Source organism: Erpetoichthys calabaricus, chromosome 9 (assembly GCF_900747795.2).
Source record: "Erpetoichthys calabaricus chromosome 9, fErpCal1.3, whole genome shotgun sequence".
Classification (NCBI taxonomy): Eukaryota; Metazoa; Chordata; class Cladistia; order Polypteriformes; family Polypteridae; genus Erpetoichthys; species Erpetoichthys calabaricus.
In genome coordinates, this window is record NC_041402.2 from 69473383 (window position 1) to 69761740 (window position 288358).

At 39.9% G+C, this 288358-nt stretch overlaps 2 protein-coding genes across 3 annotated transcripts in view; both read left to right on the top strand.

Moving 5' to 3' along the window:
• Positions 1-89998: 89998 nt before the first annotated feature.
• LOC114657795 (adhesion G-protein coupled receptor G5-like) lies at positions 89999-204379 on the top strand. 2 transcript variants are annotated; one of them, XM_028809697.2, is made up of 15 exons: positions 89999-90159; positions 119107-119232; positions 156521-156614; positions 163622-164056; positions 169971-170037; positions 177112-177253; positions 179375-179500; positions 180287-180406; positions 181802-181844; positions 182374-182474; positions 191275-191390; positions 192868-193127; positions 196378-196468; positions 201394-201653; positions 203850-204379. In XM_028809697.2, the coding sequence occupies exons 3-15, from the start codon at positions 156557-156559 to the stop codon at positions 203954-203956; spliced, it is 1926 nt and encodes a 641-aa protein (XP_028665530.1). In that variant the 5' UTR covers positions 89999-90159; positions 119107-119232; positions 156521-156556; the 3' UTR covers positions 203957-204379. The 2 variants fall into 2 exon arrangements, with proteins under 2 accessions (XP_028665530.1, XP_028665531.1); XM_028809698.2 differs by lacking the exon at positions 89999-90159 and adding an exon at positions 114824-114961.
• A 42863-nt stretch (positions 204380-247242) lies between these two features.
• The window catches only part of si:dkey-181f22.4 (receptor-interacting serine/threonine-protein kinase 2), a 71263-nt gene continuing 30147 nt past the window's right edge, over positions 247243-288358 (top strand). Inside the window, exons 1-4 of the mRNA XM_028809700.2 lie at positions 247243-247692; positions 252736-252907; positions 285516-285669; positions 287196-287351. Of these exons, the coding sequence (XP_028665533.2) occupies positions 252756-252907; positions 285516-285669; positions 287196-287351 (462 nt within the window). The 5' untranslated portion in view covers positions 247243-247692; positions 252736-252755. The remainder of the gene's footprint in view (positions 247693-252735; positions 252908-285515; positions 285670-287195; positions 287352-288358) is intronic.

Below are 288358 nucleotides of genomic sequence, written 5' to 3' on the forward strand. Positions count from 1 at the left end.
TGGATAATGGATGGATGGATGGATGGATGTTTATACAGTAATGAAAAGGCAGACAGTTGTCAATCAGTCCAGCTGTTTTTAAACTAATTTTACAATATACAGCACTTGTATACAGCAAACCTGCTCAGAGCAGCAAGTGCCCGGAGGCAAAGGAATAACAGATGAAACCTAGAGATTCTGAAAGGAGTAGACTACAGCGTGGTCAGAAATAGCAGGTGAGGGGCAGAGAGGTGTTGTGAGGCAAGCAAAAACTGACAGTAAAACCAAATTGCAAAGCAAAATCACAAAGAACAAAGCAAAAGGTTGTAACACTAAAGTCCTATCATTACGCTAAATAAAAATGCAAGAGTAAAGTAAAGGGATCAAAAGTTAGGATACAGAGCCCTGGATGCCTCCAAAAATGTTGTTATACATAATGTAACTACATGACAGATTTATACTTAGCAGTGAGTACAGCAACCAAAAAAAAATCAGCAAAATGAGAATGCAATGATGTTAAACAATAATAAAACATTCAAACCAACTAGTAAATAAAGTAAAGATGAATTCCAGAAACAGCCAAGCTCAAAATCATGACAACACTGATTATGAAAATGACCCAAATCTTCCACTGAGTACACCATGACAAGGCACTTTACAAAGCATTTTAAAACAATAAGATACAATAATAAGGTTATGAGAATCAATGTCTTCTGTGTTTAGAGAATACATAATAGTACGGTAATCTTCAAAGGTAAAAATACATTTCAGCTGTATGGACTCTTTTTAAAAACACTTTATAAAAGTCACATTAATAAAATTGATTATATTTTTGTTATCCCTTAAATATTCACACTGTCATGAAAGTAGTCTCTTTATGATACAGTATAAATATTCTTTTGCCAAGTTTGAACCATTTTCAGATGTATTGAATATCATAGATGAATTTTACGCCTGTTTTTCACAGAATAAAACTAATGTTGCAGGTGTTGATTTTGAGCGATGTCCTAATTTTTTACTTCATTTACCACAATGTCATTTTTAGGTGCCACTGTCACAGTTATTGCTGTATCTGACATCAAGTGTAAAGATGTCAGCATCCCTTAGTGGATTAAAATACCTTTAAAAACTTTTCTTAATGATAGTTAGCTTTTAATTTCAGTAGATCCAGTGGCAGGTTCTTGTGGCTTTGACACTCTGCTTGTCTTTGATATTCCTCTTTACTCCACACCTTGTACTTTACACATCAAATTTCTTTTGGTTTCCTGGATTTAACCCTGGCATGGCTTTGACTATGCTCTCCGTCATCTTCTGGGCTTTTTCCAGCCGCTCACGATAATCCTTGGCTTCCATCTTTGCCCTTAATATACACATTCTCTTTATTTTGTACATAGCAAGTGCCGTTTAATAAAATAGTCGTCATTATCACTCTGGTAATACAAGCATGTCTCTGTATCTAGTGACATTCTCAAATCTGCTAAACTAAGTCCAGGGTCATAGAGGGCTAGAGACTATCTCAGCAGTAAGGGGTGCCAGTCCATCATGGGGCTCACTCATGGAGACCCTCACACTTACACAGGAGCCAAGCAGCTCTTTGGGATGTGGGGGGAAAACAAAAAAATAAAACTCATCACAGACAGAGAAAAAATGTGCACGCTCCACAGAGACAGTGACTTGATGTGGGATGTCAACCCAGGATGCTGCAGCCGTGAAGCACCATGCTTCTCTATGTTATTCAGTCACATTAGGAAAGAAACTTTTTCAGCTTAAAGATTAACACGGGCCTAACAGTATTGACAGTACATGGTCATACACTGCATTAATTTTACCATTAGAAGATGGCAGTATTAAATTAGAATTGCTTTATTAGCGTGAGGTAATGTAATGAATGAAATAGAAGAACTAGAGAGGACACTGAGGAGTACTCTCCTTACTTAAGTCAAGTCTTGTTACACAATGAGCTCCACATTATGCCACTCTGACTCTTTCCATTATAACACACCATTATAATTATTTTCACAACTCTAAACATGCTGCCTTTACCTAACATGTCACAATGCAACATTCCCACCCCATGCACCAAAGCAGTTCTACAAGTCTTGAAGGTGAGCAGTGGTAAGTTTGTTCTTGCCGACTGGGATACCAGGGTTGTAGTGAGAGGCAGGTAGGGTCTGGATTTTGAAACACAGAGAAACATCACATAATGAAAAACAAACAGTTAGACCAGGGGTGCCAAACTCAAGGCCCATGGCCTTTTAACCTTTTTAAAATGGCTTGCATCTTTAGTATACACAACAAGTTACATACATCCTGTAAAGATAATTCCTTTAATCGTGAGGTATCTGTATATAATTTAGCCAGATTTTATTTTCACCTGGCATTAAAACAAATCTTCAATGTCCATTCGTGTTTTATCGGTGCAACACAACACCCTGCATCTATTGACCAATAGTTAAAACTGAAACTGACTGCTCATAATGACCCAAAAAGAAAAAGTGAGAAGAAAGTGACATGTTACACTGCCATAGTGTTCTGGCATGATGCCTAAGATGTGACAGTCTCATGAAAGAGATGATACCTGCACTTCACACATGTGACTAGCACCAGTCTGCTCACTTAGTAAAGCTGCAAAGGTGTCAGGCCTAGCCATCCTTCAGCAGCTTTTAACAGATTGTTACCACCGTCCCACACAATTCTTTGGTCTCTTCTGCTGACTTGACTGTTGTACGTGGATAGAAAACACATTTATATTTTCACACGTGTTAAATGTGATTGCAGTTTGTTTCTGACTAATACTGAATGTGATCTGTTTGTTCCATCATCAACACATTCACACCCAGATTTAAGTTTAAGCTACAAACTCTCAAGTTTTCGGATTGGCGCTCTCACTCAACCTTCTAGGCTGACATCTTTTTTTTTTTCAATGAATGCTGATTTTTGTCCCTGGTAGCTTCCCTGACCTGCTGTAATGTCCAAGAAAAGAAAAGCTTCAAAAGAAAAATAGGGAAGACAGTTTCAAAAGAGATGGAGAGTAGAATATAAGATTGTGATGAACGAAGAGGTACCTGTGTGTCTTGTATGCAAAAAACAAAATGTGAGTAGGTGCTTGTTGATATATTCTGTCTTGCATTGGGTATAGAAAGTGTTATTTTTGGCCCTCAATAAAATTGATTTTGACACTTCTGGTCCGGACTAACATCAGCAGCACTGTGAATGTGGAATATGGGTAGCCTGACTAATCAGGAGCTATTAATGTTGCTGGACCCAGCTGGTCCTTAACTTAACAAAGTGCTGACAACCAGTAGGTGTGGAGCTTCTTGGTGTGATGTGCCACAATTATACTAACCCACTTAATCACACTGGTATGGGGCACGTACAGTATGTCCGCCACCTTCTATTACACCTTTCCTGGGGAGTTGATTTCACTCAGGAGGCAATGATCACACCTTTTATTTCAGTTTCTGTGATGAAAGAGCAGTTTGTCTTTTAAATGAATTGGCCTTCTATTTTTTGTCAGGGGAACAACCAAATTTATGACTGCACCAAAGCATTATGTCATCACCAGCTTAATCTTATGCAGTGATATTTCAACAGTTTCAAAAATGTTCCCATGGTGAAGTACCCATCTTAGTATGATAATATTTTTAAAGGTTTGTTTGCCTGATATTTTAAAAGACGTGGGCTCCTCTGATCCCTATTAGCACAGTAAGCATGTACTTTTGAGATGTAAGTTTCCGACAGGAAAAGGTTTATGAAGTGAGGAAAGAGAAAGATAGAAAAGTACTAGCTATTGTCTTTGACCATGATACTAAATATGAAGCAGAAGAGGGGGGGACAGCACTCTTGCGATGACCTGCCTGAGGTATCCATCTCACACATATACGTCAATAGAAAACAACAACTCAGACCATCAGAATCCACTCTTGAGAAAATAGCCACCTGCTTGTAAAGTTAATAAAGAGGAAAACAAAGTAAGTGTAACACTGTTTTTAAGTTTTAGATTTTTTTCTTATTCTCTAGTACATCAGATTAATTCTGAAATTGTAGTTGGAGTCTTATCTCTACGTCATTACAAGCTGAAATTATCGTTCATTGCCATGCTTCCTTGATCTGCTCGTTGTTGTTGTAGAGCTCTGAATTAACCAATCCATCCATTACTAAATTTGTTTAATCCTGTTCAGGTTCACGGGATCTGAAGCCTATGCCAGCAGCATCAGGTGTCTGGTGGGAACCAGCATTAGACGAAGTGGAAAATATTATTATTAGTTATTGGGCAGACAACTTTATCTAAGAAACATTACAATTACTGTAATGACTTAGCCGCTAAACAACAAATAACCTGTATTGTATATAGTAAACAACACCCCATGGTGCTTCACAAGTACAGAGTGCTAATAGAATTGTTTCAGTAAATTTAAAAGTAGTGCATGCAAACTGGTAGCCAGTTTAAAGTTGAGGTCTTGCTATGTCACACTGGCTAAAAATGTTTGAAAAGTGTGACAGAATGCTAACGGTAGTCAGTTCTGCTCATTATGTATTTTATAAACTGGTTAAGATCTTCTTAGTATGTGAGGAGAAGTTCAGCAATAAAATAAATGTCACGGGAGCATCCTTGCTTGATTTCTAACTTGTGTTAGGAGAATTTAGCATGATGGATAAGTTTAAAAAAAAGATTTGCACCCAGCCTGGAGGAAATGTGATCAGTGCATTTTAGGCTTTAAGAGGCTTTCTCATCTACAAAAGATCTGGCTTGTTTTTTTGCTTCTTCTCTCTCTGTTCATCCCCTGAGGTCAGTCAACTGCAACTGGCGGATCAGAATTAATCAGGGCAAATCTGAGTGGGCTTCCAAGCGCCAGATGGTCTTTCTTCACTTGAAAGTTTCTATATGATCCAATTCAGATAGCATAGCATGTGCTATACAGTAATGACATGCAAAGCAATAAAGAAATAAAAGCTCAATTTAGGCTGAGCCATTTACATCTTCCAAATTACTACAGTCACAATGGGAAATTTTAAAACGGTTAATGAAGAGGAGCCCAAGGCAAACAATGATTTAAGTGCAATCATTACAGTCTTCCTAAAATAAGAATTATCTCATCATGTTAGTTTATTTTTTGCTAATTAAATACCCCACAGCACATTTTCCCTAAGCAAGCCAAAATCGCAATATGAAAATGTAGCATATTTGAGCCCTGGTCTACATGTTAACTTTCTATTGCTTGTGCAGAATTAATCAAAGGAATAAGACTTACTGAGGCTTGGGACTTTCATTCACTGAAGAGCAACTCAACAGTCTTTATCCATGCCAAGGAACTAGTTTTCTAGCCAGTTATGACAAGCAGCCATCTGTCTCTGGCTAAAACAAGAGAATCCTTGTCTTGGGTTATTTGGTAGTGTGCCCTTTAACAAATTGTAGAATCTAAGAGCTGATAGATAGATAGATAGATAGATAGATAGATAGATAGATAGATAGATAGATAGATAGATAGATAGATAGATAGATAGATAGATAGATAGATAGATAGATAGATAGATAGATAGATAGATAGATAGATAGATAGATAGATAGATAGATAGATAGATAGATAGATAGATAGATAAATAGATAGTGAAAACAGATCCATTCAAAGTGGTCTAACTTAATTACAAATATATAATGCAAAATAACTGGTCACATAAGTATCCATCCCCTTTAATATATTACACCGATGTCACCTATGTCATTGCTGGTGCAGCCAACTGGTTTTAGAATTTACATTTAGTTAAGTGGAGATCACTTGTGTATAGTCAGAGGGTTTCTGTTGATAGTATAAATGGTCCTTATCTGGAAAGTCCAACTTATGGTGAGTCAGTATGGTAGTTTAACCTACACAATGAAGCTCATAGGACTCGTAGAAACTCTGTGAAAAGGTTTATTAAAAGCACAAGTAAGAGGATGGAGACAAGAAAATGTTCAAGTCACTGAATATCCCTTGGAGTCCAGAAAAAAGAATTCATTAAAAAATAGAAAGAGTATGGCATAGATGAAAATCTGCCTAGAGCTGGCCATCCACCAACATTGAGTGACCCTGCAAGAAGAAGACTGGTGAGCGAGGCCACCAAGAGACCTATGACTCTGAAGGAGTTACAAACCACAGCCACAACAACTGTTGCCTGGGTGCTTCACCAGATGAAGTGTTATGGGACAGTGGCAAAGAGAAAGCCACTTTTAAAAAATGCACATCTCAGCTAGAGTTTACCAGAAGGCACATGTGGAACTTGTTAGTCACCTGGAAGAAGGTTCTATGATGTGATGGCATCAAAATTGAGCTTTTGAGCACCAGAAAGAAGAAGTGCCATGTTTCAAAAATGGCAGCATCATGCTGTGGGAAGTAGCTGAGTTAAGTATTTGTACCCAGATTTGAAAAAGGCTGTTCACTCACAATCCCCATGCAATCTGACAGAGCTTGAGCAGTTTTACAAAGAAGAACTGGGAGAAATGACAGTGTCCTGAGATGTGTAAAGCTGAGAGGGACCTCTGCTCACAGATTCAAGGCTTGAATTGCTGCCAAAAGTGCATCCATTAAATACTCACTTGAAGCTAATGAATACTTAGGTTATCAGTTATTTTGTGATTTATAGTTGTAATTAGTTGAGACCACTCTGCAGAGATCTGTTTTCACTTTGACATTAAAGAGTCTTTTCTGTTAATCTGTCATCGCAGAACCACATTTAACCAGCAGGTGGCAAAAGATTCCTGTTTTTCCACATGATTGAGTTTAAATTATAGTGGCCTGCAAAAGTCATCAGTCCCTTGACCACATTTCTCATTTTACTGTATATCAAATCCTACACTGAAATTCACTTTTAGGTGACATTTTTATTTCAAAGCACTGAACCTCAAAATTACATTTTTTTTACATTACAGGAGAAATATTTTCAATGAAAAAAGGAACTAGAGAACTTGTCAAGAGTATTTTGCAAGGGACACTATATTCAAGTAAATATACTGTAGGAATCGGTATACATGTAATTGAAAAGAATAAGGCAAAGGCCAAACCTGTGTTCTAATACATTACTGTACTGATCTTCACTCAGATTTATTCAAAATCAGTTCATCGGGACAAGTAGAAAAGAACAAGATGCCTATGATTAAAATAAAGAACAGAAACTTGCAAGCATGTCTGAGCAGGGCACCATGAGGTTTAAGGTGACATTTATCATTAATGTACTATGTGCAGATTATATTAAGAATTACCCCACTCCATTTAACTTTACTCAGTTTTACATTTTTTGCTATGAAGTTTTATTATGAAGTTAAAAAAGCCAAAGGGTGGAAAGAACAAGTGTGCTAAATAACTATTTGTAGCTCCAATTGTATTTTATTCAGTAGCACTTCTCCTTGTTATAATAATGGAAAGCAGACGTCTTGGGTAAAGTTCATTCCATTTGTGGCTCCTACTTCCTTTGTAGGCCAGTCTATGAAACTCTATCAGCAGCCACATTCAATTCACCCTGAACAACTCTTCTTTTGTCACGTGTGTTAGTCTGCTGAGAATACTCTCCGGTTTAATCATTGGTTGTGGTCTGGATTCTAATGTTATCATAGACTGCTTTATCTTCAGTACTCCCATGCACATTTCATCTGGTCACGTTTGTGCTTTTTATGTCCTGACTCATCATACACTGAGCAACCTTGAACTTTACTCTTTCTCTGAATTTTATTCTCATCAGGTTTACAAAGCACCTCGATGGTGTGCTCTGCGTAGGGCGCTGCATAAAATAAATGACTATTTGCTTCATTTTGCTTGTTTCATTGGTCAATGTGACTAATTACTTTCTAATCATCTAATACTACTGTTTATTATTAGATGGCTTAACATAGTAATGAGATGTAAATAAGCTAACTCTAAATTTGCCAGTTATAAATTCTGAATCAACACCATCTCTGTTAATTAAATCACTTTTCTGAAAACTGAAAATCACCTTCTCTTCTTTTCTCTACCAACTCCACTAGGTAGTGAGAATAAGCAATGGGATTGTTATCACCTACAACTGAAAAAATGGATGATATCTCCAAAGCTCAGAATTAGCCAGAACACTTGTAAGTGAGCCATTTGTACTTGGGAGTAAAAGTCTTACAGACTGCTTGTGTCGCATTTTAATATGCAAAGTGCGTGTATAGCATTGGGTTTTATAATGTAGGGAACACGTGTATTGTAAGAAAATGAAAATATCAATTTTGAAGTTATTATTGGCTGTGTGTGAGGAGGAAGAGGTAAATTAAACGTGATGGGACCCCTTGTTCTGGGTTTTGCCGCTTTTCTTTTAGCCTACAGTACATTTAATGATTGAGCTGACTTATTTAGGGACATTTTAATACCAGTTTATGAAGCGATTTTACTCTTAGTGTTTGGCAAGCATTAAGTTTGGAAATGGAAAGCGTATGACTGCAACAGAGGCTATAATTAGGATGGGCTTGTCTAACAAACTTTACAGGAAGGAAAGGTGGGAGAAAGTCATTGGGTTTAATGAAGTATAAATTTAGCATACGCTGTTACGACTGATATAGAAAACAAGAGCTCTTCTCTTTCATATTAGTATATATTTGTATCCATCCTTATCTTCTAAACTGGTGCTTGCCATTACAATGTTGCAGAAATGAATCCTGTCAGAAATGCCTAACAGGCAGGAACACATTCTCTATGAAATGCCAGTCTTTCACAGGGCACACTCATGCACACACCTGCACTGGGCCAACCTAGGTACAACAATGAACTAAACATGCAGATCTTTGGGGTACACAGCAGGACAAAAGCAGAATATTCAAGAAATCCAACACATAGTGACCAAAGTAGAAATGACACCCAGAACCCTGGACTGGCAAGGCAGCAGATTGAATCATACCACCACACTGCTTCTTATATACTAAACAGAAACCAGGCAGCAGAAAAACTTATAATGCATAACACTTGTGGAGTTCTGGTTACAATTTCATATTAGTCACCTTAGGCAGTAGTGCATTTTTAATCAAACAGACTCCCAAAAAGAGCCCTGTGTGAGTTTATTATCAAGGCAGAGAGTATATGTAGAATACTGACGTGACACAAAGCTTTGTTCCTTTTATAACGGGAATATGTATGCCTTATGGGGAAATCAATAATTAATTAACGGTGGCATTGGCTCTGAATTTTAAATGAAAAATCATAAAATCTGCTGCAGATCATGACTGCAGGCATCTAGTCTCTTCTGAAAGGTACAAACTATGGTGTCAGTGCTCTCCATGGCACTTTTTTGTCTCAAAATATTAAACATCTGTCTTATTTAAATTTTATAGAATCCATATTACTAACTGAGAATGCTAAACCGGATGGACGCAGGGACATCCGGCCATGGGCCGTAGCCGCAAAAAGACGTACTGCGCAGGCGCCACAAGAAATGAGGGGCCGCGAGAGGCGGATGAGGGGCTGCGAGAGGCAGACAAGACCACAGAAAAAAGGAGACAAAGAAATGAGGCGCCAAGAGCACAGAAAAAAGGAAAAGGCACAGAAAAAAGTAGTCAAACGCAGGCGCCGCACGAAACCCATTGCACACGAAACTAGCACACAAAAAAAAAGAAGACGCTCGCGCACAACAGCAAGGCACATACAGGCACCGGACGCGACACACACCAAGAAGGGGATTTAACAAGCCCCTGGAACACAAAAAAAAAGAACACAAAACCACCCCACACACCCTACAAGCAACGGACGGGACACACACAAAGAGGGGGATTCAACAAGCCCCTGGAACACAAAAAGAAAGAAGACACTCGCGCAACAACAATCCTCACCCCCCCCCCCCCCCCCCACATCAATAAGAAGTGACACCCAAAGCCACATATCTAAAGGAAACGTCCATATTAAACATACATCATCTCAACACCTTCACACTAGGCAGCATAGGTGTCAGCATGGGTGGATCTCCTTACAATAAAGCACTATTAACCGTTCAACTGCAGAAAAGGCTACATATTAACAGTGAGTGGGATCCTCATTATTACTTATCCATATTTCGCATGCTGAGGAACAAACAAGTCATGAATACACGGTCACGGGTACAAAACGATTCGGATCGGATAACGGGACCAAACACACGAACACGAATGAAACAACAAAATACACGGCGGCGCATACAACGCGCTTCGGAAACTCCGGGAGAAAAAATGTCTCAGATCAAAAAACGCAAAGCTCAAGTAACCCCGTTACAGAGACGTGCCCAAATGGATAGACACAATGAACGTAGACGCATACAGCGCGCGTCTCAAAGTGCTGCATCGAAACAAGCATGATTTCAAACCGAAAGACCTCGCGTCTCAGACATACAAAAAAGGGGGCGATGGGACAGAATAAATGAATGCAGACGTGTACAACGCGGATATGAACTGCCAGAAAACAAGCAAGCAAGACTCCAAAAGCAGAAAGCTCAAGTGACCGACATACAAAAATGGACAAGGCTCGATACAAACAATGCACGACGTAGACTGAAACGGACTTTTCGCAAAGTGGAGGCGAATCAATTAAAACTCAAAAATAGCGCGTCACAAAAAATGGACATGCAACAACGTGGCACTCAAACACCACAAGCAAAACATGCCCGTCGCAGACATCAGTGCCAGACACCTGCTAAACGCTTATGCCAGTTGGCTGACAACGCCTTCAATAATGAGTCCACTATCGAGGAAAATGCATTGGGATTAATGAATGTCATTTGCAATTATTGTCATTCACTTAACTTCCCAGAAGAAACAACTGGCAATACAAATAATGAATTTACACGTTGTTGTCAAAAGGGGCAGATTAGACTGCCTCCTTTACATTCATATCCTGAATATCTACAGAAGCTTCTAACTAACGATGTGCCTGAAAGTAAAAACTTTATGAACTGCATTAGATCCTACAATAGTTCATTTGCTTTTGCATCTACCGGAGTACATATCAGGTCACCAAAAGGCAATGGCCCATACTGCTTTCGCATATGTGGTTAACACAACGTACTATATTATGTCCAAAAAATATTACTGTTAATCACATTAATAACCAGGTCATTTCATTACTTCCTGGAGAGACACGGCTCTTTCTAAGCTCTGACAAAGTTGACTCAGATGACGACAATGAACATCTGCATTTCCCCTTAGAATATTTGAACACTATTAACCCGGACGGATGACCACAACACAACCTTACCCTTAAAAACGGAACAATAATCATGCTATTAAGAAACCTTAACACTAAACAGGGTTTATGCAATGGCACACGGTTAGTCGTCAACACCATGACACACAATGTTATTCAAGCAACAGTTCTTACAGGATCACATGCTAACAATACTGTTCTCATTCCTAGAATTGACCTTACGAGTTCTGACCTAGAATTACCTTTTACATTGAAACGCCGACAGTTCCCCATTAAACCTGCATTTGCCATGACCATCAACAAATCACAAGGACAAGCCATGGACAAGGTTGGCATCTACCTCTCTGAACCCATTTTTGGACATAGACAACTTTATGTTGCCTTCTCACGTGTTCGACGTTCATCTAACGTTAAAGTTAAAGTTATAAATGATCCATGCCAAGGAAGACTCATTCAAGGACAAGACACCATCTTTACTACTAATGTTGTATACAAAGAAATATTCCAATAAAACATTACTCTATGCCAAACACTCTATTTTTTATTTCTATAGGCATCATCCAAACCTGCACACTATTCTATATCTAATTCATACATCTCACTCTTTGTCATGCCCCAACGCCAGGGGTTGGCGAGCGAAGCGAGCAGGGGGCGGAGCCCCCTAGTAAACTACTAATGTCCAATTTATCAGGGAGTGACAATTGATTTGCAAATTCCTGTTGAACTCATTCCTACTTCACAAGCACATTCCTCCTGTCAATTTTCTGTCCGCTCGCATAATTGGTGACATTCAGCATCACACGTCACCTCGGACCACACTCACGACCTTTGCTGTCATTGGCCTTCAGCTTGCTATTGCCTAGCAACAGTATGCACCTAGCAGTCAGTCACCAGGTTATTTTACCACTCTATCTTAGTGGGCTCCTAGCACTTTGTAGATTTTCTCTATCTAAAGGCTGACTTATACTTCTGTGTCGAGCCAATGCCGTAGGTGTGTAGGCTACGCTGTCTAAAGCAGATACTTCTGCGTTACACTCATCCACTGGCACATGCTTGAACGTTAGTTGGTGGTGTTTGTAGTAAGCAAGGAAATTGAATAATCCATTTTTACCCTCCAAGATCGCTGCTCCTCCGTTTTCTTCCATCAGTGCATTTATTTGTCACTCACATTTTTCCACTTTTCATACAAACCTGAAGATGAAAGGAAAAAACATTTTAGGAAATATGTAGTTACCAAACTGGCCAATCAGAGTCGTAGAAATTGGTGTAGGGTTTGTGTCAATACGCCATCTAGTCATATTTTTAAGGAAATGCACATCAGGCTATTCCATAGTTATGCCATAGGTGACACGGACTATGGCAGAGCTGCACTTGAGCCCTCATGCTTTTTCTGTGTTTATTGTATGTTACAACTTCAGTTAGGTTAATTATTGTTGGTCTCCTTACAGTTTTCTTTATCAGGTTTTGTCTTGCCCAGTATTTCACCTCTTGTCTGATTTCCATTGTCCGTTTACTGCACTTCAGCCCATTAGGACTGCTTATTTTATTTTTCCTGGTGTGTTTCTGCATCTTCCAGCAGCGCGTTCCCCATTTTGTTACCTATGTCGTCAGCTGTCTTCCCTCTCCAAGGCTTAACTGAGTCATCTGTGCTCATAGCCATGACCAGCATGCATAGGTCAGGCTAAGCGTTACACTCAGTAACTGTTGGTAGTATTAGAAGAAGGCTGTTTGAAAGTACCAATACAACAAAACTTCACACTGCATGCTGCAAATTTGAAGAACTGTTTACTTCTTCCACAGAATTTTAGAATAAAGAGATAGCAATAATTCACAAAGTTTCCAACCTGAAACTAAATGCATTTAATCCAATTTTAGAGCCAAAGAGGCTCTGGTGCAAGGCAAGGGTCATCCTTGGACAAGGTGTTAGTATGTCACGGGGTCCACTCATATGGACTCCCAGATGTGGTGGTTAAGGCTTTGGACTTCTGACCCTGAGGTTGTGGGTTCAAATTCAGCTACTGACACTTTGTGGCCATGAACAAGTCACTTGACCTGCCTGTGCTCGAATTGGAAAACCAAAAGAAATGTAACCAGTTGTATAATAAGTGCTTTAAGTTGCCTTGGATAAAGGTGTCAGCCAAATAAGTAAACGTAAAATGAAAATTCACACTCTATATGGAGAAAAATCCATACAGATACAGGGAGAACATGCAAGATGTACACAGACAGTGCCCAAGCAGCTTATTCATTTTAGGACTGCTGTGAAGTAGTGGAAGAAAGCAGTACAGTTTAGATGGACGCCTATCCATCACTGCGAACAATCCAACACAGAAGAAAATATAGTTAGGCAACTGCGATTAAGATTTACTAGTTTAATAAACCTGGAAGTGGGTTTTGAAACTCAGGAAAACAAATCAAAAATGCAAGCTGCACACTGGAGGCTCTTCAGGTATTACTGACTACAAGCAAGGAGCCATGCACTGTAAGGCATCAATGCTACAAGCTCTGGCACTTAGTGTTATTTTTTTGGAATTTTATAACATTTTGGCACATGTTTAAACAGTTGAATTCTCCCTTTCATCTTACCATTAGATACTCTCATTTAAATATACTGCAGTCTGTTACTGGCAGGTACAGTGGCTGACTGTCTAAAGAATCATTCTGCCCATCTTTACTAAATTTTATCATCTGGATTCATTTTACCTCCACAGACTAAGAGCATAAGTGGGGGAAAAGGAAATCGGTGGGGAGTCTGTATGAATTTTACAACTTTTGACATTTAACTTACAAAGAACTATTCCACTATAGAAAGACCAATGTAAATGACCTCTGTCTGAGCTTTGTGAACCAGATAGTGTAACAAGATAACTGGCATTTCTAACATCTTGCATCATGCATATATAAATCTCTATGTTTAACATGCAGATATCATAAATTGTGTGTTATATCGCAAACATATTTTTTACTAATGACAGTGTACATTTTATTTATCTGCGTATTAATCTGATATTATAAAAATACAGATAGCAAGTTCTCTGTTAGTAATGACTCACTCATTTGGTTTTGGGGAGTAGTTTCACAACTTCTCCTAGGCCCAATACAAAATCTTCAGCTTGCAGAATGAAAAAAAGAAATGTATGTGAAAATACAGTTACCAAGACCGCTTTTGTGCATTGTCAGTAAACCACTTCATTTAAGCTCACGCTGTCTTCACCAGCTACCTACCACATTCATCTCTAAAACGTACAGACTTAAGTTGTTTAATAACTTGGTTAGTTTACTTTGAGGCTGTTGCTAAAAAGACCTCTAAAAAGCAGATCACACCCATCTATTATTTTCACTGGTGAGAACTCACCCTATTCTATTTCTGTTTCAAAAATATTAAAACTGAGCAATCTTATTAGCAGACTATGTCTTTATTTATTGCAGTGTCTGTTATAAAGCTCTGTATTTTCCCTGGATTTCATTTCATTAGTCTTGCTACAGATCCATACATTGCAGTCTCACTGTACTCGTGTCTTTAAATCTTCTGCATGAAGTTTACATGTTCTGATTGTGGAGTCATCTCCATTTCTCTCCCACACCGCTAAAGATTAAATTCATTTATCTGTACATTCACATTGCAAGTGGCAGTGTGAAAAAAAAACCAGTAAGTATTTCTCAATTGGTAAGTTTCCTTATACTGTATCCTGGATGCATGATGATATGGTGATTAGTGCTGCTACAGTAAATCACAGTTCCAAGAGACTACATTCAAATCCCATCCTAGGGTCCTGGCCTTGTACTCACTCCTGGTGGGACAGGCACCAGCCACCTGTGACCCTAAATTAGATTAAGCAGATTGCAAAATGGAATGAAAATTATAATCATAATCATCACTTTCACTCCATTTATCTTAATGAGGGTCAGTTACAAAATGCTGAGCTGAGATGACTAGATCGCTTTATCCTCAGCAACTTCTGCCAACACCTAAAGAAATCCCAGACACCATATGAAAAATATACTCTCTCCACCATGTCCTGGTTCTAATAGTTAAACCACATACGTGGGACACACTAATAATGAGTGAAACAGGTAAGTTTTAATTTGTACACAGTTTCATAAAAAATTGTTTTGCATGTGATTTAGTAATAAACTGTTGTGGCTTATTATTTTTTTCTTTGATGTGGAAAACAAGACCTATGGCTTCTTAAAGCCTTATTCACTCTTCCACATTTAGCTGTGTTCTTTTCCGCAGCTGCATAATACATGTAATCCATTCACATCACTGCAGAGGTGTGCAGCACGTTTGTTAAAAATGTGACATGCTGCATATTTTCCACATGGAGACATACCAAAATGTGCCATTGTGCACATTACTGTGTTTTCATTGGAAAACTCAATACACGGAAAGTCGCCACTGCCAAAGCCTTCCTCCATATGACTTTTAACCTAGCAAATGAGATGAGATTAGATTTAGATATAATTTATTAAATCCCAAAGAGGGAATTCAAATACATACTTCAGGAAAAATATCAAATACACAGATACTGACACAAAGTATGATATCAGACAATAGAATAAAAACATGTAATTCAGTGTGTACCCCCATCTGAAGTGAAGGGAAAGACGTCAGGAGGAAGCATTAAAGTTCCTGAGGCACTTCTTATTACATTATGAAGGTATGAGCCTGTGCCTAAAAGTGCTCAAAAAAGCACCCCCTGGAGGGGAGAGGCAAAGTTGTTCACGATAGCATCCAATTTTGCCACCATCCCCTTTCCCATAACAGCCCCCTCTGATGGAGCTGTATTTTCTGATGTTTGTTCAGGTGTTTTGCATCACCTGATCTCAAGCTGCTTCCCCAGGGGGTCACAACGTAGAACAATGCATTGGCTACAACACACTGGTAAAACATTTGCACACATCAAAAGACCGGGTCTCCTCAGGAAGGACAATGTACACTGGGCCTTCTTATACAGTGCCAATGAATTGTCAGGCCAGTCCAGTTTGCTGTTCATATGGACCCCTGGGTACTCATAGCTCTGTAGCACCTCCACTTCTTTCCTCTGTAGGTGACTGGTCTCAGGGGCTCCTTAACATGCCGGAAGTCCACCACCACCTCTTTTGTCCCCTTGTTGATGTTGAGCTGCAGTTGTATCTGTTTGCACCACAGGACAAAGCCCTCCAACAGCCTCCTGTATTCATCTCCATTACCAATACAATCTATGATGAAATAACTATCTGAAAACTTCTGTAGACGGCAAGAGCTGGTATTATGCTGAAAGTGTATTGTGTGGAGGAAAAATAGAAAGTGAGACAGGATGGTTCCCTGAGGTGCCCCATTATTACACACCACTATCTCTGACACACAGACCCTGGGCCCCACAATTTGCCATCTGTTGGTTAGGTAGTCTGGTGACTATGGGGACATTAAGATGCATAATCCTTAGCTTTTTTCCTAGTCTGTGAGGCAAGATGATGTTAAAAGTGCAGGAGAAATCAAAGAACATGATTCTGACTATGGTGTGGCTTTGCCCAGGTGGGAGTAAGCTGTGTGGAGCATATAAATCAGAGCATCTTCCACACCTTTATCCTGGATAAGGATTTCAAACCGTATGCAACATTGAGCTCTGATTTTCTTTTCTGTTTACTATACACCTTTAGGATTGTGCTTGCCAAGATTATTAAAATAAATGACAAAGTGACCATCACAGAATGTAACACCAAAACAACCACAACACAAAGTTGACAGCTCAACAGAACAACTTTATGTGACAGGAAATAAATTGGCAATACAGTAATCCCTCCTCCATCGCGGGGGTTGCGTTCCAGAGCCACCCGCGAAATAAGAAAATCCGCGAAGTAGAAACCATATGTTTATATGGTTATTTTTATATTGTCATGCTTGGGTCACAGATTTGCGCAGAAACACAGGAGGTTGTAGAGAGACAGGAACGTTATTCAAACACTGCAAACAAACATTTGTCTCTTTTTCAAAAGTTTAAACTTTGCTCCATGACAAGACAGAGATGACAGTTCCATCTCACAATTAAAAGAATGCAAACATATCTTCCTTTTCAAAGGAGTGCGCGTCAGGAGAGAGAGAACAAAACAAGCAGTCAAAAAAAAATCAATAGGGCTGTTTAGCTTTTAAGTATGCGAAGCACCGCCGGTACAAAGCTGTTGAAGGCGGCAGCTCACACCCCCTCTGTCAGGAGCAGACAAAGAGAGAGAGAGCCAGAGAAAAATAAAGTCAAAAATCAATACGTGCCCTTTGAGCTTTTAAGTATGCGAAGCACCGTGCAGCATGTCCTTCAGGAAGCAGCTGCACACAGAAAGTAGCAACGTCCCTATCGTCTAGGTGTGCGAACAGCCCCCCTAGGTCAGCGCAAGAGAGAGAGAGAGAGAGAAAGTAAGTTGGGTAGCTTCTCAGCCATCTGCCAATAGCGTCCCTTGTATGAAATCAACTGGGCAAACCAACTGAGGAAGCATGTAGCAGAAATTAAAAGACCCATTGTCCGCAGAAACCCGCGAAGCAGCGAAAAATCCGCGATATATATTTAAATATGCTTACATATAAAATCCGCGATGGAGTGAAGCCACGAAAGGCGAAGCGCGATATAGCGAGGGATCACTGTATTTTTTTGACTAGAGATCTTTATTTAAATTCTCAATGACAGGAAGATGCATGGAGAATTAATGTGTGCTTCCAGCCAGGAACTAGCTGACTTTCTTCTTATGAGAATGGCACCAATTTTACTTAGAAGCAAAATGCAATTTATTTTACAAATGTTTTTGTGAAAGGAAACACTGATTTCACTCATCACTAGGAGGCACCAAAGTGCCATTCTACCTACATGCCAAAAACCACCTCAACTGGTCTCCTCTCAATCCAGAGAAGCAGTAGGTTTCCTAATAAGTCCTTTCATGTTACTAAGTGCTTCATCCTATCATGAAGTGTGAGCCCAACAGTCCTTGACTGAGACCCCATTCATCTGCTTGTATTCACAATGTCATTCTTTCAGGTAATACACAGAGTTTGTGACTATAGGTTGTTAGAAACTCGACACAGAATCATGAAAAGGTTTGGGGCAGCCACCCGTATAATTGGTTTCCTGGCTGCAAAGTTGCGTAAATAGATGCAGCACTGCTGTGCACAAAACCGAGTCCAAAACAGAACTGAGGGAATAGGGAAAAGGTGCAGGCTTTTAAAGGGGAAGACAGGAAGTGACATCATAGGGGTCGGGCTCATGAAGGTCTTTAGCCATTGGTTGGAGCCCGGATGTGACATCACAGGGGCCGGAGCCGGCAAGGTCTCCTTCCATAGAGCCAGGTGGAATCTCCCGTGAATGGTCTACAGGAAAGGGAGAAAAAGAGTCAGTGCACTCTGCCACATCCCAGTATGCCTCGGAACTGCCCGTACTCAAGTCCTTTAGCTGCCTCCCATGCACACGTGTGTGACAAGATAAAGATAAGGATGTAGACTTTTCAGAAAACTGAATACTTCATTTGACTACCACAGTCCAATACAATGGCTGCAAAACTGCTGCTGCACTGAGTTCTATGATGAAACTCACAATCACATTTTCCCCCAGTCATAAACAAAACCTGGAATGTTTGAACTCTTCCATATGAGGCAGCTGCTTATGCTGTAAATAAGCCATTCTTTTCTGACAGAGTACTCTGATCTCAGATTTGGTGGAACCAAATCTCATACAAACCATATCACACTTAGCTGCAACCATTCCTGGGTGCACTGGAGATCACAGTGTGAAGACATTATCTGCAAAGAGCAGAGATGCAGTCCTTAGGTCCCCAGATTGGATACTTCAAGCTATCAACTACACCTTGATATTCTGTCCAAAACAAGAGAAGAGACAGCAGGCATCAACAGACTTGACTTAACACAAAATATATAAACACAACTGTTGCACTACATACACGAGGATCGAACCGCACACAGTAAGAGGACCAAGAAACCCATACTCATGAAGCACGTCCCAGAGTACAAGGTCAAACATTTTTTCCAGATCCACAAGATACTTGTAGAGAGAAATGGAAAATTTTGGTGATCCTGGAAATATCTATACAAGGATTAGAATCAACATTATTTTTCCTAGATCTAAGGTTCAGCTATTAGACAGAGTCTCCATTTCAATACCCTGGCATAGGTTTTTCCAAGGGAGACAGAAGGGTGTCAAGCAGATCTTCTTGTTGCCTGTATTAAGAAGGGTGATCACCACTTTAGTCAGCCAGTCAGTCAAGAGACACCGTAAACACACAATTGAAGACAACTGTTAGTCAAAACAGTCCTACAATATAGTGTGCTTTTAGCAGAAATAAAGGGATCCGCTCGCAATACTTCAGAAGTGTGAAACTGTGCTGGAAAGTCGTTATTCCTTCAGGTAATTTGACATCCCTAGTTTTTTCTAAATGTATAAATTGACATATTCTGGCAACGAGATCAACAACTTTAGTTATCAAGCTTGACATACAGTATGTCTGACATGAAGTCCTATAATGTGACATTGGCTTTCCCCGAATGGGACTGCATGCAGCTCTCATCATTCACCTAGAGGGTGTTGAGTCAATGTGTCAGCTTTTTTCAGAGCTCAACTGAGCTATGTGGGTAACCCAGGCTTGCCTGTGAACACAACTCCAGGCCTGACTTCAGGAGTCAGTCCCTGTATTTCTGTTAATCTGTAAATTTTGCCTTGATTTGTTCCAGACTATCATGAGGATCATTAACAGATTTTTTTTTGGCCCCTAACATCAGGCCAATCTACTTTGGAATGCATACTGCCAGACAACATAATTCTAAGGATCTATGAGTCACACATGCCTTCCACCATGCCATGGTCACAGTCCTACAAGCGGATGGATAGTTTTATGCATACAAATTATATATTAAATACAGTGATTATAAACGACCTTATTGAGTATCGATGCAGTACCTGGCGTAACTTCTGTTTAGCAGCAGAGGACACTTTGCCAATTGCAGTCCTTTTAGTAGGCGAGATAGTTTTGATAAGAAAATGAATAATACTGATAAAATTCAAAAAGATATCTGTTTCCCTCAGACAATAATTATAAGTGACAAATCACTTTGTTCAAATACAGAATTGTACCTTTTCCTGGATTTTGAGTCCAAAAATAAATTAAATTAACTACAGGTGTCAAAATCTGAAAAAGGTGCTGCTCCTAAAACTCACTGTAATTAGAAAGGAATAAAAGGTAACCCCAGGGTCAACATTGTGGGTTCACAAGTGACCTGGCAAAGCAAGGTATGTGTGAAGACCTTAACTGAGATTGGACCAAGCGTGTGAAATTGTATAAAGACCAAACACAAACACACATTGAGCTTTGCATATAAAATAACAGAGCTGCATCCTCATTCAAACTGCTGGACTTTACAGGCATTATATAGGACACAACAGCTTTTCCCAGCTCACACTAAATCAAGACAAACGACAACTTGGTTTTTACAGCTTCGTGATCTTATGACCTGACTGACAAACATGTATATTGTTAGATGAAGTTTTAATTGCAATGGTCTTGCAAAGGAAGTACTGCCACCCTTTCAGTATGTATATATCATAGGGTGGGGAGACCACTAGCGGGTTCTAATTTTGTTATACAATTTATTTCTCTTTAACAGATGTTACTTTTTTCTACCCTTTATTGGTTACCAGTATAGCTTCAAAATTTCAAAAAAGTTATAAAAGTATATACATCATATGGCATTCATGGGCAGTTTTCATTCTAACAAGAAAAAAAATATAAATGTTTTTACCTAAAAAGCAATGAAAGATAATTTTAACTAAAAATATCCAAAAAAATATGTGCTATCTCTCATTCTAGCTGGCATGACCCCCTTAATTGTGGTCCATCAAATGTGAAGAGGAATATCAGAAAATAAAAACTGTGAGTGATGAACTGAAGGCTGGCCCTCATAAACCTCTAACAGTGGGCAGATGAATTCATCACCATAGTACAGGTTTGATTCTATTCAGAGTGCCACTGAAGTTCTAGAAGCTTCTATTGTAATCAAGCTTTACCATGGCAACAAGGGTTAGAAAGTGTTTTAAAAAAAACAACAGCAGCAGATCTGCAAAATAATTATGAATCGTGATATACGAGCTTCTCAAAATTGCTAAAATAAGCAGAGCATAAGGTAGGAAGATTTACTGATGCAGCTGACAGCCTAATGTTAGTTTTATTTTTAAGTTAGGATGTAGTTAAAATTTCAGACTTCAGTAGTTAAGCATTTTGACAGAGTTAAGATTTAAAAACAGCACAACAATAAAAAAAAATGGCAGACAGCATAGCAACATAAATAAGGCTCTAGTTAGACTCACTAACAAATTTTCCTTATTATAAATGGTAAAAATAAAACTAAAGCTTGTATTTCTGTCCCTCCTTGCTTGTTAGTGGCCTTTAGGACCATATGCAGCCAAGCATTATAAGCCTATGGATTTTGCACCTTAGTCATCAAATATCACGCCTTGTTTAATTCTGGATCAATATTTTCTCTAAATGTTTGCCACCCCCCACCTTCAATGTGACATCAGCAGTCATTAAAGAACAGCTCCAGCTCATCTGGACAGTGACTCCCCAGAGAAGGTTCAAATGCCATACTATCTCTGTCCAGATTCAGATTCAGGATTATATCAATGTATCATTATATTTAGATATTTATCTTCCATACACTGATGTATTTACTCAACAAAATGCTCAAAGGAATTCTGTCCACATTCATCACTGTTGTGAAAAATTATATATTCAATGTATTCAGTTGTGTCCCTATGGCCACCCTGGGAGGCTTTGGCTGATTAACAGTGACACCAAAATAGCAATTTTTCAGTGCCTGTAAGAATGATTTCCAAATGGATCGCTGCTGCATCTATTCATCTGAATGAGACCTGGGTGCCATTTACATCTGTCATTTGGACCTATGCCCTATGCGAGTGATTAGAGAGCCATTTTGGAGCCAAGCTCATAAAATGGCTGTATTTATTCAACCAATTTTTTTTTTGATGAGGACACAGTACATCCAACTGTGATAATTTTTTTCTCTCCTGTCAGTTAAGCACAATGGAGAAAAATAGTACAGATTACAATGTCTGGCTGGGCAGAACCAGTGATGTTTTTTTTTCATGCAGTCCTTCTGTGCTGTTCTTGCTCTACTCCAAGGCATCTGTTTTATTTTTTGATATGCAGATTTTGCTCCACACCAAAAGGAATTTTCTAAAATGCATATGACACATTCTACAAAACAGCTTCTCTGACATTTAGTTTGTACAGCAGGTAGCTGCCTAATTAATGCAGAAATTGTCTCCTGGTCAGCCTGGGGTTGACAGCGTATTCTCCTTTTTGTCCTCACTTGTAAGTTGTGCAAAACAATCAAAACTCTGTCCAGGATTGAAGAGAATTATTGTTGCAGTCCTTCAGCTCTAAAGGTACAGAATACAGCAATCGGTCACCTCACTGCTGGATTTGGTTTGATGTCGGCATAATTGCGCTCACTTCCCCAATCCGTCAGTCAGTCTCATCATCCCTTTTCCCCTGACTCATGAACAAGACCCTGAGATTTTCCTCCACTTGAGTCAGTAACTCACCCCTCAATCAGAGAAGACAGTCCACCTTTTTCCTACCGAGGACCATGGCCTCACATATGGAGATCCTGATTCTCATCCCTGTCGCTTCACATTCGGTTGCAAACTGTCCCAAAGCGTGTTGGAGTTTGCAGCCTGATGAAGCAAACAGGATTCCCTCCTCTCCCAGGCAGGCCAGGCCTCTTTTGCTTTCCTGGAAAAGGTCTCACCTCAGTTGGCTTAATTCCAACTTCACTGGCCTATCTCAGGCTTTGCAGGCCCAAAAATAAATAACTGGCAAAATAACTATTAAAATTTCAAAACCTTTGGCTTGTATAAATACAAAGAATCTTTAAAAAATAAGATTTAGTAACAAAAGATTTAAAAAAAATACAAAGAAAGGCTAAAAAGAGCAGAAGAGGCACAAAGGAGTTGCCAAAAAGGAATTCATTTAATTATTAATTTAATTTAATTTAATTTAATAATTTAAGTTAAGCAAATAACAACACATTCAATCAAATCAAACTTAACAGAACCAAAATTCAAACCCTACCCAAAAGAAAGAGAGCCAACAAAGCAAATCTTTGAAGCAGCAAAGATAGAAGAGTTTCCTTTTTCCCTTATATAGAAACTTATTCTGAAATGTTATCAATTAGATCCTGCAAATTTAAAAAAAGTTTTGAACAGATTCTCTGACTAAGAATTTGATTTTTTTCTGTTTCATATAGTATAGGACATATGTTATCCACTGGTGGGTTTGGATTCTTCCAATTGAGCAGGATAAGTCTAAGTGCTAATAGTGAAGTTAAGGCAATTGCAGTTTGTTTGTAATTTTCTACTTTATGCCCATCTGGGAGTACACCAAACACAGCTGTTAATGGGTTAGGAGGGATTGTGACACCAACACTGCCTGATAGGCATTTAAACATTTTTGTCCATAATGATGTTAATTTGGTGCACACCCAAAACATGTGGTCTAGTTAGGCTGGTGCTTGATTGCAACATTCACAGGTTGAATATTGCCCTGGGAACATTTTTGATAGTTTTAATTGAGATTAATGCGCTCGAAAGGAGACTTTAAGTTGAATAATTGAATGTTTTGCACATACGGAGCTAGAGTATATTCTATGCATGGCTGCCTTCCACTCCTTTTTTGAAATGTTAAGTGAAAGATCTTTTCTCCATTGTGCACTAGGATTTTTGAAAGGAAATGACTTTAAAATGTTTTTATAAATTTTGGAGATGCTATCTGAGTCTTCTGTAAGAGAAACGCATGAAAGGTGAGAAAAATTGGGCAGGTTCAGTTTAGCTAAAGTTTGTAGCTTGAAAGTAGAGGAAAAATTGTGTGGATGAGAAATAAAAAAAATGTAATCCCAGACATTATCCAAACATTAAACACTGTGTATGTGTGAGAGGACAGAAGAAGGTGGTTATCATGTCTTAAATTGCTTCTTACATTGGTTTCATATTCTGAGTGAATGAAGGGCAATTGGATTATTAATGAATTGACAATAATTTGCATTTACTGGGACACAGAGCAGGGAATTTAAAGATGTACTGCAAGATTTTAATTTTACTGTATTGCAGACAAGGCTTGCATATATTCATTGATTTGAGTCAACGTCCAGGTCTTTATGACCTGTATATTTGTCGTAATATAATAAAATTGAAAGTTAGTTAGTGCCATACACCATTCTGCTTTAGGTTGTTGCAGACTCACCCTTTGGATTCAATGATGTTTAGAATTCCAAATAAATGAGGCTATGATTGAATCTAATTTCTTAAAAAATGATTTGTTAATGTAAATGGGAATGGTCTGAAATAGAAAAATAATCTTGGAAAGGATGTTCTTCTCAACACTGTTGATTCTACCTGCTAATGTGAGATAGAGGGTGGACCATCTATTCACGTCTTGTTTATTTTTTTTCCATGCAGACAGTAAAATTTTGTTGAAAAAGATCTTTATATTTACTTGTGAAATTTACCCCTAGATATTTAAACTGATCTGCTAAGATAAATGGGAATGTGTCCAGTCTAGTATTGTGTGCTAGAGAGTTCACTATGAAATAATCTTTCCTCTTAAAAATGCCTTCAGAGTTTCCCAGAGTATTCCTGCAGAGACCTCTGGGGATGTATTTGTCTCCAGAAAATAATCAATTTGCTTGGATATAAATTCTGTACAGTGTTCATCGGCTAATGACTGGGGGTTAAGATGCCAGGTATGAGATAAGTGTGTAGGACATAATAAGTTACACTCCATGATCAGAGGGGTGTGTTCAGAGATAACAATAGCATCATATTTACATGATTTGATAAAGGGCAAAAAATTATTGTCTATGAAGAAATAATCAATTCTTGAGTAACAATGATGAACTTGTGAGAAGAAGGAATGTTCTCTAAGGTTGGATTTAAAATCTACCATGGGTCAGATAAATTCTGATTCACTACAAATTGTAATTATTTTTACAGTAATCGATGGTATTGCAGCGTTAGATGAACTAAAGAGAAATGAAGTATTCACTCACTTAACAGGTTTAAATGCCAAGATAGTATTTTTTATAGCCGACCCACATAATCCATAATGACCAGTTTCGGCTTCAAAGGGATTGGACTGGCCAAATCTTTCACTCCGGCTATACAAAGAAAGCTAGGCTTGTGGGACTCTTAATACACAGAACTATCCCATTTGTAGCATCAGATGTAATATGTTATCCTGAAGGGTGATATGGCATGGTGATGGGCAATTTATTTAATACTAAAGTGATTCTGATATTTATGCATTTAACATGGATGATAGAGATTTCATCCAAAATGTATTCAGATATTTTCCTAATATGAGCACTCATAAAAAATATGATGGCAGGAGATTTTAATTGTGTTTTAAGTCGTTAACAGTCTCGTCTCCTTTTTTCTTGCAGCCTCAATAAACCGCCACTTGAGGGTAATGAAGCCAAGGAAGCGGCAGCCTTTCCTGTCCAATCTGTTTAAAAGGGAGATGCTCCCAGAAGGTGCCATCTCATTTTGGACCTGACTGCCATAAGGAAAGAGAAAGAGTGGGTCCTGTGGTGCAGACCACTATAACAAGGGAATTTTCCCAACTAGAGAGCACTTTCAAATGCAAGTTTTATTTACAATTTTCATTTTTGCTGGAATTAAACAGAAATTGCCCAGTTGGTACCCTAAGCATCTGGAATTTGCCCTGCCTCATCACCCCCTCTCCCCATGACAGCACAAATGTGCATACAAGAAAAAGGTCTCACAAAGTTTAAATTAATAAAAAATGCAAAAAACATTCTCTTAAAAACAGATTACAGTATTATCTCAGATGACAAATCCTCTGAGAATAAGGCTCTTTTATAATAAAGCTGGCATAAAATCTGCCCCAGTGCATACGCAGGTTTAAGTTATTTGTTCACTAGAGCACCACTTACTGGTGGAACTTACTGGAACTTACTGCACAGCCTCCCTCGACATGGAATAGTCCTTGTCTGTCAGTCACTGAGATCGTACTGCACATACTGCAATGTGATGTTATTATGTGTGACTGCTTAGGTATTTCATGTTTACTACCGTTATCTTATTATTTTTATAAAGTAATAAATATAGTTTCTCCAGTATATCACAAAAACATAAAGCAATTATTTTAGAAACTAAAATGTGGACTATAAAAAAGGTAAAAGCTAGATAAAAGTAACGCCACATAGCAGAATCATTGGGGCTAGCAAGCACCCATTAAAGGAACAGGTTCAGTGCATGAAAGAGGGGATGTGGCTGCACAGCTAGACAGCACTTACTGGCATGCAAAAGGTGCATCTCCTCTGTGTGGCTGCCGGTGAATCTAATTACTGATCCTAACATGGTTTGGCACACAAACTTGGGAAAACCGAGGAAGATGGTGTTGCATCTGACCCAAAGTGAGCCGTGTGAGGTGGAGCCAGGGGCCTGAATGTGCTGAAGATAAAGTTGATGAGAGTCTGTGAAGTGGCATGGCAGGTGCTGCGGAATATTAGGGTGGCAACAGAGCCAATGAAGGCAACTCTACTCTGGTCATTACAATACACATTCATATCCCTTCTGTTTTACATCTACTGTTGATAATGAAGTATCTTATAATTGTTAAGTATGACTATACAATTACAATTACTACATTTTACCTAACCTAAAAAATGTCCTGCTGAGAAACAAACTAGTGATTTATTTACTGAGCTACACCTTGAAAAGCATGTAAAAATGAAACTGAAACAAATAAAAATAAACCTATCTACCAAATTCTAATGAGACACAAAAATCGAAGAATAAAAAAAAAAGGGAAAGAGGTCAAACCAAATGAAACTCACAAGAAACACAACTAAAGGTTATTTTATTTAGAAGGTTTATATCTGCAGACTGGATAGTGGAAGAAATGACCAGCCGATCTTTCTTCCCGTGGGTCACGTCCTTAGAAGCCACACTGCTAGCAATTTGGGAACCAGTACCAACAACAGATCTTAAAATGGCAGTGATTGAGGACCTAAAAAATAGCAATCAAGAAATAGAAAGTACCCACTGAATTCATACAAAACCTAATCATGATGAAGTGGAAAGGACCTACATAGAGAAGTGGAGGCCTGAAAAAACCCTTGAATAGGGCAGCCTCAAAGACCGGAGATGGGGGGGTTGCGCCACCACAGGTGCTGGATGCCATTTAAAACAGGTAAATGTTGAACAGTAATGATAATACTGATAAACAAAAACAGACATATTAATACTGAGCTGCCAATACAGCAAGAGATAACCTATATAGTCCAAACAGATGATCTTCACAAACTGTATCATGAATGCACTGGACAGCGCTAGTTCTGATAAAGAGAAAAAAATAAGAAATGTACCCCATCTTTTGAGTCTGATTTAAATACCCATACACAAAAAAAGTTTACTGTGGATATGAGAACTTAAACTTCTGGGTATGTGTTGTCATTCACATGTGCCTAGGGATCACCTTCTGGGGTCTGCTAAGGTAAGCAGTTCCAGCCCAGGACGAAAGGAGATGCTGACGCTAACAGAGTCTTTTCTTTTCACCATAGCATCAAAAAGCCGGTTAAGGATGTCCAGCCTCACCCACAATACCTCGAGAAGGCAATAAAACAAAGCTGCTTCTGAAAGGTGGCATCACATATTGACTGGGCATTTGAAGAGGACAGAGCTCCAACTCTTTTGTTAATTTTATATTTGTTTGAAGGCTGTCTGAAGGCCCTTTATTTTCTTGCTTGCAAGCTGAAAATCCTGTTAGTTTTAGTTCTTATTGAAAGAGGTGAGCTGTCTGGTACCCCAACTTTTTGTTGGCACACTCTGGTCTGCTTTCCTGGTCCCATTACAATGTATAAATGTCTCTCTTCACTAACCTTATGTTGTACACCACAACTGAATATCTGAAAAAAAGCAAAAACAAGCCCTGTTCAAGGTTTCTTTCACCCTCTGTATCATTTTCTCCCATATAGATTTTTATTCTACCAAAATATTTGAATTCCATCCTTCTCATGAGTTTCTCATATCTAGGATTTGTCTCTCAGTATTCTACCAGATGCTGGAAATCAGCATGTTATTCTTAATAAAGTTTAATTGCGTCAAACTATTGTCATGGTATGTGTGCATTTGCCTCACTGGAGTTATAATACAAAAAAAAATTGAAAGAAAAAGTCACCCCTAATGTAAAGAATTCTTGAAATTTTTGAGAGGAAGCCCATAAAATAAAGACTGAAATAAAGCATTGAGACAAAAGCTAAAAATTACGGGAAAAGGAAATAACTACCTGAGTCACACCACCTCAGATACAGTAAGCCAGAGTAAAGTGTGAAACTGAAAGTCATGTTTAACTGAGAGATTAGAGCATAGATAAAGTGTTCAAAATGCTGGCATCTGAGGATGCTACTGCCAGAACAGAGCACATCAAGTGATACATGGGAGAAACCCTTCATATGAAATGAGGTGATACATTGGACACTGCAATACAATTTAATATACATGTTTAAATATGGACCTAAACATGTCTAAAGTGTTACTCTTCCATTTTCAAACCCTGAATTATTAACATAGTTTATATTTAGCTCTCCAAATCTGGACCAAACTTGAGACTCCCACTTTCCAAAGAAGCAACACAGTGTGATCAGGAAGCCATACGAAAGTGTCAAAGCAGCCGAATCTGTCTCTTCAGGGACCACCAAAATCAAACAAAACAAAAGATGTTTCACATTCATTTAGGTGAATATATTGCCCATCACATTCCTTGATGAAATCTCACACCATTCAACAATATCAAACTGTAGGAGCTTTCATATGGAGATGTATGAGTGAGTGGGCCCTGCAACGAGACCACCATTGTGTCCAGGGTGGGCTTCTTCTTTACACTCAGTGCTACTTTTGAACCACAAGATCCTGTAATTGAATTGAGTAAATACGAACAAAGGATAAACAGCTGCCCACTTTTAACAAAATTTATTTGTATAGCATGTTTTCATACAAATGGTGTAGCTCAAAGTGCTTTACAAGATGAAGAAAGAAAAAAAAAGAAAAAATATATATAAAAATTAGGCAATAATAATTAACAAAGATTAAAGTAAGGTCCGATGGACAGAAAAAACAAACAAAAACAAAACTCCAGAAGGTTGGAGAAAAAAAAAACAAAACAAAATCTGCAGGGGTTCCACGGCCACAAGACCACCCAGCCCCCAGCAGGCATTCTACCTAACATAAATGATCGCAATCACTCCTCATGGTTGAAAGGCTTCATGTGGTAGAATTAGATGATGATGGTCATTTGGACCTCTGGCCTTCAACCCAACAATGTAGGGACTGCACGGTGAGATCTGCACCACCACAGAAAACTGGAAATAGAACAACAGAGAAAGAAAGGATAAGTACGTTAGTAGTTAGTAACAAGCCCCTCTTCCCCTTTTGTGCCGCCCATCAATTTGTACATGCAAATGAGGGAGATGAGCGCTACTGACGTCTCAAGATAGATTTTTAAGGAATATGTCAATTCTCTCCTGCCCTGAAAATTCTGGTAATTTTAGCTATGAAAGGAAACTTGAAATGACTTCATGTAATTTATAGATGTATGTTGTGTTGATTACATTGTGAGCAGAGTCCTCCTCAAAAGCTTTATATCAAAATTGCAATAAGACAGTGGTTCTCAAACTGTGGGGCGTGCCCCCCTAGAATGTTGCCATATGTGGCGTAATTTCGCTATTCGTAGGGAAATTTTAAACTTGTAGCGGTGTATTGGCAGCAAAAAATATAGGAATAAATTTTATTAGGGTTTCAAAAAAACGTTAGGGGGGCGCAATTAAAACTGTTATGAAAACTCGGGTTGCAAATACTTACTTGAGAAATGCTGCAATATGACAGATAGAAGATGAACAGTTACTGTAAAATTAATCTTCATTTAGATTAGCAGGAACCAAACTTCCCATTCATTTGTTGATTTTCCGAACCTGCTCTCTGCCTTACCACAGATAGCTCCACACCACAGATAGCTATTATATATCCCAGCAGCCCCAGCTACAATAAAGGAACTTTACTGAGTAGACAGCACTTTCGTTCAGTGCAGTGCATTTCTAATCTAACAGATGTAACCATTAAAAAAATCAAACATATTTCCTCATCAATTTTGCCAATGTTGTACTAGAGTGTGGTGGCAAAAAGGGAAGTCTCACATGAACTTTTCCATTCACCAGCCAAGCTCAACTTCCACCCTCACCTATCATCACAAACATTTTTTGGCAGATTGAAAAAGTAAAATCACAAGTGCAAGCAGCCAAGACGAGGTTCTTCTCCCTCTGATTTGCCCCCTCTGTTTGGTCCAGGGAAGACCTTGGAGCACAGACGCTCCTTCTCTTGTGTACGATGACTTATGTCAAGGCTCCTGTGCTCCTTTTATACGTTATGTACCTGGCACTTTCCCACAACCAGAAGACCAAGGATGTACAGAAGTGATTCTGTTTCTTGGCTGGCCTGTGAATGCCTAGAATTGTTTAGCAGTGCACGGGAGCTATCATTGCGGTCACGCCGCCTATCCAGATTGGCACATTGCTACTATACACAGTGGAAGAAGAGGGAAGTGACTGGGCTTTTAGCAGGAGCACACTATGTCCAATTTATAAAGACATTAAGCGCACAACACACAAAAGCTGGAAAGCACAAGAAACATTTTAACGTGGCTGTTAAATGATGTTTGAAAATGTTCAAAGCAACTCTTTTAAACATTCAGAGTCAGAGAAGCTTTTTGCAGAGTTAAAGATGTTAAGATTTGCATTGGGTGTGACAAGGATGGATAGGATTAGAAATGAGGGTCAGCTCAAGTTGAACAGTTGGGAGACAAAGTCAGAGAGGCGAGATTGCGTTGGTTTGGACATGTGCAGGGGAGAGATGCTGAGTATATTGGGAGAAGGATGTTAAGGATGGAGCTGCCAGGGAAGAGGAAAAGAGGAAGGCCTAAGCGAAGGTTTATGGATGTGGTGAGAGAGGACATGCAGGTGATGGGTGTAACAGAACAAGATGCAGAGGACAGAAAGATATGGAAGAAGATGATCCACTGTGGCAACCCCTAACAGGAGCAGCCGAAAGAAGAAGAAGAAGAAGTCAGAGATGCTTTTTAAAATCAGAATAACCTGCTATGCCAGTGGTATAAGATAATTTTACTAAACATTAAAGCTTTTTAGCTATATTTTTGTCAAGCTTCTATGGATTGTAAAATCTTCTTCTGTCTTTCAAAATTTCCACATAAATGGGAGGTTGACTGATTCAAAATAGACTAAAGCACCATGACACATTTATGAATGTGTCCTGTGGAAGACTGGCATCCCATCCAGGTTTGGCTCCTATGTTGCGCCTGATGCTGCCAAGGCATTTCCAGCTGCTCATTCAGACAACAGACAAATGAACAGCAACATAAACAGAATACCAGAGAACCTGAACCTTCATGCTACCTATAATTTACACCATTAGCAGATACTAATATGTCTGTTGCTTCTAATGGTACCTGCTATTAAAAGAAGGTGAGGACAGCAGAGGCAACACCAACAATATGAGTTTGGGGAGGAAAGCCAGGCTGTAACATACGAGACATGAATTGGAAATGACGTGGCATAAGATAAAAGGAGAATGCAAATTTCAAATTTCTTTTTAGTTGTAATACTGTGCAGATGTTTATAGGCAGAGTGAGGTGATGAAAAGTAATTCATGACATGGCACAGCATACCTGCCTAACCCAATTTGGGATCACGGTGGGTCAGAAAACATGCTGCCAGCATTGGGTAACAAACCAGGACATAACAGGGATAAATCACCACTACAGTAAAGCACCCTTCCTCACCTAAATAACTATGGTGGCGCAGCAAGTGGCAGAAAAATAAAAGGTGGCAGGGACAAAATCCAGGACACAGGAGAAGATCAGTGTCCCCAGAAATGGCATGTACATATGCAAAACTAAAAGAAAATCCTGATTGGTGGAAACACTTTTCAATCACTTTACAGTGCTCTGCTGCTCAACATTATGAGAAATTTCAGACTGTTGCAATATGACTGATTGCACGCAGAAATTCAAACAAGTGTTTTGGCATTATTTAAAAAAAATGTATTGCATACTCAGGCACAGGGAAAAGCCCACTGGTTTGTGTAGGAGCTCACTCTGTTATGACATTATGTGGGCTTTATATGTATATTGTGACTCAGATCTTGTTCGTTTAGGTCTACATTACATTGTTTACTTCAGCTTTATTTCTGTTAATGTCTTGTCTTCTTTGTTTATGTAAAGCTTTGAGTAGTGTTATGTGTTACTAACATTTTTGCTGCACATCTTTATTTGTACCCGGGGGGGGAAATTTGGCTTTATACTGAAGCTCTTAAAAGAGACAGAGCTGGAGGTGGCAGAGTTAAAGGTGCAACATTTGCATTGTGTGTGATGAGGATGGATAGGATTAGAAATCGAGTACATTAGAGGGTCAGCTCAAGTTGGACGGTTGGGAGACAAAGTCAGAGAGGCGAGATTGTGTTGGTTTGGACATGTGCAGAGGAGAGATGCTGTCTGTAAAAAAGCCTAATTTTCCCCAGATTTGATGTAATCTAAATTTCTGAGGGGAATCCCATAATATAGAGACTAAACAAAGCATCTCAATGAAAGCTAATGATGACAGGAAAAGGAAATAATTATCTGATGCAGCTGGGTATATTGGGAGAAGGATGCTAAGGACAGAGCTGCCAGGGAAGAGGAAAAGAGGAAGGCCTAAGAGGAGGTTTACGGATGTGGTGAGAGAGGACATGCGGGTGATGGGTGTAACAGAACAAGATGCAGAGGACAGAAAGATATGGAAGAAGATGATCCACTGTGGCAACCCCTAACGGGAGCAGCTGAAAGAAGAAAAGAAGACTGAAACTCTTAAAATAAAAAAATACATAAGTAGGTAGATAAGTAAGGAAGTACATAAATAAATAAATATACACACCCACTTTGGTCTAAACACACACCGGAATGCTTATAAAGGAATAAAATTAAAAAGAAAGAAAAGTTCTGACTTGGCTGTCACAGTCCTGGAGGGGAATTATCCAGACGTATTGCTGTTGGTATAAAGGAGCCCTGGTAGCTTTTCATGACACACTTCTGCTAAATAATTAAATGGCTGAAAGTACTCAGGTAATATACAGTATTATCTAGGATAGGATATCTAGGATGGGAGATAGCAGATTAGCCTTGACTACTTCAATGGTCTGAGCCCTGCCAGGCTCTTTATACCTGAATCAACAGGATGCATTTTTACTGTGTATTAAACACCATGCTGACAAAGAAGTGCATGCAAACTCGTATCCTTATAGGTGCTCTGTACTATAGAAGACAGATAAAGGACAAAAAGGTGACATCAAAAATAATAATGAAAAACAAAACTAGAAATGTTTATGTTCAAGTACCAATAAGGAGATCAACACTAAAAGAAAGAAAAGCTCCCTCCAGATGTGAATGTCTTGTTATACCAACAGTAATACATCCGCATACTGTCTCACTGTGACTGGGACTGCCAGGGCCGAAGTCTTCTTTCTTTTTTATTTTCTTCATTTTAGTCATTCTGGTGAGTGTTCAGACAACAGCCTATCTATCTATCTATCTATCTATCTATCTATCTATCTATCTATCTATCTATCTATCTATCTATCTATCTATCTATCTATCTATCTATCTATCTATCTATCTATCTATCTATCTATCTATCTATCTATCTATCTATCTGTAAAAAAGCCTAATTTTCCCCTGGTTTGATGTAATCTAAATTTCTGAGGGGAATCCCATAATATAGAGACTAAACAAAGCATCTCGATGAAAGCTAATGACGACAGGAAAAGGAAATAATTATCTGATGCAGCAATTTAGGGTAATGTGTGTAACAGTAAGTCATACTTAACACGGAAAGTGTTAAGTGCTGGCATCTGAGAATGTTAAGGCAAGACACTGAGCATGTGAAATGACAGATCAGAGTAAACCTAAAGCCAATACTTGAAATGCAGTGATACAAAGGTATCTAACTTCATATACATGTTTAAATATGGATATCAAGCGGTCTACAGTATTCATCCTTCCATTTTCATTGTGCTCATGTATAAACAGAGTTTAGGTACAACTATCGGAGTCTGAATCAAGCCTGAGACTCCCACTTTCCAAGAAAGCAGCAGAGTGTGACCATTGAAGCTTACCATTAAGGAAGCCACAAAAATTGTCAAACAACTGCATCTACTGTATCTCTTCTGGGCTCACCTAAATTTAACATGGGATAGATGTTATGCATGCTGTATATTCAGGTGGCAATATTACAACTCTGTCATCTCATGGATCCGGTGTCCTGGCTGGAATCCTGTGATTGCTCATTGTGAAGTTTGCATGTTCCTCCTGTGCATACAACATTGGAACATAAGAACGTAAGAAATCTGACAAATGAAAGGAGACCGTTCAGCCCATCAAACTCATTTGTTTAGCTAATATCTAAACTATTACAATATTCATTTCTTAATAATTAATTTTCAGTATTTCGGTTTTAGCTACAAGCTTCCTGGTAGCTTGTTCCAGATTTCCATAACTCTTTAAGTAAGGAAGTGCTTCCTGGCTTCAGTCCTGAAAGCATTTCCGCTTAATTTCCACTGGTATCCTCAAGTACGTAATTCACCCTTAAGGTGAAAGTATTCTGCGGGGCCTACTTTATCGATGTCATTGAGCTTTTTGAAAGACTTGGATTAGGTCCCCACACAGTCTCCTCTGCTCGAGACTAAACAGGTCTAATTATCTGAGCTTGCTAGAGTAGGACATGTCCTTTCTGCAGCGTGGTGACCAGAAGTGCACACAGTACTCCAGATGCAATCTCACTAGTTGTCTGAGCATACCCTTCCTTGATTTATATGTTTATGACATAACCTAATATTATATTTCCCTTTTTAATAGCTTCTGCACATTGCTTAAATGATGATACTTGGGTTTGCATTTGGTTGGTCTGGTTTTCCCCCACAATGTGCTGGTTAACTTAACTAGTACCACCTGTGTAATTTGCATTTTTGAATGCAATAACTTGGGTTGTTTCTTTTGTTATACTGAGTGCTGCTGTGATAGGCTTTAGTCTCCATGATCCTGAACAACACACATCCACACACACACACACATATATACTGTATATATATATACATACAGTGATCCCTGCCTATCGCTGAAGTTACGTTCCAGACCCACCAGCCATAGGTGAAAATCTGAGATATAGAAAGACCACATAAATAAACATTTTTTTATAGTTTAAGCCTTAAAATACCCCTCCCACATGCTTTAAACACATGTAAACGTGTAATGGCGAGCGAAAGCATATCCAGGAGTTTTACCTTCTCCTGAATGGTCAAGGTCTTCCTCTGGCATTTAGGCTCACTACTACCAGAAGGCTTAGAAGATGCAGGACGCTTGGGAGCCATTGTAGGTCTTAAAACAAAACGAAAAGTTCAAAAAAAGTTTGCTCAGAACAATCGGACAACAAGCAAGGTATGTGATATGCAGAGAACTGAGATGTGTCGGGGACCCACGTTCGCTATTCTTGCAAGATTACACTATGTTAGCAGCAGCCAATCAGAGCCCAAGAGAATGAAAATCCTGCTATGATTGGTTGAGTCTCCTCTTTCAGACAATAAAGGGCCTTGTAAGAAATCTTCTGGGTACTGTAACGCGTAACTCTTTGTCTACCGTAGTGACTGCTGAAAATCGTATGCTTTGTTATGAATTAGATATAAAGTACACTACAGGTAGGATGTACTTATTGAATTTTTCCGCGATATATTGGGGGCGTGATAGCTGAACCACGATATAGCAGGGGATCACTGTGTATATATATATTTATTGGACAGACTGAATTCCATTTTAAGGACATGGAGACCCAGAGCTTATCTTTTTAAAGCTGTACACAAAGTAAACAAACCCTAGATGGGGTTCCAGTCAATCACAGGGCACACTTATGCACAACTGGTGAATTTGGTGACACCAATAAATAAAAACTGCATGCCTATGGGATGTGGGAAAAAAACCTAGAGTACCTAGAGAAAACCACACACTGACACAGGGAGAACATGTACAGTTCACAAAGTCAGGAGACCAGTGTGAATCAAAACTCCACAATCATGTACTACTATGCCACAATGCAAATAAAATGCCTCCAATGTTAAACATTCACTTTTTGCTGTCCTTTTATTATCAAGACAAGGTAGGCAACTGAACTGAAAATTTACTCACTAGATCCCCACCCTTTGGTGTACTTGAAGCGCAAATGGATAACAAAACACAGTTTATACAGAAATTGATTGTGGGAGAAAGTTTATCTCTAGAGGATAACCCTGTAACACTCAAACAAAGGACTTCATCTACAACAAAGCAAAGAATTGTCATTAAAGGAGAATAAAGGACAAAATATCTGTCCTGTGCATGCTTAATCCAAAACTGTTACTCAGGAAGAATCTACAAATCTTATTGCTTTAGTCATTAGGAAAAACCAAAAGATACACATATAAGGCCTGAGAGACAAGAACAACTGTTAACAACAGAGAAGATTTTCGGATCAGTGTCAAAGAGCAGGACTCGCCATCCTTCGGTTCAACTTCTAATTCTGTCTGGCACTTCAGCAACAGTATGAAACCATGCAGACTTTGCAAGACTTCCATAAAGTCCTAAAATTGATCAGAGTAATCATTCCTGTTTTTTCTTTGGGTGTCATAGCTGTAATTAAGTTTCAGTCCTTGTGGTTTTAGTCTTATTTAGAATAGTAATGAATTATTTCAAGGGATCTGAAAAAAGCCCAGTTAGGATTTTCCTTTTAGGGATCTCTGGAAACAACAATATAGCTAATTCTGACCCCACCTCATTAGGACTTCTAGGGGCTAACATTGGTAGAAGCTACAAACTGCACACACAAAGTGAGAAGGGGTGTAGAGGTTAAGGCTTTGGACTTCAAAACCTGAGGTTGTGGGCTCAAATCCCACTACTGGCTACTGTGACCCTGAGCAATGTACTTGACCTGCCTGTGCTCCAATTGGAAAACCAAAAGAAATATAACCAATAGCTAAGTAACATACCCCCCACCCCATTCCTCCCCTATTGTATACCAATAATTGACAGATTACTAGTCCATCAGAGGAAATACTCACCCATGGGGCTTACTTAGAGAACATCCAAACTCCAAAGAGATTAAACCCGGATTTGAACCATTTGACTCTGAAACTGTGAGGCAGCAATGAGAACATCGGCACAATTGAGTTATCTTTCTTTGGTGGGGGAGTATGAAAACTTCAATTGCAGTGCCCACTCACACACAGGTCCACCCTCAAGGTGTCACTTTAGAGGTGCCATTCAGCCTAATGGTACATATTTGGGCCATGGGAGAAAAGCAGAAGAAAACTGCATAGATACACAGGGACAGTGAATTTGGGCCTGGTCTCTTACAGTGTGAACTAGCAACACTAATGACTGCACCGCCACCACGCCACCCTGTGCTACAAGTAAAAAGGTAAAAGAAGGTCTATAAATGAGAGGGGCGACCTTTCAGTCCATTCTTTGTATTTGGCTGTCTAATTAGTAGCCAGTTATCTTGTCCCTTTGGCTGGAGTTCTAGTCTGTGCGTTTGGGTCAGGCAGTGATTCCTGTTTGTTGCCTTGGGCACACTACTCCTTAAGTTCGAGATCTCTGTAACTTGAACGCTACAGCTCTTGTAAAGGGATCTGGGAAGTGGCAAAAGATGCTGCTGCTTTTGTATGTAAGAATAACTGAGATGAACTTTCACGTCAGGCTTTTATGTGAATGTCTTATGAAAGAAGCACTGGTTCTCTTTTGACACAAAGAGAAAGGAAGGCTTCAGTGATGTTACTACAGGGCTGTCTGCCTTCGGTTTCCTTCCTTTTTGAACAATGTTTTTTGAGAAATGTAGTATTTTGTTCTCACTATGTGTAATTTAAGAACTTAGAAATGCAGTTTATAGAAATTGCAGAACTTCTACAACTTCTATAGTAGTTGTTTTTGATTTTTTTTATGTTGAACAATTTGCTGACTGCCAATGTGGAACATAAGAAATTTGACAAATGAGAGCAGACCATCCAGTCCATCAAGCTTGTTTTTGTAGCTAATAACTAAATCTCATCCAGATACTTCTTAATAAAAAACATAAAAAAATTTAACTAATCCAAAGTAACCAGATGAGTGATTAGCTGCCTCTTTTTTCCCTGATGGTAGATGTTGCGGAAAGTTTTTGCTTGATTGGGTTGAATGAAGATTAGCTCCACTAATGTCTGGAATAAATGCCAAAGTTTGATATGTGATACAATGCAAAATGAAAACGCTTAACAGACTGAAGAAAATGAGCTGATATTTAGCTGAATTTAATGTAAATCTTACAGAATCGCTTACAGATGTAAAGCATCAGCACATCCTTTTTCAAACCTTTATTATCCATTTGAAGGCCACAAGGGACAGAGCCCACCTGGCTTCTAGTCAAGAAATGACCTTGTACAGGATTCCAGGCCATCACAGGACACACACACATCCTTACTTGCTTGTGGCTGTTTTAGAATGTCTACATAACTTGACAAAGTGTGTGTTTCTATATTGGGGAAGGAAAGCCAGAATACTTGGAGGAAAACTCACCCAAAGTGTGCATGACAGGATATAAACAAAGCCTTCTGGAGTTATGAGATAACAAGTTTAAGTACTGCACCATCCACAGAAAAACAGAAAGATGCAATGCAACAGCACAGAATGTGTTTCTGCATATTTACATCCAGTATACACATCCGTGTCAGTGCACACTGTTGTAGGTGCCAGGACTGGCATCCCGACCAGGAGAGAGGGCGGTTCCTTACCTGGATGGGAGGCCATAAGGGAAGGATATGGATGGACAGGCATCATGGATACAGTAGTTGTGGATACTTTTCCTGGCTGGGAAGATATATCAGAAGGAGAGGGAAGAACTGCTTCTTCGGGCTATGTAGACCCCCATTGTGCCAGATGGCAACATCCCTCAAGTAGAGCTCCCATTTGTACAACCACAGGGCACCTTGGGAATTGTAGTCCTAATGGACAGCCCTGTCTGGATATATGGGTGCCACTAGAGGAAGTTGTGGGGAGACGTCTCACAAATGTTACGGAGATTCCATTTGACCTGGAAGTGCTTCCAGGAGGTAATCATGTGGCACCTGAATACTCCAGGGTCTAACATAAAAGAAGCCGCTCAGCCTCATCCAGGTGAGTTGGAGGTGCAAGACAATGCTTGCCAGGAGGAGACTAGAGGAGAATTAATATAAAGAATTATGCATGTGAGTACTTTTGGAAGAAAGGACCTGAATAAGGTATTTGTGAATTATAAAATTTACTTTATTCTGACCCCTTGGCTGTGTGTGTGCATTGTATCTCGAGACACACATAATGTAATATCCCATAAAATCTACATTTCCCAGAATGAGGGAAAAACTGCTTTGACATGGGATTGCTGTTCAGGTCGGTTTCCAGATTCAAACTGAGCTGCGACATTCCAGAGACTGTCCGTTTTTATGGCGTCCTCCTTGAGCATCTTCTTGGACTATAACAGTTAGCAACTGCGCCCCTGTGACGATGCAGGTTCTACTCCATGCTACCATCCGGCTTCTGGGAGTTCTGAACCCAAAACCGTCGGTAATGTCACCGATGAGTTAGACAGTGAAGCACAACAAAGCAAGGGGATGGTGCAAAAAGTGCAAAGTGCTTTAATTTAAAACCAATAAAACAAAACAAGTGTTCAAATAAATAGTGCAGTGCTTTAAATAGAAGTCATTAAATAAATAATCTAGAAAAACAAGTGAAAGGTGGAGGTTAAAATCCATTAGAAAAAAAATCTTTTAAAAACAGCGAGGTTAAAACAATGGCTGGAAGCTGTCCTTTTAAACAAATCCCAGTGCCTTTCTTCTACTGGTGACTCCCCTGCTTCTCCCGTCCAGGCTATGCACCAGGGGAGCCACCCTACCTGCAGCTGACCTTCTCTCTGCCTTCTCCTGCTGGTCCGTTCGCCTCACCAATCCCTGGCTCCGGTAGGCTTCACCAAACTGTGACTTGGGCTCCCCAGCGACCAGGGCGTTCACACTAGGGCTTTCACCTCCAAAGTCCTGACTCCCGCTGCCTTCTTGGCCTTACACGGTGAGCCATCCTTCTTCTGGTCACTCCTGCTCCTCAAAATGCTCAGTGGGAGTGACCACAATCGACTGCTTCCAGGGTGCTGGCCAAAACACCCCAAGAAGGCTCATTGTCCAGCTGCCTCTCTCTCCACAGAGAGCACATTCGCTCACTCACTCACCGGCTTTCTCCTCGCTGCTTCCTGCCGCCTTCCTCACTCATAACCTCCGTCCGTTTTTTTTCTTTTCTTTTTTTTCCCCTCCTAGCTGCCTCGCGCTTCTATTTATTACGGGGACGTGGATCAGATGTGGCAATTAGCAGCTCCAATTACAGATGCGGACGACTCCTCACCTGTGCACTTTAGTGAGGACCATCTGCATCACGCATCACCCAGGAACCGCTCCAGCCACACATACCATGCCCCCTCGCTAAGCCACGAGTGCGGCGATTATTTATTTAAAAAGTGGCCTTTTTGACATGAGCTGTGGACTCGCTACACCACAGCCACCTCTTGTCTAGAGTGGAATCGCTTACCTCAGCAGTCCCAGGAAGTTGGCCTCACGACATACATACGTGACACCAGATTCTTATCGAAGGAAAAAACGTACTGACAGGACAGAAGGATATGTGGTACCTGCAAACAACAAGAACAGCAGCAGATGATGAAAGTGAACAATTGGGAATCTGAAAATTCAACCTACCACAAAACCAGGACTGCAGCACATAATGAAGATTAATAAACAACACTGAGAAACTGAGAAAAGGAAGTAGAAGAAACTATTGCCTTGAGGCTGACAGCAGCACTGTAAAATCACTTCTATTTCTTCTTCATCCTTTCCTCTTTGCCTTTTCAATGCACAAAATATGCTGCTGCTCTCTGTGTTAAGTTTGCAGGTCAGTTCTGTGGCTACAAGGCTTCTTCTCCAAGGGCTTTATTTTTCAACCATTTCCCATAAGCAAAAATGTTAGGCTAAGTGGTGACTCTAACACTGGCCTGTGTGGAAGTGTGCATGACTGGGCCTTGCAATGGACACCATCTAGGGTTGATTCCTGCTTTGTGTCCAATGCTGGCAAGAAAGACTCTACCCCTGAAAATATCATGTGGCTGCTATGATATACAACTACAAAGGTCTGAGCCCACTGTATTCAAGATGGTAACTGTGAGGACATTTGTTCAGATTTTTTTTTCTTTAGCATTTAACTATTTTAGAGCCCATCTTATCCATAGAAGGTGCATGATGGGATGGGATGGTAGGTATTATATAAATGTATTATGCAAATGTATTAGGGACAAGCTGACAGAGATGGGAGTAGATTCATACCTGGTGGCATGGATCATGGACTATCTTACAGACAGACCTCAGTATGTGCGTCTCGGGAACTGCAGGTCTGACATTGTGGTCAGCAGCACAGGAGTGCCACAGGGGACTGTGCTTTCTCCGGTCCTGTTCAGCCTATACTGTATACACCGGACTTCCAATACAACTCAGAGTTCTGCCACTGTAAACGTTCGCTGATGACACTGCTATCGTGGGCTGCATCAGGAGTGGGCAGGAGGAGGAGTATAGGGACCTAATCAATGACTTTGTTAAATGGTGCGACTCAAACCACCTACAACTGAACACCAGCAAAAACAAGGAGCTGGTGGTGGATTTTAGGATGACCAGGCCCCTCACTGACCCCGTGATTATCAGAGGTGACTGTGTGCAGAGGGTGCAGACCTATAAATACCTGGGAGTGCGGCTGGATGATAAATTGGACTGGACTGCAAATACTGATGCTCTGTGCAAGAAAGGACAGAGCCGACTATACTTCCTTAGAAGGCTGGCATCCTTCAACATCATTGCAATAAGATGCTGCAGATGTTCTATCAGACAGTTGTGGCTAGTGCCCTCTTCTACACAGTGGTGTGCTTGGGAAGCAGCATAAAGAAGGGATGAGGGATGCCTCATGCCTGGACAAACTGGTGAGGAAGGCAGGCTGTATAGTTGGCATGGAGCTGGACAGTTTGACATCCGTGACAGAGCGACGGGCGCTCAGCAGGCTCCTATCAATCATGGAGAATCCACTGCATCCACTAAACAGTATCATCTCCAGACAGAGGAGCAGCTTCAGTGACAGACTGCTGTCACTGTCCTGCTCCACTGACAGACTGAGGAGATCGTTCCTCCCCCACACTATGCGACTCTTCAAATCCACCTGGGGGGTAAACGTTAACATTATACAAAGTTATTGTCTGTTATACCTGCCTCGCACTCTCCACCTTGCTTTTTTTTTAAACTTGCACTGCATTTTTTTCACTCTTTAATTTAATATTGTTTTTTATCAGTATGATGCTGCTGGAGTATGTGAATTTCCCCTTGGGGATTAATAAAGTATGTATGTATGTATGTATGTATGTATGTATGTATGTATGTATGTATGTATGTATGTATGTATGTATGTATGTATGTATGTATGTATGTATGTATGTATCTATCTATCTATCTATCTATCTATCTATCTATCTATCTATCTATCTATCTATCTATCTATCTATCTATCTATCTATCTATCTATCTATCTATCTATCTATCTATCTATCTATCTATCTATCTATCTATCTATCTATCTATCTATCTATCTATCTATCTATCTCTCTCTCTCTCCCTGTATTAGGTCAGCATTTTTCACAGTGAACTCAGAGTGTTTGTATGGCAGATGTTCCAAAAGATCTGTTGGATGTCCATTGCAACAGCTGTTATTTAATGGAAAATTCTCTAAAAATTACAAAAATTGTCAAGAGATCATTTTGTTTTGGTAGCAACAGTGAGACACCCAAAGACAACAACACATACTGTGAGAATCCTAAAAAGCAGCAAGGTTAGCCTAAACAGAGGAGCTGCAACACAGGGCTCAAATAATTACTTAAAATGTAAGCACGGAGAAAAGTGACAGAGCTCAGCCTGCAAAAGATAAATATGGAAGTCCATCCATCCATTCATTGTCCTAACCTGCTTATCCAGGGCAAGGTTGCAGGGCAGCAGGAGATCAATTACTAATAATCCACCATAATAAAAGGCTAAGTGTCTGTTTATCTGTAATGTTGCTATGTCTCTGCCATTCTAACAGATTTATAGTAATAAAATGCATTGCATTTGTCATTTCAAAAGATGGTACATCACTAACACTGCTTTTACGAATCCCATACCAAATGGTATATGGCAGAGACTTGCATTGCATTATTCATTCCAACAGATGGCACTTCACTAACATTTGTAGTAACAAAATGCATTGTGGGGTGCCATTTGTTGGAATTACAAATGCAATGAATTACAAAATACATTTCAATAGACGGTACAATACACTTCAGTTCTACCTTGATTACTTACGTTTCAGTCCATCTTAGATGGGTAGCACAAGTGTACTGCTGTTAAAGTGACATTGACTTCCTCTAGTGGGCGCCTTTTCTACTGTCCTACCTGGAAGGGTTAGGTTGAGATGGGGCTGGACATGTCGTTAGTCTTCAGGTACCTCTCGAAAATTGCTGTTATAAATGGTGTAACTCACTCTTCAGTCCCCTTGGTGTACCAATAAATCAGTCCCTGTAAGACACTCTCAAAGCCCATGTGCATGACACTGCATCTTATTAAAATAAATGACTACCGTGCGGTCATGCGGCTGTGCAGACATTGCAGCCAAATTTGATCCCAGAAGACAATGGGAAAAAAGTAAGCAATAAATTAGTCAAAACAACTGGAAATTACACTTATGCAGCTGTCATGCTAAAAAAAAATGTGTTACCTGAAAGACTAAGAAGGGAACTGACAGTGGATTAGTGGATTTGATGAAAAATACAAAAGGGTAATGAAGTTCAACTTTTTAAATGCTCGCAGTACCTGCACAACAAGTCTGTCTCAGTGAGTTATGGCAATAGATGTAATTATTTTAGCAGGATGATAACAACTCTCTGCTCTTTAAGAATCTGATTTCACAGATATACAGTTTGCACACAGATGGACAGCTTCCATGATTCTCCACATTCTCAGGCTAACCCTCTCACCTTTCCTCTATTGAACTCGTTCATCCTACTGCCAGGAAGCTCCTGCCACTACCTGGCATGAAAAGGCCATTTATACCCCATCTTTGGTTTCACTTCTATTGTCATGGATCACCTGAAAACTTCCAATTCTACTGGGTAATACTGGCTTTTGTCATCCTGGTTTGCTGATTCCAAAGCATACTTAAAAGACTAAAAGAAACAACACACTCACAGTCTGAGCGCTTGCTGCTATCCCAGACAGCCCCCTGCTGTTACTACAAATTTCTCTTATTTGAGCCATGAAGCCATTACAGAGCACTTTTTTCCTGATCAAGCCGCATGTAGTTTTTGATTTTCCTAAAGCCTAGAAGCTCATCATCTGAGGTGCAGTCTTACCCTCTAGTCCGAGTGTGCTGTGGCACTACTTCAGGGAAAACATCTCCATCAAAACAAATGCAGTCTGGCAGATTTTAAAGGGTAAAGCAATCATGAATATAGTAAATTATGTGTCTAGGTTTCAGTTTTTAAAATATGCATCACAACTCAACTGAATTATAATCTAAATTACACGCATTTGAAAAAACCCAAATGAATGTTAAATACTCCCCCGCTGTTGTGTATTGAGTCAGTGTTAATTGCAAATTGAATGTTGACAGACACTGTCTGGGTCTTATATCGCAAAGCCTGGCAGCCATCATTAACACTTCAAGTTTTTACAGATGTCTTGCAATGTTTTTTCATACATTGCTAAGGTATCTGTTGAAACAGCTGTTAGCTGTGCGTTATGTCAACGACTTCCTTTCCATGTGATAAAAATGAACATTACCGGTTAGGGAGCAGAAAACTGGATATGTTCTCCACGGAAGTGGCATGAATATAATCAGATTATCCTTATAAAGAATTACTCAGTTTCCCTATTTGTGTTGAATGGCAAACTGTTTTTCACAGCAAATTTTCTGGGTTTGTCAGTGAGTGAGTTTTCCCTGAAAATGTATGGCTGGCTTAGACAAATTATTTTTTTCCCAGCACCCCATGGTGCTTTGTGAGGCTAACACGACATCACAGAGCTGTAGCAGCTATGTTGGATGGGAATGTCACTACCCGATCTGCACTATGTGCCCAATTTGTGTTTAGCATGCACAGAACTTTCACACATGCATACTGCAAGCAAACATCACGTCACACTTTATGGCACTGCCTGATCTACTTTACACATTCGTGAATAATGAATTGTGCAGACACACATGCGTCACTACCTGATCAGTACTCAGATTTGTGCTCCACATGTGTCAAAATAAATAAATAAATAAAACATTATGAATTAATTTGGGGGGTACATTAGCTGACAATAATGTGAATATTATGAAGATACTTTTCCATTGATTTATTGTACATTGTTGTGATGGCAGCAGAACCGTCACTGGGTCATTTGCGGACTCCGGTGAGCCAAAAGAACCAGCGGCGACTATTTAACCAAATATAACATAGTGTAGAATTAACAGGCCCACTACTGAAAAATAAAAGTAAATTTAAATGAATCCCCACAAGACAAGTTAATGCATAACTCTAAGAATAATCCAATTTTTATCCATCCATCATCCATCTATCCATTATCCAACCCGCTATATCCTAACACAGGGTCACGGGGTCTGCTGGAGCCAATCCCAGCCAACACAGGGCACAAGGCAGGAACAAACCCCGAGCAGGGCGCCAGCCCACCACAGGGCATGCACACACACACACTGGGGACAATTTAGGATCGCCAATGCACCTAACCTGCATGTCTTTGGACTGTGGGAGGAAACCGGAGTACCCGGAGGAAACCCACGCAGACATGGGGAGAACATGCAAACTCCACGCAGGGAGGACCTGGGAAGCGAACCCAGGTCTCCTTACTGCTAGGCAGCAACGCTACCCACTGTGCCACCGTGCCGCCAATCCAATTTTTAGATTTCATAAAATGCCTTTACTTACCAACTCGGCGGAGTCCTCTTCTTTCGGACCTGTTGCTATTCCAGTCAGTTGATGGGCAGTTTCCATCTTGTGCGCAAGTGTCTACTTACTCCCTTTATGCTGATAAAAGCCAGCAAGCAGCTGATTTTGCAACAGCCAAGAGCAGTGAAACTGGAAAGGGGGAGAGCAGTTGCAGAGCTGGGGTGATAGAAGTTTTAATTTAGTTGTTCGTGGATTTTGCGTTTTTGTTGATTAAGGGTTTAGAAATAATCCCCAGGGATGTGTGAAATGTATGTAAATTAGTTTATGTGTAGGAGTAAAGTGGTTATCAGGGGATGGACCCTCCTTTTTTCAGAGTCCATTGCGTTTAGGCGAGTGTGGATGAAATGGTTAAAAAGCCCCTATGCCATTAGGTTGGGGTCAGTGGTGATGACAGGTATGGCTATTACATGCATTGTGAAGGTGTATTTCAACCTTCTTAAGCCAGGGTACCTTCTAGATTTTGGGAGAGCTTCAGCACTGGCGTGAGAGATGAGAGAGGTGAGGTGAGAGAGGTTTTGGCTGCTACAGAGCCATTGGATCTATTATCAGATGTTTTCTCTTTCTCTAAAAATCTCTTTTTAGGCAATTTTGGACTCTCTGCATTTTCTGAGCCCTTGCCTATAACTGCAGTAAATAAAAGTCTTTAGTTATTAATTGAATTTGTCTTTTTTATTTTTTGGATACAACTATTTTGTTTTTGTTTGATTGTTGCATATATTTTTATGGATTGTTATCCGTTGATGGCACATTTTTCTTGTTGATTTTTTTTTTGTTCTTTTTCTCAAAAACAAATATCGGATTATGACTCTTCCTCCAATAAACATTTATGATTTGTGGTTTTTAAGTACTTTGTGCTTTATTTTCGTTCTGGGACATCTTGAACGCTGTCTGACTATGACCTACTAGCGGGCACTGACGTATGCCAGTGAACTGTGACAATTGTGTCTTCACTGCTGGTTTAAGCATGTTATGCTCTTCGCTATGTAGTGTAGTGGGGTAGTGGCAGGGACAGCCCACTGATATATAACACTAACCCCTCACATCACAGGCTCTGTGGGGGTGTGACAGACATAAAAATAAAAGCTCAGGAGATGCGCAGAGTAATAAAGGACTTAGACTATTGTGGATGCAGAATAATTTTATTTCAGGGAGGCACTGTGATGCAGTGGTTAGCACAGCTGCCTCACGGCTCAGGTCACATATTGGCCATACTAGTCTGTCCAGCATAGTTGGCAGATGTTTCCTTAGTCCTCAAGGACACTTAAAAGAACATCACACAATTATAATTCACTGAAAACTCTTTCAGTTGCTGCCTCCCCATTGACTTCAATGCATAAAAATCACAGCATAGATCCTTTCAGCCATTCAAATAGGCTTTTTGCATTCAAATTGTAGTTATTAAAATTACAGATGCGCAATGGCATAGTGGTTAATCTGAGGTTCAAATCTAAATCTAAACTGGTGAGAAAGGCAGGCTCTATTGTAGGCACGGAGCTGGACAGTTTGACATCCGTGGCAGAGCAACGGGCGCTGAGCAGGCTCCTGTTAATCATGGGGAATCCACTGCATCCACTGAACAGTGTCATCTCCAGACAGAGGAGCAGCTTCAGCAACAGACTGCTGTCAATGTCCTGCTCCACTGACAGACTGAGAAGATCGTTCTTCCCCCACACGATGCGACTCTTCAGTTCCACTCTGTGGGGTAAACGTTAACATTATACAAAGTTACTGTCTGTTAAACCTGTATTTTTATCACTCTTTAATTTAATAAATTTTTTTGTATCAGTATGCTGCTGCTGGAGTATGTGAATTTCCCCTTGGGATTAATAAAGTATCTATCTATCTATCTATCTATCTATCTATCTATCTATCTATCTATCTATCTATCTATCTATCTATCTATCTATCTATCTATCTATCTATCTATCTATCTATCTATCTATCTATCTATCTATCTATCTATCTATCTATCTATCTATCTATCTATCTATCTATCTATCTATCTATCTATCTATCTATCTATCTATCTATCTATCTATCTATATCAACCACTGTCTATATGGAGTCTATATGTTCCTCTGTTTCTCCAAATTTGTTTATTTTCTGGGTACCCCAACTTTTTCTTTGTATAAATGAGTGTCATTGAAGGTGACCCACAATGGACAGGCATAATGTGAGAGCAAGCATTGGCGTTTTGCAACTCTGTAATCAAATACACACAAATTGAAAATTAAATGATGCATCAATTCTTGTAGTCACAAAGACTATGGGCTATCCAGTGTCACACACATGTGCATGGGAGGCAGCTAAAGGGCTCGAAAGAAAGTGATTCCATGCCAAACCGGGGGATGGCAGAGTGCGCTAATCCTTTCTCTTTTGTCCCTGCAGCTCAAACACTAGAAATTTCACCTGGGCTTGATGACATCACTTCCAGTTCCGGGCCCGATGACATCACTTCCGGCTCTGGACCTGACAACGTCACTTCTGGTTCCTGTCCAGATGACATCATTTCCCCTGCCTGACTTTAAAAGCCGCCATGTTCCTTTTGTCAATCAGGTCTGTTTTGGACTCACATCTGTAACAAGTTCGCATTTATCTTTTTTTTGTTTGCCAATTTGTGCAGCCATACTCCAAGCATACGGGAGGCTGCCCCAAACCATTTTCTGTGTCAAGGCATATTCTTTCCACACCAGGTAACATCAGGTACAATGCAAGAAGCAACCCAAGAAGAAGTTGCAGTCCATCATGGTGCACACTCACTCGCACCAGGCCAGTTTAGAGTTGGCAAATAAACAACATGTGTCTTAGGAAATGCAGGAGAAGGTATACATTCTATTCAGAGAAAATCTCCAGGCCAGAATTTCAACCCGAACTATGGGACTGTTAATCAGATACACTGGGCTACCATACTGCCTCTGGAAAACAAATACATGAATGAATAATTTGGTAAAAGAGCTGTTCTCTCTTATCTGGTCTGTTGATTCACTTGCATTAAAATTAATGTGGCTTGAGCCCTTAAGGAATTTTATCCTATACTAATGGCCATACAAACCACTCAAATGTAATTACCAAATGTTCTATTCAACTCTTAGACAAAGTTCCAGTTGCTCCTGAACACAACCCTGTACAGGGCCCTAGACCATTACAAGCCACAAGCACACAAACACTCTATGTTGAGTGATATCAGGTGTAACAAAGGTGCTATATTGGCGCCGACCAAACACAGACTGACATGGAGGCACGTATAAAATAAACACAAGACTTTTATTTTTCGTTGCCTGTCCCACAATAAGCACAAGTAAACCAAAACATGCCCTTCTGGCACCACCACTCCTCCCTTGAAGCTTCGTCCTTTCCTCCCGACTCTGGCCACTGAGTGGTGGTGGCTGGTCCCTTTTATAGCCCACCTGGAAGTGTTCCAGGTGCTTGACCACCTGATCCCAATTGCACTTCCAGGTGGGGCTGAAGACTTGTCCAGCCTGGCTGTGGAATCCAGGCAGCACCCCCCAGCGGCCACCCCAGCTCCTAACCAGGCTGTGGAGGACTCCATCTCCCATGGAGCCCTGCGGGAGGTTGGGGAATCATCGTCGGCCAGGGAGACTGCCACCAAGCGTCACGGGGGAAGTATTGAGCTGCCCATGGTTGCTCCCCCGGAACATATGCAGCAGGAATGTCCTGGCCAGGCATGGGACCCGGCTGCCCGTCACACAGGATAGATTAGAGACACTATTCATGGAGGATACCTTGCAAAGATCACACTAAACAGACATTATAATGCAAGATACATATTAAGTTTGCAAGTACACCTGGTATGCTGAGCGACTGAAATAATGTGATTAACTCAATTTGCTTGCTATGGTTAAAAGAGGATGTTACTGCCAAAATTATATAGCTGGAAGTTCAGATATTTTACAGCTATTTCAACATGATCTTCAGTCCCGGACATAAAACATACTATTAACTATAAATCTACAAAAATGTAGGTCTCTAAAGACTAAAACAAGTAGCAATGCTAATGTCTGCCACAAGACAGTCTGCTCTAGATGTAATGGATCTTCATTTGACTCATGTCTTAGTATGGATCTTAGAAAAATGTGTCTTCTTTTGACTAAGACCCATACCAAAGTGTAAATCTCCCACAGATACGTCTTACTAAAGAGATGTTGGTGCACATTCATTTTGCATATGTTATGATTCGATTCTGTGTGCTGGACTGCTGTTACCAGAAGCACACGTAATAATCAGCAGATTATTAGTTGTCAACAGAGAACAAAATCAATGGGTTTTTCATATGTTTTGTCATGTTAGGGTCCTAGGGTGACCATGTTCTCCCCTTTATACTTGTTATTATGTAGACCTTAACAAAACGTCTCAAATCCCATACTCTTACCATGCTGTCAATTACGATAGATAGATAGATAGATAGATAGATAGATAGATAGATAGATAGATAGATAGATAGATAGATAGATAGATAGATAGATAGATAGATAGATAGATAGATAGATAGATAGATAGATAGATAGATAGATAGATAGATAGATAGATAGATACTTTAAAAATCCCAAGGGGAAATTCACATACTCCAGCAGCAGCATACTGATTGTCACAAAAATGACCATCAGACATTGCGAAGGTTTGGGGCAGCCACCTGTATAATTGTTTACGGCTGCAAAACGAATTAATTATCAAAGACATGTTCATTCAACTGAGTCCAAAACAGAACTGATTCTCTTCAGGCAATATGGCGGCTTTAAAGGCCAGCGAAGGAAGTGATGTCATCAGCACCGGAACCGGAAGGGACGTCATTGGCTGCCCCAGAGCCGGGCGGGATTTCCCTAGAATGGTCTGTAAAAGATCGAGAGGGAAAGTTAATGCACTTCGCCACCCCCTGGTCTGGCATGAAATTACATGTATTCAAGCCCTTTAGTTGTCTCCAAAACACACGTGTGTGACATGATAAAAAACTATTAAATTAAAGAGTGATAAAAATGCATTTATAACAGACAATAACTTTGAATAATGTTAACATTTACCCCCCAGAGTGGAATTGAAGAGTCGCATAGTGTGGGGGAGGAACGATCTCCTCAGTCTGTAAGTGGAGCAGGACAGTGACAACATTCTGTCGCTGAAGCTGCTCCTCTGTTTGGAGATGATACTGTTTAGTGGATGCAGTGGATGCAGTGGATTCTCCATGATTGACAGGAGCCTGCTCAGTGCCCGTCACTCTGCCACGGATGTCAAACTGTCCAGCTCCGTGCCTACAATAGAGCCTGCCTTCCTCACCAGTTTGTCCAGGCGTGAGGCATCCCTCTTCTTTATGCTGCCTCCCCAGCACACCATCGCGTAGAAGAGGGTGCTCGCCACAACTGTCTGAAAGAACATCTGCAGCATCTTATTGCAGATGTTGAAGGACGCCAGTCTTCTCAGGAAGTATAGTCGGCTCTGTCCTCTCTTGCAGAGAGCATCAGTATTGGCAGTCCAGTCCAGTTTATCATCCAGTTGCACTCCCAGGTATTTATAGGTCTGCACACAGTCACCTCTGATAATCACGGGGTCCATGAGGGGCCTGGGCTTCCTAAAATCCACCACCATCTCTTTGGTTTTGCTGGTGTTCAGTTGTAGGTGGTTTGAATTGCACCATTTAACAAAGTCCTTGATTAGGTTCCTATACTCCTCCTCCTGCCCACTCCTGATGCCACCCACGATAGCAGTGTCGTCACTGTAGTCACTATAGTTCAGCACTTTTCCCTTCCTTTTCAAATCTATAGCACCAGACAATTAGACAGACTATCTGAACCAGTAAGAGAAACATGCACATTTACTTATGTATTATAGATAAAAAGATTTATAATTAGTGTCATATATGGTAAAAATGCAAATAGAATGTGGCTTTGCAAACAACAGAAGCTGATAGTGCTAGACTTGTATTTTCAAATGGCAAATAAACTTGCATTTACACTTGATCTTCTCTGGTCATCATCTGCATAGAACCAAGCAGCCTGTCTGAATTTGGACATATAGACAGAGAGAGAGGTGATCTTCTCAAGATGGAAGAAGGCAGAGAGAGAGAGAGAGAGAACTAGAGAGGCAGAAAGGCCAATCCTTTGGTTTCTTGTCACACGTCATGGACCAGTGGGGTATCACAGCACAGAGTGACTTTCCTAACTCAGCGAACAATTCTAATCAGCCACAGCCCAGTTCTCCAATGACCAATGCAATAAGCTGACTCTCTACTTCATACCATATCCCTAATCCATCTCCAGGATAACCTTGATGTCCTTTCTTCTCTGAATAGCTGGCCAGTTGCTAAGGTTTACTTGTCCTTCCTTGGAGGGATGTCTCAGAATGCCCTTGTAAAACTGGTGTCACAAGAACGACACAATGTCATCACAAAGGTTTGGGGCAGCCATCCATATATTGTTCCTTGGCTGCAAAATTGCAAAATTGGTTAGATTTGAACAGAGATGTTCACAGATACAAGTCCCAAACAGAACTGCCAGGTATGGAGGCAAGATGGCGGCTTTAAAGGCCAGCACAGGAAGTGATGTCATCGGGGCCAGAACTGGAGGTAATGACATCGGGACCGTAAGTGACGTCATCAATAGTGCCAGGGCCAGAAGTGACATCATCAGTGGCACTGGAACCCTACGGGATTTCCCGTGGATGGTCTACAAGAGATTGAGGGAGACAGTCAGCACACCCCGCCGCCCCCTGGTCTGGCATAGAATTACTATCATTTAGGCCCTTCAGCTTTCGCCCAATTACACGTGTGTGTGACACTGGTTACAAGTAGATTGATGAACCCCCCCCAACCCCCATATCACAAATTACATTCCCAGAAGCATAACTTAACACAAAATGCTTTTATTATAACATTTTCGGGAGTTTATAATGACTTGTTTAAAGAAAGCTGCATCTTTAAGTTACTAATTATTTCATAAATGACAATTTACAAACAATTATCAAAATATTAAATATAAATCTACATTCCGTCATATTATATTCCAGCTCGTCCCATTCACTTTCCTTTCTGAGTTGCCCAAATGTTTGCACAAAATAATATAAAACACTGTAACACCATCAATACCTTTTATTATAGTTTTCATGGTATTACTTACTATAATACAATAGGCATGCAATGGTAAACCAGTCAACTGCAGGCACAGCTGAGTTCTGCTTGGACATGCACCAATGTGCCACCATAAAAATAAAAATCATATTTTACCCACAAAAATGAAGTCAATGGCGTGAGCAGTACATTGTGTGAAACTTCATTACAATGCCATGAAAGAGGAAACAAAGAGTACGCTACAGTGAGCAGTTCCACACAGAGTTCATCCCCCAAAACTCTGCTCTCCCTGTCACCCCCATGGTCCCACGAGGACCAGATGTTTAATGAAGAGGATTTTGTCAGAGCTCAGCACTTTTGTAATTAGAAGTCTGAAGGCATAAAGCCTCCCGCAGCATGATGCTGTCTCACAAAAGATCACACGTTACTGGCAGCCAGAAGCGAGCATGCATTCATCTTTAACACATGATGGATTTCAGTTTGCCTGCTGCAGCATCAGTAAGTTTCTTTTGATGAGACAGTTGGCAGGTGCAAAGCCATACCACAGAAGTGCTTTTAGAGTTCGGTTCAGGCCCCGGCTTAGTGGTGCATCTACCAGAGATGCAAATCCTCTGCAGAAAAATAAAGAGAAAGCCTCAGAAGTCTGACTGCAGTAAAAAGTAGATACGATAGACAAACTGATAGTTTTACAGTTTTGATCATTTTTAGATTGAGACTGCAGCACCAAAGACAACCATCAGATGATGTAGCTTTTTCTATCTTTATCACTCTTATGAATTTCAATTTGTCCCATAAATTTTGAGTGACAGTGACTAGCAGCTCTCTAACTGAATAATAACAAAACTTAGCTGAGTTTGTATCTCTAGGGAAGCTGCCTGGGTTGGAAGAAAGGGCCAGATATGAAGAAAAAATCAAATCATCTGCCAGCCTTAAATGAGGATGTACTGACATAGTGTGGCTTCTTTTTTTTACACGGTGACAGTCAGCAAGTAGTCATTTGTGTCAAAAGTGTCTCATCTGAACAGTACATTATTCTCAAAATTATAATAAGTCATTCCAGCTAGTGGATTTCTCTGCTCACATGTGTCAAATTTGGGAACTCATTGGTCTGTCATGAGAATACCACCAATGATTGCTGTCACCAGCAATTCAAACCCAAAACATGTCAAGATGTTTAATTTTATTCTTAAATTATATAGGAAAGGGGATGAACGTTCAATTTATATGGAATACCTGGAGAAAATCATGTAAACAATGGAAGAATCTGCAAACTCCAGACACACAGTGACCAGGCCGGGCCGAGATGTGAATGTTAAGTTGCTGCAGTGCTTTGGCTTGCAGCCCTTCTGTCCCACAGGGAAAGCAGAAATGATCAAATTGACTACAGACCAAAAGTATCCCCCTGGGACTAACTGTACAGGCTGTATTCCTATTATGTGGGATGACTTCCCTACTATTCCACCTCCATGGTACCACCAAATCAATCTCTCACTTTCATTTCTCTTTTCCTCTTCTAGAGAGGCTTCACTCCGACTCATTTCTAGACTTTGCTTGGTAGGGTGTTGCATATAAAAGACCACCCTGGGCTATTTCACAAAGTTTTTACCAAACTACAGAGCCACTGTTATGTACCTATGACTTGGCTGGTGCCTTTATCTGAGGTGACTTACAACATCTGAGATACATTCAGATCCATTTCTTTTGCCTTTCAAATTGAAGCACGGGCAGGAGAAGTGACTTGCTCATGGTCACACAGTGTCAGCAGCAGCATCTGGACCCACAACATCAGGGTATGAAGTCCAGAGCCTTAACCACTTCTCCTCACTGCCCGTCTTGTATGGCGCAACATTTTACCCTACAGAAACCACACGTCTAAGCTCTTATTTAAGAAAAAAGGAAGGAGCCCATATTGGATGAATGAAATCAGCAAGATGGGCACAGTTCTATGCTGGCCTTCTCTGTCATCCTCTACCTCTGCCAACTTAATAATGTAAATAAATTTGTACTAAGCTGAATTTTAATTACAAAATGAACAACATATGGAAGAAATAAAAGAAATGATAAGGAATATAAGGAACAATGTCATCTACAGTATAATATGTGGTCGTAACTTGAATTTTGCTTTTGCTTTATGCAGTCTTTTCACTCTCCAGCCTTACTTCCATTTTCTAACCACTTTATCAGATTCTGGGTCGTGAGTAGCCATAGATTATTCTAAGCAATTTTGAGTGCATATCAATCAGTTCTGGATGGAGCATTTTGGCTTTAATTTGTTTGAATTTAAATATATAGTCCATTCTAAAGGGGTCAGTGTAAAAAACATTACTAAAAAGAAAGGAAGATTGAGAACATATAAATTTGAATGCAAAAATACAACAGATTTCCATTTTGGTTACCCTACTTGAATATGGCTTAGTTTTAAGAACCATACCTCATCTACATGGTAACAGGACCGCAGGCCACCCCAAGCCTTTGAGAAAGACTTCTTGATGTCATGTTTAGTTTCAGAGGATGAAAGTTGTCTCTCAGTGGCCAGGTGGTCAGTTGGCATATATGTGTGACTGGATTACATCCCAGGGTACACAGTCGTCCATCGCACCTAGGGTAGATGCCTTTTGTAGAGTAAAAAATGGATTGGAGGAAATTTAAATGGAAAGCAGACAGTATACCCAGATATGTGGAATGTACTTCAGGGTCACAATGGAACTTATAAGGTTGTCCTCAGCCTGGAATCTGCAAATGATTTTTTATAGCAAAGACCAGGGAAAAGAAGAAGTAAAAACCAGACAGCTTCAGATTCTGCAGTCACAGTGGCCAGAAGTCACGTAAGTGGTCCATAACACAGCCAGCATGACGTATGTCAATTTATACATTTGAGGTGTGTCCACTTGTGTTTCCTACTCTGTATTGATTTTATTCATTTTTTGTCATTAAATGTTTTTTTAAACAACTGGGCATTATTTGTCCCTTTTAGATGTATATCATGAGACACTCACTTGAAGTGAGTTAGCAAGAGAAAGCACTAAAATATTGGTGTCATTGGTGAATAACTGTTAGAAAGAAAATGGTCATTCAGAGTAGGTTTAGAAATTGTGATCTTTAAATAACGTATTCAAACCATTCTTCCATTTTCTGTGCCTGCCTAATCCAGTTTTAGGATTGTTGAAAGGCCAAACATAAGACAGGAACCAGCTTAGGACAGGACCCCAGTAAATAATAAATAGAGAGTTCTAATGATCCAAGCAAGGCACAAATACAGCTATGTGAAGAAATACAACATATTTTATTCGTAAGTGTATGCATGGATTGGCATTTACATCATTTCTATATTTTTAACACCATTTGGATTTTAATTGGCACATGTGCAATAACCATTACAGTGTAGTTACCTTTAGAAATTAGTTAAAGATCTTGGCTAATCACACTGATCTCTTTTCAGAAGTGAGGAGTCTGGGACCCTGGCATCAGTCACCTGGAATTAGACAAATAGTATATTAAGCAATGAGGAATTTCATTCCATTCATCCATCCATTATCCACCGCTTATCCGAGGTCGGGTCGCAGGGGCAGCAGCCTAAGCAGGGAAGCTCAGACCTCCATCTCCCTGGCCACCTCCTCCAGCTCCTCTGGGAGGACCCCGAGGTGTTCCCAGGCTAGCCGGGAGATATAATCCCTTAAGCGTGTCCTGGGTCTGCCCCATGGCCTTCTCCCAGTGGGACATGCCCAGAACACCCCCCCAGGGAGGTGTCTAGGGGGCATCCTGACCAGATGCCTGAACCACCTCAACTTACTCCTCTCAATTCGGAGGAGCAGAGACTCTACTCTGAGTCTCTCCCAGATAACTGAACTCCTCACCCTATCTCAAAGGGAAAGTCCAGCCACCCTGTGGAGAAAACTCATTTCGGCCACTTGTATCCGCAATCTTACTCTTTCAGTCACTATCCAAAGCTTGTGGCCATAGCTGAGGGTATGAATGTAGATGGACTGGTAAATCGACAGCCTCGCCTTTTGGCTCAGCTCTCTCTTCACCACGACGGACCGTTGCAGAGGAATGAGGAATTTATTTCCAGTAAAACTGGAATCTATGTTTGAGCCTGGCCAATGTCTATGTGGTATTTGCATGTTTTTCCTTTTGCTCCTATGGACTTCATGCTTTCCATTTTATTTTAATATCTGAGCTATGCATGTACTCCACATTATCTCGAAATGGTACGTGTGACACCTTATCTCTGCTGCTGCATGATTAGCCTAAAGATTGGTAAAAGTGGTAAACAGAAGCACAGAATGAAGAAATACTTTGCCAGCTACCAAGACTGACAGGATGAATGTGTCACTTTTGACTATGAGCTGATTTGGGTACAAAGGGAATTTCCAAAGTTGCCTTTCTTTAAAGAGAGCAAAATGAGGCATTAAAAGTACCCATCGGTGAGCTTGGGTAGGAGGGGAAGTTTTTGTGAGATCTAGTGTGAGTGTTTTGTTCAAAATGGCAATAAAAACTTCACTAAATCTATTATTGGTTCTTGATTTTTTTAAGTATGTCATTTCTGGTATAGCTGACAAGAATTCTAACTTGTAGGCACATGATAATGAAACACCACCAAGTTCCTCTTTCGAGAATAGTGGTACCGTTCATCTCACGCTTGCCTTCCATTTAGAGTCTCTTTCAGTCAAATAGCGAAGACTACCAAACCTTTGGTGATGCAGATCTATTAATTATATAAGAATCCATGAGAATATAACTCACTGACATTATGTTTCTGCTTGAGTCCCTTCTTAATATTTCTGGCTGTGACATGGGTTAGGCTTTTTTAGTGTAAGTGTTAGGTGTGCCTTGTAGCCTGCTGGGTAACTGACTGAGGTACAAACCCCTAGGCTGCAGGTTCAGTTCCCAACTCTGACTTACTGCGTGCCCTTAGGTGAGCTTTTCACCTGCCAATGCTCCAGCTATTAAAAATATAATAGCACCTGTTAAGTGCCTTGGCATAGTGTACCATGAATAGCTGATGGCTATCAAGGCTTTTCAGAAAACCTAGGCATCTTGGAATTCTAACCCTATTAATTATTATATGATTTCATGTGCTACACCACAGGGGTCACTTTGTTGTCATCTATCATATTGATGGCTGCTTTCATTCAAAAAACAGATCGACCCAGTCATGAAACTCCACTCTGATTCTTGCTTTTTAGCACACCTTTATCTTCAATTTCCTCATCTTGCTCTTTTGTAATTTTTTGATACTCCATCTCTCAGTCTGTATCATGAATCTGTGTTACAGCTAAATGTTTTATTACATTTTTGAGATTATAAATAATGTCTGTAGACAATGTAGACAGCAGTGAAGATCAATAATGTCTAAGTCACATTGGTCTGTGAATTTAATAGCTTTGACTTCATATAACTAACCTGTCAGGTCAGGTCAGATCAGGTTGGGGAGCATGCACTGGTATAGCGCATTGCCGCACCCACCACAGCTCGGGATCCCAGCTAGCAACTCCCCAGGCAGACAAGCGGCCCAGTCCCACTCTCCAGAGATGACCATCTCTCTGTGGCAGCCAGGCGTTATGTGGACGTCCCATTGGCCTGATCCAGCTCCTTGGGTACTGGATAATGATGATCCTGTGAGCCGGTTCACCCTCGCAGAATCACGTCACATGGCCGTAGTGCCGTACCTGACAATCCCTCATAATGCAGGTAATGAGCCTCATTCTCCAAAGAGACACAGTATCGAAGGAGTCCAGTCTTCACCTCAGGTCACTGGATTGCGTCCATGTCTCGCAACCATATAGCAAAACAGGAAGCACCAGGACTCTAAAGACTTGGACCTTCATCCTTTTGCAAAGTTATCAGTGCCACACACCCCTTTTCAGCGACCTCATGACCCTCCATGCTCTCCTAATCATCCATCAACTGACTTCATAAGGAGAGTCGCCAGAGATATTAATGTTGTTGCCGAAGGTGAGTAAACCTCTCAATGAGTTCAACACAGAAAGACACACTGCTGATGCTGATGCTAACTATCCTGCTTATCAAATAATACTCTTTCACATGCTGTATATATTTATTTCTAATTGATATTATTTACATTGCTTGCTTTTCTTTTTTTTTGATATTCTTGCCTTTGTTTTCATTGTTGTTCTATATAAGTCTGTGAGAACGTATTCTTTGGGCTTTGCCAGAAGAACTGAAGAGAAGATTCTTTGTCTCCAGAGATTTCTAGTAAAAGGGGTTGTAAAGTTCCTAGTTACTGTAGTTGGCTTATTGTACTAAAACAATATTATATTAAAATTACAAAAAATTACTAACACACTCTAGTTTTTGAGACCCCACAAATACTGGAACCCAAACATGCTGCAGTGCTCATCTGCTCAGTCTGGGGACGTTTGATTTGCAGCCTTCCATAACTTTCTGCCCTCCAATGTCTGAACACTAAAACAGCATCTTGAGAAGATAGCAGCTGGAGTACTGAGCTCATTTCTGTGCATTTTTACAGTGGGTCTCAAAACTAAGCTCATTTTGTGGACTGTGCTGAAGGTTTATAATGGTAGTTAGGTATACAATTATTGTTTTGTCTAGTGGCCACTTGGGATAAAAGCATTTGCTAAGTGTAAATGGTTATTATTTCATTGTTGTTACTGTAAGCGGAATGACCTCTCTATGGTGTGATTCCCAGCACCAAACCTGGTCCATTCACAGACCTAATACTCTCTATTACACACAGTAATTTTTATTATTTATTTAGAATTATGGCAGTTTCATATTTAGATGTCTGAAGAAAATTCTGCCTGTTCTTATGAACTTCTACAGGTGCATAATGGAATCCACCCTCAATGACTGCATCACTTTCAAGATTGTAAGCATTACAGGGTGGTGAAGATGGCACAGAACATTACCTGTACCCAGCTGCCTTCTGTTGAAGGCATACAGCGGATTCAGAAAGCATTCTCTTTTTGTGCACTTTATTTAACTTTAAACTGATAAGTTTGCCATTTTTTGCTCATCAATCTACACTCAATAACCCATAATGACAATATAAAAATATGTTTCCAGAAAGGTTTGCACATTTAAAAACGTAAAAATCAAAAACTAGCTAGGGAAAAGAAATTCCCATAAACTACATTTATGCCTGGCAGTTAACAAACCTCTTGCCTGTCTTGCAATATAATTCCCTGGTGACCTGTTTAAACTGCCTTTTTAGTTCCAAATGTAATGTTGCTCTTTGCACCTCTAACATTTGTAACAGTCAGTTTCTTGAGTTTTTCGGGCATTGGTGAATTACATCTTCAGTGCTCCTGACCTTTGCTACCAGACTGTTGACTGTGTCATTTGTTAAGTCTTTCTTCTCTTTCATTGGTCCAGAATGTACTTTAATTTATTTCTTTTGTTTCCTTGGCTCCTGCTTTGACCATATAGCATACTGACTCTATCTTTTATGAATCATGTCTTTGTATTCCCAAGGTGCAGGTCTTGCACGTCCATGTGAAAACTAATGCTGCCTTTGTCCTGCACTGGTTATGTCATTATACCTACTGCAAATCCGCTCTATTCAGTAGCACCAAGATGTCAACATAGGGTTTTTTAGGAGCGAGAATGGCAGAAGAAACAACTTCCAGGTGCGGTCAACATCACTCAGAGCAATATAAGAGATGTTTCACTTAGCACATCTAAATGCTCAAACCTTTATGTTTATTTATTTATCTTTTATTTTCTGCCACTTTGATGATCATGTTAGAAGCAGTATTTTGTGTATCATTACATTATAATACCGCATGTTACTATGGCGGTAAACATCACTTTCACAATGCTATTAAAGACCAGCTTGCAGTAAGTCTGGCTTCTGCCTTTTGTTTATTTAAGCTCAACACTCATTTAAACTGTAATTTATTCACTTTTGCGAACAACCCGTGTTCTTGTTTGATTTAACAGTTATTAGGTTCTCTGTCTGTTGAATGAGTGGCACGGTGGCGCAGTGGTAGCACTGCTGCCTCGCAGTAAGGAGACCCAGGTTCGCTTCCCGGGTCCTCCCTGCGTGGAGTTTGCATGTTCTCCCTGTGTCTGCGTGGGTTTCCTCCAGGAGCTCCAGTTTCCTCCCACAGTCCAAAGACATGTAGGTTAGGTGCATTGGTGATCCTAAATTGTCCCTAGTGTGTGCTTGGTGCTTCTTGGTGCTTGGATTGGTTCCTGCCTTGCGCCCTGTGTTGGCTGGGATTGGCTCCAGCAGACCCCCATGACCCTGTGTTAGGATATAGCGGGTTGGATGATGACTGACTGACTGACTGTCTGTTGAATGGCTCACATATTGAGTTGCATTTTGGGTTTGGTTGTTGCCCTCTTACTCTGGCTCTGCTTGTCTGACTACTCTTTCAGAGTTTCCAAATAAAAGCAATAACAAAACAAATAATAACCTTACTGCTCTCTCCCTATCCACCCTCTTTCTAAAACTTTTGCCTGGACATCATATATTTATGAGCTCCACTAAAGTCTAGATTAGTCCAGGTTATGCTTTCATTCAGTCCTGAGCAACTTTATTGCAAATTCATGGAGTCATTTGAGACAAAATGAAACTTGTGGTTTGTCACACACATGCGTTTAGGAGGCTGTCAACAAGCCCAGAAGTGAGTGAAATATCACGAGACAAGGGGTTGATTTGCAGTACTACCACCTCTCTCTTTCTCGTCAGACCCAAAGAAGAAAAATAAAGTATGTACCATACTTCTGGGTTCCCAAGATGGCCGTCAAATGTCACTTCCAGCACCCTCTGATGATGTTACTTCCAACTTCATCCAATGACGATACTTTTGGTCTCATGAAGATGACATCACTTCCTCCATCACATCACTTCCGGTTCCAGTTGATGACGTTGTATCCGTTTGCCAGTTTCGACATCATCTCCTGCCACCTCATTTCTGTCAGCCATTTTGTTCATGTATAAAAACAGCATCTGTTATATTCCTGTTATCAACTGCTATGTAAATGGTTTTTAATCGCACTTTTTGCCTCAGCATTTTTTTCTTTTGTCATTTGGACATTATACAAGGACGGTCCACAACTCTTTCCCGCTGTGGAAGTGTTTTGTTTATCACATGGTTGCATGTTCTGAAGGACAGTAGGGTGCTGAGGTGCACTGCAGGGATCGTTTTCCTCTTGTCTGGGAACTGATCTAGACCACTTCCCAGACAGGAGGCCACATGGCTGTCTGGGAGTTGGACTGGGCCACTGCCCTAGAGGAAGACCAAGGAGCCATTCGGTAATTAGAGATGGAGTAGAAAAGGTGGCCAGAGGAGGTAAAGAGAACACCCATACGTCTACCAGGCCACTCAGGAGCAGCAATGGCTTCTCTGACTTTCATTGGCACAGCTCTTGTCCTCATGTTGAGCAAGGACAACTACAGACTCCAAAGGGTAGAAGCAAGCCGAGGTATTTTATGCCCACACTAATGAAGCAACAAAACACACAACATCTGTGCTGCCAAGTGTCCCAAACATTATTGTGCCCTTACACGGGGGAGGCGTGTTTAAAAGGTGTTGTCATTTCTATATGGTGTGACCGTAATTAATGCAAATTCCCTTAAATCAAAGATTACAGTATGCACTTTAATCAAATCTGAATTGTTGGATTTGTAATTTTAAATTATGGAGCACAGGGGTAAATCAAGGAAAAAATGTCTCTTTGTCTCAAACATGGTGGAGGGCACTGTATCAACTTCAAGAAGATGGCTGCATTCCTACAAAGGACAATGAGAAACAATATTGGCGAGTTCATTTTGAAAAACTGAGAAAGGAATTGTGGTAAAAAAAATGTATAATTACTTTGAAAGGATCCAACAAAATGTTACACCAACAAGAATGGCTTATAAACAGATCTGAAAATCAAAGTAACAAGAGCCAATGTCTGAATATCAGACTCAGCACATTTCTGTACTATTTGTAATGCATTCTGATTTTTAAAAATTTGCTTTTTCATTTTTTTTGTTATGTTTTTCATAAAGGAAATCATTTGAGATTGATGAGGGACGATGTTTGCCATTCCATCTGTGCTAAAGTAATGTCACCAGCTCCATGTTGTGTATAAGTATGAAAGATCCATGCTTTTTAATAAATATAAGCATAATGATTAAATATGACAAAAAATCGATATCTAAAGTGATAAGGTAAAGTTTGGGAAGACAGTGATAGAAGAAGCAAGAGACAGAGGAGCAAGGGGAAGAAACCTGGAGGAAGTGGCATGGGATAGAGAGAAATGGAGGAAGCTTTATAACAGGTGGGGACACAGCGTGAAAAATGACCGAAGCATGGCTAACTAACTAATTAACTAACTAACTAAAAAGAAGACAAATAAAAATCTAGCACTGGTAAAATTAATGAACTTCTTTTGTAAATGTTATGAATCTGTGTTGTGGACCTGAACCGTTTTGTTACATTTTTGTAAGTTTTAATGTTATATTTAGAGTTGTCCATATATTTATTTTGTAATGGAGGTGCCGTCACCTCGATGCCATTTTGTATGCTGTTTTTGAGCTGTCACCACCACTCTGTGACTATTATACACGGAGGTGACCTTGTCATTGGTGGTCGCTAAGCATTCTGCCAGTCATGTGATAGGGTGTGTCATTTTGCTGTGTCTATAAAACAGGACAGCCCAGAGCTTCTGGTATCTGTGTGTTAATGCTTTCTGAATTAAAACAAATTGGAGTTAGTATAATTAGGGATAAGGAACCCAAACAGCTAGTGTTTGGACTTGATGTTTCTTCGCTTTGTTCTAGTCTTTGATCTTGCATTTTCTTCCCTCAGTTTTTCTTGACATTTTCCAGTAATGGAAATTTTTACCTGCATCCTTGTGACATGTTAAGAACAAAATTATCAGAAGGAGAGATGGATAAAAGCATCCAGGAACAGAAGGGCAAGGTAATAGTGTAGTCTGAAAAAAGGTTAGAGTCATCAAACCAAAAGAAGAAAACTATAAAGTCTACCAAATCAAAGTCGAAGATACTGTCACGCACGCGCGTCTAGGGGGCCGCGGAAAGACCCGATAAGCAACGTACAACAGTCTGCCAGGGGATGGAGACGGGGCACTAACCTTTCTTTTTCTTATTCCCGCAGAAAGCCAGACGCAGCACCACCGTAAACGCTCTCAAGATGCCGTTTAATCCACCCGTAACCACTTCCGCATTTCCATCCCTTCCTCTGACCTGACCTGATGACATCACTACCCATAAAACACCTCGGTTCCTCCCAGCATTCCAGTCACCAGTTTCCGGTCCCACCTTATTTAAGTTCCCCTCTGCGAAGGGATGATTGTCTTTGGTTCGACGCATGTTTGCGAGAATAATTAATTTTGCTTACAGTTTTGACAGTATACGGGGCCGGAAACCCCAACCCTTTATGCGTGTCTTGTACTTATTTACAATATATTCAGCAAAAGGATTTCAAAACCTGAAAAATTATCAATGGACCACATTGTCACACCCATGCAAAAACAACCACAATCCAAAAAAATAAATAAATAAATAAACATAAAATAGCATGACCAGGATAACAATAACATATTTATAAGAACTCTAAAACAAATAATATTTTTCAAAATGGTTTATTCCCTGGAATTTTCATAATCAAACTGTAACACAGGTAAATCAAATTATTGTGCTTGTGAGCAATTTCTGACATTAGTAACATAGCATTCTCTAAACCTAATTCTTTTTAAAGCTGTAAATTGCTAAGAACTACTCAAAAACACTGCAGATCATAAGGCGGAAAGCAGTTTTGGAAGGTGTTAGACCATTGCAGAACTCGCTCATGCGTGGAACTCAAATCCCAGACACTGGCAGCTCTAACCACTGGTAGCTGTGCCTCCTTTTTGTTAGCTAATGCAAATAAATAAATAAATAAAAGTGTCCTTTCTTTACATACATATTTTGTTTCCTAAATTCATTGGTCTACACATCATAATCGAGGACACTTTGAACTAAGTAGGGAAAATTGACTTTGAATTTTGTATAATATTTAGGAAACCTACCTTCTGCCAAAAGCTGTCAGAGAACACTACTTCTTTTTTCCCCATTTTTCAAAATTAAGGTACATGATGGATGAGACATGAGCAGTAAAGGGTGAAGAGGTTAGATGTGGCAGAAATGAGAATGTGGAGAATGATGCGTGGAGTTACAAAAAAATAGCACAATAAGAAATGACACAATCAGAGGTTCACCGAAAGTGGGAGAGATGTCTAAGAAAGTAGAGAAACTCAGGCTGAAATGGTAAATACCTGATGAGGACAGACAATGAATATGTGGATAAAACAGTGACGGAAATGGAAGTAGGACAAGAGAAAGCGAGGGAGGCCCAAAGTGGAGGCGATCAGATAAAGTAAAAGAAGATCTTAACAAACAGAACTTGACTGGGGGGGAGCTGCAAGATGGAACAGTAAGGATGATCAAGTGCATTGACTTCAAATAAAGGTGGGCAAAGATCACAAAGAAGAAAGAGGATGGAAAACATTTCAGATTGTTTGGCTATTAGATTTTATATGGAGTGCAGAAGACAGAGTAAGAATACTCATAGCTTTGGAAGAAAACTCCTTTTAAATATATTAAACAAATGGGCAACATTTATAGGTAATATGTGCAAGCAAAAATGGTGTGGGGAACAGCCCGGATACAAACAGGTAGACATGATGTTTAAACCACACACGTTTATTCACAACTACTATTTACACTTATCGTGAGCACAAACCCAGTGCCGCAGCACCAATCACCCCTCAAGTCCTTGGCCACACGCACAATGCCTTCTCTCAGTCTCTGGTCCGCCTCCACTCCTCTCCACCAAGCTTCGTCCACTTCCACCCAACTCTTGCCCCTGACTGGAGGGAGGCGGCCCCTCTTATACACCCCGGATGGACTCCAGGTGCATCCCAATGAGCTTCTGTGGCCACACCCCTGTGTGGCGGAAGCTCTGGCGGTGTATCCGGAAGTCCTCTGGGTGTCCCCAATACTCTTCACCCCAGCACTTCTGGGTGTGGCAGAAGTACTGAGGTCCAGGGCTCCCAAGGCATCGGGGCACCCCCTGGTGGTGACGACGGGCCCCTACAGGGTAGAGCTTCCAAGCTCTGTACCCGTGGCCCCCAAAGCAACCAGGGCGGACGCCCCCTCGTGTTCTGGAGGAAGCACAAGCCCTCCTCCGGTCCTCCTGGGCATCCCGTCCGGGTAGTAACCCCAGCCGGTTGCCACATGGTTTTGGATAAAATCTCAGTCATCTCACTTGATGATGGTGGCTTACACCAAGGTAAATGTGTTTAGCCAAAGACAGCTCACTCAATTGAAGAAAACTTGCATTTAAATTCTGATTGATATAAACAACAACCTCCTCCCCTTTTCTGTTCTGTCTATCCTTGCTAAAAATCGTGTACCCCTCAATGTCATACTCACCTCATCTTTGTTATTTAGCCATGGTTTCTGTTATTGCTATAATATGAATATTATGCTCAGGGGAATACAATTCTCCTGTTTGATGCTTCTAGCAATTTATTTTTAATGTGTTACTCATTTTATTTTTGCATTTAAAACTTGGGTTGGAATTTATATTACTATGCGTTTTTATTTTTACTTGTTTGTTCCTTAATGTACATTTTTTAATCTGGCCTGTCCTAAATCCTGTGTTTAAACAATTCTTAACTAACATACTTATACGCCTTCCCAACACATTGGTGCCCCTCTGTTTCAGATGTAACCCATCACACTGTAAGAGGTTTGAAAAACGTGAATTATTATTATAAGAGAAAGGCGACATACATTAAATAAAATAGCTGACACCGCACAATGACGATATCCTCATTACTGCCTGGGTTAGAAAACAAAGCTGTCCACAGCACACTCCTGCCTTTGCATGTCCTCCAGAAAACAGACAGTAATGTAATGGTGTTTTTGTGTGTTGTTTTAGGGTCTGTGATTCCTAGTTTACCTCTTTACTTGTGTGCCCCCTTTTAATAGTTATAGTGTATTCTTTTTTCCCTGTCATGCAAAACACTTTGAGTGGATTTGTGTTATTAGGATTTATCCATCCAGCCATTTTCCAACCCGCTGAATCCGAACACAGGGTCACGGGGGTCTGCGTTATTAGGATTTAGATCTTGGAAAATGGAGTTGAAGTTTTGAGTTTGAAATTTGACAAATTATTTTTGTAATTTAAAAGTACTGCCTGGGCAAGGCATTTGTGTGTAGTTTTGCCCTCTCCATTTGGGGGTCTGCTCACATCACAGACTTACTAATACAGTAGATTTCAGTTCAGTAGGTCCAGGATAGCAGGTCCACCACAGCTTGTATGATGAGTCTTTTCCTTCACTGCAATAAGAGCTCTGCTTGAATACCAAAGGTTCCCACACTCTCACGTTCTTATGTTTCAGGCTCTATTATGGACTGGAGGTGGGCATGTCTCATTGACACAAACAGGAAAAGAGGTGTGGATGAGGGAATACAGGAACAATGTGGAAGAGTTTAGTGCCATTCAGTTTACACAGCATTCCTAATTTTGCATGACCAGCTGACTGTTTCTTTAATATTGGTTTCAAAGTACCTTTTATAAAAAAATGTAAAAAGTTATAAAAATTAAATGTACCACTCTCATGGACAGGATCCATTTTAAGAAGCTGGCACTGTATGAAACACACACAATAACCAAATCACAAGTGGTCTTGAGCTCAGGATGTAACTCTTCATTCACTGCTTTGGCATGGATATAGTAAAAGAGCTGAGGCCTTAAATCCTAAAGATTGAGAACATATTATGAAAAAGAAACTTTTCCAAGATACTCAATATACTGTTTTAGCTCCTGCACTATTTCCTAAACAACGTTAACAATACCGGAGGTAAGTGTATGTGCTAGATATACTGCAAGTGACATGCTGAGACTGATACCATTTGATGGTTTATCTTTCTCCTTTAGTTTGCATTACTAATAATCATATGCCTTCTTCTGTGCGAGGATAATGTAAAGCAGAGTTAGTCATGAATGAAAAGTGAGTCTATTACAGGACAAAACTCACAACTAATAGGTCAAATTAGAGTCACCACTTAGCATGATGTGTGGGAGGAAATAGTAGCACCTGGAGTCCTATGAGCTGTGACACATCAGCACTTCACAATGTGCTACCATCAGATGAATAATAACAATTTTTGTTTGTCAATCAACTTCTTCTTCTTTCGGCAGCTCCCGTTAGGGGTTGTCACAGCAGAGCATCTTCTTCCATATCTTTCTGTCATTTGCATCTTGTTCTGTTACACCCATCACCTGCATGTCCTCTCTCAACACATCCATAAACATTCTCTTAGGCCTTCCTCTTTTTCTCTTCCCTGGCAGCTCTATCCTTAGTATCCTTCTCCCAATACACTCAGCATCTCTCCTCTGCACATGTCCAAACCAACGCAATCTCGCCTCTCTGACTTTGTCTCCCAACTGGTCAATAAAAAGAGAAAAAAAAAACAGGACCAAAGTATTACCATCCATCCATCCATTTTCCAACCCGCTGAATCCGAACACAGGGTCATGGGGGTCCGCTGGAGCCAATCCCAGCCAACACAGGGCACAAGGCAGGAAACAATCCTGGGCAGGGTGCCAACCCACCGCAGGACACACACAAACACACCAAGCACACACTAGGGCCAATGCATTATCTATTAACAGCACGCTTTGAGGCAGTGATAAAACAAGAGCAGCAGAAGAACATCCATCCATCCATCCATTATCCAACCCGCTGAATCCGAACACAGGGTCACGGGGGTCTGCTGGAGACCAATCCCAGCCAACACAGGGCACAAGGCAGGAACCAATCCCGGGCAGGGTGCCAACCCACCGCAGGACACACACAAACACACCCACACACCAAGCACACACTAGGGCTAATTTAGAATCGCCATACCACCTAACCTGCATGTCTTTGGACTGTGGGAGGAAACCGGAGCGCCCGGAGGAAACCCACGCAGACACGGGGAGAACATGCAAACTCCACGCAGGGAGGACCCGGGAATCGAACCCAGGTCCCCAGATCTCCCAACTGCAAGGCAGCAGTGCTACCCACTGTGCCACTGTGCCGCCCCAGCAGAAGAACAGAATATTTAAAATGAGCAAAAAGGTTGTTGGGTAAGGCAAATGGGTCTGAAAAACAGGAGGAAATCTTTAATATCGACCATCAAAACTCTAAAATGAATTAATCAGAAACAAAGTCAAAAAGCTAAACTAGGAGTTCATTACCTTTACTGTAGTTTCAGGTTTCCTTGTTAAATCCCCAAATTTGTTAAACATCTTCAATAGCTGAATAGAAGTGATATCACACAAATGGCAGTTGTTGTTTTCCACAGAGAGTGGGTTAGTGTACACTCAAAGAATTCTCACCCCTGACAACATGCTAGTAGAGCCTCTGCCATTGTTATTCACAACATGGCCATACCAATGATCTTGGGATCTCAAAATGCCCTCTAGCTTCTACTGTAGAAGCACGCATTCAAAATGGCGATGATACAAGTTCCTCCTAGTAGTGATCAAAATGATAAACATATGGAAAAATAAAAATAACGTGTGAAATTTATACAGAATGTACCTAAAGCAAAAAGCTCCTAACAGTAGCTTCATCACTCACTGTTCTTCGGTCTTCTCTGCTACTGACTGAAAAAGAATTCTCTGTGTCAAGTTACCCCAACAGCCTGACTCTCTAATATTTACTAAGGGAACTTCATAATAGCCTGTCAAAGTAAACAGCACCAAGGCACAGATGACTTTTATGGTGTGTTAGGCTGGCTCTCTCTGCTTTATTTACTTTAACTCTGTGTCTTGGGATACACAATTCATCTAATGTTAAATGGTCACCTCTTTCTTTTTCCTTTTAAATTACTTCCTATCTCTTTTAATATATGTAGAAATAAACCTGATACCACTCTGTCTGTGTCAATATTGATAAAAGATCCTGTGTGCCTGTCTTTATGTTGATACCATAATGTAAAAGAATCTGCCTGTTGATCTATCTGTCTACTCTGAACTAATAACAAGCCGATTTGTCTGCTCGCTCACCCTACATAATTAATATTGCATTCCCGTCTTTGTATCTCAGCTATCAAAGTAGTAATAAAGGTTTTTGACTGGTATACAGTAACCCATGTCAGTCTGCTGGCTTTATAATATAAAACAGTACTCTGGTGTGGAGTGGCATGATGATCAGATGGTTAGAGACATTGCAGGATCGCAGCTCAGCTCCAATGGACTGGTCTTGAATCCCAGCCCGGTAATTGCCTGTTTCGAGTTCACACATTTTTATTGGGTTAAAAACATTCCAAAAGACATGCAAGTTGGATTTATTAGAAATGGCGAATGGGCCAACTGTGATAAACTGTGCTCTGTGATGAGCTGACTGACTCTCAGTCAGTCTAGTGTGAGTAAGTGTGGGTCCTGTAATGGACTGGCTGTCCTATCAGAGCTTGCAGAGTTGGTTCCATCGCTATGCCTGGTGCTGGCCCCTAAAAATCCTGACGTAGTCTGATCATGAATGAATAATTATTATTGGGCATTCTGTAAAATAACTGCCTATTCTATAGTGATTAACAATTGTGATGATTGCCTGCGGGCAGCACGGTGGCGCAGTGGTAGCGCTGCTGCCTCACAGTTAGGAGACCCGGGTTCGCTTCCCGGGTCCACCCTGCGTGGAGTTTGCATGTTCTCCCCATGTCTGCGTGGGTTTCCTCTGGGCACTCCGGTTTCCTCCCACAGTCCAAAGACATGCAGGTTAGGTGGATTGGTGATTCTAAATTGGCCCTAGTGTGTGTTTGTGTGTGTCCTGCGGTGGGTTGGCACCCTGCCTGGGATTGGTTCCCTGCCTTGTGCCCTGTGTTGGCTGGGATTGGCTCCAGCAGACCCCCGTGACCCTGTGTTCGGATTCAGCGGGTTGGAAAATGGATGGATGAATGGATGATTGCATGCTGGTCTGTCTGTCTACTACACAAAAATTTAAAAGTAAACCTGTCTGTCTGACTTGTGCATATTAATAATAAGAGCTTGATTTTGGCAACTTAGTTTTAGGGCCAAGAAGCTTAGAAATACTAAATTATTAGTGTTTGCTATAAGGTGTAATCATGGGCATAAATCGTGACATATATAGCACGTTTGTGATAATGTACTCTGTATACACATTAACAATTATGACCCTACAAACCTTTTTTTGCACAGACATGTCCATCCCTTCCTCTGCCTTTTACATGTTACCTACAGCTGACTACACCCACTGCCTGCTATTTGCCTTTGACCGCGACATTCTAATTAATTATTAATTGATAAGCAGACACATAATAGGGGCCTGTTCAGCAGGACTTGTCTTTCTTGTCCTGTGCTTGTGTGCCTCTTTCAGCCCATAATCTTTTCGATTTTTGATTTTGCATGCCGTCTCCTTTATTTATTCAGTATTACCTGCTTGTTTGTCTCTTTAAAAGATACATTTTCCTTATAATTTAGTCCGTTCAATTTTTTTAAGAACCACACTTACTGCTTCACCTGTTTCTATTGCTGATATTTTATGTGCGGAGCATACGCTCCTTGAAAACGAGTTTGTTTTACCTCATGCCTAATCCTTGTCAAAAGGTCCCCATTTCCCTCCACACACAAACTTCAGAACAGATGATCATCAGTAAAAATACAAACGCTTAGCTTGTAATGCTTTCTGGAACATGCTTAATTGGAACATGTAACCAGCCATGTCATCATCAGATCAAATGTCTCCGCCAAAAAGGCACACACACAGGTTTCTAGTCATTGGATGTCTTTGTTCTTCAGCTATTGTCAGAAAAGTCTAAAAGCTGGATGGCCTCAACAAGACCGTACTGAGATAGGAATTCATGAACGTCCAATAGATAACAGCAGCGGTACATAGTACCTTCCCCTTTGATCATTTTATTCAAATATCATTTATAAAATTTGTCCAATAAATGATATCATTTCAATATATGCCTCTTTTCCTACTTCTTGTCAACAGTGCCCAGAATATAATAGCAGAGTAACTGTAATTTTGATTTACGGTTTCTCTCTGGATGTTTACATTCAGAAAGGCCTTATTTTGCAGGTCATACAGTGTTTTATCCATTCATCCATCCATCCATTTTCCAACCAGCTAAATCCGAACACAGGGTCACGGGGGTCTGCTGGAGCCAATCCAGGCCAACACAGGGCACGAGGCAGGAACCAATCCCGGGCAGAGTGCCAACCCACCACAGGACACACACAAACACACACCAAGCACACACTAGGGCCAATTTAGAATCGCCAATCCACCTAACCTGCATGTCTTTGGACTGTGGGAGGAAACCGGAGCGCCCGGAGGAAACCCACGCAGACATGGGGAGAACATGCAAACTCCACGCAGGGAGGACCCGGGAAGTGAACCCAGGTCCCCAGGTCTCCCAACTGCGAGGCAGCAGCGCCACTGTGCCGCCCACAGTGTTTTATATTCTTAGCAAATACCAAAATATGTTTATATGTATGTAAATGAAAGCTTGGTCCATCTGTAAAATATGTAAATGTAGAAAAAATTATATATGCTGTATCTGCATCCCCAATTTAAGATGAAATCACAGTGACATAGTAATTAGCGAAGATATTTGCCACACACTAAACATAAATTCTTAACTTGTGCCACCAGCAGTCAACGCTACTTCATTTTGCACTGTGGAGTGCAGGTTTGTCTTTCTTCCATTGCAATAAGAATTCAGCCCTCCTCAGGGGAGTTTCTGGTCAGCACAGACATTACAATTTAATGAAGGAGGAAGGGTGTGCGTGGAATATTCCCAGGATGGTTAGATTCCAGTGGAAGAGACTATACGTTTGTGTAGCAGAGATGACATGGAATACATAATCTCAGTCTAAGCTTAGAGTCGGTCTTGTTAATCTCTCTTGTCTGCACAATTTTATAACTTTTATGGGAACAGACTGAAACATTCTGTTCTTATAAACATCGCCCAGGCATGCAGCTCTATGTTTTCCACTATGGCCCATTTTTATAAACAGAACTTTTTTTTATTTAGATAGACTTACTGTATAAAATTATCGAAGTGTGTAGCTCATTTCACAGAGGAGTACAAGTGATTGCTGGAGATTCATTTAAACCCTGCAACAGTCAATAGGCAGTGCTGAGTGGTGAACTTCAGGGTGGTAATTCCCAAACCCAAAGGGAACATCTGAATTCCTCAATGAGATAAAAGTGTCAATTTCCTCAGCAACTCGCTACTCCCCCTCTAGAGATGCCTGTAAGCTTCAAAGGTGCCTGGAGAAAGGCAGGGACACAGAGTGACAGAAAAAGAGACAGAGAGAAAGAAAGAGTTTGTCTTTTATGAGGATTTGGAATGTACATGAAAGCCATTTACCCCCTGGAGAAGTAACCACAGTAACTGCTACTGTTTATTTATCCCCACAGGGACTGTTAGGTTTTTACTGTAGTTATGTTTTCGTATTTTGGGCATACCCATTAAAAGCCACATATTCTCCCTTATATTTGAATTTTTGTGTGTGAGCTTTATGTTCATTTTGACACTGAGATGGCAGGCAGGTGCTCCATTGGCTTCGTGGCGAAAGTTTGTGTTCTTTACCACTCCAGCCTTTATGTGTTCAGGTGCTTTCTTGGTCTGAATGGGGATTAACCTCGGTCACTGATGACTTATTTCTGATTGTGGTTTAGCCAGGGTATGGTAAAGCAAAGTGCGGTATGCTCACACCGTCTCGGCTGTTTATTTTTAGTGTTTTCACTCGATTGACACTACACTGCTACTTTTATGTTAGCATTATGAACTTAATTAAAACAGTTTGGGTCAAAATGCAAGCCTAACAACTGAACGACATCCTTATTATAAGAAATTTAGGGAAAGCTACCATCCACTGGAAACAATTACATGAACAAAATGGGTACTTGCTACAGGCAGTTTCATGTGGCTTGGCATATACTGTGTGAAAGAGAACCTCGACATTGTCTTTTCTGTCTTTTTTCAGGACTTTCTATTCCAAATATGACAGTCCTCCCATTGCTCAGAATTAGCTTTTGGTATTGTCAGAATTTTCCAGCCTTAGTAGGTAGAAAAAGATTTGGTCCTCTCATGGTTGAACATGTAGCTGGTTATAGGTGTGGCCACAATGTTTTTGTAAATTTTAGAGAGATACATTAGGTCCTCACACAACTTCTAATCTGCCTGTCAGAGAAGATCAGGACCATTAATCCAGGGATGCGCACTTTTTGTGCCTTGTGAGGGACGATCACATTTGTGTGTTTCTTTAACTTTGCAAAAGCTGGATTTTCTCTGGGCCCTTGGTTTCCATCTAGACCTCAAAGACATGTGTGGCAGGTTAACTGAAGACTCTGAATTGGTTGTGTACTTTAGTGGGCTGTGTGATATATACTGATTCCTAGTCCAGGGTTGTTTTCTGAAGTGCATTGTGCTACTGGGATCACAACCGTGAATTGTATCAGATCAATAATCATGATTTAGAATTTTACGTCAAAAAATAGACCTGATGCTTTTTTTGTTATTTTCACTGTTGAGGATCAATTCTAATGATAGACAACAATCAAATTTTACAGGTGGTAGGTTTGAAAACAAGTTTCTCACATTTTAAATGCACCCCCTTTTAACTCCACATATTTGCCCCAACTAGAACTTGTTTCTGCTTTGTTTCCAGTGCTGCTGACATAGATCCTGACTTTTCATAACCTTGTAATAGAAAAAATGGGCTTAGAAATTAATTCCATCCATCCATCCATCCATTATCCAACCCGTTATATCCTAACTACAGGATCACGGGGGTCTGCTGGAGCTAATCCCAACGAACACAGGGCGCAAGGCAGGAAACAAACCCCGGGCAGGGCAGAAATTAATTTAATCTGCAAAATTTTTCATAACTTACTAAAACTGACAAACACTAATATGGCATCCTCACATACCATAGACGTATACTTAAAAAGTTTTATTCTGCACGTTATTAGTTCCTTTCTAACTGTGAAACAAGCATTTTAGCTTCATCATCTTGACTGTTAATGGGGCACGGCTTTAGCCTAGTAGGTTACATGACTTGTTTTCCTGACTGTGGCTCATGTGATCAGCATAAGATCTTAGGTTTAAGTTTAGGACGGGACTGATAGGTGGAGTGAAAACTGTATAATATTGACAACAGGTAGAATAGGTTGGTTTTTTTTTAATCAAAAATATTAAACTTATAGGTTCAGGTTCAGGTTCAGGTTGGGGAGCACACAATTGTACCGTGCCTTGCCACACTCAGCACACGATGAAACAGCTTGGGATCCTGGTTGGCAACCCCCCAGGCATACATGCAGTCCAGTCCCACCCACCGGAAATTACCCTCTGTCTGCTGCAACCAGATGTACATGGGCATTCCGTTGGCCTGGTCCATTACTTGGGTCCTCAACAATGAGGATCCTGTGACCAAATCACCCTGGCGAATCGTGCCACATGGCTGTAATGCCATAGGTGATGCTCCCTCACAATGCAGGTAATGTGCCTCATTCAGGACTTCGTAAGCAACTACTCATTCGACACAAAGTCAATCCAGCATTATCCAAGGATTCTCTGAAGAGACACAGTACTGAAGAAGTCCAGTCTTCATCTCAGGTCACTGAATAGCGTGCATGTCTCGCAACTATATAGCAAGACAGGAAGCACCAGGACTCTAAAGACTTTTACATTAGTATCAGGAGCGACACACACCTCTTTCCAATTACCTTATGACCCTCCATGCTCTCCCAATCTGTCTACTGACTTCTTAGGAAGAGTCACCAGAGACATGAATGTCACTGCTAAGGTAAGTAAACCTAAGGTCGACACTCTCTCCACAAACAGACACACTGCTAATGGCTGTGCCCAAGAGGTCATTAAAGGCTTGGATCTTGGTTTTTATCAGGACACTCGCAAGCCCAGACACTCAGACTCCTCGCTCAGTCTCTCAAGAGCCCTGATCAGAGCGACCATTGATTCCGTGAAGATCACAGCATCGTCAGCAAAGTCAAGATCCGTGAATCTTTCTTCACCAACAGATGCCCCACAGCCAGTGGACCCCATGACCGTGTCTAACACTCAGTCCATGCAAATACTGAACAGAGAAGGAACAAGAACACACCCCTGACGAACCCCAGAATTGACTGGGAAAAATGCAGAGGTTCTGCCTCCACCCTGCAGGCCAGTGTACAGTGTACAGGCCGGCCATGATGTTAAACTTATAAATAAAACAAAATGTTCACATGACTGTAGGATTCACTACATTAAAAAATCAAACACTCACAGACTGAATTTAGGCTTGAGTCTGATAGCTATTCTAGTTTTCTGTTAGCTTGGTTTATTTTCACTGTATGAGATTCACAAAACCTGCACATGGTTGCACAATCATCTATGCAGATTACCAGAAATAAAGCACTGAAGGAAGGATGTGGGAAATGGGACTAGACAACCTTTTGTGCTTTCTTGACATAAACTGCTTTGTGAGATGAGTCCAGCTTAGCCTCTCGTTGTTTCAGCTCACTTATGGAAAAACATGACATTTCACCACTATATAAAAGCCTCTTCTGATGCATTTAAGTAACCTAACTAAATTGCTTCAGATGCTTCTTAGAACATTTTCCTGCTGCTTAGAAGAAAATATTAGGAAAAAAGAAACTTTCACATTATATACATACAGTATACATACTGTATCTTGTATTCATTGGAAATACTTGTTAAAAATCAATAACATTTGCAAAATATAATCAGACATCAGTATTTTCATCTTTGTGTTTCTTGGGAGAATTTGAAAATGAATAGGGACTGAAAGATTAGGAAGGAGTAAAATATGAATCAAAGAAAACATTTTATATGGCATCATCAATACACAAAGCAAAAAGAATGTATTTCAGAGTTGCATTAAAATAAAATAAGATCATTCATTACGTGACAAATAACAAAGAATAAACTTAAATGATTCAACATACTATGAGTACAGATGAGTTGATAGGACTATTATTAAATAAATAATATGACATAACTAAACAGTGCAATCAGGAGATGAGCCGCTTGCACATTAGATTGAAAGTCGAGGGTTGCATTTCAGGAACAATCAATTAAAAGGCAAAAGACAAGAAAGAAGAGATCTGTTCATCCATCCATGAAATATTTATAATCTGCACACAATAAAAATGCTACTCCAGTGCATTACTGGTCCATGAATGCAGGTAATGATGCTAAATTAATTTTTATTATACACAGCTGTATAATAAAAGTTAATTCAACAACACTACCAAGATCTACATTCTGACTGACAGTCAGATTTAATAAAATGAACAAAATAATTTGATGGTAATTCAGCCTTTTAATGTTTTTATTTTTATATGGAGAAAGATACATACTTTTAAATATCCATCCATCCATCCATTTTCTAAACCCACTGATTCTGAACACAGGGTCACGGGGTTCTGCTGGAGCCAATCCCAGCCAGCACAGAGCGCAAGGCAGGAAACAAACCCTGGGCAGGGCGCCAGCCCACCGCAGGACACACACACCAAACACCAAGCACACACTAGGGACAATTTAGAATTGCCAATGCACCTAACCTGCATGTCTTTGGACTGTGGGAGGAAACCGAAGCACCCGGAGGAAACCCACACAGACACGAGGAGAACATGCAAACTCCACGCAGGGAGGACCTGGGAAGTGAACCTGGGTCTCTTTACTGTGAGGCAGCAGCACTATCCATCCATCCATTGTCTCCCGCTTATCCGAGGTCGGGTCGCGGGGGCAGCAGCTTGAGCAGAGATGCCCAGACTTCCCTCTCCCCGGCCACTTCTTCTAGCTCTTCCGGGAGAATCCCAAGGCGTTCCCAGGCCAGTCGAGAGACATAGTCCCTCCAGCGTGTCCTGGGTCTTCCCCGGGGCCTCCTCCCGGTTGGACGTGCCTGGAACACCTCACCAGGGAGGCGTCCAGGAGGCATCCTGATCAGATGCCCGAGCCACCTCATCTGACTCCTCTCGATGCGGAGGAGCAGCGGCTCTACTCTGAGCCCCTCCCGGATGACTGAGCTTCTCACCCTATCTTTAAGGGAAAGCCCAGACACCCTGCGGAGGAAACTCATTTCAGCCGCTTGTATTCGCGATCTCGTTCTTTCGGTCACTACCCATAGCTCATGACCATAGGTGAGGGTAGGAACATAGATCGACTGGTAAATTGAGAGCTTTGCCTTGCGGCTCAGCTCCTTTTTCACCACGACAGACCGATGCAACGCCCGCATTACTGCGGATGCCGCACCGATCCGCCTGTCGATCTCACGCTCCATTCTTCCCTCACTCGTGAACAAGACCCCGAGATACTTGAACTCCTCCACTTGGGGCAGGATCTCGCTACCAACCCTGAGAGGGCACTCCACCCTTTTCCGGCTGAGGACCATGGTCTCGGATTTGGAGGTGCTGATTCTCATCCCAGCCGCTTCGCACTCGGCTGCGAACCGATCCAGAGAGAGCTGAAGATCATGGCCTGATGAAGCAAACAGGACAACATCATCTGCAAAAAGCAGTGACCCAATCCTGAGCCCACCAAACCGGACCCCCTCAACACCCTGGCTGCGCCTAGAAATTCTGTCCATAAAAGATATGAACAGAATCGGTGACAAAGGGCAGCCCTGGCGGAGTCCAACTCTCACTGGAAACGGGTTCGACTTACTGCCGGCAATGCGGACCAAGCTCTGGCACCGATCGTACAGGGACTGAACAGCCCTTATCAGGGGGGCCGGTACCCCATACTCTCGGAGTACCCCCCACAGGATTCCCCGAGGGACACGGTCGAATGCCTTTTCTAAGTCCACAAAACACATGTAGACTGGTTGGGCAAACTCCCATGCACCCTCCAGGACCCTGCTAAGGGTATAGAGCTGGTCCACTGTTCCGCGACCAGGATGAAAACCACACTGTTCCTCCTGAATCCGAGGCTCGACTATCCGATGGACCCTCCTCTCCAGGACCCCTGAATAGACTTTTCCAGGGAGGCTGAGGAGTGTGATCCCTCTGCAGTTGGAACACACCCTCCGATCCCCCTTCTTAAAGAGGGGGACCACCACCCCGGTCTGCCAATCCAGAGGCACTGTCCCTGATGTCCATGCGATGTTGCAGAGGCGTGTCAGCCAAGACAGTCCTACAACATCCAGAGCCTTGAGGAACTCCGGGCGTATCTCATCCACCCCCGGGGCCCTGCCACCAAGGAGTTTTTTGACCACCTCGGTGACCTCAGTCCCAGAGATGGGGGAGCCCACCTCTGAGTCCCCAGGCTCTGCTTCCTCATTGGAAGGCATGTTAATGGGATTGAGGAGGTCTTCGAAGTATTCCCCCCACCGACCCACAACGTCCCGAGTCGAGGTCAGCAGTGCACCATCCCCACCATATACAGTGTTGACACTGCACTGCTTCCCCTTCCTGAGACGACGGATGGTGGACCAGAATCTCCTCGAAGCCATCCGAAAGTCATTCTCCATGGCCTCCCCAAACTCCTCCCACGCCCGAGTTTTTGCCTCAGCAACCACCAAAGCTGCATTCCGCTTGGCCTGCCGGTACCTATCAGCTGCCTCCAGGGTCCCACAGGACAAAAGGGTCCTGTAGGACTCCTTCTTCAGCTTGACGGCATCCTTCACCGCCGGTGTCCACCAGCGGGTTCGGGGATTGCCGCCACGACAGGCACCGACCACCTTACGGCCACAGCTCCGGTCAGCTGCCTCAACAATAGAGGCACAGAACATGGCCCATTCGGACTCAATGTCCCCCACCTCCCTCGGGATGTGGTCGAAGTTCTGCCGGAGGTGGGAGTTGAAGCTACTTCTGACAGGGGGCTCTGCCAGACGTTCCCAGCAGACCCTCACAACACGTTTGGGCCTACCACGCCTGACCGGCATCCTCCCCCACCATCGAAGCCAACTCACCACCAGGTGGTGATCAGTTGACAGCTCCGCCCCTCTCTTCACCCGAGTGTCCAAGACATGTGGCCGCAAGTCCGACGACACGACCACAAAGTCGATCATCGAACTGAGGCCTAGGGTGTCCTGGTGCCAAGTGCACATATGAACACCCCTATGCTTGAACATGGTGTTCGTTATGGACAATCCGTGACGAGCACAGAAGTCCAATAACAAAACACCGCTCGGGTTCAGATCAGGGGGGCCATTCCTCCCAATCACGCCCTTCCAGGTCTCACTGTCATTGCCCACGTGAGCATTGAAGTCTCCCAGCAGAACGAGGGAGTCCCCAGAAGGTATGCCCTCTAGCACCCCCTCCAGGGACTCCAAAAAGGGTGGGTACTCCGAACTGCTGTTCGGTGCATACGCACAAACAACAGTTAGGACCCGTCCCCCCACCCGAAGGCGAAGGGAGGCTACCCTCTCGTCCACCGGGGTAAACCCCAATGTACAGGCTCCAAGTTGGGGGGCAATAAGTATACCCACACCTGCTCTGCGCCTCTCACCGGGGGCAACTCCAGAGTGGTAGAGAGTCCAGCCCCTCTCAAGGAGATTGGTTCCAGAGTCCAAGCTGTGCGTTGAGGTGAGTCTGACTATATCTAGCCGGAACCTCTCAACTTCGCGCACTAGCTCAGGCTCCTTCCCCTTCAGAGAGGTGACATTCCACGTCCCAAGAGCCAGTTTCTGTAGCCGAGGATCGGACCACCAAGGTCCCCGCCTTCGGCCACCACCCAACTCACACTGCACCCGACCTCCTTGGCCCCTCCCATAGGTGGTGAGCCCAGCACTACCACTGTGCCAATTGTGTAATTTTTCATTATTATATGGAGTGAAATACATATTCTTAAAAAAACTTACATTATACTTTCATGTACAGGGTGCATGGCAGAAATGATACTGTATGTGGTACCAAGACCCACAGAGCCATTCACTCCATTAGAGTCAGTTTAAAGGAAGCCAATCAATCTAACATTGATATTGGGATGTGGGAAAATTTCTGAGTGTCCAGAGAAAACTCATGTGATAACAGGGAGGACCTGCCAACTTCAAAGAAATGGTGAATGGTCGGGGAACCAAAGACTTTAAAGAAGAAAGGCATCTACGGTAGTAGGTTACCTACCTCAGAATGTTCTTGGAGACCTTTCTGGCAGGCTGCTTCTCTCCTTCTCTCACATTCATAAGCTGCTGCTCCTGCCTGTGGCCCTTTTAGGTCACACATATTGGGCTTTCTGCCTTTTAGTAGCTCTTGCACACTGATATATACAGACACCTTTCCCCTACATGGTTCTCTCTTTTGCCTGGAGGTGTCCTACAGTTTGCCCTGCCTACACCATCCTATTGGTATAAAATTTGCAATAGAGAGAAACTTAAAAAGAATTGCATTCTACTGAGAATTCTGAGGAACAAAACAAGCAAAATATGAGAAAGCAAAAATGAAAATGTGTAAAAGGTAAAGCAAACATGTCATGTACACTGTTCTTCTAACTGTAACCTGTTTCTTCATTTACAAAGTCAAAGGGATCCTTACACCAGTAGCACCACAACCCTGCACAGGATGCTAGTCCACAGCAGTGCACACAGCGACACTGACACATTATGAGCCAAATTGGAGTCGTCATTTAATATAACACAGGATTTGGAAAGTATGCTGCACAATTGAAAAAACTGCATAGGGAGAATACTGTATGCCAGCTGAAACAATCAGAAACCAGGCTGAGAATGAAATCCAGATTCTACATCTACAAGGATGCAGCACCAAGTATTGTACCACCATACTGCATTAAATCAATAAAAGAGGTATAATCACGACCCATGTTAGCAGTCATATTCCCTTGTGGTCTTCCTGGACTATAGTACATTGTCCAGTATACTACAGACAGGCTTTTGAATTCATGCGTTTAAAACGTAGGAGGTTTGAAAATTCTTCTCTCTTCACGTTACTTTGCTTCGGTCCAGCGTCAGCATAGTTGCATCACAGAATCAGCATTCGGGGTTTGAGTCCTGTCGTTATGCATGAGTTTGCATGTATGGTTCTTACTATGGGAACTCTGATTTTCCCCAAACATCGCAGAAATTTCCAGGTAGGGTTAATGTGTAACTTTAAAGTGTGGGTGTATGTGTGAGTGGGCCTTTTGATGGACTGGCACCCTATCTGGACGCAGCATGCTTCCTTCCACCCTAAATTAGACATAGGCCCCTAGCAAACCTGAATTTGATTAAGAGGGTCTGAAGCTATATGTTATATCACTGAACTACATACAACTGACATGGTCTAATGTTGCACACAGAAGTGGAGGCTTAGCATAGAATAAGTAAAATTAAACCAAAACAAGACAAAGCCTTACTTGCGCATTTTCAACCTTTATGTCACACAGACTTTCAAGATGAGGAAACTTCCCTAGTTACCCACAGACTCAGTCTAAAAGTTTTCCCCATACACTACACTCTAGTTTGACTTGTTACTTTTCCCCCTGGCTATAGTTTATGACACACTGTACATGTTTAACTTTTCCAGACATATAGAGGCCATGAATACCCTGCCCTAGGGCCACTTTCTCGTCTTGTGTAACACTGTCCCCTGGTAGCTTCTAGGAACTTGACATCCCTGATGGCTGACTAGCCCTTTTCAAAGGATGGGCCCATTGTGTGCTCACAGCACAGATGCCTTCTTACACCAAGCAGAGTCTCCAAAGATATGTTATGTGTGATAACATTTCCTTCAAAAGTAAAATGCCATCATCCACTGGCCTGATACTACTTCTTCTACTCAGAACTCAAACTCAGGGCGTCTCCATGACCAGTGGTAGCAGGTGCAAGAATCTGACACTACAATATCTGGTTGCAGAGAAAGACAAACATTTTGCAAGATATGTCAGGAAAAAAAACAAATTCACTTCATTTTCATTCTCTATCAAGATTGTTTGTTGTTAGTTTTACTGGAATGTGGTAGTTCTCTGTGAATTTTAAAAAATGAACACTACAGTAGTATATAAGCTGTTTGAGGTGTAAAATGATGTATTTTTAATATCAAGTGTATTTTAGGGTTGGTAGCCTATCCCAGAAGCATTTCCCACAAGGCAGGAACAAGCTCTAGGAGGCATGCAGGCCAACCACTCTGACTCACACTAGGACAATCCTTCAAGACACCACCTTGAAATGGGAACAAGAAATGAGTAGGTGGAGAAGAGTTACGTGAACCTGGAAGAAATGTGCAGACAGATAAATTGAACTGAGATCTCAGGGACTAACTAACCCACTGAGCCATAATGCCACCCACGTTTGAAACAGGAAAACACAATATCATTTTTAAATCAAATTAAAGATGAATAAATGCACTGATGAGTCCAGTATGCTTTTTTAGGAGCTCTTATCTTGTCCCTGTTGTATAATGCTCTTTTTACTTGTCAATCAAGTCACACACCACCACAATTAATCAAACTGATTGGCTTCAAGTATCAGCTTCAGTGAGTGTTGAAAAACGTATAGCTGTGGCAAGCATCAGCTGCAGTTTCAGTTTGCATTTTTATCAACAAGCAGCAGAGAGCTAAAGATGACAAATGGGTGATTGTTGCAAATGTGGTTGTGAATGATAAGGATTTGCTCCGTGGTAAACTGAAAGTCTCATGAGAACAGTGTGGCTGCAAAAGTGAAGCAAGGAGGCACATGTTTATGAGGTCTTTGTAAAAAGAAAAATCTTAGGTTTTACAATTCCATGTAAAACTCATCATAATACTTTAAATCATACCACCAGCCCTTTTTAAATGCTGTTACAAATGTCTAATCCACCTTAAGTGAAGGACAAGGGTCTCTGTGTGTGTCTGTCCAGTTGCTAGGTGACAGAGAGAGAGAGAGAGAGAGGTCCGGAGCAGGTGTTGCCACATCCACCACATGATTGAGATCCGAGTGCAGCCGTGAAATGGGTGACACCTCAGCACCACACTGAATGGCGCAGCTGGAGTGCCAATCCTGCCACCAACCCCCAAGTTTTCCAGGGGGTTTTGCAGGGCTAGATGCAGATGAACATCATACCCAGGACAGAGCAATTGCAGGTTAAGGTTAAAGTTAAAGGCCTTGCTCAGGGGTCCAACGCAGTAGAGTCACTTGTGGCATTTATGGGATTCAAACTGGCAACTTTCCGATTGCTGGCACAGATCTCTAGCCTTGGAGCCACCACTCCACCCACAGTTGCTAAGGATAGGAAGGAAAATTTAAAAATTGGTTAAACATGTAGACGAAGGGTCAAAAAAAATCAAACATATAATAAAAATATCAAATAAGGATCTAATAATAAGAAAAATGGTCTTATTTGCCTTTTCTATTGTCCAATTCTATACACCAGTAACAGTAGCATGGTGGTGACTTTCTTGCACCAGCAAGGGCCGGGTGAACAAGGTTAAGAGCTAAAATAGTGATGACTGATAACTTTGTGTGGTGGGCAATGGATGAGTGAAAGTAACGATAAATTGACACACACATTGGAAAGCCAATGCCCCGACACAACTAGGCGAGACTAACTAAACCAGGCCAATGTGCCAACGACCACCACCACAGTTTCCCAGCAAAATACTCAACTTATTATACCAGACCAATTGGGCAAACCATGCATCAAATAAAAAACACGAGATCGCCATTGGTTACTTATATTTCAACCTGTCATAGACTTGTAGTGCTTCTTGTCTAAATAAATAAATTTATAAGTTGTTTGCATATCTATTGGTTTGTTTGCCAATTACGTAAACATGACCAAACCAAGTTTCGTGAAAGTTTGCATGTGTGTTGCTGTCCATTGAACTTAAAATACAAGTTATATGTCACATTGGGGAGAGGAGTTATAATGGGACGGGATCACACAAACATACACACCAACACTGGGTCTGCAATTTTAGCTGCTACACGTTATCTCTTCTCTCAAATTAGTTACCCTAAAAATAAAGCCATAAGGCAGATTTCCCTCATATTTGGTTATAGAGAGCTTTACAGTATGTTAATATGTAGTTGTTATGCAGTATTTAAACATATGGATTACTCTAGACAATTCAGCTGATAAAATTCTATCCTTGATATGTGACATAGTAAAATTTGAAGTCTGAAAATGTCTTACAGCTTTTTTCCTATTGAAATATGAAACTGACACCCAGTAAGGTCTTATGGTAAGTTCCATCCATCCATCCATTATCCAACCTGCTATATCCTAACACAGGGTCACAGGGGTCCGCCGGAGCCAATCCCAGCCAACACTGGGCGCAAGGCAGGAAACAAACCCCGGGCAGGGCGCCAGCCCACCGCAGGGCGCGCACACACACACCAAGCACACTCTAGGGCCAATTTAGAATCGCCAATGCACCTAACCTGCATGTCTTTGGACTATGGGAGAAAACCGGAGTACCCGGAGAAAACCCACGCAGACACGGGGAGAACATGAAAACTCCACGCAGGGAGGACCTGGGAAGCGAATCCAGGTCTCCTTTCTGCGAGGCAGCAGCGCTACCCACTGTGCCACCATGCCACCTTATGGTAAGTTAAAAATACATATTTTTAACGTTAATAGAACAAATCTATGTTTGAAATCCTGATATCCTATATGGTGTTCCACAAGGCTCTATCCTGGGTCCGCTGCTTTTCTCAATCTACATGCTTCCGTTAGGACAGATTATCTCAGGGCACTATGTGAGCTACCACAGCTATGCTGATGACACACAGCTGTATTTATCAATAGCACCTGATGACCCCGATTCTCTTGATTCACTAACACAATGTCTGACTTGTATTTCAGAATGGACGAATAGTAATTTTCTCAAGCTAAATAAAGAGAAAACTGAAATCTTAGTGATTGGCAAAAATGGATACAATGAGGCTATTAGAAATAAACTGGATGCATTAGGATTAAAAGTCAAGACAGAGGTAAAAAGCTTAGGGGTAAATGTTGACTGTAATCTGAATTTTAAATCGCATATTAATCAGATCACTAGGACAGCATTTTTTCACTTAAGAAACATAGCAAAAGTTAGACCTCTTATATCATTGAAAGATACTGAGAAATTAGTTCACGCATTTGTTTTCAGTCAGCTAGATTACTGTAACGCAATCCTCTCAGGAATACCCAAAAAAGACATAAATCATTTGCAACTAGTGCAGAATGCAGCTGCTAGAATCCTAACCAGGAAAAGAAAATCCGAGCACATTTCTCCAGTTTTGATGTCACTACACTGGTTACCTGTGTCATTCAGGATTGACTTTAAAATTCTGCTTATTGTTTATAAAGCCTTAAATAATCTCGCCCCATCTTATATATCGGAATGTCTGACATTTTATATTCCAAATTGTAACCTTGGATCCTCAACTGAGTGTCTCCTTAGAATTCCAAGAGCAAAACTTAAAAGAAGTGGTGAGGCGGCCTTCTGCTGTTATGCACCTAAAATCTGGAATAGCCTGCCAATAGGAATTCGCCAGGCTAATACAGTGGAGCACTTTAAAAAACTGCTGAAAACACATCACTTTAACATGGCCTTCTCATAACTTCACTGTAATTTAATCCTGATACTCTGTATATCCAATTCATTATAATAACTATACATGGTGGCTCTAAAATCTGTACTAACCCCTACTTCCTCTTCTGCTTCCTTTTCCGCTGACCTTTTGGTGGTGGCGTATCTACTCAAAGCACCATGATGTTCCAACATTGATGGATTAAAAGCCAGAAGTCTGCATGACCATCATCATCAAGTCCTTCCGTGAGAACCTTAAATACAAAGAGGACTATTTCATTTATGTTAGGTAGAATGCCCAGAGGGGACTGGGCGGTCTCGTGGCCTGGAACCCCTGCAGATTTTATTTCATACTTTTTGTATGAAAATGTGCTATATAAATAAATGTTGTTGTTGTTGAAAAGTTAATGTTAAAGATTGTCACACATGTGCATATGAAAGGCAGCTAAAGAGCTCAAAAGAAGGTAATTCCCTGTCAGACCAGGGGGTGGCAAAGTGCATTAATCCTTTCTCTTATCTACCCACAGACTAAATGCAGGAAATTCGGCCTGGCTCCCATGACGTCACTTCCGGTTCCGCCCCAGAAGACGTCATTTTCGGTTCTGCCCCAGAAGACGTCACTTCCATACCAATAGAAGAGCCCACCTCCTAATGACCTCATTTCCAGTTCGGGTCCCAAGATCCCTCCTCTTCTTGCTTTTCAACTATATATCCGTCGTGTTTCCTAACCTGTTCAGTTCTGTTTTGGACTCTTGTCTGTGAAGACCATTTTCCTCAACCAGTTTGTATTTGCAGCCAATTCTCAAGTATACGGGAGGCTGCCCCAAACCTCTTTGTTGTATCAAGGCTTGATTATTTACCATATGATTAAAACGAAAATATCAATCTGTTTGTACAACACTGTACAGAAAACTTAATGTAATTAGCAAAGGTAATTTGAATGTATGGGTTTTAGGTTTAATGTACACCTTTCCGTGTTGGATTGGCACTGTCCCACTTAGGTGTTGACAACATTCTGCAATAAGCATTTCATGTTTATTTTGTTTTTTTTCTGGAGGAGTCAACGAAAGCCTGACAATCCTGCTCATCTACCAATTAAAATACGAAATGCAACAAGTTAAAGGGTAATAAAGTTTAGTAATATACAGTGTGACAGATAGGGGGCGCTGTCGACCCCTGAACCCGCAGACAACACATTCTGACACCAGGTAAAAGTCCAATAATTAAATTTATTATAATAATACTGTGAACAAAGCACCTCCACTCCACTCCACAATACTCAATAAATCAATACACTAATCAATCACAAATCCTAATCCTCCACTCCCAGCAGCTCCGTTCCACACCCTCCCAACTCAGCTCACTGCTGGGATCTCCCACAGTCCTTTTATATCCCTCGACCTGGAAGTGCCTCTGTCCCTCAGTCCACGTGATTTCATAGTACTTCCGGGTCAGATGAAATCATCTTCTTTTTAATTCAGCCCGGAAGTACTTCACTTCTTCCGTCCTCGTGACGAGGTAGTACTTCCGGGCTATAGGGACAATACAAATCCCTGTGCTTCCCTGCAGCGTCCCCTGGGGGCCCCCACGGTATCCAGCAGGGCTGTGGAGTAAAACTCCAATGTCCATGATGCCCTGCGGGAATTTGGGGCCCCTCCATGTTGCAGGGAGGACTCCACCTAGCGGTGTGGGGGTATTGGCCAGGATAAACTGCCAGCCATATATCACAACAGTCAGTCTGTCATTTTCCAACCCGCTATTTCCTTTACACATAGGATCACGGGGGTCTGTTGTAGCCAAATCCAGCTAACAAAAACATTTCTAAAGTTTTTAATTACTTTTTACTCTTTATCTTTCTGACCTGGGCAACACCAAGTAACTTCGCTAGTCTTATTAAACATCCACCTACCTCTGAGCCCACCCTTTCCGTTGCAGTGCTGTGGGGAGCTGAAGCCTAATTGACCATATTGGGCTAAATGTAAGTCTAAAAAAAGTAGATTGTAGATTGACTGGCTGTTGAGACCCTCCCTGGGCATTTTACAATATAAATGGTGCACACTAGCGTATTATAGTATTATAGAATGTTCAAGCACTGTACCTGTCACCACTGTTCCTCTGGTGTTTCAATATATACAGTATGAAAGAAGGAGTAGATTACATTCACATCAGGATAAAGACAGAATGGGAATGGTTAGTAAGAGCGGGTCAAGATGATTGCCCCATTATTTACTTTAGACAGGTGACTGATTGCCATTGATGGGCTATGAACAGCTGAACCAGCAGGTTTGACGATACACCATACTACATAATAGCTTTTCAGCCTAGAATTAAACACTGAGATTTACTGGATATCCCTTACAACAGCAGTCATATTTTGTCAATTTTTGGGAGCCATGTGGTTAAAGGCTCTACAGTAGTCTTAATTATTCTTAAAATGATCAGAAAGCTTACATCTTATCATCACTACGCATGTTTCAAAGTGCAGGAATTAATGGACATATTTTTCTATAAGGTAAAGGGAAGGTTGCAGAGAGAGGATTTTGAAACTGTCTGTAAATGAAATTTTAATTTTATTTTATAGTCCAAGTCAGAAGACACACTGCCATATTCAGTGTCTGCGAGGTTGTCTTTGTGTGTGATCCTTCTGTTGTGGGGTCTGCCACCACTAATGCCAAAAACGCTAAGCAGCAACTAGACCAGACACGTACACTCTATGAACATAATATTTTCAGTTAAACTTACACTTAAATTCGGCAACTGCCTTTAAACATACAATCTGCCACCTTGTAACAAATAACAGACAGGTGCCTTCTGCTTAATTGCACAAAGGCTTTTCATTTGACTGCTCTGTTTTAAATTCCCATACATTTATGTGACCACAAAGGCTCTTTTCCATGATGCTACCTTTGTTACCAAACTGTATCTGTTACCACAGGATTTGAGAAAGGATTTTCAGTTGAAAGGTGCCTCCTTATCAAAAGCGTCACACTGTGCCGGGGACTTTTTTTTTTTTTTAAAAAGCTCATTGCCAATTGGGTGCCTATGGCCACTCCTTATGCAAAAGATGTGGGTGTAGGGAGGCTTCAGAAAGAGGCCATTCATACACTGAAGTACAAGCAGCTGCGATTCTCACTTTTTCAAAACCACATGGACAACTGACATCTCTCAAACCAAGCAGGAATATTAATATATGGGAAACAAACTGAAAAATCTGACAAAATAGCAGACTCTTCTCAAGGTAGGATAAATCTGGCCTCGGATTTTTGTCACAGCTCGCTGCAGACCACTACAATTCATGGTTTATGAAAAGACTCTTTGTTTTCTATTCTCTCTATGTAGTTTTCTAGCTAAGTATAACTAAACAGAATTTTAACATTGTTTTCCAGATAATCAAGGCTAAAACATGTATGCCTTCACTGAATATTGAATCAATAAAGTACTTTTATGACCTGTCACTAAAGAAATTAGAAATTGGTAAACAGAGTAAAGATCTTAAATATTATAGGCATTTGTCATTTACAGTACCTTCCAAATAATGTAATTAGACGTCAAAGGGGTGAAAACTAAATAAAAGTAAAGGAACAGTAGAAAAGAATTAACACATTAACCATGTTTTGTAACACAATAAACAGAGCATTCATTCATACAGTGAAAGTCCTATTTGCAGCTTGTTTCATAAATTATTAACCATTTATATTAACAAAACAGCAGACATTACGTGTGCTCTTTGACATTGGGAAACCAAAGAAAAGGAGCCTTTGATCTTTTAGTGGATTAAGAAAGAAAGAAAGAAAGAAAGAAAGAAAGAAAGAAAGAAAGAAAGAAAGAAAGAAAGAAAGAAAGACCTTCAGGGCAAAACAATGAGGCTTTCAGACACAATGATTTTATTAATTATTTATATCTGCATAGTAAAAATGTCATCTGTTGACGCCTTTGCGATCACAGCCAAAAACAGACAATTGTTTCATATCTTTTTTGTACATAATAAACACTCAGCTCTTAACATCTGCAATTAAAGACAGTCAGTTGTTTCCTTTAAAAAATAAACAATTCAGTTCATTTTTAACAAACCCCATCACACCTACTGCTAGGACTCATGGCACACTCGAGAATGGCATAGCAAATGGATTTGAAAAGCATTCCAAGGAGAATAACAGGTGCCAACTATTTGGTTTTCCTCCCGTTCATGATAATGTCACAGCCTCCACTACTGTCAGCGCACTATGTGGTGTGGAAGTGACTAGAATGCAGTGTGTATGTACCAGGCACATGTTAGTTGTGTGTGTAATCTGTGCCGAGTGAGGATGATGTCAGCTCACAGAATGGCTGTAAGACCCGAACCAAAAGGTGACACAATGAGCGCTGAGCGTTGCCAGGGCTGTCTCAAAGGCATTGACAGAGATGAGGAGGACCTATTGAACTGGAATTTCTCACAGGATCATACTCACAAAAGAAGTGAAAGGGCACCATTCAGTATCTCTGCTTCTTTATTCTACAATGAATTGCCTGTTCCTTGCAGAGGAGCTTCATGCTGAAAAAAAAAGTCAGTTAATGAGCAGTTAGCAAGTGTAAGATCAGCAACTCTGTGCAGTAGGCTAAGAGTTTGCAGTACATGCAGTGTTAAACAAATCCAATACACTTTAAATATATAATATTACATTATGAATGGTACTGGAGGAAATATTGATACTTCTAGCAATTCAGTTTCAGACGGATTTTGAAGCTTTGGTGTTTTCAGAATGGACTGAACATAGATTTGCTCCCAGAGTTCATACACAGACTGTTGACATAATTATGATTGTGAATTGTCTTTACTGACTGTGTCCTATGCATTCTGCAATTTATTTACAAGGAAAGTTTCTGCCTTGCTTATTTAAGATCTGGCTTCTTTTCTCAATGTAGGTGGTATAAAAAGAATGGATCTTCTAAAGAGTCCAAACACTTTTCATCTAGTGAGTTTTAATTGAGCAGGCTGATTTATCATATAAAGTGCTTAAATTAATGTTAAACAATTAAGAAATATTTATTCATACATGTGGTAAATGAACCTAGTCCAAATAAAATGTCATGTGTAACCAGCATTAGATGTTGGTATACCAGTCAACTACAGAACTTTCTCACTTTTGCCTAATTTAACGTCAACTAACCCAACATGCAATTTAACATTAGGATGACCAGCTATCCTATATGTCCCGGAAGACTGGTGTGTATCAGTTCCTAATGAGGTGTCTTGTCTAGAAAACCTTAATTAGTTATTTTTGAGGGAACCGATTTCTCATCACAGAGTTTTATGCAGAAATTGCATTGTTCACATTGTGGTAAACATGAGGCTTTACATTGCATTGGGGCATCAAGTTTGATCAGCAACCACATCACATCTGTTCTAAAGGACAAGAAGTGACCAGTCCAATGTCCTGTGACTGTGGAGCTCAAGCCTATTTCAAAAGGCTTGCTAGCTACTGTAGATAGTTTGCTTTAGCTACTGTTTGTATGCAGACTACGGAGAACAACTATGCTAACACCTCCACCTATTAGCTATTTTCAATTGGTTTTTAGAAATTATAGTGCCACTGTCAGTAACACTACTGACTGGTTTAAATATTAGGTGGCAAAAGTAACATTTCTGACTGGTTTAGTTATGAAATTAAAGTCTGAGGTTAGTAGTTCCCATCCAATGTGGAAGCCTGCTTCCTTTTCTTTGTTGCTGTTGTTGGTGTTGACGTGCGTAACATATTATCTACAGAGCTCTAATATTCGTAGCCTATACAGTATGACCTGACTGTCAGTGCAATGGTTGCTTCTAGTTCAATGGTGCTGTCATATGTGTGAGCAAAAGATACGTCTGTGCAGTCTGATACTGTAGCAGAAAATCGGAGAATAAAAACAATGCGTCAATACATTGATTCTGGGAGAATGTGGTCACCCAATCTAACATGCAACCTTTACAATGTCATTATAAGGTTATAAAGCCAATGGATTATATCACTTACAAAAACAGAGGCAGCTGGAAAGCAGAGTAAACTCTTCCATACTGTATACCAGAAGAACATGAAAATGTCCCACACACAGTAGCTGGACTGAAAATCAAACGCAACCATTTAAAGTTATGAGGCAGCAGCAACAACAATTTCACAGTCAAGCTGAATTACAGATTGTAGATTGTACAGAAAGTAGATTAATGTATTATAAATAGTATAACAGGAAATTTTAATACTAGGGAATAACAGCACAAGAAATATAATGTTAGGAATTAATAACCCAAGCACTTCTCCAAGTGCCATCTTGCCCCTAAATTTATATATAGTGTTACTGGGATTGAGGAAAGTATCCCAGCAGTACTGAGTGTAAGGTAGGATCCAATCCTAGACAATATGCAAGTCCGTCACAGGGCCCGCTCTCTAACACACACACACACACTGGCAGATTTAGAGTCACATTAATCTAACACACATCTGTTAAAAATCAGAATACTCAAACGGACATGCAGAAAATGTGTAGGCTCAACAAAGACAATGTCCAGATGCAGGACTCAAACTTAGGACATTAGATTCATGAGGCACTGTATCACCATGCTGTCTCTTCTAAATATCTAAAACCAATTATTAAAAAGTAAAATACATACAAAGAATTATACGTTTTAAACATCCTGCAATGAACTGTGATCATATTTAAGGCTGGTCATTATTTCTTGCGGAATAGAAGTAGGTGGGAGGTGAGGAAAATTGGACAGATTTTGATTAAGAAAGTTTTCTAATTTGGAAGTAGTAAAAGAATTGTGTTGATGGAAAGTAAAATTTGGAGTGTAATTGTTTGTAGGATGTGAAGACGTTATCTATGTACAACTCTCTAAGTGATTTAATCCTGTATGTTATTTTGGCATTTATGCACATAGGGCACACAAGGCATGTTATCATCTGAGAAAACACAATTCTGCCATGCAGTTAAGATGTGACCCAAAGAAAGCTTGTCTGCTGCCACCTATTCATTTTTTTCAGGACTATTTCACTTTTGATTTATTTTCTTGGTTCCCATTAGAAAGAACTGATATACTGATGCAAAATTAAAAATATAACTGTAAGTACAGTGGATTCAGAAATTATTCAGACCCCTTTGGCACACTTTACCGTGTTGTATATTTTATTTTAAATGGATAAATTTGCTATTGTTGACCATCAGTCTACATTCGACAACCCATAATGACAAAGTGAAAATGGTTCCCGAAAAAGGTGCAAATTCAAAAATGCAAAAATCAGAAACTGGTTAGGGAAAAGAAATTTCCTTAAACTCAATTTATGTCTGGCAGTTAACAAACTGTCTTGTCATTCCCTGGTGACCTGTTTAAATTGCCATTTTAGTTCCAAATGTGATTTTGATCTTTGTGCCTCTCTGTGTCTTGAGTTTTTCAGGCATTGTTGAATTACATCTTCAGTGCTCCTGACCTTTGCTACCAGACTGTTGACTGTGGAATTTGTTAAGTCTTTCTTCTCTTTCATTGGCCCAGAATGTACTTTATTTGTTTATTTCCTTGGCTCCTGTTTTGACCATATAGTATACTGACTTTATCTTTTAAGAATTTTGTATTGCAAAGGTGCAGATCCTGCACATCCATGTGAAAACTAATCCTGTCTTTGTCCTCCACTGGTTATGTCATTATACCTACTGCAAGTGTAATGTATTCAGTAGTACCAAGACGTCAACATAAGGTTATTTAGAAGCGAGAATGGCAGAAGAAGCCACTCCAGATGAGGTCAACATCACACACAGCAATATAAGAGATGTTTCACTTAACGCATCTCTATGTACAAATTTTTTGTTTATTTTTTATTATTTTTTTAACCACCTCGATGATCATGTTTTTAACACTATGTTGTGTATCATTACATTACAATGCCACATGTTACTATGACTGGTAACATCACCTTTACAATGTTATGAAAGACCAGTGAAAATGTTTTCAGAAAAGTTTGCAAATCTATTAAAACAAAAACTGAAATCTATCATTCATTTAAGTCTTCAGACTCTTAACTCAGTACTTTGTAAACCCCACTGTGCAGCGAGTACAGCGTCAAGTCTCATACGAGCTTTGCACTCGTGGGTTTGGGCAGTTTATCCCATTCTTCCTGGCATCTCTGCTAGATTGGATGGGAAGCATCTGTAAACTGCCGTCTTCAGGTCTTTCCAGAGATGTTCTATGGGGTTTACGTTTGGGCTTTGGCTGGGGCACTCAAGTACGGTCAGAGACTTAACCCAAGGTCGCTCAGTAGTACACAAACAAGATCAGAGTAAGACCCTCCTACAGGGGTGATCCAATGAAATGAGCTCCCTATTGGATATTTTATTGAAAAGTAACCCATACATTTCAGCAAGATGGATGAGTTAGCTTCTCCATCGGAGATGTGAATACATGGGCACGCATATATATATTGCTGAGCAGATCCCCTTGGGTATTACAGTGTAATGGGTGTTGGAGATTTGAATAACACCCAGGATGCTCTGAATGGTAGATTCATAATCCCAGCACAGAAGAATTTGATTCCCACCTGATGTGGCAATTTTCTTGGTAAGTGCAGAAATCTTGAAACCGAATGTTAAATGCAACATCGTGGTTTCCAAGTAATTTGTTTCACTAAATGGCTACAGAGCTACAGATTTCATCTGGTGGTACTGCTACAGTACACCCACATCCCTCAGCAATGGTGGATGCCTCAAATTTAATTTAGAGAAAAAAGGGACACAAAGATTCCAGGAGCTGGCAGCAGGCACTGTGCCCAGGACTTAATTTGGAACCCACAACCCCGGAAATTACATTGTAAGTGTCCTGTAAATAAACCACCTGATGAATAAACATGAGATGACGGAAAGAGCTAAGGTTAGCTGGCAGGGTAGTACTGTTGCTGAAGCATTAAAAAGTGTAAGAATACCAAAAGCGTTGGCATGATGCATTTTTGTGTTGGCAAGTAAGCAACCCACACACCATCTAGTATGGAGTAAACCTTAATATACAACTAGGCCTGTGGGGGAAAGACCTTTTTTTAATTTTTACTTTATTTATTTACATCTTGTGATACTTCCTGTGTTACTCTCCACCTTTGCAGTGTTTCCCTTTTATAATTTTTTAATAATTCAATCATTCCATACTGGTTTTGGACATACACACGTGCACACACACATCAGTGACTAACTATTTTTGTCAGGCTTAGTTTTTTTCCCCCAGGCAGTTTCATCATTTCTGACATTATTTTGGTTGTTATGCTAAGCACTGAAAATTGTGAAGAGCCTAAAGGCTTTGAAATTTTTCTAATGAAGGAAATACAGGAGCTTTCATTTTGATGTTTAAACTGATGCTTTGAAAATTACTGTGTTACTACTACCAAATTCAAGAGGGCTACAGTATGCTTCACGCCTCTTTCTATCTGGTGTCAGGTACCAAGGGTGCACAATGATGTGCGAAATGCAGACAATGTTTAGTATCTTTCACAACAACCTATCATAGTGTTTCGGGTGAGAAAGTGAGAATATTCAATATACCTGTAGCAGTCTGAAAGGGGCAGACAGCCCAGCATACACAAAAGGAGCCAGATAGTCTGTATGCTACCGTACCTGGTAAGCTTAAGCATCATAGGAATCATTTAATGGTTTGGGTGTAGATCCCTAGGGCCTCTAGATGCCTTTATGTTCTACTCGTCTTAACCACAGAATGAGGTTTAAAAGTCACCTGCAGTCACAATCTCAGAAAGTTCACAATTAGGGAGTGAGGTTGGCTAAAAAATGATAGACCTGGTTTTGTTGAAAGAATAGAGAGAAGGAAGGGGAGAGGGAGCCACCCTGTTAGCAAGTCACTAACTAAAGAACCCTCTTTTTATAACAATACAAGTTCCAGTGGTGGATGCTTTTATGGTGGTGGACCTGTGATATTTCTATTGTATTAGAAGCCAACAAATATAATAATCCCGATACAAACATATCCACATCTTCCTTTGAACTGAACACATACACACAGTCTGTTTGTACCTGCCTTCTTGGAATAGTCTGCACATCTGATGACACCTCAGACACGGCAGTAATTTATGTGAGAAGTGTGCCTAATAAAATAATGACATGGTGTATATTTCTAAAATCTTCACTTATGAAGATAATTTAATATTTTGGGGAGACAGTGTGTGGCACCCCATCTAGGTGTTGTTCCTGTCTTACACCCAATGGTTACTGGGATAGGCACCAGCTGCCATTCCTGCCCTGGATAAGTGGATTCAGAAAATGGATGGAATAGAAAATGTAGTAAAAGTGGCAGACTGGTTAATGCGGCTGCACTGCAATTTCAGGGGTCTCATAGCCTCACCCATTCACTCCTTCATACATGGACAATTTAAATTCATTAATCAACCCTAGCCTGCATGTCTTTGGGATACAGGAACTGAGGTACTTCAAGAAAACCCATGTGGACAAAGAGAGATTGTGTAATGCTCATGGTGATGGTGCCAAGGCCAGTATTTAAACCAAGGACTTTAGAGATGTGAACCTAGTCACAGTGTCACTATGCTGCCTGTGTTTGATTTTCCATCCATCCATCCATTTTCCAACCCGCTGAATCCGAACACAGGGTCACGGGGGTCTGCTGGAGCCAATCCCAGCCAACACAGGGCACAAGGCAGGAACCAATCCTGGGCAGGGTGCCAACCCACCACAGTCTCTATTATAAAAGGAAATCCTGGGACGAGACTTTCTTGGAGATAATTTCAACTCCCCCGAGAGATCATTTTTGGTCCAGCAAGACAAGACTTTTTGCCAAGAGATTTTGCCAAGTCCCTCCCTCCTCTCAAACATTTACAGCTATGCCCATGGTCCAATCACTTATCATTCGTGTGAATACTATTGTCAGACACAGTTCCTGTGCTCTCAGCTCCAAGTGGGTTTGGAAATAAAAGACAAAGAGTAGAAGACAAAGTAGAATGTCGTAAAGAGGTTCAAAAACATTGGCGTGATATACACATGCAGAGTAGATTAGAGAAAATGAAAGTACTATAATTCAAAAGTCTCACAATCTGATAGTAAAGATTGCATTAGTGCTAACAAATGGAAATTATTACTCGGTGAAATAATGGAACAGCGAAAAGAGATTGAATATATGGACATCTGCAGTGGGCTGGCACCCTGCCCGGGGTTTGTTTCCTGCCTTGCACCCTGTGTTGGCTGGGATTGGCTTCAGCAGACCCCCGTGACCCTGTATTAGGATATCGCGGGTTGGATAATGGATGGATGGATGGATGGATATATGGACATAGGTAATATGACAGAAGTATGTAGATATTGTTTGGCTTTAAACTTTAATTTAAACATTACTTTAACTAATTCATGTTGCCATCAGGGAAAAGTAGTGTTTCTTCCCAATGAAGAGGCCTGTCCACGAGAATTGGAAGATTTTTTATTTGGTGAAGGTGAAATGCACATATGCGAGGGGCAGAGACGCAAAGTGGCTGGTGTGTAGCACAGGCCGGGGGGTTGGCGAGCAAAGCGAGCAGGGGGTGAAGCCCCCTAGTATACTTATAAATCCTGCTCTAATACTGCATATGATTTGATTTTCTGGTGCTTTAGTGATAATTATGCCAAAAATTCTATGCCTATTATTGATCTTATAATTAATTATAACTATATTTAGAAAAACGTGAAGAAACAGTGTTGCAGTGACTGAGTCTGTGCCCAGCAATTTAAGTGTCATCTTCTCCAGAGGAGGCTCTTCTAGCTCTGTGCTGTTTGGCAATACAGCAAAGTGAGAGTTTAACAGGTGAGGCGGAAGAAAAGAAGAATGGGGCTAAGCAGGGGTCGAGTGGTGTAGGTTAGAGTTTTAATTAGTAACTGCAATTCCTATAATACCCCTTTCTGTTGTTGGCAAAAGATTCTTGAAGATGTATAGATTTTAAACACATTACCGTCATTAAGTTGGCCAGGTGAAGTGCATTCATTTCCTAATTGTACATTACTTTACATTAGAGTCCAGAACATTTGTAGGAGGTTAACTAAGCTAAGGTCTGCCAAAAAGACTTAGACATTTTTTTTGTTTGTTTCCTTATTCTCCATTGTCATCTGGCATAACAGTGTCATGTTAGGGGCTTTTGTGATTAACGCATTCATTGATCATGTTTGTGAATGATAAAAACAATCTGAACTGTACTGTATGGCATTCTGATACAATTCAGTGTCTGTGTGTGTAATGGATGACACATTCAGCATTTACTTTTTTGTTTCCACTTTCTGGAATTTGAATATTTACTGACAGTTTAACGTATTTCCCTGGCCAGCTGACTATATAGTTACCACAGTCTGGAAAAATGGATTTCTGCTGATTCCTCCCTCTTAGTAAGGGAACAATAACTTTAGAGTATTCATTTTATTAAGTCAGTCAGTCATTTTCCAATCCACTATATCCTAACACAGGGTCACGGGGGTCTGCTGGAGCCAATCCCAGCTAGCACAGAGCGCAAGGCAGGAACAAATCCCTGGCAGGGACACCCACACAGAGGGTTTGCAGATGGTGCAAACCTATAAATACCTGGGAGTGCAGCTGGATGATAAATTGGACTGGACTGCCAATACTGATGCTCTGTGTAATAAAGGACAGAGTCGACTATACTTCCTTAGAAGGCTGGGGTCCTTCAACATCTGCAATAAGATGCTGCAAATGTTCTATCAGACGTTTGTGGCGAGCGCCCTCTTCTACGCGGTGGTGTGCTGGGGAGGCAGCATTAAGAAGAAGGACACCTCGTGCCTAGACAAACTGGTGAGGAAGACAGGCTCTATTGTAGGCACAGAGCTGGACAGTCTGACATCTGTGGTGGAGCGACGGGCGCTGAGCAGGCTCCTATCAATCATGGAGAATCCACTGCATCCACTAAACAGTATCATCTCCAGACAGAGGAGCAGCTTCAGCGACAGAGTGCTGTCAATGTCCTGCTCCACTGACAGACTGAGGAGATCGTTCTTCCCCCACACTATGCGACTCTTCAATTCCACCAGGGGGGGTAAACGTTAACATTATTCAAAGTTATTGTCTGTCTGTATACCTGCATTGTTATCGGCATTGTTATCAGTCCTTAATTTAATATTGTTCTTTATCAATATGCTGCTGCTGGAGTATGTGAATTTCCCCTTGGGATTAATAAAGTATCTATCTATCTATCTATCTATCTATCTATCTATCTATCTATCTATCTATCTATCTATCTATCTATCTATCTATCTATCTATCTATCTATACACCAAGCACACACTAGGGACAATTTAGGACTGCCAATGCACCTAAGCTGCATGTCTTTGGACTGTGGGAGGAAACCGGAGCAGACATGGGGAGAACATGCAAACTCCACGCTGGGAGAACCTGGGAAGTGAACCCAGGTCTCCTTACTGCGAGGCAGCAGCACTACCACTGCGCCACCCTGCTGCCCCCATTTTATTAAGTACGCTATGTTTCAGACTGTTCAAAGGGTTTGACTTTCTGGGTAATTGTAGGAGGTTTTGTGCAAAGCCTGATCTGGAGAGAAATGAATGCTTTGATCAAAGGAGTATTTAAGTCCAGCACAGGCATTAGTTTTCATCTTGTAGTAAGCTGGATATCAAGGTCATAATGTTCTACTTGAAAATGCATGCGTTTCTCTTTTATTTAAAGTAAATTGGGGCAGCCCCTGTCAATGATTCAGAAACTTGACTAATCAGTCAGCACGACGAAAAGAAAAGGAAAGTAATCAAAACACGCAGACAGACAAGCTGCTGTTTCACAGGTTAAATAAAGAAGCATTCCTGGCAAAGCTGTGATAGTACAAAGTGGCACAAAACACCATGATTTCCTGTTCAGAAACCAAAAAGATACTGAGAAAAATTCAGTAAACAAAACATACAGGAAATTATATGGACTTCCCCTTAGTCTATATAATTCATACAATTCTATTTCTATACCTTTCAATACTAATATAGTACATACTATTTACCTCATAATTATTATTACTCTTTCCTACAGACTATAAACAGAAACTTTCGAAGCAAGTGTTAATTTCAAATAAACATTTAATATGTGAAATCTGAATTGAAATGTGTCTCTAACTGACACCAGTGGTTTAATTTTGGATAGAGACTATATGACACATTAAAGAGTACTGTAATGTATGTTTCAAAGATTGCGGCTCCAGTGAGTTATTTTTTATCAAAGAATCCCTTACTTTTTCAATTTCAGACAACTTATAAAGAAAAGTGAACAAATACAATTCATATTTGGTTATAACATTGTTCCCCTCTATTGCCGAGGCATATAAATGAAGGATTTTCATTACTAAAAATCAAAGGCAAACTCAAACTGTTTCATTTGCAGATTAAGAATTTGGATAAAGGCAACAATCCCAATTTTCCAAAACAGAAAGCACTGAGAATGAATTACACAGTGTGTGACTGTACTGTATTTACAGAAGCATGGAAACAGGCTCAGGAATCAGGAAATGGATTGCGGTTTTATTAGTAGGTAGAAACTCACGACGTGAAACCAAAATTATAATTTAAAAAATGAAGCTGAGGAGTTAAAAAACTAAATAATTTTGCACAATCAGAGCCAAAACAACATGAATATTGAAATTAATTAACAAAATAATTTGTTGCCAAAAAGCAGATTAACACACTAATTAGAATGCTATTATTTTTTTCGTTGTAGCCACTAACTTGGACAGCCAGAACGTGCATCACGCTACCCTTCATACCTTTGACTCGGTGATGTCACGTGCCTCGCAGGCCCAGTTCACTTTGTCTAGCACCTGCTTGGCAATCAAACCAAAGGGATGCACAAAATGGTGACATCCAGATCACAAAAGAAAATGGAGCCACAGCAAAATGTATTTATTTTTTAATCCTATTAAAATGTCTCTAAATAAAAAATAGACAAACCAATTGTGTTCCTTGACCTCCCAAGCACCTTCGTTTTTTTAATGACCAAGACATGACTGCAAAAAAATGAAAATACAACTCAGATCATGACAGTGACCCTGAACCTCTGCAATATAGCCTAACCTAATAATCTCAAATGGTTTTGAGTCTAGTTGCGGGCAGCAGAGAAGCAGAAGCTATCCTGATAGCACTGGCACACATTGGTCCTTGGGCATGGCACCAGTTTATTACATAGCTAAATATGGCACAACCTAACAGTAACATTCAGCACATTTATAATTGTCGGTTAACCTGATAAACACTTTTTTCAGGTGTGGGGGGAAGAAAAAACACACAGACACATGGAGAATGTGGAAACTCCACACAGACAATAACCGGTCATCACATTCAAGCCCAGGATTCAAACCCCAAATGTTGGATTCATTCGGCTGCAGCAATAACTGTTGCACCATAATGTCAGCTGTCTGCCATAATATACAAGAGGAGGATGCAGCAGTTCCCAGGAAATTCCATCCAAGTGGAACGGTTTTACAAGAGCAAAGTTTTAAAGATTTGGAGAGTGCCAATAATCTTGACCAGGCAGAATAATGTATTTGGCTCTAACCAGTTCTATGCACTAAAGGGACTAGAAATGCAAATGAAGTGGGCCAACTTTACCAAAGTATTTAGAAACATGTCACAATAATGCAATATTTGGTGAATAGCAATAGCAGCAACACTTGTATCTGACATGTGTTTAGACTTCCATACTGACAGCGGTGATTATAACCAACTGCACATGTGCTCATCACTAGCTGAACAGGGAGAGGAAAAGAAAAAGATCTTTGACATAAATACAGCTTGTCATATTTAGAAGTAGGAATAAGTGTTTGAAAGGAATATGTTGACCTCTACAGAGAAGTAGCGGAATTACAAACCTGCCTATGCTAAAGTTTAATTGGACCTCCCATGAAAAGATACTCTCTGAAGGCTGAGAACGTAAAACAAATTGCCTATAAACTAGACAGACTAAACACACATATATGCCAATTGGTAGAAATCAGTGTTCTGTTTTGATAAAGTAATGATTTAAATAGGGCAGAACAATGAAAAGACAAAATAACATAAATGCTATATGAACAAGCACCATTGGTTCATGGCCCCTAATTAAAGCAAAAATTGATGGTAAACCGTTGGTTTATGTGTGCATGTATCTATATGGATTCCCACACAGGACGAATCCCTTCATTGCAATATATTTTAACATGAACCACATGCAGTGGACTGCATGGACCACATAGGGTAAAGAGGTTACAAAGCTCAATAGCTCTGTCTCGTTTTATACACCAGAGGAAGTCTGCTATTTGTTTCCAATTGAAAAAAAAGTGTATAAAAATAAACTAATATTTTACCACAGCGAAACTCAATGTGTGAATCATGCACATTGATCTCCATTCCTACTATTCAGTTTCCGGATCTGCTTTGTTTAAGTTAAGAGGACAAGGGCTGAAGAAAAACTGGAAGCAACCTGTCCAACCACAACACTTACACCAGATCAGCTTACATCCCCATTCAAACTGACTTCTTTTTTTTTTTGTATGTAGAAGAAAAAATGGAGAACCAGGAAAAATCCTCAAGTCGCATACATATTATACTAAATTAAACTAATCATCCATGCAATTGTCATCATTTTATATATTAACCTACTGTGGGAAAGGGAGGAGGAGGAAGACTAGGAGGAGAGTACTAATTATTCTTCCGCATTATATTTCAGGAGTGGGACTTATAATACGTAATGAGAAGTTACAACTTCCGTGGTTACACAGAACAGGTTATAAATAGCACAAAGTTTTGGATAAGTTGCAAAACTGAGTAGAGTAACCACTTTAGGCACATCTGCTCAGCAACACAACAGGCCTGCTCCTTCAAGAGTTTTAGCCATTGTTTAATTAAAAAACAGATGAGCAAGATGTGTCATCTGCGCTACTTTGACTGTGGTATGATTGTTGGGGGTTCCATCATCTCAGAATCAGATTTCATCCCCTGCATTCTGTTGAGTTTACAGAGAACAGCATAGTAAACACCAAAAAACCATAGTGTGCAGTACCATCACCTTTATGTCTTTCTTTTTCAGATGCATACTTCCAGCAGGATAATATGCCAAGTCACAAATCACATATTATCTCAAGCGGGTCGCACATTCACCACTGACTCACACAGTTCAGGAGTCTTTGGGATGAGGTGGAACAGCAGGTTGATAAAGGCCATTATAGGCTTGCAGGATATCATAGAATATATTAGTAATGATGGCTGAGACACTTTAACCAGGAAAGAAATTCATCCCATAGTAGGACTTATGTATATTTTTGCCAGAATAATTTAAGTTGTTGCATTTTGAATCGAAACTGTTAAAGATAGTCAAATCCTATGGAAAAGTTCCCTTTAATGCTCTCTATTATGTTAAACAAATCTTTACATTGTGATGGGAGGACCGGGTGAGAGGGCATCTACAAGGCACTGCCTCCCCGGGACGTTACAGGGCAGCCCTCTTGGATGGCTGTGGCACCATGGATTCCCGCAGGGCACGCTGGGAGTTGGAGTTTGGTACAGCCCTGTTGGGTTCCATAGGGGCCACCAGGGGGAGCTGCAGAGGCCTACTTTGGGCTTTCACCACACCTGGGATTGATTCCAGGTCTGCTTAATGAGTCACATGGAACACTCTCAGGGTCTTCTTAAAAGGAGCTGCCTCACTCCATTCAGGGAGCCAGAGTCGGGCGGAAGAGGATGAAGCTTCCTGGAGCAGGAGTGGAGGCGAGAGAAAGGGAGAGAGGAAGAGTGTTTTGCGCTTGGTGCTTTGGACTGTGTGGCTAGGGGGAGTGAGAGAAAAGCGCTTCCCCGCGGAAATAAAAACGTGTGCTGTGTAACACTTGTGTCTCTGTCTGTCTGGGTCAGGTTAGGGCGGCTGTACGCGTCCTGGTGGTCCACAACATCTATCCATTTTTTGAACTATAAGGGGTCATCATGAACTAGAATCTGTCCTAGCAGCATCAGTTGCTTATGCACACACACACACGCGCGCACACACGCACACCCACGCACGCACACACACACACACACACAGACACTCATTCATTCACACTGAGCCAATTTAGAGTCACCAGTCAACCTAAAATGGATGTCTTTGGAATGTGAGAGGAAACCAAATATCTGAACTAACCCATGTGGATACAAGTATAATGTGCTCTTCTTTCATGGTCCATCTTTAAACATACATGAACAGGTTTTATGAGACTTTATTTTTCTTAATTATACCTTCACAACACTGTGCTCCTTAACAGTACTGCTTCATGGGTTGGCTTTGCTATTTCACAACCGATGAGGTAATGCTGGATAATATTTAAACCGTTATGTGTATATGTGTTATTTACTTAAGCATAGTTGACAAGGTGACTTTCAGAGCATGTGAGCTGCATTTTCAACTTCTCCTTACCCTTACCCTTACCACAAGTGCAAGTTCACTTTCATGGCAATGCATTATGAAATTCTTAGCACCTCTCGCTACTAATTTATGTTTTATTTGATACCAGTGCATATATTGTAGATGTCATACAATTTGAAGACGTGCCATTCCAAAGGAAGCAAACTGTTTTCCTTAATATCATTTTAGATAAAATATACATCCATATACAGTATAATATATACGGACTCTATATAAGGAATTATACAGAGTTTTGGATAAAATGCTGTGCCGAGTCATTATTGTCACAAATTGTAGGATGGAAGTAGTGGCCCCAGAACAACACAGAGGCGTAGCATATTTGACTTGCACTAAAACAGGAGCACTGAATAGTTAGCAAGTTGACATTAAGGAACTGGGTCAAGAAACATAAGACAATAACAGCATTCAGTTAACTGTTACTGGAAACTGTGGCCTTTATCACTTCTCTGCAGAGACATAATATAAAATTAACTGTAAAATACTAAATTGATCCACCGTTCTCTGTGGGTGTGTGTTCAGTGACAGACTGGTATCCCATCTACAGTGTTTTTCTTTAATGACCCTATTTATTATCACTAAAACAAGGTCATACTGACTTCAACCCAACTATCTAAAGTTTATAACTAGAACTGGGCTGGACTTATTTTAATTAATATGAACCACTTTTTGGATCATGTTTTGACTTTTGATTTTTTTTTCTTAACATCAAAAAAACCACCATGCTCCAGCCTTATTACGCTATGTTCTCACAGTAATTATTACACAAATTCACATGACACCATTATGACTTCCCTCAGTACCCGATAAACAATATTGTCATTTAGGAAGTGCTTTATTCTTATTATCTAAGAAGATTAACTTGTGGCTTTCAAAATGAATGCCTGCCAAATTGATTTGCTGTTGTGAAAATACTGCAGGGGAAGCAAAAAAGGGCACTGTTGTCAGAAAATGTAATTTTATATCCACCTCCTCTTTTTTATAACAAGGTACTTGTAGACATTAGTAATTCTGAACCTTTCTGACTCCTAAGCAGATAATCCAAAAACATTCAACTGGAAAAAACTAAATATTTAATAGGCCATAAAACAACATATATGAGACAGAGAGTGTCCTAATAATTCTAATAATTTAATTGAAGGCAGGAAGTGATGTGTAAGACTGGATTAAAACATCATAATACATTTGATCAAAAAGGAAACATTTTGTAAATTCAACAAATAAAATATAACTGCATGTGTATTGGAATGGACATCAAATTTAGCAAATTAAAGAGGCACATTGGACAAAACGGGCACAGTGTTATACCATTAAATGTCATCAACAGGTCAAATCAAGTCAAGTGGCTTTATTGTTATTCCATCCATATACAATATTGCAGCACACAGTGGCACGGAATAAGGTTCCCATGCCCACAGTGCCACATGTACATAAGCACAGGACAAGTGCAAGACAGGTAAGGAACTATACTATACTCTACATAAGTAAGTAAATAAATAATAGGTAGTACACTGAAATGCCACGGTGGCGCAGTGGGTAGCGCTGTTGCCTCGCAGTAAGGAGACCTGGGTTCGCTTCCCGGGTCCTCCCTGCGTGGAGTTTGCATGTTCTCCTCATGTCTGCGTGGGTTTCCTCCGGGTGCTCTGGTTTCCTCCCACAGTTCAAAGACATACAGGTTAGGTGCATTGGGAATTCTAAATTGGCCCAAGTGTGTGCTTGGTGTGTGTGTGTGTGTGTGCGCCCTGCGGTGGGCTGGCACCCTGCCCTGGGTTTGTTTCCTGCCTTGCGCCCTGTGTTGGCTGGGATTGGCTCCAGCAGACCTCCGTGACCCTGCAATTAGGATATAGCGGGTTGGATAATGGATGGATGGATGGACACTGAAATGCATAGTAATAAATAAATAAATACAACTAATAATTAAAACACAGTAGTAACAAATGTACCATATATAAATAAAATATTAGGAGCTGATCTTTGGGGAGGGATGGAGGCAGCACAGAGTTCAGAGTCCTGACAGCCAAGCTTTTGCAGACTCTGGCAGAACTGGTTTATATGCCATGGTACCTTCTGCCAAATGGAAGTAGGACAAAGAGACCATGGGAAGGGTGAGCGTATAAATGTAGATATGGCAGTGCAAACAGATACACACTTTTGTGTTTTTAACAAAAAGAAACTTATGCTTTTGAATGAGAAGGTTACTTTGAGATGGCTAACCTACATTATTTCATAATGACATAATTAAATCATTGTTTTTAAAAGTAAATGTTTACAACTTCTGCATATAATGCAATGTTTGAATTTTAATTGAATTTAGGTTTGGTCTAGCTCACAGAATGCTACATATTTACCATTCAGCAAATTTCATATTTTTCAGTTTTTACCTCCCACATCCTAAAATCATGCATACTAGTTTAACTGGCACATACAAATTGAACCAATGTGTACTGTAAGTGTGCCTTACAATGAACTGACACCCCATCAAAGTATGGTCCCTGGCTTGTATTCAGTACTGCTATGATAGTCACCGCCAGATCCCTGTGATTCTGAATTGCATAAGCAGGTTTGAAGATACACGTGTGGATGGATCATGTTAATAATATCACGCCTGTAAATACAAAAAAGGGCAAATCTGTAAAGACCTACTGTAAACACAGCAAAATCGGGGCAAAAATAACGAGCACTCCCCAAATTGAAAAAACGCCAAGGAAGCCTAAGACATAAAAAAGTGCAAAAGGAGTAGATCACAAAGAGTAACACAAAATAAAAATAAAAAAAGCAAAATATATATCTAGCACTCCTCTGGGACTGCCTCATCGAGATACTGCATGCATTCCTATCTAGTTGTAAGGTTGTCCCAACCTAAACGCACCAAAATAGGCACATCCCATAACTTATCCTGTTTCTCTTTTTCACTATTATTAAGGTATTTCTTCTTCCTTCCCAGCTCCAATCTCACATGAATGGATGACATGAAGCAGCTTCATACCACCAGCCTGAGCCCACATTTGAGTCACTGCACACATGTAAAAGCCCCAGGGCTATCTGACTAAAACTCCCTTTGGGGCAACAAAAATCTGTGCCATTCAGTCATTTATGTTCCCCTGGGATAATAGTCCCGGGCACTTACCGTAATTGCTCTCAAGGGACTAGTGCACGTCATCAGTAACCTGGCAAGATGAACCTTTTTATTTGTGAAGGCTGCTTTTACTTTGACAGGACTTTTGAAGGTTCTGTATCTCTCTGGTGGGGCCCTCAACTGGTCACAGTGCTGGTAGCTATTATTTGGCAATTGCACACTCTATATGGTGTGAACGCTAGGTGACAATGATGCCCCTTTTAACCCAGCAGACAGATGCACAGGACACAGGTTAAAAGCACCAAGAAGTATTTTAATACTTTGACTTCTTGAAAACATTGTCCAAAGCACCACAGCCACAATAAACAGGCAAACATACACAATAATCAACACAATTCTCTCTATATATATGTCCTCCACACCTCCCAGCAAGCGTTGTCTGCTACCTCCCGACTTTGGCTCGCTTGCTGGGTTCACAGCAGTCCTTTATATAGTCCTTGACCCGGAAGTGCTTCTGTTCTTCTGTCCAAGTGACTTGCTAGCATTTCCTGGTCAGATGGAGAACTTGCTTTTTTCTTCAGCCCGGAAGTACTTCCGAGCTTCTGTCCTCATGACTTGGGAAAACTTCTGGGCTATGAATGAGGCATGACTCCTCCGGCCCTCTTGCAGCGTCCCCTGGCGGCACCCACAGTACCTAGCAAGGCTGCGTCATCGGACTCCATATCCCACTGAATCCAGAGCACCGCTGCAGTCCAGGGAAGCTGCCATCTAGCGCTTTCGGGGATGCAGTGTCCACAAGTAGATGCATTCCCCCATTCGTTTATTCTTTGGGCATTCGGGTTGAGCTGCCAGCTATCCATCACAATGGAAAAACTTTCCTCATGTGAAACCCTGATTTCATTATTAAAAACAAAAAAAAAAAAGCTTTACCCTAACCAATTAAAAAGGAGATGAACAGTACTCAAACAAATCAAAAACTAGAAGACTAACGTGGTACAGTTAATGCTGCCTTAAAATCTAACTGGTATGGCCAAGCCTACTCAAAAAAAGAAATATTTTATTCATTCAATTTCCAAATAGCACATTCAACAGCTGATATTCCTTTGAATACATATTTGATTAATTTATTTTTTTTTCCAATTCACTCTACTGGGTATTTGACAAAACAGCATGGGAGCAAATAATTAAAATTCAAGAGCCATTTAGGAAGTGACCTTGACCCTCACCTTCTCCATCACAGCACCTCCTCTGTTGTACTTAATTGACTTTCTCTTACTTTTCATTCTCAATGTGTGACCATAACATTCTTCATGCTTACCTGTGTTCTCTGAAGGATTATGTTTGTAAATTATAAAAGAGTCTTGGGGTCAAATCGCATGTTCTGTGTGGAGCTCAAATGGCCGACCTGTGTTCATGTGGGTTTCATTCACCAGATTTCAAAGAGATGCACGTTAGTTTATTTGGCACCTCAGAGTAGGCTCTGTGTCATTGAGTGTCGTGTGTGTGTGAATTTGCTCGGTCACTGACTGTTATCCCAAACTGGTTTGGTTCCTACTGTTCACATAGTGCTGTTATAAAGAGCTCTGGCTGACAATGACCATATGGTTTGGGAAAAAAAAAAAAGAAAAAAGATTGCTAAGAAGTAAAGAATAAAACCGGCAAAAAGAAGTAGTGTGGGGTTTAGAGAACATATGCAAAATGTTAGAATTTGAATGTTTTCATTTGCATTTTTATAAAGTGCTTACAAATTACCCCTAAAACTCTACAGCATGCCTGTCACATAGAAATGATAAACATTTTTCACTGTTTATAAAGCAACAGACAGGAAAACCGTAATAATTTAATATGAATGCCCTTATCAGGCTATAGTACAGCAGAGAGAAAACACACCTACATGTACTTCTGAGGTAGCCCATATGCTTATATCTGAAAGACAGAATATAAAATAGTTTAATCATGTCAAAATAATGGTGGTTGGGCGGCACGGTGGCGCAGTGGGTAGCGCTGCTGCCTCGCAGTTGGGAGACCTGGGGACCCGGGTTCGCTTCCCGGGCCCCTCCCTGCGTGGAGTTTGCATGTTCTCCCCGTGTCTGCGTGGGTTTCCTCCGGGCGCTCCGGTTTCCTCCCACAGTCCAAAGACATGCAGGTTAGGTGGATTGGCGAATCTACATTGGCCCTAGTGTGTGCTTGGTGTGTGGGTGTGTTTGTGTGTGTCCTGCGGTGGGTTGGCACCCTGCCCGGGATTGTTTCCTGCCTTGTGCCCTGTGTTGGCTGGGATTGGCTCCAGCGGACCCCCGTGACCCTGTGTTCGGATTCAGCGGGTTGGAAAATGGATGGATGGATAATGGTGGTTTGGGGACATTACTTAGTTTAATTCTAATGACCTTTCTGTTTTTATTTTAGTATAATCTATATCCCCTCTTTTAAACTGTCTATAAATTAACTTCATGCAGCACCCTCACAAAGATTACTAATACAAGGTGCTTAAAAAAGTATCCAGAGTTTAGTAACAGAGCTTTTTAAACATATGACAGCATCATCTACTAGTGGGCTTTCATAATCTGCACCCATTCAGTCCTTACGGCATATACAGGTATGTGCAAAAACTGTATTTGAAATTCACACTTAGTCATTTTCTGACTATAATTTTCACTCTTGGTTTGACTCTTTACTCAGCCACACAGTGTGAAGTGTTTCATCAGCTTACTCTACATCCCACACTGCGTAATTTTCAATGCACATCAGAATTTTGTTTAGAAAGATAAATACATCTACCTCTACAAGAGCGTGATGCAGATATTTCAGGTTATTCATAGCTCTGCTTTTTAATTTTTCAAGGTAATGTGTCTGTGTTAAATAATTTGTTGGAAATCGCACAAATACCAACAGGAGAGCCTTGAAGCACCGTATTCTTACCATTGGATTTCTTCAATTTAGTCACTACCTTATTGATATGACAGAAGAGACTGGACATGGAATGATGTCTCAGAGTGGATGGGTGGATGGCATGAATAGTGGTAGACACAGCATCAATTGTATTACCATATTATGGTGTGCTGTGGTGGCACCCTGGTTACTGCTGTGGCATAACAGTTCCAGATTTTTGGGTTCAAATGCCACCCCTAGACACTTTGTTTCTGCAACTGATGCTTCGAAAGTTTAAAAGCCTGTACAGCAGCTGTCCTTTTGTCTCACTGCCTTGTCTCTCTTGTCCTCCAGACATCCTCAAACACTATGCAATCTCTTTTTGCTGTTCCAATATTTCACTAAGTAATATTTTCTGTTTGTTTGCGCTAATGTGATCTTTACTCTCATTTTTTTGAGACTTTCGAATTTTCCTACTTCCATTATCTCTAACCTGCCCTGCATGTGAATCACGGGACTTGACCGTCTCGCGGGACGTGAAAGTGCCTCTGTCTCTCTTCAAAAGATCTCTCTTTAAAAGATCTTGTTGCAGTCTCGTCCCAAGTTTTGAATCTATAATAGAGAGATTTAATTCACATTTTCCATTTAAGATGGAAAATCTTTTATCCGTGGCACCTCTGCAAGAGAACCACCTCTTTCAACCCTCACAAACATATCCAGTTTTTAATACCTGGAAAAGTTTTGGGATTAAAATGCTCAGAGATCTTTATATAGACAACATATTTGCATCTTTTGAACAATTACGTTCCAAATTCAACCTCCCAGCTACACATTTCTTTCACTATCTTCAAATTAGAAACTTTGTTAAACAGAAATTGCCCGATTTTCCTCACCTCGTACCCTCCACCATGCTGGAAAAAATACTGCTCAATTTCGAGGAATTAAACACCATTTCTATATTATATAAAATCTTATTAGAGTTCCTACCTTTCAAAGACCCAAGAGGACATTAGGAAGAAGATCTCTTAATCAATATATCAGAAAAGGAGTGGAAGTTAGCAAAGCAGAGAATTCACTTGAGCTCCATATGCGCAAAGCATAGAATTATTCAACTAAAAATTATATATCGAGCTCATCTGTCTCGCTTAAAACTGTCCAAAATGTTTCCAGGGCAGGATCCAACCTGCGAGCGCTGCAACCAAGCTCCTGCCTCACTGGGTCACATGTTTTGGGTCTGCACCAAATTAACATCATTTTGGACCAAAATTTTTAAGTGCCTTTCAGACAGCCTTGGGGTCACAATCCGTCCTAACCCATTAATAGCTGTGTTTGGTGTTCTTCCAGACGGACTTGAAGTGGAGAAGGACAAGCAAACTGTGATTGCATTCACTACACTTTTGGCACGCAGACTTATTCTGTTAAATTGGAAGAATCCTAATTCTCCTCTGATAAGTCAGTGGGAAACCGATGTTTTATATTATTTGAAATTGGAAAAAATCAAATTCTCAGTTAGAGGATCTGTACAAAATTTTTTCAAAACCTGGCAGGATCTAATCAATATTATTTTAGAATAAGAGAAATAACTATTACCGCATTTATTTCTCTTCTCCATTTTTTATTTAGCTATATATATTTCTTCCTTTCTTTTGTTTATTGTTGCCTTATTAAAAAGCCTTAAGCAATTCTTCTTTGGCTAAGCTCTTCTTCTCAAGGGTGGGGTTTGATTTGTCTTCAGTTCTTTTTTGTTATAAATTAATCTATGTGTATGGAATGATTACAATAAAATTAATAAATAATTTTTTAAAAAATTCACATTTTCTCCCTAATTTTATTTATGTGTTTCAATCCAATAGTGGCTCCAGTAAATTGTTTAGCAAGAGGTGGAGAGTACAAAGGAGGCAAAAATGATTACCATACAGTTCCTGAACAAGCACATCCTTTTCATAGAACTGACCATACTGAATCAGAGAAGCAAATGTCCTGAAATAAAAAGTGATCATCTGAACCTTACAACATAATAAAAAATATAAGAATTTTGTTGTGCTCTGAACATGTGACAAAACTACTGCAACTACAACCATTGCTGAGATGTTATAACATGAGAGAGCTGATTCCTGTTTGCTTTCATATTAAAAAGAAATTAAAAAAGCCGGTGTCCCAAATCTGACATGATCAGACTGTATGGTAACAAAACTGTAATCTCTGCACTTTGATCCCAGGATGCATGTGTGCTTTTTCCCCAGCAGGTGGCTTGTTGCACACTAGTATCACTCAGTATGTAGTGCGTCTTTTTCAACCCCATTAAAGAGTTGTATTGAGCTGTAAAAGTCATACATACATATGTAATGGCAATTTAGACCAATATAAGCACTTGTAACTCCATCCATCCATTATCCAACGCACTATATCCCAACTACAGGGCCACGGGAGCCAATCCCAGCCAGCAGAGGGCGCAAGGCAGGAAACAAACCCCAGACAGGGTGCCAGCCCTCAGCAGGGCGCACATACACACACACACACACATGCACACACGCACTCCCATGCACACACACACACACACCAAGCACACACTATGGACAATTTAGGATCGCCAATGCACCTAACCTGCATGTCTTTGGACTGTGGGAGGAAACCGGAGTACCCCCACGCAGATACGGGGAGAACATGCAAACTCCATGCAGGGAGGACCCGGGAAGTGAACCCGGGTCTCCTAACTGCGAGGCAGCAGCGCTAACCACTGCGCCACCGACTCTTCAACTTCAAATGTTAACTACTGACACCTAAGAAGATAATCCAACCATTTGCAAACTCACTTAATCCATTTCATGTTCCACAAACCTAAAGATAGACCACAAAACTCAACAGAGCAGTAGAGGTTTTTAACTTGTTAATACAGTTAGCATAACTCCCTGCTACCACTGCTTCAATTGCTAAAACATTAATTAAATAATCTAAACTAAAATAATTGAAGACCATTTTTATTAAAACATGCAGCAGATTCTTTAGACATATGTGGCCCTAGTAGCTTTGCCAATGGACTACAAAGGACTGGCTTCTGATTCAGTCTTACCTGCTTGTTCTCATGGTGGACGAATATCTGTGTACAAGTGCATGATAGCTCTGCATTTTGAAAGTTGCTTGGTTTGTTGTTCCTATTGAAAGGCATCATATTAAATTAAATTTATTATTGTTTACTTGTACTTGTTAAGAGAAACAAAAGACTAACTAATCAAAAATGACCAATGTTGTGTACTAAAAGTAAGTGCCATTTTGGGGTTTTCCTTTTCAAAGAAAACAAAATCAGTGTCAGTCTTAAATAACATGAAAAGTCACTTTAGTCTTTTTAGCATTTTTCCATTTTTTTAGCAAATTCCAGAATCACATTAACATAATCATTAACATGTCTGGTACTGCAATTACTATGAAAAGTACTTTGTTTTTGAAAGATCTTCTGCATCTTTAAATCTCTTACTTGATAACTAATAAGCCTAAGCATATGCTTTCAGATGTGAAGCTGAAAATAGACACTGGCTAAAGGCCACAAGTCATAGTTTACATATTGGAGAATAACCAATGCAAAGTAAAGAGCATACTACATGCTCAGAAAAAAAGGAATTAGTCACTAAACTGAAGGACCAATTCAGTTATCTACATGAAGGCAAATTACATAGCAGAACACCTGGACATTGCTTGGGATATTGTTATGTAAGTTACTGGCCTGATATTGTTGTTCTATCTTTCCTTACTTTTCTTTTTTTTTTGCTATATTAAAGTGTATCTGACTCTAAATTGGTGCTGAGTGCTTAAAACGGAGAAGTAATTTTAATAGCACAGTTGGTGCCTTGCTAACATTGATGTGGGATTTATTAGCAGGAAATAAGTTATTTTTTAAATTTGTTCAATATCAGTCAACATGAAACAGACCAATATAAGCAACTAATATATTTCTATATATACTATATATATATTAATATGTATCTGTATTATAATAATCCCACACATTGCTCTAAGTTTTCGTTTTGCTTTTCTTGAGTAACTGGCCTGAAACCAGTTTGGTTATCTGCAGCCTTTAAATGTTTGAATATTCAACAGTATTGCTTAATCAGCTATCTTAACAATAAGGAAACCAGTTTTTAGATTAGATTAGAAGAGATTGGATAAAACTTTACTAATCCAAAAGGGAATTTATAACATTCAATGACAAAAATACTGAAGATATTACTTACACTTTCTTTGGGCTAAAACAATTAATTTTTAACCCACTTATCAGGGTGAGGATCACTGGATACTAGAACTGTAAGCATCATCATCTGGGACAAAGCAGAACAGGCATTCGATTACTGTTGATGAGTCACTAACAGTATGAGCTTGCATTGCATCACTCAAACGAGCAGCTTCAGAGCCAAGAAAAACAGCAAGCTTCCCAGAATCGAGAGTGAAAACAAAGCAGAGTGCCATTATGAACACTGCTGCACATCACCTCTCTGACATACTAACAGCCAACAAATTATTCAGCAGCTCTACTGGGACTCCTTTATAACAATGGCAATATGCCTACACAATGCCTCACTTTGATTGTAACTGTCAAGCCAGAGGTTTTCTTTCTTTTCAATCATTCCGGTGTGTGTATATATTAATTCATTCATTCATTAAATGAGCTTGTGTAAAAAATCAAATTTCCACCTGGAGAAAAATACAGTTCTTGAGTTGAATGTTATTTAGTAAACCACTATTAGAAACAGTTAACCATCAACAGTGAAATTCGTAAAAAATGACTGGCAATTGAAGAAACTTTATTAGAAAACTAGTTAACTACATTTTGTTACATAGACATTACCATCCATCCGTCCATTATCCAACCTGCTATATCCTAACTACAGGGTCACGGGGGTCTGCTGGAGCCAATCCCAGCCAACACAGGGCGCAAAGCAGGAAACAAACCCCGGGCAGGGTGCCAGCCCACCACAGGACACAGACTTTACTTGCATTCAAAAAGATTTTAAATGTTTAATTAGCCATTATTAAAATTCACACCAGTTTTAAATCTATTAGCACACTATTCACATTTACATTGTCTTTATTCCTATTTAACAAGCAACTTTCAGTTAATTAAAATATATATAATTAATATGAAATTAAACCCACAAGAATGTGTTGTATTATTTCACCATTTTATGTACTTTTTGGTATTTTACATCTCCTGAAATTCAATTTGACAAGCTAATGCTTACTTGATACAAACAAAACAATTCACATTCTGTAGCCAGGACAATGTAGCTAGACTATACACTACCTAGCGCTGTTTTTTGACCACTTGTGTGGGACCCTGGTGGCACATTAATTATTTATTGCTCAACCACAGCTTTTTTTTTTTTTTTTAGTCACACACACAAAACTTTGTTTACAGGCAGCAGAGTGATTTGAAGTGCATAAAGAGCGGCTCAATGGTGAGTCTGTAGTGCTGTCGTGAGGCCACAGGGTAAAAGAAACTTCTTATGGCTGCGGCATAGAGTGAATAGAAAACCTTGGTGGTAGTGGAAAGCAAACAAGAATAATCCAGTCTTAATGGCGCCTAAAGAATGTAAAAGAATTTTTTGCCATTTTTTTTTTTGTTATCTTAGATCTCTGCCCATGCTGCGCTAGGTGCATTTCTGTTCCTGTCTTTGGTTTTCTCTTAGTGCTGTGGCTTAGTGTTTTGGTTTGAAGTTTAGAGAACAGTTTCAGGCTATAATTCCTCCTGTTTTATGAAGTGACAATGAGAAATTCAGTTTACCTCGACGCGCCTAAATGTACATGACTTTAATAATGAATTGTGCAATAGCTATAAAACACTTTTGGATGGAATTCTCCATAAAAGGTTCTATATGAAATAAAAAGAATTTAATATACTACTGGTCCCCTTATCTGGGGGAAATATTTTTAGATCTGTGAACTCTTTCAGCGCTTTCAACTATCACACATGTAGCAGCCTATGATATGTCTTTGAATAGTGCATGAAGATGGCATAATGCAGGAATATAGTATAGGTTATGTTAAAAAACATGCCAACTTTAAATAAGAGATTTTAAAAGGGAGCATCCTTCCCATGTAACAGTATGCAGCAGCACGTGATTTCTTATCCAGAGTTAGGTACAGTAAATACATACTGTGTGAGGACCACGTATAGGGTGGTCTAGATCTAACTATGCAACTTTTAATGCAATGCAATACAATAATTGCATAATTATATCTGGACCACCCTGTAGATTCGTAGCTACTGAAGCAATACCACTTAAAGTGCTTAGCTCTCCTTTGGAAGTAGATCACTCCTAGGGTGTTCATCGCCATTTTTGGAAGTATATGTGGTTATTACATTCATACAGATATTAATGAGAAAATGTAAAAAAATATTAGTCACTGGGAATTTGTAAAAAATTATTTTTTGAAACTTTAAACATGTACTTTTATTTCTAATATAATAGTGTCATTGCGCAGCATTACAGTAATTTCATTGAGGGTGTACATTTCTTCAGTATTGTTACCCCATGAAAGGTTTTTTGGACTGTCATTTAAGTTTTGTACATATTAAGGTAGGTTATGAATAGGAAAAACATTACATTATTATTATTATTATAATATCATTATTTAGTAGATACCTTTACCTAGCACAACTTGTGATAATTACTGTAGTGTACCTGCAATGGAGTATTTAAAAAAAAACAACAGAAAATAAAACTTAAGGTAATGCACAAGAAGCTTAGGACTGCATTTATTTATAGGAATAGATGGTTAATGAGCAAAAGAATAGCTTATGAACAATTTGTAAACATGTAAAAAGAAGCACAGATGGTTTTGAATAAATGTGTCTGCAATAGACAGGGACAAATAAAGATGTTCCATACAATACATAGACATTTTTATTTCTAAACTAGCCACGCTACATTTCGAAGACACAGACACACACGTGTGCTTGGGAGGCAGTCTAAGGGCTTAACTGAGAGTAAAAGGTGGAGTCAGGGGTTAATGAAGTGCATTAATGTCTCTTCTCCCTCTCCAACAGATTGCCAGAAACGAATCCCAGTTAAATCACTTCCTGCACCCGCACTCCCTTCATGTCCACGCCCTCCTAGTGACCTCACTTCCGCCAACTCCCTCCTGGACCCGCCTCTTCCTGCTCACTGCCTATAAAACCCAACCATCTCACCTTGCTAGTCAGTCCCATTTTGGACTCCATTCCAGACACTACTCTGGAGCTTTTTTTTTTTAATTGAAGCAGTTGTGGTTACAATATATGGGATGGATCCCCAAATCTTTTCTCTGTTTGTCTCTCTCTCTTGCAATATGGAATAGAATAATTTAAAAAAATATTTGTTAACTCCTGCCATGTGTGTACGTTCAGCGCCTTTCCTTTGTATTTGTGTGTGTGACTATCTCCTAACTGGTGCTCCCACTCTCAAGTGTATTTCCATAAAGATCTGCTTCTCCAACTCTGTCATTAATTTCAAGGCACCTTTCTCACCTCTCATCTGGTTTTATACTTGCCTTCTATGAAGGGGACTCTCTCAGCATGCCTCATACGCCTTTACTCCTGCATCTCACACTAGTACTTCCTCTTCTGTCGCATCACCAAACTGACCAACCACAACAAAAGCCAAACTAACCAATCAGATTGCTCAGAGGTACTGGCACACATACTTAATATTTAATTATGTAGTAGATGCTAGTATTCAAATTTAAAGACAAGGTAATCCATTTGGTTGATTCTACTTATTAGAGTAGTTTTTGGGTCTTATGTTGAAAGGCTGAACAATTCTATATGTTTCTTGGATTTTTAACCTATTCATTGTCATAATCTTCTTTTTCCAATACAGGGTCACCAGGGGCTGAGCCTTTCTTGACTACATTCAGACGTAATAACAAATTTGAGGAAAAAAAAAAACATTGTGCCAACAATCAGCGTATAAGGACAACAGAAAAGAGCAGAGTGTGTTTACAAGGTATGCAAAATGGACTTAAAATTATTAACATACAGTATGTGATTTGCTATAGCCAACAAATACTAACGTTAAGATGTCAAAAAGGGTCAACTTCTCTTACACTTTAAATTCTGTAGTACTGTTCCAGTTACAGTATATGTCAAGGTCACCTCACTTTGAGAGATTAACATAAACATTTGTATGAGTTATAAAGTGTCATTTTGCAGGCAGTACTTTTTTTCATGTATAAGTGCAATGTGAAAACGTAACTAAAAGCTCTTTGAAAATTAAAAAAATGTGCTATGAGATTATCTGTGGCATAACCATCCTAATATTTACTTTTTTTTTTTTTTGCTTTGGGTTGAATGGATACCAGAAAATGTTATTTAGTCTGTGTTTGCCCATTTGCTTTTTAATTGTGGCAGCAGACATCAGGTTTACATTTGGTTTTTTTTGCCTGCATAGTGTATTTCCATCGCTAACATTTTAATGTTTTGTCTAGGATTTTTAATGTACTATACACATCTTGTGGTAGACCACCTGTATTGCACAGCACCAAAGAGCATTTTATTGATTGTGTCTACTCATGTGCTGCGTGAATCATATGAGAATACAATTTCACAAAGAGAACGCTTTGGTTTCACATTACAATGTTAATATGCTGAGAAAAGTATTCGTTATACAATTGGTTGCCCCATCCATGGTGATTTCTTTCACTCGAACTTTATCAAAGAATTTTACAGAGACAGTTGAATTATGAAATAGTATGAAATATAAAAACTCAACACTAAAATTAAATGGAGAGAAAACACACTGTATAAAAACAATTGAACACCAGGAGACACTGTCATGAACTTAAATTATACTTTACAGATTTTTTGACTGGAGTACTTTTGCGTTTTCTAGAACTGAATCTCTATGCGACATTCAAATTCAAGTGAAAAAAATTGTTTTACACATTGGACAAATGTAAAAACAGAGCAGTTGTATTACTGTTGACTTCTTGGGTCTATGAGAGGTGTGTGTCAGTGAAAAGTCTCTATTTCTGCTTTGGACAAAGACATCTTGAGTGCCAAAGAAGATGTCAGTAAACTTTCTGAACACCATCACCATCTCAAATTATGTAAGCAGCACATCCTCAGAACACCAGTTTTTGGTCCACTTTAATAAAGGAAGGAAACAACGGGTTCTTCTCTTAGTCCTCACAAGAAGACTGCTGTTGACTTTTTTCTTTATCAGCTTCAATTGCTCTCATGAAAAGATGTTGATACTGAGCCTTGAGTCTGGATGTGGGAATAACTTTATTTAAAAAAATTTAATTAAATTCCAAATGTTAATAATCTCCGTGGCTCCAAACAGAGAGTTAAGAAGGTGCAGAATGGAATTTTGCAAATGTTCTACTTTTATTTTCATTTTGATGCTGTGGTTATTTTTTATTAATGTCTTCATTGGATATTTGTTTTATTGTGGTAACTGTGTGTGATGTGTTTTTGAATATCTGCTGCCATACTTTTGTAAGCAAAGGCACCTGTTGCTACCATGTGATGGACAGAAAATGTGGCATGTAGCTGTTATAATCAGTTAGTTTCAAAATTTTTTGCAGCTCTCTCTGCATTATCTGAAACACTCTATATGCTCTATTTACGGGTTTGGTGGCCTTGGGGATTATGAATACAATGTTAGTTTTCTATGTAATAATTGCAAGAAGATATCAGGTATATTGTTTGATTAAAGGTAAGATTTTTAAAGTAGGACCAACAATAATTATGTATGGAGCTGAGATATGGACAGTAAATGAAGTGCAGTAAAAGAAGTGGAATGTGGCAGAAATGAGAATGTTGAGATGGATGTGTGGGGTTACAATAAATGTAAGAATAAGAAATGAGACTATCAGAGGTACAACAAAAAAGGGCAAGATATCTAAAAACGAACAGGAAAGTAGACTGAAATGGTATGCACATGATGAGGAGGGACAATAAATATTTGGATAAAACAGTGAAGAAAAAGAAAGTACTGGGGAAGAGAAAGCAAGCGAGGCCAAAGTGGAGGTGAATGGATAAAGTAGAAGAAGATCTGAAGGAAAAGGGTTTGACTGAGAAGGAGGTGCAGGACTGAGCTGTATGGAAATGAGTGATCAGACACTTCAACACCATATACTGTAGATATGGGAAAGGATTAAGAGAAAGAAGAAGAAGAAGAACAGAACTTTTATGATTTATTATTATGCCATTTTAGCAAACCAATACAAAGCAGGTATGTCTAGCTGTGATTGATTAAGGGTCAAAAAATAGGTTACATTCAAGACAATATTGTCCTGGAGAAGCAAATGAATGAGTCAGAAAATAATCTTTAACTTAAGACCTCTGTCACTCCTGCTGTACATACAACTATTGCCAACACTGACAAAATACACGTGTAGTAGATTTTCTAATGAATAATTACTCCACTGTTATGGACTGGCAAAATCTCTAAAGCCTCAAGTATAAACGGTGCAAAGGCACACAAATGTTGCAGACGGCTGTTTCCACACTCACTCCAAGATTTATAAAAACTAAACTTGCTGTAAAGCCACACACATTTTCACAGCAGCTTCACGTCATGCATATGCACTTTTCTGCTTGGTACTGCAAACGGATTGCAGCCAGCATCAAAGCAGTGCTACTGTTTCTTTTTCATATTCGCATCCATGATGTGGGGTTTGTCAAATACACCAAAATTAATTGCATATTGTTTACAAATTAATTCACTTGATTGTAATCATTCTGTAACAATATAATGGGGCATGGAATGGCCAAACTATTCCATCTACCGTAGTAGCTATGACGTTGCTAGAAGACATCGCAAATGGAGCAATTAGAAGAGAGTGCATATTTCTAGATGATGATAACTGTCTCCTAAGTTGATTTCAATTTCCAAGAACTACCCTCTTGGAGCTGAGGGACTGATCTGGTGCAGACTTTATAAAGGCAGGCTTTGAGGAATTGTGCTTTACTTGATCGGATGCAAGTTCTGTCCACTCTCGGGTTTTTAGCCATAGAATCTTTTCAACATGAACCTGCTAACTGAGCAAGTATTTCACAAACATCACTGAGTTGCACCATGCCAGCTGTATAGGATGGTATTATCTACTTGTCATCCAGATATATAAGATTTCTTTACACTGTGGCTGAACAGGCAAACATCAAAATGCAATTTATAGCAACATCCGGTTTTCCAAATGTAATCTGATTGGTCACCTGCACACACATTGCTAGTGCAATTGCAACTGCGCTGGACAAGTTACATCAGCCAGGGTTAAATCACCAAAACAATGAGCTGGCATTACAGTACATCATTTATAGCATGAGAGCCTATAAAATGGCAACACAACATATTTGCAAGTGCTTTTCCAACTAGTGCAGCAAAAGGCCAGTAGTCCTTTTAAGGATAGCGAGTGACCTCAAAGAGCCATATAAAAAGAGCAAAGAATCTATCCATTGCTGCGCTCGGCACCAATGCTACACTATAAAGGTGATTTCAGAGATTGAATTTGCTTTTGTAAACAGAAAGCATCTACTCTATTAATGTATTGCTCTATAGTCCACAGAACGTATGTCTCATTGTGCAGGCATGTAGCGTGCTGCATAATGTGGCACACAGTTGTGGCTTGCCAGTACCTGAGGAGATGTATTATGATGAACCTGAACCGGACTCATCAAATGATCAGCCAATTTGCACAGCATTACAACTTCATTTGAATGTAATTAGCAGAATGTGGAGCAGCACGGTGGCGCAGTGGTAGCACTGTTGCCTCGCAGTTAGGAGACCCGGGTTCGCTTCCCAGGTCCACTCTGTGTGGAGTTTGCATGGTTTCCTCCGGGTGCTCCGGTTTCCTCCCACAGTCCAAAGACATGCAGGTTAGGTGATTCAAAATTGTCCCTAGTGTGTGCTTGGTGTGTGGGTGTGTGTGTCCTGCGGTGGGCATGTGCCCTGCCCGATGTTTGTTTCCTGCCTTGCACCCTGCGTTGGATGGGATTGGCTCCAGCACACCCCCGTGACCCTGTAGTTAAGATATAGAGGGTTGGATAATGGATGGATGGGTAGCAGAATGTGAAGACAGGTAATCAGATGCAGCACTATGTTTTTAAAAAATTAATTCAATTTATTGTCAATATCACATAGTACAGCCCTTATATTCTTTAGTTCATTGGCCACATCTCTTATGGCATCCACTATTGCATTTTGTGACTCCAGAACAGAGTCCGTCACCAGGTGACAGATGGTCACCTAGCGGTTTCTGAGGCAGATGTGTGTGAGCACCCAAAGTCTGAAGATGTGCTGGGCACAGCAGCACCATCACCGCCTGGAGTCACGTCCTCAGCACAGGGGTCAGCTTTTGTAATATTGTCTGAAACAGAATAAACAGATGGTGGGCTGCAACTTTGATATCTGACTACTTCTTTTTTTATTTTGAGCACTGTGTGACTTTCTGAACGTGAACTGTTGAGTTTCTCCACCACGCTGTTATTACTCCATCAACTTCCTTTTGTTGTTTATACCACTGCTTAAGCCAACAAATAGTATGTTTATTCTTGCCTTTTCTTCACATTCGCTGAAATTCTTCTTTTTTCCATGTGATTTAGCCATTGTCCTTTAACAAAAAACTGAACGGAAAGGGCTATTTATATTGTTTTGCATATTCAAATATGCAAAATTCTGGGAGGAGTCTGGGCGGGGTTGTAGGTGCATGCATGTGTGTTAAATTTTACATTCATTGGGATTTATAAAGGGGAAGTGAGTGGAACTTGGTGTATGCAGAGTTTTACAGTATGCATGTTGATTTTTTTGTGCATACACACATTTCTAGGTTTATCCATTTGCCATGTTTTAGTGTGAATTTTATGCACGGCGTTATACATGAGGCCCCTGGTCTCTATATTTTTAAATGTTTTTCCCAATGGTAAAAATATTGAATGCTTGTTCTTACAGGTAAATCATCACATCAATAAATTTAGCTGTCATTTCTCATTGGCACATTAATGCTTTGCTAAATCATGAGAATACCCCAATGAATCATGAGTTAGAGCAGAGAAAAGCCACTACGTAAGGACAACCAAGTTAATTTTGTTGTCTTTTAAAACGTAGCGTGAAGAAATTCTGTAGCTCAGGAATTGAAAGAGTGAAGTATGCATTTTTATATTGCTTTTTCTCTGATAAAATTCTAACTTCTGAAGAAGATATTATTAGAGATGTATTATTTTCCTGCATGCTATTCTGTCTTTACAGCCTTTAAAAATATCACATTTCTGTTCAAGCATGCAAGAGAACTATGATTGGACATTAAAGTAATTAAGCTAATATTGTCAAAAAACACCACCACTAGCATTCAGCTAGTTTAGCAAGTTCAGCAAATGGCATTTTAAATACAAAGAAGAGGAAATAAAAGACACTCCACAGGCTAGACCTAGAAAAAGTTGAAACCAAAAATGTAAGACGAAGTATAAGAATTCAAAATTTCTGTCTCTGTCATTAAAGTACAAGTCAGTGATCTCTGTGGCCATTCATTTTGATACATTGGTCAGTCCTGCCCTTAATGATCTAAGGTAACTGCAGGCTTTGACTAGTGACAGTCAGTGGCATCTGAGCTCATTTTTACACATTTTACTATTTGGACTGGAGGAAGGGAGTTAATGATCTTCTGGGTATTGTATTCCCTAACAAATTATTACCGATGAGGATTCAATGACTACATCTAGCCTGGTGTGTACTGGATTTGTTCTTTGCAACCAAATTACCTCAAGCTATATGAAGTAACCGTAGTAAGTAACTAACTTAATTTTACACAACACCTTTGCACAGTGTATGGTTTTCCAAGGAGTCCTACAACTACAGAAACAGAGAACAAACGCTGAATATATGTTATATGGTACCTGCCAAATAATACAAGAAGAACACAACATGTGTTTTGCCCTACTTGGAGCTTGTCAGGTGCATGTACTTTTGCTTCCCCTTTCAAGGAACGAACCTCAGACATCAGCGCCTAAGGCAGAGACTCAGTCGTGGGACGCCACTGTGGCTGGTTCGCTTTTTTGACAGGATGTAGATCGGTGCGTACACCTGAAGAGCCCCAAGCAGGGCGAAACACATGTCATGTACTCTTTGTATTATTTGGCAGGTACTATATAACATATCTATGATCTGCTTCTTGCAACTGAGACGGCGTGACGGATGTTTGCAGATTGGCCAACCAACCATAAGTGTTACCTGGTAGGTGACCACACAAAGAATCAGATTGTGTTTCAGACCTATATATATATATTTTTTTTTTAACCCATTTATTTACTACTAAAGCAATAATTTTTGGTCTTAGTTTTAGTTAACTCATTTGTTATGATTCTGAAACCTTAATTGGCTGTATTAGTTTTAAACAGCAGCATTAAGATATAAATGTTGCCTGTTTTGTTAACCAGCAGTAAGTTAATAATGAGGTGCAAAAGACAAAGGAAGCATCAGCTCTTCAGCTAATATGCATCCATTTGTACAAGCATTGTGAAGTTATCTGTGTTAATAAAATAATTTGAAACAACAGAGAGAGAGAGTGGAGGAACCGACAAGTTGAAGATATGTTACCTTTTTTTGCAGGCTTTTTTTTTTGGGAACCGTTGCATTTCTTTACATGAAAATACACATATGCATGTCTGTAAGGCTGACTCCCCATCCTTAGTCAAGCAGACTGCTCTTTCTAAGTAGTGTTATCTGTAAGGTACAGCTTTTTTTGGATGATAGAAAAATTAGCCACTTTCTACTCCACTTTTCTTTAATTAAAATCTTAACATTCTAAATGGGGTTAATGCCATATATTAATGCATGCCAATATATGAAATTAAGATTTTTTTTTCTTGTTTGATTTGTATAGCTCCTTGTAATTGTACATTCTATGAAGGACACTATATAAATTAAAAATTGATTGCTATTTGTACATTTTCTCCAGATGTTTGCTCATGCAAAATTAAAACTCTCCTTGCCAACAAGTAATGTCCTTATTCTGTAAGAAGGGCTGCATTCATTTTTAAACAATTTGTACATATAATTTTCATTTTGTTTGGCAGAGCAGACATGGGCCCCCTATGGGTAAACGACACATTCTTCCTGGAATTGGATTAAGTGGGTTTAGAAAATGGGTAGATTAATGTTACATCGTAGTTACAATAAATAAAATGTATAACAGACAAGCTCATAAAAGTAGGGGATGGTTAAGGGCCATAAGGCTGAATACTTTCAACGAATTCAGTCTCTTATAAGAAAACAGAAAAGGAAAAACCAAAGTATTTTATTTATATATATATGATACTAAGGGACCAAAAATTTACCATAAATCTTGTGTTTTACTTTGTTACTGATAACGTACTGAATATAAACATTTCTACACACATAAAGCAGCATTGTCCACCTTTGTCAGTTCAGATCACCCGCACACTGATATATTCTGGTCTTCTACATTCCAAATTGTGAAAAAACACCAAGTGTGACTACATTTTAAAATGTAAAATAATTTATAAGATCATTTGATTTTTAATAACTTGAGGCTACTTTTAAGATCATCACTTCTTATATATCATATAACTATGCTGGCTACAAGGCAACTAGGAACACAACAATTCACCATGTTATAACATAACATAACATAACATACTGTAACATAACAGCCTATTCCAGCAGTGCTGGGCAAAAGACAGGGCACCTAGCAGTATGAAATATATCTACATTTTTTGCAGTAGTAAGTATTACGTATTAACATGGTTATTTTTTTTTTCCTATAATAAGCTGTCTAAGCACACATACGTAACCATACACTAAATGTCTTAAACTTCTCTGTTGTTCTCTCTTGTTGTTTTCTCCACGTATGTTTTGGTGGTTAAGTTAAAGAGAACCATGCTGCACTTTGCAGCCACATATAAAGTTACATTTCCTCTTTCATTCTTGAGGAACAAATCATAGCAAAAACAGAATCTATCCACGACTGAAAGCGAAAATACACTTCTAATACAAAATGCTTCAGCACTTTAGAATTTTTTTCCATCTCAGAATATGGCAAAGCACAATAAAAGAAAACCTTCAGGAGAGACAACCTGTTCAATAAATGTAAAATGCATTTGATGCCATACTTGATTTGTAAACTGTATTAAATGTACATAATATGACCAAAAAATATACAGTGGAACCTCCGGTCACGACAGTAATTCGTTCCAAAACTCTGGTCGTAACCCAATTTGGTCGTAACTCGAAGTAATTTCCCCCATAGGATTGTATGTAAATACAATTAATCCGTTCTGAACCGTATGAGCTGAATGTAAATATCCATCCATCCATTTTCCAACCTGCTGAATCCGAACACAGGGTCACGGGGGTCTGCTGGAGCCAATCCCAGCCAACACAGGGCACAAGGCAGGGAACCAATCCTGGGCAGAGTGCCAACCCACCGCAGGACACACACATACACACACTCACACCAAGCACACACTAGGGCCAATTTAGAATCACCAATGCACCTAACCAGCATGTCTTTGGACTGTTGGAGGAAACCGGAGCGCCCGGAGGAAACCCACACAGACACGGGGAGAACATGCAAACTCCACGCAGGGAGGACATGGGAAGCGAACCCGGGTCTCCTAACTACGAGGCAGCAGCGCTACCACTGCGCCACCGTGCCGCCATTGAATGTAAATATATTTTTTTTAAGATTTTTAAGCACAAAAATAGTTAATTATAACATAGAATGCACAGTGTAATAGTAAACTAAATGTAAAAACATTGAATAACACTGAGAAAACCTTAAACAGAGAAACGTAACATTGCAAGAATTCACGCTATAGCCTTACGAACTGCTCGCTGTAAACACTTTTTTTAATAAGTTTTAAGCACAGGGAAAAACATGAACATTTGAAAAATCCGTAATTTAATAAACAACCAAGAAAAGTAACATTGCAACAATGCACGCTACGAACCGATCGCTGTAAACAGAAGTGAAGTGGAGGTTAAAATCCAATAGAAAAAAGTCTTCGTTAAATACAACGAGGTTAAAACAATGCTCGAATCAGTCTCTTTAAAAACAAGCCTGGTGCATTCTTTAACTGCCTTCTCAGCCTTACGCAGCCAGCCCTCTCTCTCTCGTTCACTCGCTGCACAGTGAATGCACAGGGAGAGACTGAACACGTGTGGAAATCATTGCCGCGTACGTACCGGAAGGGAAACTGGCTTGTTCATCACCCGAGTGTGTGGTCGTGAACAGATGTAAAAGTTTGCTGAACTTTTTGGTCGTAACTTGATTTGTACGTTGTCCGAGACGTTCGTGACCCGAGGTTCCACTGTACCTGATTTCTTAAACTTGTTGATTGGGGTCAAGAAAGCTAATTTGACTTTGACAGACACAAGAAAGGAACCATGTCCATCAAGAAAAAAGCAGACTTATCCATTGCAAGGTTGTAGGGAGGCTTAACAGCAGCATTGAGTGCAAGGCAGGAACCAAATAATGATGGAATGCCAGTCTACTAGAGAATACTTTCATACAAATTCCTTACAGACATCGATTTGGCTGTGGATAAAGAGTAGATCTCTGGATTTGTCCAACAGCAACATTAGACATTCTACCACCTTACCATTCAGATCATTCAGAAGAATTTCATTTTTGAAAATGTAACTACCCAGTTATCTCTATTGGGTATACCTGCATTGTGTAGCTCAACTTGACTCCAGATATAAAGCTAGTATAAAATAAGAATCCTGGTTGATGTTTCCCATCATTGTCATGTAAATTTGGGTGCAGTAGTGCTGACCTTCTTGGCAAAATCATACCTTCTCTTTCCATCCTTTCATTTGTACTTCGTGACATGTTCCGTAAGTGGGATACCATTCTACTTACCTGAGCTCTAAATACAAGCACACCTTATTTATCTGTTAAATGTTAAAACTAATAAAATCCCACGTTGTAGGGTTGTTGGCCCTCACATGGCACTCACATTCCTAATAATACAGTGTATTCACTGACATTGCCAATGCTTGTTCTGAATAAATGTATCCATCCATCCATCCATTTTCCAACCCGCTGAATCCGAACACAGGGTCACGGGGGTCTGCTGGAGCCAATCCCAGCCAACACAGGGCACAAGGCAGGAACACAATCCCGAGCAGGGTGCCAGCCCATCGCAGGAATAAATTTATTAAGGAACTAATTTCAAGCAACTGATTTATAGTTGTATGGACTGTATATATGTATTACTGTCCACATCAGAACAAATTTAAAGAAAATTCCTCTTTAATTCTCCCTCAGCTAGAATAGACCACATCACTCTGCCTGTAAAACAACTACTGTACAAAGTAATAAAAAAAGGAGTTCTCAGTACTACTCTTATTTGGAGCTTTGCTGTGGTGAAGTTAAAAATCTTAGATAAAAATGAAGTGAGTTAAAAAAAAGTCTCATTTAGTAAAGTATACTCATACAGTATATGTGTGAGTGCAAGTGTGAATATCTGGGTTTGTGTTTTCACCCTTTACAGTCTGTCATGGTCACTCTGTACAAACTGTTCTAGTTGTCATCTTTTTACTATACATATGTTTAGGTAACAATTTTATGAGATTTAATTTGTTAATTCATTTGAATTTTTTTGCATATTCAAGTCTTTTGTTTTAAGACATTAGCTGGAATTTGCACAATTTACTGGGATAGTGCATATTTCTGTTTGCTGTAGTTGTGTTCGACATCTATTTACTGTTGTGTGCTGTTGTGTCGTTGGAAAGTGTCCATTGCAGGCCAATTCTAATGATAAGACACCATTTCACAGAAAGACAAAATCACTAGAGCAAAATAGATTTATTATCAAACCTAAAGAAGCCTTCCCACAAAAAGAATGAGGCGCAATATGATGAATCAGTAGCATAGCAAGCTTGCTGAAGGCCCCTGTGCAGCACCCTGAGGTGGGTCCCTCCTGTCTAGCATAACTGTTAGTAATTTATTTGCGATGGTAACACTATCCGATCACATGCTGGTGACAAACAAACAGGCTCTCTAAATGGAATTTGTAATAACTTTTTAAACTGCTTTATTAGGGCAGCTGTAAGTTAGCAAAAATAAAATAAATTGTGGGAATGGAATGTGGGAGGTGTGGGTAGTAGTAGTCGTATATAAATATATGTAAGATATGGACCCGCTTGCTTTTCTAAGACAACTTTGTGATAGAAGATGATTAAAATGTAACATAAGATAGAAACTAGAAACTTTTCTGTGTTATAAAATGAAGCAATTTCAATTTGTAACAAATTAAAACGACAACACTGTCTGACAGGATACTACTACACAATCGACTTGTTTTACACAGGTTCTGACAAAATGGACATCATAAAGTGAGGTGTCAATGGTTCCAAGAAATTTGCCTTGTCATTAGGAAATTGCTTGGTCATATATACAGCTTGTTTGTGTTTAGTAGTTTCTCCATTTTTAACACTTTTAGCAGATAGCACCTGATTTGAAGCCCTTATATCGCTACTTCCAGACTCGATAGTTGCAACCATTTCACTCACTGCACTGTCTGCATAACCTGCTTGCGATCGTTGCGACAATTCACCAGCATCAGCATTCTCATTTACCACCGCTGGCCCTAGCTCAGTTTTGAGAAGGGTAGAAATCTTGGTAAGTTTAGTGTTTTTTCAATTCCTGTTGCAGGCATGCCTTACGTTTAGCAGCACCACTCTTATCATGTTTGCCGGATCCGCTGCTACTGGCCGACATGGTGTCATTTGGCGAGAGTATAAAAAGTGTCAAATTGTTCTAATATTCAGCATTTGCCGAAAAATGGGGACCATAACTTAACAACAGAATTGCTACGATTTACCGTTTATGAGTTTGAATTTCGAAAACTGTTGACATCAAATCAAAGCACAAAAGTAACAATTATTTGCGATAATAATGTATTTTTACAATTATTCATGTGACGTCCTTGAAAACTTCTTCCGTTCACGTCCGTTATGGCATGCCAAAGGTTGCCAGATTTGGGAATGTGCACTTCTCTGTAAGACGAACTAGGACGTGTTGTGCTTCCATTTAGGCTCCGAGCCTCCGAACTCCCAAAGTCTAAATTTGTGTAAATTGTAGGCCTGCCGAATACGTAATATCATCATGAATTGGATTGGACTTGCCTGGCGATGGTGCAAACATGGCACTGAAACTGTAAATTATTAACGCAATGAACTGCGCAAGTGATTTAAGTTATTCAATTATTTTTAATCTATACGGCACCGGGAGGGCCCCCCAAGCTCGTGGGCCCTTGTAATTTGCACAATCTGCACAATCCATTGCTACGCCACAGTATTGAATATCCCCAAGAATGCACAATCTGCTTTCTTTCAACACCAAATAATATCCAGTCCATAGGGTCGTGCAGGATGCAGTATGTCAACAACTGCACACAAATATGTTGACATAACAAAGAATTTAGAAAATTAATTTGAATCCACAATTGCTGTAAAAAAAGCGAAAGGCAACAAAATGTGTTTGTTATTAGCTTTGTCTCATAATAATGAAGACAACCTCTAGTTACTATGAATAAATTGCTTACAATATGTCTTCCTTAGTTGGTAACAACAATAAGATGATAAGATTCACAACTAAATATTTAAAAATATACTATAGTTAGTCTAAAAATATGTAGAATGAACTGAGAATAGACTTAAAAAGGAATAAATAATAGAGAAGTAAGTATTCTAAATTGATGTAGATTTGTTTCTTTGTCGCTACTTGGTCATTTCAAAATCAAGTAATTTCTCAATTCTCAACATAATTTGTTTATGATTTTGCCTATTTTACTTATAAAGTTTGAGGCTGGATAAAAAAAACATTAGAAAACAAAGTTTTGAGAATCATTAAGAAAACAATACACAATACTGTTTGTACTTGCTGACTATTTCTGCTATAAACTAGAAGCAGCACTTGGTGTTACACAGTTAAGTAATTTTAAGCTCTGCCCCACGTTTGTCTGCTTCTCTGTTCTGGTGTCTCACTGCTGTTCAAATTGTAGCAAAAACACTTTGTGGGGACATAGTCTACGGTCTTCCTTTGATCAAATGAGGGAAATGTTAGTAGAGACTGATCTAACAGTGTGGATTTGTACACTGGACATACATACATGCACACATGTACACTCTCACATAGGATTTTGAGCTTTACATATTAGCCGGGGAGGTGTCTATCTTATGAATTATAGACATTACAGTGTAGAAGGGGCCTGAAGCGTAAGTGTAAGAAAACTGGAATAGGTGGAGAAAACACACACGGTAAGGTCACCAGGCTTGGAGTCAAGTGTAGAACTGTGGAGTAGCAAAGCTAAATAAGAGCCACAATAACATCCACTATAAAATTCTACCCAACCTTGTTCAAAAACATGCCTATTTTTAATGAAGTGTCATGTCAAAGGTCAGAACCTATCCTGATAAAATTGGGTGCACTGCAGGAGTTAGTCCTAGCCAGTGTGCCAGTCTACTACAGGGTATAGGTACTCACACACCAACAGACAATCGCTCACCCTGGAATAATTTAAAGGTTAACCCAGCCTTCACGCTTTGGGAATGTGGGAGGAAATAGAAGGAGCAGACAAGGAGACAAAAGGAGACCATTCAAACTCCCTCACCACTCACCACTGTGCTCCCATGAAACCCATTACTCTGTAACTACTTAAAATAATAAAGAGTCACAGCGATAGTCCATAGACCTGCACTTAGTCTTTGTTCAAAGTGTAGCTGCTCCAGCTAGACCATTAAAATACTGATATGGGATTACAGACTGCTAGATTTGATAATGTGATAATATAGAACTTGATTTTTACTTGCGTTTGACTGGGAATTGTTTTCTTAAAAATAATTGTAACTAAACAATTACTTGAACACACTATGACTAAATATAAGTGAATATTTAGTGATTATTTCTTTTGTGACTTGACATTTTGCCTCAAGGAAGCAGGGAAATACTGATCTATAGTCAAAATAAAAGGAAAAGATTAAAGGAATACTCCACCCATTGTTTTATTTGGTGCTGACCTTGTGCTGTTTGTAGAGTGAGGCTGAGAAAAAAAAATAAACCTTATGATTTAATGGAGAACAGAGATCACAAAGTTTATTATATAACAGGCTTCAACGGGGGCCAAAATCAAAAGGGTAAGTGTTAAGAGAAAACCGCATTTTTCCAAGTGTCGGAATATGCCCCTATTGACAAAAACGATTCTCCTAACAGTTCTGCAGAATCTTCAAGACATAAATAACAAAAATTGTTTGTGACAATTTAATAATTTTGCTGTTTCTTAATGGTACCCATATGAAACTCCATTCATTACTGTTGCCCTGTGGCCTCTGATCATATAGCATGACTCTGGTATTTCATTTTAAATAATAATTTTGGTAACAATTTGTAATACATTGCTTTAATAAGTCATTACCACATATTATATACTGATTAACATATCTCATGTACATTCATCCATCCATCCATTTTCCAACCCGCTGAATCCAAACACAGGGTCATGGGGGTCTGCTGGAGCCAATCCCAGCTACCACAGGGCACAAGGCAGGAACCAATCCTGGGCAGGGTGCCAACCCACCGCAGGACACATGTACATTCAGAAAGTCATAAATGTCATTAAAGGGTAATTCATATATTCATAGCACTTTAAATTATTTTCATTAATAAGTTATTAACAAACATTACAGTATATATAGTATCTTTACATTTTTACAAATTATTTTTTCATTAGTTGTAGATCTTTTTGCAGTACCTAAATCTAACGTTGAAATTATTGCAAACATGTATAAAGTTATTCTAAAGTGTCACCATCATTTTTTGCTATATTCTTTGAATTACCACAGAACTTAAATGCAAAAACACTTATCTAATGACAAAAGCCTCAACCATGAAACTGCACACATAGGTTGCTTGTGGTCAAACAATGGAAAGAGCAGACATGTGACAGGTTTTCTGTTGAACCGTAAATTCAGATTAAGCTTTTGAGTGACGTTTTTCCAATAGCCTGCATAAAACTGCCACATATGCATTTTTCATTTGTATTTTTCATAAAGTAGCTAGAGCTTTTTTTTATTAACTAGTAGGATGATCAGAAGGATGCACAGCTATAGTAGCACTCCATTTCAGCAATAATTTTATAATGAATGCAATACAACAGTAAGAGCCAATGTGGCGTTCATTGGACATGCAATACAATACAATTTATTTTAATATAGCCCAAAAATCACACAAGAAGTGCCACAATGGGCTTTGTCAGGCCCTGCCTTTTGACAGCCCCCCAGCCTTGACTCTCAAAGAAGAGAAGGAAAAACTCCCCCCCAAAAAAAACCCTTGTAGCAAAAAAAAAATGGAAAAAACCTTGGGAAAGGCAATTCAAAGAGAGACCCCTTTCCAGGTAGCATTTAGCCTAAGCAATGTATTCCATACACTGGGTTAAAGACATTCTAGCCCCTTGCTAAGACCACCAAGACTGAACAAAACAGGATGGATACTAATGAGCCAGCATAACACCGTGTTACTATTGTCAGGTGCTCACAGGTTTGTTCTGACCACAGAGACGTGTATGTGTGTCTCTTTGACACGGTCTTACTGTATACCTTTTATCTCCTGACATCACGGGTCACAACCTCCAGTTGTTCTGTATAACAATGTGGCTAGGAACAATACATAACCAAGAAAAAATTTTGCCCATGGAAAAGAAAAATTGCATTGTGTAAAAGAGGTTAAAATATGACATCTTTGAATAAACTATTGTCACAATAAGATTTAACAACCTTCAAAACCCTTAAATCAGGGATCCTCAATCACAGTCCTGGAGGGCCGCAGTGGCTGCAGGTTTTTGCTGTAACCCGGTTGCTTAATTAGAAAGCAATTGTTGCCAATAATTTCGTTCCATGGCTTGCTAGTACTTTAACTCTGCCATGTCAGGTCATTCTCATATTCTAGATTTTTTTTTCCCTTTCTAAGGATATCATCCAAATGATTTGAAGGCTAAAATGGATGAATAATTCTCAGTCCTTCACTTTTTCTCTTCTTCCAAGTATTTAATTAAACCCAATAGTACAAGATATATACACAGGGGTGTAAATGGTAACAAGCTAAATGGAGAAATGCTGGTCTCTTTTGTCATTTTCATGTTATTGCTATTTAGGAGCAATTAAAAACCAAGGATACAGCTGTTTAAGACTAAAAAAATCGAGCGGGACAACTAAAGTGAAGCAGAAGTGTTACTTGAGCTGTACGTGCTTCTTTTTAAGTAATTGGGTTGGAGCAAAAACCTGCAGCCACTGCGGCCCTCCAGGACCGTGATTGAGGACCCCTGCCTTAAATGAACCAAAATGTCCAAGAAAAAATGCAAAACAAAGTTGTAAACAATGCATAATGAAAGCAAATCATAACAGTAATAGTCAAAGGTATCCTAAACAGCAAAATAAAAAAACTTATCCAAAAAAATAAAAAATCACAAAAAATTCTGAAACACAAGAGCAGCTTGAATTGAAGTTTTTTGCAAAGGCATATAATCATAATTCTACAATGAAGTAGTTAAGTCAAGCTGTTTTTCATTTCCATTGCCACTGCCACCTATGACACTAATAAAATCGACTAGAGGAGAATTGCAGACATAAGAGTGGAAGAGTGGGGCTGTTAAAAACCTGCTAAGCTTGCACAGAATACTGTTAACTTCATGCTTGGATAGTACATGGACAAATTCCAGTGTTCTAAAATTAAGGGTTAGTTTTACCTGAATGTGGTGTGGAAACAGTAATGAATCACAAGTATTCAGGGGAAAAGTTGTATATGTTGTAATATCTTGATGACAAACATAAAGTACTATACGATAACAGCACTACTTACAAAAAACATAACTATAACCCTTGAAGACAGTCACATTAATGGACTCTCCCAGTGTCACAACACAACCCCACTCAGTTTTGAGATGTGAACTGGTAACTTTGTGATCATAATCTGAGCCACTTTCCAGTTTGATTACACTGCTTATCTGAAGTTATGAAGGTCATTAAATGCTGCTTATCTGAAAATATATCTCCTATTCTAATGTAAAACTTTCTCTTCCTGAAGAGACCTATTATAGATTTAGCTAATGATTTCACTTCCTCCTGAATTTTCAGTTAATCAATTACTTTCTAAAAAGGTTACACAATTCTACACATGTGTTATGAGGACCCTGGGCATTTAGGGTGTGGACAGCTCGATATTCAACCTGCCTAATTATATTTAATCTTGTGTAAAAAATGAAAGTGAGCATTGTCACCCACTAGGAATTGCTTAGGGAATATCAGGGATGATTTGTTTAGCGTTCCTGAGCAGCAACTCTCTCTCAGTCTGGCTGCATGCTCTCAGTTACATTAATTTATGATTGTGAAAAAATTGCATCTATGACATGAATGGCTTTGAGTGTGTGTATATACAGTAATCCCTCCTCCATCGCGGGGGTTGCGTTCCAGAGCCACCCGCGAAATAAGAAAATCCGCGAAGTAGAAACCATATGTTTATATGGTTATTTTTAGATTGTCATGCTTGGGTCACAGATTTGCGCAGAAACACAGGAGGTTGTAGAGAGACAGGAACGTTATTCAAACACTGCAAACAAACATTTGTCTCTTTTTCAAAAGTTTAAACTGTGCTCCATGACAAGACAGAGATGACAGTTCCATCTCACAATTCAAAGAATGCAAACATATCTTCCTCTTCAAAGGAGCAAACAAATCAATAGGGCTGTTTGCTTTTAAGTATGCGAAGCACCGCGGCACAAAGCTGTTGAAGGCGGCAGCTCACACCCCCTCTGTCAGGAGCAGAGAGAGAGAGAGAGAGAGAGAGACAGATAAAAAAATCAATACGTGCCCTTCGTGCTTTTAAGTATGCGAAGCACCGTGCAGCATGTCACTTCACGAAGCAGCTGCACAGAAGGTAGCCAACGTGAAGATAATCTTTCAGCATTTTTAGACGAGCGTCCGTATCGTCTAGGTGTGCGAACAGCCCCCCTGCTCAATCCCCCTACGTCAGGATCAGAAAAAGTCAGCGCAAGAGAGAGAGAGAGAGAGAAAAGTAAGCTGGGTAGCTTCTCAGTCATCTGCCAATAGCGTCCCTTGTATGAAATCAACTGGGCAAACCAACTGAGGAAGCATGTACCAGAAATTAAAAGACCCATTGTCCGCAGAAATCCGCGAACCAGCAAAAAATCTGCAATATATATTTAAATATGCTTACATATAAAATCCGTGATAGAGTGAAGCCGCGAAAGGCGAAGCGCGATATAGCGAGGGATCACTGTACAGTATGTGTAGCCTACTACAGGAAAAGCTTATAACTGACCATCCATCCATCTATCCTCTTCCGCTTATCCGAGGTCGGGTCGCGGGGGCAGCAGCTTGACCAGAGATGCCCAGACTTCCCTCTCCCCGGCCACTTCTTCTAGCTCTTCCGGGGAATCCCGAGGCATTCTCAGGCCAGCCGAGAGACATAGTCCCTCCAGCGTGTCCTGGGTCTTCCCCAGGGTCTCCTCCCGGTTAGATGTGCCTGGAACACCTCACCAGGGAGGCGTCCAGGAGGCATCCTGATCAGATGCCCGAGCCACCTCATCTGACTCCTCTCAATGCGGAGGAGCAGTGGCTCTACTCTGAGCCCCTCCCAGATGACTGAGCTTCTCACCCTATCTTTAAGGGAAAGCCCAGACACCCTGCGGAGGAAATTCATTTCAGCCACTTGTATTCACGATCTCGTTCTTTCGGTCACTACCCATAGCTCATGACCATAGGTGAGGGTAGGAACATAGATCGACTGGTAAATTGAGAGCTTTGCCTTATGGCTCAACTCCTTTTTCACCACGACAGACCGATGCAGAGCCTGCATCACTGCGGACGCCGCACCGATCCGCCTGTCAATCTCATGCTCCATTCTTCCCTCACTCGTGAACAAGACCCCGATATACTTGAACTCCTTCACTTTGGGCAGGATCTCGCTCCCAACCCTGAGAGGGCACTCCACCCTTATCCAGCTTAGGACCATGGACTCGGATTTGGAGGTGCTGATTCCCATCCCAGCTGCTTCACACTCAGCTGCAAACCGATCCAGAGAGAGCTGAAGATCACGGCCTGATGAAGCAAACAGGACAACATCATCTGCAAAAAGCAGTGACCTATCTTGAGTCCACCAAACCGGACCCCCTCAACGCCCTGGCTGCGCCTAGAGATTCTGTCCATAAAAGTTATGAACAGCATCGGTGACAAAGGGCAGCCCTGGCGGGCTCCAACTCTTACTGGAAATGGGTTCGACTTACTGCCGGCAATGCGGACCAAGCTCTGACACCAGTTGTACAGGGACCGATCAGCCCTTATCAGGGGGTCCGGTACCCCATACTCCCAGAGCACCCCCCACAGGATTCCCCAAGGGACACGGTCGAATGCCTTTTCCAAGTCCACAAAACACATGTAGACTGGTTGGGCAAACTCCCATGCACCCTCCAGGACCCTGCTAAGGGACTGACCATGGGTTTGCTTATTTCATTGGAAGTGATTCCTACATGACTGATTGCTCATTTTTAACTCAGCAATGTCAATAACAAACACCATGGTGTCACAGAGTTCCGGAATTAATATGGTATATTAAGTCATGCAATTATTTCAGCATCTCATAGTGGCACTTACTTTTATATATGAATGATATACCAAAGTGGAGCACAGTGCAAACTAAATGAGGGATAAACTGGTTACCCTCAGTATAGTGGGCAATTCACCTTCTACGGCTGCGTAACACTAACTATGTATGGCATTCCAGGAAAAACAACCTTTATTTTACCCCGGCAGGCAAAGTCACTTTCAACAGCTTCTAGAACTGAGAACTTTCAAGGGGTCGGAAGGATTACAAGACCTAATAGGGCCTGTCTATAGTAAATAAGCCTGACAACATCCAAGGGCTGTGTGTGAAACGGATGTCAGCTTCTAGTCCTGAAAGAGTCTAAGCACACTGAACGAGTCCACAACCTGCGGGTGTGTATCTGCCCAAATGGGCCTGGCAGCATCCCGGGAAATAGTGCATGTCTAAAAGTAAGGCTATTTTAGTTCCATTTTTTGTATTAGTTTTTATTTATACACTGATTTTACCTGACATTTCATTTTAGGTTTAGTTACAAATTAGGCCATTTACTTTGGCAGTACTAAGCATTTAAAAACATTGGATCAAGTACTTCACATACCATATGAAGGCAGGTAATTCACACAACTTGTGCAGTTTCTCTCAATTTGCGTTTGATTGAACGAGGTGACCAGACAGTAGCATTCCACAGAGACAATTTTCAAGTTTTTTGAGCAACATAACTTGTCATTTAACTTGGCTGATTTTTTTTTTTGTTCAGCATGCTAACCTTTTCAAACTCTTCATAGACTTTTCCTTTAATCGAGTCCTCAAGTACACATCTGATCTGGTTCATTTCACTGCTATACTCACGAGTACTCAAGACAGGACCATCCCATTTACAAGGAATTGTTTGCTGTTTGTTCTTATTCAAAGACTGACGATGCGGGTTTGCTGCATGATCCCATCTTCTATTTGGGAGCCCTTGAACCTGTCACCATCGGTAATGCTACTGATGAGCTAAGCAGTGAGGCAACAACATAGCAAGGAGATGGTACAAAAGTGTCAAGTGCTTTTATTTAAATACAACAGCAAAACAATGTCCAAATAAATAAGTGCAGTGCTTCATCAAAAAGTCTTCATTAAATAAATAATCCATAAAAACAAAATGTGGAGGTAACAACAATAAATAGAAAAAACACAATCCTTTAAAAATGAGGTTAAAACACAATGCTGGAAGCAGTACTTTAAAAACACAATTCAGAGCCCTGGCGTCTCTCCCGCGTCTCCCATTTGGGCCCTGCAGCAGGCGAGTCGCTCTCTCAGCAGCTGACCTTCACTCTGATCAACTGGTCTGGAGGCCTCCCGATCCCTGGTTTCGGTCGCGCACTCATCCCAGACCGAGACTTGGTTTCCTTGACGACCAGGACGCTCACATCAAGGACTTCACCCACCAAGCCTCCCGACTCCCGCTGCCTTTCTGGCCTTACACGGACAGTCGTCCTTCTACCAGTCATGCCGTTTCCTTCCTACAATGCTCAGTGGCAGCAACCGCTTCCTTCTGCCCCCACCGAGTGTTGGCCAAACACCCTTCTTGGAGCTCACCTTCCAGCTGCCTGTCTGCGAGATTGCACACGCTCGCTTGTTCTCTCTCTCGCTTGCTCACACCAGCTCTCTCACCACCCTGCTTCGTGCTCTCCAGCAACCTCTGTATTTCTTTCTCTTTTCTTTCGTTTTCTTATTTTTTTCCTTCTCCTACCTGACTCGCGCTTCTATTTTATCAAGAGGGCATGGCAGCTGTAGCAAATTAGCAGCCCCAGGATCAATCACGGATGCGGGCGATCTCTCACCTGTGCACTTAGGTGAGAAACGCCCACACCGCAAATCGCCCTGAGAACTGCTTCAGCCACACAACCACCTCACTAAGCTGTGAGTGCGGTGCTTATTTATTTAAAGCGGGCCTTTGATGGGAACTGGGGACCCACTACACCACAAAGACATGTTCTGTCTAGGCAGTTAACAACTGTATAAGCCATATATTGCATAGCCATTTCATGAATAAAAGCGGCACAGTCAACAGTAATGTCCCATTATGGACCAGGCTAACATGAGCAAATATCTTGTTTTGTAATATAATTATTTATTCCTGCGTAATAACATGAAATTTGTATGCATTACAGAAAACACTTGAAAATGTATTTATTAAACTTGCATGTTTATTTAAACTATTCATGTTCAATATATTCTTTCAAATGTTAATTGATTAGTTCAGGTATTCATTAATCAGACTGAACAGATATTTTCAATGTTGCCCAGGACTGTACTTTAACAGAAACTGCAGAGACATCTTAATTGCATACTTTTTTGAGCACAGTAACATATTTAACTAGATTTTAAAAAATAATTCAAAGTTTATTAAAAAGTGATACAAATTATAATTCTCTATTTTAATCAGAATCTAAAAGCAGAGTCAAAAAATGACAACAAATAATGTTGTACATCCACCCATTTATTCACGATTGAATCTGCCTAATTAACCAAGGCCTAACCCGGCAGATTACTAAAGTCCGATTCTGACAAAAACTAGTTCTGAAAAATTACAAAAACACAAAAGAAGAAACTGCAACTAAAAGATAGCACAGAACCACCATCAAAAGCATACAGCCATTTTCAAAAAAAGCTAACAAAATGGCTAAGCCTGCCAGACACAGAATATAACGAGTTAAGTACAATGTTTAAATACAGTTTTGGGCTCCATTTTATAATTAAGCAACATACACGGTTTATGTTATTTGAGTCAACGGCAGCTCTTTGTGTTTCTCTTAAGATTTCATGTAAGGAAAGACATTTATCGAAACAATAAACCCTATCGATTTCCTGAATTAAAAGAACATTTAGAAAAAATGTCTATTAAATGTGGAGCCAGCAAAGAAGTAAATTGTGCATAAGCCGATTAGAAACTCTACTAAAAATGCAAGTTTACATCAAATGACAACCTGGAACTGTGTTTTTTTTAGGATGCAAAGTAAACCAAGCAGTGATTCTACTACTGTTCCTGGCTGCATCACTTCATGACTATTGAAAATGAACTTGATTTCATGAATTATCTGAATAAATTAGATTACAGGTTTGAAATCAGTTATTTTATTTTAAGACAGACCAATAATATCAGCAAAATGTGAAACATTCTAGCTACTGTAGATACAGTAATAATTCCTGATGCTGGGCAATCACAGCAAACACCTCAAACCAGGTAAGCTTCATGATCTAGAGGGTATATAAGATGTAAAACCACATGAGAATGTGAGGTCTGGTTAGTTCACTTTTTGCAGATGCTAAAAAGAAGATATCAGCAGATAGTACCATACTCCCTGATCTTTGGTGAAACCTACAGTAGGTGCCTATGAAAAATAGCCTGATGAAGTTTATTACCTATACTGAACATCAACAGATTCAAAAACATACATTTAGCTCTACTAGTTAAAATAATCTGGCATATTTCACAATACCACTTTAACATTCACAAATCCATCTAATCCAATTCAAGTTTGCTGTTTTATTTTACATATTAAAAGGCTTGTTCCTGGAGACTGCAGACCTTTTGGTGCAAACAATTATGCCAGTTTAGGAAGCTGGATGTCCTGTTAGAAACATTAAACAATATCTTTTTTAACATCAAATTGAATCAACATCTGGTTTGTACATTTTAGCACTACCCTGGGTTCCGCTCCAGGGTTGGCTCCTTCCTTGCACGTAATGTAAGGTTCTGACTCACAACAATGAACTGTACAAAATGGGTACAGGAAATAAATATATGTATTACAGCAATATTTTCTGTAAGATATCACTGCATGTGGTGATGAAGAACTTGATAGAACAATGTAGAAATTCAGAAGTTATTCTGGGATTTAAAATTTTTTTTTGGAATTGTAATCAGCAAGATTTAACTCTGCTGTTTCAATATGACAAGTTGAAATAACAAGGTGAGGTAAAACAGGTGAGGCAATTGTGTCATAGTATATAAGGAGCCTCCAAAAAAGGCCTAGCCCTTCAAGAGCAAGGAGTTGAGGCACCTCAATTTGCCAACAGATATGTCAACATAACCTAGCACTTTAAGAACAACAAACTGGCAAGATTTTTGACATTTTACCCTCTACAGTGCACAATATACAGTGATCCCTCGCTATATCGCGCTTCGCCTTTCGTGGCTTCACTCCATCGCGGATTTTATATGTAAGCATATTTAAATATATATCGCGGATTTTTTGCTGGTTCGCGGATTTCTGCGGACAATGGGTCTTTTAATTTCTGGTACATGCTTCCTCAGTTGGTTTGCCCAGTTGATTTCATACAAGGGACGCTATTGGCAGATGGCTGAGAAGCTAGATTGCTTACTTTTCTCTATCTCTCTCTTGCGCAGACTTTCTCTGATCCTGATGTATGGGGATTGAGCAGGGGGGCTGTTCGCACACCTAGACGATACGGACGCTCGTCTAAAAATGCTGAAAGATTATCTTCACGTTGCTATCTTTTGTGCAGCTGCTTCCTGAAACGACATGCTGCACAGTGCTTCGCATACTTAAAAGCTCGAAGGGCACGTATTGATTTTTGACTGAAAAACAAACTCTGTCTCTCTCTCTCTCTCTCTCTCCCTGCTCCTGATGGAGGGGGTGTGAGCTGCCGCCTTCAACAGCTTTGTGCCGCGGTGCTTCGCATACTTAAAAGCCAAACAGCCCTATTGATTTGTTTGCTAGAGATCGTTTTCTCTATCTATGTGACATTCTGTGCTCCTGACACGCACTCCTTTGAAGAGGAAGATATGTTTGCATTCTTTTAACTGTGAGACAGAACTGTCATCTCTGTCTTGGTATGGAGCACAGTTTAAACTTTTGAAAAAGAGACAAATGTTTGTTTGCAGTGTTTGAATAACGTTCCTGTCTCTCTACAACCTCCTGTGTTTCTGCGCAAGTCTGTGACCCAAGCATGACAATCTAAAAATAACCATATAAACATATGGTTTCTACTTCACGGATTTTCTTATTTCGCGGGTGTATTTAAAAGATTGAAGGAAACTGGTCAAATGTGGGTGCATAAAGGACAAGGCCAAAAACACTTCTAAATGTGTGGGACAGACAATGCTGTCTTAAATGTCATGTGTTTCTAATGGATACTACGACACATGCTCAGAAATACTTTCAAAAACCTTTGTCAATCAACAGAGCTAAGGCTTTACTGTATGCAAAGCAGAAGCCATAAATCAACACTGTCCACCGTCTCATCGGAGATGGAAAGTAGCACAGTGGAATCATATTTTGTGAAACATGTCAGACACTGTTGGGAAAAACCTTCCATTGTGTTCTCCGGGCCAAAGAGGGAAGGGACCATCCAAGCTGTTATCGGCATCAGGTGCAAAAGCCAGCCACTATCATCTTGGTGTGAGTCAGTTGCCCACCTGTTTGGACACCAATTATGCAAAAAGACATGTACACATTCAGAAGCAACATATGCTGCATCAAGACGCTGTCTTTTCCAGGGATGTCCTTGCATTTTCTAGTAAAACAACATCATACCACTTTCTGACCAGATTACAAGTGCATGGCTGTGTAAGCAGAGAGCACGTTTACGAGACTGGCCTGCCTGCCTGAGCTGTCTCTGATTAAGAATATGTGCCACATTATGAAACGCAAATGACACCAACAAAGGATCCGTACAATTGTACAGCCAGCGACCTGCAGAATGGATAAGCGGAGGAAGGTTCCAGTTGGGCGGCACGGTGGCACAGTGGGTAGCGCTGCTGCCTCGCAGTTGGGAGATCTGGGGACCTGGGTTCGCTTCCCGTGTCCTCCCTGCGTGGAGTTTGCATGTTCTCCCCGTGTCTGCGTGGGTTTCCTCCGGGCGCTCCGGTTTCCTCCCACAGTCCAAAGATATGCAGGTTTGGTGGATTGGCGATTCTAAATTGGCCCTAGTGTGTGCTTGGTATGTGGGTGTGTTTGTGTGTGTCCTGCGGTGGTTTGGCACCCTGCCCGGGATTGGTTCCTGCCTTGTGCCCTGTTTTGGCTGGGATTGGCTCCAGCAGACCCCCGTGACCCTGTGTTCGGGTTCAGCGGGTTGGAAAATGGATGGATGGAGGTTCCAGTTTCTAAACTTAACCAACTTCTGTCTTCAGTGCCTACATTCTTAATATGTGTTATTTAAAGAAATGCTGAAGTTACACAGTGGTAAACACTCAACTGTCTCAACATTTTGGAGCATGTTTCAACCATCTGATTTGACGTGAGTGTATATTTAAAAAAAAAAAAAAAAAAAACTATTAAATTCACAAGGTAAAACATCAAATAATGCGTTGTTATATTACGGTTTACTATAATACATGGTGAATAGAGTTTACAAAGCACTCATTTTTGTTTTTATTAGTATTTTTTCATATTGTCCCAAAGTTTTTTGGATTGGAGTTGTAACTCACCCAGTCAAATACATTTCCCTTCTATGCATAATAATGTGTGACTGTGTGTATAATAACAATTCTTTACATTTATATAGCACTTTTCTCACTATGAGTGTGCCCAGCAGTTGGCATGCATTATAGTTCAAGTTCTCATTTATTATCATGTGTACATAGTGCAATTAAATTCTTATTTTCATATACCCCATAGAACAGTGACAGACAGTAATGCAATATAAACAACAGCCAATGAATACAACACCATGCTTTATGTTCTGCAATATATACAAGATAGATAGATAGATAGATAGATAGATAGATAGATAGATAGATAGATAGATAGATAGATAGATAGATAGATAGATAGATAGATAGATAGATAGATAGATAGATAGATCTGTCTAGTGCTATCTTGGTAGGTGCCGTGCTATCTCCTGACAATCCTGACCTGGATGACAGGTTAAAAAAATTAACGGAAGTATGGGATAATAAAGTTTACCTTAAATTTAAAAATGCAGTGCTACCCTTCATTGTATAGTGTGGCCTTTTAAGTAGGGAGAATACAAATCAGAATGTAATACAGTATAAATCACAAAGATTTTCATTATTTGTTCCATGCATTACAGATACACTAGGAAGCTACAAAGATATTGTAACTACCCATCATCCCTGGAGGGGGCGCCAGACCTTTGCAGGACATTCACTCAGACACATCCTCACAGCCTGGCGCCGCAAATTCAGAGTAGCTATCTTAGCCTAACCTGTCTGTCTTTGGGATGAGTGCCAACAGACTGCGAGGCTGGAGTTGACTACTTATTCCCATACCCTGTGCAAGCCAGTTACTTATTCAATGCTGAGAGAATGACAGATTGATCATGGCCGGTTGGACAAAGTTTTGGATGTCGCGCTCGATAACTTCTTTTTCTGTGATATGCTGGACTGGATTTGTGGCGCATTGAAGACTGAAAGTACGGCACAACAACGGTGTCGACGTTTTTCTACAGTAGAATAGCATGAAGGTTGGTCACTTTGAGAAAGCAATTGTACCGAAAAAGGCAGAAGCAGTCCCAACGTGGTAGGTGACGTGAAGTTTTCAGTTTTAAATTGTTCATAGTAAATGAGTACATCTGCGTATAACCGAGTAATGCGTTCGGAAATGTCACGTTATTTCATAATTACGACAGACTACCTCTAATAACTTAAAATTGAACCTATCACCTATTACTTTAAGAACTAATCATTTGAACTAGTAATTGCAGTTTCTGTAAAATTTATTCCTAAAGAGGATATCTGATGAATCATTGCACTGGGAGCTCCCCTTCTTCATACCATACCTTAAAATATTTATTCTGTATATCTTATTCTAATCAACTAATTTATTTAGGTAGCGTTATGTATATGCATATACACCGAATATACTAATATTTCTATGCATCGATTTAAATTGGCAAATGTATAAATTATCGATGAAATGCCAGCAAACTGGAACAAAGCCTGAAAGTCGTACGGGGACAAAAATCTCAGCACTGAAAGCGTTGTAGACTTGAACTGAAGATGTAAGACTCATTATCAGGTTGTTAAAATTTTGTATCAATTTCCAAAATATTTTTAAGTTTTTTAATTTTGAACTCAAAGCTGATACCAGTATTTCAAAATACAGTATGACAGCTACTGTATATTTAGAATTTTGTCTGTTAGTTTCAAAATTCACAACAAGGAGAGCAGTGTTCACATCCCTGCATGGACATTTTCTCCTTGTGTGTCATTTTAATATATTAAACTAACAATTCACATAACACTGAGCGAACAAAGGCCACCGTGTTTAGAAAACATAGGGCTGCTCTCAAACATAGCTATGCGCATATTAGTTTGTATCAACCAATGTGTGTCATTAAAGGATAAGTTCAGTATTGTTCAAGTCCAAGTTATTTCTTCACAAAGTCCAACATGTTCTATAAATTAGAATTAGAAATTAGTGGCAATGGGGCACGAAGCACCACGGTAAACAGAAGTCTACAATTTAGCAAATATGTCCTCTTTTAGTTTCAATAAATGGAAACATGTCTTCAATGTTTCCGATGCATATTTGTCACAACAAAATTAGGATTTTTACCACATATTCTGAATACTGTTTTTCTCAAGGTAACCATACGCTTACTCACTTGTGTAAGTCTGCACATAAATACAGAAGTAAATCAAAACAAAGCCCACCACCAGGCACCAACAGTGTACTGTTATTTAATCTAATCCTCTGGGGGGTGACATGTATAAGCTGTTTTACAATGTGTGTGTAATTGCAAGGCATGAATCAATACAAAACAACAGTCTTGGCTTGAACAATGAACATATTCAATAAGTTTTAACCCTTTTATTTTCCAGCTATACACATGCCCTGTTAACTCCAGTTTAAAATGTTACTTTTTGCATATCAGGAGAAGGTGGGAGCGGAGGATGCCATCATCTATATGCTACACCGATCCCTCTCTCACTTGGACAGAGGCAGTAGTGCTGTAAGAATTATGTTTCTAGACTTCTCTAGCGCCTTCAACACAATCCAACCTCTGCTCCTTAGGGACAACCTGACAGAGATGGGATTAGATTCATACCTAGTGGCATGGATCGTGGACTATCTTAAAGTCAGACCTCAGTATGTGCATCTTAGGAACTGCACGTCTGACATTGTGGTCAGCAACACAGGAGCGCCACAAGGGACTGTACTTTCTCCGGTCCTGTTCAGCCTATATACATCAGACTTCCAATACAACTCGGAGTCCTGCCACGTGCAAAAGTTCGCTGATGACACTGCTATCATGGGCTGCATCAGGAATGGGCTGGAGGATGAGTATAGGGACCTAATCAATGACTTTGTTAAATGGTGCGACTCAAACCACCTACACCTGAACACCAGCAAAACCAAGGAGCTGGTGGTGGATTTTAGGAGGCCCAGACCCCTCATAGACCCAGTGATCATCAAAGGTGACTGTGTGCAGATGGTGCAGACCTATAAATATCTGGGAGTGCAGCTTGATAATAAATTAGATTGGACTACCAATACTGATGCGCTGTGCAAGAAAGGACAGAGCCGGTTATACTACCTTAGAAGGCTGGCGTCCTTCAACATCTGCAATAAGATGCTGCAGATGTTCTATCAGACAGTTGTGGCGAGCGCCCTCTTCTACACAGTGGTGTGCTGGGGAGGCAGCATTAAGAAGAAAGACGCCTCACGCCTGGACAAACTGGTGAGGAAGGCAGGCTCTATTGTTGGCATGGAGCTGGACAGTTTAACATCTGTGGCAGAGCGAAGGGCGCTCAGCAGGCTCCTATCAATTATGGAGAATCCACTGCATCCACTTAATAGTATCATCTCCAGACAGAAGAGCAGCTTCAGCGACAGACTGCTGTCACTGTCCTGCTCCACTGACAGATTGAGGAGATCGTTCCTCCCCCAAACTATGCGACTCTTTAATTCCACCTGGGGGGGGGGGGGTAAACGTTAACATTCAACAATATACATAGTTATTGTCTGTTTTTCACCTGCATTATTATCATTCTTTAATTTAATATTATTTATTGTATCAGTATGCTGCTGCTGAAGAATGTGAATTTCCCATTGGGATTAATAAAGTATCTATCTATCTATCTATCTATCTATCTATCTATCTATCTATCTATCTATCTATCTATCTATCTATCTATCTATCTATCTATCTATCTATCTATCTATCTATCTATCTTTAGACTAGATATTTTTTTAATCTATAAAAATCACTGAACGTTGGAACACAATATGGCATGGCATGTTTGTGAAGAAATAACTTCACATTTAAAAATGCTGAACTTATCCTTTACAATGCCTCACAGCATTTACTCCATTATTAACATGCTGCAGTGAGCCCCTTGCTACACGTGAAAATAGATGTAACTAATAAAATGGCACTATCCTTGTTTTTATTGATAAGCCATATTAACTTTGTTCGCAAAATAAAATCTCAGTTCTTGATAATATTTGTTGGCTTCCCTTAAGGTTTTATATTAATGTCAATAATTATTCTTGCCAAATTCTGGACCTCTATTATCGTATGTTTTCTGAAGCCTTTATCCAAGGCTACTTAAAAGATATGTATTCATTACAGTTGTTCACCTCTATTTTTTAAATTTGAGCCCAGGCTTTTTGAATGTATTGCTTAGGGCCACATAGTGATTTGGTGCCAGGTACTTATCAGAGCACACTTAATTTTAAACCCAGTAGCAGAGATCTCAAACCTGTCACAGCAGCATTGTGTATAAGGCAGAAACCAACCTGGATAAGATGCCAATTCATTGCACAGTACGATCAGATGCAGAAATTAATTTCAGAGATGCCAGTTCACCTAAAAAAAATTTGTATGCATGTTTATTTGGATGTAGGAGGAAATCAGACAAGCATCCTATAAAAAAGATGCACAATTGGAACATTAGAACAATCTAGACGAGAACAGGCCATTTAGTCCAACAAATTCTATCCACCCAGTTCTTCCAAATAACATCAAATGTAGTTTTGAAAGTCCCCAACGTCTTACTGTCTACCACACTACTTGGTAGCTTATTCCAAGTGTCTATCGTTCTTTGTGTAAAGAAAAACTTCCTAAAGCTTGTGCCAAATTTACCCTTAACAAGTTTCCAGCTGTGTCCACATGTTCTTGACAAACACATTATAAAATAACAGTCTCGATCCACTGTACTGATTCCTTTCATAATTTTAAACACTTCAGTCATGTCACTTCTTAATCTTTTTTTGCTTAAACTAAAATTGTGCACCAGCTCAGGCCATTACACTCTTTCTGCCTTCAGTGATGTCCTAGCATAGCAGCTAGAATATCAAGGCTAAAGGACAGTTTTCTCCCATATGCCATCAGGCTTGTAAACAGAACCGATCCACTGCCTTTCCCCTCAGCACAGCAGGCTAACACGTATCTGGAGGATGGGAGGCCATCTTGAGACCATATACCTGCAGCTCTGACATTAAATCATTTATTTATTTGCATGTGCACTCTTACTTCTGTTTGTTTTTGCATACCTTTTTCACCTAAGTGTTTTTTTTTTGTTGTTGTGTATTCATGTCTATTGCTGGAGGACTTGTACAATAAGATTTTCATTGTACTGAATACATATGACAATAAAGTTAAAGTTGAAGTTGCTGTCATTGCCGCACTCCCCACTTGTGTTACAGACTTCACTTTTGCACAGCTTGACCTTTGAGCAGTCAGCTGTCCCACATCAGCACACAAACTCCCTAAGACATTGGGGTGGTCTTTGGTTCCTAAGGCAGTTGTAGTGCTAGTGATGTGAGTAGAAGAAACTGGTGTTTGCTTTTTAGAGGTGATGGATGTCATGTTGTCTGGCAGAGCCATTTGTCCCCTCTGGTTGTAAGGGGCTATTTGGTCACAGTGTACCTCTACTACCCAATATGCTGCCTTCAGCATGTATACTATCTCAGACAACCAGGACAAGATGGTTCAGGGTCCACACCAGCTACGGGTTATAATCATACCTAGTTGTCATGGTGTGGTGTTATTCCATGGGTGCAGCTATTTTAAGACCTTTTCTGTTGGTTACTGGGGTTCTTCTTGTAGATTTAGCAAGGGCACAGCTGATCTCCAGATTTTGTTACAGGTCCCGAACATACTGGCACCCTGAGATCTTACTGACGAGCTAATGGGGAGCTACAAAGGCCATGGTCACAGTGGTGCAGAATTTACACCCAAACATCATCTTAGCAGACATTCACATCATTTAGTCCTGTCTTGGTGTTGTAGGTAAGCATGTGTAAAAGGAAATCAGAGTTTATGTGAGTTTTCTAAAATTTTAAATTATCCAATGAACAGTCTATACTTCAAAAAAGTTCAGAGTAAACAAATTGCCCACATTTACATCCCAAGTTCACTTATTGCATCAGTTGATCACACAACCCTAATAAATATCTACTGAAAATTATGTGAAATAGCTCTACATGCATTGTTACTCAGGGATTCCTACCAGTCCTTACCAATTTCATTAATTTGGTAATGAGATCTTCCTTGTACTCCTCACATTTCATGGAATTCAGTTGTGAAAAGTACTGTTCTATCTTCTAAAAACCTAAACCATCAAAATATACAGGTCACATTTATACACCATTCATATTTAGACAGGGCCTCACCACCAGTTCTACCATGATAAAATGCAGGGGATCTTTCTCTAATGTGTTTTGGAAGGGCACCCAAGTATTTACAATCACACTCTCATACTGTTTATCAGCTACAGTTAGGTCCATAAATATTTGGACAGAGACAACTTTTTTCTAATTTTGGTTCTGTACATTACCACAATGAATTTTAAATGAAACAACTCAGATGCAGCTGAAGTGCAGACTTTCAGCTTTAATTCAGTGGGGTGAACAAAACGATTGCATAAAAATGTGAGGCAACTAAAGCAATTTTTTTAACACAATCCCTTCATTTCAGGGGCTCAAAAGTAATTGGACAAATTAAATAACTGGAAATAAAATGTTCATTTCTAATACTTGGTTGAAAACCCTTTGCTGGCAATGACAGCCTGAAGTCTTGAACTCATGGACATCACCAGATGCTGGGTTTCCTCCTTTTTAATGCTCTGCCAGGCCTTTACTGCAGCGGCTTTCAGTTGTTGTTTGTTTGTGGGCCTTTCTGTCTGAAGTTTAGTCTTCAACAAGTGAAATGCATGCTCAATTGGGTTAAGATCAGGTGACTGACTTGGCCATTCAAGAATTTTCCACATGCACGCCCAAGCCATCACACTGCCTCCACTGTGTTTTACAGATGATGTGGTATGCTTTGGATAATGAGCTGTTGCACGCCTTCTCCATACTTTTTTCTTGCCATCATTCTGGTAGAGGTTGATCTTGGTTTCATCTGTCCAAAGAATGTTTTTCCAGAACTGTGCTGGCTTTTTTTAGATGTTCTTTAGCAAAGTCCAATCTAGCCTTTCTATTCTTGAGGCTTATGAGTGGCTTGCACCTTGCAGTGCACCCTCTGTATTTACTTTCATGCAGTCTTCTCTTTATGGTAGACTTGGATATCGATACGCCTACCGCTGGAGAGTGTTGTTCACTTGGTTGGCTGTTGTGAAGGGGTTTCTCTTCACCATGGAAATGATTCTGCGATCATCCACCACTGTTGTCTTTCTTGGACATGCAGGGGCCTTATGTATAAACGGTGCGTACACACAAAAATGTTGCGTAAGAACGTTTCCACGTTCAAATCGCGATATAAAAAACCTACACTTGGCGTAAAGCCACGCACTTTTCCATGGTACCACATACCCTGTTGTACACAAGTTCTCCGTTAGGTTTTGCAGACTGGCAGCACCCAGCGTCAAAGCAGTGCTACTGTTCCTGTGTGGTTACCCTTTCTTAGATCCACATCCACGACGGCGGCTCAAGTGCTATTTGTAGAACTGTTTGTACTTGCAAGTTACCGTGAGGTAATTGTACTTATGATACAGTTATAATATTGCATATCCTGAGCCACTTTATAAAGCGCGTATTTACATATGATGACGATATCATTTTTAAGATGAAATGCAGCAAAATATGTTGATTATATTATACAGATAATATAACTTTAACTACACGGTGCTGCATCGCTAGTTTGAGCTTCGTTCACAGTTTGTTCCTGCCTCGCGCTGTTTTCATGCTGTGGCTGGCGCGACACTGGAAGGATAGATGGATAGAATAATTAAACATTACGAAGATATTTCGATGTTCCTCAAAAGTTTTGAAGAAGCGGCTTTCTAAGCTTACAAATGGCTTAACGTCTATTACAGAGCTGATTGTGTGGCGATTGGGTATTTGGAGAAAGAAAAGTAAGGACAGGAATTGGGGGTTAGTACGTTTGAAAATGACAGTACTTCTGTAATAAAGCATTTCATTGAAGGTCGTGCATGGCGCAGCAAGCATCTTGTTGCTGTAAGACATGAACAATCACTGCGCCACCGTGTTCCCATTTTTAATAACATGCTTTAACTCATATCATCATGAAAATGATATCACGTATACTTCTCTGTATTTTAATTACTCAGAGAGCTGTAATATTACAAACGTAATGGATTCTGTGTCCTGTCAGAGGAAGACACGTAGTGATTCAGGCACATAGACCACATATAAGATCAAACACAAAACAAAGCATTTAACGTGCTACTTTAGTTACGATGGGATTTGAGAAACTAGTAAATTAAACGATTTTAAGATGAAGTTTATGATGTTCCACTTTAATGAAAAATTAATTAAAGTGGAAATTTCGAGATTAAAGTTGACATTTCGTGCTTTTTTCACACTGTGTGCCTTTTTTTTCACTGTGCCCTAATAAGCTTTCATATGACACTCAGACGTTGGGCTACGAGTCGCCTTTTCAAGCCGACTTTGATATGTGACAACATTTTTATTTCGGGCACTGTGCGACTTTGTGAACTTGAGCTTTTGAGTTTCTCCAACACACTATGTCACTCGATCAACTTCCTTTTGTTGCTTATTGTTTAAACTAACAAATAGTACGTTTTTCTTTGCCTCCATTTGGTATTCGATGAAATTCTTCTATTTTTCCTCGTACTTTTGCCATTGCCTTTTCACAGAATGCTGGGCTTAAGGGCTATTTATATTGATTTGCATATTCAAAGAGGCATAATTCTGGGAGAAGTTGGGGCGGGACAGTAAGCGCGTGCACATGCGTATATTTCCACGCTGAGCGGGATTTATGTAGCGGAAGAACGCGGAAGTTGTCGAACGCACAGATTCCTGCATCTGGATTATTCTGTGCGTAAGCACATTTCGGCTTTGTGCTTACGTCATGTTATGGTGCGAATTCTACGCACGGCGTTATGCATGAGGCTCCAGGTCTTTTTGCGTTGCTGAGTTCACCAGTGCTTGCTTTCTTTCTCAGATTGTAGATTTTGCCCTCTTGTAATATTGTAGCAATTTCTCGGATGGGTTTTTTCTGTTTTCGCAGCTTAAGGATGGCTTCTTTCACCTGCATGGAGAGCTCCTTTGACCGCATGTTGTCTGTTCACAGCAAAATCTTCCACATGCAAGCACCACACCTCAAATCAACTCCAGGCCCTTTATCTGCTTAATTGATAATGACATAACGACGGACTTGCCCACACCTGCCCATGAAAATAGCCTTTGAGTCAATTGTCCAATTACTTTTGAGCCCCTGAAATGAAGGGATTATGTTAAAACAATGCTTTAGTTGACTCACATTTTTATGCAATCGTTTTGTTCACCCCTCTGAATTAAAGCTGAAAGTCTGCACTTCAACTGCATCTGAGTTGTTTCATTTAAAATTAATTGTGGTAATGTACAGAACCAAAATTAGAAAAAAGTTGTCTCTGTCCAAATATTTATGGACCTAACTGTATACTACCCATCTATATCCTTTGTGAAATAAACAGACTTGACACACTCAAAAAAAGGTTTGGGGCAGCCACACGTATAATATCCCTGACTGCAAAAGGGTATGAAAATGGCACTGATGTGCATAGGTTGGAGTCCACAACTGAACTGATGTCTTAATGAAAATATGAAGACTTTAAAGGCCAGAACTGGAAGTGACATGGCGCATCTAGAAGTGACGTTCTTCAGGGCGCCCGGAACTGGAATTGATGTCACCAAGGGTGAATCAGGCAGGTTTTCCTGTGTTTGGACTGCAGAGGCATCAGAAGAAGGTTTAGTGCACCCCACCACCCCCTGGCCTGGCGTGGAATTACCTTCCCTTGGTCCATACAGCTCCTTCCTTCTCACACGTGTGTGACACCTTATACTTTCTGATATATTTCAACTTTTGCACCTGTCATTATCGATCTCTTAATGTGTTTCAGTGGCTAATTTTCTTAGGTGTTATTGTTGCAAAGCACACACTAGCCTCCTGATGGAATCATCTTTTAGCCTTCAGAAGTCTTCCTTCCTTCTGTCTTTAACTTGGCCTTTTTTGAACTTGCCAATGTATGGCTGATGGTCAACCTTACTTCTCTGACCCCTAATTGCAAAGCTTTTTTGGTGTAACACCACATGCTTTGAGACCCCGGCACAACTTTTGGCATCTTTTGTTGTACCTGAGCAGATCAGTAATGGAGGAATCCAAGACACAAAACCATGCAAAAGTACAAAAACAGTGTTACTTATTTTCAAAAATGGTCCACAAATATGCCTAGTCTTGATGACACTTCTCAACAAATAACAAAGCAAACCAAAGCAACAAATATTTAAAAACAAATCCTTTCTCCTTCCTTCAAGATGAAGTAAAGGTAAGCGATATTAATTCTTTATTATCAATTCACACGGGTCTCTTACTTGAAATCTTGCCACTCCTCAACTCATCCCTGCTGTTCCCGCAGTATAACAATAACAAGGGTACCTCTGCCCTAATCTGCCCCACGTATGGGTGATGCTGCACTCCACGATCCAGCATGTTTCAGTGCCCCAGCCAAGAAGCTGCGCCTTACACCGTTTCATTCTGCACTGTCTCTTCTGCCTTAAGGTCCTTGCTTTTTGTTTATAACTATTTACATGCAAAAAAATAGCTATAGTTACACTTTAAATGCACAGTTGATTTCCCACGATGGAGCCCTTCGCAGGTGGGGGGTCTGTGTGTGGTCATGCTTTTATGTCAGAGGCAGTTTATATTATTTTCCAGTATCTTTGTCAGGGTTGGAATGCCAGTGCTTTAGTTTGTTTTCATATGTAATTCTATTTTCACCTGTTGACATTACTTCTTTGAAACTCACAGATATTATGCTGTATGTCTATGATTTGATTCTATTATTATTGACATGTATTAACATTATCTTTAACAACAAAAATTATACATAGTCAAGATCAGAAAAGCTACAACTCAACACACACTTTAACCTATTGTATTTTATAAGATACCAGTCCTACTGAAGCAGGGAGAGAGGATTCTGTTTTTTGTAATTTCAGCTTAGGTCAATTGGTGTAATCACTCAACACGCAGTCAAAATACATTTCTGTGGGAATTTTTAGAAGAGCTTTGCCCTCTTAAGTTAAAATATACATTTCAAATTCAATCTTTTGTTCAGTGGCAGAAAGAAGTGTGTAATCTGAGCATGAAGAAAATACACCAGTTAAATTGCAGTACTTTGCTTACTAGTTTGATGTTCTGCTTGTAGTTAAACTTGAGAATTGTTAATGTCTTATTTAAAGGATAAAATATTTTTTTCTATTTAAGATTGTATGCCCTGGCTGATCAGTACACAAGTTAAAAATGGTCTTGCTGAATTGGACATGTCCACTCCTGTTAGTGCTTTTAATCATAAACAAAGGTAAGATCTATTTTAGATTTGCTGTTTTTCACTTTGCTAAAGCAGGACTAAAATGCTGTGTTCATTGCTGAGTTGCACTTAAATCATCGGTTTCTTTCTGAGCTGCTAATTTTCTCCATCTTGTTGCACAAAAGATTTTATAACTTACAAAGTTGGGGAATCAATGCTTCAAAATTCAACTCTTGAAATTCTTGGCAGCATTTCTAGATTCTTACCATAAATGCTTTCTGTGAATGCTTTGATCACAATAATTAAAACTGCCTTTCACGAGAATGTCTGCAGCACTTATGATTCATCCTTCTGTGTTCATTGTGGATGACATCAGGAGGATTATTAAATGAGTCAACGTCCATAAAGCAACTGGTCTGGATGCAGTTTCAGGATATATTTATTGTAGTGATCAGTTAAAAGCTATTTTTCAATGATATCTTTAATATCCCACTGAGAGACTATGTGGTCCCATCATGACTGTCTCAGTGTGTTGAAATGCTTTCTGAGGCTGATGCTGGCACGAATTACATTTTATATTCTGTATAGTATGCACCATCTCCACTTTGCATATGGTCACAATTGATCTGAAAAATATGCAGTATCCATCACACTTCATAGTATCCATGCCAGAGTCCTGTCTAACAGACTATATCTCATCATTTAGCACTATTTTCCCATTAAAAACTCATCATTACACTTGGGGCTCAGAAATTAACACTGTTCTTCCATCAAAACTGATCATTAGATTTGGGACTTAGTATTAGTGCCACACTCTGGATTTTGGACTTCCTAACTGGCAGAACCCAGCATTGGCAGATTACCAATGTCAATTCCTTCAGATTAACACATTCACGCCATAGAGTGGTGAGGTGAGCCCCTTGCCGTGCTCCTTGTTTACTTATGATTATATGGCTAAAAAACACAAACAAATACATCAATAATTTTACTGAGGAAATTACCTGATCACAAACAATGATGAGAAGGACTCTGCCTTGTGACACAGTGGCGCCAGCACAACAATCTCTCTCTTCCTTAGTTTCCGGAAAACCAAGAAGATTTCAGGAAGTAGGAGGCAGGCTACAGTGCCAACTATATTAGAGGAAATTATTTGAAGAGGGTCAGCATCTTTACATTTTAGATTTACCATCTGTTTTAACCTGAAATTTGCACGGACCATCTTAACTAAAGTCAAGAAGGCTCTTCTTTACTTCCTTGGACCTCCAAAGAAAGCTAAATATAGCAGCTGTTCAACTTATGACTAGAAAGCAGTGCAGATGGTGGTGAATTCAGGACAGAACATTGCTGGGACATAGCTGCATTCTATTCAGGGCATTTACAGCATACGGCAATGGCATACAGCATTATTAACACTTCAGACATCATGCACATTTTTCTCTCTCCTACATCCTCTCAAATGTTACAATTAACACTCCAGAGATCATAAAGTTTTTCAGTAGCCACTTGTACTGACAAATGTCTGATTGTTTTCTTGTATACAGGTGCTGGTCATAAAATTAGAATATCATAACTAAGTTGATTTATTTCAGTAATTCCATTCAAAAAGTGAAACTTGTATATTAGATTCATTCATTACACACAGACTGATGTTTAATCAAATGTTTATTTCTTTTAATGTTGATGATTCTAACTGACAACTAATGAAAGTCCCAAATTCAGTATCTCGGAAAATTTGAATATTGTGAAAAGGTTCAATATTGAAGACACCTGGTGCCACACTCTAATCAGCCAATTAACTCAAAACACCTGCAAAAGCCTTTAAATGGTCTCTCAGTCTAGTTCTGTAGGCTACACAATCATGGGGAAGACTGCTGACTTGACAGTTGTCCAAAAGACGACCATTGACACCTTGCACAAGGAGGGCAAGACACAAAAGGTCATTCCTAAAGAGGCTGGCTGCTCACAGAGCTCTGTGTCCAAGCACATTAATAGAGAGGCGAAGGGAAGGACAAGATGTGGTAGAAAAAAGTGTACAAGCAATAGGGATAACCGCACCCTGGAGAGGATTGTGAAACAAAACCCATTCAAAAATGAGGGGGAGATTCACAAAGAGTGGACTGCAGCTGGAGTCAGTGCTTCAAGGACCACCACGCACAGACGTATGCAAGACATGGGTATCAGCTGTCGCATTCCTTGTGTCAAGCCACTCTTGAACAAGAGACAGCGTCAGAAGCGTCTCGCTTGGGCTAAAGACAAAAAGGACTGGACTGCTGCTGAGTGGTCCAAAGTTATGTTCTCTGATGAAAGTAAATTTTGCATTTCCTTTGGAAATCAAGGTCCCAGAGTCTGGAGAAAGAGAGGAGAGGCACAGAATCCACGTTGCGTGAGGTCCAGTGTAAAGTTTCCATAGTCAGTGATGGTTTGGGGTGCCATGTCATCTGCTGGTTGGTCCATTGTGTTTTCTGAGGTCCAAGGTCAACGCAGCCGTCTACCAGGAAGTTTTAGAGCACTTCATGCTTCCCGCTGCTGATGAACTTTATGGAGATGCAGGTTTCATTTTCCAACAGGACCTGGCACCTGCACACAGTGCCAAAGCTACCAGTACCCTGTTTAAGGACTATGGTATCCCTGTTCTTGATTGGCCAGCAAAATCGCCTGACCTTAACCCCATAGAAAATCTATGGGGTATTGTGAAGAGGAAGATGCAATACGCCAGACCCAACAATTCAGAAGAGCTGAAGGCCACTATCAGAGCAACATGGGCTCTCATAACACCTGAGAAGTGCCACAGACTGATCGACTCCATGCCACGCCACATTGCTGCAGTAGTCCAGGCCAAAGGAGCCCCAACTAAATATTGAGTGCTGTACATGCTCATACTTTTCATGTTCATACCTTTCAGTTGGCCAACATTTCTAAAAATCCTTTTTTTGCATTGGTCTTAATTGATATTCTAATTTTCCGAGATACTGAATTTGGGACTTTCATTAGTTGTCAGTTATAATCATCAACATTAAAAGAAATAAGCATTTGAAATACTTCAGTCTGTGTGTAATGAATGAATCTAATATACAAGTTTCACTTTTTGAATGGAATTACTGAAATAAATCAACTTTGTCATGATATTCTAATTTTATGACCAGCACCTGTATACTGCTTAATGTATTATGTTACTCATTGTCTTTTTTGTGTGTTGTTGGTAATGTGTTATAGTGACTAGTCTGTGGGAGAGATAATATTCTCAAACCTAGTGTATGGTAATCCAGTTGCTGGGCAAGGCAGGTAACAATCCTTCAGACTTCAAACTCAAAGAGGGTTTATATGTCGATTTTTAGGAACTTGCAGAGCATTTCCTAGGACTACTTCTGGCAGAAAGTCCTGTAGCCTGCCCTGCAGAGCTTACCATGGCATCCTTAGGTCTTTCTGCATTCAACATCCCGATCTTTTTGAAGGACTGGTCTCTTGGTCTTTAAGAGTGACAATAGAACTCCGTGTGTATTGCTGTGGCATGGTTTGGGTAAACAGCTTAATGACGTTTCTCCGCATCCTTCCTAATAATCTAATGCCTTTAGAGTAAGCACTACTGGAGCACATAAAATATTGGGAGATGTGCCTCCCTGTAATAGTTATCCCTAAATACTGAGTTATCTGTTGATTTGCTTTATAATTAGGCAGCTCTCTAATACAAAACTGTGTTGTCCACCCTCCAAAATCTTACGAGTCATGACCACAGGAAGATTTCAGTTTTGGCTCAGGAGCAACATAACAGGTTATGGGTATTCTTCAAATCCTCCTGGTGAGCTTAGACATTGCCATGAGAAGCCTGTGTTAAATGTACAGTAAAGACAGGACAGAGATGTTTATTACAAGCAATGAATTGCTTGCAGTAATATTGTTTGTAATCAGTGTAATAGATTGCATTGATTAAATTGTTTAATTGACCACCAACTGCCTAATACATTTGTTTTAATTAGTATGACTGCTGCAGGATGCTTAATTAACCAGAGAAAGAAAGCTCACAATTATACATTCTAGTACAAAACTTTGTTTATTTCAGAAGGGAACATTAAAGTCTTAAATACCACATTACCCAGTTAAAAACACTCTCAGGTTTCCCCAGTTTCTCAGGCTGCTAGTCAATTCCTGCCTATTTACCAAAATCGGTATGTTATTATCCTGTTTGTTTTTTTTTTTTTGTACATTTCTGTGAGGCTCCTATTCTACGGATTTAAGTTGTGTAAAAACAATAGTGCCATTTGCTTTCACTTTTAAAGGTATTTAATAAAACTGGAAATAGCCGCCATACCACCAGCACTTCAGAAAAGGTCATCCACTTGAAGCTAAGAATGTTCAGGCCGGGCCAGTAACTGGATGAGTGATCATCTAGGAAAAGCCTGGATTACTGCGGGAAGAGGTGTTGGTGAGGCCAGCAGATAACGCTTACCCTGTGGTCTGAACATGGATTCCAGCGGTGTGATGTGGACACTGTGACGTAAACACAGAGCCATCCTTCAGATGAGACTTAAGCTGAGATCCTGATTCTCTGTGGTCATAAAAGATCCCTGGGCATCCTTCATAAAGAGCAGGGTGTATTCTGATGTCCAAGCTAAATTTGTCCTCCTAGTAATCCCCTGTATCTAATTGCCTTTCACTTTCTCACCACTTCACCACCTAATGGCTAAAGTGTGGTGAGCGTATTGGTGCAAAAATGACTGCTGTTGCATCATACAGGTGGATGAAGTGGCTCTCCAGTCACTATGAAATGTGCTTTGAGTAGTGAGAAAAGCACTATGTAAATGTAAACACTTATTATTAAATAATTTCTGTCTCTTCACAACACCATTGTTATTTACTACAGATGTACACATTTCCATGATAAATGTATCCATGGGTGCACTTCCTGGTTCTTCGAGATAATGGATGGAACCTCAAAATTTTTATTATGTGTATTTATTTAGTGATCTTTTGGGAGACAACTTCATTGCTTTGAATTTCATACTACATGTCTTGGTTTCTGATTTTGGGTTTTACTGCAGCTCACTCTTACATTTTTGTTTCGAACTTGGCTAGGTTTCTCATCATTTTTTCGAAATCTGCTTTGTTTCATGGCAGAAAGTTGTCTGTTCTGTGAGGCCATTGTAAGCTCAAATCCAATCAGTTGTGCTGTTGGAGGTACTTCCTCACACAAAACAAACACCCCTAGCCAGACATATTTATTTATTTAATGTTGCTCTGAAGTGAACTGATTTTGGGGTTCCATTTTACGAGTAGTCCCAAGATAAGATCACTTGAAGGGGTGAGTCAGTCCATCTCTGTCGATGCCCTCACCCCAACTAAGTCTGTTATTGGTAAAGTATCTATTCTGAGGATAAACTCTCACGTAAACTCTCTCAGCCTGTCTAATCACTGTGCATAACTCATTCAGGTCAGCAAGGTTTATGCAAACTCTGCTCAAACTGGTATTATATCTGCAGGTTTTAAGAGGCAGAGTTACAAATATCGACATTATGTACATGCTTGTCTGCTATGCCAAAGCCTACTACATTATAATGAGGTACTGTATGCAGTGCTCTCACTTCTCAAACAACTGTGATGAACAGTAAACTCTCTTGATTGTTTGGCCTGGGGAGTTCTGAATATGTTTCAGTGGGTTCTCATTACATTTAACAATGCCTTTATGACTTGTTCATTCTGGCAAAGGCACTGTATAATCATTATGAAATGTGAGTATGCAAAAATCAAGAGCTTTAGAAACTTAGTCGATTAACTTCTTGACATTTATGTCACAAAGAAATCCCCAATGTTTCATCTAAAATGGTTGTAAAGAAGATGAGTTTATGGCTTGGCTTTTGGAGGGGTTTCTTCTTTGCCTGTGAACGGAACAGTTAGTTAAGTGTCTTCTACATTACTTTTAATTCCATCATAATTATGTAAATTGAGATTTTTTCCAATTCAACCCTTCCAACAATACAGGTCTTGCAATGCAAGATGCATATAAAGTACAAAAAGATTTAAAGTTATTCCTATGCTGAAAATGAAAGAAGGTTAAAGACATAACTTTTTGGCTGTATGGCCTTCATCAGGTGTGCAGATGTAAATGAAAGAACAAGCATAGTAACGTATCGGAGGCGAAGGAGGGAACTATGCCAGGGCAGATGAAGGGAGAAGAGGTGAAAGTAGGTAATAAAAAGCTGTCATTAGAAAAGATAAAGGGAGAAATTAAAAAGTTAGTTGGTCATTAAGAACTGGAAAAATATATCTTCATATATACAGTACGTATGCTTTTTAATCTCCCCCGTCATCTTCTCTAACGGCAGCATTTTCATACCTACTGTACTCTTTCATCTGCCCTGGCTTTCTTCCCTCCTTCCTCTCCAATGCATGTTACTTATTCTTTCCTTTTAAGTTGTGTGTTGAGTCCTTAACCCTTCCTTTTCAGCATGGAGATAACCTTCAACTTTTTTTTCATTGCAGAAGCATACTGATGCAGCCCTACACTAACTACATATAAAGTATGTCTCCTAACGGGTGTTCTAAATTGTTGCACATTTGTCTTAGAGATTTTGGTCTGATCTTTTGTGTGAAAATGAGAAAGGCATGTGGTATGATTAAAGAACTCGTCATCTTGCACAACAGCTTTTTTCACTCTTCCCTTCTGGCAAAAGGCCCAAGACCATTGGCATTCACACCAGTAATTTCAGGGATAGTTTCTACCCAAATGTCATAAGGTTGCTGACCACGTCAATCATAAGAATTCAAATATTGTATCCTAACAGTGTACATAAATATATCATACTTACGAACAGAGTTTGTATGTATTGAATACTTTATGGTTATATATATATATGGTATATTGCTTATTAAGTATATTTTTGATTTATTTATTTTGTTTTATATTTTTGTCAGCGATTCTGAGGAGACATGCAAGTATACATTTCATTTTACTATGTATACATTACAGTAAACTTGATTTGAAATGAATTCCTATCAGACATAATAATCAAGTGTTCATCTGCTTATGACTCTTTATTTGAAACGTGTATTTTGTTTATTTTTAGGTAAATTAGAAACTGACTTCAAATTCTGTGGTTTTCGGAACCACACTGGAGAACAGAGTATGAATTTTGATGTGAGTCCAGGATGTGAAAACATTACCTTCTCTAGCAATGAGAGCACCCTTTCTATAACTGGTAAAATAACTGTCAACTGTCAAAATTCTTCCCACATTAAACTACCAAATGATTCCAGTCGGAAAGTCATGTTCTGCATCCACTGGGATGGATTTCTGGATTATCTCTGGATTGATTATGACAGCCATATTTATCACATCTGTGAACCTTCATCACCACAACAAACCTGCTGCACAAGTTTATCACACAGAGAAGGAGGAATTGAAAGTGCTAATGGAATTAAAAATGCCAGCATTCAAGGAGATTTAATAACAACCAAATTACAAGGATATCATACCTTCTCTGGAGAAGCTGATGATTGTGGTAAGGCCCACTAAAAATTATAAATGCAAAAACAAAACATATTACCAGTAAATGTTAAAGTACTAAATTAAGACAAAAATTGTTTTAAAGGAATACTTTATCAGAAACTAATATTTTTATATGCTATTTACCCCAAGTAGTTTGCAGTATTGCTTAAAAAAATGTATTCTCATATTTGCATGCTGATAAAATAAAAAGTTTCTGATACATTTTACAATGTAAGTCTATGGTGACAAATGCTGGACAACAGAAAACAACATCAAAACTATTAAAAAAAATTTAAATTACTTATGCCACATAATCCACTTGTAAAGTCATCCAGTGGCTTATTCACAATGTCCTAAGCACGTGTATTTCCTATAAAATGTTGTTATCCAAGTCACTTCCAGAGAATGCTCTCTTAACCTAAAATGGAATGCACGCAGATGTGCTGAAACATTTGAATTGCAGAAACTTTTTATCACTGTTCTGCATGAAAACTATAGAATTTTTTCTTGACCATGACTCCAAAAGCGCTTGGGGTAAGTAGCATTAAAAAATATTTTTTTTGGGTTAATTAATCCTTTACAGATAACGTATGATTAAGGCGAAACCTTTTAACTGTATTTTATAGTACCATGTGTCCATGTAATAAACCTAAACTCAGTTAATTTTAATGTATAATAAAATTTGATCACCTGGACAAATAATGTTCTATTATAGAATGTACCACCTTGACCAAAAAACAAGGTCGACACCATAAAAAATATATAAATACTGTAAATGTCTTGGAAAAACAAGGGGAAGATGGACAAATAAGGAAGTAAACACACAGTACTAAACAGTAAACACCAAGCAGCCTCTCTTGGACCTTCTGACAACTATTATACTGGTGCTAAAATGTTTATGAACCCATTAGTGATGGAGAAGTTTAGAGAAAGCCAGAAGGAGTTGCATTGCGTCTTTGTGGACCAGGAGAAAGCATATGACAGGGTGCCTCGAGAGGAGCTGTGGTATTGTACGAGGAAGTAGGGAGTGGCAGAGAAGTACATAAGAGTCATACAGGATATGTACGAAGGAAGTGTGACAGTGGTGAGGTCTGCGGTAGGAGTGATGGATGCATTCAAGTTGGAGGTGGGATTACATCAGGGATCGGCTCTGAGCCCTTTCTTATTTGCAATGGTGATGGACAGGTTGACAGACGAGATTAGACAAGAGTCCCTGTGGACTATGATGTTTGCTGATGACATTGTGATCTGTAGCGAGAGTAGGGAGCAGGTTGAGGAGACCCTGGAGAGGTGGAAATATGCTCTATAGAGGAGAGGAATGAAAGTCAGTAGGAACAAGACAGAATACATGTGTGTAAATGATAGGGAGGTCAGTGGAATGGTGAGGATGCAGGGAGTAGAGTTGGCAAAGGTGGATGAGCTTAAATAGTTGGGATCAACAGTACAGAGTAATGGGGATTGTGGGACAGAGGTGAAAAAGAGAGTGTAGGCAGGGTGGAATGGGTGGAGAAGAGTGTCAGGAGTAATTTGTCACAGACGGGTATCAGCAAGAGTGAAAGGGAAGGTCTACAGGACGGTAGCGAGACTAGCTATGTTATATGGATTGGAGATGGTGGCACTGACCAGAAAGCAGGAGACAGAGCTGGAGGTGGCAGAGTTAAAGATGCTAAGATTTTCACTGGGTGTGACAAGGATGGACAGGATTAGAAATGAGTACATTAGAGGGTCAGCTCAAGTTGGACGGTTGGGAGACAATGTCAGAGAGGTGAAATTGCATTGGTTTGGACATGTGCAGAGGAGAGATGCAGGGTATATTGGGAGAAGGATGCTAAGGATAGAGCTGCCAGGGAAGTGAAAAAGAGGAAAGCCTAAGAGGAGGTTTATGGATGTGGTGAGAGAGAACATGCAGGTGATGGGTGTAACAGAACAAGATGTAGAGGACAGGAAGATATGGAAGAAGATGATCTGCTGTGGCAGCCCCTAACAGTAGCAGCCGAAAGAAGAAGAAAAATTTTCTATATTTCTACATAAATATGATCTAATATGGAATCAGATTTTTACTCAAGTTCTAAACCTAGATATGGATAACCAAAGTAAACAAGTGGCATAAAAACATTACACTTGTTCATTTATTTATTGAGGAAAATTATCCAATGTTAATATTTGTATGTGAATCTTTGCTTTCAGTACTGGCATGACCCACCTTGTGCAGCAAAAAACATTTATAGAAGCTGTTGATCAGTGATGGAATATCAGCTTGACGAATTTCAGCCCTTTCTCCTTGCAGAACTGCTTCAGTTTTAGCCCAGAGATGTTAGTGGGATTTCTTGCATGAACTAGTTGCTTCCACGACATTTCTATAGGGTTAAGATCAGGACTTTGTCTCTGCCATTCCAAGACATGAAATGTCTTCTGCTTTAACCATTCTTTGGTAGAATGACTTGTGTATTTAGGGCTGTGGTCTTGCTGCATCACTCAGTTTCTCTTGAACTTTAGTTCACAGATGAATACCTTGACTTCTTCCTGTAGAATTTGTTGATGCAATTCAGAATTCATAGTTCCATCAGTATTAGCAAGCTGTCCTGGTTCAGAGGCAGTAAGGCAGGCTCAAACCATGATACTGCCACCACCATGTTTCACAGCATGCTTCAAGTTCTTATGCTAAAATGTATTTTTTGTGGTTCCACCAAAAGGTTTACTTCAAAGTCAACTTTATTGGCATCTCAACCAAATATAAATATACAGAGAGACAAAATGATGAAGCTCTGGGCTCACAGTGTACATGATAAAGAGATTTGTGCGTAATCTGGAGTGAGAGGTTGTGGTCTAAGATGTTAGGGTAGGGTGGAAGATCATGGGGGCTGCATTGTGTTGAGGAGTCTGACAGCTGGGGGTTTGGTCTGGGGAGGGAGTTATCACATAACCTGAAAGATTTGCTGATGTTTTGGACTCCTTTCTCTCCACAGAACATATTTCCAGTATTCTTCTGGTATATACAGTTAGGTCCATAAATATTTGGACAGAGACAACTTTTTTCTAATTTTGGTTCTGTACATTACCACAATTAATTTTAAATGAAACAACTCAGATGCAGTTGAAGTGCAGACTTTCAGCTTTAATTCAGTGGGGTGAACAAAACGATTGCATAAAAATGTGAGGCAACTAAAGCATTTTTTTAACACAATCCCTTCATTTCAGGGGCTCAAAAGTAATTGGACAATTGACTCAAAGGCTATTTCATGGGCAGGTGTGGGCAAGTCCGTCATTATGTCATTATCAATTAAGCAGATAAAAGGCCTGGAGTTGATTTGAGATGTGGTGCTTGCATGTGGAAGATTTTGCTGTGAACAGACAACATGCAGTCAAAGGAGCTCTCCATGCAGGTGAGAGAAGCCATCCTTAAGCTGCGAAAACCGAAAAAAACCCATCCGAGAAATTGTTACAATATTACGAGTGGCAAAATCTACAGTTTGCTACATCCTGAAAAAGAAAGCAAGCACTGGTGAACTCACGCAAAAAGACCTGGACGTCCACAGAAGACAACAGTAGTGGATGATCGCAGAATCATTTCCATAGTGAAGAGAAACCCCTTCACAACAGCCAACCAAGTGAACAACACTCTCCAGGGGGTAGGTGTATCGATATCCAAGTCTACCATAAAGAGAAGACTGCATGAAAGTAAATACATAGGGTGCACTGCAAGGTGCAAGCCACTCATAAGCCTCAAGAATAGAAAGGCTAGATTGGACTTTGCTAAAGAACATCTAAAAAAGCCAGCACAGTTCTGGAAAAACATTCTTTGGACAGATGAAACCAAGATCAACCTCTACCAGAATGATGGCAAGAAAAAAGTATGGAGAAGGTGTGGAACAGCTCATTATCCAAAGCATACCACATCATCTGTAAAACACAGTGGAGGCAGTGTGATGGCTTGGGCGTGCATGGCTGCCAGTGGCACTGGGACACTAGTGTTTATTGATGATGTGACACAGGACAGAAGCAGCCGAATGAATTCTGAGATGTTCAGAGACATACTGTCTGCTCAAATCCAGCTAAATGCAGTCAAATTGATTGGGTGGCGTTTCAAGATACAGATGGACAATGACCCAAAACATACAGCAAAGCAAGGAAGTGGAAAATTCTTGAATGGCCAATTCAGTCACCTGATCTTAACCCAATTGAGCATGCATTTCACTTGTTGAAGACTAAACTTCGGACAGAAAGGCCCACAAACAAACAGCAACTGAAAGCCGCTGTAGTAAAGGCCTGACAGAGCATTAAAAAGGAGGAAACTCAGCATCTGGTGATGTCCATGAGTTCAAGACTTCAGGCTGTCATTGCCAGCAAATGGTTTTCAACCAAGTATTAGAAATGAACATTTTATTTCCAGTTATTTAATTTGTCCAATTACTTTTGAGCCCCTGAAATAAAGGGATTGTGTTAAAAAAAATGCTTTAGTTGCCTCACATTTTTATGCAATTGTTTTGTTCACCCCACTGAATTAAAGCTGAAAGTCTGCACTTCAACTGCATCTGAGTTGTTTTATTTAAAATTCATTGTGGTAATGTACAGAACCAAAATTAGAAAAAAGTTGTCTCTGTCCAAATATTTATGGACCTAACTGTACATGTGGTTTTTAGAAAACTTTAGACACCCAGGCAGCAGTCCTGTTTTTTTAGAATATTGGCTTTCTCCATTCAACTCTGCCATGCTTGCCATTGTTGATCAGTGTTCTTCTTATGCTGGACTCATGGACATTGACATTAGCCAATGCAAGACGAGACCCTTAGACTTTACCATGGTGTTATATTTGACCTCCTTGAATATTACATACCTTGCACTTGCAGTGGTCCTTGTTGGTCAGCTACTCCTGGGGAAAAAATGGCTTTAAATTTCCTCCATTTGCACACAATCTGCCTTACAGTGGACTATGGAATCCAAACTCTTTACAAATAGTTTTGCAACCTTTTCCAGTCTGGTGTGCATGAACAACCTTTTTTCCCCGAAGTCCCCAGAAATCTCCTCAGATTGAGGCATGACACAATGCTCTACAAACCTGTTCGGTGAAGATGAGACTTTGACAGTGAAGGCCCAGATTTATGGTCTTTAAATAGATCAGAGCCTTCCACTCTCAAAATGGATGTCACCCCATTGATTGGAACACCTGACTCCAATTTCTTCTTCAAAAGAACTGATAATCCTAAACATTCACAGACGTTCCCCTCACACAAATATTTAACATTGGATCATTTTCCTCAGTAGATATATCAGGTAAAATCCCCATTCAACCCTCTAATGTCCAGTCTTACTGATGCAGCTCTTCTGGTGAAAATGATTTACAGAATGGAGTGACCACTGCACACTGCAAGAGACAAGAGACAGTGATCTCCATTCATTTACCTGAAGCAGACGTACCTGAAGAACACTTATTGGTAACAGCCCCCTACCCCTTTAGGAGAACTTGTTTGATTTTTACTCATATCTGTCTTGTGTTTGGCCCATCAGTAAGCCCAAATTCTGTGTTCTGGCAGTGTATCTGGAGTCTGACTTCCAGTAACAAGAAAATTTGAGAAACCTGAATAAGCTTCAAAATAAAACACTGTGTTAATCAAAGTACCTCGCATTTGTGAACCATGTAGTTTCACTATGCTGTATGCTTGCCAGTTGTTTGGTGTATTAATACAAGAAATACTTTCCTATGCAAATACCCAACAACATTGAAAAGTTGTAATAATTCAAAGTGAGTGTAGAAATGATTTTTAATATAAGCCAACGGAAATGTGATACATACCTATTGTATAAATTCTATGATGTGTTTATTTGACTACTATGTGAAGTAGCTTACCTGTAATTGCACATTAGCAGAAGAGCTGTAACTCAGCTTAAAGTTATAGAGTTGTATCTAATTTTGTATTATTTCATTGTAGCCAAAACAGTGTGTGAAAATGCGTATAGCCCAGAAAAACCAAAGTCAGATCTGGAAAAAGGATACCAGTAAGTACTGTTCTCTTTTAAAAAGCATTGATTTGGACACAAAAAACATTCACATATAAAGTAATGAAGTACAATATGTTCAGGCAATTTTTACTTGTTGTGACGGATGGCCGGGGCCCATGCCTGGCTGGGACGCCCCATCACCACATCTGCCAGGGGGACAAGGGTGGGAAGCCCAGTATCTCCCCCTGGATGCTAGATGGCAGCCTCCCTGGGTTGCAGCGGTGCCTCAGACTCCCCCAGGGCTTCATGGAGGTTGGAGTTCTGTGCAGCTCTGTGGGGTTCTGCAGGCGCCGCCAGGGGGTGCTGCAACAGGAGCTGCTGGCACCTTTTGGGCACTGGTTTCACCTTACCCGGAAGTGCAGCCGGATGTTGGCAATCAACCACATGGAGCACTTCCGGGTACCTGATAAAAGGGAGCCAGCGACCACCACTAAGCAGCCAGAGTCGGGTGGAAGGAGGAAAAAACTTGCTGAGGAGGTGCGGTGGTGGAAGAGAGGAGGATAAGTGCTTCTTGTTACTTGGGTGCTTAAGTGCTTGGGACTGTGTTGTGTCTGTGGGTACGGGAAAGGCGTAGCCCACAGACGAAGAAAAATAAAAGTTTGTTTATTTTAAACGTGCCTCCCGTGTCCAATCTGTGTTGGGTCAGGCGCTATACAGCGTCCATTCTTACAGTGTATAATTTATGTATAGTATTTGGCATCCAGTCACTTTTGCCCAAATAAACTGTCCACTCACAACTAATTTTTATAGTTAATACACTGGAAGTTGAAGATACTTTATAAAGTCACACAATATGGTGACTGAACTAGTAATCTTATCTAATGTCATTAAAATTTCCAAACATTAACTAATATTGTCACCAACTAAACACTGTTTACACCTTTTAATTTGTCTTTTTTCCTAGAGTGGTGGCTCTAAGGCTAGGGATTTGCACTGGCATTCGGAAGGTTGCCGGTTCGAATCCTGTAAATGCCAAAAGTGACTCTACTTCATTGGGCCCTTGAGCAAGACACTTAACCTACAATTGCTCCATCCTGCCTATGACATTAATCTGCATCCAGCCCTGCATGCAGGCCCTCCAACCTGCAGGGAAAAACCTGCGGGTTGGTGGCAGAATTGGCACTCCAGCCACCATAAAAAACCTCACACTGGTTCCACTCCATCTGAACTCTTGTGGTGCTGAGGTGTCACCCATTGCATGGCTGCACTCAGGTCCTAATCTGGGATCCTGAGTTGATTTGTCATGTGGTGGGTGCTGCAATGCACTGCTTCAGCGCGTGCTCCTAACCTTTATAATTTGTTTAGTGACCTCATGCAAGACTTCAGTATAGTTAAGGAAGTCCCAGTCTCACGCCTTCTATTCAAGGATGATGTTCTATCACATATCAGACTTCATAAAATTGAACGGCTCCTGGTGGTCTTGCTTTTCACCCATGTTCCTAGTTTTCCAGGATATCGTCTGCAGTGGTGCCCTCAAACAAGGACACCCATCTGTTGGGCTTTCCACCTCCTTGGCATGGCCCGTTTTTCCACACTGACATGCAGAATGACAATGAGTTTTCCTTGATTTTGTCATATGTTAGAAGGTTCTCCTATTTTATACCACACTAGTGCCGCTTGCACACCTTTATCCCTTCTTTCAGACTGGGCAACTCTTCATAGTGGTTTAGTATGACATGTAATTGTTTATCCCAAATTCATCTTCCTATTTTATACTTATAATACCACTTGGATTCCCTTTACTTATGCTACATATTTTATAGTGTTTGTGCTGGTAGTGACTTTGTGTTGTTTAGCTGAGCTAATGCAATACCACAGACCAGCATGTCTTCAGCTGAGCAGTGTACGTATGGATGGCTGTATGTAAAATTAGAACAAACGCAAGTGAAACTGAGCTGTCTGCCAAGCATCCTCTTGGTCCATTTTAATCAAAGGTGTTGTCTGATGTAGATAAGCCTGAGCATTTTATAATTCGAAAGTAGCACAGTATAATTGGTATATATCAAGTAACAATGTATGTGTAGACCAGTTAATACTGGCATATGGCAAACTCAGCTTGAATAAGCTTGTAGATAAGTTCGTACTACAAGATTTAAGTCAATTCTGAACCATCATCAATAATACATAAGGCAGAGACCGTGTTGAGTCTGGAGTTTGAACCAACATTGAATAACATTTTGCATCTTTGTAATTTTCAAAATTATTCTTTTTTTGCACACTTTATTGTTGGTGTTTACATCAAAGAGATGAACAGCTTTCTGGTGCATTTATATTTCTAAACTATGACATAAATTAAAATAAATACCATTGAAAATAATTTGGATAATAATATTCAGTTACTTATTTAAATACAGCCAAAAGGCAGAGAAATTGAGCTGAATGCTGCAATAATTAAAAAAAAGAATTTGGTTGTGAGTGTCAGTAGGCTTTGTGCCCTAGGAACCAAGTTACTCAAACTATTCTATAACATTTCAGTAGTTATTTACCACTCTGATGCAATATTTCTGATCATAAAATAGGTCATTACGATAGCAATTGACAAGAAGAATTCATAATTAATTGCAGAATTATGGTATTTGAGGTTTCCTCTACAGTGCACAATTTTGCTCAAAAACTAATCAGCACATCGTCATCTCATAACAGGCTTAAGTTTTGAGTTTGGTATTTTTCCATCCAGCCATTTTAGCTCTCAAGAAACTGTGACACACACAGACACTCACCCATCATCGAGATATTGATGTTTTTGGTATCAGGGGACCCCAAAACGTGGAGATCTGTAGAAAACCGGAGATCAATATTTTTTGACAAATCTACAGCTTTTGCACCTCCGCCACAGATGATAGGTTATGGGGGGTGGGGGGTTGCAAAGCAATAAAAATAATAAAACAACTCAAGATAAAAAGTTCATTACAAACATCACCTTCATTTTCAAATCTGCGTAATCCAATTCAGGGCAGTAGATGGCTGAAGTCTATCCTTGGGTGAAAGGCAGGAAACATCCCCTGAACAGGGTCTCATTTCATTGCAGTCACTGCATGTATACTTGGCAATTCTACATGATGATACAATATCTGTTACATTATTTAATATTATAGTCTTCCAACAAGTTCTGTTTATAAAACACGTAATCTTACTTAACATATTCTTCATTTCATACATAGAACTTTATTTTTCCCCAGGGGGAGATTTTGCCTTTTACAAACGATAGATAGATGGATATACACATACAATATGGTCTGAACACACAACAGAATGACTACGCAGGAAGAAAATTAAAAAGAAAGAAAATGTCTGCCTTGGCTATTCACAGTCATAGGGGAGGAATTATACAGACATTTTGCTGTTGGTATAAAGGAGCCCCAGTAGCGTTTCCTGGCACGCTTTTGCTGAATAATGTTTTTGGTCATCTCTTACTTTCTCTAGTGGCTGAAGCCAGTGTAATCACTTGGCTTTCTATTTAGTATGCACAGGAATTTTTTATTTTCTGCAGTTGTTGATGATATTGCAGCAACTATGTTTTCTTAGTGTATTAAATTTAATTTATGCTTCTGATATTTTAAGTGATTAATCACATTGCCAAGTATCATAAGGAATGTGCCACAGATTAAATGTATATCATTGATGAAACAAAAATATGAAAGATCCTATATGGTATATAAAGCTAAATTTTACAATGTCTACTACTGCAAAGCTTTTCCTAAAAATTATTAGTTGTGCAGGACTACAGAGAGAGAGAGAAAGAGAAAGACAAGGGTTTGCAAATTAGAGAAGCACTCTTTGTGTCGTATGTACAGTACATTGATCACCATATTTACAATTGGGTTAAAGTGTTCACTTAGTGTCATGTCTTGCTATATGGTTGCAAGACATAGACACTATCCAGTGACCTGAGATGAAATCTGGACTTCTTTGGTACTGTGTCTCTATGGAGAATCCTTGGGTACTGCTGGTTTGAATTTGTGTCAAATGAGCAGTTCCTCACGGAGTTCTGAATGAGGCACATTACACGCATTGTGAGGGAGCATCAGTTACAGCATTACAGCCATGTGGCGTGAATCCTCATTGTTGACTGGTCCAGGCCAAGGGGATGCCCACGTAACAACTGGCTGTGGCAAGTAGATGGTCATTTCCAGGGGGGTGGGACTGGGCCAAGTGTCTGCCCTGGAGGTTGCCAATCTGGATCCTGAGCTGTTTCGTCGTGTGGTGGATGCAGCAAGGCACTGTATCAGTGCATGCTCCCCAACCTGACCTGACCGGTCCACTAAGTGTCAGTCTAATCTGCCTTACCTCACTTGTATGCACATACTGTATATGTGTATGCAAAACAGGTTATTTATGAAACAGAATATCTGTAGTTAAAATGTAAACTTTTAAGAGCATCATGACAAAGGAAGAGACATTAAAAAAGATATACGATTGAAATTCACTACTCTATCTAGGGATTGTGGACTTTGAGGAAAATCAACTATTATTTTCAATCCAGTGTACAGCTGCATTTCACATTTATTTCTTTAATATTAAGTTACATAGTAAATCAATCTTTTTTACACTTACAAAAGAAGCACACATATTGATATGCCACATTAAACACTGAAACTTTTTCTTTAGTAACCATTTATGCTACAAATGCAATGGAAATATCTTAAAAGCAGCATAATATGTAATTTGAGGTTTGTGGATAGAGAGCTGCGAGATGTCAGTCTTCAATTAGTCTTCAGTTAGTTGAACGGGGAAATATGTCACACCTTGCATAAAGTAAAAGTATTTCTCTGAAACCAGTTTTAATGCTGAGCAAAAGTTATCTTGTAAAAGGGTTGTAAAAACAATACAATTTAAATGTGGCTTAGCATTAATCTGTTTGTTTAAGAACCTTGTATGTCAACCAGGAAATGAAATGCATAACCAGATACAGAAGAAATTAACTGTTAATATTGTAAGATGCTAGAGGTCGCTGTTGCCTCTTTCAACCCAACAGACAGACACACTACACACAGGGTAAAATCACCAAGAAGATCTTTAATGGTTTTTCTTCTAGATGTAGTGCCCCAAAGCACCTCCATCACCAAACCAAACAAGCAAAATAATAACCAAATCTCTCCTCCACTCCTCCCACCAAGCTCTGTCCTGCTCCCTCCCAACTCCGGCTCGCCTGGGGAGTCTCCACCAGTCCTTTAAATAGTCTTTGACCCGGAAGAGCTCCTGTCCTTCTAGCCACATGACTTGTCTGCACTTCCGGGTCAGATGGAGACTTGTGGATTTCTTCAGCCCGGAAGTACTTCTGTGGTTCCGTCCCCGTGACTCGTAAGTGCTTCCGGGCTATATGGGAAATATAAATTCTCGTGCCTTCTTGCAGCATGTCCTGGTGGCAGCCACGGCACCCAGCAGGACTGTGAAGCCAAACTCCAACTCCCATGGTGCCCTGCGGGAATCTGGGGTGCCGCTATGCTGCAGGGGCATCTCCATCTGGCATTCTGGGGGAGGTAGTGTCCCTCTGTAATTGCTTTCCCCCATCTTTCTTCTTTCTGGGTGTCCCGGCCAGGTTGAGCAGCCAGCCGTCCACCACAATATAAATTAACTAAAGCACTATTGGCAAGCACATTACAGAGTGAAACAATAAGGAATCTGCTACTCTAAAAATATGTGCTGAGCAGTGATTCCAGTGATCTAAGAAAAAGCAAAACTGTGCCTGAGGACACAACATCAGTGTCTGCCACTTTATTCAAAGCTGGAAGTCTTAGACGCTTCTATTCTATATGAGTCAGCGGCCGCAAAAAACTGTTTTGTGCTATGATGCATGTGACACCATGTGTCATATTCATGACAAAACTCTAAGTAAAATGTTGTCCTAATTAATGCAGTTTGAAATGGAATAGATCTTGGAACACAATTTTGTACTCCTTCCTCTTTAGTTCTACACATTTTTGCAATACTCCAGATGTTGTGCTACAAAATATATTTTCAGTACATGGATGTAAAACCAAAATCTTGAACAGCCCTAAACTACTGCCAAGTCTGTTTTATTTTTGTAATTTCTATTGGGTAACCCTCAGTCAATACAATATTGCCAGTCAGCCAGTAGGTGGCAGTGAACTAAGCTTTTCAAGAATGAATACAAGAGCAAACAGCAACATTCTGTTAATTCCCACAATTGTACAAAAAAGTAAAACATGTAATGTGTAGGTTGAAGTTGGCTGATACATGCTTTGACCAGCTTTGACCACACTGAAGGTGGTTTCAGGCGTATTCAATAAGGCCCTGAAGATTTGAGGACTTGGTAGAGGATCGAAAAATGTAAAATTCAGTATATCTGTTTGTCAAGTATCTAATTGGCAATACAGTATTGTAATTATTATATAATCGTACATTATATTACCCTTAATCAGCAACTTTCATTCCAGGAGCCTGTTGAAAATGCAAGAATAAAATGACAGAAGCACAACTATTTTAATTTTTGAATATTTTTAATAGGGTGGCACGGTGGTGCAGTGGATAGCGCTGCTGCCTCGCAGTTGGGAGATCTGAGGACCTGGGTTCGCTTCCCGGGTCCTCCCTGCGTGGAGTTTGCATGTTCTCCCCGTGTCTGCGTGGGTTTCCTCCGGGCGCTCCGGTTTCCTCCCACAGTCCAAAGACATGCAGGTTAGGTGGATTGACGATTCTAAATTGGCCCTAGTGTGTGCTTGGTGTGTGGGTGTGTTTGTGTGTGTCCTGCGGTGGGTTGGCACCCTGCCCAGGATTGGTTCCCTGCCTTGTGCCCTGTGTTGGCTGGGATTGGCTCCAGCAGACCCCCGTGACCCTGTGTTCGGATTCAGCGGGTTGGAAAATGGATGGATGGATATTTTTAATAGCATCAGTATGGCGCTGTCTCAAAGTGTGTTTTATAGCACAGTCCCATTTCTAACCTTTTGTTGCATGGTTTACTCGTTTAGTGTCTCAGTGCATTGTTGGACAGTTTTTTACAATGTATTATCTAACAAAATAAAAAGCTCAGTTTTCTTGATAATTTCAGTAGAATTATATGTTAATGGGAGTAAAACAGATTTATTAATTGGGGTTGTTATTTTATCTTTTTAGAATTTCCTATGGACTAGATGACAAATTGATGAAGGCCAATTTTTCAGCAAAGGTGAATCGATTTGATCTGCCATGTGCTCACACAACAGTCTTCAAAGTTAAAGACTTAGAAGAAATACCAAATAAAAACGTGACACCCAGGGTGAGCATCGTCCTTTTCTTTAACTGATTTATCCCTCCATCCAAGTATGAACCCACTTTTTTCTGGTACAGGGTGGCAGGGAACATGATCCAAGGCCTCTCCATCATATATTGAATCCAATGCAGGAACCAAACTCTAGATGGGCCCCCAGCCCCATTATTGAGTGCACCCACCCACACTCGTATATAATGGGTTGGTTTTTAACTGCAAATGAACTTAACAAATACGGTACATGTGTTGTTGGAGTAACTAGACAAAACTCATGCCAACACAAGAAGAAAATGAAAACTCCACCCAGACAAATATTGGGTGCAGATTCTCTCAGTGCAAAAAATTAATATGCAAAAACTGGACAAAAAAACTAGAAATGGGAGTTGCTTTGCTTTTATTTAGCATAACAGTCTGTCAAAGGGATAAGCAACATTTGCTGGACTAAGATTCTCTAAGTAATGTAAATAATCATACACATTTTTTGATAAGTCAATCATTCTTACAGTAAGGAAAACAAGATTTAATGGTGTGATATAAAAGCTTTTGACTTGCTTAGATTTCATTTTTTGCTGTGCTGACCTGTGGGACTGAGGTGCTTTCTACTGAATCAGTCCTCAATCTAATATTTTATACAATTATTAGCAAATGTTTATTGAAACGTTTGTCAAAACTGTTAGTCACTTTGTAGCTTCATTTTATAAAATGTCTTGTAATTATAAAATATTCATTTCAACTGAAGGTTTTTTTTTTAGTATAAGTGAAGACCTTTTTGGATTAAATACAAGCAGAACAAAACCAATAACAGTCTAATAACATCTACAAAATAATACTTGATAAACAACACAAAGAATAAATAAGCTAAGACCATACATGAGCCAGGAACAAAATTAAATGCCACACTGAAATAACTGATGCAAGTAAAGGCTTTATATTCCTCACAGGTAACTGCAGCCCTAAACTTTGCAGCACCAGAGAATCTTCATTGCAAATTAGTTTTTGCCCCTGGAGACACAACTTATAGTAAGGGACTGGGGTAAAACTACATATATTAAATAAAAATAGTACAAATTAGCTGTCCTCTGCGGATCTGCCCGCTTAGTAGTGAAACAGGCCAAACTTTAAAAATCAATAAAAAAAATTGAATAATTTGTATCGAGAAGAATTTATATTCATAGCTTTCATATCTGAGGGCCTCTTGACATACAATATTTTTGGGTTTGCTATCAGGGGCGAAAATGTAGCTGTGATCTCTTTGCCAAAAATGTAAAACGTTGGCATGGTATCTCTGGGCAAGAAGAAGGTAGGTATGCTCCAACGTCAAATATTGGCACTGTATCTGATCGTGTTCAGCTCTGATGGGAGAGCGTCCGCCACGTGGGGAAAAGAGTACGTGCCCGTGATATCTGTACCAATGAGCAGCTATCCTTTAAAACACACGTAGATGTGATCTCACTCTCAAAAACGTCAAATGTTACTCTAACAATCTGTAAATGATAATGTCTGCTGAACAAACAAGCATCACTAGCTAAGCAGAGGCAAAGTACGCTCCAACTCGTGGCGAGAGGTAGAGTGATTCGAACGTAGTGAATAAATCTGTGCTGCAACCGAACTATAATACTTTGTGCGATGAGAGACGTTGAAAAATCAACCGGAATGTTCAAGCAAACTATAGAAAAAAAAAACAATCTAAATCCTTTAAGTAGTTCTCTCGTGAAAAGTGGACAGACAGACAGGCACATTGGATTTTATATATATAGAGATAAGTATGGAAAAGCTACAAAAATAAAGAGAAGCCCTTAAGGATTAATAAAGCTTACCAAAAAAACAAACATACATAACCATCATTATATTGACAGCAAGTTTATTTTACCCCTTGCTTTTGTGTAATTTACAACTATTTTTTGTATAAATTTTTTCCTATTATGATATACACTGAACTGGTGTGAGAGATAATACAAATCAATGATTAGTGGTCTGTCATGTGCTGAGTAGCTTGTAAATTTTTGAAAGAATCATTTATGATCCTAAAAAAACTTATTTCCCAGCAAAATATAGGTAACTAAAGTAAAAACTGGTGCAGTAATGTAAATGGTGATAAACTCTGCTAATTATTATACTTTAATCCATCAGAGGCCGAGCACGGACCAGTGGCCTTCTGTGCACATTCCTCCTTCAATTGTGGAAAAACTGAATCCTAAAAAATGGAATACAGCCAAAGTAGTATGCACCTTCTTTAAATCATCTGAACTTTTTCAGGTAATGAGTTGGATTTTTATATTATTCACACTTACAGATTTTATTTTGTACATAAAATGTATCAGATTAGGAATTTAGGGAGCAGTTTAATTTTGTGATTGACATATGATTTTAAAATTCCTTCATTCTGATTTGGGATACTTTATCAAAAGAGACTTAATAAAATGAATACTATGTAAATAGTAAATAAATAAAAGCTATGATAAACACTGTCCTGGGTTTAAAAGTACCTAATGTAACATACAACATCTGTTTTCAAGCAAGAAGCAAAAGTGAAATCAGTTACAGATAATGAGCCCAGACGTGGAAATATCACCTTGTCAACACTTTCTAAGTGAAAAATGATTTATTTATTTTTAGTCTTCAGTCTGTAAATTGCGCCATACAAAGAGTGTATAGTTTTTGTGAATGGACATTTGTTATTGACAGTCATCTTACAGCTTTCTTATTTAAGTAAAACATGCAACTCCTAAAGTTAGTATCATAATTGTGCTAGCCTGTATTCGATTATATGAGGTTTGGAAGTTAATTTTAATGCATAATTTGTTAAAATGTCATATTACTTAAACCAAAAAAGGCAAATGGAACAAATGGACAAAGTGATCTCTAGACTTAATCAGAAAGAAGAAGACAAACAGTACTGTAACTTTCGTTTTAGTAGTTTGGCATCAAGTTCGGAGCTTGCCCTCTTTGAAACACTGCATTATATGCTGTACCTGTTTCCTTAAACTTTGAATATGAACAGTGAAACTTGCAAAAGTACAATAATCCTGTTCTTTTTTGCAGGACAAGGAACAAAGTGATATATTAAACGAGGATGTTGTTGGAATCAGTGTTGAAAATGAAATTATTTCTAATCTGAAAGATCCAGTAATTATTACTTTCCAACACAAAACCCCATTTACAGTAAGTACTTGGCACTTACTTATTGCACATCCAAAAGCTGTAATAATTTATCACACATTTTCTTCAAGGAAATTAGAAAGTTCATCAGTGTACTGTAGAGATGTTTGAAATTTCAAACTCTGCCTTTGAAAAGTATTAGTGTATTTTTGAACATATATTAAAATAAAGAAACATTCTGTGTAACTTTAATTGCGAGTTACTTTACTCTTTCAAATTTAAAATATGAGATGTTACTCCAACTTTTGTATATTTTCCATTTTTACTCATCTGACAGCCACTCCTGACAGCAAAACTGATCTCTAATGCAAGATAGTTAAAACACTGGAGGAGGCTCACGCGCACTGGCTTCTCGTACAGCAACTCCCTTCTCTTGCTGCTTGAGATACAGTATGTTAACCATTCAATTAGAAAAGAAAAGAAATTAATTAAAGAGGGAAACATAAAGTGAAACACTATTCACACTTAGTAATTATGTTACATTAAAAACAACCTCACAGGTGCTTTATCTGCACATTATAATTATTTAATTTGATTTGCAAAGCTCCAGACCTTCTGTCCATCAAGTCCTGAAGCAACAAACAATTTGAGCTTCAAAACATCAACAGAATTGTTAACTCTCCATTGGTTACTTCTTTTAAGAAAGTTATGTTTTAAGAAATGTATGTATCGTTCCTACTGTTAGTTACAAACCATCCATAAACAACAACTAACAATAGGATATTACATCTATGTCTATGTAAGCTACTGAGCCACCACAAGCCTATTTTGGCTATGTTTCTAACAACATGATATTGTAAGGTACTGTTAAAAAGCATATTTTTAATATACTCTCCTAACACATGTAATTGCGTTCTTGTGTTGTTATTTTTAATATGATTCATTGTTAAACAAACATTCATTAAACAAAAATGTGATAATGGACTCTTTGATGAAGTAACTAAAAAATATGAAGTGCTCCAACTTTCAAATCAGTTAACTAAGACCCTAAACTGTGGCAATGTGGGTTTAACTAAATTATAGCAAACCTTCAGATACCCTTTACTCTAATGCTTCTATACTCTTGGCTTCCTTTTAACATTTATTAAAAATGTGAAAGTATACTAAAGTTTTTATGATGTTGGGGTAAGCATCTACTAAAATTTGAAATTGCACTTTCATGTTTGTACGTGCCCTGTGTTGGCTGGGATTGGCTCCAGCAGACCCCCATGACCCTTTAGTTAGGATATAGTGGATTGGATAATGGATGGATGGATGTTTGTACTTTATTGGGGATATTTGTGGTTCTTGCATCATTTAAACTACTTTGGCCATACTGTATTTACAAGAGAGTATATCTGGGAGTAAGAAAGTGAATCATCACCTAAAAATATGACCTTATTTTTTCTTACCTTGCAGAATAAGACAACCCAATGTGTATTCTGGGATATAAAGAGCAAAGGTTGGTTATACAATATACGGTAAAGCACAAAAAGTGCACATTATGACAAAGTTTTAAAATGAGAGCAGTATTTTCATTTGACTTCTGTTTGTTTACTAATCAAAAGAGTAATATTCAACAAAGGTCATCATATTGTTAAAAATTTGTGTTTCAGAAGCCAATCTATTAAAGGGTACCCAGATTCACATAGGAGCTGTGTTTTTCCATTTATTTCTAGGGAAAACATGCAAACTCCATACTTACAGTAACCAGAAGTCAAAGTCAGGTCCTAGAAAATATATGGCAGGAAATCTATTTGAGGCAACTCTGTAAACATTTCTTAGAAATGATTCATTCCATTGCACATCAGTCTAAAATAAAGTATTAATAAAAGCTAGATGCGTGAATCCATATATCATGAGATGCTTTGTGCACAGAAAGTGTAAACAAGGTAGAAATCATAGAATACAGTACAGTTAGGCTGAGTCTCTGATCATGCTAGAATGCATAATGTTCTGGTGACAATAACAGATTTGTCTTACTGTTTCAGATAATGAAATGTTCTGGAATAGCAAAGGCTGCGTAACTTTTCAGAAAGAGAGCTCGACCGAGTGTCACTGCAATCACCTAACCTATTTTGCTGTACTTTTGGTGAGTGCTCCTTTTTTAAATGATACATTTACAAAAAAGACTCCTAGGGTTAATAGTGCACACAATTAGAGAATCATATGATATAAGTGCAGGGCAACATATTGATTCTGTAAATTACTTGACTGTTTTGTTCAATTTGCATTCATGGAATCACACAATAGTGGACTTCAAATTTGGTATTTGTTTGGAATGAGTAGCTGGCTGATAAAGTAACTGAAAACTGTTTATTTGAAAAGCAGGCTTTCTAGCTATGCCTTGTAGAATTTTTCTGCTGGCCCCTTTGACAGATTTTCCCAAAAATGGCAAGCATTCAGTATTTCTCTTTTGTTTTCTGTATAAATGTACTATATAGGTTTGTACATGGTTTAATCCTCAAGATTGTTTTTACTTGGGGTTTTTATATATTTTTGGCTTTGTTATATAGGATTTGGATTTAGGAATTTTGACAGCCTAAATTTTGGACTCTTGTTTTTTGTATTTTTGTCCTTTTTGAATTTTGGATCTACAGTAATCCCTCGCTATATCGCGCTTCGCCCTTCGCGGCTTCACTCCATCGCGGATTTTATATGTAAGCATATTTAAATATATATCGCGGATTTTTCGCTGCTTCGCGGGTTTCTGAGGACAATGGGTCTTTTAATTTCTGGTACATGCTTCCTCAGTTGGTTTGCCCAGTTGATTTCATACAAGGGACGCTATTGGCAGATGGCTGAGAAGCTACCCAGCTTACTTTCTCTCTCTCTCTTGCGCTGACTATCTGTGATCCTGACGTAGGGGGTGTGAGCAGGGGGGCTGTTCGCACACCTAGACGATACGGACGCTCGTCTAAAAATGCTGAAAGATTATCTTCACGTTGCTACCTTCTGTGTGCAGCTTTTAAGTATGCTGCACGGTGCTTCGCATACTTAAAAGCTCAAAGGGCACGTATTGATTTTTTTATCTGTCTCTCTCTGCTCCTGACGGAGGGGGTGTGAGCTGCCGCCTTCAACAGCTTTGTGCCGCGGTGCTTCGCATACTTAAAAGCAAACAGCCCTATTGATTTATTTGCTCCTTTGAAGAGGAAGATATGTTTGCATTCTTTTAATTGTGAGACTGAACTGTCATCTCTGTCTTGTCATGGAGCACAGTTTAAACTTTTGAAAAAGAGACAAATGTTTGTTTGCAGTGTTGGAATAACGTTCCTATCTCTCTACAACCTCCTGTGTTTCTGCGCAAATCTGTGACCCAAGCATGACAATATAAAAATAACCATATAAACATATGGTTTCTACTTCGCGGATTTTCTTATTTCGCGGGTGGCTCTGGAACGCAACCCCCGCGATGGAGGAGGGATTACTGTATAATAATAATAGTAAATATTGTTAATACAACACATTAAATAACAGTCATCTCTAGCTGTCTCAAAAAATAATAAAAAAACTATTATAAAAGAAAACATAAAAGTAAAAAATATAAACAAAAAAACAAACATAAAAAACAAATATAAACAAACAGCAATAAGACCCATGGATAAAAATGAGTCATTAAGGATTACCAAATGCACACTGAAAAAGTTGAGACCTTTAAGTTTCTTTTTAAAAACAGCCAATGATGCTGAAGACCAAACGGATTGTTCCATAATGGTGGACCAGCACAAGAAAAGCCCAGTCACCCGTAATGTGCAGCATTGTCTGTGTCACAACAGAAAAATTAGAAGACCTTGACCTAAGAAAGTCATTGGGTATACGTACAGTACATTGAGCAGATCCTGGAGATAAACAGGAGGAGCAACACATTAGTAGACAAGGAAGAGGAGGAGGATCTTGAACTGGATCCTCCCCTTTAAAGGCAATCAGTGAAGGGGTGACAAAATGGGGGTTTTATGAGTGCTGGCAGGGTTGATGTTACTGGTGGGCCAGGCCTCCCCATCTAGACAAATCTGCCCCCCAACAGATTGTTAATGCATGTGATTTATATGATAAAAAAAACTACAGTAAAACCTCAATTATCCATCAGGGTCAGGACCGAAGCCATGACGGATAAGAAAAAAGATGAATAACAGAACAGCTACTTTAAAAATGATATATTGTAGATTAGCAAATAGTCATATTTATTTACAAAACAAAATGTAATATTGTATTAAAAAAATTAAGTAATTCATATAATATTGTAATGACCAGCATAATAAGGAAATACAACTCAGAGGCTCTGCAAAGAAAGCTTTTCCAACCAATTCGTTTATCTCCCGCCACTCATGTTCCTTTTTTCTCTATACTGCAAACTCTCCAGACTCCCTACTCAAAACTCCCTTCCGCCACACCTTCTTTTTACTCCAAACTTTTCAAGTCACTCATCTCAAAAGGGGCATCTGTCCTTAACAGAACACTTCATTCAGTCCCATTACTTACAGAATTCATTCCACCCTTTCTGCTCCCCAATAGTGCATCACAAACTGCCTATACGTCACAATATATTAACAAAACATAACAGAATTTAAAAAGAAAATTACAATACATTAGAACATTAACATTAATACATAAAAATTACCGGTAGTGGTTTAAATTTTCATCACATTTTTCAATTTTGTCAGCATCACGCTTTATATCGCTCACTGTTGTCCTTCTACTCTGTAAATTAAAGCAATACGTGAAGCACTTTTGCCATTTTGTAAACATTTAATAATTTCATTTTTTTGTGAAAATCCAACACCACATGCTTATGTTTATCAGCCGTAACAATATATTAATTATTATAAACGAGATTAGGATTAACTATAATAAAAGAGAAAAGTTACAAAATGATATTAAAACTGAAGGTACATTACTGGCACTGTGATTTTGAAATGCAGTCTGACACGTGGTGCTGGGGAAGAACACTACATGCTAGCAGAAGGGAGAGTTGTTCCAATATGCAGAGCTCAAAGTGTACCGCGTGGCAGTAGTAGTACTGTAGGCGCTGACGGTTAACAGAGATTGACGTTAATTGAGTGACGGATAAGAGGTTTTACTGTACTTAATAAAATCAAAATGAATAAAAAATTTTATTTGTTGAAAATGTGATATGTTTCTTGGAAACCAATTGACTAGGATTTGGCATCATCTCAGTTTTCTGTCAGGTGCTCCCAATTCACGTTTGCCAGATACCTGAAAAATTGTCACTGCAGCAATACAAATTGTGAGTATTTCCATTGTTTACGGTCACTGTGGGGAAAAAAGTGTAGGAATTTAATTTAGTGCTAGGTAAATAACAAAAAGGAAGAACTGGTTTACCTGTATGTTAAAATGTGATTAGCTTTAAGTTTTGCCATTTGTGAAAGACATTTCCCTGCATCCAAACTGTAAAAGATTTTAAAACACAATTCACTCTTTTATTGCAAAACTAACTTTAATACCAAATCATCCTGTAATATATTGTAACGGTTCTGCCACAAGTGCAATCTCCTGATATTCAAAGTCACCCCCAGTACAAGATGTTGCACAGGTAAAACAGTTTGTGCTGGAGCTCTTAAAGAATGCCTGCCATTATATGCCACAAACCTTCATATGTCAAATTTAATCGCAGCCCACATGTTAATATTGATTTATGGTGATTTTTAAATTTTATTTTTGATTTTATTTCAAGATCTCCAGTTGCGCAGTACTTTGTGTTAATTTTCTGTATGCATGCCTTGTAGGTTTGATCAACACAAACGCTCCACAGTGTGAACCTGTATGAACTGTGCTGAGGTTCTGTTTGCTCTCATCTATGTTGCCTTTGTAGCATCCAGCATATTTGTTGTAAATCAATATTACTGTACATTTTATTTGTATTGTATTTACACAGCTGCAACTCCTGCCCCAACCTTGGAAAAATCTAGTGCCGCCTTGCTATATTTGTTGTAGTGCCAACTCTGAGTACCAGCATATGTTAATGTATTTCTTGGTACGCGTACAGCACTATCTTCCAACATACTGCAGTCTCTGGATGTTTTTTAAGGAAGGCCAGCAAAAAGAGAATTTCAGTAGTTAAGATAGGGTTAAATGAAAGGGTGAACCCGTTTTTCAGCACCTTGCATGGATCAACATAATCTAAATTATGTTTCTTAAGTTATAAAGAGAAGTTCTACAAACTGTGGAAATATGGCTTTCAAAATCTGTGCAGTCAATAATGACCCCAGATCTGCAACCATAGAGTAGATGGGAATCAAATGGGGATTAATGTTAACTTTGACAGCAGATTTTTTTTATCTGACACATAGTACCCAACAGAATAGGTTCCAGCTAACTGTAGTTACTGTAGATACCCATCCTCCAGACTTTACATGTGAATGTGATATAGCGGGTCCATGGCTCAGAATAAAAGGTCAGTTTTTAAATAAATAATAATAATTAAAGAGGGAACGGGGTAGTGTGGCCAGAGCGGTTCTCAGACATGACATGCTGCAGGCGTTTCCTCACGTATGTGTACAGGTTAGGAATCATCCGCATCCGTAATTGATGCCGAGGACACCTAATTGCCATATCTGAGCCATGTCCCCATGATAATGTCAATGTCAATTTATTTATATAGCACATTTAAAACAACATAGGAATGCTGTGGCCAAAGTGCTTTACAATAAAAGAAGAAAAAAAAGCCATACAATTAACATAAAAAACTTAAATAGAAATAAATCAACATAAATAAAATAAATAATAAATAGAAGTAAGATTACATAATCACAATGAGGAAACCAGCAGTATTACTGAAGGTCACGGAAGGCAAGTGAATAGAAATGAGTCTTTAATCTTGTTTTGAACAATTCAATTGAAGACGACTCCTTTATATGATGAGTTAAAGAGTTCCACAGATGAGGAGCAGCAGCTGCAAAAGCCCTGTCCCCTTTAGTTTTACACTTGGTACGAGGGACAACAAGAGACAACTGACCAGGTGATCTAAGCACTCTAGATAGCTGGTGTAAAGCACACAATTCAGATAAATAGACAGGAGGAAGCCCATGTAAAGATTTAAAAACTAGCAACAAGATTTTAAAATCAGTTAGAAAACTAACAGGCAGCTAGTGCAAAGAAGCTAATAGAAGCTAATACTGGACAAACAGAATCAGACTTTCTTGCCCCAACCAGAAAGCGAGCGGCAGCATTCTGGACCAACTGTAACCTGTGTATCAGGGATTTGTTAATCCCAGAATAGAGCGAGTTGCAGTAATCAAGACAAGAAAAGATAAAAGCATGAATAGCTTTCTCAAGATCCCTAGAAGATAAAAAAAGGCTTGATCTTACCTAAAAGACGAAGCTGAAAAAAGCAACTCTTAACTACAGAATTAATCTGTTTCTCAAAAGAGAGGTTACTGTCAAAAATAACACCAAGATTGCGGACTTGCAAAAGACAGAGAAAGAGCTGAGAAGTCCAAGACCAATTTGGGCTTTAGCTGATGGACCCACTATAAGCACCCCCGTTTTATTTTGATTCAGGTCAAGAAAATTATTAGCCATCTAGGATCTTAGTTCAAAAAGACAGTTGTGCAGTTGATTCATTACAGAGTTGCAGACGGGAATATAAACCTGTGTATCTTATCAGCATAGCAGTGAAAAGAAATGTTAAATTTCTTAAAAATAGCTCCAATAGGGTGAAGGTATACAGAGAATAAAATAGGACCCAAAATGGATCCCTGAGGAACACCACATTTAAGAGGAGCAGTAGACGAAAAAGAGGAATTTAAAGTCACTGAAAAGTGTCTACCATTTAGATATGACCTGAACCAGTTAAGAGTAGCCCCTTTAAGCCCATCAAGATGTTTAAGCTGCAATAGCAATATCTCATGGTCAACAGTGTCAAAGGCAGCGGACAGGTCAAGGACAAGGACTGCAGCGCCACCTGAGTCAGTAATAATAGAGATGTCATTGAATACTTTCAGGAGGGCCGTCTCAACACCATGATAACGCCTAAAGCCAGATTGGTAGATCTCAGATAAATTATTGGAGTTAAGGTGATCAACCAATTGATTATAAATAATTCTTTCTAATATTTTAGCCAGAAATGGCAATAGGGAAATCGGGCGAAAATTGGCTAAATCTCCAGGATCTAATTCTGGCTTTTTTAGACAGGGACGCACCTCAGCATGTTTAAAAAATGAGGGCACAACCCCCTCACTAATACAACCATTGATAATGGCTAGTAAAGATGGACCCAAAACAGCAAAGGCTTCCACTAAGAGGTGGTATGGTGGTACAATATCAAGAGGACTGAGAGTAGGTTTAAGGGTGTCAATAATCCATTTTTAACTGTGAAAGTGAGACAAGATCAAAAGATTCCAAGACAATGCCATGATTAACAGTAGGAAGTTCATAGCCAGTTGGAAAAATACCACAGCTGATTGTATCAATTTTACTGACAAAGAATGAAAGAAACTGCTCACATGAAAGAACAGTACTATTTAATCCCATCACAAAATGAGGGTGAATGGCTGCATTAACTGAATTAATAGGAGAAGCGTGAGTGCGGAGGGGGGAAGATGGAAAAAAAAGAGAGAGAGAGAGCAGTATTGGGGGGAGAAAGTGGACAAGCCAGTCAGCTGCGAAAGGGAAAGGTCAGCATGGTCAGGGGTCCCGGATAGAGCGAGTGATTGGCACTCATAGGACAGGATCCCTCCCACTGAGGTTTTAGAACAGTGAGTACGGTCGGGGAAGAGTCCGCCCTAGGGATCTGAGGGACGGTTTTGAGTGCGAGAAGGAAGATGGGAGGACAACTGACCCCGAGCGGTCAGGCAGACATTGAAGGAGGCAGCCAAGATGGGGATCGGTAGTATGAGGACCGCGGTGGCTGAAGTCTCTCCTGCTGAGCATACCTCGGGTGAGCTGAAGAGACTGGGAAGAGGCAGAGCTTGGCTGGTGTGACCCTAATATCGTCTGCAGAATATTAATCTTGTTTTAGCCTTGTTTTTAAAGGTCTGGATTTTTACCTGGTTTTTATTGATTATTTATTTAATAATGTTTTGAACAGTGCACTTGTTTTGAACATGGTTTTAGTTATGTTTTAAATAAAAGCACTTTGCACCTTTTTGCATCATCTCCTTGCTTCATTGCGTCTTCCATGTCCAGCTCATCCAGTTACGTTACCGACAGTGTTGGGTTCAAGAGCTCCTGGAAGCCAGATGGGAGCATAAAGCAGAACCCGCATCATCACAGTGAATTTATGATTATCTGACACACACCAGCTCACGCCGTCAGGAGCTGCATTAAGCAAAAGATTCAGATTCTGCTGGCTGGGTTAGGTCGCTTGTGTATAACAACAGTGGCAGGGCAAACTCAATGTTGGTTAAAGTATATTTTTGTGAATGTGCTTTGAGAAAGACTGTCATCAAAAAACAGATTTTTCAGCCCATCAGTAACTGGCACAGAAAAGCTCCCAAATAATGTGCATCAGCATAATATCTTAAAAAAGACATAATTTCCTAGTGAATAATATGCAACAGAACGGCTCAAAATGTTAAGATTTTTTTAGTCTTTTTTCCATTTTGAAATAATTAAAAATGTACAGTTGACTTCCTTTGTAGATAGTGCATACATGTGTGTCTCTGCTCCTTCTAACACAACTGTTCTTTCTATATATTTTGAGGAGGTTCTTGATAGGTTGCTAATAGCAAGGACTTCACCAAGCTGGTACACAGCATTGAAAGTCCTCTACTCACATCCTCCATAATGTATGTAGACCCACACAGGCAACAGGACAGTCAGTATGGAAAGGCAGGGTCACCTTGGGGTATGTCCTGGAGACTATAGGGCAGAAGCCCAAAAGTCCCAGGGATTTCTGACACCCTATTTTTAACAGGGGTGTATGTGTGGGTGTGTGGATAATGGATGGGCATGGAGTTCTGGTAGGAAGTAACAAAACAGCAATGTCAGTAATGGGTAGAGTGACCAGACATCTCATTTCTTCTGGGACAGTCCCATTTTTATGCTTTGCATTCCAGTGTAATAACTGGAATATAACAAAATATCCTGTTTTTAACAGGATAGTCATTTCAATAGACATGCGCAAAAATAAATTCACAAAAAAAACCCACCTTTGATTTAATATACGTCTAACAAAATCGCATAAGTCTCTTTAAGGGGGAATACCACTTTTCGATTTGATACATATCTAAATTATTTATTGACCTGATACTTGAATGCTTGATTTTTAAATTGCGTCCCATTTTGGGACTATGAAAATCTGGTCAGCCTAGTGATAGCAGTCTTTTTCCTAAGGGTCTGAGGATGTAGTGATAAAGGATTGACGGGTACAATGGTAAAGATATCTCTATACCAAGACTATGAAGGCAAAGGTCTGTGATACAGTTTGCATATTTGTAGCTGGAAATCCACAGAGGGAACAAATGAATCACGTATCTTAAAAAAAGGGCTTTATTCCTACCAGGAATCATCATCAGAGGAAAATGATTAGACTTACAGGAACCCAAGGCAATATATATAGCAAATAAGGAGGTGACAATAGGTATAGGTAGTGGGGGGTTGATGAGGTGGGGTTCGGGCACCACCAAATGACAGAGATCAGGAATTTTCAATCCACTAGACTGACTATATTTCCAGTTTATTGTAGATGGTTTTAAAATGTCAACTTTCTCCATCAATTTTAGGGAGATGGTGAGTTTTCTGATACTGTATGTAATGGTGAGCTGGCGTCTTATTGATTTTTGCTGCTCTAAAACAGCAGTTGAACATTGAAACCAGCAATATTCATGGAAATGGTATAAGATGAATGTATTATTATAGTGTTTTATTTTTATTTAGCAAAAGAATATTCTTTTATCCTATATTATCAGAACTGTCTTGTTCATTTATTTTAGCAAATATCCAGCAAACCTGTGGCAGATTTAAAGATCCTCACGTACATCACTTTATGTGGCTGCTTCATTTCAGCATTTTGCTGCTTACTTACTTTTTTCCTCATCTGTTGGCAAAGGTAAGTCCATTTTTTTGACTTTCACATCAGCAGACTAGTCAGAGAAGTATTCACTATTGGCCACATCTGACTGAATGGCATTCTAATTTCTGCTTGTACTATCTTGCCTTCTTTCCCCATACCTTCACTGCCTCAGTTGTGACCTCTTTTCTTCCCCAAAGTTATATGTAGCTTTCAATTTCATACGTCCCGTTCAAAGTACGAAGACCTAAGGTATAGAGTGACCTTTTACATTTCTTCAGGCATCAACTAAAGGGATCTCTCCAGATTCCAAGACTTACCAGACCACATCTGTAGCACTAGTTTTACTGCACCTTTATCATCCCATTCCCACTGAAAGGCCCACATAACCAAAACTGCCTCCTAGACTGCCAATGCCTCTGCAAATGAAATGAGACCTTGGTAGTAACTATCTCTTATGGCGTTCCAGCCGTCCAAACCTTGACTCAGGCAGATGCAGACGAAAGTTGTGCCAAACAGCACACATTTATTATAGTGGAGAAGGACTTTTCCCTCACTCCTCACAACAGCACAGTTCAATAACAGTCTAAGCACCAATGCACAGTTCTTCTTTTTTCCCTTTCTCTTCCGTGTTCCTCCTCCACCCCTCCTCTGGCTAGCTTTGTCCCCTTCCACCTGTCTCTGGCTCTCCAAGTGAAGTGAGCACCTCATTTTAAGCCGCACCTGGGAGTATTCCAGGTGGCTCCTTAGGAAGGTCTGGAATCAGTCCCAGGTGTGGTGGAATTTCCAAGTAGGGCTCTGTAGCTCCCCCTGGCAGCCCCCACAGAACCAACCCAACAGGGCTGTGCCAAACTACAACTCCCTTGGAGCACTGCGGGAATCCAAGGTGCCGCTGCAACCCAGGGGAACTGCCATCTAGAGAAGAGAAGGCAGGGTCTTGTGCACGTCTGCTCCCCGGCTTCTTCCAATATATTGGCCTCCTGACCAGGAAAAGGCCGCAGCCGTCCATCACACTCTGAATACATTTGCTTCTTCTAATTGCAATGACCATCATTGATCCTTCTAATGTCATGCCCGTTGCACCTCTTAGCAGTGGAAACCTGGGACATTGACTGCTCTTACAATTCCCAGTAGTGCCGGTATACATTCCTACTGTACACCTTCCATGCCATTCTGAAACTTTGTCTGCACTTCGCTACCAATTACACCATATGTATTAAGAGCAAGATGCCACTTCTGCTGTTGGGTAAGTGCAAAATGCCAGATGTTTTCAGATAACATTTGATGAACGCTATTGACATGTGTTTTTGACAATGGAGATTTTTTTAGCAATAATTTTGCAATATACATTAAAAAAGGTATCCAACAGGTTAGCTTTAAACAAAAAAGACATCCAGACAAGAATTTGGGTTTAAATTTTATGTAAAAATATGCTAAGAGAGTACAAGCTCCAGCAACTGAATTTTGTTTTGCAAAGGCAACGTTTTCTAATATTTCCTGTTTCTAAATGCTTTAGGGTCAGAAGTACAGAAAGATTCATCAACAAGAACTTGACCTGTGCTCTGTTTATGCTCAATACCAGTTTCATCATCAATGTCCTTGTCAACTCTGACAGTGGGCAACTATGTATATTTTTGGCTGCCCTTTTACACTATTGCCTGCTCTGCACTTTTACGTGGATGGGAATTGAAGGATTTCACCTTTACAAGAAATTGTGTGTTGTGTTCAGGAATGAAGGCCCATATTACGTGAGATATCTCTGGGCCTCTGGCTGGGGTATGTATTTTTAAAAAAGTACAGCAAGAAAAATGTGTAATTTGGATATTTGCTTCCTAGTTAAGTCCATACTTGCTCATATATGCTCAACTAAATTCAGTTAAGTTATAAGTTAATCATTTAATCTCACACATACACTGTGGGATTTTTAAAAAAAATTAAAGTGGTATTTTTATACATTAATTGTAATAGTAACTGAAAAGGCTCAGCCTAAAAATATTTCACTTCTCTAAAATGTAGTCATTTATTATCAAGTTTTTATTCTGTCATTTTGTTATGTTATAAAACAATTTTGAGATTTGCCAAACTTCATCCTGAATCCTGATACAAATTAATCAAAGTTTTGCTGGAAGTGTCCAGTGGCAAGGATGTCTGTTATTTGAACAAATCTATAATTAATCAAGAAGACTAATTAGAAACTGTTTCAGTTTAGGTGGCTGTTTATATCTGCAGTTGATTCGGTGCTAACAGAAATATGATTGCCATGGTCCCACATCATATCACAAATACACTAGTATGCATTTTACAAAAAGAAAATCACATCCTGCTAGGCGCCAGTTGAATTGAATTTATCAGGGCCAAATGATGCATTTGAAGTAGGGATTGAACCTACAAATCTCATATTTTTCAGTGAGTAAAATGCCATAAACTCTTAATTCCAACAATCTGAAAGCTCTGCTAATGTGCGTCATTGAATATCAAAAGAAGGGTGCAAAGTGTGCAGGATACTTCTACACAATCACTGTTGTCAGCTTTAAAATTCTGGTCCCTTTTCACATGGAGACTCCAAATTTGGACAAAAATTTGACTGTGCTTTTCATCAAAAGAGAGATCTCATCTCCACCAGTGTGACCAATGAGGAAATCAAGTCATTTCTATAAATGCAGTCAGTCAGTGTCAGTGACCATCATATGACCATAAGAAAAGGTTGTGACAGACCACTGCTGTGATGCTAATGAACCCCGTCAAATGTTAACCTAGGAAGCAGGTATTGTTTTCTCAATTCATTCACAAATCACATTTTTATTAATAGTCTATTATTATTATAAATAATAATAATACATGCAACAATATCATAAATATTCAGCACATTTAACACCCAGCATCTAAAGATCATGGAAAAGGCATATGGAAGAAAATGATGCTGTAAAACCCAATGTAAATAGTCTTTTAAGACTATAAAAAGTCAATTGTTAGACATGGCTTGTAAAAGAATTGAAACAAACAAATAATCGGCCTCATCTTCAAGTTTTTTGACATAGGTAGTGTAGCTAATCTAGAGCATCAAACTACCATACCATTTTCTAAGACAGCTTAAGTCTGAGCAGGGTCATAGGGGGCTGGAGTCTATCCCAGTAAGCATAGGCTGCAAAACAGAGACAATCCCTGGCCAAGGTGCCAGTCCATCACAGCGTAGGGTGAATGGTGAGCAATTTACTAAGGTACTTTTGAACCATTTAAGAAACTCTCCTAACCAAATAAATGGTAAACATTCTTGTGAGATGATGTTACGTAAAATACCTAATCAAAAACAATACAGAAGCGATAGAATAAAAAATGGATGTCTGTGTCAAACAGCTTTGCATGTTTAATTATAACAAATGAGTGATGTACTGTACTGTAGTCCATCGTTTTGGTGAATGTTGTGTAGTAACTTCCTTAATTTACCATATTTTAAGTATTCTTTACTAGCGACTTTGCTAGCTGTTCTTTGGTTTATAGTAGATTTACAGTTTTTAATTTGAAGCCACCTGATGTTCACCTGTAGCTATAGTTATGTATGATTTTCACTATCTTAGATAAACATGAAAAAGAAATATCAGAGAGAAATAATTAGTTAAGAAGTCTAATAGTAAACAGTCATTTCATTCAATTGCTGTAATTTTACAGTTCAAACTTTCTTAAGGGTAACAGCGTCTCCTGGCTTTCATTTCAAGGAAACTTAAAATTTTTGAACTAAAATAATTACATATATAAGAATATCTTGTGAGTATATCATCCATCTATCCATTATCCAAACCACTATTTCCTATCTACAGGGTCACGGGGGTCTGCTGGAGCCAATCCCAGCCAACACAGGGCGCAAGGCAGGAAACAAACCCAGGACAGGGCGCCAGTCCACCGCAGGGCACACATACACACCAAGCACACACACTACGGACAATTTAGAATCGCCAATCCACCTCACCTGCATGTCTTTGGACTGTGGGAGGAAACCGGAGCACCCGGAGGAAACCCGGGGAGAACATGCAAACTCCGCGCTACCCACGGCGCCACCGTGCCGCCCGAGTATATCATGATTTGTGAATTTAAAAATAGCTTCCAGACACTTCTCTATTATGTTTTTTGGTCTATTCCCTTCTAACATAACATAACATTCCCAAACCTGGTTAATCCAGGTACACTCACCACACATCCAAATTGAGCCTGTTTGGAATTTCAGATTTTCTAACACACACAGAGCCACAGAGAGAATCTGGTGGAAAACTGGAGTACTTGGAGGGAGGAAAACCCAACACAGACAGTGGAAGAATTTGGAGTTCAAACCCAGGACACCGGATCAGGGAGTCATTAGTGCCAGCCACTGTGCCATTTGCATTCTGTTTTAGCGCATATTTATGTTATGCCTTTTCACTGCATAAATACTAGTCTCTTATTCCTATTTAACCAATTATAATTACAGACATTGTTGTAAATTACAATTCATCCCACTATGCCACACTTCATAATGGTGTCAGGTGCAATTTTGCCCTAACTAAAACATCTGCTTTCTAGTGCTGCTTATAAAATGTGACATAGCTGCAGAATCTCAGATTAAGTACAGTAGCTACAATATACTGAACACCAATCTTTTCCCAGATAACCAAGCCACCTTGCAGATCTTTATCAAATTTTGTGGAAGAAAAAAAACTGAAGTAGGTCTCGACATTGAGGAAATACAGAACAACAGGCACAGTTGAGTAAGGAGTGTAATTAAAGACATCTATCCACCCCGGTTAAGTGTGTCCATAAAATGAAAACTAACACTGCAGTATTCCAAAAAGCATGAAACTTTCTCGTTTTACTTGTTCAACAAGGCTATGTAACAGCTCCATTGCCTGATCCTGACACAGAGAGTAATCCAGTATCGATTTTGATTAGGACGACTACAAAGACAAAAGTATTCTCAAACATGTGCATTCCACTCCATTTATTTCTGTAAATGTGATTAAACTGTACTGTACAACTCTGTACCTTTTTTGTTTTTTAGTGCTTCCATTGATTGCAGTGGTCATAAGTGTGTCCACAAATGTTTATGGCTGGTATGAGATCCCAACTGAACAGAATACAAAAGTAACAATGTAAGTATACTAATGTTATTAATTAAAGATAGAAGTTGGAGAATACATTCTCTTGAAGAAACATAGAATATGTTAAACATAGCATGCAGTCAACATATTGTGCACAGAGAAATCTTGTCACTATATGATCCTCAAACAAATCACAAAATAGAGCTAGAAACACTGGACAAAAATAAGAAATTCTAAATGAATCAAAATGCTTAAAGCATCACTTTTTTTTTCACAAATTTGAGTATACTTTACATTTCCTCCATAGCTCCCATTTCAGCTATGCATGACTATCTAGTAAGCTGTAAATGAGTAGTTAAATGCAACGGATCAGTGCTGTTCTTCTGCTGCCGTCTACAATCATAGATTTGCACTTGTTCAGAACTGCCTGTGTGTGCCTAAGAAAGCAAAGCCCACTCTGTTTATCTGCTGTTTACTTCTGCATGTACTTCCCAACTTTGATTTTACATAAGAGCCGAGATGGAAACGTTTGCTCAGGGAACAGAGCAGAATAAGCTACTAATTTAGAATGTGAAGTTTAATTTTAAAACTCTGTACAACAGTTCTGTGTATTTACTTGTACTCTGTTCAGTTATTATTAAAGTACCTTGCCTTTGAAGCAAAGCCTCCATGTTTAGTAAATATGACAGAGAAGCAACAAGACTCAGAGAAATTTAAATTATTCCTTTATGTAAAAGGAGTCATTATACACAGAAGACATTGAAATTGTTCAGTTACTGTGATAAATTTGCAAGCAATCATTTAGTTTAATTTTGTTTTTGAGGTTTCATGAACAGTCTTGCAACTGTAGTTTAATGTGAATCTGAGGATCAACACATCAGTCTTACATATGCAGTAAGAACTGTGAGTACAGGGCTGTGTTCTGATCAGCAACACTGACAATAGTAATTGAATGGTGAAAAATTGAAGTAGAAAAGAAACAAGGACTAACAAAGGGCAGGCAGAGGTTTAATACCAAAAAGACAATAGATCAAGTAGCAAAAGGAATATGTCATTCAAAAATCAAATTTAAAAGAAACATGTAAATACGGTATTTGCTAATCCTGATTCAGCATTTGAACCACTACAAAGTATTTTTATACAATATACATAATCTTGGAAATGTACAACACTGGCATTTATCCATAGCTATAATGACGTCACACACTCCTGGTTGTTCTGCTTAGCAGTCACAGAAAGCCAAAGTCAACAAATGCCCCAAAATAGCAGCACCCATAAGAAAAACAAAATGACACTCTGGCAGAACATAATTTCTTTCTAATGATGTTAAAAACACACTAAAACAAAAACCTAACCATTAGCCTCTTTCGTCCCCTAAAGCCCCAAAAAGTTGTCTTGAGTATTTTTGAATAGCAAGGAATAGCTGCAAAAATGAAAAACAAAACTCATGATAGGCTACATTTTTAAACTTGTAAGGCAGTAGCACTATCCACTTTACCAGAATAACTAATATGGATAATGTAAATTTCCTTATTCTGTTTGTCTGTTAATGACAAATTTGTCCTAAGATTTTCCAGGTAAGAAAAATAAGTTCCAGATAGGCTTTGATTAGCACATGTATGTAAACATTTACATAGTTACCCAGTAAGTCTATAGTGCAAAACAATTACTTTTTACTGTTAATGTAAAACTTTCATGTACCTTACTGTCCTTGTTCTGTATAATTGGAAATTTACATTTTACTATTCTGAGAAATCAACAAATAGGTTAGTAGTCCACAACTACTATACCACAACTTCTATTACTATTGAGGTGCATCTCAATAAATTAGAATATCATCGAAAAGATCATTTATTTCAATAATTCAGTTCTGAAAGTGAAACTCATATATTATATAGATTCATTACACACAGAGTGATATATTTCAAGTGTTTATCTCTTTTCATTTTTCTGATTATGGCTTATAGCTAATGAAAACTCAAAATTCAGTATCTCAGAAAATTAGAATATTACATAAGAACAATAAAATAAATGATTTTTAATACAGAAATGTTGGCCTACTGAAAAGTATGTCCACATACGCACTCAATACTTGGTTGGGGCTCCTTTTGCATGAATTACTGCATCAATGCGCCGTGGCATGAAGTTGATCAGCCTGTGGCACTGCTGAGGTGTTATAGAAGCCATTTATTATGCTTTGAGAGGGCCTTCAACTCGTCTGCATTGTTGGGTTTGGTGTCTCTCATCTTCCTCTTGACAATACCCCATAGATTCTCTATGGGGTTTAGGTCAGGTGAGTTTACTGGCCAATCAAGTGATACCATGGTCATTAAACAAGGTACAGTAATCCCTCCTCCATCGCGGGGGTTGCGTTCCAGAGCCACCCGCGAAATAAGAAAATCCGCGAAGTAGAAACCATATGTTTATATGGTTATTTTTATATTGTCATCTTGGGTCACAGATTTGCGCAGAAACACAGGAGGTTGTAGAGAGACAGGAGCTTTATTCAAACACTGCAAACAAACATTTGTCTCTTTTTCAAAAGTTTAAACTGTGCTCCATGACAAGACAGAGATGACAGTTCCATCTCACAATTAAAAGAATGCAAACATATCTTCCTCTTCAAAGGAGTGCAGAGTCTGTCAGAGAGATAGAGGAAAGCAAACAAGCAAACAAATCAATAGGTCTGTTTGGCTTTTAAGTATGCGAAGCACCGCGGCACAAAGCTGTTGAAGGCGGCAGCTCACACCCCCTCCGTCAGGAGCAGGGAGAGAGAGAGAGAGAGACAAACAAAAATCAATACGTGCCCTTTGAGCTTTTAAGTATGCGAAGCACCGTGCAGCATGTGTTTCAGGAAGCAGCTGCACAAAAGATAGCAACGTGAAGATAATCTTTCAGCATTTTTAGACGAGCGTCCGTATCGTCTAGGTGTGCGAACAGCCCCCCTGCTCAATCCCTCTATGTCAGGATCAGAGAAAGTCAGCGCAAAAGATAGGGAAAAGTAAGCTGGGTAGCTTCTCAGCCATCTGCCAATAGCGTCCCTTGTATGAAATCAACTGGGCAAACCAACTGAGGAAGCATGTACCAGAAATTAAAAGACCCATTGTCCGCAGAAACCCGCGAAGCAGCGAAAAATCTACGATATATATTTAAATATGCTTACATATAAAATCCGCGATGGAGTGAAGCCATGAAAGGCGAAGCACGATATAGCGAGGGATTACTGTATTGGTATTTTTGGCAGTGTGGGCAGGTGCCAAGTCCTGCTGGAAAATGAAATCAGCATTTCCATAAAGCTTGTCAGCTGAGGGACACATGAAGTGCTCTAAAAGTTCCTATTAGACGGCTACACTGACTCTGACAGGAGGTTGTAGAGAGACAGGAACGTTATTCAAACACTGCAAACAAACATTTGTCTCTATTTCAAAAGTTTAAACTGTGCTCCATGACAAGACAGAGATGACAGTTCTGTCTCACAATTAAAAGAATGCAAACATATCTTCCTCTTCAAAGAAAAACAGAGAGGAAAGCAAACAAATCAATAGGGGTGTTTGGCTTTTAAGTATGCGAAGCACCACCGGTACAAAGCTGTTGAAGGCGGCAGCTCACACCCCCTCCGTCAGGAGCAGGGAGAGAGAGAGAGAGAGAGAGAGACAAACAAAAATCAATACGTGCCCTTCGTGCTTTTAAGTATGCGAAGCACCGTGCAGCATGTCGCTTCACGAAGCAGCTGCACACAGAAGGTAGCAACGTGAAGATAATCTTTCAGCATTTTTAGACGAGCGTCCGTATCGTCTAGGTGTGCGAACAGCCCCCCTGCTCACACCCCCTACGTCAGGATCAGTCAAAGTCAGCGCAAGAGAGAGAGAGAGAAAGTAAGCTGGGTAGCTTCTCAGCCATCTGCCAATAGCGTCCCTTGTATGAAATCAACTGGGCAAACCAACTGAGGAAGCATGTACCAGAAATTAAAAGACCCATTGTCCTCAGAAATCCGCGAACCAGCAAAAAATCCGCGATATATATTTAAATATTCTTACATATAAAATCTGCGATAGAGTGAAGCCGCGAAAGGCGAAGCGCGATATAGCGAGGGATCACTGTACAAACAAGCCAGTTTCCCTTTCGGTTTGTACATGTTCAGTCTCTCCCTGTGCATTTCCTGTGCAGCGAGCAAGAGAGAGAGCGAGAGAGCGCGACACACACACACACATGCACACACACAGAGGCAGTGCGAGAGACAGAGGCACACACACAGGTAGCGCGAGACAGAGAGAGCTGGACACATAAGGTAGGAAGGCAGTTAAAAAATTCATTGGGCTTGATTTTGTTTTCACTTCTGTTTACAGCGATCGGTTCTTAGTATGCATTGTTGCAATGTTACTTTTCTTGGTGGTTTATTAAATTATGGATTTTTTCAAATGTTCATTTTTTTCCCTGTGCTTAAACTCATTAAAAAAAAGTGTTTTTAGCCAGCGGTTGGTAGCGCTATAGCGCAAACTATTGCAGTGTTAGTTTTCTCTGTTATTCAATGTTTTTACATTTAGTTTACTATTACACTGTGCATTCTATGGTTTAATTAACTATATTTGTGCTTAAAAACTTACAAAAAATATATATTTACATACAGTTCGTATGGTCTGGAACGGATTAATTGTATTTACATACAATCCTATGGGGGAAATTGCTTCGGTTCACGACCAAATCGGTTTACGACCAGAGTTTTGGAATGAATTATGGTCGTGAACCGAGGTTCCACTGTACTGGGCAGAATTACTAATTACTACTATTACTAATTTTAACTTCCATTATGAAAGTGCAGCACTTAATTTATTCATGTTAAATGTGATATATGAAGTCAATTTTGAAACCTTCTTTTGTGATTCAGTTTCAGCTCTAATAAGTATGTTTTCCACAACTGATATTTATTTGTTTTATACTTAAACTGATTTTTGTGTTTGTGCTTAATGGATATACAGGTGCTGGATGAAAATTCAGTTGGCCCATTACATTACAAACGTGGGGTATTTCAGCTTGATTTTCACTCTAAACCTAATTATGCTGAGTACCACAATTTATCACCTGGGAACCGGAAGTCCATTTAGAAAAGCAGCAAAGATTTGGTCAGTTTTGGGACTTACTGTATTGTTGGGAACTTCATGGGGCATTGCCTTCTTCAGTTTTGGAGGACTGACAAAAATTGCGCAGTATGTCTTCACTATCTTGAATTCTCTACAAGGTAAGCAGGGTGATATTACAGTTGGGTCTGTAGTACTGCAATAAGAATTGGAATTTTTGCTACAGGGTTAACTTCTAAATAGTCGGGCATTGAACATGTAAAATGCAGTACACGTGTACCACATAGGATAAGGCTGACAATAGAGTCACGGCACATTGTTGGAGTGTACTGAGCAAGAACATGATAGGATTAATGGTGTTATAAATTACTATCACATAGTTTTTACATATTACTAAAGGAAGGACCTTTAGAAGCGGGCCTGTGTGCCTGGGCTTTCACAGTAAATTAAAAAAAAATAATTTTGGATATAATACCCCTTAGAGTCTTAAGAAGAGGTATAGTTCTGTAATATATGAAGATATGAGATTATTTAATTAACAAATTCAATAATGAATGACACTTTTTTGAGGCTCCCACTTTGCCTTCCTTCCTCTGTGGAAGAAGCTGTTAGACTTTTTTGTTTCAGAGTTCAGAATAAAATGCAAGCTAGTTATAATTCCTAGGTTAAAAAATTGTGCAGTTAGTATCGGATAAGACAGAAATTCACCAAACAAAGGTCTTCATATGCTTTTTAAACACATTGAGTGAGTCAGGATTTCAAATGGAGGCAGGCAGCCCATTCCACCAGTCAGGAGCTATGCATGAAAAAAGAGTCTGGACTGAGAGTTGATATCACACGATGGCACAGACCTGAGTGGTCAAGAAGGAGCATAGGAGCCTCAGAAGTGCCTCCATATATATTGGTGCAGATCAATTGACTACTCTATAGGTGAGCATCAAGGACTTAATACCTGCTGCTACAGGAAGCCAGTGTAGTGATCTAAAAATGACATGACGCTGCTGTGGCTGATTGAACACCAGATATGCCGCTGCACTTTGAATCATCTGCAGCGGCTTGGTGACGTGCTATAAAGGTTGATCGTCACAAATTAAGAGTTATAAACCTAGCATATCAAAAAAAATAATAAGCAATATGACAGCTATCCACATAGCATATTTGACAGATATTCACAGAACAGCATTTGCTACCCTGCTCTGACAGTCTGACTACATGCACTTCATTGATTAGAATATTGGTTAAAGTTTATTTATTTTACTTTACAAGAAGCAATTTCCTCAAAGGTTTGTCTGCCCTTTGACCGCCCACTCCCAACAAACCTGCGTCCGTTCACAACTTACTCCTGCACAGCAAAAACTTCTTGTTAGGAATTTGAATAATATGCATTTATCATTAAACACTGGGATTATAGAAGAAGGATAATTGCTTATACAGTATATACTACCATTGAAATGTTTGGTTGTAAAAGTATAGCCAAGACATTACTAATGTGGCAAGTGGTTGATTTATAATTTATTATTTACATATAACAGTGGCCATTTGCATTGGGTGTGACAAGAATGGATAGGATTAGAAATGAGTACATTAGAGGGTTGGCTCACGTTGGACGGTTGGGAGACAAAGTCAGAGAGGCAAGATTGCGTTGGTTTGGACATGTGCAGAGGAGAGATGCTGGGTATATTGGGAGAAGGATTCTAAGGATAGAGTTGCCAGGTAAGAGGAAGGCCTAAGCAAAGGTTTATGGATGTGGTAAGAGAGGACATGCAGGTGATGAGTGTAACAGAACAAATACAGAGAACAGAAAGATATGGAAGAAGATGATCCGCTGTGGTGACCCCTAACGGGAGCAGCCAAAAGAAGAAGCAAAGCCCCATTTTCAGCCACCATTAGTCCAGTGACCTAAGGTTATTAGAGAAACCTTTGTAATTGTGTTAGTTAAGTTGAATCCTGTTATTCTGTTCAGTGAAGTAAGTCAATTGTCTTTTCTATGGTTGCAAGGTAGTGGCATTTCTAGCGCTCAAGTCTGGATGACAAATGGCTAAAACTAAATAGCTTTTTGCATGTATGTGCACTTACCACATGAGTCTTTGTACGTTGGCTAATAGAATAATGACACTTATACAAGAAGGCTCAACGAGGTAAGAGTGATGCACACTGAATTGTAGGCACTCAGTATCACGTTACCTGTTTAATTAATAAATAAATGCCTTAAGGTATACCCAACAAATAATAAGAAGTAGGATGTAAAAGAGGCAATGGTCACTCACCACCATGAATCCTTCATGGGATCTTAGTAAACAAACAAGCATTTTAAACTAGGGGTTCACTTCTCTTTTTATTTCCCGATTCTTTAACAGGCTTCTTCCTTTTCTTACGCTATTGCTTTGTGGTAAAGACGACAAGGACATCCAGATATGGGACTTCTACATCTTCAACAACAGAGGGAAAGCCTTTAAGCTCATAATCATTTGAAGACAGCAAGGTGTACGTCTGCTGTAGCATTGCACTTTCTTCTTGGAATTGGAAACAGATACATAAATCACTTGTTTTATTGTGTTAAACTGAACTTACTATAAAAAGTAAATTTCATATTTCAGCCAGTAGATGGAGATGCTCAAGTACTTTTGACAAATCTCGGAGCTGCTGGTTTTGTTTGACATGTTCCCATTCCATCTGTAAAATGAAAAGGTAATAATCTTTTATATTTATTGTAATTCATCAGCTGTTTTGTAAACTACATGTGTATTTAAAACGTGCAATTATTTTCTTTTCCTGTACTTCTGGCTGTTGAGTAAATTGCATTTTTATGTTTTTTTGTACATTTGTGTTTTGTAAAGCTGGATTAAATGTGTGTAATTAATAAAGATTTAAAGTTTTATAATAAAAAGCTCTGTATATGAACTGTCTTTCTTTTAATACGATAAAAACCTTGGGAAAGCAATGTTACAAAATGACATCAGGCTTTAAGTGTACAACAATTTTAAAACCCTTAAAGTTCAGGTTTATTTTCAGTTTTTCTATACTAAGGTGATGGTAGGACTCATCCATCACAAGAAATGGACTGAGAACTATGCATAAATGTTGTACGCGATTGACAAAAAAATTAATTCATTTCATTTCACACTTTTATGTTCCAAATAACTAGATTTAGTTTACCAGAGTTGTGACAGTCAGTCACAAACATTGTCTTTAAAAGAAAGGAATGAACACACCAATCAAACATAATCTTCTAAATAATGAGGACTATGTAACTGTGAACACTGTGACATAATGTAATACCCTGGTGCCTATTGAAAGAAAAGTTTATATCACGGGTGGGCAACGTCAATCCTGGAGGGCCGCAGTGGCTGCAGTTTTTTTGTTCCCAATTGCTTAATTAGAAACCAATCCTTGCCAGTCTCAGACCTTATTTAATTTTATGGCTTGTATGAAAAGATCAGACTCGACACACTTAAAAAGGTTTAGGGCAGCCACCCATGTATTATCCCTGGCTGCAATGGTTTTTAAAATGAGACAGAAGTGTCTTTAAAAGAGTCCAAAAGTGAACTGAACTGAGTTTGTAAAGATGGTGATTTTAAATGTAAAGACCAGAAGTGACCTTCTTCTGACATCACAACCAGAAGTGACGTCTTCAGGGATGAGTCAGAGAGGTTTTCCGATGGCTGGTGTGCAGAGACAACAGAAGAAGGTTTAGTGCACCCCGCACTCCCTGGCCTGGCGTGGAATTACCCTCACTTGGTCCATACAACGTCCTCCTACTCGCACGTGCGTGACACTTGTTAGTCTGCAATGTTAGGTTCTTATATCATAGATTTTACTTCTTTCCAAGGCTATCATCCAAATGATTTGAAGCCTAAAACTGAAAAATTTCAGTCTGTCACTTTTTTCTCTTAAGTGTTTTATTAAACCAAATAGTGTATGATGGATCTACACAGGTGTAAATGGAAACAAGTTAGATGGAGAACTGATGGCTCCTTTGTCATTTGCAGCTTATTGCTAATAAGGAGCCATTAAAAACAGAGAATGCAGTGGATTAAGATTGAAATAACCAAATAAGGGGTGGGAGGGGGGCCTTAACAAGCGAGACCACTAAAATGAAGCAGAAAAATGTCACTTGAGCAATAAGTGCTTCATCAGCAATGACTGACTTCACATTAAGAAACTGGGTTGGAACAAAAACCTGCAGCCACTGCGGCCCTCCAGGACCAATGCTGCCCACCCTTTGTTTATATGAATATTTTTAACATTTTTGTTTTGAAAACAGCTGCTGCAATGAAACAAATTTACATCTTAAGAATCGTTAACTCTTCTCTGGTCCATGATGGAAGGCCAAGGGCTCATTTGATAACTTGATTGTGAAAAAACTGAATAGCTGCCTTTTATTAGGTGTGTTTGCATAAAATGCACAAAGCACCTATTGCGTTCGCTATGTCTGTCTATCTGGCAGCACAAAACAACTCAGTGGAGCGATTTTGATGAAATATGGCACACTTATTCTTCAAGAAAATTTGTCAAGGCAGTTTAATTTTCAATGAGATATCTCAAACAGATTGCGTTCTATAATGTTTTATCATTTCAAAATCTCCCTGTGAAAAACACTGCCAAATCCACAACCTTGTGCACCTTAAAAGAGAGAAACATTCTGTGTGACTTTAACTACGTATTACTTTACTGTTTCAATTTTACCTTGACAGTAGTTACACTAACTTGCATATTTTCCTCTTTTTCACTTCCGATAGCCATTATAGATGCCCAGTAAAAGCTAATGAAACACCAACAGACTGCATGAGCGGTTGGGAAGTTACAAGTGGCAAGTCTGTACCTGCAAGTCGAGCCAGGCATGCGTGGAAACCTCCCCATCTGCTGTTTCTGTTTCTGCTTCATAAAGTCTTCATAGTTCCTACTTGCTTGAGAACAAACAGAAGAGAAGCAGTGCATCTGTGTTTCACCTCTCCTGATGCTTTAATTCATTACATGTAAATTAAATGACGTTCCTTACCATAAAAGTATAAAATGCAAGCAAGGAAAATAAAACAGATATGAATTAAGTACCTTGTGGCGTGTACGCCATTAAGCATAAAATAAATAAATACTTACTCTGTATTAACCGTCAGACAATTTCATGGTTCCATTACCCACAGATTATAACAATTCACTTTTTCACTGAAATATTTCACTGTAATTTGCTAAGGTGACCAGACGTCCCAGTGATAGTACCGATTTCAAGCTTTGTGTCCTGATAAATAACTTAAGAATACATAACAGGCTATCCAAATAACAAAGTTCATTTGTGAAAGTGTTTTGATTTTTTTTCTCTTGCCCTGATCCCTCTCTGATAATGATGAGATCAAGCAAGCATTATGCGGATGGGCTTAATGAGAGGCCATACATGCTACACAAATGTCCAAGTCTGGGATTTTGAAAACCTGGTCGCCCTATAATTTATCTTTAGAGTGCCACATTCGCGGAGGTATCCATTATGGTCACTTGCTCTAATAATGTTCACTGTTCACTTTGGTTATTCCCTAACATTTGCCATAACTGAACAGCTTTACAAGTCTCATTTCATGGAAATTACAATGGCCTGACATGCTCAAGCAGACAGAGAATTAATTACAACTCTTTTTGTATTGTGTGTGTGTGTTTATGTACGTGTGTTAGTGGGGGTGGCTCCTCTGATGGACCAGAGTCCCATCCAGGTCTGTTTTCGGCCTTTTACCCAGTCCTGGTGAGATAACCGTTGACTCCCACCATTACACAAAGAGAGTCCCTCAGTTCTCCAAAACGCTCACTGGGGTTGTGGATTTACTGTCGAAGATTGGCTAGATATAAGGGCAAACACAAGATCTTTATAAAATGAAAGATTATCTTCTTAAAGCTCCGTGGAGCACTTAAGGCAAAAGGAGTTGCCTGAAAAGACAAAGGCAGCCCAAGAAGAACAAAGTCCAAAATAAAAACAGAGCATGTAGTCAAAAATCACAAAATCACAGCAGAAACAAACACAAGTAAACTCATCAACTTCGCATGACATTTGAATGAATGGAAGAAATACGGGTTGCCTAGTTTGAATTTCAGTGGCAAATAATAAACAAAATAAGCACTCACGGGCACAAAATAGAACACAACTAACCTTTCCAGCATTATCTAAAGTAGCTGTTATGTGTGGGTCAAAGTGTCAGAGTTCCATCCTCGAAGTTGTGCAGGTCCAAATGAGATGCCAACATTCGGGGGTGTTGATAGGTCTCATGCCCGAAGGGGTGAAGTTAGTTGCTCCCAATGGAAATCTTCTTGCTGCTACGGAAGAGAAAAAAGGCAGAACTGTTAGCAGTAGTGCCCCTTCTTGACCCAGTAGGGTACTGCATACCTTGGATGAGTCGTGAAGTTGTCCCTCTTGACATGCATGTGTAACATTACGCTGTCTAGATATTCCGTATATATAAAGTTTGACCTAGAGGTGGCACTGCAACACCTCAAACCCTCACAATGACACAAGTCCCAGTATAAATAAAAAGATTTACTAACAGCAATACCTTACAAAAAGGTTTCATATATGTTGAGCAGCCACATATTATCTCTTCTCTTCTCCTCTTCTCTCTCTTTTATTCCTCCACTCCTCCTAGGTGGGTGTTGTTGTGACACTGACTTACTTGGACAAGGCAGTGCGCTTCTTTTTATTGAAGACCTGGGAGTACCTCCAGTGCAAGGGGAATGAATGCCCGCTGAAATAACTTCCAGGTCATACGGTAAAAGTAAAGTAGGTAGTGTAACTCCCTGCAGCACACCCTCATAGCCCCACTGGACTACAGTTCCCAGTATACCCTGCAGGTGCCTGAATGGCTGCCATCTAGTGGGTTGGTGGAACAATACCGCCTTGTTTTGGAGCACAACCGATCTCTCCATTGCATTGGCCTCCTGGACGGGTAAAGTGGTTGAGCTAATCCTGGCATGCTGCCCTCTACAATATATTTTATGAAATAAACTGTTATATCCTTCCATAGTGCTACAGTGGTAATTTTAAGATGAAGAAGAAAAAATAACACTAAAGAAAGGATACATGTAGCCTCTTTAATTATTTACTGGAGTGTAAAACAAAATTAAGTCAAAGGAAGCTCCTGGCAAAGCATGCTACAGTGGTGGGGTTCCTGGCAGCTGGCTCTGTTCACTTTGAGAGTGCGGGGGGCCACAGTCCTAGTCACAGGCAGGAGCAATGTCTTCCATCCATCTCTAGGTGAGCTTAAATTTTCAGTGCAGTTGCCGGAGTTTTTATACTTTTCACAGTCTTTGGTTCCAAAATAAAAGCATGCACTTTCCTAACATGTGATTCAATCTTTGCTAACGCAGTTCAGTTTTAAATAAGCACACAGTAGCTGCTCACCTTAAATCGGCCAAACAAGCAGCACACCAGCTCTCCTTTAACAGCCTTCCTGACTGCTCCATTTGTCTCTCCATGGCCTCAGTTACCAGTCTTTAGGTTACTGAACTGTCAGGAACTGTGGGAAACCCTTATCTTAATAGGGCTGAGGGCAGTTCCTGGTGGTGATGGGCAGATGGTCCCACCCTTTGGGGGACAGCCCACAAAACACTGGCATAGAACACAAAACAAATACTTAAAAAAAAAAGTAATGTTAACCAAATAAATGATACAAAAATGAACAAAAAGGACCTAAAACAACGGATCAGACCCCAGCAAGAGGAGAAACCATGGCTGTATTAACACCCGCAACCCTAAAATGGACTGGGAATGTTCTAGAACAGGGGTCTCCAACATGTTACTCGCGAGCTACCGGTAGCTCGCCACCCCTTTCCAAGTAGCTCACCAAAGGGTTAATGAATCGTACATAAATTTGAAAACTTGATTAGTCAAATTAGGGGTGGGCGATCTTTCCAAAAAATCATATCATGATCCACAATCTGAATTGCAATCTATTTTTTCAATGTGGCATACACTTAAGAGAATATGCGGACTCAAACTCATCAAGACCCAAGTAACAATTTATTTTAAATATCAAAAAAAGTTGAATTCAATTGTTCTCTAGTTCGCTAGCTAAGTGAATGTTAGGTAACCCCCGAGGCAGGCGCCTGAGTGCTACAGTGCCCACACAGCCCTCAAACACACCTGAATGATATGCCAGGCGTGCATTTTGATGTCTGTGGTAACCAAAAAAAATGTTATTCTTAAATTTTTTATTTTTTTTTTTTAATCGGGACAAAGCTACTAGCTTGTGGAAAAAGTTGTTCTTTTAAAATCAGCTTTGTAGATTTGTTAGATTTCCTTCTTTAGCAACTGAATATGCAACCATTACAAAAATTCCCTTCCAAAAAGGGGGAAGTGAGATCATCTGTGTTAACTGACTTCTTCTGAAGTGTTTCACATCGTGCTCTTCTCGTCTGAAAGGGATTATTTCATCAGGCTGGAGGGCTACTTCATCTTTATATCAAGGTGATCCCTTTAGCTGTGATCCATAAGAACATCATAACAAAAGAGTTGTTCATTTAAGCAGACTTTATCAGAATGCCATATTACATGAAAATAAACCCTTCAGGATTTGACCTCTTCAAACAGATCTGACATTCCTTTCAGGACTCCTCACCAAACCCTCGCAGAAGTGATGCGCCGAAGCCGAATTTGAGGAAACACCAAGCCGAAAAACACAATTATTTTTCCCCATTTGTTTCTGGGCCATTGCATTAGACCTACATTAAATCAATTTCACTTTTGATTTATGCTTTTCAATGAAACTTAATTGTATACCTCCTTTCAGTGTTCAGTTTTCAAAGAGGATGTATTTAAAAAACTGAACTGAAAACAGACAGATAAATACATAAATAAAATCAGGAACAAAATTGTTTTATAAATTATAAATGATCACTTATGGTATATAAATACATCCACCAATACGATGTTGTAATACAAAACAGTCTTATGAAAAACATACTGCACTGTAGAAGATAAAAACCTACCTACACAGGTAGGACAGGTAGACCTACACAGTAACAAATGAATGGAGCTTGGGCTGGATTTGCACAATAGACACAAATCGGTGGGATTCTAGAGGCCTAAGTCTTGAGCAATACAAATCTGACCTTCAAGAAAGAACCTCAGTTTGGAACAGACTTAGCTTTTCTCATACATCCTCATACCGTTATGCCATTAAGAGAATGTAGGAACTAACAATGAACTCATAATATGTTGTCATATTGTCAGTGTATGTGACTGAAGATAGCTTGTTTAGGGTAACTTGTCCTTTTCTTGGCCCGCATGCCTTACAGATCCAACTTGTTTAGATAGATAGATAGATAGATAGATAGATAGATAGATAGATAGATAGATAGATAGATAGATAGATAGATAGATAGATAGATAGATAGATAGATAGATAGATAGATAGATAGATAGATAGATAGATAGATAGATAGATAGATAGATACTTTATTAATCCCAGTTTAGCATCTCTACTTGTGTAAGTAGCATTGCTTGTGAGAATTTCCACAAATTTATTACGAATAAAAAAATGGAAATATTAAATTGGCGCAAGTTTTCAGACCTTATGTTATGACACTTGAAATTTGTCTCTTGTGCATCTCATTCTACTGATCACCACTGAGATGTTTCCGCACCTCGTTTGGAGTCCACATGTGTTCAGTTCAATTCTTTGGACATGATTAGGACAAGCACATAACTGTCTATGGAAACTCCCACCCCCTTCCCACACACAGTTCACAGAATTCCACGGTTCAGAAGCTCCGCTGGACACCCGATTGGAATACACACTTTTGGTACTTGGTTTACTTAATTTGAGTCAGATAACTCCTCCCACAACCCTAATCTTAACCATAGTGTAACCAGGAATATCACATAACATCACTGATGTACAGTATAATGTACAGCAACAACCTCCTCAATGGAGTGGACCTATGGAGGTCCGCGGCTTGACTCTGTTGGGGTTATCACTGTTTTATGTATCGTCAGATTAATGTCGTTGACAGTCACTTCTTGTGAAAGTTTTCCATTATGAGATGGCTTCAAGTAAACACCAGTCAGGGATGCAGAAAAGAAAAAATATGGACATGAGCATCAGTGGGCTTTGCGCCCTAGGAACCAAGTTACCCAAACTATTCTATAACATTTCAGTAAATATTTACGGCTCTGATGCTGATCTTCCTGATTATAAAATAGGTCATTACAATCAATTGACGAGAACAATTTTAATTAATTGCAGAATTATGGTATTTGAGGGTTCCTCTACAGGGTGTCTTTTTCTTGCACGATTTAGGTCAAAAATTAATCAGCACATTGTCATCTCATAACAGACTTAAGAGTCTGGCATTTTTCCATCCTTTAGCTCTAGACCGTTCTCAAGAAACTGTGACACACTGACACACACCCATCATCGAGATAGATGTTTTCGGCATCTTGGGACCCTAAAATGTTGAGATCTGTTAAAAACCGGAGATTGAAATATTTGATGAATCTAAAGCTTTCGCTTCTCACCCATAGATGTTAGGTTATAGTGGGGGAGGGCGCAAAGCAAAAAAAAAAAAAAAAGCATGTAAAAGCACTTGCACTTGTGTCTAGAAATCTAAATTTGTCACAGTACCTACTTGACACATATGGCTGAGGATTATTTATTACCACCATATAGACCCCAGGACCACTACACATTGTTAAAGGCTGCTAACGTCAGTCAACATGTGAAGTGCTCTGAGTGTTGCTGCATTGAGGGTGTGTTTGTACATTTTACCTGCATACAGGCAGCTCTCTTACATTCTAGTTATTTATTGGATGAATTATAAAATATTATATTAACGCTTAGTGAATTGTATTGGCAGCTAACATTAATTATTGATCCAATTAATGCCTTATTGTTATCTGCTGTCATTGGAAGGCCAAAATGAAGCTTAGACAAATTCATACGTGCAGGTGATATTTTCAAATGTTTATTTTTTAAATATCTAAATATTCAGCTTCATTTTGACCCTGTATTTATGGCAGAAAATCCCCAAATCCACTGTGTACAAAGCACGTCATGTCATACCCAAGAACACCCCAGGCTGCAATTACTGCCAAAGGGGCTTCAACAAAATACTGAGTTAAAGGCTCTGAATACCTGTGCCAACATGAGATTGTGTTTTTTTTTATTTTTAATAAAGTAGCAAAAATTTCCTGTTTTCATTTTGGTGTATTGAGTGTTGCTTGACGATAGAAAAAATAAAATTAAATCATTTTAGCACATGGCTGCAATGTAACAAAATGTGTAAAAAGTGAAGGGACCTGAATACCTTCTGAAGGCACAATAGATGTGTGTTCAATGGTCTTAAGGTGACTGGGCTGTATGTTGACAGTTCTGACTGAAAGAAAAGTTTATGTTGAATAAACCTGACTTAATTATAACTGAGAAGATAGATAGATAGATACTTTATTAATCCCAATGGGAAATTCACATTCTTCAGCAGCAGCATACTGATACAATAAATAATATTAAATTAAAGAATGATAATAATACAGGTGAAAAAAACAGACAATAACTATGTATAATGTTAAATATTAACGTTTACCCCCCCTGGTGGAATTAAAGAGTCGCATAGTTTGGGGGAGGAACGATCTCCTCAATCTGTCTGTGGAGCAGGACAGTGACAGCAGTCTGTCGCTGAAGCTGCTCTTCTGTCTGGAGATGACATTATTTAGTGGATGCAGTGGATTCTCCATAATTGATAGGAGCCTGCTGAGCGCCCTTCGCTCTGCCACAGATGTTAAACTGTCCAGCTCCATGCCAACAATAGAGCCTGCCTTCCTCACCAGTTTGTCCAGGCGTGAGGCGTCTTTCCTCTTAATGCTGCCTCCCCAGCACACCACTGCGTAGAAGAGGGCGCTCGCCACAACTGTTTGATAGAACATCTGCAGCATCTTATTGCAGATGTTGAAGGAAGCCAGCCTTCTAAGGAAGTATAACCGGCTTTGTCCTTTCTTGCACAGCGCATCAGTATTGGCAGTCCAGTCTAATTTATCATCCAGCTGCACTCCCAGATATTTATAGGTCTGCACCATCTGCACACAGTCACCTTTGATGATCACTGGGTCTATGAGGGGTCTGGGCCTCCTAAAATCCACCACCAGCTCCTTGGTTTTGCTGGTGTTCAGGTGTAGGTGGTTTGAGTCGGACCATTTAACAAAGTCATTGATTAGGTCCCTATACTCCTCCTCCAGCCCATTCCTGATACAGCCCACGATAGCAGTGTCATCAGCGAACTTTTGCACATGGCAGGACTCCGACTTGTATTGGAAGTCCGATGTATATAGGCTGAACAGGACCGGAGAAAGTACAGTCCCTTGTGGCGCTCCTGTGTTGCTGACCACAATGTCAGATGTGCAGTTCCCAAGACGCACATACTGAGGTCTGTCTTTAAGATAGTCCACGATCCATGCCACTAGGTATGAATCTAATCCCATCTCTGTCAGCTTGTCCCTAAGGAGCAGAGGTTGGATTGTGTTGAAGGCGCTAGAGAAGTCTAGAAACATAATTCTTACAGCACCACTGCCTCTGTCCAAGTGAGAGAGGGATCGGTGTAGCATATAGATGATGGCATCTTCCGCTCCCACCTTCTCCTGATATGCAAACTGCAGAGGGTCAAGGGCGTGTTGAACCTGTGGCCTAAGGTGGTGAAGCAGCAGCCTCTCCATGGTCTTCATCACATGTGATGTCAGAGCAACAGGCCGAAAGTCATTCAGCTCACTAGGACGTGATACCTTTGGGACTGGGGTGATACAAGATGTTTTCCAAAGCCTCGGGACTCTCCCCTGTTCCAGGCTCAGGTTGAAGATGCGCTGTAGAGGACCCCCCAGCTCCGATGCACAGACCTTCAGCAGTCGTGGCGATACTCCATCTGGACCCGCTGCTTTGCTGGCACGAAGTCTCCTCAGCTCTCTGCTCACTTGCGCTGTTGTTATTATGGGTGGGGATGTTTTTCCTATGCTGGTATCAGCAGAAGGATGTGTGGAGGGTGCAGTACTCCGAGGTGAGAGTGAGAGTGGGTTAGGGTGGTCAAACCTGTTAAAAAAGTTGTTCATTTGGTTTGCTCTCTTCACGTCTCTCTCAATGGTGGTACCCCGCTTCGAGCTGCAGCCAGTGATGATCTTCATCCCATCCCACACTTCCTTCATGCTGTTATTCTGCAACTTCTGCTCCAGCTTTCTCCTGTACTGCTCCTTCGCCGCCCTGAGTTGGACTCGGAGTTCCTTCTGCACGCGCTTGAGCTCATGCTGATCACCGTCTTTAAAAGCCCTTTTCTTCTGATTCAAAAGGCCCTTGATGTCACTTGTAATCCATGGCTTGTTGTTAGCATAGCAGCGTACTGTTCTTACTGGAACTACAATGTCCATACAGAAGTTGATGTAGTCAGTAGTGCAGTCAACAACTTCCTCAATGTTCTCATTATGAGATCCCTGCAGGATATCCCAGTCTGTAGTTCCAAAAAGTTCTCTCAGAGTATTCTCAGCCTCCAGGGTCCACTTCCTGAATGATCGTGTGGTTACAGGTAGGACTCTAACTTTTGGTTTATAGTGAGGCTGAAGCTGAACCAGGTTATGATCTCCTTTCCCAAGCGCAGGCAGCGGGGTGGCGCTGTATGCGTCTTTAACGTTTGCATACAGTAAATCAATAGTCTTATTTCCCCGGGTGTTACAGTCCACATACTGGGAGAATGCAGGCAATGTTTTGTCCAGCGTCACATGATTAAAGTCCCCAGCGATTAGCACAAGCGCCTCAGGGTGCTGCGTTTGTAACTTAGCAACAGCGGAATGGATGATGTCACTCGCTGACTCCTCGTCTGCCCGAGGAGGAATGTATACAATAACAACAATGACATGTCCAAACTCTCTGGGCAAATAGTAGGGACGTAAACGTACGGCCAACAGTTCGATATCCCTGCAGCAAGTGGAGATTTTGACGTTAACATGTCCAGAGTGACACCACCGTGTATTAACATAGAGAGCGAGTCCTCCTCCTTTGTGCTTACCACAGGTACTTGCATCTCTGTCCGCTCCAACTGTGCTAAACCCGGATAGCTCCACGTTGGCATCTGGGATGGTGTTATTTAGCCAGGTTTCGCAAAAACACAACAAACTGCATTCTCTGTAGGTCCTTACATTTTTCACCAGCGCAGCCAGTTCGTCGATCTTATTTGAGATTGAGTTTACATTCCCCAGAATCACAGAAGGCACCGAAGGCTTGGCTGTCCTGGCTGTACAGGACATCTCATTGAACACATTGGGATCTGGATTTGATTCCACTGTATATATAATTTGTATAGATATAATATAGTATTCTGTATAGCTTGCATTTTTTCTTCAGATTTACAGTGCAGAGAAATTGTGTTACAGCTGGCAGAGTGCCCATTCTTACTCAAAGTTTTATCCTTCATGCCCCCTTAACAAATGGCCAGCACAGTTTTTACCAAAATCCTACTTTTAGAGTTGTAGTTAGTTTAGGGGCAGTAAGGCAGCACCACAGCTAGGACGTATGCTTGTCAACTATAGAGGACTGGATCAGAATCCATCTTCAGAATCATAGGTTTTATATTTTCATCCCGTGTTTGTGTGGGCGTTCTCCTACTATATACCCCAAAAATTAGCATGTTAAGATCATTTGTCAGTTTTTAATGATCCAGTAAGGGTTTGTGGGGATGTGTGCTTTCTGATGGAGTTGTATCCTATCCAGTGCTGGTGTTTGCCTCGCTCCTAATTTGCCATAATTGACTCTGGCACCTTTCAACCTTGAATTGAGACTCAGTTAATGGATGGATGGATGGATAGATCATTTATAAAGCCTTATTAATAATTATCTCCGCTTACATTTCAAAGACAGGTAATAGAATAAATTTAAAATTATAGTTTCTCTGTGTTCTCTCCTCGGTATCATCACATGCCTCAACCTCTCGTGCCCTGTGTGTACCTGCCACATTTGTCCAACACCTTTGCTTGGTATCCTGTCCTGCTGTGTGTGCCATCAGCATCTCTCCTATGCTTTTCCTCCGTATCCTTGTATGTCTCAGCCTCTCTGGCCCAGTGGTTCCCCTCTCGATCACATTCCGATAAAGCCTGTTTCTCAGACTCTGTCCATTGTAAGGTGCGTTGCTCACCTCTTATCCACTTTTTGACTGCCACCAATGGTAGAACGGCCCCCAATACCCACTGTGAAAATATCATTTGAATTCTTGCAAATACTTCCCAACTTTGAAGGTGACACAGGGTATGCCTCCTTAGTATTTGGCAAATTAACATCGCTCGGTATGTTACTTGTTTTATTCTTATTAAAATGCTCTATTTTGACTGCTTTTTTGTAAAGATGAAAAAAATGGTCACAATCAGAAATTAACCTCCGCACCCCTAAAGTATCATGTCATCACCCTATCACTGAGAAAAGAAAGTCAAACTGACCAATGACACCAAAGTGAAACTGACCAATCAGATTGCTCAGTGGGAACAGCCAAAGCCAAACTGACCAATCTGGCCAAAATGAGGTGGGCCAATCAGATTGCTCAGAGGGGGCAACCAAAGTCAAACTGACCAGTCAGATTACTCAGACATAAACTGGATACACACAGACAGTAGTGTCTTATTATATAGTTGATTCAATTAAGCATTTATGAGGCTGTCAGAAATAAGTACCACAAAAAATGGGAAGTAAATCCATCCATCTGCCCATTTACTAAATTCACTTAATCCAACTAATAACACCACGCCTGAATGTAAAAGAGCATGTTGCGTAATGTTTCTTAAAGCCAATTTCACTTTATAATAAAAGGTTTGGTTTACCAGATCATCATGTTTGATTTCAAAAGGGCTTGAGTCACAAGCACCCAAGTCCTAAAGATTGCTCAACATTTAACCACACTTTTAAAACTGCTTTCCACTGACGGGGCACATACTCACTATTTTCAACTCTTTTTAGTTTCCATGTAGTATCATATCCTCTGTACTTAAAAGCAACAAATTAGCTATGAGTCAGCTCAGTGATAAGGTTAAATAGGCATCAAGGCTCATGCCAGTCTCCTGTTTCTAGACTTTTCATGAGCTTTTAAGTGGCTGATTTGATTTTTAAATGAAAATGACTCAAAGAGTGAAAGTACTGTAAATGGTTGCCTGGCTGACATGCTGTCCTCATCCACCCCTGAAGGGTGTAATCTTTCATCTCTTTTTTGCATGGAATGCAGAAACATTTGCCACATTAGAAGTTAAAAATAGATTCATTTTTAAATCTGTGGATGACTCAGTGATTGTAAGCTTAATGAATGAGAATGAAACTAGTCATGGGTCAGTGGTAGATGATTTTTTCCTTTCAACACCTAAACATTACAAAAACTAAGGAACTAATAATACCATTCAGGCTCAAGAAACAGTTATCAAAAGCCAGGCATTGAAACATGGGGGGTGGGGTGTAGGGGTTACAGGGGAAGTATACAGGCAATAAGGCTCCAGCAGACCCCCGTGACCCTGTGTTAGGATATAGCGTGTTGGATAATGGATGGATGGATGTACAAAAAAATAAATACAAAAACAGAGTTATAGAAAAAAGGCCAGATGTACACGGTACAGAGAAGAACTGTACAGATACATAGATTGCACACTTTAATAATAGTAAAAAAAATTTTAAAAACGGGGCAGATGGCAGTACACATGTAACATACAGTAGAATTACACATGGCCCACCTGTTGGATACAGTATAGGACAGATGAGATTAGGTTAACATGAGTTTAGTAAGCTAATGGCCCAAAACAGGGGATGACATGCATGGCTATCATCAAAGATGATACAGTAGATTCAGCTCTCCTCACACGTTTTTGGATTAGAGGGTATAAAGCTGTGGAAGGTCAGCCCCATGGTGATTTTAGAAGCTCAAGACATCCACACATTCAAATGACAACTCTACAATGACCTAAAACAGAAGGTGACATGGCACTACCTAACTTCCAATTCTGTTACTGGGCAGCAAATATATAAAATACTTAGATATTAACACAAATTGATGAATATACATAAGCCTGGTCTGCAATAGAAATATAATCCTGCTGAACTTCTTTATATGCCCTGCTTTGTGCCCTAGTAGATACAAATTATCATCAACATACCAGTAATCTAATTGCACATCAATCACTCAGAACATGGAATCAGTGCAGGAAGCACTTCAAGGTAGAGAAGTTTTTATCTGTTGCACCTCTACATGACAATCACCTTTTTCTACCCTCTCAAACCTACACAGTATTTAATGATTGGTTTGGAAATCTTAATTGCAGCATCAAAAAACAAAATAAGTCAAATTGTAAAATGGAGCAATCAGTGCTTGCATTGGGCCGATACTCACATCTTTCAATTTCTGCTTAGAGTACCGGCAATGTTTCTTAATTTAACAATGACAAGGGGGCTGTGCCCCCTGCTCACTTCGCTCGCCTACCCCCCGCGTTTTGAACCCATGCCCGCTGGGCAGCCGTAGTTTCAGACGCGCGTTGTAGGAGCTTGCGTTGTTTTGAACCTGTGCTTGCCCTGCTTCTGTGGTTTGAGATGCGCGTTGTAGGCGTATATCCGTCAGTTGAGCTCGTTCGATTTGAACCCGTGCCTGCTTTGCCTCCGCAGTTTCAGACGGTGGATAGGAAGTAAAGAACGCATTGTATGGTAAATCACAAAGATTTCTTGGAATATCTCTTTCTATACAATATTTGTAGTAAAGATAGTTTGTTGTCCTTGAATGAGTTTTCCTTGGTATTGGAGTATTTAAAACTTTAACTTTAATGTCAGATGAACGCCTAACTCATGAGAAGGCTACATAAAGTTGTCCATGTCCAAATACACGCTCAGGGAGGTATATGCCAACTTTGTCCATGGTCTATGCTTGGGATTTGTTGATTGTCATGGCAAATGCAGGTTTACTGGGAAATTGGCATCGCCCAAGTGTAAATGGCAATTCAAGGGCAGAACTTGTAAGGTGAATTCTAGGAATTAAAACAGTATTGTCAGTATGTGATCCTGTAAGTACTTTTGCTTCAATAACATTGTTTGTCATGGTGTTGATGACTAAACGTGTACCGTTGCATAAACCCTGTTTAGTATTAAGGTTTCTTAATAGCATGACAATTGTAAGATTGTGTTGTGGTAATCAGGCTGGGTTAATAGTGTTCAGATATTGTAAAGCAGCTGTGCGCAACCTGCGGCCGCATGCGGCCGTGGGCAAGGACTTTGGCGGCCGTGGACGTGTATATTAAAGTGTACGTAATGGCGGCCGTGCAGGTGTAGGGTCTCTGGACTCCAGCGAGTAAGGGGTCTCAACGCCGCGGAATCTTTGTCGGCCGGGTCGGTATGGTGACGCCGAAAGCCGATTTGGACTCTGGGGTCTCTAGACTCCTGCAAGTGTAGAATCTCAAACACCGCAGAACCTTCCTTAGCCGGGTCGGTATGTTGACCAAAATGTTGCCCTTTATATATTCATCGAGGCCTAGGGACTCTCGAGCTTACTCCGCATTTCCTGGGAGAAATGGGGTGAGATGGTGCAGCGTGGATAAACAAATGGAAGTAGCATTCGATGTAGCACTGCCATCTCCTAATGGTCTCCAGCGAGTCTCCTGACTTTGCAAGTCTGTCTGCAAACATGCAAGAGCAAGGAAGCCATTAATGGCGATGTTTTCCAAACTTCCTGAAACAATTGCTGTAAAGGTTTTTTGTCCTATATGACGTTTCGTAGACATTTTTTTACATATGTAGACCAGTAAATTGAATATTGTCAGATATATCATACTCTGTTTTAATGTGTAATCTGTAAATTTTTACATAAATCATAAAACATTATTAAGTTTACTTGGACTTACTGGCGGCCGTTATTAAAGTAAAAAGTCTGTAGTGCGGCCGTCAATAGCGGAAAGGTTGCGCATGCCTGTTGTAAAGGGAAATTAAGATGTTCAATGTCGTCTTCAGAATCAATTTTGTCAGTACTTAGAAAGAGGCGGCTTTCTCCAGGAAGCAATGCAATGACTTAGTTATTTATGCGATCAACATCAATATTCTTTGGACATAATATAGCCCGTCGCGTTAACAGTGGTATCTGGTCTATTGTTTTGGAGGCGTGAGCGCAACTCCAGTACTTCCTTGTTTAGCATTAGTAATATGGATAATGGATTGCACTTACTGTTAATACGTAGCGTTTTCTGTGGTTGAATTGTTAATAATGTATGACTGTAATGTGATGATTCACTTATGCTGTATAGTCTTCACGTGTGAGGATGACGAACCTTTAATACGGAGTGTTCGTTTATTCTTATTACCCATCAGGTGTTGTGCCTGTGTCTTGTGTGGTTGCACTGTTAATATTGTATCACTGTAAAGTGATTCAAATATGTTGTGGAGTCCGTATTTGTGGGGTTTCTGTACTATATCGTGTTTTTGCTTGCGGGTTATTAGAGGTGCGTGGATCATGCATGTGTAGTGTGTTTGCGTACTGTCTGGCGCATTCCGTACTCCAATTGATTTGTGGCCCTTTCTGGACTCCGTAGTCTGTCCCGTTTTACTTTGGGGTGGCGTATCATGTCGGGTTTGATTTGTGAACCTTTCTCGACTCCGTATTCTGTCCCATTCTACTCTGGGGTTGGGCGGTGACTCCTGTTGTTTGTGTGGTTATGTCGTTCGTAGTCTCCATGGACTCCATAGTCTGTGGGGGGGTTTGTGTGGCACACCAAGCAGCACATTATTCCTAACTTCACTCAGCAGTAGTGCCACACCCAATATGGCGGTGACGCCTGCGCCCTCACTACGCATTCGTGCCACTCACAATATGGCGGCAACGACTGCGCCTTCCGTATTATGTCGGGTTTCACCATGCTGTGTAGGCACCTTTGCCTTTCGTACTTTCCCGTGCCTTCCGACGCGCGATGTAGGTGCCTGCACCTTCTGGGTCTGCCTCCGCTGTGTGGTGTGGATGTTTAACTGTCGTTGTTTCCGCCTTTATATTCTGTCCCTCGCTGTGCATGTGTTTCGTGCCTAGGTTTTTTTGAAGCTGTTGCATTCCAGTTTTCATCATCTGTAACCTGCTCTCCATGTGTTTGGCCCCGTTCTTTAACCTCTTTATGACGTTTTACTTTGTTTCCTACTCTGTCTTTTATTTCTGACCTCGCTTTATCCTGCTTGCGGCATGTCAGACGGTTCGTAGTTTCTCCCGTTTCACTCTGGGGAGGGGGGCTTTGTGTGGCACCTGCACACTATGTCTCCTGCATCCATGGGCAGGTCCCTGTGTCCATATCCGGTTTACCATTCTCATTTAGTAATATGGATTAACTCAACCAGCCACTCTCCAACCCCATTCTTTGATCAAATGTTAGTGTATTCTGGTGCTCCGATCTTACCACCTAAGAGTAATAATAAAAGGTGAAGGCCGAATGAACAACAGTGCTGCCAGTAATTTTGTTCCACTTCAAGCACTGGCAGCAGGAAAATAGTAAAATCTCAACAGTCAATTCTGACAGATATTCTTAATAATTAGAGTGTATTCTCTCTTCTCAAGTCCATCATCACCGTCAACACTGGCACCCCGCAAGGCAGCGTGCTCAGCCCCCTGCTTTACTCTCTCTACACCTATGACTGCGTAGCTAAGTACAGCTCTAACACCATCGTTAAGTTTGCTGACGATACCACTGTAAAAGGTCTGATCAGCGAGGACGATGAGACAGCGTACAGGGAGGAGTTCAGACTCCAGTCAGAATGGTGTCAGGACAACAACCTCACCCTCAACACTAGCAAAACTAAGGAGATGTTTGTGGATTTCCAAAAACAGGCAACAGAGCACAGCCCCATCTACATCGGAGGTGAGGCTATGGAGCAAGTCAGCAGCTTTAGGTTCCTCGGAGTCACCCTCACTGATGACCTTAAATGGTCAAGTCACACTGCGGCAGTAGTCAAGAAAGCCCAACAACGCCTCAACTTCCTCAGGAGACTGAGTAAAGCCCGGATGTCCCCCACAACCCTGTGCAGATTCTACAGGTGTACAGTGGAATCCATCCTGACAGGATGCATCACATCCTGGTACAGCAGCTGCTCAGTTCAGGACTGCAGTGCTCTGCAGCGTGTGGTGAACACAGCACAGCAGATCATGGGCACACAGCTCCCTGCGATCCACGACATCCACACTACACGCTGTCTCAGGAAAGTAAACTGTATCAGGCGGGACACCAGCCACCCTGCACTGTCACTTTTCACCCTCCTCCCATCGGGGAAGTGACTAAAGTCCATTCAGACATGCACCTCCAGGTTCAGGAACAGTTTCTACCCAACTGCAATCAGACTCATGAACAATCAGTAACCTTGTGTCACCTCCACTGCTACCTGCACATATACTTCTGCCACTGTCTCTATTTATTCCTTGGATTCTGGTTTTATTTATTTACTTATTATATTCATTTATTTATTGTGTGTGGGTTTTTTCTTGTCTATGTTCACTGTCTGCAGGGGCAAATGCAAGCAAGCATTTCATTGTACATGGTACTTGTACACATGACAATAAAGAATTGAAAGTTATTGCCATCAGGTCACATGTTCAAGGTTCCAACTATAAAAAGAAACCTGTTCAAATATTGTACTCCTTCATCTTAAATGCTTTTAATCTTCTGAATAAGCAACTTTAATGAACATCCACAGGCTTAAACCATGGGATTAACTGTCATTTAGCTGCCATTTGCATAATTCAATAGTCAGGTCTTAAAGTTCATTTAATTTTTTATGTGTAACATGCAAAACCTGCATTATCTTTACTGCTGTTTTATTTATATGTGCAAAGATTATGCTTGTACTCTGTGCTCTTTGTGATGTGTTTTTAATATTACGTCATGATCTCTCTATAACACCTTCAGACAAACCAAATTACTCTGTTGGGACAACAAATTGAATTAAATTCAATTGAAATTGATTTGAAAAATATGAGTAGTTACTCTTGAAATGTCCTATTTGTTCATTTTACAATGAAAATATAGCAAATAATTACTATATGACCCTACAACTACAGCTGATTTTTGTTTTGAGTCTGATGATGCTGTGCAAGACCATGAAATTCCACAACTCTGAACTGGCTAAACAGGAGATTGGTTACAGTATGAACACTAGCATTAGGATACTAAGAACAATTAGCAAAGAACATCTTTCCATCCTCACTTACCTAACATTTGTTTTATGAGAGAGTGTCAAAATAAAACTGTCTTGTCTACAGTTTGGCACAATCAATTCTAAGCACTATTTTCATATTTGCCCACTCACCAGCCACACTGCTAGAGCGCATATTTATTATTAGGTACAAATGGTTGAAACATTAAATCTGGCAGAGAGTTATGCAATTCATAGCCTGCTGCTTGAGACATAGGTTTGTAAGATAATAATGGAAAACGTGAAAAAAGAGGTAAAGGTGCTGTGACAACAACAGAAATATTTAATTCCCTGTAACTGAAGAGAATGTTAGAGATCAGGAAGAAAAATGATCATAAGTAAGGAAAAAAAGAGTTCAAGAACTGGGAGAATGAACATAAGTAGGGAAAGGTACCCAAGGTTGCTAGGCTGACACCAAAATTAAAAACTCAAGAAATAACAACTGCTAAAGGCAAATAAAAAAATGCTACAAACAGGTTTTGGCTGAATGTGGCCTGTTAGGAATTCGTATCACAAGATTGCCATTTCTTTAATACTGATTAACAACATAACAAGATGAATGGCACTACATGCAAGTAGAACATGGAGGGGCAATTAGTGGTGCCCAGACCAACACATAACACCTATGTTTAAGTTAACTCTAACACGGCACAACATCCTGAAAATACAATCCCCATACTGTCGAATCTTGTGGAGGCAGCATCATACAAAGGGAATGGTCCTCTGAATCATGATCTAAAAAACTGCTGAGAACGGAATGCAAAATGGACGCAGCAAAGTATGGAGAAATTATGAAGAAACATCTGCTGCAGTCTTCACAAGAGATCAAAAGACAAATTAGCTGCCCCAAAGTAACACCTTGAACTTATCATCTCACTTCCCAGCTCTCTCTCTCTCAACCTTGGTATCAACATTGAACACTGGATAAGAAAAAACCTTGGCTATAAAGTTGTGACAATAATAAATTATGTAATGAAACAAACTTAATAAATGACTATATGTTGTAAAAAACTACATTACTAATTGTAGTGTTTTTTAAATATTCTGTGCTCCATTGTAAAATCATGATTATTTATTCAATAAAATAATCAAATCTGCCACTATTAGCATCTGATTAATTTCTGAAAGTTTTTATTGCAATTATAAGCACTCCAACATCTGTCAGATAGTTCATGCCCTTTACTTAGTTTCTCACTTTTTAGCCGTTGAAAATGTAATTCTTTAACAGCTGCCCTAGACCTACCTGATGTCCACACTTCTCAATACTCGTTTTACAAGCACCCCAAACCCCAGACACAACCCTATTACTGTCAAGTTGTTTCCGCTCATAGACCCGCTCAGGCTCCCCTTTCCCCGATGCCTATTTTGAATGTCCCTTTCGAGAGAGTTTGGTTAGACATTGTTAGTCCACTTCCCAAGAGTAAGAATGGTTATCAGTATATGTTCATGTCGGTTGATTATGCAACAAGATATCCTGAGGTCAGTTTGCGGAAGGTCGATGCCCCAACTGCTTCAAAGGCTCGTCAGAAGTGTTCACTCATATTGGCATCCCTCACGAGATTTTAACAGACCAGGGTATGCCCGTTACTTCCCGTGTCATGAAGCAGCTATGCGAGAGCCTTATAATTGAACAATTGAGCACCATTGTTTATTATCTCCAGACGAATGGCTGAATGTTTTACAGTAATAAGACTTTAAAGCAGATGATGCGGCGAGTGGCTCATGACGACCAGACCTCCTGGGACACAGTGTTACCTTTTCTCCTATTCACAGTTCGGGAAGCTCCTTGGGCATCTAGCGGCTGAAGACCAATTGAACTGTTATTTGGCAGGAGACCACGAGGGTATTTTAGACATTTTTAGAGAAGAATAGATGGGGGTTCGCCCTGACACTCACAGGGTGAAATTTGTTGGATTTGTTTAAAACTGTGACACTCAGTGAGCCATCTAATTGTACTACCCATTTTTAAGCAAAATTCACTCATGGTTGTCTCCAGACATAAGCAAGAAAAATTCATAACTAATGTAAGAGCAGCATGGTGGCACAGCTAGTGCTGCTGCTTCCTGAATCCAGCATTCTGGGTTTGAATCACTTGGTCAGTTATTGTCTGTATTTAGTCTTCATGTTCCTCTATGTAATTGTATGAGTTTACCCTCAGGAACGCCACTTTTTACCAATATCTCCAAAGAAGTGATGCTACTGTAAATCTGATTCATGATTCCAAATTGACCCTGTGCATGAGTGGGTCTTGCAATGGACTGGCAACCTGTCCAGGGCTATCTCCTGCTAATGTACACAGTGCTTCAGTATAGACTCCAGAACCCCATGACTCTAAAATGGAATAAACAAACTTAAAAATGTGATATTATCTTGTTAATGTAAAAGAATTTCTCAACTGCTGACTCTACTTCGTTGGGCCCTTGAGCAAGGCCCTTAACCTGCAATAGCTCTGTCCTGGCTATGACGTTAATCTGCATCTAGCCCTGTAGGTAGGCCCTCCAACTTGCAGGGAAAAACCTGGGGGTTGGTGGCAGAATTGGCACTCCAGCCAACACAAAAAAACTCATACTGTTCCACTCCATCTGAACTAGTGTGGTGCTGAGGTGTCACCCATTGCAAGGTTGCACTCGGGTCCTAATCTGGATCCTGAGTTGGTTTGTCATGTGGTGGGTGCGGCAATGCACTGTATCAGTGGGTGCTCCTAATCTCTCTCTGTCTCTCTCTATTTACCAATTGACGCTGACATGGAAAAAAGTAAAATAACATTTGATATTCTAGGGTGGTGCAGTGGTACCGCTGCTGCTTCGAAATAAGGAGACCAGCATTCACATCCTGGGTACTCCCTGAGTGGAGTTTGCATTTTCTCCCTTTGTCTGCATGGGTTTCCTCCGGGTGCTCTCACAGTCCAAAGACATGCAGGTAGATTGGCAAACCTAAACAGGCCCTAGTCTGTGGGTAGTATGCATGTATGTGCACCCCTTGCCATGGACTGGTGCCCTGTCCAGGGTTTGTTCCTGTTGAGCTGCGGTGCAGGAGTGAGCCCCCTCTGGAGCGCCATTCCCCTTTGCTTTGGAACATGTGCGTGGACGATGATACTGACCACACCAGGCACTATCTTTTGCATGATAATGCAACATTTTTGTGAAATAATGCAATAAAAATTACTTTTTGAGTGTTGGGAATAATGTTAAGTAAAAACATAACATGCAATGCAAAAAATGTCTTCCATTCAAACATTAATACTTGATAGCACATAGGATGAAAATACCTTCATAATGTGCTGGCAGTTATTTTCTCTGTGATCATTTGTTCCATTTATTTATAAAAGCTGTTATTGATAATATATTTGCATCTTTAGGACAATTACACTCCAGATGTAATCTTCCAGCTACACACTTTTTTGCCTATATACAAATTGAAACTTTTAACAAAAAGCAACCCACCCAATCTTTCAATCCATCAGCATTATCATCAAGCACCTGCATGGACAGGCTATATTGTTTGGGAATGCTCTACACTTAAATCATTTCAGGCAAACATTTTTCCATATCTCTCAGACAGCCTTGAATTTAAAGTCACTATTAACACATTAATGGCTGTATTTGGAGAATAAAATGTGCTGAGAAATTGGTTGTTTTATCCTGTCCCACACTACTAGAACGCAGACTTATTTTGCTGAACTGGAAGAGTCCCAATTCACCTTCCTCTACTCAGTAGGAAAACAATGTTCTATACTATGACAAAGTGGAAAAAAACACATTATCTTTATGAGGATCTGTTCAAAATTTTTTCATATTGTTGTATTTATGTTACATTTATTTGTTTGAGTTGAGTTCTTTTGTAATGTTTTGCTTTCAGATAAGAAGAAAATAAAAAAAAGTGTGTATGTAAATTAGTCCAAGTTATTACTAATTTTTAAAGTATGTATACTTAGGCAATTCTGGGTCAAAGGACTGCAAAACAATATAAAGAAAAACAGTTGGTACATCCTGTAAAAAGTCAGAAGCTGTTTCAGAACTTTTTTGCTGTGCTGAGAAGGACATATTTTCTCCATGACCTTCTTTCGGTGTTACTTACAGTATTTAACCTCAGTACTAAAACAGGCCAAGTGCATATTTTTGTAGCATTTTACTTTCTTTTACCTTTGGGGAAGGTGACTTGAATTACTATTTCAAACAGAGGAATTCTCAGCGTGATAACGGTTGCTGCTGGATACAGTCACCATATAACATGATTTCACACATATCTAGGAGAAAACTGGAGTAAGATATGCTAAAAAAGGAGAATGTGGACACTCTACATAGCATACGACAAAGTCAAGATCTGAATACAGGTGTTTAGAGCTACTTGAACCATGACATTTATAATACAAAATTTCTTGGATTCAAATTCTGACTCTGTTAGTTTTATACATTATAAATGAACTGTATACATGGGTTTTTTCTTAATGTACATACTGTAAGTTATCCTTCCATAAGCTAAAGGCTTGCTGTTAAGTTAGTTGATGCTGATGTTGAGTATCAGTGGGTGTACAGTGGATCTGGAAAGTATTCACAGCGCATCACTTTTTCCACATTTTGTTATGTTACAGCCTTATTCCAAAATGGATTAAATTCATTTTTTTCCTCAGAATTCTACACACAACACCCCATAATGACAATGTGAAAAAAGTTTACTTGAGGTTTTTGCAAATTTATTAAAAATACAAAAAACTGAGAAATCACATGTACAGTACATAAGTATTCACAGCCGTTGCTCAATACTTTGTCGATGCACCTTTGGCAGCAATTACAGCCTCAAGTCTTTTTGAATATGATGCCACAAGCTTGGCACACCTATCCTTGGCCAGTTTCGCCCATTCCTCTTTGCAGCACCTCTCAAGCTCCATCAGGTTGGATGGGAAGCGTCAGTGCACAGCCATTTTAAGATCTCTCCAGAGATGTTCAATCGGATTCAAGTCTGGGCTCTGGCTGGGCCACTCAAGGACATTCACAGAGTTGTCCTGAAGCCACTCCTTTGATATCTTGACTGTGTACTTAGGGTCGTTGCCCTGCTGAAAGATGAACCGTCGCCCCAGTCTGAGGTCAACAGCGCTCTAGAGCAGGTTTTCATCCAGGATGTCTCTGTACATTGCTGCAGTCATTTTTCCCTTTATCCTGACTAGTCTCCCAGTTCCTGCCAATGAAAAACATCCCCACAGCATGATGCTGCCACCACCATGCTTCACTGTAGGGATGGTGCCAGGTTTTCCCCAAATGTGACGCCTGGCATTCACACCAAAGAGTTCAATCTTTGTCTCATCAAACCAGAGAATTTTCTTTCTCATGGTCTGAGAGTCCTTCAGGTGCCTTTTGGCAAACTCCAGGCGGGCTGCCATGTGCCTTTTACTAAGGAGTGGCTTCCGTCTGGCCACTCTATCATACAGGCCTGATTGGTGGATTGCTGCAGAGATGGTTGTCCTTCTGGAAGGTTAATCCATTTTGGAATAAGGCTGTAACATAACAAAATGTGGAAAAAGTGATGTGCTGTGAATACTTTCCGGATGCACTGTATGTCAGTCAGTCTGCCCTGGGATGAACCAAGCATGCCCTGTGTGTGGTTGCTTGCATTTGTTTCCCATATACTACCCAATGTAAGGTCTTTGTCGTTTGCTTACAGGCATCTATATATGTATATAATGAAAAGGAATAAGAAAAAAATTGACAGCCATAAACTTGGCCCCCATACCACAGCCTTTTTGTCTCAGTATTTCAGGCCTGAACATTTCTTACTTTATTCAATCCTTTAATTAAAGATCCCTTGCAGGGCTTCCCTACAGTTGCAACTGTGCGAGAAGAGTTTTGAAAACTGCTGCTGAAAATTTTCAAATATGGTTAAAATTATAGTCTGAGAAAAATGTAGCACACTTTGTAAAGATCATACAATTACAATGGCTTGTGTAATGAGTATAAGGATCAAAGTCATTATAGAAACAAATAAACGTCAGGCTTGGATACCCAGTTTACTGTGATAGGCTAAGGCCAATCAGCAGTGCATCATCAGAGAGTGTGAAAAGATCATAGGCTGTAACTTACCCTCACATTCAAGTCCTATGTGAGTCCAGGATAAGAAGGGGGCCACAAAGATCAGTGCTGATCTGACTCACCCAAGGCATCACCTATTCCAAAGATTTCCCTCCAACAAATGACTTTGTGTAGTGAAAGCTAAAACAACATGTCACCCAAACAGTTTTGTTCCACATGTACTTATTCTTACTAAGCTCTCTATACCGGCACACTGGACTGCCTAGACATTTTAATCCTACTATCTCTTTATTTTCTGTGTTTCCCTTATATGCTACATCATATGTTATCATTTTATATTTTTATCTTCTTATATTTATCTTTTGTATTCTGCGTTGTCCTTGTATGTTGCATTAATACACCCTTACACCCCTCACATGGACTTTTCACACTTCTGCCATCCAAGAGAAGATACTGCAGCATCAAAGCCAGATCTGCCAGGCTGCAGGAAAGTTTTTACCCCCAAGTTGTTAGACTCTTTAACACCAGGCTACCTTCCACATGGCCTCAACCACCTCTAAAAACAGAACTTTTATATATGTAAGCCACTTTCCTGCAAAGACTAGTGGGCATGTAGAGAAGAACTGAAAATCTCATACTGACCTTTAAGTATTTTGACACTCTTGTTATCCTTCTGCTGTGAAACATTCTGACCTGTCATTGTTTACACATAGATAGATAGATAGATAGATAGATAGATAGATAGATAGATAGATAGATAGATAGATAGATAGATAGATAGATAGATAGATAGATAGATAGATAGATAGATAGATAGATAGATAGATAGATAGATAGATAGATAGATAGATAGATAGATAGATACTTTATTAATCCCAATGGGAAATTCACATTCTCCAGGAGCAGCATACTGATACAATAAATAATATTAAATTAAAGAATGATAATAATGCAGGTGAAAAACAGACAATAACTTTGTATAATGTTAAATGTTAACATTTACCACCCGGGGGTGGAATTGAAGAGTCGCATAGTTTGGGGGAGGAACGATCTCCTCAGTCTGTCAGTGGAGCAGGACAGTGACAGCAGTCTGTCGCTGAAGCTGCTCTTCTGTCTAGAGATGATACTGTTTAGTGGATGCAGTGGATTCTCCATAATTGATAGGAGCCTGCTGAGTGCCCTTTGCTCTGCCACAGATGTTAAACTGTCCAGTTCCATGCCAACAATAGAGCCTGCCTTCCTCACCAGTTTGTCCAGGCGTGAGGCGTCTTTCCTCTTAATGCTGCCTCCCCAGCACACCACCGCGTAGAAGAGGGCGCTCGCCACAACTGTCTGATAGAACATCTGCAGCATCTTATTGCAGATGTTGAAGGACGCCAGTCTTCTAAGGAAGTATAGCCGGCTCTGTCCTTTCTTGCACAGCACATCAGTACTGGCAGTCCAGTCCAATTTATCATCCAGCTGCACTCCCAGATATTTATACGTCTGCACCATCTGCACACAGTCACCTCTGAAGATTACGGGGTCCATGAGGGGTCTGGGCCTCCTAAAATCCACCACCAGCTCCTTGGTTTTGCTGGTGTTCAGTTGTAGGTGGTTTGAGTCGCACCATTTAACAAAGTCATTTATTAGGTCCCTATACTCATCCTCCAGCCCATTCCTGATGCAGCCCACGATAGCAGTGTCATCAGCAAACTTTTGCACGTGGCAGGACTCCGAGTTGTATTGGAAGTCCGATGTATATAGGCTGAACAGGACCGGAGAAAGTACAGTCCCTTGTGGCGCTCCTGTGTTGCTGACCACAATGTCAGACGTGCAGTTCCCAAGATGCACATACTGAGGTCTGTCTTTAAGATAGTCCACGATCCATGCTACTAGGTATGAATCTACTCCCATCTCTGTCAGCTTGTCCCTAAGGAGCAGAGGTTGGATTGTGTTGAAGGCGCTAGAGAAGTCTAGAAACATAATTCTTACAGCACCACTGCCTCTGTCCAAGTGAGAGAGGGATCGATGTAGCATATAGATGATGGCATCTTCCGCTCCCACCTTCTCCTGATATGCAAACTGCAGAGGGTCGAGGGCGTGTTGAACCTGTGGCCTAAGGTGGTGAAGCAGCAGCCTCTCCATGGTCTTCATCACATGTCTTAAATAACAATTATCATACACTGATAATTTCTGTATTATCTATATCTATTATTTATTATTTATTTATTATTTTACATATCTTACACATCAATATTGCTGCTACTTCTTTGTCTTGTCTTTGCACAATGTCTTGTCTTGTTTGTGTTTTAATTTTAAATTTTAATTTTAATTCTATTTTTAATTTATTATTTGCATGTCATGTTGTTACACTGTGGACCCTGAGCTTCGCAATTTCGTCTATCTGTATACTTGTATATGGTTGAGATGACAATAAAGTTCACTTTGACTTTGACTTAATACAATCACGACATATTCCTAGTTAACATAAGTGCACCGGTACAATAAACTGAATTCTGATTCTGAATCTGATTCAAGACAATTTAAAGTGAGTTAAATGGGTTTGACATTATTATGTTACATTGTTATGTTATGTTACAGCATTCATTGCATCAGAAATGACCGTTTGCATGAATTAGTAGGAGTGAATACAATTAATTGGTCATGCTTCTAAACAATGTGAATTGTGGAAAGTCCCAGCCTGCAGTCCCCTTTTGAAGACATATGACTCACATTCTAAATGAAACAGGCGTTTCAGAACAAAACTGAAACTGAATCTAGTGATAGTCCTTCTAAATTATAGTCAAACTAGCTTTATATTAATGGAAGCCATTTGAAGAGCAGCTCAGACGATCTGTTTTTTTTCAAGCAGCACTCTGAACACATCCACTTCAAAGGATTTTAGATAAGAATTAATTGACTTAATGAAATTACTTAAGGAAATGGTTCAAAAAGCTTGTTTTTGGCAAGGAGATTGCTGAGGACTTGCAAGGTCTGAGTATTTATTTATTTATTCATTTACTTACATAGGTACTTGAATAATGAAGACATGTTCCTTTAAGAGGGCACTACTTAGAAAGAATGTCAAGACTTTGAAGGCAGTTGCATCACTTTTTCCTGTCAAACAAAAATAAATGCAGGAAGATTGAGTGAATGCTTGTGTTTCTACATATGGTTTTAGAAACCACAGTCTCTTATGTTATAAGCAGCCAAACAGCTATAGTCTGTGCTTTTATGAAAACCTTTAAACAATTGCATTTTTAAAGTAAATGACAACGTCTTGCTTCTTAACAAGTTTATATACTATACTACTTACATTTAATACTTGGTTACTCATTTATAAGGTCACATATCTCTCCAAAACTTTAACCATTATGGGAACAATTTCACATGATATTTTCATTATATTTCATATGAAAACAAACATGGACAGGAATAATTAGATGCTGCCTAGGTTTGTCTGATGTACAGTTTAGTTCAGGGCAAGCCAGGAACCAACAATTAAAACAAAAGGTGAGAATTAAATGAAAGTCAGGAATGCAATGGCACATTGGTTATCTCTTCTTCTTCACAGCTCTAGGAACCTGGCCCAAATCGTGGCCCTACCACAGTCGGTAATTAGTTTGCACATTTTTCTGGAGTCCGAGTGGGTTTTTTCCTAGTATAGATGTTTCCTCTCATATCCTAAAACCATGTATTTTATGTTATATGTTCTTGACAAAGGGGCAGCACGGTGGCGCAGTGGTAGCGCTGCTGCTTCACAGTAAGGGGACCTGGGTTCACTTCTCAGGTCCTCCCTGCGTGGAGTTTGCATGTTCTCCCCGTGTCTGTGTGGGTTTCCTCCCACAGTCCAAAGACATGCAGGTTAGGTGGACTGGCGATCCTAAAATTGGCCCTAGTGTGTGTCCCTGGCGCCCTGCCCGGGATTTTGTTCCTGTCTTGCGCCCTGTGTTGGCTGGGATTGGCTCCAGCAGACCACCGTGACCCAGTGTTAGGATATAGCGGGTTGGATAATGACTGACTGGTCTTGACAAATTATAGTAGGCTAGAGCTACAAATATGTCTTCTATTCTGATCTTGCTAGATCTCTCCTCCGCCTCATGTTTAATCACCAGGGGCCTCATTTATAAACGGTGCGTACGCACAGAAATGTTGTGTAAGAACGTTTCCATGTTCAAATCGTGATGTATAAAACCTACACTTGGCGTAAAGCCACGCACTTTTTCACGGTACCTCATACCCTGTCGTACGCAAGTTCTCCGTTAGGTTTTGCAGACTGGCGGCACCCAGCGTCAAAGCAGTGCTACTGTTCCTGTGTGGTTACCCTTTCTTAGATCCACATCCACGACGGCGGCTCAAGTGCTCCTTGTAGAACTGTTTGTACTTGCAAGTTACCGTGAGGTAATTGTACTTATGATACAGTTATAATATTGCACAGCCTGAGCCACTTTATAAAGCATGTATTTACATATGATGACGATATAATTTTTAAGATGAAATGCAGCAAAATATGTTGATTATATTATGCAGATAAAACTTTAACTACACGGTGCCGCAGCGCTAGCGAGCTTGAGCTTCATTCACGGTTTGTTCTTGCCTTGCGCTGTTTTCATGCTGTGGCTGGCGCGACACTGGAAGGATAGATGGATAGAATAATTAAACATTACGAAGATATTTCGATGTTCCTTAAAAGTTTTGAAGAATCAGCATTCTAAGCTTACAGATGGATTCACGTCTATTACAGAGCTGATTGTGTGGCGATTGGGTATTTGGAGAAAGAAAAGTAAGGACAGGAATTGGGGGTTAGTACGTTTGAAAAAGACAGTTCTTCTGTAATAAAGCATTTCATTGAAGGTCGCGCATGGTGCAGCAAGCATCTTGTTGCTGTAAAACATGAACAATCACTGTGCCACCATGTTCCCAAGTTTAATAACATGCTTTAAATCATATCATCGTGAAAATGATATCACGTATACTTCTCAGTATTTTAACTACTCAGAGAGCTGTAATATTATGAACGTAATGGATTCTGTGTCCTGTCAGAGGAAGAGCACGTAGTGATTCAGGCACATAGAGCACATATAAGATCAAATACAAAACAAAGCATTTAACGTGCTACTTTAGTTACGATGGGATTTGAGAAACTAGTAAATTAAACAATTTTAAGATGAAGTTTATGATGTTCTACTTTAATAACAAAATAAACTATGTGATTAAAGTGGAAATTTCGAGATTAAAGTTGACATTTCGTGCTTTGTTCACACTGTGTGCCTTTTTTTCACTGTACCCTAATAAGCTTTCATATGACACTCAGACGGTCCACTACGAGTCGCCTTTTCGCGCCGATTTTGATATGTGACAACTTTATTATTTCGGGCACTGTGTGACTTTGTGAACTTGAGCTTTCGAGTTTCTCTGACACGCTATGTCACTCGATCAGCTTCCTTTTGTTGCTTATATAACTGTTTAAACCAACAAATAGTACGTTTTTCTTTGCCTCCATTTGGTATTCGCTGAAATTCTTCTATTTTTCCTCGTACTTTTGCCATTGCCTTTTCACAGAATGCTGGGCTTAAGGGCTATTTATATTGATTTGCATATTCAAAGAGGTGTAATTCTGGGAGGAGTTGGGGCGGGACAGCAGACGCGTGTAAGTGCCTGTGCGGGATTTATGTAGCGGAAGAACGTGGAAGTTGGCGAACGCACAGATTCCTGCATCTGGATTTTTCTGTGCGTAAGCACATTTTGGCTTTTGTGCTTACGTCATGTTATAGTGCTATGTGCATGAGGCCCCAGATCCTCTTTGCCACCCTCTCAGACCCTGCACTCGTGTTTTCAGTCCTACCTCTTGGGCAGATCCTACAAGTGTGTCCTGGCATGGAGAGATTCAGGGGTGGACCAGGCAAGCACAGGGGTGCCAACTATCTATGCTGGCCCCACTCTTCCTCTCTCTATATACCTTCTCACTAGGCACCTATCATTGAGTCTCATGGCTTTCCTTATCAGAGCTATGCCAATGATATGCCGCTGTGCCTGTTGTTTCCTCCAGCCAAACACACGGTATCAGCAGGAATCTTTGCATGTCTCACTGATATTGCAACTTGAATGGAGCAACACCACTTCCAGCTCAACCTGGCAAAGATGAAAATTCTCCCTATCCCAGCTCGTCTGTCTGTTCAGCACCCCATCTCTGCCCAGCCTGGCTTCTTATTGCTAACACCTGCTAAGTTGGTATGTGACCTTGGGGTGGTCATCACTAATCTGCTATCCTTCACTGACCATGTTGTTACAGTCTTTTGGTCTTGCAGATTAACTGTATACAATATCCTTAAAATCAGATTTTGTAGGACACAGTTATCTTATCAAAAGATTTCGGTCATGGATTGCAGTCCTCTCTTGCAAAACGAATCTTATTTTGTAGAGGACTGTTAATATTTGACACTAAAGATGTTTCACATAAGTGTTTTAGACTCATGTTTCTTTCTAGTGTGTATAAACATAAGTAACTGCAGTTTCTGTATTATACCTTGCCTGCAGAAAGGGCCTGAGCTGCTGAACAAAAGCTTGCATGTTGTAATCTACTTAGCCAATTAAAGGTGGCACTTTGTTATGATTATCATTGCACACATACTGTAAATGGCTAACACAATACATCACTCCATTATTCAGAGATGTATAATTAACTGACAGACATAAAGGGTAAGACAGAAGTATTTTGCATCGAAACACTGAATGAAGCTGTGAATCTTCACATCTATCGCATTTCACTGCATAAAATCAAAGATATTATCAAATACGTGCTACGTGTTTATTTGTTGTTTTTTTTTTTTTTTTATACAAACCAGGGCATAACTGACTGTCATGAAGTCTTTACCAGGTCCCATAATTGATTAATTAGTAATAACATACTGAAACTATAAGTGAATAAGTAAGTCCAACCTTAACTATCATATTAATTAGGAAGAGCATTTAAAGTCAAATGCTTTCAGTCAAGTACTGTTGTCAAACAATGACACCTCTGCAAAAAACGCAGAAGCTTTGACAGTTAATTCTGAAACGTTTAGGATCGTAATGGCACAAATATCTAGGTATCTGCAATGATCTCAGAGGAGTGATTTTTGCTGCTTATCAGTTTAGGAAAAATTTAAAAGCATCCTTCTCCAAAACAGAAAACATTCAATATACCGTAAATGTGTGTCTTAGCACAGTCACCCAAGTTTTATCCATTGAGATGCTCCAACATATTGTAAAGCCTCCAAAATCATGCCCAATGTCCTTTAATTATCACAATGTTTTTGCTTGCTATGCATGTCTATATACTATTAAACTGTACATTTAATTTTTATGGATTGTCCATTTATACAGGGGAAAACTTTAGGTTATGTTTTGTTTAAAAATGTAGTCAGCACCCATACCCAATGCAGCCCTGAATACCCCTTATACAAGTAAGAACTGTTCTGAAAACATATTAATATATAGTAATATCAACGACATTTTATATTCAGTCTGTTACAATTCTTAGTGATGTGTAGTAATATTAAATTAAGCAAATTTTCATAAGTTACATGGCCACAGTCAAATGTAACTTTCATGTTATTAGTATTTTTACACATTTATAGCTGGCATAAAATGCATAAAACTATATTTTCAGGAGGGCATAATTTACTTACCTTCTGTTTCCATTAAATATATTATTGTCATATAATCCAACAATTCATCAACTTATCTGGAGAAGTCAATGTTCATTAACTGTTTTTGATCCACCTATGAGTAACCAATATTTCATATGTTCACTTTCAGTTGCAGGTCTGTTTTTTCAGGCTTTTAAAATGAGAAGCATTTTCCAGAATCTCCATAGCATACATTTTCTTGCATACTCTAAAGAGGAACAGAGTGAAGAGAACATAATAATGTTGAAAGTAAGTGGGGCAAGAATTGCTTGTTTTGTTCACCACATAGCTACAAGAAAAAGGAAGACACTGGCAGTTGACTTTCCAAGACCGAAAAGGGCAAAGCCATTGAACAAAGTTTAGTTATGGTTCAGTTACTCTTAGTCAACAGACTGAACAGTAAAGAAAACACAAATAATGGTTTTCTATTCAGGATGTAGGACATGGGATTAAGACTTGCATCTCCTGCCAGGGTGGCATAGTGGAAAGCATTGCTGCTGCATAGTGTTTGAATCTCAAATTCACTGTTGTGAGAAGTTTTCAGGGTTTCCCCTTTTTCATGTTTGGTTCTGCCTTTGGTACAAAATTAAAACTGCCCTTGTGTGATTGTGACCAGCAAAAAAATGAGATCTTATCTAGAACTGGTTCCTGAGTAGCACTCATTGCTTCAAGGAATGAATTTACTTTTAAACACTTCTGTATTGGAAAAGCTAAGGTTAAAAAAGCTTGCCAAGATTAAATAATACTGCATGCATGCTTAAAAACTACTGCAGAATTAGTACAGAAAAACCTGTGGAAATGTATGATTATTCACTTCAAGAATGTGAAAAAATATTTTTGTAAAAAAGATGAAGACATGCTTATGCTTTTTGCTGAATTTGATATCTATAAAAAGAGACATTAGCTATCTAAAATATACAAATGACATACTTTTATGTTTCATTCTGGTTATTCGTGGGATTTGATATGGGTGGAGATGAAGAACCTATAGAGTATTTATAAAGAAGCTGAGATGCGTGTTTCAGGAGACATGTTTTACTTCACTGATGAGAACACCGTTATTTTATGTTTACTTTAGTCTTTAGGACTGACTCAGGATGTGAAATCAATGGCGTGTGGGTGCAGCATGTATCATACGAAAGTCTATAAGCCATCCCCTTGCAGGAAGGCCATAAATTGCCTTAATAAAGCAACAGGGGGGTGAGTCGTAACCTGAGTGTTTTCATTGGTAACTGGTCCAAGAAGGGGCAGGTACACTAATTCTATTGGTCTAATGTATGGCTGTTTATGATTGGTTGTAAATCGGAGGCTATTCTGTATGCTCCACTAGTTTGTGGTTTTGTGATGGGAATGGAATTAAAGAAGTCTCCTTGCCTTTACCCCCCTCTCTCTCATCATCTGGCCATGAACAGAAGACCATGATGAAGACAATTCTATCTTGGCAGCCATACTGAGACAGGCAAGTGGCCTGTTTCAATACTCCACTGAAAGGCCATGTGATAGCAAAGCAAGTACTGAAGATAAGCTGAGAGCCACCTATGGATGCAAGATGCACTGCTGCTTAGGCTGTAACGGTATAGTTTGCCAAAATTCATACTGTTGATGCTTCTTTAATAATTTTTAGGCATATTATCAATAACTAGACAAAGAGCCCGTTTCAACAACGTAAGATGAAATGGGCACGAGTTTGTGTCAGCAGTGTATGAAGAACAAATGATAAGTAACGAAGAAGTTATTTTGTAATGATTGTAGTCCGCTTTACTCATTACTGTACAGGCTTATACTGTTAGTTGATGAATTTTCCAGGCCTATAGTATAATATTGAATGATGAATGTTCCAGTACAATATGGAATAGTACTAAGTATAAGCACCACAAACCTGATATAGGTGTATTGAATGAATGCGTAATTGAATCAGAATGCGTAATTAGGCCTCGAGCTGTAGTTCAAATCGCCTTTCAGGCCTCTAGAGCTTTAATCGAAGTCGCCTTTCTCTTTGAATTTTTGCGGCCATAAATCCTCCGCCTGCCGCGATGTTGGGGTTGGATGTCGGTCTCGTAAGGTTTTTCGGGCAGCTGCGCAGAAGGCGACTGTGCATTCGGCTTCGGACAGACGTGAGTCAGTGAGGAGGCAGGCGAATTATGTATTAAGATATACAATTAAATGTGTAACTTAACTCCTATCGGTTCCTTTACTCGGTCGAACTGCCTGTGGTTACAGATATAGAAGGGAAGGGGGGAGGAAGTGTATGGGATTTAAGACATTTTATTAAGGTCTACACAATAAAGAATATAAAGGGGAAAATAAGGTCACCACAAGACCCAACATGACAAAATATAGGGTCATCAGAAGCAAGTCGAATGAAGCCCTGCTCAGAAGCCAAACATAATTGCTGATCTAATGGCATGTTCTCTCCGTGTCTGCGTGGGTTTCCTCCGGGCGCTCCGGTTTCCTCCCACAGTCCAAAGACATGCAGGTTAGGTGGATTGGCGATTCTAAATTGGCCCTAGTGTGTGCTTGGTGTGTGGGTGTGTTTGTGTGTGTCCTGCGGTGGGTTGGCACCCTGCCCAGGATTGTTTCCCTGCCTTGTGCCCTGTGTTGGCTGGGATTGGCTCCAGCAGACCCCCGTGACCCTGTGTTCGGATTCAGCGGGTTGGAAAATGGATGGATGGATGGATGATCCAGGTTCAGGATAAAAGAAGGATGGGTGGGATGAAGGAAGGCAGTTTGTTGCCAGCAATATCATTTAAATTAGCTCCATCTTTGTATAAAAGTACTGCAGAGAAAGGGACCCTAATTCGAATTACGGATGGCAGACAGAAGAACAGACTTAAAAGTCGTACATATTGGGTAAGTTTAGAGCCTTGGCTTTCAGAGGGCCAAAAACTTTGTTGCTGTGCTTTACAGCATTGATCTGAGCTTTTCAAAATGTTTTTAGTGTTAATAAAATACACAACCTAACATGTTGTTCAAAGTGTTGTTTCAGTTTCTAAAGAAGACTCCAGTAGTCAAACTATACATAATTTTTCGCACAGTGAGCTTAACGATTTAACCACAAATATTTCTGCCTCATGTTGCTGACTCACTGACTAGTAGTGGGCATACATTAAAGTCATGCAAATGTCACAGAGCAGCCTTTAACCTATTTCTGTCTGAAAATGAGCAGCCTTGGATTGACCTGTTAAAAAACTTCAGAGTCATCTTTTAAATGCATTATCTGTTTGAATACAGTGTTTTAACTTTAATTTGCTTTCTTTTTTAAGAATGGGTCACTTCAAAAGCCTTTCCACAATAAAATACTAAAATACACACCCACCTATGGTTAGATTAACCCAACTGAGTGACCTTGGGATTTGACATCTCTGTGCCCCACATAACACACCCCTATTTTGGTAAAACAATGCAAAAGTGTGTGTGTTGGGGGGGTGGGCAATGGAATGAAAAAAATCAAGTGAACAATAATGATATCATAATGGAAACTGAAACACAAAAGCCCATACCCAAAAAAAAAACAAATTTTATTCTCCAAGCTACATATAGCCACACAATTTCAAGGCAATCAATGGAGGAAGAACATGACAAATAAATACCATATAACTCAATTTAGGATCTCCAGTTACCCAGTTAGACCAGCTATTCCCTAACATGTTTTTTTCCTGCTCCCCTTGAATTACGAAGGTTATAACTGACCACCCGTCCCTATCAGGCTTTATTACTTTTAACAACTATGCAAATCAAAAGTTATCAACGCAGCCTTTCATGAACCACACTTCTACCAGTCGATTCATCTCACTGGAATGCACATTTTTCATTACGCTTGACTCATTCAGTCAAGTGAAGTATCATGAAAACATATTACAGAAAAGGGGATTTATTTTTTTTTCAAGATGGAAAACAAATTTATCACCATGCATGACTCTACTCATTGCAATAGCTTCTGGATGAATGAGGCTCTCACCGATTGTGAATGGCTTTTTCCACTTGATTATTCAGAACTATCTCCAGATGATCACGTAACTTACTCTCCTTACAACTAAACAACCCAATTATTTTGTGCGCGTGTGCTGCCTTATTTCTAAATGTCTCTTAAATGTAATATTTTTCAAAATATAAGTTTGGTATTTTTCAAGTCAAAGTTATTTCTTCATGATCATGGTATAAATTGCATTCAGAAGTGAAGCGTATTTTATACATTTTTAAAAATAACTAGCTTGCTTCTGCATTTTTTAATGGAGCTTATGGGTAGTATGGTCCCATTGTGAGAAAAAGCAGTCTTGATCCACATTTTCAGATTACACACATATTGTAAAACAGAGTACTGTATCCAGGTCATTTGAAAAAAGCAAAACACTGCTGTGAGATTCAGCCATCTTTAAAGGAGACTGGCTGTGCCATTCACTTCTCCACTCATCTTCATCCATGGCAACCTTCAAGGCCAAGGGTGTGGAATCACTTCAGAAAGTCATCAACAAGTGCCATTATTGATATTGAATGTTGATGCCCAGATGTTAATAACTGTCTCTTTTCTGCATATAACTAGACAATAATAACTAAAAAAGGCACTCTTACAATCCCTTATATTCTTTCGTTATATGGAAGCTTATTTTCACAAAGATACTGCCTGCTCCAACTGGATTGATAAAAAGTATCCCTTATGACAGCTTTGGTGAGAGAGAATATTGACCACGTACTCAGCATGCAATCAAGTGACAAGAACTGAAGAAATGCTACAGGCATCCATCTATCAATCTTCTTAGCACACTTATCCAGGGCAGGGTAGCATGGCAGTGAAGCCTATCCCAGAAAGCATCGGGCACAAGCCAGAACACTTCTCTGACAGGGCGTCAGTCCTTTGAACACACACACACACACACACACACACACACACACACACACACACACACACACACACACACACACACACATACACATACACACTTGAGCCACTTTAGCAATGCCAGTTCACCCAAATTTAATCAGGATGAAGTTAAGTTAGTTCAGTACAGATGTTTTAGCATTGGCAGAGTGGTAGTGCAGAGCTGTCATTCCTGCCTCACAGCACCAGGGTCTGCATGTTCTCACTATGCATTTGTGGAGTGATTGATTGATCAGGGTGTCAGTGAGTTTATTCACTCAAGCATGTTGTCCTCTTTTCTTTTATTACCATATGCTCAGCCAGTGGGACTCAACATGCTTTAAAAAATCAACAATTAGTGGTGCTTCAATCTGCTCTATTGCATACCCTACCATTTTAATTTTCTGAGTATTTTTATTTTATCACAATGGAAAGCCCGAAATGAAGATGGCTTGGCTCCATCACTTCAGTTCAGTTCTATTGTTACTTGTACAAAGTACAATGAAACTCAAATGTACTCTTGTCATAATGCTGCCAACTGGTATGGATCTCACTCTGTAAGTTAGATAAAAACACAACATGGAGTGGAACTGACTAAAGGTAGGCACCATTGAGGTAAATATCACCATATGATTCTGACATGTATCTTTTATTACAAGCCATGGCAAAATATGACTGCTGAGGAAATACAGTCACAGAAACAAAAGTAGGAGAATAAGCCAAGTATAGTTTGGCAAAGAGAGATTGGTGTAATTCTACCCATGGCAGACAAGTGAGCAAGAAACACATCCCTAATGCGAGCAAATAGTCCCAAGAATCTGTGAAAAAAAATGTTTTACTTCCAGTTTATTTTTGTTTTCACAAGCATGCCTTAGAAACACACAAGGTATGTTTCCTTAAATCAAAACCTTTGCTACTGCAAAGTATATTTATTTGGTAAAATTGTAAGGCTCTTTTTTTTATGGGACCCAGGTATCCCTAAGCTCCATTATAAAACACAAGAGTATGTCAGCTATTTTTTTTTTTTTTTAATTTATAAAATGTGCCTCACTTAAGAATGCAATTTCATGTTGCAAATTAATATACACCATGATTGTCAAGTAACAGCTTTGTGTGATGGTGCAGGTCAGCACCATGCGACTGGATCCTTCCAAAAACAGTGCACAAGTGGAGGTTAAAACAGTACAATAAATAATCCATAAAACAAGGTTAAAATCGTAGGCAGGAGTCTACCTTTAAAAATCAAGTCCCTAGTGCTTCCCTTTAAAATGGACGTCTCTCCAGCTTACCAATCTCAGGTCTTGCAGCCCGGAAAGAGACATCAAACTAACAGGTGCAACCGACCTTCTTCCACAGGTCTGGGTTAATGTTGACCCATGGCTCCCAGCAAGGCTCCCAATCTGAGCCTCCCCAACTCCCGCTGCCTTCCTGGACTATCCCAAACTTACCTGGGAGTGAGCACCTGGTCGCTCCAGCTCCCTAAACACGTTCAGTCGGAGTGGCCACATTCAGCCCCTGAGCGTCAACCGCACGCTCACCAGGGGACTTCCTCCAGGCTGCCTGCCTTCTCTCTCTTGCACCGGCTCTCTGCACCTCCTGCTTGTATCTCCCTTCTTCTGTCTTTCCTTTTCTTTTTCCTTTCATTTTTGGTCTTTTTCCCCTTCTGTCCCCTGCAGGCTCCTTTTATTCAGCTACCTAATTAGGCCTGGGTGCAAGAAACTGTACACTGCGCGGCACCATTGAGGTACCTGATTGATCTACCCGTTTCCACACGTGTATGCGGCGCAGTAAGCCAGTACCTTGATTAACAGTGGAGTTAACCCCACTCATACAAACCTGTGCCCAATTGGTGCCTGCGCTTTCTTGGATTGCGATAATTAAAAATTGGCCTCTTGTTTCATGAATGCAGATTCGTTATACCACACTTTGACATGAAAAATACTCAACTTATCCTTTAAGATGCTATAGGTATGGACTTCTGAGCACAAAATACACAGTAGATAAGGGCTTATTTTTAATAAGCAGGCATGCAAATCCATACTGCACAAAATCAGCTTGATATTTACACTTTTTCATTTTCTCTTCTGGTAAGTGCGTGCTCTTTGTCTTATGTTTTTTTATCTTATTGAGCAAATCATTACAATCAATATAGTATAATTATTATTATTATTTATGTAGCAGATACCATTATTCAAGGAGACTTACAAAGCAAGTTTTAATACATACAAGAATGAAGGTGCAAGCATCAAAAGTAACAGAGAACAAGTGAAAAACTGAGCACAAGGTAAAAGAACTACTATATAATTATAGACAAGAAACAGTATTCCAAACTCTTCATCAGTGCGACAGCAGTTATCCTGTAGGAGACAAACTAAGCAGTTCCAAAATATTTATTGAAACGGTGTGCTTTCAAAAGACGCCTAACATGAGTAAATTGAGTGCAGTTCAAATGGTCTATGGGATAGTTTTGGATAGTTCTATAGTTTTGGAGTATGACGAGAGAAACATTGTGCAGTCTTAGCACATCTGGCTAAAGGAGGATGGTTGGCAGAGGCAAAACTGAGACTTCTTGAAAGGACAAAAGGAGAGATAAAGGACTGGCAATACTGAGAAGCATAACTATTCAGAAATCTGTAATTCAAGACAACTGTTTTAAATTGGATCTGCAGCAGCAGGAAGCTAGAGGAGAGACCATAGCAGAGGAGTTGTAGGAGTGAAACGAATAACAGAGGACAGCAGCTGCATTCTGGAGAGCAGGAGAGGTCTGATGGCAGCTGAAGAAAGCCCCGGCAGAACAATAATCCAGACATGATAGAACTAGTGCCTGAACATGGAGTTGTGTGGCATTATTAATGAAGAAGGGCCTTCAATTCTCTGAATATTATAAAGAAAGAAATGACAGGATTGAGTCATTGAAGATATCCATTCAATGAATGAAAGTGAGGAGTCCAGAGTCACACCAAAATTCCTGACCGTGACTGATGGTGAAACAGTAACATCTTCAAGGGCAAGGCTTAGAGACAAATCTAAGGAAGGAGAATCGGAGGGCAAAATATTTGACTTTGGTAAGTTTAAGTTGATGATCATTCATCCATGATGAGATGGTGAATAGACAGCTGGAGATCTGGGCTGAAACCGATGGATTGTAAGAGGGAAATGAGAGGAAGATCTGTGGATCAACAGCATGACATTACCTAACGAGCACTTGTAGAGAGGAAAGAGAAGTGGACACAGTACTGATCATCTCGGCACACCTGTAGAAAGCTTCTGTGAAGAAAACAAGGAATTAGCCTAGGAGTCACAAAAGGATTGGTCTGAGAGGTAGGACTTGGTCCAGTCCAAAGCAGAACTATTAATACTGAGTTAATCAAGAGAAGAGATAATTAGGAAGTGGTTAAGAGTACAGAAAGCTAATGGAAGTTCAATGAGGATAAAGACAGAGAAGAAAGAAGCAGCAGAAGCATTAGTGACTGAACGCAGGGCAGTCTTAGTATGGAATCCAAATTGAAGCAGATCTAGTAGACTGAAAGAGAGTATTTGTGGACTGTGTGCTCTAGTGGAATGGCAGAGGGGAGACAGGATGGTAATTCTAAATGGCAGAAGGATTGAGAGAGGTTTTCTTGAGAATAGGAATTACACGGGACTTCTTGAAATCGGTTATGATGATAGCAAAGGTCAGTAAAGTCTGAAAAAGGGAAGAGATGTAGGGGATCAAGGACAGAACCATAGACTGGAGAAGACATGCACAGGTTGTTGGTCTGGGCATACAAAGCAAGCCAGAAATATCGGAGTTATTCACAGCAGAGAATGCTGGGGAAAAAACAGAATGGTTAAGTGAACTGTCAGGGGATATTTTTGAGGTTTTGAATGGTTTTTGGATATTGGTGAAGAGAGGAAGGAAGCAAAATCGTTAGCAGAGAAGGACAATTGCTTTCAAGCAGCATGTAGACTTAAGAGAGACTTGAAAGTAGAGTAAAAGCTTCAGGTATTTCTTTCAGACAATGAAATTAAGTTATGAAAGAAGGATTTCTTTGCAGATAGCAGAGAAGACAGTGGATTATTGGAAACCATACTCCTTCACACACTTCTCAACTTGTGGCCATCTCTTTGTGATGCCTTTCAGCACATGTGAATGATCAAGGTCCATGACTCCTGCGTCTTTGTCCATTTCACTGCACTCAGAATTTTAACTCCCCTGTCCAGCTCCTGTTATCCACCTGGATGTCACTCTCATGCAGACTATTTGCTGTTATCTCCTACTGCCAAAAACGTTGGATTCCAGATGTATGCTGTATATATAGGGGCAGCAGAGTGGCACTGCAGCCTCACAGCAAGTAGACCAGGATTCACATCTAAAGTGCTTCCTTTGTGGAGTTTGCATGCTCTCCCTTTGTTTGCTTAGATTTCCTCCTTGTGCTCTGGTTTCCTCCCACAGTCCAAAGACATACAGATTATGTGGATTGGCAATGATAAATTGGTCCTAGTGTGTGTGTGTGTGTGTGTGTGTGTGTGTGTGTGTGTGTGTGTGTGTGTGTATGTTCACCCTGAAGTGAACTGTCACTCTGTCTACGCATTGTTCCAGTCTTGCGCCCAAAGCTTTCTGGGATAGGCTCCAGTTTCCCAAAGACCCTGCAAAGAACAAGTGGTCTTGGAAAATGAACAGAGGGCAGTTTTAAACTGGACCAGTATGAATGAGAGTGCTTAGCAATGTTTCTAGGTTTGAGTGTAGCTGCCAGTATAGGCTCTATGACGCCCCCCCCCCCCCCCAAAAAAAAAAAATGATCACAAAATGAATGGATGAATGGCCAAAGGTATATATCAGACAAGTACTTTAGGAAATTAAACTTATTTATGCTACTAAGCTAAATATAACAAAAATAAAATCCAACATATAGATTAGCCTAAATTACTGCATAATGTGTCACTCCTTAAACTTTAGGAAATACTTATTTACGCTACTAAGCTAAATGTAACATAAATAAAATCTAACATAAATATAGATTAGCATCTTGCCTGAAGAAGGGGCTTGAGTTGCCTCGAAAGCTTGCATATTGTAATTTTTTTAGTTAGCCGATAAAAGGTGTCATTTTGCTTGACTTTTCACTATGTAGATTAGCCTAAATTACTGAATAATGTGTCACTCCTTTGAGTAAGCTTGCTGTATTTACAGTGACCTTAGTGTTAAATAGGAGAACGGAGTTGTATAGTATTTATGGCACAACAGAGGCGCCACCGTTTGCACTGATTACACTTTCCTTGATCAAAGGAAACATTACAAAACCCACAAAAGTATTACTGTCACACTATGATTAAGGGAAAAAAAAATCCAGTTTCTTGGTAACTCTCGGACAAATTAGGGGAATTCTAAAGTGCAGCGGGCAGCCAATCAGCGTGAAGGTAAACAAGTGCGTGTCAGGGCGCTGTAGTAACTTCTGTCTACTTCTGCTGTGTATGTGACTGGGATTAGAACGCAGAGGAAAAGGAGCAAAAGTTGTGGACGAAAGGTATGTATATAAACATTCATACTTACCAAGAAAGTGAGTTTCACCGCAGTGTCGCAGTGCAATTCGATCTTCGTGCTGCTTTTTATCATGGTTTTAGTAATAATTTGGGTTGTTATAAACAGTAATATCAACAGCTTTTTGAGACATAAAACAATTCAGACATATGCGAGGCCGTATATGCTACACAACGTTGGACACATTGTTGTAAAATCAGATTTTTGCTGTTATTCCAAGCTGGCTGCGTCAATCTTCGCAGCAAGTGCACTGCATTCTGCACAGCTTTGTTACTGTAACGCAGTAGTGTAACATTTACTCAGCTAAAGACGAATTTAAAAACATATAAAGTGTTCTAATAAAGACTTGCGCACGTATTCTCTTGCTTTCGTCCATCCATCCATCCATCCATTTTCCAACCCGCTGAATCCGAACACAGGGTCACGGGGGTCTGCTGGAGCCAATCCCAGCCAACACAGGGCACAAGGCAGGGAACCAATCCTGGGCAGGGTGCCAACCTACCGCAGCTCTTGCTTTCGTTATGGTCCCAAATGCGGTGAAGATTAAGTGTCAGAATTAAATAGACATGCAAATGCGCTTATTTTTCTTTGACTTGCCGCACGTGTATTAGTGACATCAAGCAGTCTCTTAGAAACACGATCTGTATTTTTGTTCTCAGTAATATATGGCCTTATGTAAAATTCATATTTGTGAAATAAGGTCTTAAGGGAAAAATGTTTATATTTTCTTAATAATGTGATGATGAAAGATACTAATTATTTCTTATTTATAGCATGTCTGTTACAATATATTTCTGAAGCCCTGAAAAGACTACATACACTATATGGATAAAAATATATGGAGACCCCTCCAAATTACTGAGTTCAAGTGCTTCTTTTGTACCCATTGTTAGAAAGTGGCATAAAATCTAGCACTTAGCCATGAAATTTCCATTGGCAGTAGAATGAGTCATACTGAAGAGCTCAGTACCTAAGAGTGGCACTGCTATAGGATGCCACCATTGCCACAAGTCAGTCATTTCCTAACCGCTTAGTCCTGAAAAGGGTCGCAGAGGGTGCTATAGGTTATACCAACTAGCATAGGGTGCAAAGCAGGAGCAAAATCTGGACAGGGTGCCAGATCTGCCCTGCTTAATTGTGTTATTATCGTAAAGTGGAATTGTCGAGGAGCAACAACAGCCCAGCCACAAAGTGGTAAACCACACAAATTCACAGAGTGGTGTACAGAGTACTAAAGTACATAGCGGGTAAAAACCCCTGCTGCATCACTCATCATAGAGTTCCAAATTGATTCTGTAAGCAATATCAGCACAAGAACTCTGCATCAAGAGGTTCATGAAATGGGTTTCCATGGTCAAGGAGCTGCACATAAGCCTAAGATCGCCATGCACATTACCAAGCGTTGACTGGAGTGGTGTAAAGCATGCCCCCTTTGGTCTCTGGAGTGGTGGAAACATGTTCTCTGGAGTGATGAATCATGCTTCAATATCTGCCAATCAGATGGATGCCTCTTGGTTTGGCAGATGCCAGGATAATGCCACCTTCAGGACTGCATAGTGCCTAATGAAAAGTTTGGTGGAAGAGGGTTAATAAATTTGGTTCTGTGTTCAGAGTTTGGACTACACTCTTAAAAGTAATGGTTAATTAATGGATCTGTACTGAGTTGTGTGGTTCCTTGTAGTTCCTCATTGCTTGACAAAGAACTACTCATGCTGGGACGGGTTGTTTGCATTTGAAATTGACTCTTTGGACTTTGAAAATGTTCCTAATATGTAGATGAAACAGAAATATTTAATGTATACTAGGCTACCTAGCAGGATGCTAAAAGATCAGGAAAACCTGAAATTAGCCTGTGTTTTTTGTATGTAGCAAGAGTCCTTTTAAAAATCATAAGCTCACTAATATTTTACAAATCTGTCATTTACTCATGGTGATTTTTGAGCCTGTAATAGATTTAAATAAATAAACATTCTTTCCGGTATTTTCTTGTGGAAGGTTCTTTTGAGGACCAAAAATGTATACCCAATGGCATCCCTCTGCAGAACTACTTTCACACCTTTGTTTTTAAGACTGTAGGCCCCTTGGTTCCAGTGAAGGGTCCTGTTAATGTTACAGCACACAAACATTTTAAACAGTTGTGCTTTTCCAACTTTGTGGTAACAGTTTAGGAAAGGCCCTTCTCTGTTCCAGCAAGACTAGACCCTTGTGAATAAAGCTGGGTCCATAAAGATATGGTGTGATGAGGCTGGTGTAGAGGAACTTGAGTTACCTGCACAGAACCCAGACCTCAACCCTATTGAACACCTTTGGGATAAACTGGAATGCTGACTGTGAACCAGGTCTACATGTCCAGCATCAGTGCCTAACTTCTCAAATGCTGTTTTGACTGAATGGGTACAAATTCCCACAGACACATTCCAACATCTTGTGGAAAGCCCTCCCAGAAGAGTGAAGGTTGTTATAGCCACATAGTGGGGGGTCAACTCCATATTAATGCCCATGGTTTTAGAATGGAATGTCCAGTAAGTTTATATAGATCTGATGGTCAAGTGTCCAAAAGCTTTTGGCCTTATATTTATTATATTTGACCTTATTATTATTATTTTGATTATTCAAATTTGTATTCTTCCACTGTGTTTAATCTCAAACTCTATTAAGTTTCACAAGTTCTGATTGTATTAATAATTATCCAATATACTTTGTTCCTTTATAATTTTTTTCATCATTTTTGAGGCAAGTGTAACCCACCTTACAGACAAGTGTCTGTGTGTCTGAGTATCTGTACGTCCATCTGGTATATATATATATATATATATATATATATATATATATATATATATATATATATATATATATATATATATATATATATATCTGTTATGTGCCTTTTGGTATGAAAATTGTAAAAGCAGTGCTAATGTTTGAGATGTGCCATCTGTTGAAGTGAAAAATGCAATGTATTTTATTACTAAATGCATTACAAAATACATTCCAATAGTTGGAGTCTGCATACTACAGTTTTACAGAATATTTAAAAAGGGTTGAAGTCTTAACCACTATCACAGGGGTCCCTGGCTATGTCAAGAACAACATGGCAGTGCAGTTAATGAGCCTAATAGGAGCAGCAAAAGAAGTTAATGAATCTAACAGGAGCAGCACAAGAACTTAATGAACTTAATAGGAGTAGCACAAGAAGAGAGAAAAGCTGAATGATGAGGGAAAGAATAAAATCAAGAACATTCTAGCAAGGAATTCGTAGCGAGGTTATAACAGAGTAAGGGAGACAACAAATAATAGGAAACATGCCAAAGTAAAACTCTGTCAGGTGCACAACAGCAAACCTGTTAATTCTGTTTAAGGATGCCAGTGGCAGCTGTAAGAGAAATGAGTAGCACAATTTTAAATATAATTTGATATCAAGGAGGAATTGAGGTTTCAAGGCTAAAGGGTATGTCCTATTCTGAGAGGTTCAGGGAATTAAACCTCTTTAGTCTTGAGGAGAGGAGGATGCTTGGGGACCTTTTTCAGGACTTCGGAATTCTCAAAGTCAATCCAGGACAATTATTTCACCTAAATAGTGAATCTCTTACTCAAAGGCACCAGTGAAAATTAAAGTGGAAGAATATTTAAAATTACTGGGATTAAATATAGGGCAGGATGGCAGGTATCACAAAAACTTAGTAATTCTGCAAATTCAAATTTTTCTATTATGCAGATTTCTCAGACTTTTATTTAGTAAGCCGTTTCTCTTGTTTGTTGTAAGAATATTCAGTGTCTTTTTAAAATTACTGTTTTATAATAGTTCATAATTTTTTTAAATAGGGATTTATTTATTTTTTTCATTGTCTGCATTTCACCTAGGGCTCATGCATAGGGTATCACCTACTTATTGTAGTTGCTCTTGACATGCAGCTGCTGAATTCAGGAATCGGCTGTTCAGTGGAGCTGTGCAAGTGTGTAGCAAGAGTCATAGACTGTGTTTAAACTGTACTTCAGAAGGAACTTAACTAACTTTGTAAAACTGTAGGCTAAAAACAGGCTGAAGCATAATCTTCCACTCAAATGATACAAAAATTGAGGAAATTTGCTTGGATTGTTTAGTGAATTTGTGTTCATTTTTTGTTTATCTGACAAAATGACCTTCGCCAGTTCCTGACTGTGTCATCACAGTTAGAGACACTCAAAATCCTCATTTTTTATATAGCACATTTTCATACAAATAATGTAGCTCAAAGTGCTTCACATGATGAAGAAAGAGAAAAAAGACAAAATAAGAATTAAAATAAGAGAACACTAATTAACATAGAATAAAAGTAAGGTCCAATGGCCAGGGAGGACAGAAAAAACAAACAAAAAAAAAAAACTCCAGACGGCTCGAGAAAAAATAAAATCTGCAGGGGTACCAGGCCACGAGACCACCCAGCCCCCCCTAGGCATTCTACCTAACATAAATGACATCAATCAGTCCTTATTGTAACATATTAAGATATCTTGAAAAGCAAATGCAGGTGTTTTGAGACATGTGAAAATGTATTTGAGATATCCTGAAATGCATCTGAGATATCTAAAAATGTATTACAGATATCTTAATCTCTTTGGCTTACCATAGGCAATATGGAATGGAACCATGCAACTTAAGAGATCACTTGTACATTAAGCAATTAGACAATTTAATGGTAGACTTTTACCAATAGTATTTGACATTTATTTTTAATGCACATTACTACATTAATTTAACTTGACCTTGATATTACTTATAAATAAATGCCATTGCCTGTGACTAAATTAAAATTTCAATTTCATTTATACTGTATAATAGAAATTGGTCAGATTAAGAATCTAAATAGATGTAATTTGTTCACTATCAGGTATTTTTGAATTACCGTATATACTGTATAATAAATTCCCACGTTCTGAGACATTTCATTAGTAGTGTGTAAGTTACTAATGTTTATTAAAGATTTAATGCTTATTATTAACTGAACTTTGTTGATGCACATAAATGACTGTATGATGTTTACAATTTAAGCAAATCCTACAAATGTGAGCATGGCCAACCCTTGCTGCCTGCCCATACTGCCATGCCAGGAGGTACAAAACATCTGCTTGATCCAAACCAGCTCCGGTCCTTGCCTTAGAGGTTACTTCAGGAACAAGCAAGTATCCATCAAACTCCTGAGCATCCACAGCGTGTATCAAAGGTAAGGAAATGGAAAGAGTGTTAAAATGCATATTTATATTTATCTCAGGGCCACTTATGTTAGTGTCTTGGTAGCCAGGTATTTTTGTCCTTTTCACCAGTAGAAAAAAAAACCTTAAATGCTTTGATATATAGTTAAGTTTTCCTCAACATATTTTTATTATTAACAACTCTGGATCTGAACTCTGTGCCTGTATTCTTCATGGGCATAGCTATTTTAGAGTGGGATCACTGGGATGATGTGTGTTACTAAGGAACATGATTACATGCTATGTGACACATGATGTAATGGTGGCCATTTTATAACAAATGGCCATTCAGTCTGAAATGCATGCAAACTTTGTTGAAAATTAAAGGAAAGAATTTGTAAAATAAGCAGTTTTCTGTTATTGATTATTAGATGTATTTATTAAATATCCTTAAACTTCACAAATAATTTTTTGGACCTTTATCTTATTTTGGCTACATCCTATTACCTTTCCGTAATATCCCTTAAATTTCTGCCATTCAATTTATTTATTCAGTCAGTCTGGAATTTTAATGGAATGCTCTTGATGGTCAGGACATTAGCCCCTGTGACCCTGTATTGATTGTAATGAGGACGAATGAATAATTAATAACTGTCAATTGCTGTGTGACAGAGGGGAACAGATTCATGTGCACAAATCTGCAAATCTCTCTAGCTCTTATGGTAATGAAGTTAAAATTTTTAGAAAAAGCCTTTTTTACTTTCTTGTATACGAAGTATTGGGAAAGTACTGAAATCCTCTAAAAATTCCATTTTGAGATTTGGATGAATCTTGAAGTTTGAGACCTTCGAAAATACCATTTTTGGAATTATGTCTGTGTGTGCGTGTGAATGCGTGTGTGTGTGTATATAAACATGATAACCTGAGTACGCTTTCATTTAGGTCAACCAAATTTTACATACAAGTATTAGGTACAACACATAGATTTTTGTCAACTTTTGGGCTATTTCTGTTAACCGGAAGTGGTACTTTACCTTTTATTCATGCAGCTGCAGAGTCCAATTTATTCAACTTTACTTTTATAATAATTGTTCAATATATTATTAATTTGATTGGTTGTTGAAGGTTATTTAATGTACATAAAATAAAAATAAAATAAAAATATAATCATTGTTTTGCGGTTTACTCCTCAAATATCCATCCCCATATCTGAGTATACGAGAAAGTCCAGGGGAGACCACTCCCGATTTTTTCTTAACTATGTGGGAAAAGTAGCTAGCAAAGGACCATCCCTACCCTTAAATTGGCTCGAACACAATAAGCTACAGTGGTGTAGCAACCATGGACAGTGGGCAGAAAATCCCACGAGCTGCAAAACCTGGGGAGACCCCTAAACACCTTCCTTTTTTTTTTTTAAAAAAAAAATTCCCACCATTTCACATTTTCCATCCCATGCAGCGAGCGTGTGTTATCAGGATTGCGACCAGTGATTTGAAAGTGTACAGTTTCAAATGGTTAGACCAATGACTGTTCCTGTTGCAAGTTTTAATAGCAGCTGTCATTGGTCATACAGTATGAAACTGTATGCTTTCAAATCCCTGGTCACAATCCTGTCCTTGAAAAAATAGAGGGAAGCTGATTAACAGTGTAAATGACTGGGGAGCAAGCCAACCAGCAACACACTGTGATACAAGTCTAAAATTTGGTTAACAAGTAAGACATCTGTGCAATGCAGAATACAAAACAACAGTGAATTTTCTCTTGCACTGGGGCCAGTCTTCTGTGAAATTTTATGAATATGTTTATGTTTGTTACCTAACACATGAAAAGGCATTATAGGTAATGCTTTAATGGAACATGATAGTCATGTTGGAAGGTGCAACTAAAGTTCTGGACAAGGTGGATCCATGTGTATTGTTGATAGAAGACAGCAAAATTCATAACAAGGTGGATCCATGGGTTGTAAGTTCTTATGTTTGTATTGCTTCTAGTAGCTGAAACAGTCTAAGTGAGGTATGATAAATTCTGCTTGTGTATTTGCACAGGCCAGCTCTGTATGTTCTGTTTTTTGTTTTAATTAAAGTGAGTTATTCACTTATTTTATAAACACATAACATTGTCAGCAGTGCAGTAAAGACAATAAGTTCAATACATAAGTATGCTCAGCCCACCGAGACACATTCATGGTTGAGCGATCTCTGCACATAGGTTATAGTTTTTTTTGTGTAATATTACAGTAACATTTCTAAATTGTAAATATTGCCATGTAAAATATAGAAAGTAATAAATTTACCTGATATAATACAATTCAATGTATGCTTTCTGTCATTAATATTACCAAACATTTTAATGAAATGCTTCGATGGTGGTGGAGGATGCCGGTCAGGCCTGGTAGGCCCAAACGTGTTGTAAGGGTCTGCTGGGAACGTCTGGCAGAGCCCCCTGTCAGAAGTAGCTTCAGCTCCCACCTCTTTGACCATGTCCCGAGGGAGGTGACATTGAGTCCGAATGGGCCATGTTCCGTGCCTCTATTGTTGAGGCGGCTGACCGAAGCTGTGGCCGTAAGGTGGTCGGTGCCTGTCGTGGCAGCAATCCTCGAACCCGTTGGTGGACACCGGCGGTGAGGGATGCCGTCAAGCTGAAGAAGGAATCCTACTGGTCCCTTTTGTCCTGTGGGACTCTGGAGGCAGCTAATAGGTACCGGCAGGCCAAGCGGAATGCAGCTTCGGTGGTTGCTGAGGCAAAAACTCGGGCATGGGAGGAGTTTGGGGAGGCCATGGAGAACGACTTTCGGACAGCTTCGAGGAGATTCTGGTCCACCGTCCGACGTCTCAGGAGGGGAAGCAGTGCAGTGTCAACACTGTATATGGTGGGGATGGTGCGCTGCTGACCTCGACTTGGGACGTTGTGGATCGGTGGGGGGAGTACTTCGAAGACCTCCTCAATCCCAATAACATGCCTTCCAATGAGGAAGCAGAGCCTGGGGACTCGGAGGTGGGCTCCCCCATCTCTGGGACTGAGGTAACCGAGGTGGTCAAAAAACTCCTTGGTGGCAGGGCCCCGGGGGTGGATGAGATACGCCCGGAGTTCCTAAAGGCTCTGGATGTTGTAGGTCTGTCTTGGTTGACACATCTCTACAACATCGCATGGACATCAGGGACAGTGCCTCTGGATTGGCAGACCGGGGTGGTGGTCCCCCTCTTTAAGAAGGGGGACCAGAGGGTGTGTTCCAACTACAGAGGGATCACACTCCTCAGCCTCCCTGGAAAAGTCTATTTGGGGGTTCTGGAGAGGAGGGTCCGTCGGATAGTCGAACCTCGGATTCAGGAGGAACAGTGTGGTTTTCGTCCTGGTCGCGGAACAGTGGACCAGCTCTACACCCTTAGCAGGGTCCTGGAGGGTGCATGGGAGTTCGCCCAACCAGTCTACATGTGTTTTGTGGACTTGGAAAAGGCGTTCGACCGTGTCCCTCAGGGAATCCTGTGGGGGGTGCTCCGGGAGTATGGAGTACCGGACCCCCTGATAAGGGCGGTTCAGTCCCTGTACAACCGGTGTCAGAGCTTGGTCCGCATTGCCGGCAGTAAGTCGAACCCGTTTCCAGTGAGAGTTGGACTCCGCCAGGGCTGCCCATTGTCACCGATTCTGTTCATAACTTTTATGGACAGAATTTCTAGGCGCAGCCAGGGTGTTGAGGGGGTCCTGTTTGGTGCACTCAGGATTGGGTCACTGCTTTTTGCAGATGATGTTGTCCTGTTTGCTTCATCAGGCCGTGATCTTCAGCTCTCTCTAGATCGGTTCGCAGCTGAGTGTGAAGCGGCTGGGATGGGAATCAGCACCTCCAAATCCGAGACCATGGTCCTCAGCCGGAAAAGGGTGGAGTGCCCTCTCAGGGTTGGGAGCGAGATCCTGCCTCAAGTGGAGGAGTTCAAGTATCTCGGGGGTCTTGTTCACGAGTGAGGGAAGAATGGAGCGTGAGATCGACAGGCGGATCGGTGCGGCATCCGCAGTGATGCGGGCTCTGCATCAATCTGTCGTGGTGAAAAAGGAGCTGAGCCATAAGGCAAAGCTCTCAATTTACCGGTCGATCTATGTTCCTACCCTCACCTATGGTCATGAGCTATGGGTAGTGACCGAAAGAACGAGATCGCGAATACAAGCGGCTGAAATGAGTTTCCTCCGCAGGGTGTCTGGGCTCTCCCTTAAAGATAGGGTGAGAAGCTCAGTCATCCGGGAGGGGCTCAGAGTAGAGCCGCTGCTCCTCCGCATCGAGAGGAGTCAGATGAGGTGGCTCGGGCATCTGATTAGGATGCCTTCTGGACGCCTCCCTGGTGAGGTGTTCCAGGCACGTCCAACCGGGAGGAGGCCCCGGGGAAGGCCCAGGACACGCTGGAGGGACTATGTCTCCCAGCTGGCCTGGGAACGCCTTGGGATTCTCCCGGAAGAGCTAGAAGAAGTGGCCGGGGAGAGGGAAGTCTGGGCATCTCTGCTCAAGCTGCTGCCCCCGCGACCCGACCTCGGATAAGCGGAAGAGGATGGATGGATTTTAATGAAAATAGGTGCCCACTCAATAAAAAACCCCATGTAACATTACTTTTAAATTATTTTGCATTAAATATTGTCGCAGCTGGCAGAGGCTACGGAGGTGCGGGGAACTCCAACCAAAGGGGCACGAAGACCTCGGAGAGGGTGCCAAAAGAGTAGGTCCCAGGGTGCCGGATCGGACCCTGGAGCCTCAGGATTAGGACCCACTTCGGGGATGAGCTGCCCTCATGGGACGAGTTGCTCCGCCCTACGGGTCTTCGCTGGTGGTGGGGCAGTGTCGCAGGTGGCTGAGGGGGAGACCCAGCCGGGACACCCTGGTGGACCAGAAGAGGGCTTTCGCCCGCCTCAGACCACATGGGGGCGACCACCCTGGTTGCTATGGGGACCATGGGTACAGAGCTTTGAAGCTCGACCCTATAGGGGCCCGTGGTCACCGCTAGGGAGCACCACGATGCCTTGGGAGCCCTGGACCTCAGCACTTTCGCCACACCTGGAAGAGGAGCAGGGACACACGGAGTGCTTCCGGGTACGCAGCTGGCACTTCTGCCACACTGGGGAGTGCCGGTGGAAGATTGCCGGGAAGAAGCTAGAGCACACCCGATGTGTATAAAAGGGGCTGCCTCCCTTCATAGAGAGGAAGACAGAAGAGGTCTGGGGGGAGGCAGGAGGTGGCCTGAAGGAGACGCCATTGTATCGTGTGTTGGCCAGGACGGAGACTTTTGGGGTTGTGAGTACTTGTAAATATGGAGCACATTGACAATAAACGTGTGTGGGGTGAATACAACGTGTCTGCCTGTCTGTGTCCGGGTCATATTCCACAATAACCATTCAGTTAAATACTGCAAATAACCTACAGAACATTTTACCCATTTTAGCTTATTTATGTTTCTGAAATGATATGTTTATCTTGGCATCCTCTTACGCAAAAATTAAATACTTAGAGTACAAAAACATATTTTAAAGAAACTCTATTTTCTTATCAGACTAGGGGGCTCCGCCCCCTGCTCGCTTCGCTCGCCAACCCCTGGTGTTGGGAATGACAAAGAGCGTGATGTATGAATGAGATATAGAATAGTGTGAAGGTGTAGATGATGCAAATAGAAAGCAAACAATAAAGTGTGTGGCACAGTGTAAAGGTTTATTGGAAAATTTCTTTGTACACGCTGTTTAAGTGTAAAAGGTAATTCCAGCTCAGAACTTGTAAGGTCAATGAAGATGGTTATTGTTGTGATCAGAGTCAAGTTTGTCAGAGCTTAGAAAGAGTTGTGTCTCTCCAGGAAGTAATGGAATGACTTGGGTATTTATGTTTTCCACATTAATATTTTTTGGACATAATATAGTGCGTTGTGTTAAAAGGGGCATTTGGTCTAATGAGATTGCTGTTCCAAATTTGTCTGTAACTAAGTCGTCGCAGATAAAGGCTTGAGGAATTGTAATAATATGTGGCTGAAGTCCATCTGTATTGGTGAGTGTACCATCTCTCAGTTGTAATAAGCAATTGTTATGATCTGGTTCTGGACATCGCATCTTTTTTACTAACTGTATCTTTTGAAAGCAATGCCAATTGTGTGCGTATTTTAAGGTGCACTGAACAATAGCTGAGTGCATGGCATCTGGAAGAATAGCTAATCACTGTCTAAAATCTCCTCCTCATAAAAGTACCTTTCCTCCAAATCGAATATTATTATTCATAAACGTTTGTAGAAGTTTATGAATGGTGTTGAGTAAGTGACTTCATGCCATTGTACATTCATCAATAAACAACATTTTTTCAAGACGGATGTCACGTGCAGTGCCACCGTTAATGTTCATAGTGGATACCGATTTGTAGGATCTAATGCAGTTGATAAATATTTCACTTTCAGGTACATCGTCAGTTATAAGCTTCTGTAGAAATTCAGGATATGAATGTAAAGGAGGCAGTCTAATTTGACCCTTTTGACAACAACGTGTAAATGTATTACTTGTATTGCCAGTTGTTTCTTCAGGGAAGTGAACTGAATGACAATGATTGCAAATGACATTCATTAATCCGAATGAATTTTCCTGGTGTATGTTTTGCTTGTGCCGTTTGAGAGGCGCGTTGTTGCATGTGTAGTATTTGGGACGTGTTGTTTTGGAGCTGTAATCGATTTGCCTGTGCTGTGTGAGAAGCCCGTTGTAGCCTTCGCTGCCGTTAACATGTTTTGCTTGTGGTGTTTTGAGTGCCGCGTTGTTGCATGTCCATTATTTGTGACGCGCTATTTTTGATTTTTAATTGATTCGCCTCCGCTTTGCGCAAAGTCCGTTTCACTCTATGTCGTGCATTGTTTGTATCGTGCCTTGTCCGTTTTTGTATGTCGGTCAGTTGAGCTTTCTGCTTTTGGAGTCTTGCTTGCTTGTTTTCTGGCCGGTCATATGCGCGTTGCTTTGCTCCCTTTTTTGTATGTCTGAGACGCGAGCTCTTTCTTTTGAAATCGTGCTTGTTTCGATGCAGCACTTTGAGACGCGCGCTGTAGGCATCTACGTTCAATGTGTCTGTTCATTTGGGCACGTCTCTGTAACGGGGTTACTTGAGCTTTGCGTTTTTTGATCCGAGACATTTTTTCTCACGTATTTTCCGAAGCGCATTGTATGCGCCGCCGTGTCTTCTTTTTGTTTCATTCGTGTTCGTGTGTTTGGTCCCGTTATCCGATCCGAACCGTTTTGTACCCGTGACCGTGTATGCATGACTTGTTTGTTCCTCAGCGTGCGAAATATGTATAAGTATTAAGGAGGATCGCACTCACTGTTAATATGGAGCCTTTTCTCCAGTTGAACGGTTAATAGTGCTTTATTTTAATGAGATCCACCTATGCTGCCTAGTGTGAAGGTTTTGAGATGACGTATGTTTAATATGGACGTTTCCTTTAAATATGTGGCATTGGGTGTCACTTCTTATTGATTTGGGGGGGGATTGTTGTTGCGCGAGCCTCTTCTTTCTTTTTGTGTTCCTGTGTCTTGTTTGAATCCCCCTCTTTGTGTGTGTCCCATCCCTTGCTTGTAGGGTCTGTGGGGCGGTTTTGTGTTCTTTTTTTTGACTTCCATGGGCTTGTTGAATCTCCCTCTTGGTGTGTGTCCCGTCCCGTCCCGTCCCGTGCCTGTAGGGTGTGGGGGGGTGTGGTCGTGCCTTGCTGTTGTGCGCTCGTCTGTTCTTTTTTTTTGGTGTGTTTAATTTCGTGTGCAATGTGTTTCGTGCTTTGCCCGCGTTTGACTACTTTTTTATGTGCCTTTTCCTTTTTTCGGTGCTTGTTGCGACTCATTTCTGTGACTCCTTTTTGTATGTGCTCACTCCTTTTTTCTGTGGTCTTGTCCGCCTCTCGCGGCCCCTCATCCGCCTTTGTCGCCCTCTTTTGTCCGCCTTTCTCCGACTCTCGCGGACTGTTTTTGCGCCTGCGCCTCTCGCGGCCCCTCATCCGCCTGTCTCGCCCTCTTTTGTCCGCCTTTCTCCTCATCCGCCTCTCTCGCCCTCTTTTGTCCGCCTTTCTCGGCTCCTCAGCCGACTCTCGCGGACTCTTTTTGCGCCTGCGCAGTACGTCCTTTTGCAGCTACGGCCCATTGCCGGATGTGCCTGCGTCCATCATCCGGTTTAGCATTCTCGGTTAGTAATATGGATATACCTACTTTGCATTAAGGTTGTTTTCCTTGATGTCTTTACACTTCTTTTCCTTAATATTCTATGGGGGGGCCTCAGTATTTTTTACCATGGGCCTCTGATGTACTAGCAATGCCACAGGTAAGACATGCAGTCATAGTGCAAAAAGTGGAAATGATGGGCGTGGTAAAATTTCTGAAATGTGAAGTCAATACAAACTTACAGATGTACAAGTAATGATGAGGAAAGAGACTAGAGGAAAAATGTAAAGCATTATAGGCTTGTTAGGTTAATGTCATGATTTTCCTATTTACAGCATGAAAACGAACACCTACTTTGGTATTAAGTTTTAGTAAGACAGGATTAGTGTGGCTCTGCGGAGTGTTTAAGCTTGAACATACAGGCAGCTGGCAAAATTAAGGGCATACAAGTTATTCTACAAATGTGTGATCAATGGAATAATTAAGAAATGAATATCCCACTTGGAAACACTCAAACAATGCACTTCTTTTTCCTTCTTACTGTCACAGAGTTCTTATGAAAGGTGTTCTGCACATTCATGCCATACACTCAGTACCTTGGGCCTCAGCATTAGCAAGCTGCTCAGTGGTTCTAGCTTTTAGCTTAACACTGAGCTGAGGTAGTGGATATTGTCGTTTTTCATGGCATAACAGTGTGTATGACTTTGTTTGGCAATCAGAACGTATGACTTTTGTTGTGATGAAAATGACCAGTTTACTGTAAAGACCTGAACAAATGTCAGATGTCACAAACAACAGCCTGTGTTCGTGGTGCCTGCATTGTGTATTCCACCATTGATTCACATTAGCAGATGTTGCCACGGTTCTTCTCCCATCACCAATGTTGCTATTTGAGAAAGACCTGAATCCCAATTACTTGGCCAAGGCAGCCCAAACCTATAATTCGTGGGTCATGTTACAAGTGTCAAGTTTAAAGCTCTCAATTAAGGCCCAAGACCTGAGGCTTCATGTATAAATGGTGCGTACGCACAGAAATGTTGCGTACGAATGTTTCCACGCTGAAATCGTGATGTATAAAACCTAAACTTGGCGTAAAGCCACGCACATTTCCACGGTACCTCATACCCTGGTGTACGCAATTTCTCCGCTCGGTTTTGCAGACTGGCGGCACCCAGCGTCAAAGCAATGTTACTGTTCCTGTGTGGTCACCCTTTCTTTCTTAGACCCACGTTCCTGACGCGGCTTTATAAATACACTGAAACTAACTGCATATTGTTTATTAGTGTAATGCATCTGATTGTAATTAACCTGCAGCAATATAATGGTCCAGGGAATAGCCATAGTATTCCAAATACCATAACTGCTTTAGCATTGTTCCTCTCACTGCACCTTCTTCTCCTTCTTCTTTCAGCTGCTCCCGTTAAGGGTTGCCACAGCAGATCATCTTTTTCCATATTACTCTCACTGCACCACTCAGAGTATTTATATCAGTGTATCTGAGTGGGGAATCACAGCAGCAGCTAATTGGAAAGAGAATTATCGGTATACAGCATGAAGCAGACGCTGCCTGAGCCACGGCAACAAGTTTCAGAGACTTTCCTGTACGGACTTCGCGGTTTAGAAAAAGTTTCATTCCAAGAACTATAAACGCACTCAATCAGTCCATCAAGTGCTCCTTGTAGAACTGTTTGTACTTATAAGTACAATTACCTCACTGTAAACTTGCACTACAGTTATAATATTGCACAACCTGCGCCACTTTATATAGCATGTATTTACATATGATGACGATATCATTTTTAAGATGAAATGCAGCAAAATATGTTGATTATATTATACAGATAAAACTTTAACTTCATTTAAATAATCTGTATTGTTAATAATTAAACATGTGAGGACACGGTGCCGTAGCGCTAGCTAGTTCAGGGATTGTTCCTGCATTGCGTTGTATTCTTGCTGGTGCTGACGCGACACTGGAAGAATAGACGGATAGAATAATTAAACATGTACTACGAAGATATTTCAATGTTCCTTAAAAGTTTTGAAGAATCGGCATTCTAAGCTTACAAATGGCTTCACGTCTATTACAGAGCTGATTGTGTGGCGATTGGGTATTTGGAGAAAGAAAAGTAAGGACAGGAATTGGAGGTTAGTATGTTTGAAAGAGACAGTACTTCTGTAATAAATTATTTCATCGAAGGTCGCACATGGCGCAGCAAGCCTCTTGCGTGAGACATGAACAAGCACTGCGCCACCGTGTTCCCATGTTTAATAACATGCTTTCATTCCTATCATCATGAAAAATACATCTCAGTATTTTAATTATTCAGAGAGCTGTAATATCACAAATGTAATAGATTATGTGTCCTGTCAGAGAAAGAGAAAGCCCGTTTCAGAAGCAGGTAGTGATTCACACACAGAGCACATAGAAGATCAAATACAGAACAAAGCATTTAACGTGCTACTTTAGTTACAATGGGATTTGAGAAACTAGTAAATTAAACGATTTTAAGATGAAGTTTATGATGTTCTACTTTAATGGCAAAATAAACTACGTGATTAAAGTGAAATTTCAAGATTAAAGTTGACATTTCGTGCTTTTTTTCCCACTGTGTGCCTATTTTTTTTGTCTGTACCCTAATAAGCTTTCATATGACACTCAGATGGTCCGCTACGAGTCGCCTTTTCACGGCGACTTTGATATGTGACTTCTTTTTTATTTCGGGCACTGTGCGACTTTGTGAACTTGAGCTTTCGAGTTTCTCCGACACTCTGTCACTTGATCAACTTCCTTTTGTTGATTATACCACTGTTTAAACAAACAAATAGTACGTTTTTCCTTTGCCTCCACTTGGTATTTGCTGAAATTCTTATATTTTCCCCCGTGCTTTTCCCATTGTCTTTTCACAGAAGGCTATTTATATTGATTTGCATATTCAATGAGGCGTAATTCTGGGAGGAGTTGGGGCGGGACAGAAGGCGCGTGCACGTGCGTTACTTTTCACGCTGATCGGGATTTATGTAGCGGAAGAACGTGGAAGTTTGCGTACGTACAGATTCCTGCATCTGGATTTTTCTGTGCGTATGCACATTCCTGCTTTTGTGCTTTCGCCATGTTATAGTGTGAGTTCAATGCACGGCGTTATACATGAGGCCCCTGGTGTTCCATAAGGTAGTGCATGACAGACGGATAAATCTTTACATTTTATATTATATACTGTATATATGTATACAGTCATATGAAAAAGTTTGGAAACCCCTCTTAATTGTTTGGATTTTTGTTTATCATTGGCTGAGCTTTCAAAGTAGCAACTTCCTTTTAATATATGACATGCCTTATGGAAACAGTAGTATTTCAGCGGTGACATTAAGTTTATTGGATTAAAAGAAAATATGCAATATGCACCATTAGACAGGTGCATAAATTTGTGCACCCCAACAGAGATATTACATCAATACTTAGTTGAGCCTCCTTTTGCAAATATAACAGCCTCTAGATGCCTCCTATAGCCTTTGATGAGTGTCTGGATTCTGGATGGAGGTATTTTTGACCATTCTTCCATGCAAAATCTTTCCAGTTCAGTTAAATTTGATGGCTGCCGAGCATGGACAGCCTGCTTCAAATCATCCCATAGATCTTCGATGATATTTAAGTCAGGTGACGGTGACGGCCATTCCAGAACATTGCACTTCTCCCTCTGCATGAATGCCTTTGTAGATTTCGAACTGTGTTTTGGGTTGTTGGAACATTCAACCCCTGCGTAACTTCAACTTTGTGACTGATGCTTGAACATTATACTGAGGAAATTGTTGATATTGGGTTGAATTCATCCGACCCTTGACTTTAACAAGGGCCCCAGTCCTTGAACTAGCCACACAGCCCCACAGCATGATGGAACCTCCACTAAATTTGACAGTAGTTAACAGGTGTTTTCTTGGAATGTGGTGTTCTTCTTCCGCCATGCAAAGCACTTTTTGTTATGACCAAATAACTCAATTTTGGTCTCATCAGTCCAAAGCACTTTGTTCCAAAATTAATCTGGCTTGTCTAAATGAGCATTTGCATACAATAAGTGACTCTGTTTGTGAGTGCAGAAAGGGCTTCTTTTTCATCACCCTGCCATGCAGATGTTCTTTGTGCAACTTGTTCTGAATTGTAGAACGATGTACAGGTACACCATCTGCAGCAAGATGTTCTTGCAGGTCTTTGGAGGTGATCTGTGGGTTGTCTGTAACCATTCTCACAATCCTGTGCATATGCCGCTCCTGTATTTTTCTTGGCCTGCCAGACCTGCTGGGTTTAACAGCAACTGTGCCTGTGGCCTTCCATTTCCTGATTACATTCCTTACAGTTGAAACTGACAGATTAAACCTCTGAGATAGCTTTTTGTAGCCTTCCCCTAAACCATGATACTGAACAATCTTTGTTTTCAGATCTTTTGAGAGTTGCTTTGAGGATCCCATGCTGTCACTCTTCAGAGGAGAGTCAAAGGGAAGCACAACTTGCAATTGACCACCTTAACTACCTTTTCTCATGATTGGACACACCTGTCTATGAAGTTCAAGGCTTAATGAGTTAATCCAACCAATTTGGTGTTGCAAGTAATCAGTATTGAGCAGTTACATGCATTCAAATCAGCAAAATTACAAGGGGTCCCAAATTTTTGCACAGCCAGTTTTTCACATTTGATTTAATTTCATATAACTAAATACTGCTTTACTAAAAATCTTTGTTCGAAAAGCACCCCAGTACTCCGATGTTCCTAGGAAATGAAAGACATACCACTGTTATCTTTTCTGTTGAAAGTAGAGTTAATTATTATGCAGGCTGAGAGAGGTTACCAAACTTTTTCATATGATTATATATATATATATATATATATATATATATATATATATATATATATATATATATTTATATATATATATATATATATATCCATCCATCCATCCATTTTCCAACCCGCTGAATCCGAACACAGGGTCACGGGGGTCTGCTGGAGCCAATCCCAGCCAACACAGGGCACAAGGCAGGAACCAATCCTGGGCAGGGTGCCAACCCACCGCAGATATATATATATATATATATATATATATATATATATGTATGTGTGTGTGTGTGTGTGTGTGTGTTTAACCAAGGTTAAATGACTCAATTTGGGCACTTAGGTGTGAATGCAGAAATAGAAAAAGTATAAGGTGTCTTATCTTATGACACTATGAAAGACTCACTCACTACATATTAAGAAGTGGTTAAGGTGGCATGTAATCTATATTTTTCTAATGTCATTGCTAATAATTGCCATAACCATAGACCAAAATGTATGATTTAAAATGATCAACAGCACTTTTAATCCTGTTTCCATTCATTGCTACCCTGTGGCTTCTTCTGAACTTTGCAATAAATTTTTGAACTTTTTTGTGGGTAATGTAAAGGCAATTAAACCCCAAATTACAGTGACCCATCTTCCTCTCCTGTGTCCTTAACTGTTTTAACCAGTTTGAGCCAGTGAACTTGACCACCTTAGGATAACAGATTAATCAGTTAAAACCTTCTTTTTCCCCTACTGATATATTTACCTTCGTTTTTTCTCAAAGAAATTTTTAATGTGGTAGGGGTCAAAGTTATTATAGTTAAGGAAAATTAAAATCAAAACTGAAACTATTAATAAAAAAACATTTTTGTAAACTGTGTCACAAGCCGTCTACTAAAGCAGATGGCCTGCTAGTAGTTCGGGACCGACCAGGACTGAGGGAAATAAGAGAGGCACAAAAGAGGCAGATGTTCAAAGAAAGGTAATTTTATTATTCCACGATAGAGAAAAAAAAACAATTGCTGATGTATATGGTTGCACAAAAAAAAAAAAAAAAATCCCATAACAAAACAAATCTAATTATGAAATGCAAAGAAGAAAAACAGAATATGTAAAATACAGAGGCTCTTACCCAGATATATACGCAATCACTTTTAGTTCATGTAAGGGTATCAGCAGCCTTAAAAAAAACCAAAACTGGAGTCTGTTTCAGCCCATGTCATAAATACAACACCTCAAAAAAAATCTCAGGAGCTGTTTTTGGTTCTCAGGAGCCTAAACAACTTAACATCAACCAACTACTCAGGCACTAGGCGACTCTTAGCCTGGCATACCTCATACACCCTAACCCTTCTTCTCATCTCTCCAAATGATCATCCACCATCTTGTGGCCACAACTGTACTTATAAAGGCTTCTTAATTCCTCTGGTCAGCTTGCCTTACCATATGGAGATACCATTTCGGGCCTGCCAGGGGAATCATACACCTCGAGCAAAAATCAAAGTATATGATAGCAAATTACACATAAATACTAAATAACAAAAATAAATATACATTTATATCTAACCTCGAGGTTACTAAGACACAAATGGAAATGTTACAGGACACCTACACTATTAATCCAAAATGAACTCCCCTATAGGTGTCTGTCAACTTTTTAGCTTCGGCGCCACCTTTAAAACACGGCTGGTAAATGTGGAATATTACGCGCAAGGCTTGTACCTGAAACAAATGGCGGAACATCTGATAATACTAATATTTTCAGATGTTCCGCCATTTGTTTCGGGTACATGCCTTGCGTGTAATACCTTGGTTCTTTCTCGGTCTACCATAGAAATTTTACTAAAACCTGGGTGAGTGTTTTAATTTTGAGAAGCAAGTTAATGCTGTTGTTCATACAAGTTTTGTATCAACTGTGATCTTTGACTAGGGTCAGACCCTTTTTATCCCATGGAATTAGTCAGAGAGTCCTTTCTCGAATGCGGCTGGTGCAGAATGCTGCTGCTAGGTGTCTCACTGGTACTCGCAAATGTGGGAACATTTCACCAGTGTTAGCTGCCCATCTGCATTGATTTAAAAATTTTAATGTTAGTTTATAAGGCTCTTAATGGACGTGCTCCTGCCTTTTAGTACGCTATACTCCCACCAGTGACCTTAGATGTGCCAATCAGCTCTTGCTTGCCACTCCATGCACTAGTTTAAAGCTGAAGGGTGATTGATCTTTTGCCATTGTTGCTCCGAAATTATGGAACAGTTTACCTCTTAACAGAAGAACATCATCATCTCTGACTGTGTTTAAGAGTAGGCTAAGAACCAATTTTTATTCAATGGCATTTTTGAGTTAGTTCTTTTATGTTTATTGTTATTATTCTTTTGTACAGCACTTTGGCTCAACAGCAGTTGTTTCAGATTTTGTTCTATATTAATAAATTGACATTGACACACTCATATACCTGGCCGGGACTCCAGCTGGATGGAAGGACAGGGGGAGATTGCATCTGCAAGGCACTACCTCCCCTGGGTCATTAGAGGGCAGCCCACCCAGGACAGCTGTGGTACCATGGATTCCCACAGGGCATGCTGGGAGTTGAAGTTAAGCACAGCCCTATTGAGTTCAGATGATGTCAGATGATGTAATTTCTTATTGAGTTGCACCTCTCCAGTATTGTCCCAGACACTAGGAGGATCAAGATGAGCATGCATTAAAATTGTCCTTGCGGTGGCCATGTGCTTTATTGAGACAATTGCCATAAGGTGTTTACTTATTTTGTCAGTTACCTGTATATATTTGTGGTTTGGGCTTGTGTATATTTGGAATATTTTAAAAGGACTAAGCACGCTTCCAAACCTCATTCCATGTGTTTTCCTAATGAAAACGTTTGCTTGTAGATTAGCTCTTGAAAGCAAGAATTTCAGTGTACTCTATGCATATACCCATAATAACTAGATGAACCTATAAACCTATATCAGATCACGTTATAAATAATAATAACACATATCTTACTTCCTTCTTGCATGTTTTTACTTAAATTTCATCAGCAATAATCATTTCTTTGCAGGAGATAGAGAGTTTTGTACTATGTTAAAAGCACATGTGTTTCAGAATTTTCTCAATGAATCACTTTTGGGTGGCTGGAAAAAAACAGCTGTAAATAAAATCATTGCCTACACACTTTCATATGAACACCTTTCCTTTATCAATGCAGTGTGTACTTGTATGCAGTGCACTTTGGGAGTTCAATGTTTCAGATCTTTCAAGGTTTTGTCTCCTGCCTTTATTATTAGGCTCCCTGTGTTACGAAATCCAACGTCCAGTTGGTTAAAAAAACTGAAAGCCTTATACAGTTTGCACAAGTCATACAAATAAAAGTCTGTTTACTGGGTAGCCTTTTTCCTGTAATACTTCAAATACTTTAGGCCACATATTTGGTAATAGTCATTAATTTGTTTAAAACCAGAAGTGGTCAGATTTATGATGTAAAGACTTTGCCTCAATGCAGAGCCATTCTTTAACAGAAGGAACTAAATATGGACAGATGTTGGCCAAATGTAGACTAAAAGGGAAATAAAAATATAATTTAAATACTATTGAATTTTTGTTAACAGATTGTATAAAACCACAAAACCCAATGAGAACAGATACAGAAGTCAAACAAGACAATATTTTCTACATACCCAGTTCAGCAAGCGTGAAATGAATTTACTTGAATGAGGTGTCATTTTATACAGCATGATACTGTTTGGTAGCATTGTTTTAGTGGCACACTATCACAAATATGATGAAAAAAATACTTTTTTTCCCCGCAATATGTAAGGCTATTGTGAGCAACATCTACTGTAATTCTCCCAGGACATGAACCTGGGTCTCCTTATTGTGAGGCAGCGGCACTACCACCGTGGAATGGTGCCACTGCTTTATGTGGCCCGTACTTTGTAAATACAAGCAGGAATACAAGTTTTGAAGTTGACAATGTAAAATAAGAGCTCTATAGCGCCCCTTGAACCCTCAGACAACACGTCAGACACCTGATATAAGTCCAATATATTGATTTTTTATTATAATACTGTGCACAAGCACCACTATTCTAATCTACTCCAATAAACACTACACAATCCTCAATCCTCACTCCTCACTCCTCCACTCCTCCCAGCAGCTCTGTCGCACTCCCTCCCAACTCTGGCTCCGGCTGCTGGGGTTACCCATAGTCCCTTTATACTTCTCGACCCGGAAGTGTTTCTGTCCCTCAGTCCATGTGACTCTTAACACTTCCGGGTCAGGTAAAAACTCCTTTTCTTCAACCCGGAAGTATGACATTGCTTCTGTCCCCTCGACTGGGAAGTACTCCCAGGTTATAAGGCAAATAGAAGTCCCTAGGTCTCCCTGCAGCGTCCCCTGGCGGTCCACATGGTATCCAGCAGGGCTGTGAAGGGAAACTCCAAGGTCCATGCTGCCCTGTTGGAACCCGGGGCATCTCCACGTTGCAGGGAAGGCTCCACCTGGCGGCTTGGGGGTATTGGCCGGGATAAGCTGCCGGCCATAGTCCACAACAACATGTCACACATTTACACTGTTAGATACTTTTATCTCATTATTTGTTAGCATTTTCCAGTCAAACGTAAAAGCATAAAACCATTATTTGTTATTTCATGAACCAAAACCAGTACACAGACATTGTTTTGATCATAAAAATAAATTTGTAAATAAAGTAATATTCACTCTAAGCGAGTGTTTCTGCAGTCCAGACAGAGTTGTTCAGTGGGCAGGTAATGTGTGTGAGTGGCCCATGGGGTGGGTGGTCTTCTCTACCAGGAGAGGGGAAGGCTCTTTACCTGGATGGAAAGACACAACTAGATGGACAGGCATCCCGACAGAGAGAGAGAAAGGTGACTTACCCGATCCAAGTGGACGGACAGACATCCCAGTCAATGTGGGGACAGTTCGTTACCTGGATGGGAAGCCCCAAGCAAATGGACAAGCGTCCCGACCATGCACATGTGTAACACCTCCCAGTTTATTCCTCCCAGTCATTAGATGGCAGCAGCCCTTGATATCAGCACCCATTTGGGAACCAACAAGGAGTGCTGGAAGTTGTAGTCTAGCAGTGCAATCCTGCTGGGGTCTGTGGATGCCGCAAGAGGGCACTGCAGGGAGAGGTATGAGACTATTATGTGGGACTTCTGTGTGACTCAGAAGTACTTCCAACGGGCAGTAGCCCTATCACCAGAAATACTCCCCAGTCCTCAATAAAAGGGACTGCACTCCCTTGTCCAGGTAAGGGGGGAATAAGCCAATACTCAACTGGAGGAGGGAAGTGTGGTGGAGAGAGGAGAGATGATTGTTCAAAGAAACTTGTGCTTGTTACTTTTGAGAGGTATTGTGTGCATTAAATCATGCATTATTTGAACTTGGGACTGTGCTTGTGACTTTGTGTTTGGAATTTGGGGCTCACTGGTGCCCCGTTTCTATCACACGTGCCATGAATTTAGGCAAACATGTTATGGGGGCAAAAAACTTAGACATCCCGTTTCAAATGAATGTGGACAGAAGTCATACAACGCAACTTAATGAAGTTACCACAACTTAATTTTAGGTTTTTTTTTATCAGTGAATTATTGAAATCAAGCATAAATCATTTAAATATATGCAGAAAACTACAATAAAAAAAAAGCGGCAGTGGTCTCCCCTAGACTTTCTTCTACACTCTGATATGGGAATGGATATTTGAGGAGTAAATTGCAAGACAATGATTATATTTTTATATTATGTACATTAAAGAACCATCAACAACAAATCAAATTAAATTAATAATATATTGAACAATTATTATAAAAGTAAAGTTAAATAAATCAGACTCTGCAGCTGCATGAATAAAAGGTAAAGTACCACTTCTAGTTAGCGGAAATAACCCAAATGTTGACAGAAATCTATGTTTTCTACCCAATACTTGTATGCAAAATTTGGTTGACCTAAGTGAAAGTACTCAAGTTATCATGTTTACATACAAACACACACATACACACGCACACACACAGACAGACACACAAACATAATTACAAAAATGGTATTTTAGCAATCAAGGAGGTGTAAAATGTCGAGATTCATCAAATTCTAGAAATGGAATTTTTGGAGGATTCCAATACTTTCCCTATACATCGTACAAGAGAAAGTCAGGAAAGTCTAAAATGTCAAGATTCATGAAAATCTCAACATCAAATTTTTGGATGATTAAAATACTTTCCCTATACTTCCTATACGAGAAAGTGAAAAAAACATCTTGTATGTATTTGAATGTCTTTTGATCCAGTTAATCTTTTACTATTCTTGTTTGGGCTGCTTCACCATCAGTGGTCCTTATTGCAAGAAGTACAAAAAAAAAACTGTTGAATTTTACCTAATTGGTTTTATTCTGTATTTTGTAATTCTTTGGCTTATGACAGTTCTCAATATACTTATTGTTTGCACAAGTTATCCAGACAACTGGACTAAGCCCTCATATTACAGTAAAATTCACATCACTATTTTAGCTTTGATATTGAAGCACCCTAGGAGTAGAGTTTGTGTTCTAATGATAGCAGAAACATTGCTCTGTGATCATAGTAGCAAATCTCTCAGGTTTATTTTCAATGTTATTAGAGAACAAAAATCAGTCTTAAGAAATCTACAACACATTTGTGGTGGCAAGTGTTAGATCTTGTCAACTGCTGCTTTTATGTCACACAGAGTTCACGTTTGATTTTGTTCATTTTAATTCCACATATGAAGAACAGAGGTCAAAGCAGAATGGTCTGCTTTAACCTTAGGATTGTTCTAATGTTCTGCTGTATGTAATGTACATATATATATATATATATATATATATATATATATATATATATATATATATATATATATATATACAGTGGAACCTCAGTTTGCGAGTAACTTGGTTTACGAGTGTTTTGCAAGACGAGCAAAAATTTTTAATAAATTTTCACTTGATAAACGAGCGAGGTCTTGCAGTACGAGTAGTATGTACTGTATACGATTTGTCTGCTGAGCGTCATGTGATCACAACTGAGCTGATGGTCCTTCTCTCTCTCTCACTGCGGGATTGTGGGCAATCGTCTCCTATTCTCCGTCTGAATCGGCATGCCTCACTCATATAGTCAACATCCGTACGAGCGTATAGTGTTTACTACAGCATTAGCATTGTGACTGTGTGCGCGTGCTCGTGTGTGTATGTGTGCTCACGCGCGCTCGTGTATGTGTGTGTGTGTGCTCTGACATGCGAGTCCCCGTCTTGCACCCTTAAATCACGAATCTGAGTCTCAGTACTTTAGCAACACAAGCTTTATTCAGCTTGAAACAGCAACAGCGCGGTTATTTATACACAGACACAGCAGTCAGGCAGGGCCCTGCACATTTATAATGTTCCTTGTTCCTTGTATCACCCATTGACGGCAGGCGCTTATAGCATGTCCGCGATCTTTTCGGATTCGCTTTTACGGAGAACTGCTACAGCGCTGGGAGACTGCGATTGCTTTGGGACGCTCTTCCGCGTGTCATCCCGTTGGGTGCAATCCCACAAGAGTTTAGAAACTCACTCACGCCAGCCATGATTCTTTTCAAAGGGAAAGTGCAAGTTAATTTGTTTTATGTATTTTTACTTTATATTTTGTATTAATCATTTTTATATGAATAGTTTTGGATTGTGGAACAAATCATCTGAGTTTCCATTATTTCTTATGGGGAAATTCACTTTGATATACAAGTGCTTTGGCAGGGCCGGTCTTAGGCCACTGCAACCTATGCGGTCGCAGTGGGCCCCGCACTTTCATAGGCCCCGCGCTAATTCTAGGTGTAAATTATTAAATTAAACCATTATAACTTATAATCATGTATAGGTCAGCGTGTTTATTCTGTTTTTATGTTTTTACAGTGTTTTTTATCTATTACGTCGTTGTTTCAAGTGATTACGACAAGTAAATAAAATTGAAAAAAAATTGTAGCTGCTCGGGTGCTTTATCTCTAAACTCATCATTTAGGGGAACTTGGGGTAAGATGAAACAGACACCGTTCTTAACCTTATGATGGCTCAGCTCAGTGAAACCAATCAAATAGGAGGAGCTATTTATGGAGATGATGTTATCGATTTTTTGGATGAATAGTTTGAAATTTACCGGTAGTGGTTTAAATTTTCTCTTTTCTGCCAGACGAAGATTTTTTCACCGGTGAGTAAAGCTTGTTCCTCAGAAACAAGCGTTGTATAAAATTCGAAGATCCTGTACATTGATAACCCACCCTATGTTAATAGAATCATCGGCACGTCAACTTGTATCTTTATACAATTTGTTTTATGAATAGTCTCTCATTTCAAATGTTTAAGATAGTTTTACAAAATAAAATAATGTGATTCGTCTACCCAAATGATTGTTTCATCTTACCCGTAGTAGGGGTAAGATAAAAAAAAAATTTTTTCACAAACACTTGCTCAAAACGTACTGATTCATCCCTAAGCGACAAGCGCATGCATATGCAGATCATTAACAATAATTTGACTGAAAATTACTGGTAAAAAGCAAAAAATGTGGATTTGACAAGGAATTTTAAAAAGTGGTTCATCTTACCTCAAGTTCCCCTAAATTGGTAGACTTAAGGTATTTTTTTAAATTTTATTTACTCGTAATCAAATGCAAATGTGACATAATCAAATGCAAATTGTCGTTCAAACGTTAAATCACGTAATCAAATGCAATAATGACGTAAAAAATCAGTAAATACTTTATTTTGTTCATTTTTCATTTTTTTAACTGTAGCATCTGGTGAAAGAAGCTTCTCGCGCCTCAAACTAATCAAGAATTACTTGAGGTCAACAATTCACGAAGATAGATTGAACAATTTGGCAATTCTTGCTATTGAGCGTGATCTATGTAGGAAACAAAATTTTGATGATATACTGTATGACTTCGCTACACGCAAGGCTCGTAAAGTAAAGTTAATTTGATCGTGATTTTGTACTTAGTAAAGAATGAATAAAATGCAAAGACGAATTTATTTTCTAATACAAAATCTTAATTTTCACTTATTATCCTTATCCCTACCCCGACTGGGCCCCGCGCAATCCGTTTCGCATAGGGCCCCGCAATTGTTAGGGCTGGCCCTGTGCTTTGGACTACGAGCACGTTTCTGGAACGAATTATGCTCGCAAACCGAGGTTCCACTGTATATATATATATATATATATATATATATATACTGTATATATATATATATATATATATATATATATATATATACAGGTAAAATTCCATTACAACGAACTCACAGGGACCTAAAAAATATTTCGTTGTAACAGAAATTTTGTTGTAATGAGATTCTGTATTTGTTACTATAGTGCTTTCTTTAACTTGCATCCAGGCGTTTGCAATCACTTCAATAGCTTCTTTCGCATTAATTTTAATCTCCTCCTGCCTACAAGTTATGCTGACGAGAATTTTTCTCAGCATTTCCTTGCAATAATACACTTTCAGGGTGCAAATGATGCCCAAAACCAATGGCTGAAGCGCTGCCTTGCAATTGGGTGGGAGGAATTCAACGCGAACATTATCTAAATGTGGAAGCCTGTTGTGGGCTGTACAGTTATCAATCAGGAGCCGAATCATTATTTCTTCTTCATATCGTGAGGTTTCTGAACTCTTTTGAGACCTCCCCCCTCACTCCCCACTCCCCACCCCCCACCCAATGGGAACGACACGCTGAAGTGCGTTCTGAAGCACGATTGCAGAGTCTGTGGAAGATTGTTTGTCCGTTGCTGGGGCAGGGCAATAGGAGGCTCACAGCGCTGCAATGAAGTGCCACAGAAGCAAATCATAAAAGATCGTGGTCACGCTATAAGTCCCTGTCTTGCACCCCAAAACATGAGGCTTAGTCTCAGCACTTTAGCAAAAACAGCTTTATTCAGCTTGAAACAGGAGTGGCACAGTTATTTATTGTAGCGTGATCTGCCACTCTGCTATACACAAACACAGCAGTCAGGAGTCGTGGCCAGGTCAGTGATCAAGTACTCCTGTTACAGTATCTGCATTTACAATTTACGTGCTCCTAACCTTGCATCACCCCTCGAGATCTTTTCTGTTGTGAGCTGGGGGGCTGATCACACCCCTACAGGTTTAAAAAAAGACGCTGAAAGACTACCTTCACATCGCTCCCTTGCTGCTGGGCTTACTTGTGGCTGATCTATCGTGTGATCCGCGCGGTTCTTCGCAGACTTAAAAGTCCAAAAGCACCTGTCAGTTGCGGATTGTTTGTTTGCCTTTCTCCATCTCTGCCCTTCCCTTCTCCTGACGTGCACTCCTTTGAAGAGGAAGATATGTTTGCATCCTTTTAATTGTTAGACAGATTTGTCATAACCGTCTTGTCAAGGAGCACATTTAAACTTTTGAAAAAGAGACATGTTTGTTCGCAGTGTTTGAATAAAGTTCCTGTCTCTACAATCTTCTGTGTTTCTGTGCAAATCTGTGACCCAAGCATGACACTGTTTACTTTGGCGGAGAGACGCAGGAGATCTCACTTCTGTCCAGTTGTGGGAAGTCCCAAGAGAGTTTACAAACCTCACATTCTCTTGAATGAGTGCCACATTAATGGGAATGTTTCTTGAACGAGAATCACTGAACCACATAGAAACAGCTTTTTCGACGTCTTCAAGTGCAGCAGTTCACATACGTGAACTTGCTACTTTTTTTGCTCTGTCTTTCAAGAAAGTTGATAGCGTTGATAGCGATAGCGAAATTCTGAATTCACTGGCAACGTCTTTTTTCTTTTTGCCGCAATCAAGAGCTGCAAAAAGTTAAAAAAAATTTTCTAATATGAACTGTTATCGTTTTTTTCGTGTCTGCCGTTTCTATAGGAGGGTGACAATGAGTTAAATTCCAATGGATGTTTATCAAATGTTGACGAGCAATAACTAAAAGGTATCACTGAAAACCGCAGGAAACAAAAAAGGCAACAACAAAAAAAAAAAACAGTACTAGGAAAGTTTGAAGAAAGAAAAAAAATTACAGTGTTTCTGTTTGAGCAGGGGTGTGCAAAGTCATTCCTGGAGGGCCGCAGTGGCCGCGGGTTTTTGTTCCAACCCAGTTGTTTAATTAAAAAACAATCCTTGCCAATAATTACATTTCATGGCTTGTTAGTGCTTTAACTCTGCTATGTCAAGTCATTCTCAAATCCTAGATATTTTTTTCCATTCTAAAGATATCATCCAAATATTTTGAAGTGTAAATCGGATGGGTAATTCTCAATCCCTCACTTTTTTCTCTTCTCTTTCCTTCCAAGTATTTAATTAAACCAAATAGTGCCTGATAAATACACACAGGCGTAAAGGGTAACAAGCAAAATGGATAACTGCTGGTTTCTTTTTTCATTTGCATCTTATTGCTAATAAGGAGCAATTAAAAACCAAGAATGCAGCTGTTTAAGACTTAAATAAGCAATAAGGGTTCAAAATCTTAACGAGGGAGATAACTAATATGAGGCAGAAGTGTTTCTAGAGCAATTAGTGCTTCTTATTAAGCAATTGGGTTGGAACAAAAATCTGCAGCCACTGCGGCCCTCCAGGAATGACTTTGCACACCCCTGTGTTTGAGGATCATTGTGCACAACTGAGCTGCGGCCACAGAACTAACTGCTCTGTGGATGATTCATTCAAGCATTTCAAGGTCTTTTGTGCATTTCATTATAATGAAAGTATCTGCTGAATGTACTTCGTAGTAACGAGATTTCTATAGACTCGTGTCATATGGGGAAGCTGTAGGGACCATAAAAATACTTCGTTGTAATGAAAATTTCGTTGTGAAGATATTCGTTGTAACGGAGTTTTACCTGTATGTATATACAGTATATATATATATATATATATATATATATATATATATATATATATATATATATATATATATATATATATATATATATATATATATACTAATAAAAGGCAAAGCCCTCACTGACTGACTGACTGACTGACTGACTGACTGACTGACTCATCACTAATTCTCCAACTTCCCGTGTAGGTGGAAGGCTGAAATTTCCTTACAGATTACTTACAAAAGTTAGGCAGGTTTCATTTCGAAATTCAAAGCGTAACGGTCATAACTGGAACCTCTTTTTTGTCCATATACTGTAATGGACTGCAGCTCGCTGGCCGCGGGAGGCAGAGTTGCGTATCGCGTCATCACACCTCCCACGTAATCACGTGAACTGACTGTGAACGCAGTACGTAGAAAACAAGGAAGAGCCCCAAAGAGCGCTGAAGAAAACATTCATTACACAATTGAGAAGGCAGCGAAACAATAAGAAGTGAGCGAGTGACGCATACAAGCATATTCATAAGTGCAGCTACGGCGGAAACAAAGCACGGTGTAAACCGTAAGTTTAAATTAAGTTTGGCAAGATTGCTTTTCTCCTGTACAACTATACGTTGCATTCTCAACAGTAAGCTTGCATGACTTGGTCATATTACAACCTGAGTGCTGAACTGACAACGTGGTATACAAAGAGAACTATAACAATCGTAATAAACGAACAATAAAACAGCGGAGAACCCGTGGATTAAATAAAAAGGCTGCTTCCTTGGCGAAGCAAGGAAAAAGGATGGCCTTATATGGCGTTCGTTTATAAAACAGCGGAGAAGCTGTGTAAAGACTGCTTCACAAAAAAACAGCAGAGCGCCTTATATGAGCAGGCAGTCAGCTAAAGAAGGGAATCAATAAATAACTATAATCGTAATAAATGAACAAAAAATACCGGAGAATCCACGGATTACATAAAGGAAATAGGTACCTGAACAGAAAAGTGAGTCTCAAATACCTACACAATAACTATAACAATCGTAATAAACGAACAATAAAACAATACAGAACCACTAAGCAAGGAGAAAGGACGGCCTTATATAGCGTTCGTTTATAAAACAGCGGACAGGCTGTGTAGAGGCAGCTTCACAAAAAAACAGATCCTTAACAAATTGTTATTGGTATATTTTCCCTCAATTTAAAAAGGTTTTCTTTTCTTCTTAATTAAAATTTAAAAGCAATACTTCACCGCTGCGAAGCGTGGGAATTTGGCTATATGCAGTGAGTGTGTACGCCTGATGAGCCCAGAATTAGGGCGAAACACATGTCGTGTAATCTTTGCATTATTTGACAGTAAACTATTGTCAACCATTCTATGATCTGCTTCTCACAACTGAGGGCACCGTGGCGGATGTTAGCTGACTTGCTGGCCAACCACAAGCGTTACCTGGTAGGTAACCACCCATACAATCAGATTGTGATTCAGACTACGAATGCTGTGAATGTAATTACCCCGATTTACATGCTGTCAAATAAATGAACCACACGCTGTGGCGCAATGTTAGGAGCTTTGCCTCTAGCGCTGACGTCCAATGTTCGATTCCCGTAAGGGAGTGCAGTGAGTGTGTACGCCTGATGAGCCCAGAATTAGGGTGAAACATGTGTCGCGTACTCTTTGCATTATTTGACAGTAAACTATTTTCAACCATTCTATGATCGGCTTCTCACAACTGAAGGCACCGTGGCGGATGTTAGCTGACTTGCTGGCCAACCATAAGCGTTACCTGGTAGATAACCACCCATACAATCAGATTGTGATTCAGACTACGAATGCCGTGAATATATTTATTTATATATATATATATATATATATGTAGATATGTATATATATATATATATATATATATATATATATATATATATATACAGTGGTGTGAAAAACTATTTGCCCCCTTCCTGATTTCTTATTCTTTTGCATGTTTGTCACACAAAATGTTTCTGATCATCAAACACATTTAACCATTAGTCAAATATAACACAAGTAAACACAAAATGCAGTTTGTAAATGGTGTTTTTTATTATTTAGGGAGAAAAAAAAATCCAAACCTACATGGCCCTGTGTGAAAAAGTAATTGCCCCCTGAACCTAATAACTGGTTGGGCCACCCTTAGCAGCAATAACTGCAATCAAGCGTTTGCGATAACTTGCAATGAGTCTTTTACAGCGCTCTGGAGGAATTTTGGCCCACTCATCTTTGCAAAATTGTTGTAATTCAGCTTTATTTGAGGGTTTTCTAGCATGAACCGCCTTTTTAAGGTCATGCCATAGCATCTCAATTGGATTCAGGTCAGGACTTTGACTAGGCCATTCCAAAGTCTTCATTTTGTTTTTCTTCAGCCATTCAGAGGTGGATTTGCTGGTGTGTTTTGGGTCATTGTCCTGTTGCAGCACCCAAGATCGCTTCAGCTTGAGTTGACGAACAGATGGCCGGACATTCTCCTTCAGGATTTTTTGGTAGACAGTAGAATTCATGGTTCCATCTATCACAGCAAGCCTTCCAGGTCCTGAAGCAGCAAAACAACCCCAGACCATCACACTACCACCACCATATTTTACTGTTGGTATGATGTTCTTTTTCTGAAATGCTGTGTTCCTTTTACGCCAGATGTAACGGGACATTTGCCTTCCAAAAAGCTCAACTTTTGACTCATCAGTCAACAAGGTATTTTCCCAAAAGCCTTGGCAATCATTGAGATGTTTCTTAGCAAAATTGAGACGAGCCCTAATGTTCGTTTTGCTTAACAGTGGTTTGCGTCTTGGAAATCTGCCATGCAGGCCGTTTTTGCCCAGTCTCTTTCTTATGGTGGAGTCGTGAACACTGACCTTAATTGAGGCAAGTGAGGCCTGCAGTTCTTTAGACGTTGTCCTGGGGTCTTTTGTGACCTCTCGGATGAGTCGTCTCTGCGCTCTTGGGGTAATTTTGGTCGGCCGGCCACTCCTGGGAAGGTTCACCACTGTTCCATGTTTTTGCCATTTGTGGATAACGGCTCTCACTGTGGTTCGCTGGAGTCCCAAAGCTTTAGAAATGGCTTTATAACCTTTACCAGACTGATAGATCTCAATTACTTCTGTTCTCATTTGTTCTTGAATTTCTTTGGATCTTGGCATGATGTCTAGCTTTTGAGGTGCTTTTGGTCTACTTCTCTGTGTCAGGCAGCTCCTATTTAAGTGATTTCTTGATTGAAACAGGTGTGGCAGTAATCAGGCCTGGGGGTGGCTACGGAAATTGAACTCAGGTGTGATACACCACAGTTAGGTTATTTTGTAACAAGGGGGCAATTACTTTTTCACACAGGGCCATGTAGGTTTGGATTTTTTTTCTCCCTAAATAATAAACACCATCATTTAAAAACTGCATTTTGTGTTTACTTGTATTATATTTGACTAATGGTTAAATGTGTTTGATGATCAGAAACATTTTGTGTGACAAACATGCAAAAGAATAAGAAATCAGGAAGGGGGCAAATAGTTTTTCACACCACTGTATATATATATATATGTGAATGTATGTATGTATGTATGTATATATGTATGTCTATATTTATATATATATATGTGCATATGTATATATATGTGTATATATATGTAAATATGTAAATTTGTATATGTATATATATGTATATGTGGATGTGTATATGTATGTATATATATGTATATCTGAGGTGGGTTGGCACTCTGCCCGGGATTGGTTCCTGCCTTGTGCCCTGTGTTGGCTGGGATTGGCTCCAGCAGACCCCTGTGACCCTGTGTTCGGATTCAGCGGGTTGGATAATGGATGGATGGATATATGTATATGTAGATATGTGTATATGTAGATATGTATATATATGTATATATTTATATGTATATATATATGTTTACATAACCTCTTTAACACACTACTTCTCCGCTGCGAAGCGCGGGTATTTTGCTAGTATATATATATATAGTTCCTGCGGTGGGTTGGCACCCTGCCCGGGATTGGTTCCTGCCTTGTGCCCTGTGTTGGCTGGGATTGGCCCCAGCAGACCCCTGTGACCCTGTGTTCGGATTCAGCGGGTTAGAAAATGGATGGATGGATGGATATATATATAGTATATTAATAATGCATATAATAAGTTTTGATAAACAAAAGAATGTGTTGCCAAAATGGAAAAGTTCAGCATGCTGCCTACGAGCCACCTTTATTTTTGGACCATGGCTCTGTGTGTTTCATTAGTGTGATGTAAAAATGTGATAATGCAAAACATATAGTCTTCTTTGTTTTGTTTATTTATTCCTTTTAAATTCTTGGGACGTTTTCTGTATTTACTTACTGAATAGTTCAGATAACACAACATTTTTAAGTCTAACAAATTACATTCAGGGTTGCAGGAGTCAGGATAGGAATGGTACCATGGCCATCTCTCTGACACACCAAAACTCATTTATAATCATATAGGGTGTTGCCACCAGGGGAACTGCAGCTCCCCAAACACCTGACACACTGGCTCGGACACAAGTGATTCAGTAACCAAATGCTTTTATTTTCTGCAGAACTCTTCCGGGAAGAGGTTCCCACACCACACAACAATACAGCAAATAGCACACAGCAATGCTATGTAATTCTTTTGTCTTCTCTCTCTGCTTTTTCCTCTGCTCTTCATGCAAGCTTTGTCCTCCTCCTCCTGACTCTGGCTCCCAGAGTTGAGGCAGGCAGCTGCTTTCAGAAAACTCGGAAATACTGTACTTGTCCCAACACTATGGCCCAGGAGCACTTCTGGGTAAGGCTGGAGCCCAACTAAATAGGGCTTGCTAGTCCCTTCTGCGCCCTCTGGTGGCACCCACAGAACCCAACAAAGCTGAGGCAACAAACTCTAATTCCGGAAATTATTACTCAGTGAAATAACAGAACAGCAAAATGACATTGAATATATTGTTCAGATTTAAACTTTAAGTCAGAGACTTCTAGATTGTCTAATTTGGGTTGCCAACAGGGAAAAGTAGTGTTTTTTTCCATGAAGAGGCTTATCCATGAGAATGAAAAGATTTGTTGTTTGGTGAAAGTGAAATCCAAATACGCTAGCGGTAGAGACGTGAAGTGATTGGCGCATAGCACAGGTTTGGGGGGGTTGGCAAGCAAAGCAAGCGGGGGCAGAGCCCCCTAGTTTTTCTAAAAATAAAAATTGATCTCTGTTGATTATTTTGATCACACCAAATTGATGTGCAGTGTCATAGCTATTGTATATTGCCAAAAGAACAATCCTGCAGCAAAACAGATAACCATGAGTGAGCACCAGGTTTTGAATTGTGCTCATTTTGAACAGGTAGGTTTTGGAATTAAATTGGTATTTTATAAATGTAAAAATGCTGAACCACTACAGCTGTTAAGAACTGGGAAATCTCTGTATTCTTGTTAGTGCAATTTCTTGCCTTAGATGCATGTTTAATATTTCAAAAGCTGATTTTACAAGCTTCATTTACATTTGTGTATTTATATTTTCTTTGCTTGAGTAAAAATTTCAGCAGAAAGGTAATGGGTCACTAAGAATCACAGTAGGATTGCTAAGGACTTCCTCTAGAAGCCATCACAATTCAGGTTGATAGGCCCATAATTTCACACACGTCTCCTGGTCTGCTGCTAATAACATCTAGCAGTTGCTCTCACTCAATTTGTCAACAGGCTGTGTGAAGAGGAATCTTAGAAATTCAAAGAAACACAGAGAGTGTCTGTGCTGCAGTCCATCTGAGCATATTTGAATACTCAAGTCTGTCATTAACAACAGCACTTGTGCAAAAGCAGAAAAAGAAAGAATCTTAACTGCTGCAGCCAACAGAGGCACACTTGACTTGGTAAATTCCCACGAGAGACCTGCTGGCTTCAGAGGAAGTGGGCCACAAAAATGGGATCCTGGTCAAAATACTACAAGTTCTAGCTGTACAATAAAGGGCAGATGAAGGATATTCATAAAGAGCTTATTTTCAAAAGACTCTGAAACTCCAAAACGCTCAAAGAGAGCATAGCATAAGAAACAAATGGATATGCCCAAAGACAATCTGACAGCTAACATAGTGCCAAAACAGATTCTGAAGAGAGTGGTCAAAAACAAAGCAGAGGTCAGAAATCCAATAATGCGATACTTAACGATAATAATCCGAAAAACACAAGAGAAGTCACTGACACCAAGAACAGACGAATAAACTGCATTGGACCATTTGTGTTTTTCCCAGCCTTTATAGGGATGGAGGCAGTTCAACACAGAAATAGACATGTGGTCCCACCTCTTGGGGAATCACCCACAAAGCACAAGGGAAGTAACAGAAAATGAATACACATATAGAAATATAACTATGCAACAATAAATAAATATAATATAAAATACTCAAAAGTAAACAAAAAAAAAACATTAAAAAGAACTTAAACAGAAAAACCATAAACATAAACAAGTAGAACCATGACAATTAGTTATACAAGATACCAAATAAAAGAAAATCTAAACATATGTTCTTTCAGAGAAGTGTTTCAGAAATTAAAGTATTTTACAATAAAATGCTGCTGTAATTCTTTTGTTTAAACAGTTCACCAAAACAGGTAGGGTTTATTATAAAAGATTATAATAACAATAAAGTCACACCTAAGACTCTTTTATGATCTTTTTCTAATAGTTTTAGTTTTGCTTTGTGCCTCCACCATAATATCATCTATGGGAGGGAGAGTGAATGCTTTAAATTCATCAAAAATTTCAATCTCCGGTTTTTGCCGGATCTCAATGTTTTAGGATCCCAATATCGAAAAACATTAATATCTCAATGATGGGTGTGTGTCTGTCTGTGTGTCACAGTTTATTGAGGATGGTGTAGAGCTAAAACGGCTGGACGGAAAAATATGAAACTCAAAACTTAAGCCTGTTATGAGATGACGATGTGTTGATTAGTTTTTGAGCCAAATCGTGCAAGAGAAAGAGGCACTCTAGAGGAACCCTCAAATAGTGTAATTCTGCAATTAAGTATGAATTCTTCTTGTCAATTGCTATTGTAATGACCTATTTTATGATCAGAAAGCTCAATATCAGAGAAGTAAATAATTACTGAAATCTTATAGAATGCTTTGGGTACCTTGGTTCCTAGGGCGCAAAGCCTACTGATGTCTAAATTTTTTATTCTCTTTTCCCTTGGCACTCACACATTCTTTCATTTTTTCCATATTTTTTTATTTCTAGAAGCATGGCACTGGTAGAAAATATTCTTCTCTATTTATGTCTCATTTATGGTATTCTGGATTATTACTGTTTGTCTCCATTTCATTAATTTGACTCTTTTTTTTCTCATATGTAACTGTCAAAATGCTTCCTGTATTCTCGGTGATAAAATGGCTACTCAGACAAAAAAAAAATCTAAATTTTAATGAGTAATATCTTTAATTTTTAACAATGTGCATTAATTGACTAAACTTGTCTATCAATTTTATTCAGTGTATATAGTATTTTGGCAATTTAAGATCATTTATGAATATTTTTAGAAGTATAGTTTCATATTAATTTGCAAATTATCTATCTTTTCAAATTTGTAATATGATACAAACTTAACTTGAGGGCTACTAGCAAAAACATGTATTTGATTTCTAACGCAGTGTTTGCAACCAAGTGGCACAGTGGTTAGCCCTGCTGCCTCACAGCTTCAAGAGACTGGATTTAAATTCTAGCACATTTACCACTTAAGTAGGGTTCACATGTTTTCCCTGCATTTGTGTAACTTTTTTTTGTGCTGGTTCCTGTCACTCTAAAATGCCTAAACCTGTTTAAAAATGGGTGGAAGAATACATACTATATGCACCCTCTTTTTTCAGCACCTGGAATCAATGCCTTAGAGAGGTTTCATTGGCTGTCCAGATTAAATCAAACAAGTTATTGGCTCCCCTTGGAATCTACAACTGTCCTATGTTCTTGGGCATTGCTTCTGATTGGATGGGTGGTGGATCCTTACACTCACTCCTGTATGAGGTAAGAACATCATAGTTTTAATATATATGTGTGTGTACTATAGCAGAACATTTGATATTTGCATGAAACTGTAAGGGTGGCACGGTGGCGCAGTGGGTAGTGCTGCTGCCTTGCAGTTGGGAGACCTGGGGACCTGGTTTGCTTCCCGGGTCCTCCCTGCATGGAGTTTGCATGTTCTCCCCGTGTCTGCGTGGGTTTCCTCCGGGTACTCCGGTTTCCTCCCACAGTCCAAAGACATGCAGGTTAGGTGGATTGGCGATTTTAAATTGGCCCTAGTGTGTGCTTGGTGTGTGGGTGTGTATGTGTGTGTCCTGCGGTGGGTTGGCACCCTGCCCGGGATTGGTTCCTGCCTTGTGCCCTGTGTTGGCTGAGATTGGCTCCAGCAGACGCCCGTGACCCTGTGTTTGGATTCAGCAGGTTGGAAAATGGATGGATGGATGGATGAAACTGTAAATTACAGTAATCCCTTGCTTCGCCTTTCGCGGCTTCACTCTATCGCAGATTTTATATGTAAGCATATTTAAATATATATCGCAGATTTTTTGCTGGTTTGCGGATTTCTGCGGACAATGGGTCTTTTAATTTCTGGTACATGCTTCCTCAGTTGGTTTGCCCAGTTGATTTCATACAAGGGACGCTATTGGCAGATGGCTGAGAAGCTACCCAACTTACTTTTCTCTCTCTCTCTCTTGCGCTGACATTCTCTGATCCTGACGTAGGGGGTGTGAGCAGGGGGGCTGTTCTCACACCTAGACGATACGGACGCTCGTCTAAAAATGCTGAAAGATTATCTTCATGTTGCTCCCTTCTGTACAGCTGCTTCGTGAAGCAACATGCTGCACGGTGCTTCGCCTACTTAAAAGCTCGAAGGACACGTATTGATTTTTGATTGTTTGTTTTTCTCTGTCTCTCTCACTCTCTCATTCTCTGCTCCTGACGGAGGGGGGTGTGAGCTGCCGCCTTCAACAGCTTTGTCCGGCGGTGCTTCGCATACTTACAAGCCAAACAGCCCTATTGATTTGTTTGGTTTTCTCTCTCTCTTTCTGAAATTCTGTGCTCCTGACGCGCACTCCTTTGAAGAGGAAGATATGTTTGCATTCTTTAAATTGTGAGACGGAACTGTCATCTCTGTCTTGTCATGGAGCACAGTTTAAACTTTTGAAAAAGAGACAAATGTTTGTTTGCAGTGTTTGAATAACGTTCCTGTCTCTCTACAACCTCCTGTGTTTCTGTGCAAATCTGTGACCCAAGCATGACAATATAAAAATAACCATATAAGCATATGGTTTGTACTTCGCGGATTTTCACCTTTCGCAGGGGGGTTCTGGAACGCAACCCCCGCGATGGAGGAGGGATTATACTGTATGTGAAGGTGAATAAGGAGGAGCTGTAGTTTGCACAAAACAGCTAACCTCAGGTTTCCCAGTTTTGCTTAATGTTAATATTACAAAGCCTTACTTTGTGGAGTTTTAAAAATGTACGTCATAACACTTTAGACATTTAATTACTTGTTTCTATTATTGCAGCATCTTGTCTATCCTGAGTTGCCTTTTCCTCTGCTTCTCAGAATATTTTTGGAAGTGGCTGAAGGGTTACATCACTTGCATAGCTTAAGTCCTCCCCTTGTTCATCAGGCACTAAAACCAACTAATGTATTACTTGACATGAAGTTTCATGCAAAGGTAAGCACGAAAGGAATTTGCAAATCTACGGTAACAACCAAGACTATATTAAAACCATTTTTTGTAAACGATGTTGTGCTGCCAGGCAACATCAATTATCAGGGTACGTCCAGTGCTTATTGCCAGTGGTATCTGGATCTTTAGTACTTGAGCTCAGTACTACAATGCAATAGATAATTCAGTATTGTCTGCTGAATCTTTACTCATTCTGCCTTACACATGGATATCTAAATCCTCACATATGAGTGATTTCATTAGAATGCAACAATCAATTTTCAAAACAAACAAGTTATAAACCAATATCATATTGTGTTATGTTTTTATGTATTATTTATACATTTATTTATGTATCATTTATATTAGTACAGTAATCCAATGTCATGCAGTATTATGTTTTAAAAATTGGATCTCAGATTATCATTGTTCTTCTTAATGAACCATAAAACACTGAGGCTCTTGGATGAAATAGTATATAACATTCCAGGAAACAATAATAAAAAGTGATATTAGTAAAGAACACTACAGTTGCTACATTTCTTTAATCTTGACTGTTGCCATATCATTCAGTTAATCAAATGTTATCAGTTTGTTAAATTTACATATGAGTCAAAATTAATTGTACTATCATACAACACAAAACGGCATTCAAATCACCTTCATTTTATAGTCAAAGTGGTAGCAAAGAACCTAAAACAACACAATCATTAATTTAAGAAATAATACTGTAGTAATAGTTTTGAGCAGGAGTGTGAAATCCTCTGGAGACAAGCAGAGCTCTTTGTAAGCTCATGATGGTGTTTTTAAATGTGTCGTGTAATGGCTAAAGTATTCAAATCAGATCATGTAAACATTACACCATTCCAAAATGCATTATCACTAAAAGAAAGATATTCTTTGTTGTCTTTCAATTATAGTAGTGTGTAACACATTTTATATATGGTTTAATGTTTTTATTTTGTCATTCATGCACAAGAAACCACAACATTTGTACTCTCCATTGTATCCAC

Bases quoted from the DNA above. Each gene is read 5' to 3' on its own strand.
- LOC114657795 (XM_028809697.2), top strand. From the start codon at position 156,557: ATGGTCTTGCTGAATTGGACATGTCCACTCCTGTTAGTGCTTTTAATC. The intron at 170,038-177,111 runs GTAAGTACTGTT...TTATCTTTTTAG, and splicing joins GATCTGGAAAAAGGATACCA to AATTTCCTATGGACTAGATG. The intron at 191,391-192,867 runs GTAAGTCCATTT...TAAATGCTTTAG, and splicing joins TTCCTCATCTGTTGGCAAAG to GGTCAGAAGTACAGAAAGAT.